The 208,254-nt window shown below is 42.4% G+C and overlaps 3 protein-coding genes and 1 long non-coding RNA gene across 6 annotated transcripts; 1 reads left to right on the forward strand and 3 right to left on the reverse strand.

Annotated features, from left to right (window-relative positions):
• Window positions 1–4,748: 4,748 nt before the first annotated feature.
• On the reverse strand, window positions 4,749–41,391 carry LOC140550330 (mucin-6-like). The gene is made up of 41 exons (XM_072674265.1): window positions 41,332–41,391; window positions 40,725–41,141; window positions 38,648–38,711; window positions 37,798–38,023; window positions 37,375–37,504; window positions 35,777–35,840; window positions 35,493–35,575; window positions 33,499–33,691; window positions 32,454–32,574; window positions 31,753–31,888; window positions 31,551–31,628; window positions 31,395–31,464; window positions 29,860–29,991; window positions 29,623–29,772; window positions 29,100–29,194; window positions 28,855–28,987; window positions 27,482–27,725; window positions 27,211–27,251; window positions 26,510–26,598; window positions 25,834–25,988; window positions 25,594–25,744; window positions 23,545–23,637; window positions 23,180–23,374; window positions 22,216–22,458; window positions 21,671–21,827; window positions 21,304–21,414; window positions 20,988–21,129; window positions 17,692–17,927; window positions 17,396–17,599; window positions 16,480–16,721; window positions 14,084–14,270; window positions 13,453–13,657; window positions 12,218–12,396; window positions 11,999–12,068; window positions 11,232–11,344; window positions 10,884–10,915; window positions 10,566–10,716; window positions 10,121–10,158; window positions 8,733–8,840; window positions 6,414–6,544; window positions 4,749–4,902 (listed from the first exon to the last, which is right to left on the reverse strand). Exons 1-41 carry the CDS (start codon window positions 41,389–41,391, stop codon window positions 4,749–4,751), a joined length of 5,823 nt encoding a protein of 1,940 aa, XP_072530366.1.
• Window positions 41,392–50,396: 9,005 nt separating this feature from the next.
• Window positions 50,397–89,519, reverse strand: LOC140550295 (uncharacterized). Of its 2 annotated transcripts, XM_072674209.1 has the most exons (43): window positions 89,352–89,508; window positions 89,185–89,214; window positions 88,795–89,020; window positions 88,412–88,541; window positions 86,670–86,733; window positions 86,361–86,443; window positions 85,084–85,276; window positions 84,866–84,985; window positions 84,325–84,445; window positions 83,775–83,910; window positions 83,013–83,090; window positions 82,858–82,927; window positions 80,254–80,385; window positions 80,017–80,166; window positions 79,305–79,399; window positions 79,068–79,200; window positions 77,915–78,158; window positions 77,644–77,684; window positions 75,981–76,069; window positions 75,239–75,393; window positions 75,011–75,149; window positions 73,920–74,012; window positions 73,186–73,380; window positions 71,774–72,016; window positions 70,866–71,022; window positions 70,500–70,610; window positions 70,184–70,325; window positions 70,057–70,085; window positions 67,800–69,953; window positions 67,504–67,707; window positions 65,143–65,384; window positions 63,248–63,434; window positions 61,834–62,038; window positions 60,636–60,814; window positions 60,413–60,482; window positions 58,549–58,661; window positions 56,940–56,971; window positions 56,622–56,772; window positions 56,172–56,209; window positions 54,058–54,165; window positions 53,902–53,941; window positions 52,013–52,121; window positions 50,397–51,639 (listed from the first exon to the last, which is right to left on the reverse strand). In XM_072674209.1, exons 1-43 carry the CDS (start codon window positions 89,395–89,397, stop codon window positions 51,477–51,479), a joined length of 7,440 nt encoding a protein of 2,479 aa, XP_072530310.1. In that variant the 5' UTR covers window positions 89,398–89,508; the 3' UTR covers window positions 50,397–51,476. The 2 variants fall into 2 exon arrangements, with proteins under 2 accessions (XP_072530310.1, XP_072530311.1); XM_072674210.1 differs by lacking the exons at window positions 50,397–51,639; window positions 52,013–52,121; window positions 53,902–53,941; ... (2 more) ...; window positions 56,622–56,772; window positions 56,940–56,971 and adding an exon at window positions 57,347–58,424 and having other exon boundaries at window positions 89,352–89,519.
• A 2,680-nt stretch (window positions 89,520–92,199) lies between these two features.
• Window positions 92,200–99,299, reverse strand: LOC140550297 (uncharacterized). Of its 2 annotated transcripts, none has more exons than XR_011979068.1 (3): window positions 98,402–99,299; window positions 94,721–95,841; window positions 92,200–92,525 (listed from the first exon to the last, which is right to left on the reverse strand). It is a non-coding gene; the product is annotated as an uncharacterized lncRNA (long non-coding RNA). The 2 variants fall into 2 exon arrangements; XR_011979069.1 differs by having other exon boundaries at window positions 94,721–94,873; window positions 98,402–99,290.
• On the forward strand, window positions 98,306–197,431 carry LOC140550296 (proton myo-inositol cotransporter). The gene is made up of 10 exons (XM_072674211.1): window positions 98,306–99,288; window positions 116,570–116,729; window positions 124,991–125,199; window positions 159,974–160,082; window positions 183,989–184,152; window positions 185,485–185,605; window positions 188,164–188,289; window positions 188,438–188,556; window positions 189,556–189,708; window positions 192,376–197,431. The coding sequence occupies exons 1-10, from the start codon at window positions 98,691–98,693 to the stop codon at window positions 192,600–192,602; spliced, it is 1,986 nt and encodes a 661-aa protein (XP_072530312.1). The 5' UTR covers window positions 98,306–98,690; the 3' UTR covers window positions 192,603–197,431.
• Window positions 197,432–208,254: the final 10,823 nt, after the last annotated feature.

The following is a 208,254-nucleotide window of genomic DNA, read 5'->3' on the forward strand; positions in this document are numbered from 1 at the left end:
TTTCTTGTTTTTATTTTCAATCTATATTTTATGTATCGCCTCAGCTGCACTGTAAATGAGGGTCAACCTCAATGTACTTGGAGTTTTAATAAAGATTAATTTTTTATTAATCCAAAAGATTAACATAAATCAGACATTCTTTTTAAAAACTGCATTTTACATATTTACTTTTCCACTGATTTCTATTTCAAATACAGCTATGTTCTGTATTTACTTTACTATTTTCTGCCTGATATTTGCAGTAGAGTAGAGTTTGGTATATTACACTGAAGAGAGGTTGCTGGATTTCTAAACGTCTGGTCTTCTAAACATAAGACACTAAACATATTATAATGATGAATATACAGTGAGTCCAAGAAGTATTTGATCCCTTGCTGATTTTCTTCGTTGGCCCACTAATAAAGACATGATCATTCTATACTTTTAATGGTAGATGTATTCTTACATGGAGAGACAGAATATTAAAAAGAAAATCCAGAAAATAAATCTAAGGAATATATATTAATTGATTTGTATTTCATGGAGTGAAATAAGTATTTGATCCCTTAGTATTCATTAGCAGTTCTGGCTTTTACAGACCAGTTAGACACTCCCAATCAACTTGTTACCTGACCTGAAGCCACCTGTTCTCACTAATCACTTGTGTGAAAAACACCTGTCCACAGAATCAGACAGATCACACAGATTTCAAGTCTCCAACATGGGTAAAACCAAAGAGCTGTCACAGGACCTCAGAGTCAGAATTGTTGACCTTCACAAAGCTGGAATGGGCTACAAAAAGATTAGTAAGGTGTTGGATGTGAAAGTAACAACTATTGGTGCAATTATCAGAAAGTTTAAAGAGTATAACATGACAATCAACAGACCTCGGCCCGGTGCTCCAAAGAAGATTTCGCCTCGTGGGGTGGCAATGATGCTGAGAACAGTCAGAAATCGTCCTGCAACCACTCGGCAGGAGTTAGCAAATGACCTGAAGGCAGCTGGGACCACAGTTTGCAAGGAAACAATTGGCAACACTTTGCGCAACAATGGATTCACATCCTGCAGTGCCCGAAAGGTACCCCTGCTGAAGAGAGCACATGTGGAGGCGCGCCTCAAGTATGCCAATGATCATTTGAAAGATGAACCAAGTTATTGGGAGAAGGTTTTGTGGTCAGACGAGACCAAAATTGAACTTTTTGGCCTCAACTCCACCCGCCATGTGTGGAGGAAGAAAAATGCTGCCTATGACCCCAAGAACACTGTGCCCACCGTCAAGCATGGAGGTGGAAGCATAATGTTTTGGGGGTGTTTCTCTGCCAAGGGTACAGGGCTACTTCACCGCATCACTGGGAAGATGGATGGAGCCATGTACCGCACAATCCTGAGGGACAACCTCCTCCCCTCTGCCAGGGATCTGAAAATGGGCCGTGGTTGGGTCTTCCAACATGATAACGACCCTAAACATACAGCAAAGGCAACAAAGGATTGGCTCAAGAAAAATCACATTAAGGTCATGGAGTGGCCCAGCCAGTCGCCAGACCTCAATCCGATCGAAAATCTATGGAGGGAGCTGAAGGTCAGAGTTGCCAAGCGACAGCCCACCAACCTTCATGATTTAGAGAGGATCTGCAAAGAAGAGTGGGCCAAAATTCCCCCTGGTGTGTGTGCTAAACTTGTGGTTAACTACAACAAACGTCTCACCGCTGTGCTTGCAAACAAAGGCTTTGCCACTAAGTATTGAGTGTGTTTGGCAAGAGGGATCAAATACTTATTTTCCTCATTGAAATACAAATTAATTAAAATATATTCTTTAAAATTATATTCTGGATTTTTGTCTTGATATTCTGTCTCTCCATGTTAGAATATATCTACCATTAAAAGTGCAGAAGGATAGTGTCTTTATTAGTGGGCAAACAAAGAAAATCAGCAAGGGATCAAATACTTCTTGGACTCACTGTATAATAAATAAAAGCCTGTCTTTCCATATCAGGTCAGGAAATACCCTCATCAGGCCGTTTGGAAGGTCAGAATACACTCATAAAAACACAGGTGCTACCAAAAGTTCTTTGAGCAGAGCCGTAGAAGAACCGCTTTTCCTTCTAGAAGAACCAAAATGTGAAGGCAAAGACTGGTAAAGAACCTTTACACAGAGAGAGAACGGCCTTTACACCTCTCAACAGATCTTCCACTCACACATCTCTATCACACACTGGTTCTTTATGGAAGCAAAGTAAGAAAGTAAGAGGGTTTACCTGTTTATCTGTCCTCCAGCTCAGGTTCTCTGGAATGGAAGGAGTGGGCGAGAGAGGGAGAGACGGACAGCAGCTTTAAGCAGGACTTTGCACCAGACATTAAAACATGACCCCTAATCAGTAACTCAGCATTTATGTGAACCTGTTGATCACGTCAGTTGATCACTCCTGTCAAAAGTGACTCTGCAAAGAGGTGGTGGGGGGGGGGGGGGGGGGGTGGGGGGGGGTTGGATCTCCATCAGTGGGGGTTGGATCTCCATCAGTGGAATACACATCACAGCAGAAGCTCCAGTGATCAACTGTCAGGCCTTTCCTGTCTGTCCCAGCAAATAGATTACACTTTCACACTAGTCACCCACTGATCAGCCATAACATTATGACCACTGTTGTGACCTAAATAACATCAATGATGATCTTGCGGGTGGGACACACACATATTAGGCAGCGAGTGAGCATTGTGTCCTTGAAGGCGGCAGTCAAGCATACGCATCTGAGACACTTCGACAAGAGACAAACTGTGATGGCTGGACAACTGGTCCAATGGTGCGATCCATGGAGGCCCCACCTCTCAACTCACAGGACTTACAGAGGTCTTGCCTTCAGAGGTCTTGTTGTATAGGTCTGGAGTCCATGCCTCTTTGTGGCGACACAAGGGGGACCTACTCAACATTAGGCAGGTGGTGATAATGTTATGGTTGATTTGGTGTACAGCTATACATTTCAAATGAGCCTTTGGTGACAGCAGCCGTAAACAGCTCAGGTCAAAGTGCTGCTTACACTGGATCTTCTGAACATACGGTTCAACCTAACTCTCTCTCAAGACCAGATGTAGGATGTTTAAAAAAAGCACATGTTAAAGGTTTATGGTGGCTCTATTTAATGGTTGACGGGTTGAAATGAAAACAATGAGTAAAACTGATATTTATTTTTAATGATTGCATAATTTTTAATGATTGCATAATATCAATAAATTCTTAAGAGGCAGTGAGATTTAAAGACCAACAGGAGAACAAAACACCAAATAAAAAGATACACACTGAAACCTGAGCTATAAATCCTGAGATTATACACTGCTAAAAGCTGCAAACAACGAAATGTGCCGTACCAATATCCACCAGCCTGTCCTCGTTCAGATAACTATGACGTAATTAATAGTAAATTATTTATATATTCTGCTGTTGGCTCCAGTAGAACGATTTACTTGACCATAACATGAGAGTAAGAAGAAGTTTCTCCAAGTTCCTTCTTTTATAATCTCATTTATTGCTTTCGGCAGATGCTCATGTCTCAGAACTGAATTATAATAGGAACTATGTTAAGATTGAGAGAAGTATCAGGAGCCGGATTCACAAAAGTGTCTTGAGAAGATCCTAAATTCTTAGATTCTTTTCTTATCTTTATGCTTTTAAGAAAAAAGGTCAGATACATTGATATTCTTCAAAAATATTTTTCTAAATCTTCCGATTTTTCTTCTTTTCTAACTTTTTACTTAAGAAATATTTAAGAACAGTTGATATTCCCCCCAAAAAATATGTTTCTTAACCTTATAACATCCTCACACTTCTCTCAGGGTGTAGGAGTTCAATAGGTCAATAGGTCAGCCTCAAAAAGGCCTAAATTAGATGGATCTTAATGCTCTGTTAGTCTCTATATGAGGAGAATTCATGTCTATCTCTTGTTTTTCTAGAAATGCCTGAATGATTAGTCTGATTCTGGTTTTACTCAATTTTCTCTCCACTGCACTGGTTTAACTGAATATTGAAAAATTAAAAATGTCATTTTGCATTGTTCATGCTAAGCTGTGAGCTGTACAGCTAAATGGTCTACATAAGAAAACAACAATGAGTGTCTTATGGAGATCTTAATATGATATAAGATCTTAAAAGAATTATTAAAATATTATTATGAATAATAATTTAGTATTGATAATAATTTTGTACTTTCTTAAGATTTGCATTTAAGAATTTCTTAGTGTTCCTCTTAAGATCCTTCATAAGTTTTTTCTTAGGAAAGCTTTTGTGAATCCGGCCCCAGATGTCTTGCCCAGAGAAACTGATTGGTATATTGTGCCACCTGGTGGGCAGCAGTGATAACCATTCCCCTGTATTAACCTGAGTGAAACAACAAGGCCAATATTCTTACATTTAGCGGATAACTGAACTGCAGATATTAATGTAACACAGACCTGAAGGTGACATTATGCACATTATGGAGTTCAGAACTTTGCAGGGTGAAACCATAGCCTAGAATTGTTCAGCTGACTTGATTAAAACAGCCATTCAGTGTTTTTCTATTTCCCTATTTCACTATGATTTTAAATATATGGATCTAAACACATAATTAAAACACCACATATCATATAAAAGGCAGAAAGGTGATCAGCTCACACACCTCTTCAATGGCAATTACAGCTAAACCCTTCATCACATAATCAAAATCACACACCCTCGATACGCATAAAACCCCCAGACCCTGTTTTCCTTCACTGTAGTGTAATCAAAAGCTGACGGGATTTCAGATGTCAGACTGGCACTCGCAGCTGAGGATGTGGTTGTAGGTGTATTGGGTGGGGGCGGCTCCGTTGCAGCTCAGAGAAAGCATTCTGGTCTCAGACCTTTTCTTCCGACAGCAACGCCGGTCAGGCTCCAGCTCTCCAGATCTCACCCACCTAACCACCAAAACACCACAAGCACCAGTCAAACCACAACCACCACTGATTCTGTGGCTCAGTTCATGTAGAAAAGGCTGATATGTACGTTACGTCCTTGGAAGTGTGAAGTGGATTTCCATGCCCTGTTTTTAGGATTCGGGAACTGTATAAAGCTATACTATGTGACAAATGTATTGGGACACCTTTATGTTACACCTACAGGAGCTTTCATGACATCCTATTCGAAACCTATGGGCATTAATATGGAGTTGGTCCCCCTTTGCTCTAAGCTCTAACAGCAGCAGGTCTGGAGCTCTGCAGTTACTGAGACTTCTCTGCACTCTGCTCTGAGCTCAGCACTCGGCCCTGACCCCGCTCTGAAACTTTACGTGGTCTGACAGACACTCGCTGGCTGAGCTGCTCTCTGTGAGCTGTTCCTCCTAAACAGCTTCCACTGTTCAATAATAATACCTCTCACAGCTGATGGTGGAAGATCTAGGAGGGAGGAAATTTCACCAGCTGACTTGTTGTTGTTGTTGCAGCGGTGTCTCCTATTACATACAGAACCACGCTGGAGTTCAGTAAGCTCTTCAGAACCTCACACTCTTTCACTAATGTGTGGACAAAAGGCAGACTGCATGACTAGGGGCTGGATTTTACATCTGTGGCTTAAATTAAAGGGGGAAACATCCAAGGTGGGGGTGTTAGCATGATAGCCTACGGATGCTTGTCCTAAGAGAAACATACTGGCTGATATGCATTACTTCTACATAGGAATGTGAACTCATACTGTGAAGTTAAATGAAGGTTCAGAGCCGTGCTGGTGGCAGAACTGCACATTTCCATGCAATGGCTGCAGTGAAGAAAACTAAAGCAGACCTAGAACTAATGTTCTTTTAAACAACATCTCTCAAGGTGACTTCTTTGAAAACTGAAGGGCTTTTAATTACAGGTGTCAATCTATAAATCAGCTGTCCTATAATTTAATTAATCACAACAATACTCTGTGATTAATCCCAAGTTAAAATGCTAGCTAGCGCCTCCTTTAGAACAAAACATGTAATGAACTGTCTATGTTTCTTTTTCTTATAATAGCTCGAAATATCTCAGTGTAGTTCAGAAAACTTTAGCCTCAAACCCGATGAAGCTCGAACACAGAAGCTTTGTGTGTGTGTGTGTAAGAGAATGGGAGTTAGTTATGAGATTTAATCCATATTTCAGCATAAATAAAGTGTAATCTATCCTCTGAGCTCAACAGTAGCACCGCTGTGTTTACATTGCTATATATGAATGCTAATACGTCACTAGGCTCCGTAAAGAGAGAGAGAGACCTACGGGAGAAAGTTAAGGGACCCTAAGGGGCCAAACTAGGTAAGATGATTAATTTGCGTAAAAAAAAAGGTTAATATGTTAAAATAAGTAGATTAATCGTGTTAATAGTGTATATTATAACTCATTATTGTTGATAAAGCACAGCATTTACTTGCACTATTAAACACTGTCTGCTGTAGATAGTGAGTGAATCTTACATGGAGTTTGATGGGCAGTGACCTTCACAGCTGGGTATCTTCACCTCCTGGGTGCAGCCTTCGACGGTGACGGTCATATTGGACACTCTGACTGCACAGGTTACATTGCCTGGGGTTGAAGTGAGGACAAGCTATGGTGAGGAATGAGCACCACAGAGAAAAGCCACCAAAGCAACTGATACGATCCAGGTAACAGTATTAATCAATGCAGTATGGCTGGGTGGTCTATTCCTACACTCTTTACAAAGCCTTAATAGTAGAGGCAGCGGTTCTATACAGAGCCATGACAACTCAAAGAACTATTGGAAGCTTTAATGGTTATATGCTTGGTTAAAGGCTGGAAAACCTTTTCTAGATGTTTCTATAAAGGGGTCAACCCTTGGTCAGTAGCACATGCATCCCATTCACATTGTTAAAGTTGTCCTATTGGTCCAGCCTGGGGCTGGATCAACTGCTAGGCCAACTTTGACCATCAGTGGGAGGGTCAGAGCGCCTCCTTTTGCAACCAGTGGCCTGGCTCTCTTGTTTCTGAGAGTACCAGTGTAAATCCAGATTTGAAAGAAATAATAAAAATAAATCAAATCAGAAAGTTTCGCTTCCTTTGTTTCCTTTCTAAAGCCTCGAGTTTGTTGTTGCAGTGCTCTTCATTGTTTCCCCTCTTTTCTTCTTGAGTCTTTGACTAGCCCTGCCACTGGCCTTCGCTGCAGGTCTGAGCGGGTGGTAGCTTAGGGGGAAGTTCTAGTTTCCCCCACTTTGAAGTTCAGAGCCCATCGCTGTCTTTTGTGTGTCTTTAGTTTGCTCTGCACCTGGGTGCACCCTCCCTTGCTCACTTGGTGGCTGACTCAGCAGAGCTCAAATCCCCTTCAGTAGGCGATTCAGCCCCATCAGACCTTGTGAAACTCATTACTAGGGCTGTGGATTGGCACAACCTGGTATCATGATCTGGGGGTTACGATTCAATATACTGCAATTTATTGAGATTCTATTTTAGGAAAACTGTCAAAGTATATAAAACACACATAAAATTATCATACACATAATCTGAGTAAGGCCCGGAGTGGTCCAGTTTAATAAGGTGCTGTCACTATGGCCAGAGGATCGTTAGTTTGAATCCTGGACATCGGCATCCGGGCCCTGAGAGAGCACAATTGGCCTTGCTCTTGGGTCAGAGTGGGTAAACATATAAAGTGACCTGATTACAGTGTTGTAAAGGAGCTGGGAGCTGATTGGTCAGGGAGGAGAGTCAGACTGGATTATAAGATATTAAACAATATAAAACTAAATCAGTCAGTCCAGAACGTCTGATTATAGAAACTGCTACTAAAAATAAATACTATTAATCAGCAGCTCATCTGATCTAAACTGTGAGGCTGGATTATTTATACAAGCACAAAGATCAGATCGGTATCAGCTCACATCTTACTCAACGTTAAGAGACTTGGATCGGATTGGGGGGCAAAATAATTTGATTGGGACATCCATTCACATTTATGGCATTTAGCTGACGCTCTTATTCAGAGCGACTTCAATGGTTACTCGTATTACAGAGGTGGGCCAATGTGGTGTTAGGAGTCTTGCCCGAACCCCAGTCTCATATATGGTGTAATAGCTCACTGGCACGTGAGTGGTGCTATCTGTTGCGCCTCACCAACCCCACCTAATTAAAATGTCCAAATCAGGAATCTGTCAATCTGTCGTAATTCAAATCACTATGGAAGGACTAATATGGGATAATCCCCGTGCATCTACACAGACCTGAACAGCATGTGAAAGAAGCACCATCATAGCAACAGCTTCCTTGTGCAAAGACTAGGTGGACCTTTGACCCCCAGATCACTCTATAAGTAGGTGAGACCAACACAGCGCTTCTGGTAGGTGGTCATATGGTGACCCGAGCTCTGGACCACTAGGTATAAGCAGGTCAGAGCAGCGCGGCTCTTCTAGTGTTAATTAAAAATCAACACTGTATTTTTGAGAATTGGAGCAGGGGGGGTTAGGCCTTGCTCAAGGGCCCAATAGGGGAATCTTAGCTGACCTGGGTATTGAACCCACAACCCTGTGACCCATAACTCAGCACTCTAGGCCACATTGAGCCACCAACTGTGAAACAGGCTCCATGTGGTTCATCAAAAATGGCACAGTAAGAAAGTGTAAACAACATACATGAGAAGCAGCAATGGTGTTCATCCCACACGCGGAGTTCCTGCATGTAAAGAAGTCAGTGGAGTTAACAGGAATTCACAGGGCTGATATCCAAAAGTGCAAATCCACCTCACTTACGTCATTACGTGCATCACTGGGACGTCTGTGAAGGCTTACCTCAGAGCAGCTCTGTTCAGGACACACACTTCTCTTTATTTCAGTGCCAGTCCTTGTGCAGCTAAACGTCACGCAGGGCTGTGAGGGGTCCCTCCATGTGTCCCCCACCTGGGCCACCAATGAAAACAAGATCAGTAAGGCCCACTCCATTGAAAACAAATATCCAATGCTATTCAGTATATAAGGTCAGACAGGTCATATTTGCAGGTGTACCCTTTTACAGTTGCACCATTTACTGACACAGATGTGCAAATGCACACACACAGCTTGTCTAGTCCCTGTAGAGAACAGTTCTACCAATAGAACAGGACTCTAGAGGGGTATAAAGCCCCCCAGCATTGAGCTGTGGAGCAGTGGACCTACTGTGTTCTCTGGTATGATGGCTAGTGCTGCATCCAATACCTCTGAGAGGAGTTGGGGATGAGGTGGGGTGGTGATCGTCCACCAACTCGTTATCCAACAACGCTCTTGTTGTTGAATGCAATCAAATCCTCACAGCAATGAGCAATTTTAAAAATTTCCCTGATTTCAGAAGAAACAATGAAAGAGCAAGGTCATTGTCCAGGGAAGGCTTCCTACTACACTTTGGAGCATTGGTGTGAGAATTTGATTGCATTCAGCACGTTAGTGAGGTATCACTCAGAGAACCATCATTCCAGACAACCATCATTCCAGAGAACACAGTAGTTCCTCTGCTCCACAGCTCAATGCTGGGGGGCTTTATACCCCCCTAGCCCAGGCCTGGCACTAGGCAGCATTTGCACATCACATGTATCAGCAATGAGTGCAACTAGCATTCATTCAGGTCAATTTCTGGGGTGCTGATGTCTTGGTAAGGGAAAACACAGGAGCTCCACTGACTGAAAACAACCTAGACAGACGTCAACAGTCAGATGCTCGTTGCTGTCTTGGCAGTGAATTGCACACATATGGACACACAGCAGTGTGCAAACCCATAGTGCGTGCCGGCTGGCAGCTATGCAAACTTTTACTGTAACAATAAACAGAATAAAATAAAATAATATTATTCTAGAGGCGAGACGCTCCACCTCTTCAGCACACTCTCCCAGACTGTTCGTGATGCGCCACTGACATAGCAATCAGCCAGTCAAGTCAGACCGCACCTGGCTCTTAAAGGGACTGGTTTATTGCACGTTACGCCCAAAAACAAAACACCCATGATTCATTAAGAGACTTAGTATATGTCTCTTGTGTGTTTTGAGCCACGCAAGGCGTTCTTATCTCGTTGTTATCATAGCAAAGACACACTGACATGCCTTCAATCAAGCTGCGAGGTTGACGGCTCGCCAAAAGTTTGCTAAAATAGGACCGATATAGTCGTATGTGTCTTATTGTTAAATAACGGTTACATGAAGCATTCCCTTTACCTTGTAGGTCTTTCCATTGTACTCACAAGTCTTCTTAACTGAAAGACAAAGAGATATACAGCCTCATGGGTACTTTAGTTAACACAACGTGATTAATATTCTTACTAAATGTGAAATTTATGTATAAAATCCTCATTGTTTAACATTTATTACATTTTTCCATCTTTTTTTATACATATTAATTTCCACCCTATTTCTGTGTGTTTCTATCAGCAGGGCCAAGAACTGACTAAGCAAACTCTTAAAAAGTGATGATAAATACATTCCCATCTAAGAAACATCATTATTGGCAGTGCTGAAGCCTGTGGTGAAATTTACCACATATTTAATCAGTGTAAGTGCAGACTGCTATACAGCTCGGCCCACTGTTGAACTCAGGTAGAGGTATCCAGACACAGCTTTAGAGACAGAAACAGACTGAAAATCTGTTGATGAGACTCATTACCACATATCTGGTTGTTGCAGCAGCCTGAGACAGGCGTGGAGTCCTCACTGCATATGGGAGTTGGAGAAGGACGCATGGGCGAGCACTCTTCAGTCAGGGTCTGGTTATTACATCTGCATATGTGGCAGTTTGACTCCCATATTGCTCCAACCTTACAAAGAGATAACAGTGAATGAGGAGCATTCACAGATTTGCCGTGGTAAGAAATAAACATCTATTAATACTGAGAGAAGATTACGGGCTATTCTTAGGCTCACCCACTGATTAGTGGATTTTTTAAAAGGTTAATATTGTATAAACGAGCAGGTCATTTCTCACCGGCATGGGCTCTCCCAGGGGGCCTTTGCAGTCTGCAAATCAAAACTTGTGTTTATGTGTAACATAGACATGACCAGAAACACAACAGCACTTATAACGCATTAGAAAAAAGAGATGTCAGGAATAGGGCTGCGACAAATGACTCGATCAACTCGATTATTAAAGCGAATAATTGATTATTCTGATTAATCGCTTACACACCAAGTAACTATCGGCTTATAAATTGAGTCTGAGGTGCATGACTATACATACATGTTTCAGTAGTCTGTCCAGTAATGTACAGACTGTATCGTGCACATGTCCTCTTTTTGCAATGTCTATGGCCTTTAGAAAAGGTCTACCACTCACTGGTGCACTCTGATACACATTTCGTCTTGTATTCCTCTGCAAGGGACTGGTTGTTTGGGCAGAAGCAGCCGGATCTCATGCTGTCAGTACCAAAGTTCCCTGGTACTCGTACCCTGAAAGACACAATTACACCACAGTTAGTTCTGGCCTCGCAATCCGATTGGCAGATGGGTATTTTATGAGTACCATAATCTCACAATAGCAACACTCTGGACACAACATCTCTGTATCAGTCCACCTCGCTCGCAATAGCCAGCCCCTCCCTTCTTGGTTCTCCTTATATGGAAGACCAGCTGTGGCAGTGACGTCATGACCCCCTCGCTCTCCCCCTCGCTCTGGGCTGTCCTCCATTACAGACGCAAACCTCCAGCCGAGCAGTTCAGCTCCGGCGTCTCTCTATCGCTGAAAACGGCTTTTAAAAACGATGACTGGAATTTACTCATATTTAGTGAAAAATTATGTTTTTATGTTTTTATGTATTTTGGACTCTAGGTCTCTGTCTGCCCGATCCCCGCTCGGCCCTCATCTTTGCGCTGGTCTTGAGAAAACAGAGCAGGCTGCTAAAGCAGAGGAGGGGGACCGACGGGTCAGAAAAAACGGATTCAGTGAATGGATCAGCCCCATGGATCATCCTAACTATCCGATAACCTATACCTCTAATTTTGCTAGTATCAGATATCCAATAGACAGACAGATAGATAGGTAGACATACAGGCATACAGACAAACAGACAGACAGGTAGATAGATAGAAGCAGTGATGTCTCACCCGCCTTTACAGACATCATTTGGAGTACTGCGACACTCATCAAAAACCATCCCTTCAGGACATGGGACATCTGAAACAGAATCACAGTCAACACACACTCCAGCACAGGAAGAGTTAACCGGACCAGCCAGCAGAGCAGATGGTATTGTGCTTTCGACTCATCATGTGAGACAATCTCCTGTCTGTCTGGTCTGTGTGCTTAAGAAGGTGCATACTCACCGCAGATTCCCATAGTGAGGTTTCTCCAGTGCACACAGACGCCCAGCCTCTGGCATTGCTCACTGAGGTGCCGAAGTGAGGAGCAGATGCTGCTGTTGGTCTTGACAATGCAGTAGTCCAACCTGCAGTTCCTCAGCAGAGTCTCCACATCCACACTCTGACTGCACTCACGAAACACTCTGAAAGAACAGCCGTGTTACAGAGGTGGGAATCTCTGGACACCTCATGATTCAATTCAGATTCATTGTACGTGAAATCAAAGACCACCCATCTAATCAGCCAATCGTATGGCAGCGGTGTAATGCATAAATGCATGCAGATATGGACCAGAAGAATGGGGGGGGGGGGGTGATCTGAGTAATTTGAGCATGGTGTGATTGTCAGTGTCAGAAATGGAGGTCTGAGTATAACTGCTGAGAGAGACAAGGCCTCCAGATAACATTATAATGTTAGTATTCTAACAACTGTATAGTATACACCCATCAGCCATAACATTAGTACCAACCGCCTAACAACAGATCTGACCATTTGAGGCATGGATTCAAGATGTTAGCAGGAGGTCCTTAAAGTCCAGTAGGTTGTGAGGTGGGGCCTCCACGGTTCGCACCTGTGAGCCTTTAGCAGGCCTGACCCAGTCACCAGTTCACCGGTTGTCCTTCCATGGAGCATGTTTGGTAGGTACTGACCACTGCATACCGGGAACACCCCACAAGACCTGCCTGATGTTTTGGAGATGTTCTGACCGATGTTCTGACCCAGTCGTCTAACCATCACTGTTTGATTCTTGTCAAAGTGGCTCAGATTCTTAAGCTTGCCCATATTTAGGTGGTAGCTCCCAAGCTGTTGCTAGGTGGTTGCTCAGGTGTTGCTACGGTTTAGGTGTTGGTTGCTAAGGTATAGCTGTTAGCTGCTAAGGTGTTGGTTACTAAGGTATAGCTGTAAGCTGCTAAGGTGTTGCTAGGTGGATGATAAGGTGTTACTATGGTATAGCTGTTAGTTGCTAGGTAGTTGCTAGAGCGTTGCTATGGTATACCTGTTAGTTGCTAAGGTGTTGTTAGGTAGGTACACCTTCATTACCTTCAAGAACTGTTTTTCACTTCACCGGTCAGTGGTACTAATGTTACGGCTGATCAGTGAATAAAGCACATAGTGAATTTGATGGTGTGGAATAAAACTGTCAGTGTCAGCATTCAGGAACTTCTGAAAAGCCTTCATGAGATGAAGCTGCAGCTTACTTATGTGTGAGGAGGTCACAGAGAGGAGCGTTGCATATAGGGGCAGGGGTGGAGGGGGGGGGTGTACAGGGTTTATTCTTGGGGGCATGTGAACAGTAGGGCTTTAGAGGGTCCTCCTCTATCCAGTCATAGGCAGTCCTTTCACAGCAGTTCTCCTTTTCAACCTGTCCATTCCTCCGTACACATGAGGGTCCTCCACACACACCTGCAAAGCAAACCACATTTTTGCCTTAAAACTGGAATGATTTCACACACACACACACACACACACACACACACACACACACGTTAAAAACTACTGTGTTTTACAACTGAAGGAAATTTCAAAGCTGTTAGTTGCTAAGGTGGCTAGGGTGTTGCTATATGGTTGCTAAGGTGATGATATGGTATGTGGGCATATGGGTTGGTTTTTAAGTGGATATTAACGTGTTGCTAGGCAGCAAAGGTGTTGCTTTAGCTAGGCAGCTATGGTTTAGGTGTTAGTTGCCAAGCTGTTGCTAGGTGGTTGCTAAAGTGCTGCTATACTTTAGCTGGTGTTGTAAGGCAGTTGCTATTGTAATGGGTTGGTTGCTGAGTTGTTGCTAAGCCATATTTCAAAATGGAAAAGCAGACCACACTGCCACACACTGACCACACTGTCCAACGGTGTTATTCAGGAAGTACTCCATTGCCAGAGTGATCTGCAGGGTGTTTTCCGGGTCAAGGGAGACGTGAGAGCGGATTTGGTCAAGGTAAACGAAGACCTGGTAGTTTGTGCTTTCAAACCTGATGCCATTCTGTTTATAAGGCGGCTGGACTGGAATCTGATTCAGAAAAGCCTGAAAAACATGTCAAAACAAAGTTTAGTTTGGTTGCTTAGGTGAGACAATACATGTCAGAAATGCGTCTTTACAGTTAGTCTAAACAGTCTGGCTCTGGTTATCCCTGCATTTCAAACATGCCTTCGCCAACCAGTTCCTTGGACTTTCTGAGTCTTGCCCCTGATCAACCATATAGAAGCTCCAGACTGTTGTCCAACTTTCTTAGACCCCTTTCACCCTGTTCTTCAATGCTCAGGACCCCACAGGACTGACCACCACAGAGCAGGTAGGTGTTATCTGGGTGGTGACATGGGTGCATCTACCACCCTATGCTACCCTGAAAGAAAGCCTTGCCACCCCTGCTGCCACCCCAATTGGCAGCAACGAATTAAAAGAAAAGTTCTGGCCAATTTGACATTTATGAGCGCAACTCTTCAATGTCCGCCTGCAGTGACCACAGCACAAGAAATCGTCAGAGCAGCAAAAGAGAGAAGAGAAGAATAAGTGGGAGGAGAGAGAGAGAGAGAGAGAGAGAGAGAGAGAGAAGAATAAGGTGGGAGGAGAGAGAGAGAGAAGAACAAGGTGGGAGGAGAGAGAGAGAGAGAGAGAGAGAGAGAGAAGAATAAGGTGAGAGGAGAGAGAGAGAGAGAGAGCGAGAGAGAGAAGAATAAGGTGAGAGGAGAGAGAGAGAGAGAGAGAGCGAGAGAGAGAAGAATAAGGTGAGAGGAGAGAGAGAGAGAGAGAGAGAGAAGAAGAAGGTGAGAGGAGAGAGAGAGAGAAGAATAAGGTGAGAGGAGAGAGAGAGAGAGAAGAATAAGGTGGGAGGAGAGAGAGAGAGAGAAGAAGAAGGTGGGAGGAGAGAGAGAAGAATAAGGTGGGAGGAGAGAGAGAGAAGAATAAGGTGAGAGGAGAGAGAGAGAGAGAAGAATAAGGTGGGAGGAGAGAGAGAGAGAAGAATAAGGTGAGAGGAGAGAGAGAGAGAGAAGAATAAGGTGGGAGGAGAGAGAGAGAGAGAGAGAGAGAGAGAGAGAGAGAGAGAGAAGAATAAGGTGGGAGGAGAGAGAGAGAGAGAAGAATAAGGTGGGAGGAGAGAGAGAGAAGAATAAGGTGGGAGGAGAGAGAGAGAGAGAAGAATAAGGTGGGAGGAGAGAGAGAGAGAAGAATAAGGTGAGAGGAGAGAGAGAGAGAAGAATAAGGTGGGAGGAGAGAGAGAGAGAGAGAGAGAGAGAGAGAGAGAGAGAGAGAGAGAGAGAGAAGAATAAGGTGGGAGGAGAGAGAGAGAGAGAAGAATAAGGTGGGAGGAGAGAGAGAGAGAGAGAGAGAGAGAGAGAGAGAGAGAGAGAGAGAGAGAGAGAGAGAGAGAGAGAGAAGAATAAGGTGGGAGGAGAGAGAGAAGAATAAGGTGAGAGAGAGAGACAGAAGAATAAGGTGAGAGGAGAGAGAGAGAGAGAAGAATAATGTGGGAGGAGAGAGAGAGAAGAATAAGGTGGGAGGAGAGAGAGAGAGAGAAGAATAAGGTGAGAGGAGAGAGAGAGAGAGAAGAATAATGTGGGAGGAGAGAGAGAGAAGAATAAGGTGGGAGGAGAGAGAGAGAGAGAAGAAGAAGGTGGGAGGAGAGAGAGAGAAGAATAAGGTGGGAGGAGAGAGAGAGAGAGAAGAAGAAGGTGAGAGGAGAGAGAGAGAGAGAGAAGAATAAGGTGGGAGGAGAGAGAGAGAGAGAAGAAGAAGGTGAGAGGAGAGAGAGAGAGAGAGAAGAATAAGGTGGGAGGAGAGAGAGAGAGAGAAGAATAAGGTGGGAGGAGAGAGAGAGAGAAGAATAAGGTGGGAGGAGAGAGAGAAGAATAAGGTGGGAGGAGAGAGAGAGAGAAGAATAAGGTGGGAGGAGAGAGAGAGAGAAGAATAAGGTGGGAGGAGAGAGAGAAGAATAAGGTGGGAGGAGAGAGAGAAGAATAAGGTGGGAGGAGAGAGAGAGAGAGAAGAATAAGCTTAATGCATGTTGCGCTGGTACGAATACATCAGACACAGCAGTGCTGCTACTGAAACAAATGGACTACAGTCTGGAACTACACAGTGCTACTATATGGTCAGTGGAACAAGGTGGTATTAATGTTATGGCTGATCTGTGATCTTTTTTTCTAATACTTTTGTTCATCCAGAAGTTAGAGGATCTAACCCCTTTAGGCCAAGGGCTAAACACAGGACTCAGAGAGGAATTATACGGACGTACCTCCACCCTTTTATAATCGTCGTTCACGCGCAGCGTGACGGTGTCATTATGGTACTTCAGAATGATGCCCTTGACCGATGAGCCAAACAGCCGAGGGTAGCTGAAGTAATTGTCCACTGTAATGCTGAGCTGGTGACGGGGGTTCTTCTCCTTCACCAGCGTGTACGTGCAGTTGTCCAGGAAGTTGAACCTAGTTCCCGAGAAGGAAACGTAGTGGGGGTCTCCGTAGAGATCACATTGACCTGAGGGAAACATTGGTGGGACTCTTAAGTATAGCACTGGTAGAATCTGAGGTATAGCTGGAAACTCTCCATACCTGATTTGATATCCCAACCAAATCCCACAGAAACCTCATTCATCAGACTGATAAAACTGGACATTACCAATGGACCTTTTTCACATTTCTGGGTTTCTCAGGGTTTCACATTACTGTTTGGTTTCTCTTAGCAGGTTATACCAAAACAGATGGTGCTGTCCAGCTTTAAGGTGTTTTGCTATGTTCCTCAGAACCTCTGGACTAAGATCTAAATGGATCCATGCAATCCAAGTATGGTAGAGGTGATATAGCACTGATATATGCTCCTCAGCAGCGCTGTGCACAGACATACAATTATTAATGTTTTCGTGGGTCTTTTAGTGTTTTCCATAAAAAAAACCCTGCTCTCTTCGGACGCATTATACAACCTGTGCTATCCAGATATCCTGCCTATAATTCTGCTGGGAGCATTGCTCAGAGCGAGGTCTACAAGACTCCGGGTCTTCATGATCAGAGGTGGTGATGTACCCTGACGTATCCCTTAGAATAACTTTCAAAAGCCCAAAAGTGTTTTTAATAAATCACTTTTGGCCCTACAGCAGAGTCTACAGGCTGTTTAAGGCGTTAAGTAAGGAAGAGCCTAAAAGCCACTGCACTCACAGTCACATTTCCAGGTTTTACAGCATCCCTGCTCATCTTTCACCACCCGCTTCAGATCTCTGGGGCACACAGGTGGAGCCAGAGTTGGACATATGACTGGTCTCATCTCAATGATGCTGTTTTTGCAGGTTTTATGGAAGCAGTCCTCTGTCCACACGGCACCACTGGACCAGCTCTGGTTTCTTAGGGGGTCCCTGCAAATCTCTTCACATTAGAGAGAGAAGATTATCAGACTGCATGAATACAAGCCTTCATTATTATTTACAGAAAGACTGACAGAATTATGAGTACTGTACCTGTATGTTGATGTGATGTAGACATAATTAAAGTTGGCCCAGTGATTACAGGTGGAGTTGTAGTTGTACTTGGTATTTCTGTGGTTGTTGTTATGGTCACTGTTGTCACAGGTGAAGTTGTGGTAAGTGGAGTTGTAAGTATAGTTGTACTTGGTCTCTCTGTCGTTGTTATGGTCACTGTTGTCACAGGTGAAGTTGTGGTAAGTGGAGTTGTAGTTTCTGGTTCTTCTGTTGTACTAAATCTTTCTGTAACTGTTGTCAGTGGTGGAGTTGTAGGTTTAGTTGTACTTGGTATTTCTGTGGTTGTTGTTATGGTCACTGTTGTCACAGGCAAAGTTGTGGTAAGTGGAGTTGTAGTTTCAGGTTCTTCTGTTGTACTAAATCTTTCTGTAACTGTTGTCACTGGTGGAGTTGTAGGTTTAGTTGTACTTGGTATTTCTGTGGTTGTTGTTATGTTGACTGTTGTCACAGGTGAAGTTGTGGTAAGTAGAGTTGTAGTTTCAGGTTCTTCTGTTGTACTAAATCTTTCTGTAACTGTTGTCACTGGTGAAGTTGTAGGATTAGTTGTACTTGGTATTTCTGTGGTTGTTGTTATGGTCACTGTTGTCACAGGTGAAGTTGTGGTAAGTAGAGTTGTAGTTTCTGGTTCTTCTGTTGTACTAAATCTTTCTGTAACTGTTGTCACTGGTGGAGTTGTAGGTTTAGTTGTACTTGGTATTTCTGTGGTTGTTGTTATGTTGACTGTTGTCACAGGTGAAGTTGTGGTAAGTAGAGTTGTAGTTTCAGGTTCTTCTGTTGTACTAAATCTTTCTGTAACTGTTGTCAGTGGTGAAGTTGTAGGTTTAGTTGTACTTGGTATTTCTGTGGTTGTTGTTATGGTCACTGTTGTCACAGGCAAAGTTGTGGTAAGTGGAGTTGTAGTTTCAGGTTCTTCTGTTGTACTAAATCTTTCTGTAACTGTTGTCACTGGTGGAGTTGTAGGTTTAGTTGTACTTGGTATTTCTGTGGTTGTTGTTATGTTGACTGTTGTCACAGGTGAAGTTGTGGTAAGTAGAGTTGTAGTTTCAGGTTCTTCTGTTGTACTAAATCTTTCTGTAACTGTTGTCACTGGTGGAGTTGTAGGTTTAGTTGTACTTGGTATTTCTGTGGTTGTTGTTATGGTCACTGTTGTCACAGGTGAAGTTGTGGTAAGTAGAGTTGTAGTTTCTGGTTCTTCTGTTGTACTAAATTTTTCTGTAACTGTTGTCACTGGTGGAGTTGTAGGTTTAGTTGTACTTGGTATTTCTGTGGTTGTTGTTATGTTGACTGTTGTCACAGGTGAAGTTGTGGTAAGTAGAGTTGTAGTTTCAGGTTCTTCTGTTGTACTAAATCTTTCTGTAACTGTTGTCACAGGTGGAGTTGTAGGTTTAGTTGTACTTGGTATTTCTGTGGTTGTTGTTATGGTCACTTTTGTCACAGGTGAAGTTGTGGTAAGTAGAGTTGTAGTTTCTGGTTCTTCTGTTGTACTAAATTTTTCTGTAACTGTTGTCACTGGTGGAGTTGTAGGTTTAGTTGTACTTGGTATTTCTGTGGTTGTTGTTATGTTGACTGTTGTCACAGGTGAAGTTGTGGTAAGTAGAGTTGTAGTTTCAGGTTCTTCTGTTGTACTAAATCTTTCTGTAACTGTTGTCAGTGGTGGAGTTGTAGGTTTAGTTGTACTTGGTATTTCTGTGGTTGTTGTTATGGTCACTGTTGTCACAGGCAAAGTTGTGGTAAGTGGAGTTGTAGTTTCAGGTTCTTCTGTTGTACTAAATCTTTCTGTAACTGTTGTCACTGGTGGAGTTGTAGGTTTAGTTGTACTTGGTATTTCTGTGGTTGTTGTTATGTTGACTGTTGTCACAGGTGAAGTTGTGGTAAGTAGAGTTGTAGTTTCTGGTTCTTCTGTTGTACTAAATCTTTCTGTAACTGTTGTCACTGGTGGAGTTGTAGGTTTAGTTGTACTTGGTATTTCTGTGGTTGTTGTTATGGTCACTGTTGTTACAGGTGAAGTTGTGGTAAGTAGAGTTGTAGTTTCTGGTTCTTCTGTTGTACTAAATTTTTCTGTAACTGTTGTCACTGGTGGAGTTGTAGGTTTAGTTGTACTTGGTATTTCTGTGGTTGTTGTTATGTTGACTGTTGTCACAGGTGAAGTTGTGGTAAGTAGAGTTGTAGTTTCAGGTTCTTCTGTTGTACTAAATCTTTCTGTAACTGTTGTCACTGGTGGAGTTGTAGGATTAGTTGTACTTGGTATTTCTGTGGTTGTTGTTATGTTGACTGTTGTCACAGGTGAAGTTGTGGTAAGTAGAGTTGTAGTTTCAGGTTCTTCTGTTGTACTAAATCTTTCTGTAACTGTTGTCACTGGTGGAGTTGTAGGTTTAGTTGTACTTGGTATTTCTGTGGTTGTTGTTATGGTCACTTTTGTCACAGGTGAAGTTGTGGTAAGAAGTGTTGTAGTTTCTGGTTCTTCTGTTGTACTAAATTTTTCTGTAACTGTTGTCACTGGTGGAGTTGTAGGTTTAGTTGTACTTGGTATTTCTGTGGTTGTTGTTATGGTCACTGTTGTCACAGGTGAAGTTGTGGTAAGTAGAGTTGTAGTTTCAGGTTCTTCTGTTGTACTAAATCTTTCTGTAACTGTTGTCACTGGTGGAGTTGTAGGTTTAGTTGTACTTGGTATTTCTGTGGTTGTTGTTATGGTCACTTTTGTCACAGGTGAAGTTGTGGTAAGAAGTGTTGTAGTTTCAGGTTCTTCTGTTGTACTAAATCTTTCTGTAACTGTTGTCACTGGTTGAGTTGTAGGTTTAGTTGTACTTGGTATTTCTGTGGTTGTTGTTATGGTCACTTTTGTCACAGGTGAAGTTGTGGTAAGAAGTGTTGTAGTTTCTGATTTTTCTGTTGTACTAACTTTTTCTGTAACTGTTGTCACTGGTGGAGTTGTTGTAGGTTCAGTTGTACTTGGTCTCTCTGTGGTTGGCATCATTGTTGTTGTAGTTGTTGTGATTGGCTGTGATGTACTTCTTGTTGTTTGTGTAGTGGTAAATACACAGTTTTCTGTAGTGAAAATGAAGAAACAGATGTGCTTACAATGCATAAACCTCCAAAAATGTAAGAACTAAACATACTTTACTAAAAATGTCATCAAAAATAATCTCACCACAAATTAGCTGTCCTTCAGTGCATTTACTATGGAATAAAACACAAACTGTATCACTTTGTATTGACTTTTAAACACTCTGCTGCTTTAAATTTGACCTGGAAATACAAACAAAACATCAACTAACCAGCATTCACTGGATGTCCTCACTTCATCACCGGGATTTACAACTGTGTTGTTGAAGAAGCAGGTGCACCTGTCCAAACTGGAGCACTTCCTTGTGTTCTCATCAAAATATGGCGCCTCTACGGGGCATCTTGGGTAACATCCTTAAATTGAACGATTAAATCGATTGTATATCAGCAATTATTCAAACGTACATATTTGAATATCTCATCCACACAACAGAATTCACAGTCAGTTCACGAAGCCACCAAAAGCAAAACTCCCTGCAGATGTGAGGACAAGATCAACTGAAAGGACATAAAGGGAAGAATGACAACCTTCAAGGCTTCCAGTAAAGCTGTGTGTTTTCCCACAAGTCTTAATCCAACCACATGGCTCATAATGCCAGCCGTTTTCCCTTTCTTCATTGTAATAGTCACAGTACACCGCTGTGGAGGAAAGGACACACACAATTAATGTTAATCGCACCACTAAGCAAACACTGAGGGGGTTCACTTCTACACATACCAGGAAGAGAGTTTATTATTACGATATGGTGCTTTTGGGAAGTCCCAAATAGGTTTAGTAATTGACAGAGTATCCCATGAACCTGACACACTGAAACATCAGAACACCATGAGGTTTCAGGACTCATTCCAATTCAGAGTACACACCACACTCTCAAAGAGGTCTTAAGGTACATACGGCACAAGTCTGGGGTTCTCCAGTTGATGCAGGCGTTCTGTGCTGTGCAGGCTTCAGCATATGCTGCCACAGCTGTGCAGAACCCCAGGAACCTTCCTTCAAACTCACACGAGCATGACTCCAGAATACAGGCCTGGTAGTAAGGTGCTGGATCAACCTGCAGATGAAACGCAGACAGTCATCTGATGATAATGTACATCTGCAGTCCCAGGCAGGAACAAATACAATATACAGAGTATATATAAAGCTGGAGTATAACTGGAGTATCTGCTGACCAGGGAAGAAGGCCTTCTACTAGATTTAAGAGGAGCACTGCTGTCAGGATTTGATTACAATCAGCAACAAGAGCATTAGTGAGGCCAAGATTTTGGATTCTCACCCCACCTCATCCCCAACTAACTCCCAACTTATCCCTAAAGTACTGGGTGGAGCACCATCCATCATTCCAGAGAACGCAGTCCCACTGCTCCACAACAGTAAATCATTATGCAAATGAATAAAGATCACTTTACAGGCCCTGTCTAAATGGCATGCTGGGTAAACACCTTTAAGTGGCAGTCTGTGAACGTGTCACCGCGCAGGATCATGCAGCGACGCTGGGCCCAGGCTTCACAGTATGAATGGCGTTCGCAGGGAAACACTTCTTGGGTCACGTCCGAACAGGGAGGAACAGCCGTCTTCCAGCTGTTCCCAAACTCCAGTGTGCTGAACACCAAGGAGGAGCTCCTGGTTAGCAGGTCGTTCGTCACTACTCCGTCATAGTTGCCACACAGACCTCGAACATTACCCTGCCAGTCCACACACAAGCAAAACAATGTAAAATAAGGGTCAAAGTAATCCAATGCAGACATGGGAGAACAAGTGTTAATACACTACATGTCCAAAAGTTTGTAGACAGAGGGTAATAACAGGGAGTTAGCCTCTATTCTCCTGCAAAGGCCTTACACTAGATTTTGAAACATTTGGAAGATGCACTGTAAACTATTACCAGTCAAATATATGGAAACACTAATCTTAAAGCATTGTTTCTAATGGAGTTATCAAATAACTAATGTTTGGGAGAAGGACCACATCTGAGCAATATGAGTGTTTTGACTTGTAACACCATACATAATAATACATAATTAAAATGCAGGTATGCAGATGAACATATATCCAGTAAAAAGTAGCAACTTCTCATTCTAAAAGCAGAAAGTAGTGAGATCTTGTGAGCTAGTCTGAAGAACAGAGCTCGGTTCCTCCAGGTTTCTCCTGGCCGCCCCCTCCCCAGTCAAGCCAGCACAGCGTGGAGGATGTGTTTAACTCCATCATCATCATCAGCAGCAGCAGCAGCTCATCACCTGATTTACCATCATTAAACCCTGATTTACCAAACCAGGTGTTGAAGAAGGGGAACTCTGAATAATACTAGACTCCATGAGGAGAACTTTGGAGATGTTATCATTTTTGACCGATAATTTGGTTGAATGAGATCTTTTCAGCTAGAACAGCACAGGCGGAGCTCCTTACCTTCCATCTGGCCTGCAACACAATTGTGACTCTGGTGTGTTTATCCCAGATCACAGTGAGCCCCAGATCTGGCACTGAGATGATGATGTAAAGGCCCACGGTGTGGACAGAGTACAGGGGTTTTGCCTGCAGATGCCACCCAGCCTTTAGCGTCTGTGTCACGTTCATATCACGCAGGGTCAGAGTCACCACGTCCTGTTTAAACACACAGTGAGTTCATTTTAGAAAATATTTAGCTTGCTAAACAACACGCCAGAGCAGAACCCATCATTAGTAGGGCTTAACACTGGTACAGGCAATTACCTCTCTGTACCGTTCACTCAATTAATGAACATAAAATAGCAGCTGTCCTTCAAAATGGGTACCTGGAGATCCACTAAAATGGAGCGAGAACAGGTCAAGGCTTCGTCACAGCAAGGCACGCTCTCCACCCTGACTGCAAACAGCCCATGGTCATCCTGAAACACACACCCGAGAGCGATACTTGCATAATTGAACACATAATAAAATCAGCATTGGTGTGTAATATAGTTTACATGCATGGGACTTTCTACTCATCATCATCACTTTTACCAAAATATATAACTTGTCCACTGTAAATGGGTGCCAGGGCTGCTACACAGACAATTCTCATTGTCAATTCTTGTAGATGTAGTCTATAGCCTGTTGCTTTCACAGTTGCTAATTTGCACACAGGCATATTTATTTTTCTCACCATACACTATATGGACAAAAGTATTGGGACAACGGTCTCTACTGTCCAGAGAAGCCATTCTACTAGATTTTGAAGGAGCATTCCTGTCGGGATTGGATTGCATTTAGCGCCAAGTGCTTAGTGAGGTCAGACTGTTTGATGATCACCATCCCACCTCATCATCTCCAACTTCCCAACTCATCCCAAAAGTACCATCATTCCAGAGAACACAGTTCCTCAGTACTGGGCGGAGGAGGAGCGGGATGGGAGTGCAACTTAAAGTAGCTGAATGTATTCATTAGATACTATGTACTACATGTAGCCCGTACTAGGGGTATTACGGTAGGGAGAAGCTACTTAAGCAGCTTTTAAGGCTTTCATGGTACAGGGAGGCGTGGCGCCTTAGACACATGGCGGCGTACAGGATCTACCTTGAAAGTCTCGTGGGATCTGGCTCTACTATCATTGGGTTCATTGCCTGGCATACGAGGCAGTGTGAGGGGCTCTTTTGAAAGCTCAGTAAGGCTTTGAGTGCTTTATTTGAGCAGTTTGGAGTAAATGCTTTACTGGAGAAGTGAGCTGCTGTAGAGGTCAGTGAACCTGTTATGCACCATCGAAGTCAGGATACAGTGTATCAGCTTGGCCTGCAGCTCCAGTAAGGCCTTGAGTGCTTCATTTAAGTGGTTTGGAGGAAATGCTTTACAGTAAACTGGGCTACAAAAGTCAACTTTAATAATTTAGTCTCTTCATGGCAGACCCACTAATCTTTCAGTCACAGGAGTGGTATTCCCTGCCAGCAAAAGTTAAACACTGTTCTTTCTTTCTTTTTAATATTTTAATAGTTACAAGGTGTGTGAAAGACATTCGCATTAAAAAAGGTGGACACTCAACACAAACGACCAAAAGAGATACTATCATTAAAAGCAATGTTCTCTATTTATTCAGATTAGCAGTTCAGACAGTGTAAAGCCAACTAGTACCTGTAGCTTCTATTTTGCCATAGCAATTTAAATCTAATCTTTAGCTTTAAGGGGTTTTTGTGGAGTGTAGTCTACACATGTTTTTATAATATTTATAATAATTTATTGTAATTAATATTTATTGTAGTGAAGTTTGTAGTGTGTACTTATTTAATTTATGTATTTATGTATGTATTTGTGTTTTTTTGTGGTTGAGCTTGTTTTTAATTATTTTTTCATTTTTGTATTGTTTTAAATCATTGTTTCTTGTTGTAATACTGGCTTTTCTTTTCTTTTTTTTCTTCTTTTTTACATGTAATCATATCATATGGTTATTTGATGAGATTATGTGACCCTGTCTGTTCTTTATTTTGGCAGATTGTCTATTTAGAGTTATCATCTTCTTAATTCACCTCAAATTGCATACCAAACCTGAGTGAGGACTAATGGGTTTGATTGACCACAAGGTGGTGTTTGTAGTTCATATATAACTATTTTGGGATCAGGTAAAAGGAAAGTGTAGTGTGGGCCTTATGGTTAGGGCTTATATGCAGTCTAGTAAAGTTTCATGCATATGACCCTCTTGTTCTTCATATTTAGTATATTCAATGCTCCTTTTGTCTCCTTTCTGTAAAGTAATTCCCTGAGCCTCACCACACAAACCTGCTGCAAAACCCCCGACTTGACCTGACTACAGAGTTGAGCTTGTTCCTCTTCTGAACGTCTCCTTCATTCTGTTCAAGTTTCCCATTGAAGCTCACTGTGTTACTCACCTCCACCAGTGTGTACTGGCAATTCCCATCAAAGCGGTACCACTTGGAGTCAAAGGTGTTATACTGCCCATTGCCAAACACCTCACACACCCCTGGGCATGGCTCCCCTTCACAGTGCCACTGTCCTGCTCTGCAGGTGCTGTGGGATAATTCGTCATTCCATTTAGTTCCTTCTGTTCAAAGCTGTGAGACAGATGAGCTTGTGCAAGCTTACTCAAGTCCCCTCACCATTTTTTACAGTTTGTCACCACGGTCTGTCCAGACGCATAAACACTACCGCTGAATTTACACGTGCAGTTGTCCTGAGTTACACAGCCACCACTGTGGTTCTCAATCAGGCCTGCTGGACAGTAGCAGCCACTGCTACACGTCTCCTCAACACTCTGTAGAGACAAACCAAACGTGAGGCAGTGCAGTAATCTCATAACAAACATATGGACAAAAGTATTGGGACATGTGCTTATTTATTGTTTCTTCCTAAACCAAAGGTATAAAAGTCTCAACTGTCCAGCAAATGCTTTCTGCTAGATTTTGGAGCATTGCTGTGAAGATTTGATTGTATTTGGTGAGTGCTAGTGTTAGTGGTGTCAGGATATTGGATGATCACCACCCTAACTCAAATTTAAGCTCATCCCAAAAGTATTGGATGGAGCACCATCATCTTTCCAAAAAAACACAGTTCTACTACGCCACAGCTCAATGCTGGGGGCTTTATAGGCATTAGGCATGGTACCAGTAGGTTCATGTTTATCTGCCTTAGAGAGTCTTGTTCTATTGGCAGTGCTTTTCTATAGTGACTAGACAATTTGCAATGGGTTAAATTAGCTGAATGCATTCATTAGAAGGGGTGTCCACAAACATTAGGACATATAAAGTGTACTAGAATTGTGATCAAAATGCTCACAGATGGTTTGCTCAGGCTTTCACATGTCCTTCGAGATGTGTTGACTGCTGCTTGTGCACAATGTACACATATCTTCCCCTGAGGACAGTCTAGAGGACAGAGCACAGCAACATGAGACATCACCTACACTGCATAGTACCACAGGTTAAAGCAAAATTCATTTTTTAGACTGAAAAACTACATAACAAGCTATAGCCAAAAATGTACAATTACATAAAGATTTTATATTAGAAATAACACATTACAACTGAATTTAACATACTCTCAGAAAAAAGGCTCATAAGGTATAAGTTACACCACACAACACAATGTACTTATGAACCAGTTGTGTCCTTTAAATGAGCTGTGCTGGCTGGACTGGGGGGCGTCCAGAAGAAAACCTGAAACCAAGCTCTGTTCTTCAGACTAGCTCACAAGATGTCACCTACTTTCATCAGAATGAAAAGATCTTGCTTCTTTTTACTGGATTTATGTTCACCTGCATCTGTTCTAATGAGATCTGGAGCTTCTGCAGTACAAACTCTCTTATTGCTGAGAGACATGACTTTAAATAATGTGATTAGAGGCCTCAACTGTTTGCATATCCATAAAAATAGGTTATTAACTAAATAAGCAGCACAAGTCTCAGCCTCAGGTTTACACAGTATAAGCAGTTCCTGACCAGTTCTTAGAGATATTATGTAAAAGACGATGGACTTTACCGCAAGCTTGAGAACAGCGGAGAACTCCATGTTCACACAGGCTGAAAGACAAACATCCGCCATCATTTACATGTATGTTCTTTATAGAGCAGCTTTTAATTTTGGTATGTACGTGTACTGTATATTTAGTAACGCAGTCATATTCTAAACAGGCTTCAGAAGACGTGTCTTTGGCTTTAGAGGGACTTTTCCCTGCTTAAAAGTTTAACTAAGCATTTCTGATTTCCTTCAGAGCGTCTGTACTGTAACGCGTAACGTCTCATGTGTTTACCACTGTCGTCCATCAATAACCACAGGTCCTGGGGGCGTGGTTCCTCCCTGGTAGTGGCACACACAGAGTGCGCTAGAGCTGCACTCCTGCGGAGTGTTAAGATGTGTTCCTGCCAGGCAGCCGCAGCCCTCCACTGGGTCAGCCACCGCATCGCAGGTGGGGTCAGGGCCCGTTAACGAGCGGCAGGTGTGGTTACAGGCGCTCATGATGTAACTGAACCTCAGATTTCCACTGCAGGTGACGCCTGAAATGCAGAAGGACATCAAGCTTATATATATAAGCTTAATAATAAATGAGATATATCTGTATATCGTCACTTTCACACAAAGATTGTGAATCTCAGCTTTAGCTGTTTTTCATGTTTTGACAAAGTGAATCTCACAGTCGTTCTTGACATTGTGTTACATTTACGGCATTTAGCTGACGCTCTTATCCAGAGTGACTTACAAGGTAACTCGTATTACAGAGGTGGGCCAATGTACTGTTAGGAGTCTTGCCCAGGGACTCTTATTGGTGTAGCACAGGATAATCACCCAGACTGGGAATTGAACCATGGTCTCCCACATGGTGTAATAGCTCACTAGCTGCTAGTGGTTTTATCTGTTGTGCCACACCAACCACATTGTTACATTGTTACATTGTTTACACTATGAGGACATGAGGATTTAGCGCAACAGCGACCATCTACCATTGTAAGTTTGCAGAACTGGACTCAGACTGGTTTTGCAGCTTAAGAGGTTCCTATTTCTAGGCAGGAATTCTCATTTAAGGTGCACCAAACCGGACAAACAGGAACACACAGAAATGTTGAATTTGTGTTTGATGTTAATGATGGTCAGTTGGCCATGACTTCCAACAATGACTTTTCCATACATAGCTGTGAACCCACTCAAACTATAGCATCCAGCTCCATGGTTCTGTTTTGTTCATATTTTTGCTAAAGCTAGGACATTGATAATGGCATCGTTTTGAACTAAGAGGGCTTACTTATTGCAAGACACCTCAAAGTACTTCAGACGCTCCCCTGGGGAGATGCATGGTATATGAGGTGATGTTGCCCTGTTTAAAAAGCTGGCGGTGCTGCTCCGGTGCATTTTTTTTCCAGTTTTACCTTAGAAATTTGGAAAGTTTTTAAAATCCACTGGAGGAGCTTTGATACGTGTGCTTGGAGACTATAATCGGCCATGAGGCAAATGCCTTAAAAATAAAGAGATGAGAACATCTAAAAGATGTAGACGGACAGGTCTAAAATGATCAGATGATCGCTGAGTTTGGTGAAAAACAGCAGGTAGCTCTATAAATAAATAGAACAGAATAGGCCCCATCCTTGACTGGGAAGGCAGAGAAATATCTACTAATAGAAATTTACTCACTGCAGGCTGATTCGGCTCTCCAGTCACCAATGTCAATCCCCTGACTGGCACAGGCTTTAGCGTAGTTGCTGAGGGCGACACACAGGCAGTTCTGCACGCCGGACGTGCACTTGCAGGTTCGTTGAACACAGGCCTGTGGATATTTTAACATTGAGAAGTTATATACAAGTATATAAGTTCTACAAGTAAAAGTTGGAACGTATAATAATGTATAAAGTATATATGAAGCATGAATCTGCTCTTACGTCAAAAAAGCTGCTAACAGGCACATAATCATGGCAGCGGGCAAAAGCACTGCTCGTATTCCTCAACTGGCTGCACTTCTGTTCCGCAAATTTCTCTACAGGAAACAAAGACAGATATCAGATATGGAAATAACTCACTTTTAATGGTCGTCTCCCAAAAAGCAGTTGAGTTTAGTGGATTTTGGAATTGGATCCAGCTACAATGAGGATATGGCTTAATGGAACTGAAGATGCAAACCTTTCCTTTACCTTGAGGATTTCTAAGTAATCGACTTTGCGGTGAGTTTGGGCCAATCAGTTGGGTTGTAACCATGCAGGGTGAGTCTAAATAGCTCTATTTTGTAGAAGGTCGACTTAATTTCAGACTGTAATTCAAAATGTGCAGTTTCATAGTTCTAAAGTATCTTTAGCATTATTCCAAAATGTGGACAATGGATTTTATCAGTACATGTACCCAAACAATTGATTGTATGAACAAAACATGAACACCACGTCCTTCATAATAAAACAGTAGCAACCTTACCATTATCAGTGTTGATGCATAAATCCGTATTAGGTGGGCTACATTGTCCTATTGTCCACGACTGGGTAAACGGCAGAGCGGCATTTTCTACAATACCGCTACTGGTGGTGAAGTCGTCTTCTGTATCGTTGTTATAGATTCCACACAGACCTACAACAAGTTGGAACAAATTAAAAGACGGCAGCAAAACAAACTTCAAACGTTAGGCTATGAAATAAGAAATAAGGCTTTGAATACCTCTGGTCTGTTCAGATGGAGGCAAATATAAATACAGTTGAATTTCTGGAGACACCTGAACTTTAATCTTCATGCCAAAATACGTCTGGACCTGAACAAACATTGAAGACTGCCAGAAGACCATAGTGTGATCTGAAAGGAAACCAGTTCACAGTACATGAGAGACAGGACTGACAGTGTTCAGAGGATACTAAACACGTAGATCAGTATCGGTATGAGAGAAAGCAAAAATGCATGTTTTTTGGTCCAATGTGTTGAATGTCCAGGATTGCCACTGAGGACATATTCCAGAAGTTGTGATGCCATCAATCATGCATAGTGGAGGACTTTTTCACCCAGATATTTACATCCAAAAGGACTTACTTGAACAACTTGGACAGCTCTGGCCCACCCTGGAGAACACTGCCTGGCTAGAGCCACCCAGATAATTAGAGATACAGAGGATTAGAGTTTGAGATTCCTGATTTATAGGTTTCTAGGTCCGGAGCGATCAGGCGTGGCATGGACACCATGAAAGTCAGGGTCACAAATACACATTTCTCACCTATTATTTGGTTAAATAGTCCTTAACAAGTTGTACTTTGACCAGATGCTTTTGGCAGCCATCAACAAGCTTCTAGCAGAATTCTGGTTGTATAATGAACCAACTTTTAGGCACTGTCCATAAGGCCAGGACTTTCCAAAAGCTTAATGTTAGCCTGCATTATTTACTCTAATGTGTGTTTGGGATCACTGTCATTTTGGAAAACCCAATTGTGTCCACATTTCAATTGTCCAGCTAATGACCTGAGCTGACAAATTCTGTGGTTGTCCTCCTTCTTCATTATTCCATCAACATTGAACAATATACCAAATGTACCAAGACAGCCCAACCACCATGCTGAACAACTGGTAAGGCAACAGCTTCAGCCCATGGTGATGTTCAGCTAGCTTTACAGTAGACAGCGACACTGCTCTTCCAGAGGCCTCCAGTTCATGGCAGGTCTGCGCTTCCTGACTGTCCGAATCAATTTCCTTTCAGCTGAGGGAGACAGTTGAGTCTTCTTCTTACTCCAGACCTTACCAAAGTGACTACACCTCCCAATAAACTGTACAGCTGTAGTTAGGTACAATTGTTTGACTTGATCTGAGAATCTGTTGATGTCTAGAAATGGCACCAAGAGACATGCCTGACTTGTGTAAACCTACAATCCTCTATATCAGATCTGCTCTGAGCTCCCTGGACTTTTCCATTGTACTTTGTGTTAGTCAGTGCACAGAGAAACCACCAGCTATAGCCAATCACGATCGCTAACAGGAAGTTAAGAGGCCTTTTGGAACCTTCAGCACCACTAAATTAATAATCTAAGTGGACGTATGTATAATTTTAACCTCGTTTTCTTCTATTAAGGATTTGTTGTCACTCATTCAGCACAGAAAATACCATGGAATTTCAATACGAGTGCATGCAAACTTCAGACCACAACGTTAAGTGTACGTAATCACCTCACAGCTCAATGTAAACCCATACTCCCATCACTCTTATGAGAACCTACCAGTCTGAGACAGATCGGTGATTTCATCTTGTCCTCGTTTTACACTGTTCGTCGAGAAGGTGTATTTGTCCTAAACACAGAGTACAGCTTTGTCACTGCTGTTGTGGTACAATACAACCTTTACGTTTAATGGATTTAAGGATAAGAAAAACACACCTTAGACACATCGAGGTGCATTTCTGCTATAGATGCATCTGTGTCAGAATACCTGACAGTCACGGTCCAGTTGGTTCCCTGTGACATGAATTGGTAAAATGAGCTGAGACAGGACAAGGCAAGACGAGACATGCTGCTAACAAGAACTAGGGCTACATTTGGTTAAAAAAAAAAGAGTCTGACATAATTCAGTTTCACTCACGCTTGCAGCCACGTAGGTACATTTCCCAGGCACGCGATACTGTTTTCCATCAAAGGTCGTGACAAACCGCCCTTCCATGTTACACGTAGGAGGACAGACATTAGCAGAGCAGTTCCATTTGCCTTGGACACATACGCTAAAATCAAAACAGACATATATAATGAAGAACACATGAATGATTATGGAAACAACAATATAGAAAAGGCTTATATATATGGACAAAAGTATTGGGACACCTGCTCATTCATTGTTCCTTTCCCAAAATCAAGAGTATTAAAAAGAGTTTATCCTGCGTTTGATGGAGTAACTGTCTTTACTGTCCAGGGAAGAAGGCTTCCTACTAGATTTTTAGAGCATTGCTGTGAGGAATTGATTGCTTTTAGTGAGGAGCGTTAGTAAGGTCAGGATGTTAGATGATCACCACCCCACCTCATCTAAAAAATATTCCACAGAATTCCACAGTTCCACAGCGCAATGCTGGGGGGCTTTAAATGCCACTCTAGCCCACGCCTAGCATTAGGCATGGTGCCAATAGGTTGATGTTTATCTGCCCCAGAGAGTCCTGTTGTATTGACAATACTTCTCTGTGTGCATTTGCACGTCTGTGTCAGCAATGGGTGCTACTTAAAGTAGATGAATACGTTCATTAGAAGGGGTGTCCACAAACATTTGGACATTTAGTGTACCATATTTGTCCTCACCATGACTGACACTTGGAGTTGCGTTCGGCCCCTGGTGGATACGTTTTTCCACCATGCACACACAGACATTCCTGTATGTTAATACAGAGGAAGCCATCAGCTCGATCATTCAGGACCATACCTGGAACAGAACGAATGGGAAGGACAGTTATAACTAGGGATACTCCAGTACTTGCTTAGTAATTGCTTTAGAAGCCAGTATTCGATTACTGAAATCACTTTTCAGAGATTTTCTACAGTGAATTTCATCACAATTATGCAATTTTGTTCAGTGTGTACCTTATATCATACCTTACTAAACACAAATGCCTAAACATTGGTGTGGTTGAGGTAAAGACTTTTTTAGCGAACTAGCCTAACTACTCGAGCTGGTTGGTTAGGTTGGTCTGGAAACAAAATGCATTTCCAAGGAGCAAATAAGTTGGCATATTGCCCAATGAGGAGAAAAGACTGTGTAGAAGAAAAGTCCTCATCAGCATCTATTGTATTGGTTAGCTCATTAGCTCATCTGGAGCCTCAGGTTCAAATCCTACATGAAGATCTTCTGATTTTCTTTTATTCAGCTGTTTTTTTTTTTTTTACATTATTTTAGTAGTATACACCAGTAATATCCCTTGTATTGGGAGCATTGCATGTAATTGGGGGAGAATATGTATGGGTTGGTTAAATGGAGATCCAGAAAAAATCTGAAATAAAATATACGCAAAGAGAAAGGCAAGCTTTGAATTTACAACATTTTACCTGACTTTGCTTAACAATACACCAAACACTGCAAAACACTGTTCCACTGACCTGGTAAAACATTTTCTACAATGTCAGTTGTTCACTTATGCTCCGTACTTGTGCTGATCTTTTTTAGAGACAAATCTCATTGTAACGTATGACAGTTAATGCATAGGTAGCCAGTCAATGGTTATCCAATGCGTAAGACATGTCATGATAAAACTGTCAGCAGACATTCACAAAATATCCCCAACTTACCAGCAGTAAAACCCCTGCTATCACTCAACTAATACAACCATTTATTCACAGACAGATAACCCACCTGACGGGGGTAAACAAGTGCTGATTAAAGGTCCTGAAGGTGGCTCAGGGTTGGTGCAGGTGGGAGGAAAGGCAGGACCCAGCTCATGATATTTCATCTCTCCAGGGCAGGTAGGCAGCGCTGCAGGTAAGTTTGTAATTTTAGCATTAATGGCATAGTTGGATAAACCAGGAGAATCCATGAAATTATAGTGCTACATACAAAATAGCTGCACTCACGACATGAGGTTTCTTCTCTCTGTTCAGACCACCAGGAGGACTGATTCCCACACATGCGAGCAATCTCTTCAAAAAAAGAACACTTGGCGTATGTGTGTACGTTGCTGGGCATTAGCAAGCAGAGATCAATGTATGTGTTTACAGCAGATTTTCCGCCATGACAGCCAACGGCGTAAGACAGGACCTCACAAACCTGAAAAAACAATTATACCTTTTCTTGTACAAATCAGAAATTCATTGAGCATTCTGATGTGTGGAGACATAACAGTAAACCATAACAGAAAATCAAGTCTATTTTAGCCCTTAAACTTCACAGAGCTATCTCCATTTATTATGCTTTAGAAGGAATTCTTCTACAGGGAAGTTAAAGATGAGGTTGCTCAGCACTTGCATGCTAGATATTGTTATAGGACACATTGACAGTAATGATAACAACCAGATCTCTCACAATGGTCACAAAAAATGCAAATTAGTCTTAGTCCTCAGGTAGGGGTCAGCAATATCACAATATTGTTAACATAGTAAAATAAACATTCAGTAAACATTTCAGACATGAAAACTCAAGGTGAAAACTTATGGTCAGAGACCAAGCCCCTGTCATATGCTCTATCAGGATTGTTACAAGGAGATCATTTAGTGCATTCTCTGAGACTGTGCAAATGTAATTGTATGGAATTATTTAGTTGATTTGCTGGAGCTCTCCTTTTACAGACTGACGAAAGCTAAAGAGAGCAGAGACTGATGGATTCTCTGCAATTTACAGAAACGGCTGGGATCCAGACACTGAAATGTGTGAGAGCTCACTGAGAGGTAAAGTCATGCTCTTAAACCGTTGGGGGGAAAATAAGCCCACTGTAGTTTAGCGACATGATAAGCTCCATTTAAAGGAAAAGCAAGCAAACCTGGATGAGCCAGTCTACTAAATGAGCCTGAAAACAGTGGAAAACACTCCTCATACCGTTCACTCGACTCTGTGCTCTCAGACATGAGGCCTAATCCTCTAAACCTGTGTGATTTGAGTCTCAGTTAGCTGGATGTCCCTAGGTACACATCTCTGTTCATGGACCGTTGGTTCTTTAGTCTTTGGATGATTCGCTGTCGAGTCCAGCCACCTTTAATCTGAGCAGATCACTCCTGGTTTTAAATTCAGCCGTGCTGCTGAATGTGTTGCCACTCGGTCTGGCTAAAGGGGGCATGTTCCAGCGGGAACGTGATGTCAATGCATTAAATCAAATGAACTACATTTCAGAAAAAAAAAATAATTAAAAACATTATCTTGGTTACTCTCAATTATCATTTACACAAATTAACCATTTTGCTCACTGTTAGAAACCTTCTGAAGAAAGAATTAAATGAGAATATAAAAAAGTTATAATTAACTATAACTATAAACTATAAACTATTTCATTTAACATAATTAATCTCAAGGTTTAGAAAAGATCTTTCTTAACTAAGGTAATGTTACCTTCTTTTTGACTGTGTCTTAAAATGATAAAATAATGGTATGTTTATGGTTTAGGCAAATAATGATTGACCACAATTCATGTGTAAAATGGATTTACTAAATGCCAACTCAACTCAACTTGTATTTTTTTTTTTTTTTAATAACATGAAACTATATCATTGCCACATATCCCACCTCTAACCTCAGGATGTTTATCTTCTCCACCCAGTGGTTCCCCAAATGTTCTTAGCAATTGTACTCAAGGAGCCAGTCTACCTGTTTGTTCCTCTTAAAGCAGGATTGAAGATTTCTGTGAATGCATTTGTACATACCTGTGGTCTTTGAGATTCAGCATCTCCAGTCAGACACTTTCCATCAGACATGACACTGGCAGATATAAGTTTGTCTATAGTTTCTGGGGGCGAAAAGAAACCAAAAAGGTTTTTGTGTTCGTACATAGAAATAATAGTCATAAAACTCTCAACACTAAAAACTTTTAACTCAATGAACATAATTAAAACATTTTAACAAGCAGACAGAAATAAAGGAGTGTTGCATGTTTTACATTCGCTACACAACACAGAAACTTTCTTTATTTAAAAGTATACTGACTGACCTGTACTGTTCAGTCGGCCACACATCCCTGTCATCCCATCCATTAGCTCATGGTCCAGCTCTACCTATAGAAACATGAGGGGACATGTCGTAGTTACTCGGTATGTTGATTAAAATAATCACGTCAGTATTCATTTCTGTGAAAATGTAGATGAGAAGTAGTGCTGGACTGTACGACCATACACTGTACATACCGTTTAAAATTCATCCTACAGTCTGTGTTTCTTGCAGACCATAACACCACAGGTTTTTTAAGACCTTTAGCACTGCCTAATTTAAACACATCACTGTCAGCCTGAGTGCTTAGCACTAACGTGTTGCTAGCAAGAGTAGGCTAGTGCCAGAGAGAAACACACGCTCACTGTACAAGGACTATTTTTGTGTCCACCTGAGTTAAAAGAAACCCAGTGCTTACGAGATTAGAGAAGAGGCCGTTAACTATGTTCAGCCACACCGAACATCATCAGAGCTATTCTAACAACTCTCTCTCTCTCTCTCTCTCTCTCTCTCTCTCTCTTTCTCTGCTCAAATTTCTTTCTCTGTCTCACACGTAACCAGTGTTTTTCTGGCCAGGAGTCTGGGTCAGCTTTCTGTGGTCTGTGTGTGAAGTCTGGCCCCCTTTTAAAGTGATGGTTCAAACAAGAGGCAGGAGATGGGGTGAAGGTGGGAGGTTGTTCTGACAGGGATAGACTGTGAGTTGTTTAGTGGTTTGTTCATGCTCCTGAATTTAAGTTACATTCTTAACATACTTCTTTTCGAAGGCTTAACATTTTACAAACCTTCAAAAGCGTTTTAAAGACTTTTTTTGATCTGTACTTCAGTTGGTAAATAAGCCACTGAAGCCACTGGTAACTTTCAAAGTTGGATGTTTTCGCTATGATGCAGTTTGGACAATAAACACTTTGTGGGGCATAGCTAACCCTTTAGTACTCATTACACCTTTATTATTTACATCATACATAATGTTTACATGAAGGTAGTATTCGTGAGACAAAAACCCATAGAAAATCCCAGTCATGGGAAAAAAAACGTGAAATACTGTGAAACTGTCAAAATATTAAAAAATATGGTGATAAATGTTTTTGGCCATACCGCCCAGCTCTAATGAGTGGATATTTGCAATACAAACAAAAAAAAAAAACAAGCAATCATTTCAATGAAGCTACATTTATTGCAATATGAAGACTAAATGTAACAAAATTAAGATGTAATAGAAGTTTTAGAACTTTTTATTAGAAAACCTATTAGAAAAAGATCTTATCTTAAAAATTGTGGCATGTTATAATGCTGGTGCCAAAAGAGGTTTAAACTACTGATGAATGGGATGGGGACTGAAGAAGATCTTAATATTTGAAATTATGTTAAATTATGTATGCGGTTTTACTAGTCTACTCTTTTCTGGTGTCCTCATTGGCATGCTCAGGATGGGCTTAAAGACACCTGAATGTCAGCTATTCTCTGGGCCTGTGAACCCCAGAATCTTATTTTTTGTATCAGCTAAAGCTAAGCTTGTATGGCCTCCAATCCGTGCAGTACTGACCCTTCAGAGAGGTCTGTAAGGAGCCAATGAAAGTTCAGAGCTTTGAGCTTTTAACTCACCCAAAGGGAGCTGATGCTGTCGGGATGACTACGCCAGATGACAGAAAATGGGAGGACTTTGCTTCTGAGCTTGATGAAGACCCCATACTGATACACAAGCTGATACGTGTGGTCAAAAGGAAGCGAGATACTGAAACAGAGAGTTACAAAATCCCAAAAATTGATTCATTCTGCAGTGAAATGTTCATACAAAGCTTTTCTCAGTCAATATTTTACCTAAACACAAAAACATAAAGGTACCAGAAGCTAATACCATACTTATTAATGTCCTTTTCCTGCACCTTAGTGCAGCCATTAACCTTTATAGCACATGCAGGTGTACTTTAATTGTTAAGAAAAATTCCAGACGCAGCTTCTGTTAAAAGATCATTGCATTCTTCTGTTTACAGTGACAGCAGTGATGGCCCAGATGTTGACCCATACCTGTTTCCTTCCACAGTCACTTTGCCGTCCTGAAGTATGGTGGTAATTTTATTCACTGAGATTTCCACTCTGCTTATTAGGCCGGTTTCATTGCGCTGGACAGTGATGCCGCAGTCCACCCCCGACAGAGTGAAGCGAGTCAGTGTGAAAGGACATGTGGACTTCAGGTAGAACATGCTCTTATTGAACGTCTGAATGACCCCACTGCCAAAGGTTTTACACACATCTGAAAAGAGAGGAAAAACATATAAAATGCAGTAGGAATATTTCTGAATGAGGTACAACAACATGATGTGTAACTACTAATCAAATCAACAGCAAATACCTGAATGTATTAAATACAATAAATTAATCCTGCAACTACTTACTGGCTTGTGCTGTTGTGACAAAAACTTGACCTAAAAAACAGCAAAAAAACAATATTAACATCAATGGCCTTGAAATGTTATAAATAACATGCCCCCTAAGAAGACCCCACCACCACCACCACTGTATAATTCTATAATTAAACCCCATGCACTGCCAACCTGAGATCAGCAGTATAACTCCTAAAAGCCCCCATTGCAGAGCCATGTTCTAAGAGACACCCTGCAACCCCTACACACGCTCTACTGGTGAGACAGGCTCTGCCCTGCAGTGCCTTTTATACCCAGGCAAAGTGGCCTTCTTTGAATAGCATGATGAAATGATTTTAGGATTAGGCATTCAACACGTTACCCTACAGAATTCAATGGACATCTTAGATGGAGTCCGATAACACTTTATTAATAGTCTTTTTCACAAAACTCCTCAGTAACTCTAGAAACAGATGAGGAAAATTCACTGCTTTGTTTGGGGTCTTTTAGGGCACCGGGGGCCCCGGCCTTCTGCTGTTGTTCTTGCATGTTTTTCTGATTTGGCGGATGCAGGATTCTCTGGAACAGACAACATTAGTTTCAGAGGAACACGGATCTTGATGAGCCTGGTGGAAACTTTCCAAGTAACAGAAAGGGATTAAGTAAGAAATTCATTATTTGCTTATAAAGATATTTTAATAAATAAATAAAGATCAATTGTCAGACAAACTGAGCAAACAGTGGGTTTGATTAGTCTGATATACCAGCACAAGGCTGTTCAGGTAACATTGTAGAAAAGGCACTGGAAGAAGTGCTGAAGAAGAACGTACATCAATTTAACATCAATGGTCACAAAACACACAAATTAGCTGGAGCTAAGACATGGTCATTTTATTTAAAAGCACCTACCTGCTACAATGTGCTGTAGGGTTTGGACTCAAGTGCAGAGTTTATTTATGTATTTAATCACTACTTATTAAGGGTTTTATATCATGTGTGTAACAAAAGGTGAATGTTTTAAGTGAAGTTGAGTGAAGTTGCTTGACACTACATGACTGCAGGGGGCTTGAACTCCCAACCTGGTGACAGAAGCCCAGTGCTAACAAAGGAAACGCCAGGAGTGAAACGCCAAAGAAAAATCCAAACTGTTTAAAAGGGAAACCGAACTAAAACCTATGCGTGTCGAGGGGGCTCTTCACTGTTCACAAGAAACTCTTATTTTTCTTCACTGTTCACAGCTTACACCTACCACAGTGCGCTACTCCCCCACCACCCATTACCCTGTCCCCGGAAGATTTTGTCTCCTTCTTTGTAAAAAAAGGTTGACCAGATCCGCCAATCCTTCCCCCCTGCCTCTAACCCCCCCTCCCTTAAACACGGTCCTCCTCCTCCCTTTTCTCTGGTTTGCTTCTCTCCTCTTTCCACAGATGACCTCCTACATTTTCTCACCTCTAAAATCCCATCCCTTAAAATCCATTGAAGACAAGGTTTTTGTCTGTCCTGCACCAAAGTGGTGGAACAAACTTCCCTTCGGTGTCCAAACGGCAGAGGCGCTCGCTGTCTTTAAATGCAGACTGAAGCCCCTTCCTCTTCCGAGAGTACTTGGGGGAGTAATAGAGTGGTTTCCTTACTGAATTGTTTCCATATTGACTAGTGTTTAGTAATGTCTAAGCTTAGACGTATCTTTGAATGTTTGGTCTATTCAAACTAGCTAGAGGTAGACGCATACGAAGCGGTCCAAGGCCTCCTGTAACACATCCTTAATGAGACACTGGAAACCACTGGGGCACTCATAAGGCCAAAAGGCATGACACGGTACTCATAATGCCCTGTGATGAAAGCAGTTTTCCACTCGTCTTGAGGGGCAGGGGGTAACGGTCTTTCACCCCGATTGCATTTAGGTCTCACTAATTAATTCAGGGCTGGAGTCCTCTGTGTCTTGCCAGGGATGAGGATGGATGTATGATACAGGACTCCAATTACCTTCTCTGAGTAAATGGTCACCCAGCTCAACCTGCTGGAAGACTGCCCGCTAAAGCCCCCTCTACCTGCATCAGACCAGCAGGCCTCCAACCCTTCAGGTGTTCCACTTCCTGCCTGTAGCCGGACATTGTTTATAATGTATCCAACCACTGCTGTGTCGTCCGCAAACGTCACAATATGACAGCCTGATGAATAGGTGAGCAATCATATGTGAGCAGTGTGAACAAGGGGGGACTCAACACACAGCCCTGAGGGGAGCCAGTACGAAGGGTATTGGGATGGAGGTGGAGATGTTGTGGATCTTTACAGACTGTAGCCTGTTGTCAGGAAGTCCAGGGCCCAGTTGCAAAGTGAAGAGCTCAGACCAAGTGAGGAGAGTTTATTTATTAGGGTTCTGGGGTATCATGGTGTTAAAAGCGGATGTGAAATCCACAAAGATCATACGGACGCAGGAGTCCTTCTGCTCCAGGTGGGTAAGGGCAGTGTGGACCACAGAGGAAATGATATCTTCTGTGGATGGATTCTTCCTGTAAGCATGTTGGTGTGTATCCACAGTGATGTCGATGGTGCCGTTGTGGTCATAACCAGTCTTTCAAAGCATCTTGTGACTATCGGCGTGAGGGCTATTGTCCAGTAGTCATTCAGATCTGTCACTGCAGAACTCTTGAGGACTGGGATGATGGTGGCAGTCATCAGGCAGGTGGGAACAGCTGCCTGGATGAGGGAGATGTTGAAAATGTCTGCCAGGACCTCTGAGATCTGATCGGCACACTCCCTTAGCACCCATCCGGGGATTTTGTCCGGGCCAGCAGGGGGTTGATCCTCCTGAGGGTCCTCCTTACTTCTGCTGGTGTCAAACTGAGGGGTTCTTTTCCAGGTGGAGGGGTGAATCTGATGCTGGGGTGAGGGGGTGTTGTCAGGGTCCTCAAAGCGGGCACAGAATTTGTTGAGAGTCCTGGGTCCTCTCCTATGCACTCTCCTTTGCAGTTCAGCCCAAAGTTTTTCAAATGGGTTGAGGTCTGGGGACTGGCCATGGGAAGAGCTTCATTTTGTGTCTGGTGAACCAATTTTGTGTAGATTTGGCCACATGTTTAGGATAATTATTTTTTTTAAAGACCCAGTGACAACCCATCTTCAGCTTTAGGGCAGAGGCCAGCAGATTTGGATTTGAAAGTGTCCTGGTATTTCAAAGAGGTCATGATGCCGTGCACCCTACCAAGGTTCCAGGGACCTTTGGAAAAGAAACAGGCCCACAGCATAACCGATCCTCCCCCATACTTCACAGTGGCATGAGGTGCTTTTCCTCATACTCATCTTTTGTGTTACGCCAGACCCACTTACAATGTTTGTTGCCAAAAGGCTCTGTCTTGGTTTACACCACTGTCTAAAAGTTGTTAGCTCTAAAACATCATAAATTAATTAGTATAACAGAATTTATGTATTTACAGTGGTGAATTAAGTATTGAACACATCAAAGTAAATATATTTCTAAAGGTCCTATTTACATGAAATTCTCACCAGATGCCTGTAACAACCCATTCAATTCACACATGCAAGAAATCAAACTACAGATGTCCATAAATTAAGTTGTGTAATAATGAGAAAAGTAATGCAAGACTCCATTGCTGAAGAAAAAGCCTGTATCAAGACAGATATTCATTTTTTTAAGATACAAAAATGCTCTAAAATGACATGGAATAAGACTAAGACTTTTTATACGGACTTGCACTGAAAGTTAAGAAGGCTATGACTATCACATGACACACTTATCTTTGCACTCCTCACCTAATTGCCACCACACATCCTCGAGACCATCTAAACCAAACAAGTTAATCTTGCTCTCATCAGACCATAAAACATGGTTCCAGTAATCCATGTCCTTTGTTGACATGTTTTCAGCAAACTGTTTGCAGGCTTTCTTGTGTACAGACTTCAGAAGAGGCTTCCTTCTGGAGTGACAGCCATGCAGACCAATTTGATGTGTGCGACGTATGGTCTGAGCACTGACAGGCTGACCCCCAACCTCTTCAATCTCTGCAGCAATGCTGACAGCACTTCTGTGCCTATCTTTCAAAGACAGCATTTGGGTGTGACGCTGAGCACGTGCACTCAGATTCTTTGGACGACCAACGCAAGATCTGTTCTGAGTGGACCCTGCTCTTTTAAAATGCTGGATGATCTTGGCCACTGTGCTGCAGATCAGTTTCAGGGTGTTGGTAATCTTTTTGTAACTTTGGCCAACTTCATGAAGCGCAACAATTCCTCTTATAAGATCCTCAGAGAGTTCTTTGCCATGAGGTGCCATATTATAACTTTCAGTGACCAGTATGAGAGAGTGTGAGAGCTGTACTACAAAATTGAACACACCTGCTTTCTTTGCACACCTGAGACCTAGTAACCCTAACGAGTCACATGACATTTTGGAGGGAAAATGACAAGCAGTGCTCAATTTGGACATTCAGGGGTGTAGTCTCTTAGGGGTGTACTCACTTTTGTTGCTGGTGGTTTGGACATTAATGGCTGTATATTGAGAATACTTTTCATTGTGTCAAAGTGTCATTTTGTCAGTGTTGTCCCATGAAAAGATATATTTAAATATCTGCAGAAATGTGAGGGATGTACTCACTTTTATGATAAACTGTATCTTTCATAAGTATAACATCCAGTTTCATTGTTATATGGACGACACCCAGTTCTACCTTTCTACCAAACCCACTTCCATCCTCCCTCTTTTCCTTCCTTTGCAGTTGCTTACAGGAAGTCAAGTCTTGGTTCTCCTCCAATTTTTTTTTAAAACTCAACAGTGATAAAACAGAGGTTCTTCTCATTGGTTCTAAATCTGTCCTTGCAAAGGTAAATCGTCCTCCGTTCCCACTGAACACACTTTTTAACACTTCAGGTAAAGAGTCTGGGTGTCATCCTTGACAGCACTTTGCAGCACAGTCGTGAGTCAGCAGAGTGAACGGCAGTGACAAAACTCTCAAAACTCATCAGTAGTTTAAGAAATTGACACGGATGGAAAATCCACTGCTTTGTTTCGTGTCTTTTAGGGCACAAGGGGCCAAGGCCTTCTCTTATTGTTCTTGCGGTTTGTTTTTGGTCTGATGGTGGCGTGCAGGATTCACTGGAATAGACAACATGTGTTTCAGAGGAACACGGATCTCAATGAGCCTATTGGAAAATTTACAAATAACAAAAAGGGATTTAGTATGAAATGAATTTATTACTTGTTTAAAAAAAAAAAAACAAGCAAAAAAAGGATATATCAAAATTAGCACACAGCATAATGTGTGTTTTCTTTTTTAATAGAAAGAGAAAAAATATATAAATATTAATAGAAGGCTGTAATTCCCACACATTAATGCACCATTTTTGTCATTAGCATTAATTCATTAATTCAAGTTGTTAGCTCTAGAACATCATAAATGAATTAGTATAACAGAATTTATGTATTTACAGTGATAAATTAAGTATTGAACACATCAAAGTAAATATATTTCTAAATGTCCTATTTACATGAAATTCTCACCAGATGCCTGTAACAACCCATTCAATTCACACATGCAAGAAATCAAACTACAGATGTCCATAAATTAAGTTGTGTAATAATGAGAAAAGTAATGCAAGACTCCATTGCTGAAGAAAAAGCCTGTATCAAGACAGATATTAGTTTTTTAAGATACAAAAATGCTCTAAAATGACATGGAATAAGACTAAGACTTTTTATACGGACTTGCACTGAAAGTTAAGAAGGCTATGACTATCACATGACACACTTATCTTTGCACTCCTCACCTAATTGCCACCACACATCCTCGAGACCATCTAAACCAAACAAGTTAATCTTGCTCTCATCAGACCATAGAACATGGTTCCAGTAATCCATGTCCTTTGTTGACATGTCTTCAGCAAACTGTTTGCAGGCTTTCTTGTGTACAGACTTCAGAAGAGGCTTCCTTCTGGAGTGACAGCCATGCAGACCAATTTGATGTGTGCGACGTATGGTCTGAGCACTGACAGGCTGACCCCCAACCTCTTCAATCTCTGCAGCACTTCTGTGCCTATCTTTCAAAGACAGCATTTGGGTGTGACGCTGAGCACGTGCACTCAGATTCTTTGGACGACCAACGCAAGATCTGTTCTGAGTGGACCCTGCTCTTTTAAAATGCTGGATGATCTTGGCCACTGTGCTGCAGATCAGTTTCAGGGTGTTGGTAATCTTTTTGTAACTTTGGCCAACTTCATGAAGCGCAACAATTCCTCTTATAAGATCCTCAGAGAGTTCTTTGCCATGAGGTGCCATATTATAACTTTCAGTGACCAGTATGAGAGAGTGTGAGAGCTGTACTACAAAATTGAACACACCTGCTTTCTTTGCACACCTGAGACCTAGTAACCCTAACGAGTCACATGACATTTTGGAGGGAAAATGACAAGCAGTGCTCAATTTGGACATTCAGGGGTGTAGTCTCTTAGGGGTGTACTCACTTTTGTTGCTGGTGGTTTGGACATTAATGGCTGTATATTGAGAATACTTTTCATTGTGTCAAAGTGTCATTTTGTCAGTGTTGTCCCATGAAAAGATATACTTAAATATCTGCAGAAATGTGAGGGATGTACTCACTTTTATGATAAACTGTATCTTTCATAAGTATAACATCCAGTTTCATTGTTATATGGACGACACCCAGTTCTACCTTTCTACCAAACCCACTTCCATCCTCCCTCTTTTCCTTCCTTTGCAGTTGCTTACAGGAAGTCAAGTCTTGGTTCTCCTCCAATTTTTTTTTTTAACTCAACAGTGATAAAACAGAGGTTCTTCTCATTGGTTCTAAATCTGTCCTTGCAAAGGTAAATCGTCCTCCGTTCCCACTGAACACACTTTTTAACACTTCAGGTAAAGAGTCTGGGTGTCATGCTTGACAGCACTTTGTCTTTCTAAACCCATATAAATAACATCACTTGGTCTGCATATTTCTATCTTCGTCATATTAACTGTATCTGTCCCTCTCTCATTCCTGACAGTACTGCCATTTTGGTTTACTCCCTGGTCACATCCCGCCTGGACTATTTTAATTCTCTTCTGTTTGGTCTTCACCTCAAGTCCCTTCAAAAGCTACAACTGGTTCAGAATGCTGCTGCCCATATCATCTCTAGATAAGATAAGATAAGATAGTCCTTTATTAGTCCCGCAGTGGGGAAATTCTCAGAACCCCATCCATTCATCACATCACCCCAGTTCTTCAACAGCTCCACTGGCTCCCTGTAAAATATCGCTTTGACTGCAAACTTATACTGATCACCTTTAAGGCTATCCATCATTTCGCCCTTCCATATCTCACCCAGCTCAATCACATAAACAAACCCAGCCGAACTGACCGTTTGACCACCATGGGGTCTAGAGCTTTTAGCCGCTCTGCCCCCCGTCTCTGGAATTTCCTACCACTGGACATCCAGAATTTTAACCCTGGATATTTTCAAATCACACACAAAACTCATTTGTTTAGGACAGAATAGAGTCTGTAGCCTGATTCCCTGTTTTTATTGTTTTTTATGTTGTTTGTATGTTTTTGCTTTGATTTTATTCGGTTCTTTTACCTTGAAAGTCCTAAAAGGCGGCTATAAATAAAAATAGTTCATATTATTATTTTTATTTAAGTTTGCAGATGATCCAACAGTGCTGTGTCTGATTCGCAAAGGCGACGAGTCAGCATACAGAGAGGAGATGCAGCGAGTGACTGGCGTAAAGTCAACAACCTTCACCTGAATGTAGACAAGACCAAGAAGTGGGTTGATGGATGTTGACTTCAGGAGAGCACGACACAACCACTCTCCACACACCAACGGGTCCTCTGTGGAAATCATTATGAGCACCAAGTTCCTTGGTGTCCACTTAGCAGAGAACCTAACCTGGTCCCTGAACACCAGCTCTACAGCCAAGAAAGCCCAGCAGCGTCTCTCCCTCCACCCATCTTCACCATCTTGTACAGAGGCACCATAGAGAACATCCTGAGCAAGACCCTCCAATAGTAGAAGTGAATAGTGAGGACAGCTGAGAGGATCATCATGGATATTTACACTGCCCGCAGCCCACCGACCCTTCACACAAACTGTTCTACCTCCTGTCATCAGGAAGAATGTACTGTAGCATCTGGTCCAACACAACAAGACTCTGAAACAGCTGTTTCCCACAAGCAATCAGACTTCTCAACCCCAGAGACTCAATGGATGGACTCCTCCATAAACTCACACACACACACATTCACCCAAGATGTGAATCCCAGACATTGTAAAAAGCATTTACTAGGGAATACAACATGCGGCTTTAGCAGATTCGCAGTTCTTGCAAAGATCAAAGTATATTTGTAAGTGTAAGTAAACGTGTTCATTTAATAAAAGCACATTAAAACTAGATGACCCCAAATATCTCACATGTCCTAGTCTCAATATAGGAATGTAACCAGACGGACTTATGCACTAAACAGAACACTGGGCACTAAACAAGTCCCTGACCTTTATCAGGAATGACCATGACCAAGCAAATAAGGCAGAGGTGATAGTTACATACAGCCATACAGCTCCCCTTTAACACACTGCACACTAGCTGATTCAAGGGTCAGTGGGGGGAGGGAGAATGTGGTGCTGTGAATCAGCAATTGTCCAGACAGACCTGATGTCCACCGTGAGAAGGAAATTAAAATCTTTCCTCTGTTAAGACCCTTTTTACCCTTTTTATCTAGACACTTTTAAAAACCAGACCAATAAATGTACGAAAATAAAGGGAACACTTAAACAACACAATATAACTCCAAGTAAATCCAACTTTTGTAAATTCAAACTGTCCACTTAGGAAGCAACACTGATTGACAATCAATTTCACATGCTGTTGTGCAAATCGAATAGACAACAGGTAGAAATTATTGGCAATTAGCATGACACACTCAATAAAGGAGTGGTTCTGCAGGTGGGGACCACAGACCACTTCTCAGTACCTATGCTTTCTGGCTGATGTTTTGATTACTTTTGAATGTTGGTGGTGCTTTCACACTCGTGGTAGCATGAGACGGACTCTACAACCCACACAAGTGACTCAGGTAGTGCAGCTCATCCAGGATGGCACAATGCGAGCTGTGGCAAGAAGGTTTGCTGTGTCTGTCAGTACACCAGGAGACGTGGAGGAGGCCGTAGGAGGGCAACAACCCAGCAGCAGGACCGCTACCTCCACCTTTGTGCACGGAGGAACAGGAGGAGCACTGCCAGAGCCCTGCAAAATGACCTCCAGCAGGCCACAAATGTGCATGTGTCTGCACAAACGGTTAGAAACCGACTCCATGAGGATGGCATGAGGGCCAGACGTCCACAGTTGGGGGTTGTGCTCACAGCCCAACACCGTGCAGGACGCTTAGCATTTGCCAGAGAACACCAGGATTGGCAAATTCACCACTGGCGCCCTGTGCTCTTCACAGATGAAAGCAGGTTCACACTGAGCACATGTGACAGACGTGACAGAGTCTGGAGACACCGTGGAGAGCGATCTGCTGCCTGCAACATCCTTCAGCATGACCGGTTTGGCAGTGGGTCAGTAATGGTGTGGGGTGGCATTTCTTTGGAAAGCCCTCCATGTGCTCGCCAGAGGTAGCCTGACTGCCATTAGGTACCGAGCTGAGATCCTCAGACCCCTTGTGAGACCATATGCTGGTGCGGTTGGCCCTGGGTTCCTCCTATTGCAGGACAATGCTAGACCTCATGTGGCTGGAGTGTGTCAGCAGTTCCTGCAAGATGAAGGCATTGAAGCTATTGACTGGCCCGCCTGTTCCCCAGACCTGAATCGATTGAGCACATCTGGTACATCATGTCTCGCTCAAACTACCAACATCACGTTGCACCACAGACTGTCCAGGAATTGGCGGATCCTTTGTCCAGGTCTGGGAGGAGATTCTCATCAGAAGCATGCCCAGGCGTTGTAGGCACGTGGAGGCCACACACACAATACTGAGCCTCATTTTGACTTGTTTTAAGGACATTACATCAAAGTTGGATCAGCCTGTAGTGTGTTTTTCCACTTTAATTTTGTGTGTGACTCCAAATCCAGGCCTCCATTGGTTAATAAATTTGATTTCCATTGATGATTTTTGTGTGATTTTGCTGTCAGCACATTCAACTTTGTACAGAACAAAGTATTCAATGAGAATATTTCATTCATTCAGATCTAGGCTGTGTTATTTGAGTGTTCCCTTTATTTTTTTGAGCAGTGTATATATATATATATATATATATATATGTCCTATACTTTATACCTGCCTCAGGGCAAGACTACCATTTGCCAGTGAACACCTAGACAAGACCAGGACATCTGGAACAATGTCCTTTGGACAGATGAATTTAGAGTCTTTCCCTGATGTGTATTTTTGGACAGTAAGCTGTACCTTGACTTCAGCTGTGGCAAGAGCTGCCTGCTGCCATGAGAACATTTAAGGATTGTTAAGGTAAATGTTCTCCACCTGATGTTCTCCACATGATTTACATGATTAAACAAGATCTTTTCTAACCCCTGATCCCAGAGTCATCTGCATCTACAACCTTCTTTCTGAAGGCCTCAGAGAGCTCTTTGGATCTGGCCATGGAGATCTTCTTCACCACTCACTTCAACTCAATCAAGATCAGACCAGGTTTAAAGAAGACAGACTCCTCCAGAATAATCCTCTCCAACCATGTTCTGATCATCTGCAGCTGATGTTCTGTGCCTGACTTTATTAGTAGTAGTAAATGTGAGCTGTTTTGTTCAGTTATTTGCCCACAAACACCAGGAGGTCAGTAGTCAGGCTGAGTAGAGGGGAAGAGGCTCCTCTTTGGTTAAAGCACTGCTAAGTCCACAGCTCCAATGTCCAGGGGAAAACGAGAAAAAAAAAAAGAGTGAAAAAAGAGAGAGACGAAAGAGGGGGAGCGAGAGAGAGGGGAGCGAGAGATAGGGGAGCGAGAGACATCTCTATCAGTGGAATACACATCACAGCAGAAGCTCCAGTGATCAACTGTCAGGGGCTTCCTTTCTGTCCCAGCAAATAGATTACACTTCTATGTACATTTACATTTACATTTAAGGCATTTAGCAGACGTTCTTCTCCAGAGCGACTTACAAAAGTGCTTCACTATTTACCCAAGAAAAACCTCAGCTAGTTTAAATAGACTAATGATGTAAAGATCCTCTAAGTTTAGACTCTACTAAACACAAGTCAGTAAGGAGACCACTCTGTTATTCGCCCAAGTATTCTCAGAAGAGGAGGGTCTTCAGTCTGGGTTTGAAGACAGCGAACGACTCTGCCGTTCGGACACCCAGGGGAAGCTCATTCCACCACTTTGGTGCAGGACAGAAAAAGGCCTGGACGCTTGTCTTCCGTGGATTTTCAGGGATGGCGGGTCGAGCCGAGCCGTAATTGAAGCTGGAAGGGCTCTTGGTGCAGGTCGGCTTTTGACCATTGCCATCAAGTACGGAGGGGCTGGTCCAGTCTTGGCTTTGTAGGCCAGGGTCAGGGTTCTGAATCTGATGCAAGATCATTTTAAGTCCAGCAGTTCCCAGGATGTACAGCAGCTCCGTCTTGCTGGGGTTGAGTTTGAGGTGGTAAGCCGCCATCCAAGAAGAGACGTCAGCGAGGCATGCTGAGATGTAGGTGGAGACCTGTGTGTCAGATGGTGGGAAGGATAGTCCTCAGTCCACATAGGACCTTTCACACTAGTCACCCACTGATCAGCCATAACATTATGACCACTGTTGTGACAAAAATTATCTTGCGGGTGGGACACACACATATTAGGCAGCGAGTGAGCATTGTGTCCTTGAAGGCGGCAGTCAAGCATACGCATCTGAGACACTTCGACAAGAGACAAACTGTGATGGCTGGACAACTGGTCCAATGGTGCAATCCATGGAGGCCCCACCTCTCAACTCACAGGACTTACAGAGGTCTTGCCTTCAGAGGTCTTGTTGTATAGGTCTGGAGTCCATGCCTCTTTGTGGCGACACAAGGGGGACCTACTCAACATTAGGCAGGTGGTGATAATGTTATGGCTGATTTGGTGTATAGCTATACATTTCAAATGAGCCTTTGGTGACAGCAGCCGTAAACAGCTCATGTCAAAGTGCTGCTTACACTGGATCTTCTGAACATACGGTTCAACCTAACTCTCTCTCAAGACCAGATGTAGGATGTTTAAAAAAAGCACATGTTAAAGGTTTATGGTGGCTCTATTTAATGGTTGACGGGTTGAAATGAAAACAATGAGTAGAACTGATATTTATTTTTAATGATTGCATAATTTTTAATGATTGCATAATATCAATACATTCTTAATAGGCAGTGAGATTTAAAGACCAACAGGAGAACAAAACACCAAATAAAAAGATAAACTCTGAAACCTGAGCTATAAATCCTGAGATTATACACTGCTAAAAAGCTGCAAACAACGAAATGTGCCATACCAATGTCCACCAGCCTGTCCTCGTTCAGATAACCATGACGTAATTAATAGTAAATTATTTATATATTCTGCTGTTGGCTCCAGTAGAACGATTTACTTGACCATAACATGAGAGTAAGAAGAAGTTTCTCCAAGTTCCTTCTTTTATATTCTCATTTATTGCTTTCGGCAGATGCTCATGTCTCAGAACTGAATTATAATAAGAACTATGTTAAGATTGAGAGAAGTATCAGGAGCCGGATTCACAAAAGTGTCTTGAGAAGATCCTAAATTCTTAGATTCTTTTCTTATCTTTATGCTTTTAAGAAAAAAGATACATTGATATTCTTCAAAAATATTTTTCTAAATCTTCCGATTTTTCTTCTTTTCTAACTTTTTACTTAAGAAATATTTAAGAACAGTTGATATCCCCCCAAAAAATATGTTTCTTAACCTTATAACATCCTCACACTTCTCTCAGGGTGTAGGAGTTCAATAGGTCAATAGGTCAGCCTCGAAAATGATCAGTTTCAATAGCTGAATTCAGAATTAAGGCCTAAATTAGATGGATCTTAATGCTCTGTTAGTCTCTATATGAGGAGAATTCACGTCTATCTCTTGTTTTTCTAGAAATGCCTGAATGATTAGTCTGATTCTGGTTTTACTCAATTTTTCTCTCCACTGCACTGGTTTAACTGAATATTGAAAAATTAAAAATGTCATTTTGCATTGTTCATTGTTCACCACATATCATATAAAAGGCAGAAAGGTGATCAGCTCACACACCTCTTCAATGGCAATTACAGCTAAACCCTTCATCACATAATGAAAATCACACACCCTCAATACGCATAAAACCCCCAGACCCTGTTTTCCTTCACTGTAGTGTAATCAAAAGCTGACGGGATTTCAGATGTCAGACTGGCACTCGCAGCTGAGGACGTGGTTGTAGGTGTATTGGGTGGGGGCGACTCCGTTGCAGCTCAGAGAAAGCATTCTGGTCTCAGACCTTTTCTTCCGACAGCAACGCCGGTTGGGCTCCAGCTGCAGAACCTCTCCAGATCTCACCCACCTGCACCAAAACACCACAAGCACCAGTCAAACCACAACCACCACTGATTCTGTGGCTCAGTTCATGTAGAAAAGGCTGATATGTGCGTTACGTCCTTGGAAGTGTGAAGTGGATTTCCATGCCCTGTTTTTAGGATTCGGGAACTGTATAAAGCTATACTATGTGACAAAAGTATTGGGACACCTTTACGTTACACCTACAGGAGCTTTCATGACATCCCATTCTAAACCCATAGGCATTCATCGTGTACATTAACCATGTTAATATTGTTATTATAACTCATTAATGTTGATAAAGCACCGAATTACAGAAACCTCTCTCAGCACTTCAACACTCTCAACACTGTCTGCTATAGATAGTGAGTGAATCTTACATGGAGTTTGATGGGCAGTGACCTTCACAGCTGGGTATCTTCACCTCCTGGGTGCAGCCTTCGAGGGTGACGGTCATATTGGACACTCTGACTGCACAGGTTCCATTGCCTGGGGTTGAAGTGAGGACAAGCTATGGTGAGGAGTGAGCACCACAGAGAAAAGCCACCAAAGCAACTGATACAATCCAGGTAACAGTATTAATCAATGCAGTATGGCTGGGTGGTCTATTCCTACACTCTTTACAAAGCCTTAATAGTAGAGGCAGCGGTTCTATACAGAGCCATGACAACTCAAAGAACTATTGGAAGCTTTAATGGTTATATGCTTGGTTAAAGGCTGGAAAACCTTTTCTAGATGTTTCTATAAAGGGGTCAACACTTGGTCAGTAGCACATGCATCCCATTCACGTTGTTAAAGTTGTCCTATTGGTCCAGCCTGGGGCTGGATCAACTGCTAGGCCGACTTTGACCACCAGAGGGAGGGTCAGAGCGCCTCCTTTTGCAACCAGTGGCCTGGCTCTCTTGTTTCTGAGAGTACCAGTGTAAATCCAGATTTGAGAAAAAAAAATAAAAATAAATCAAATCAGAAAGTTTCGCTTCCTTTGTTTCCTTTCTAAAGCCTCGAGTTTGTTGTTGCAGTGCTTTTCTTTGTTTTCCTTTGACAAGCCCTGCCACTGGCCTTTGCTGCAGGTCTGAGCGGGTGGTAGCTTAGGGGGAAGTTCCAGTTTCCCCCACTTTGAAGTTCAGAGCCCATCACTGTCTTTTGTCTATCTTTAGTTTGATCTGCACCTGGGTGCACCCTCCCTTGCTCACTTGGTGGCTGACTCAGCAGAGCTCAAATCCCCTTCAGTAGGCGATTCAGCCCCATCAGACCTTGTGATACTCATTACTAGGGCTGTGGATTGGCACAACCTTGAGATTCGGTACATATCATGATCATGATGGGGTTACAATTCAATATACTGCAATTTACTGAGATTCTATTTTAGGAAATCTGTCAAAGTATATAAAACACACATAAAATCATCATACACATAAAATCTGAGTAAGGCCCGGAGTGGTCCAGCAGAATAAGGTGCTGTCACTATGGCCAGAGGATCGCTAGTTTGAATCCTGGACATCAGCGAACAGGCCCTAAGAGAGTACAATTGGCCTTGCTCTTGGGTCAGAGTGGCTAAACATATGAAGTGACCAGACTACAGTGTTGTAAAGGAGCTGGGAGCTGATTGGTCAGGGAGGAAAGTCAGACTGGGTTATAAGATTTTAAACAATATAAAACTAAATAAATCAGTCCAGAACGTCTGATTATAGAAACGGCTACTAAGAATAAAGGGATATTACTGAACCTATTAATCTGCAACTCATCTGATCTAAACTGTGGGGCTGGATTATTTATACAAGCATAAAGATCAGATCGGTATCAGCTGATACTCAGCATTAATCATTACCAGACTGGGAATCGAACCCTCCATCACACACATGGTGTAATAGCTCACTGGCATATGGTGATCTGTTGCGTCCCACCAACCACACCTAATGAAAATGTCTAATTTGTCATAATAATCATCATAGCAACAGCTTTCTTCTGGTAGGTGGTCATATGATGACCCAAGCTCTGGACCACTAGGTATAAGCAGGTCAGAGCAGCGCGGCAGAGGTGCTCTTCTAGTGTTAATAAAAAATCAACACTGTATTTTTGAGAACTGGAGCAGGGAGGGTTAGGGCCTTGCTCAAGGGCCCAATAGGGGAATCTTAGCTGACCTGGGTATTGAACCAACAACCCTGTGACCCATAACTCAGCACTCTAGGCCACATTGAGCTACCAACTGTGAAACAGGCTCCATGTGGTTCATCAAATATGGCACAGTAAGAAAGTCTAAACAACATACATGAGAAGCAGCAATGGTGTTCATCCCACACGCGGAGTTCCTGCATGTAAAGAAGTCAGTGGAGTTAACAGGAATTCACAGGGCTGATATCCAAAAGTGCAAATCCACCTCACTTACGTCATTACGTGCATCACTGGGACGTCTGTGAAGGCTTACCTCAGAGCAGCTCTGCTCAGGACACACCCTTCTCTTAATTTCAGTTCCAGTCCTTGTGCAGCTAAACGTCACGCAGGGCTGTGAGGGGTCCCTCCATGTGTCCCCCACCTGGACCACCCATGAAAACAAGATCAGTAAGGCCCACTCCATTGAAAACAAATATCCAATGCTATTCAGTATATAAGGTCAGACAGGTCATATTTGCAGGTGTACCCTTTTACAGTTGCACCATTTACTGACACAGACGTGCAAATGCACACACACAGCTTGTCTAGTCCCTGTAGAGAACAGTTCTACCAATAGAATAGGACTCTAGAGGGGTATAAAGCCCCCCAGCATTGAGCTGTGGAGCAGTGGAACTACTGTGTTCTCTGGTATGATGGCTAGTGCTGCATCCAATACCTCTAAGAGGAGTTGGGGATGAGGTGGGGTGGTGATCGTCCATTATCCAACAACGCTCTTGTTGTTGAATGCAATCAAATCCTCACAGCAATGCTGCTCCAAAATCTAATAGAAAGCCTTCTTCCCTGGACAGTAACTATTTTTTATAAATTTCCCTGATTTTAGAAGAAACTATGAAAGAGCAAGGTCATTGTCCAGGGAAGGCTTCCTACTACACTTTGGAGCATTGCTGTGAGAATTTGATTGCATTCAGGGCGTTAGTGAGGTCGGGATGTTGGATGATTACAACCCCACCTCATCCTCAGCCCCCAACTCATCCCAAAAGTACTGGATGGAGCACCAACCATCATTCCAGAGAACACAGTAGTTCCACTGCTCCACAGCTCAATGCTGGCTTTATACCCCCTTGCCCACTCCTGGCACTAGGCAGCATGGTGCCCATAGGTTCATTACATGTATCAGCAATGGGTGCAACTAGTAGCTGAAAGCATTCATTAGAAGGGGTGTCCACAAACATTTGGACACATATAATGTATATCTTAAACATATTTTAGAAGAATAAACATCACATACAAATCTTAAAAGGCTGTGTTGTAAACATGGAGACCCATTGGTCCTCTCAGCACCACTGTAAAGTAACCCAAGCTAGTGTAATGTCTCCCTCTGCTGGCATCAGTAAGGAGCATGTGCATAGACCATGTGCTCCAGTGTGAAAGGGCTAAGCTCCACCCTTCACCTGAGGCTCATCTTCAGCACACAGGTGCTGTTATTGATGGGACTGATTGGTTTTGGGGGTCCTTGGTAAAGTCACTGTTCTGTTACCAGTCTTTGAGGTGCTTTCTGAACTGGGTAACGAATTTGCCTGTGTTGTGCCTCCCTGTTTCCTGACCTCTGCCTGTCCTGATGAGGCCTCTTGTTGTTGGATGATTACAACCCCACCTCTTTCTCAGCCCCCCACTCATCCCAAAAGTACTGGACCATCACCAACCATCATTCCAGAGAACACAGTAGTTCCACTGCTTCACAGCTCAATGCTGGGGGGCTTTATACCCCCCTAGCCCATGCCTGGCACTGGGCAGCATTTGCACATCACATGTATCAGCAATGAGTGCAACTAGCATTCATTCAGGTCAATTTCTGGGGTGCTGATGTCTTGGTAAGGGAAAACACAGGAGCTCCACTGACTGAAAACAACCTAGACAGACGTCAACAGTCAGATGCTCGTTGCTGTCTTGGCAGTGAATTGCACACACATGGACACACAGCAGTGTGCAAACCCATAGTGCGTGCCGGCTGGCAGCTATGCAAACTTTTACTTTAACAATAAACAGAATAAAATAAAATAATATTATTCTAGAGGCGAGACGCTCCACCTCTTCAGCACACTCTCCCAGACTGTTCGTGATGCGCCACTGACATAGCAATCAGCCAGTCAAGTCAGACCGCACCTGGCTCTTAAAGGGACTGGTTTATTGCACGTTACGCCCAAAAACAACACACCCATGATTCATTAAGAGACTTAGTATATGTCTCTTGTGTGTTTTGAGCCACGCAAGGCGTTCTTATCTCGTTGTTATCATAGCAAAGACACACTGACACGCCTTCAATCAAGCTGCGAGGTTGACGGCTCGCCAAAAGATCGCTAAAATAGGACTGATATAGTCGTATGTGTCTTATTGTTAAATAACGGTTACATTAAGCATTTCCTTTACCTTGTAGGTCTTTCCATTGTACTCACAAGTCTTCTTAACTGAAAGAGAAAGAGATATACAGCCTCATGGGTACTTTAGTTAACACAACGTGATGAATATTCTTACTAAACGTGAAATTTATGCATAAAAGTCGATTTGTTTAACATTTATTACATTTTTTCCATCTTTTTTTATACATATTAAAGTATTTCCACCCTATTTCTGTGTGTTTCTATCAGCAGGGCCAAGAACTGACTAAGCAAACTCTTAAAAAGTGATGATAAATACATTCCCATCTAAGAAACATCATTATTGGCAGTGCTGAAGCCTGTGGTGGAATTTACCACATATTTAATCAGTGTAAGTGCAGACTGCTATACAGCTCGGCCCACTGTTGAACTCAGGTAGAGGTATCCAGACACAGCTTTAGAGAAAGAAACAGACTGAAAATCTGTTGTTGAGACTCATTACCACATATCTGGTTGTTGCAGCAGCCTGAGACAGGCGTGGAGTCCTCACTGCATATGGGAGTTGGAGAAGGACGCATGGGCGAGCACTCTTCAGTCAGGGTCTGGTTATTACATCTGCATATGTGGCAGTTTGACTCCCATATTGCTCCAACCTTACAAAGAGATAACAGTGAATGAGGAGCATTCACAGATTTGCCGTGGTAAGAAATAAACATCTATTAATACTGAGAGAAGATTACAGGCTATTCTCAGGCTCACCCACTGATTAGTGGATTTTTTAAAAGGTTAATATTGTATAAACGAGCAGGTCATTTCTCACCGGCATGGGCTCTCCCAGGGGGCCTTTGCAGTCTGCAAATCAAAACATGTGTTTATGTATAATCATACAAAATAACTGTGTTAACTGTAATTATAACTATAACTAATAGGGCTGCAACAAATGACTCGATCAACTCGATTATTGAAGCGAATAATCGATTATTCTGATTAATCGCTTACACACCAAGTAACTCTTATGTAGCTATCGGCTTATAAATTGAGCCTGAGGTTGTTTTATGCATTTGCTAACTAACAGTGAAGTAAATATGAATATGTAAATATTTAACAGATTATATATTAACATGTACATTTTACACAGTGAAGGTTAATGTGTATATATATTCTATATATACACATTAATATATATTCTATTTTATATATATTTGTGATTTTTACTAGCGTGGGGGACTATGCAGCTACGTTTTCTAGTTTGATGAATAACTTATTCAGAAATTCACTGTTTCAACATTTTTTTTCTGCTAAAATTAAAATGTAAAACCAAGGATGGGCAAAAAATAGCAAAAATAAGATATAAGAAATGTGCATCAACTTTCCCTTAATCAGTTTCCTCATCATTTTTCAGATCAGAAAAAAAGAAACACAGTGAGACACTAAATTTAGCTTCCAGTCTGAAAGTATTTTGTGTTGCTTCTCTTTGTATTAGTGACTTTTATGTTGTAATGGTCTGTTTGTTTGTATTAGTGGCTTTTATTTTATTTTCTCTCACTCCTATTTTCTCCACAGTAAAAGTTAATGTTGTAGTCGGTGGTTCTGAGGTTCACTAACTTGAGGACTTCTCCTTTTTAGACTCAGCCCGTCTCCATATGAAACCCCCACTCCTCACACTAACATACCTCTGCTCTCCTCTTACACACCGGCTGCAGATGTGTGGTCAATGTGTTGCCTTATGGCTCTTGTGTGGCTCTCGAGTGTTTACAGGCCGCACCGGTTTTACCCACACTTCTGTGATCGATCCCACTGCTCCTGTTGATGATGTCACCAACAAATTAATTATTCAGTTAGTTGCCAATTAATATGACTGAACCTGTTTTCACAGTGACATCCACATCTGCTCACATCTGCACAAGCTGCTGTCCACACCACTTGCGGTATGCACAGTGCTTGCCCTGTGTTGGGCACAAAAGTGGGAGGCGCTCTCATTAGCAAGGGAGGGTCTGCGTATGTGTGCTGGTTAGTTGGAGACAGCTCGTTAGCTAGCTAGTTTATTTCAGAGGCTACCTCTGCTTAGCTAGTTTCAAGGCTGGTAACGACAAACCTGGAAGACCAGCTTGGGCCGACACCTGCTTCCATGCTAAACCTTTTATGAAGGGTCATGATAGGCTTGTGTTAGAGGGAACGACCAGGTGCACCCACTGCTTTCGGACTGTCCTCGCTGAGACTTGACTGATGCACAGCGTGCCAAAGTTCTTCAGATCTCAGTCGTTGTTAAGCTTGCCACTGAGCTCGGCAAAGCTAAAATCTGCATCTGCGCCGCATATCCCAATAAAACAAACGTGTTTCAGTAGTCTGTCCAGTAATGTACAGACTGTATCGTGCACATGTCCTCTTTTTGCAATGTCTATGGCCTTTAGAAAAGGTCTACCACTCACTGGTGCACTCTGATACACATTTCGTCTTGTATTCCTCTGCAAGGGACTGGTTGTTTGGGCAGAAGCAGCCGGATCTCATGCTGTCAGTACCAAACTTCCCTGATACTCGTACCCTGAAAAACACAATTACACCACAGTTAGTTCTGGCCTCACAATCTGATTGGCTGAGGGTCATTTCATAAGTACCATAATCTCACAATAGCAACACTTTGGACACAACATCTCTGTATCAGTCTCAGTCCGTCTTGCTCGCAACAGCTAAGTGGAATGAGCCACAGATAATGAGCGTTTCAAAAAGAAGGAACTAATACCATCTTCTAACAACAAGCAACGAGAGTCAGCAACCATGAGGGACCCGAACCCCCCAACCCCCTTTTTTTACAAACAGCTCTACAGAAGAAGCTTGTCATGAGGTGGAGAGCAGGGGGCTATTACCCACCAACCGATTCATACTGATTTCTTCCTGTTGTACTGTATCTCACTGTATAGCCGTATCAAAGCTGACATGTTAGCTCATGGCTAGTACATTAGCTTGGGCATAATATATCAGCTTGAGATGAGAAAGTTAAATTGGGGTTGTATAAATACTGGGACCAGCTTTTGTTTAGTGTTTATATACCACCAGAAAATCTGTAATATTATATCCACTATTTGTACTAGTCTCAAATATTCTACTCTGACTCTAGAAATGTAGGAAATATTTTATCATTTTTAAGAACTCTATTCTTGCTGTACTGGAAAATGTACTGAGACAGCGTGTGCTACTGAACTGAACATCAATAATTGTTACACCATAGATGGACAGATAGAGAGACAGACACACAGACAGACAGATTGAAGGGATGTATCGATCCAACTTTTTTCCGTTCAGATATCGATACATAAACTTTGCATATCGGCCGATACCTGATACCAATCCACTACCATGGTTGAATTAACAAACCATTCATATTCATAACCATGTGGGAAAGACGTAAAGCATCAGGATTGATTTAAACATTACTTTACTAACTTTGTAAAACTAGCTAGAATAAATGAACACAGATATTAAAGACCTGAACTGCTGTTTATTTCTCACTAATATTAATAACTGTGCTGGAGCTCGGCACAGTGTCGCCTGAGCTCAGGACTTTTATTCTGAAATTTGAAGTCTGTGAGACTAAAGAGGAGCGAGCAGCTCCTCCCTTCTCGGTTCTCCTTATATGGAAGACCAGCTGTGGCAGTGACGTCATGACCCCCTCGCTCTCCCCCTCACTCTGGGCTGTCCTCCATTACAGACACAAACCTCCAGCCGAGCAGTTCAGCTCCGGCGTCTCTCTATCGCTGAAAAACAGCTGAAACAGCAAAGCTGTGGCTTTTAAAAATGACGACTGGGATTTAAATCTGGAATTTACTGATATTTCATGTAAAATCATGTAATCAGGGGATTTTGGACTCTAGGTCTCTGTCTGCCCGATCCCAGCTCGGCCCTCCTCTCTGCGCTGGTCTTGAGAAAACAGAGCAGGCTGCTGAAGTAGAGGAGGGGATTGTACTCACTGATTGCTCGCTGGATTACTCGCTGATAGTGGATGACAGGTGGAGGGTGCTGTGCTGGTTATATAAGATCTTGCTGTTGCTATGATATGTGTATTATGTATGTAGGTTACTCTGACCCTGAGTTATGAAGCCTAGAAGACCGGCGGGTCAGAAAAAAATTGATTCAGTGAATGGATCAGCCCCGTGGATCAGCCTAACTATCCGATAACTGATCCCGCTAATTTTGCTAGTATCAGGTATCCAATAGACAGACAGATAGATAGGTAGACATACAGGCATACAGACAAACAGACAGACAGGTAGATAGATAGAAGCAGTGATGTCTCACCCGCCTTTACAGACATCATTTGGAGTACTGCGACACTCATCAAAAACCATCCCTTCAGGACATGGGACATCTGAAACAGAATCACAGTCAACACACACTCCAGCACAGGAAGCGTTAACCGGACCAGCCTGCAGAGCAGATGGTATTGTGCTTTCGACTTTTCGATCATGTGATACAATCTCCTGTCTGTCTGGTCTGTGTGCTTAAGAAGGTGCATACTCACCGCAGATTCCCATAGTGAGGTTTCTCCAGTGCACACAGACGCCCAGCCTCTGGCATTGCTCACTGAGGTGCCGAAGTGAGGAGCAGATGCTGCTGTTGGTCTTGACAATGCAGTAGTCCGACCTGCAGTTCTTCAGCAGAGTCTCCACATCCACACTCTGACTGCACTCACGAAACACTCTGAAAGAACAGTCGTGTTACAGAGGTGGGAATCTCTGGGCACCTCATGATTCAATTCAGATTCATTGTACGTGAAATCAAAGACCACCCATCTAATCAGCCAATCGTATGGCAGCGGTGTAATGCATAAATGCATGCAGATATGGACCAGAAGAATGGGGGGGGGGGGGTGATCTGAGTAATTTGAGCATGGTGTGATTGTCAGTGTCAGAAATGGAGGTCTGAGTATAACTGCTGAGAGAGACGAGGCCTCCAGATAACATTATAATGTTAGTATTCTAACAACTGTATAGTATACACCCATCAGTCATAACATTAGTACCAACCGCCTAACAACAGATCTGACCATTTGAGGCATGGATTCAAGATGTTAGCAGGAGGTCCTTAAAGTCCAGTAGGTTGTGAGGTGGGGCCTCCACGGTTCGCACCTGTGAGCCTTTAGCAGGCATGACCCATCACCAGTTCACCGGTTGTCCTTCCATGGAGCATGTTTGGTAGGTACTGACCACTGCATACCGGGAACACCCCACAAGACCTGCCTGATGTTTTGGAGATGTTCTGACCGATGTTCTGACCCAGTCGTCTAACCATCACTGTTTGATTCTTGTCAAAGTGGCTCAGATTCTTAAGCTTGCCCATATTTAGGTGGTAGCTGCCAAGCTGTTGCTAGGTGGTTGCTTAGGTGTTGCTATGGTATAGGTGTTGGTTTCTAAGGTAGAGCTGTTAGCTGCTAAGGTGTTGCTAGGTGGATGATAAGGTGTTACTATGGTATAGCTGTTAGTTGCTAGGTAGTTGCTAGAGCGTTGCTATGGTATACCTGTTAGTTGCTAAGGTGTTGTTAGGTAGGTACACCTTCATTACCTTCAAGAACTGTTTTTCATTTCACCGGTCAGTGGTACTAATGTTACGGCTGATCAGTGAATAAAGCACATAGTGAATTTGATGGTGTGGAATAAAACTGTCAGTGTCAGCATTCAGGAACTTCTGAAAAGCCTTCATGAGATGAAGCTGCAGCTTACTTATGTGTGAGGAGGTCACAGAGAGGAGCGTTGCATATAGGGGCAGGGGTGGAGGGGGGGGGTGTACAGGGTTCATTCCTAGGGGCATGTGAACAGTAGGGCTTTAGAGGGTCCTCCTCTATCCAGTCATAGGCAGTCCTTTCACAGCAGTCCTCACTCTCAACCTGTCCATTCCTCCGTACACATGAGGGTCCTCCACACACACCTGCAAAGCAAACCACATTTTTGCCTTAAAACTGGAATGATTTCACACACACACACACACACACACACACACACTCTTAAAAATTTGATAAACATTCAGTAGATACAATTACGTACATTAACTGAATTCTGCTTTTGTTTATTTCAATGGTTCCACTGTTTATTCATTATTTTCCCTGTATTTTAAATTCTTGAATAATGCCATAGTTTGTTAGCATACAGGTGATAATAATAATAATAATAATAATAATAATAATACATTAAAAACTACAGTGTTTTACAACTGAAGGAAATTTCAAAGCTATAGTAAATGTGAGATGTGATTGCAGATCGGCAGTGCTGTTGTGATATAGGTGTTGGTTGCTAAGGTATTGCTAGGTGGTTGCTTAGGTGTTATGGTATACCTGTTAGTTGCTAAGATGCTGCTGTGGTATATGGATTGGTTGCCACGGTGTTGCTAGGCAGTTGCTAAAGTGTAGGTGTTCCTTGCCAAGATGGTCCTATAGCTTTGCTGTTAGTTAGTTGCTGTAGGTGTTGCTGGGTGGTGGTTAGGGTGTTGCTATATGGTTGCTGAGGTGATGCTATGGTATATAGGCATATGGGTTGGTTGTTAAGTGGCTTTTAATGTGTTGCTAGGCAGCAAAGGTGTTGCTTTAGCTAGGCAGCTAAGGTTTAGGTGTTTCCAAGTTGTTGCTAGGTGGTTGCTTAGGTGTTGCTATGGTATAGGTGTTGGTTGCTTAGGTGTTGCTATGTTATAGCTGTTAGTTGCTAAGGTGTTGCTGGGTGGTGGCTAGGGTGTTGCTCTATGGTTGCTAAGGTGATGCTATGGTATATGTGCATATGGGTTGGTGTTAAGTGGATGTTGCTTTAGCTAGGCAGCTAAGGTTTAGGTGTTAGTTGCCAAGCTGTTGCTAAGTGGTTGCTTAGGTGTTGCTATGGTATAGGTGCTGGTTGCTCAGGTGTTGCTATGTTATAGCTGTTTGTTGCTAATGTGTTGCTAGGTGGTTTCTAGAGTGTTGCTTTAGAAAAGCTGTTAGTTGCTAAGGTGTTGCTAGGTGTTTGTGGTTAAGGTGCTGCTAGGTGGTTGCTAAAGTGCTGCTATACTTTAGCTGGTGTTGTAAGGCAGTTGCTATTGTAATGGGTTGGTTGCTGAGTTGTTGCTAAGCCATATTTCAAAATGGAAAAGCAGACCACACTGCCACACACTGACCACACTGTCCAACGGTGTTATTCAGAAAGTACTCCATTGCCAGAGTGATCTGCAGGGTGTTTTCCGGGTCAAGGGAGACGTGAGAGCGGATTTGGTCAAGGTAAACGAAGACCTGGTAGTTCGTGCTTTCAAACCTGATGCCATTCTGTTTATAAGGCGGCTGGACTGGAATCTGATTCAGAAAAGCCTGAAAAACATGTCAGAACAAAGTTTAGACCTTCATCATCAACATCATCATCATCATCATCATCATCATTACCAAATGCATGAATAATTATGCTTTGAGGGTGTGAAAAGTTTTGCTTGCGCAAGCAAAGGTTTAGGTGTTGGATGCTATGATGTTATTAGGTGGTATTTTAGGAGGTATGGTTATTAGGAGGTATGACTAAGATGTTGCTATGGTGAGAAAATACACATCAAACGCATCAGCAATTATGCTATGAGGATGTGAAATGTTAGGTGCTGGTTGCTAAGGTGTTACTAAGGTATAGGCATTGGTTACTAAGATGTTGCCATGATATAGGTGTTGGTTGTTATGGTGTTGCTAGGTGAATGCTATGGTGTTAATATGTTATAATTGTTAGTTGCTAAGGTGTTGCTAAGTGGTTGCTAAGGTGAAAAGATATACATCAGAAGTGCATAAACACTTATGCTTTGAGGGTGTGCAATGTTAGGTGTTAGTTGCTAAAATGTTGTTAGAAGGTTGCTAAGATGTTACTAGGCAGTTACTAAGGTGTTGCCATGGTACAGGTGTTGGTTGCTAAAGTGTTGCAATGTGGTTGCTAAGACAAGAAATTACACATAAAAATGCAAGAACAATTTTGCTTTGAGGGTGTAAAATGTTAGGTGCTAGTTGCTAAGATGTTGTTAGGAGGTTGCTAAGGTGTTACTAAGGTATAGGCATTGGTTGTTAAGGTGTTTCCAGGTGGGTGCTACTGTGTTAATATGGTATAATTGTCAGTTGCTAAGGTGTTGCTAGGTGGTTGCTAAGGTGAGAAAATACACATAAAAAATTGCATGAACAATTATGCTTTAAGGGTGTGAAATGTTGGGTGCTAGTTGTTAAGATGTTGCTAGGCAGTTGCTAAGGTGTTGCCATGGTATAGGTGTTGGTTGCTAAGGTGAGAAAATACATGTCAAAAATGTGCCCTCACAAAACGGTAAGATGAAGGTTCAAACATTCAGTCCAGACGAGATGTGGTACCTTCCTGCACTACGAATGCTGCCTGAGTAGGCAGCATTTATTCAGACTGAGACACAGCCATTATATGTAGGTGTAAACAACCACTGTCACAATGGCTCCCCCTCCTGCCCCTCTCTGTTACTGCACAGGGCCCTCGTACTGTGCCCTATGTTGATTTGTAGACTTGCCATGTTACTGCCAAGCCCCTACAAGCTCCTCTCCTAAGCCCACAGGTTCAGACTCCACTGGCCCCTGTAGCAGCTCATCAGCGCCAGTATAAAGACTGGAGCCTCCGCTAACAGTTTCTTGGACTTTCTGGCTCTCGGACTCCCCCAGTGTAGCTTGTTTGCACTTGTGTCCTGCCCCCGATCAACCATATAGGAGCTCCAGACTGTAGTCCAACTTTATCAGCCTCCTTTCACCCTGTTCTTCAATGCTCAGGACCCCACAGGACTGACCACCACAGAGCAGGTAGGTGTTCTTTGGGTGGTGGGTCACTCTCAGCACTGCAGTAACACTGACTGACATGGTGGTGGTGTGTTAGTAGTGTGTGTTGCGCTGCTGGTACGAGGTGATCAGACTACAGTCTACACAGTGCTCCTATATGGTCAGTGGAGCTGAAACAAGGTGATATTAATGTTATGGCTGTTATCACACTGTTATCAGGCCAAGGGCTAAACACAGGACTCAGAGAGGAATTCTACGGACGTACCTCCACCCTTTCATAATCGTCATTCACGCGCAGCGTGACGGTGTCATTATGGTACTTCAGAATGATGCCCTTGACCGATGAGCCAAACAGCCAAGGGTTGCTGAAGTAATTGTCCACTGTAATGCTGAGCTGGTGACGGGGGTTCTTCTCCTTCACCAGCGTGTACGTGCAGTTGTCCAGGAAGTCGAAATTAGTTCCCGAGAAGGAAACGTAGTGGGGGTCTCCGTAGAGATCACATTGACCTGAGGGAAACATTGGTGGGACTCTTAAGTATAGCACTGGTAGAATCTGAGGTATAGCTGGAAACTCTCCATACCTGATTTGATATCCCAATGGATCAATGGTCCATTGGTCATTACCAACATTTTCGGGTTCTTACTGTTTTGCTATGTTTCTCAGAGCCTCTGGACTCTAAACAAAGCCCAAATATCTGGGTTTCATACATTTCCAATCAAGCTCACGCTAAGATCTAAAGGGATCCAGTCTTAGTGGTCTCAATGGTCTCAATGTTGTGCCCTGCTACTCACTGATATGTGCTACTCAGCAGCTCTTAGTGTTTTCCATAAAACCCTAACACATTATACAACCTATGCTATCCATTATACAACCTCAGCTTACTGTTATTATTTGCTTGAGTGTGCCAAAAATCACAGCCAATCAAATTGAATAAATGATTTCTTATCAGCTCTATTACCTCTATTATCTTTTACATACAGTGATGTATGCCATCCAGATATCCTGCCTATAATTCTGCTCAGAGCGAGGTCTACAAGACTTCCTCGGGTTGGTTCATGATCAGAGGTGGTGATGTACCCTGACGTTTCTCGTGGAATAGCTTTTAAAAGCCCAAGATTTGAGAATCGGTGTGTTCGAGAGCATCCACGCAGCAGATGGGGCAGACGTTAACAGCCAGGATAAGGAGAAGAACGTCAATGAGGAGGTAAATGTATCTTTAGCAGCTGACCATGACAACCCGTCCACTCCACATCCCGGTGAGTTAGTCCGTTCTGCAGCATTACAGCGTAGGACTGAATAATATTTGTATGTTTTAAAGTCAAGCCATCCTAAGTTTATATATATGGACAATACTGGATGCAATTTCATGGTTCCTAAAGATGCTGTCTAATAGGCTGATTGAATTCCATGCTTGACCTCAGATCCTCAGAAACGAATAATCAAATAATCAAAAACGTTTTTTATAAATATTTGATAAATGTGTCTATATCACTGCTGGAGATGCTTGAGAGACAACATGTGAAGATCCTTACTGTGTATTAAACCCCCCAGCAGTGTGAAAAAAGTGCATTCAAACTTTTACATTTAAATTAATAATCAATAATAATCAGTGTAAGCAGTCTTAATTACTCACTAACATTACTGTTATTTGTATTACTTATTTAATACAAATAAAAAATAATAGTAATATAGCACAAAAACTACAGCTACAGTAACAGCTTAATATTTCAGCAGTTTTCAGTGACATGGTTACATTGATTCCTAAAAGGCCCTACATAAGTACTAGTCAGCTGTTAATATTTCTAATATTAATGAGGGAAGACCTCATAATAATAATAATAATAATCTGCCTGAAAGGTTAACTTTACATAACCCAAGCAACAAGAGTGTGACAATGAGGTACAGTTTTACCAGTAAGGTCATTTAGAATCAATGGTCGAATGTTAAAGGGTTGCTGGGGTGTGGATATAAGTAAATATTTTATTTTAAAATAGAAAAAATTGCAATAATGTTTATTTATGAATAAGAACACATACAGCGCTAGTTAGTAACTGACTGATACTATTTGGAAATGAACTGAAGTGACCTCCTTGACCTCCTGCAGTTGCTTCTACTCCTGTTTCCAGTTTCTTTGTCAACAGCATTACCTTTATCATCTGGAAACAACATATTTAGATATGTGATTTCTATTGTTTTCTACTTAATTAGTGTTATTTGCCGCTGCTATTGATGAGCTTTATTTCTAAATGTCTTTAAATTAACCTTAAATTAGGTGCTGTTCATAAGACTGCACTCAGAAAAGAAAACCCATGCATTTGTTATTCATAACATCCAATGGTGATTGGCTTAAAGGAGCAAGAAGGAAGGTCAGGGACACATCTGATAAACACGTAAAACATGTGTCAAATAGCTGAAGTGGACTGATCACTGGGGTTTGACTTATTGGCTTTTATGGTAGGATTCCCTCTTAACCCTCTTAACACTCCAAGGCTTATCACACACTAAGGTATATCACTCAGTAACTACAGAGGCTTCTGTGCAGACTGGTGGGGCTATTCTCTGGTAGTAGAAGCTTGTAACACTTTTGGCCCTACAGCAGAAGAGCCTAAAAGCCACTGCACTCACAGTCACATTGCCAGGTTTCACAGCATCCCTGCTCATCTTTCACCACCCGCATCAGATCTCTGGGGCACACAGGTGGAGCCAGAGCTGGACATATGACTGGTCTCATCTCAATGATGCTGTTTTTGCAGGTTTTATGGAAGCAGTCCTCTGTCCACATGGCACCACTGGACCAGCTCTGGTTTCTTAGGGGGTCCCTGCAAATCTCTTCACATTAGAGAGAGAAGATTATCAGACTGCATGAATACAAGCCTTCATTATTATTTACAGAAAGACTGACAGAATTATGAGTACTGTACCTGTATGTTGATGTGATGTAGACACAATTAAAGTTGGCCCAGTGATTACAGGTGGAGTTGTAGTTGTACTTGGTATTTCTGTGGTTGTTGTTATGTTCACTGTTGTCACAGGTGAAGTTGTGGTAAGTGGAGTTGTAAGTATAGTTGTACTTGGTCTCTCTGTCGTTGTTATGGTCACTGTTGTCACAGGTGAAGTTGTGGTAAGTGGAGTTGTAAGTATAGTTGTACTTGGTCTCTCTGTCGTTGTTATGGTCACTGTTGTCACAGGTGAAGTTGTGGTAGGTTCAGGTTCTTCTGTTGTACTAAATATTTCTGTGACTGTCACTGGTGAAGTTGTAGTATCAGGTTGTCCTGTTGTACTAAATGTTTCTGTGAAAAGTGTCACTGGTGGAGTTGTAGTTTCAGTTGTATTTGGTCTCTCCATGGTTGTTGTAATTGTTGTCACGGGTGGAGTTGTAGGTTCAGGTTCTTCTGTTGGACTATATGTTTCTGTGGCTGTCACTGGTGGAGTTGTAGGTTCAGGTTCTTCTGTTGGAATAAATGTTTCTGTGACTGTCACTGGTGAAGTTGTAGGTTCAGGTTCTTCTGTTGGACTAAATGTTTCTGTGACTGTCACAGGTGGAGTTGTAGGTTCAGGTTCTTCTGTTGGACTAAATGTTTCTGTGACTGTCACTGGTGAAGTTGTAGGTTCAGGTTCTTCTGTTGGACTAAATGTTTCTGTGACTGTCACTGGTGGAGTTGTAGGTTCAGTTGTACTTGGTCTCTCTGTGGTTGGTGTCACTGTTGTCACTGGTATAGCTGTAGTTTCAGGTTGTCCTGTTGTACTAAATATTTCTGTGACTGTCACTGGTGGAGTTGTAGTATCAGGTTGTCCTGTTGTAGTAAATATTTCTGTGAATGGTGTCTCTGGTAGAGTGGTAGGTTCAGTTGTACTTGGTCTCTCAGTGGTTGGTGTCTTTGTTGTCACTGGTGAAGTTGTAGTTTCAGGTTGTCCTGTTGTAGGAAATATTTCTGTGAATGGTGTCTCTGGTAAAGTTGTAGGTTCAGTTGTACTTGGTCTCTCAGTGGTTGGTGTCTTTGTTGTTACTGGTGAAGTTGTAGTATCAGGTTGTCCTGTTGTAGTAAATATTTCTGTGAATGGTGTCTCTGGTGGAGTTGTAGGTTCAGTTGTATTTGGTCTCTCGGTGGTTGGTGTAAATGTTGTCACTGGTGAAGTTGTAGTATCAGGTTGTCCTGTTGTAGGAAATATTTCTGTGAATGGTGTCTCTGGTGGAGTTGTAGGTTCAGTTGTACTTGGTCTTTCTGTGGTTGGTGTCTTTGTTGTCACTGGTGAAGTTGTAGTATCAGGTTGTCCTGTTGTAGGAAATATTTCTGTGAATGGTGTCTCTGGTAGAGTGGTAGGTTCAGTTGTATTTGGTCTCTGTGTGGTTGTTGTTGTTGTCACTGGTGAAGTTGTAGTATCAGGTTGTCCTGTTGTAGTAAATATTTCTGTGAATGGTGTCTCTGGTGGAGTTGTAGGTTCAGTTGTACTTGGTCTTTCTGTGGTTGGTGTCTTTGTTGTCACTGGTGAAGTTGTAGTATCAGGTTGTCCTGTTGTAGGAAATATGTCTGTGAATGGTGTCTCTGGTAGAGTGGTAGGTTCAGTTGTATTTGGTCTCTGTGTGGTTGTTGTTGTTGTCACTGGTGAAGTTGTAGTATCAGGTTGTCCTGTTGTAGTAAATATTTCTGTGAATGGTGTCTCTGGTGGAGTTGTAGGTTCAGTTGTATTTGGTCTCTTTGTGGTTGTTGTTGTTGTCATTGCTGAAATTATAGTTTCAGCTTGTCCTGTTGTACTAAATATTTCTGTAAATGATGTCTCTGATGTCTCTGGTAAAGTTGTAGGTTCAGTTGTATTTGGTCTGTCTGTGGTTGGTGTAATTGTTGTCACTGGTGGAGTTGTAGTTAGAGTTGTATTTGGTCTCTCGGTGGTTGACATTGTTGTCTTTGGTGTTGTTGTAGTTAGAGTTGTAAAATCAGTTTGTACAGTTGTATCTGGTATTGCCTTGGTTTTTGCAGAGGTGGTAGTTCCCGGAGTGTATGGTATAGTAGTGTGTGGCTGGGTGATTGGCTGTGATGTACTTCTTGTTGTTTGTGTAGTGGTAAATACACAGTTTTCTGTAGTAAAAATGAAGAAACAGATGTGCTTACAATGCATAAACCTCCAAAAATGTAAGAACTAAACATACTTTACTAAAAATGTCATCAAAAATAATCTCACCACAAATTAGATGTCCTCCAATGCATTCACTATGGAATAAAACACAAACTGTATCACTTTGTATTGACTCTTAAACACTCTGCTGCTTTAAATTTGACCTGGAAATACAAACAAAACATCAACTAACCAGCATTCACTGGATGTCCTCACTTCATCACCGGGATTTACAACTGTGTTGTTGAAGAAGCAGGTGCACCTGTCCAAACTGGAGCACTTCCTTGTGTTCTCATCAAAATATGGCGCCTCTACGGGGCATCTTGGGTAACATCCTTAAATTGAACAATTAAATCGATTGTATATCAGCAATTATTAAAACGTACATATTTGAATATCTCATCCACACAACAGAATTCACAGTCAGTTTGCGAAGCCACCAAAAGCAAAACTCCCTGCAGATGTGAGGACAAAATCAACTGAAAGGACATAAAGGGAAGATTGACAACCTTCAAGGCTTCCAGTAAAGCTGTGTGTTTTCCCACAAGTCTTAATCCGACCACATGGCTCATAATGCCAGCCGTTTTCCCTTTCTTCATTGTAATAGTCACAGTACACCGCTGTGGAGGAAAGGGCACACACAATTAATGTTAATCGCACCACTAAGCAAACACTGAGGGGGTTCACTTCTACACATACCAGGAAGAGAGTTTATTATTACGATATGGTGCTTTTGGGAAGTCCCAAATAGGTTAGTAATTGACAGAGTATCTCATGAACCTGACACACTGAAACATCAGAACACCATGAGGTTTCAGGACTCATTCCAATTCAGAGTACACACCACACTCTCAAAGAGGTCTTAAGGTACATACGGCACAAGTCTGGGGTTCTCCAGTTGATGCAGACTTTCTGTGCTGTGCAGGCTTCAGCATACGCTGCCACAGCTGTGCAGAACCCCAGGAACCTTCCTTCAAACTCACACGAGCATGACTCCAGAATACAGGCCTGGTAGTAAGGTGCTGGATCAACCTGCAGATGAAACGCAGACAGTCATCTGATGATAATGTATATCTGCAGTCCCAGGCAGGAACAAATACAATATGCGGACAAAAGTATTGGGACACCTGATTATTCATTGTTTCTTATCAAATTAAGGGTATTAAAAGAGTCTATGCTGATTTTGTTGGAGTAACTGTCTCTACTGACCAGGGAAGATGGCTTTCTACTAGATTTTGGAGGAGCATAACTGTGAGGATTTGATTACAATCACAGACAAGAGCATTAGTGAGGTGCCCAACTCCCCAACTCATCCCTAAAGTACTGGATGGAGCACCATCCATCATTTCAGAGAGCTCAGTCCCACTGCTCCACAGCTCAATGCTGGAGGGGCTTTATACCCTGCTAGCTCGTTAGGCATTAAGACAGTAGGTTCATGTTTATCTGCTTCAGAGGGACAGCTGTTCCCATCCTTCAGAGTGCTGAACACAATGGAGGAGCTCCTGGTTAGCAAGCTGTTCGTCACACAGATCTCGCACATTTCCCTGCTTGTCTACACACAAGAAAAACTAAGACTGTGTGTGTGCATTTGCACATCTGTGGGCATATAGTATATAATATTAATGATTAGTATTACGGTTATTACTTTTTTCATTACATATTTCTAATTACATTAATAAAAATGTATCATTATCAACTTCTTATTTTATAGTATAGGTAAAACTATGCAAATGAATAAAGATCACTTTACAGGCCCTGTCTAAATGGCATGCTGGGTAAACACCTTTAAGCGGCAGTCTGTGAACGTGTCACCCAGCAGGATCATGCAGCGACGCTGGGCCCAGGCTTCACAGTATGAATGGCGTTCGCAGGGAAACACTTCTTGGGTCACGTCCGAACAGGGAGGAACAGCCGTCTTCCAGCTGTTCCCAAACTCCAGTGTGCTGAACACCAAGGAGGAGCTCCTGGTTAGCAGGTCGTTCGTCACTACTCCGTCAAAGTTACCACACAGACCTCGAACATTACCCTGCCAGTCCACACACAAGCAAAACAATGTAAAATAAAGGTCAAAGTAATCCAATGCAGACATGGAAGAACAAGTGTTAATACACTACATGTCCAAAAGTTTGTAGACACACGCTCTTTCAGAGATGCTTTTGAAATTGAGGGCAGTAATAGGGAGTTTGTTTTTCTTTTGCTGCAGTAGCCTCCTGCAAAGGCTTTACACTAGATTTTGGAACATTGCTAGGAGGATTTGATGGTATTCAGCCATGAGAGCATTAATGAGGTCAGGTACTGATAACCCAAGCACTAGACCTGACAAGAGAAGTCAGTTCCGTACACCCCTGGACGACATCACTGGGCTTTTCTATGGCAATTAAACAAGCTGTGTCAGTAAACTACTACCAGTCAAATATTTGGGAACATAAAGCATTGTTTTTAATGGAGTTAGGAAATAACTAATGTTTGAGAGAAGGACCACGTCCTCCTCTCCGCTAGGACACACATTCATCTTCCAACTTATGCCTGGTCTTTGTTTAGCAAAGGGGGGTCTAGCTTCATGTTTCATCAGCTTCCTAGAACTCAGCCAGCATGGTCCACACTTTGCAAACTTTATAATAGGACTGAAGACAACAATTCTATAAACACTCTCTGCCTTCTTTAGGCAAGCTTCATAAGAAGCCTTCCTCTCATGAGTTTCTAAAGAGCTTTGAGAAGTTCAACACATCCAGGCCACATACTTGTTGATGAGCAGTTAAGAAAATATGCAGTAGTGTGCAAACTCCAGATCCCATCAGAACAGATGCAGATCAACATAAATCCAGTAAAAAGGAGCAAGAGCTTCTCATTCTGAGGAAAGTAGTGAGATCTTGTCGGTGAGCTAGTCTGAAGAACAGAGCTTGGTTCCTCCAGGTTTCTCCTGGACGTCCCCTCCCCAGTCCAGCCAGCACAGCGTGGAGGATGTATTCAACTCTATCAGCAGCAGCAGCAGCAGCAGCAGCAGCAGCAGCAGCAGCAGCTCACCTGATTTACCATCATTAAGCCCTGATTTACCACCAAACCAGGTGTTGAAGAAGGAGAACTCTGAATAATACTAGACTCCATGAGGAGAACTTTGGAGATGTTCTAATTTTTGACCGATAATTTGGTTGAATGAGATCTTTTCAGCTAGAACAGCACATCTGAACAGCTTACCTTCCATCTGGCCTGCAACACAATTTTAATTCTGGTGTGTTTATCCCAGATCACAGTGAGCCCCAGATCTGGCACTGAGATGATGATGTAGAGGCCCACGGTGTGGACAGAGTACAGGGGTTTTGCCTGCAGATGCCACCCAGCCTTTAGCGTCTGTGTCACGTTCATATCACGCAGGGTCAGAGTCACCACGTCCTGTTTAAACACACAGTGAGTTCATTTTAGAAAATATTTAGCTTGCTAAACAACACGCTAGAGCAGAACCCATCATTAGCAGGGCTTAACACTGGTACAGGCATTTACCTCTCTGTACCGTTCACTCAATTAATGAACATAGGGCCCTGTCTCACATCCTGCACAAGGTGTCGTGATGCTCATTGCTATCTTACACCTGCCTGCGTTGCTTAAATAGCAACAGTGCTTGTGAATATATCTATGCCAATGTGCATGGTGGTCTCGAAATGAGGTGTGTTCAGGTCACTTTCTGGCATATTGTTATCATATCCGAACCGGGCTGGTAAAGGAATTGGCAAGTGACACGCTGATTGGTTTATTGTACCTTATGCCCATGATTAATTAAGAGACTTAGTACTTAGTTCAAGCCGCACAAGACGTACTTTGCCCGTCATTAATGATAGATAATCAATAAATCAAACTGTGTGGTGCGCTGTTTGGCGGCTTGATGAAAGATTGCTAAAATAGGGCCCAAAATGGCAGTCCTTTAAAATGGGTACCTGGAGATCCACTGAAATGGAGCGAGAACAGGTCAAGGCTTCGTCACAGCAAGGCACGCTCTCCACCCTGACTGCAAACAGCCCATGGTCATCCTGAAACACACACCCAGAGAGCGATACTTGCATAATTGAACACATAATAAAATCAACATTGGTGTGTAATATAGTTTACATGCATGGGAGCTGACTGACTTTCTACTCATCATCATCATTACTTTTACCAAAATATATAACATATCAATATAATATATATAATATATATAATTATACACTCTTCTTAACACTTAGCAGGGTTGCTACACACTCCTCCACATTGTCAATTCTTGTAGATGTAGTCTATAGCCTGTTGCTTTCACAGTTGCTAATTTGCACACAGGCATATTTATTTTTCTTACCATACACTATATGGACAAAAGTATTGGGACACCTACTCGTTAACTGATTCTTCCGAAATCGAAAAAAGCTTTTGTTGGAGTATCTGAGAAGCCATTCTACTAGATTTTGAAGGAGCATTGCTGTGGGGATTGGATTGCATTTAGCGCCAAGTGTGTTAGTGAGGTCAGGCTGTTTGATGATCACCATCCTACCTCATCATCCCCAACTTCCCAACTCGTCCCAAAAGTACCATCATTCCAGAGAACTCAATACTGCGTGGTGGTATACCCCTCTAACCCACACCTGGGCCACACCTGGGCCTTGTCTACAAGGACTAGACAAGCTGTGCCTGTGTCATTATATGTAGTTTATGTATATTTGTATGTGTATATGCCAAGCGTAAACCCTGTATCTCCAAAATGGCTTTAGGATAGAAGGAAAAAGTCATTTTGAGTCATTTTGGAGCATTTATATTGGTCCGTGGTCCATTTTGACACAATGTAAAGGCCAACTGCTAGATTGGCAAATGAAGAAATGGCAAAAATGAGATCCTGTGTACTATATATGTAATTTAGTAAAGTTGCTCCTTTTGTTTTTCTGTAAAGTAATTATCTTACACATACCTGCTGCAAAATCCCCGACTTGACCTGACTAGACGTCTGAACGTCTCCTTCATTCTGTTCAAGTTTCCCATTGAAGCTCACTGTGTTACTCACCTCCACCAGTGTGTACTGGCAATTCCCATCAAAGCGGTACCACTTGGAGTCAAAGGTGTTATACTGCCCATTGCCAAACACCTCACACACCCCTGGGCATGGCTCCCCTTCACAGTGCCACTGTCCTGCTCTGCAGGTGCTGTGGGATAATTGGTCATTCCATTTAGTTCCTTCTGTTCAAAGCTGTAAGACAGATGAGCTTGTGCAAGCTTACTCAAGTCCCCTCACCATTTTTTACAGTTTGTCACCACGGTCTGTCCAGACGCGTAAACACTACCGCTGAATTCACACGTGCAGTTGTCCTGAGTTACACAGCCACCACTGTGGTTCTCAATCAGGCCTGCTGGACAGTAGCAGCCACTGCTACACGTCTCCTCAACACTCTGTAGAGACAAACCAAACGTGAGGCAGTGCAGTAATCTCATAACAAACATATGGACAAAAGTATTGGGACATGTGCTCATTCATTGCTTCTTCCAAATTCATTAAGGGTATTAAAAAAGACTCAATCCTGCTTTGGTTGGAGTAACTGTCACTACTGTCCAGGGAATAGGGCTTTCTACTAGATTTTGGTCAGGATGATGAGGTCAGGATGTTGGATGATGATCACCACCCCACCTTATCAGCCCCAACTCCTCAACCTATCCCAAAAGTACTGGATGGAGCACCACCAACCATCATTCCAGAGAACACAATTCTTCCACTGCTCCACAGCTCAATGCTGGGGGGCTTTATACCCCTCTAGCCCACGCCTGGTATTAGGCAGAATGGTGGATACAACAGGTTCATGTTTATCTGCTTTAGAGAGTCCAATTCTATTGGCAGTACTTCTCTATAGGGACTAGACAAGCTGAGTGTGTGCATTTGTTTTTGGGTGCATCTTAAAAATATCTGAATGCATTCATTAGAAGGGGTGTCCACAAACATTAGGACATATAAAGTGTACTAGAATTGTGATCAATATGCTCACAGATGGTTTGCTCAGGCTTTCACATGTCCTTCGAGATGTGTTGACTGCTGCTTGTGCACAATGTACACATATCTTCCCCTGAGGACAGTCTAGAGGACAGAGCACAGCAACATAAGACATCACCTACATAAACTGCATGAAAAAATTATCTTTCGACTAAAAAACGAAATAGCAATCTCTAGCCAAAAATATACAATTACATGTTGAATATAGCTCCTTTAAACACAAAGATGTCATATTAGAAATAACACATTCCTCATGTTGCTTTAACATTCTCTCAGAAAAAGGCTGCTCTGACCCCTAAGTTATGACCCCAGTGTACTTATGGATCCTATGGATGGAGTTTTTGCTAGTTAGGACTTCAGCTTATGATGATTTGGGAGAAGACTGTGAGAAGTAAGGAGAGACTCAGAGACATTTTGGACTGGAGTTCAGGTGGCTTCTGCCTGGGGATGAGCCAGGAGTGATCGGTGATAGGGTTTAAAAGGGAGGTGACGGGGTGGTGGAGGGTGTGAACAAGGTTGGAATTTATAGAGCATTAGATTAGGGAGGAAGGGCTTCTGGCATCTAAAACTCAATAACTTCTCTATAATGTACATAGTGAATTTCTGTGCCCTAACTTCTCTAAATCTAAAACCTTCAAACAAAAAGAGGGCACTGTATCAGTACAGCCTTTTATCTACTAACTGAATATGGTACAATTACCATACAATTATGGATACTCTGTGGACACTGAGCTGCTCTCTGTGAGCTGTTCCTCCTAAACTCTATCACTGTTCAATAATAACACCACTCACAGCTGATGTAGGAAGATCTAGAAGGGAGGAAATTTCACCAGCTGACTTGTCGTTGTTGGTGCAGCGGTGTCTCCTATTACATACAGAACCACGCTGGAGTGCAGTGAGCTTTATAGAACCTCCCATTCTCTCACTAATGTGTGTAAGAAAGGCAGACTGCATGACTAGGGGCTGGGTTTTATACGCCTGTGACCTGAATGGGACTGTATGAAACACCTGAATTCAATGATTAAGAGGTGTGTCCCAATACTTTTGTCCGTATAGTATAGTGCAAAGGTTTTAGGTGAAAATATGGGTATTAATCTAGACAGTAAGGGCTTATTTCCTCAGTAAAACACTGATATTAGAATAAACACTAATAACACTCCTACAGAAAGTGGTGGTGGTTCTCCATCACTGTGTTCATCATTAGAACATCTCCAAAGTTCTCCTGGAGTCTAGTATTATTCAGAGTTCTCCTTCTTCAACACCTGGTTTGGTGGTAAATCAGGGCTTAATGATGGGAACTCAGGTGAGCTGCTGCTGCTGCTGCTGATGGAGTTGAACACATCCTCCACGCTGTGCTGGCTGGACTGGGGGGCGTCCAGGAGAAACCTGGAGTAACCAAGCTCTGTTCTTCAGACTAGCTCACAAGATCTCACCATCTCGCATGTTCTAATGAGATCTGGAGCTTCTACAGTACAAACTCTCTTATTGCTGAGAGACATGGCTTTAAATAATGTGATTAGAGGCCTCAACTGTTTGCATATCCATAAAAATAGGTTATTAACTAAATAAGCAACACAAGTCTCAGCCTCGGGTTTACACAGTATAAGCAGTTCCTGACCGGTTCTTAGGGATATTATGTAAAAGACGATGGACTTTACCGCAAGCTTCAGAACAGTGGAGAACTCCATTTTCACACAGGCTGAAAGAGAAACATCCGCCATTATTTACATGTATGTTCTATATAGACCAGCTTTTAATGTTGGTGTGTACGTGTACTGTATATTTAGTAATGCAGTCATATTCTAAACAGGCTTCAGAAGACGTGTCTTTGGCTTTAGAGGGACTTTTCCCTGCTTAAAAGTTTAACTAAGCATTTCTGATTTCCTTCAGAGCGTCTGTACTGTAACGCGTAACGTCTCATGTGTTTACCACTGTCGTCCATCAATAACCACAGGTCCTGGGGGCGTGGTTCCTCCCTGATAGTGACACATACAGAGTGCGCTAGAGCTGCACTCCTGCGGAGTCTTAAGATGTGTTCCCACCAGGCAGCCACAGCCCTCCACTGGGTCAACCACCGCATCGCAGGTGGGGTCAGGGCCCGTTAACGAGCGGCAGGTGTGGTTACAGGCGCTCATGATGTATCTGAACCTCAGATTTCCATTGCAGGTGACACCTGAAATGCAGAAGGACATCAAGCTTACTGCAAATTAACATTTTAACAGCTATTGATACACACATACTCGTGTATCGTCGCTGTCACACAAAGATTGTGAATCTCAGCTTTTGCTGTTTTTCATGTTTTGATATGAAGTGAATCTGGCAGTCGTTCTTTAGATTGTGGCAAAATTTTCATGATGACCAAACTGTGCTGGACAACAGTCCTTAGGATTTAATAAAACAAAGTTAATTAGGTTTCTAAGAATGATATTTCTATAATAATAGATTTCTCATCCCTGAACATTTTGGTGGGATTCAAAGACAAAGACAACCATATTTACCATTAGTGTTGGACACAGATAGGATTTGGCTTCCACTTTTATCCCAACCGTGCAGTGAATACACACAGTGAAACACACACAGTGAAACACACACAGTGGCAGTGAGCGCACACATGCCAGAGCACACAGAGCAGAGATGGTGAAGGGTCTTGCTCAAGGGGCCAACAGTGGCAGCTTGCCGAGCCCGGGTATCGAACCCACAACCCTGTCATCAATAGCTCGGAGCTCTAACTGCTAAGCCAGCACTGCCCCTACTAATTTCAACTAACACATTGGGCCAGACGAGGATTAAGCCTAGTCCTGGACTATACTACATTCTGAATGGAGATTTTCCACAGAAAGCAAATATAGCCCTGGATTAGTCTTGTCTGTTTTGCTATCCAGTATCAACCAGAGAAGGATGGGTCTTGGCTGCTCTTAAGGTTCCTTCCACTCATTCTGAGGGACTTTTTCTTTGCCACTTGCTCAAAAGAAGCTTCTGTTGTGAAAAACGCTCTAAAAATAAACATTTAATTGAATTAAATTGAATAGGCCTAATCCTTGACTGGGAAGGCAACCATTTAAGTATAGAGAAATGTACTCACTGCAGGCTGATTCGGCTCTCCAGTCACCAACGTCAATCCCCTGACCGGCACAGGCTTTAGCGTAGTTGCTGAGGGCGACACACAGGCAGTTCTGCACGCCGGACGTGCACTTGCAGGTTCGTTGAACACAGGCCTGAGGATATTTTAACATTGAGAAGTTATATACAAGTTCTACAAGTAAAAGTTGGAATGTTTGATAATGTATAAAGTATATATGAAGCATGAATTTGCTCTTACGTCAAAAAAGCTGCTAACAGGCACATAATCATGGCAGCGGGCAAAAGCACTGCTCGTATTCCTCAACTGGCTGCACTTCTGTTCCGCAAATATCTCTACAGGAAACAAAGACAGATATCAGATATGGAGATAACTCACTTTTAATGGTCGTCTCCCAACAAGCAGTTGAGTTTAGTGGATTTTGGAATTGGAAAATATTAGGTTGTAAGCATTAATTGTTAGGTTACAATTAGTAATTAATCATAATTACAATAACTTAGAATTAATAGAGTAAACCCAGCTACAATGAGGATATGGCTGAATGGGACTGAAGATGTGAAAGTGTGAAGTTTCTTTTACCATGAGGATTTCTAAGCATATGTGGTAAGGTATTTTTTTAATGGTCGTCTCCCAACAGGCAGTCGAACGCAGTTGTGTTGAAATAGTGATTTTTTGAGTTTTTATTAGGTTGCAATTATTAATTAATCATAATTATGATTATTTAAAATGATCTTCAGCTAGTGCTAACAGGGTAAATCCAGCTAAATCCAGTTAAAAAGGATCTTTCTTTTACCATGAGGATTTTACATATATATATACAGGTATGTTTCTGGTGGTTGGGTGGGATGGGACAGTGTATATATTTAATTTCTAAAAATATCAGTACGTGTACCCAAACATTTGATGGTATAAACAAAATATGAACACCATGTAGCAACAGTAGCAACCTTACCATTATCAGTGTTGACGCATAAATCCGTATTAGGTGGGCTACATTGTCCTATTGTCCACGACTGGGTAAACGGCAGAACAGCATTTTCTACAATACCGCTACTGGTGGTGAAGTCGTCTTCTGTATCGTTGTTATAGATTCCACACAGACCTACGACAAGTTGGAACAAATTAAAAGACGGCTGCAAAACAAACTTCAAACGTTAGGCTATGAAATAAGAAATAAAGCTGTGAATACCTCTGGTCTGTTCAGATGGAGGCAAATATAAATACAGTTGAATTTCTGGAGACACCTGAACTTTAATCTTCATGCCAAAATACGTCTGGACCTGAACAAACATTGAAGACTGCCAGAAGACCATAGTGTGATCTGAAAGGAAACCAGTTCACAGTACATGAGAGACAGGACTGGGTCTCAAACTACCGGCCCATATCCGGCCCATGAGGCCGCGTCACACAGCCCCTTACATGTTAACAAATTAGGCTTTTACCATATTTTTATCTTTTTTTCTTTATGTTCTTTATTTTATTATATTTAGTTTCTAGTTCTAAAGCAACTAACAGTTGCTTTTTCGATTACCCTGGCTAATCCCAGCCGACTGTCAACTCCCATGTCATGCTACGCACAGGTGCTAGCTCACCATTCACAGCACAAAAAGCTCAAAGCTAAATCTCAAGTGCAGTTACACAACATGTAGATCTGACAGTTTTCACCCAGATATTTATATCCAAAAAAACTCACTTCAGCAACTTGGACAGCTCTGGCTGAACAATGCCTGGCTAGTGGTGCCCAGTTAATTAGAGCTTGAGACCCCTGATCCACACTTTTACCAGTTCATAGGGCAGAGCGTATCAGATATCAGATAATCAGATAATCAGATATCAGCACTAACTGATATAGTTGTGGTCGGAAGTTTGCATGCATTAATTATGTACGTTGAAAGTCATGGCAATATCAGAATCAGTATCAGATTTATTGGCCAAGTATGTTGACCCACACAAGGAATTCTTGGTTCTGGCCATCGGTGTCTTTCTAGTACTGGTAACATATAGACAACTAAAACTTTATACACACAATTAACACGGCATACACATTATATAAGCAATACACTGACTATACTAATATACTATACTATACTATACTATAATATACTATACTATACTAATATACTATACTATACTAATATACTATACTATACTATACTAATATACTATACTATACTAATATACTATACTATACTATACTATAATATACTATACTATACTATACTATACTATACTAATATACTATATTATACTATAATATACTATACTATACTATACTATAATACACTATACTATACTATACTATACCATAATATACTATACTATACTATACCATAATATACTATACTATACTATACCATAATATACTATACTATACTATAATACACTATACTATACTATACTATACTATAATATTCTATACTATACTATAATATAATATACTATACTATACTATAATACACTATACTATACTATACTATAATATACTATACTATAATATTCTATACTATACTATACTATAATATACTATACTATAATACACTATACTATACTATACTATAATATACTATACTATAATATTCTATACTATAATATACTATACTATACTATACTATACTATACTATAATATACTATACTATACTATACTATAATATAATATAATATACTATACTATACTATAATATACTATACTATACTATACTATACTATACTATAATATACTATAATATAATATACTATACTATACTATAATATACTATACTATACTGTACACATTTTAATTGTAGGGGGTTCTGAAATCCACACAGGGTCACAATTACACATATTTCACCTTTTATATGGTCAAATATCCCTTAGCAAGTTGTACCTTTTGGTACAACCCGAATTCTGGTTGTATAATGACCAGAACTTTGGGAAAGTCTTTCCAAAAGCTTAATGTTAGCCTGCATTATTCATTTGACCTTTTAATGTGTGTTTGGGATCACTATTATTTTGGGAAACCCAATTGTGTCCACATTTCAACTGTCCAGCTAATGGCCTGAGCTGACAAATTCTGCAGTTGTCCTCCTTCTACATTATTCCATAAATGTTGTACAATGTACCAAATGTACCAAAACATCCCCAGAGCTAGATGCTACCACCACCATGCTGAACAACTGGTAAGACAACAGCTTCAGCCCATGGTGATGTTCAGCTAGCTTTACAGAAGACAGCGACACTGCTCTTCCAGAGGCCTCCGGTTCATAGCAGGTCTGCACTCCTTTCCTTTCAGCTGAGGGAGACAGTTGAGTCTTCTTCTAACTCCAGACCTTACCAAAGTGACTACACCTCCCAATAAACCGTACAGCTGTAGTTAGGTACAATTGTTTGACTTGATGATCTGAGAATCTGCTGATGTCTAGAAATGGCACCAAGAGACATGCCTGACTTGTGTAAACCTACAATCCTCTATATCAGATCTGCTCTGAGCTCCTTGGACTTTCCCATTGTACTGTGTGTTAGTCCAGTGGTAATGCACAGAGAAACCACCAGCTGTAGCCAATCATGATCACTAACAGGAAGTTAAGAGGCCTTTTGGAACCTTCAGCACCACTAAATTAATAATGTAAGTGGACGTATGTATACTTATAACCTCGTTTTCTTCTATTAAGGATTTGTTGTCACTCATTCAGCACAGAAAATACCATGGAATTTCAATACGAGTGCATGCAAACGTCAGACCACAACGTTAAGTGTACGTAATCACCTCACAGCTCAATGTAAACCCATACTCCCATCACTCTTATGAGAACCTACCAGTCTGAGACAGATCTGTGATTTCATCTTGTCCTCGTTTTACACTGTTCGTCGAGAAGGTGTATTTGTCCTAAACACAGAGTACAGCTTTGTCACTGCTCTGTGGTACAATACAACCTTTACATTTAATGGATTTAAGGATAAGAAAAACACACCTTAGACACATCGAGGTGCATTTCTGCTATAGATGCATCTGTATCAGAATACCTGACAGTCACGGTCCAGCTGGGTCCCTGTGACATAAATTGGTAAAATGAGAAATGACAATTTCACCATTAGTTTTGGACACAGATGGAATTTGGCCTCCACCTTTAACTCATCCGTGCAGTGAAAACACACACACACACTAGTGATCAAACACACACAGTGACAGGGAGCACACATACCCGGAGCTCAAGGGTTCAACAGTGGCAGCTTGCCGAGCCCAGATAGTGAACCCACAACCCTGTCATCAATAGGCCGGTGCTAAACCACCACTGCTGAGAATTGAACCTGGGTCAACTGCTTTGAAGGCAGCTAATCTTACGGTAATTTGATCATTAGCTATGGTCATTTTTATCAATAATGTTTAAATAGTTCTGATCAGAAGAGAATGGGTCGGGTCCCCCTTGTAAGTCTTGGTTCCTCCCAAGGTTTCTTCCTCCAGCTCTGAGAGAGTTTTTCCTTGCCACTGTTGCCGTTGGCTGCTCACTGGGGGTCTTTGATCCTTCGAGTCTTACGTTATTTCTTTTTTTTCTGTCTTTTACTAATTACTAATTATGTAAAGCTGCTTTGTGACGACAACAGTTATAAAAAACTATACAAATAACTCTGACTTGACTTGACTTGACTTACCACTACACAACCAACGCTGCTAACAAGAACTAGGTCTACATTTGGTTAAAAAAAAGAGTCTGACATAATTCAGTTTCACTCACGCTTGCAGCCACGTAGGTACATTTCCCAGGCACGCGATACTGTTTTCCATCAAAGGTCGTGACAAACCGCCCTTCCATGTTACACGTAGGAGGACAGACATTAGCAGAGCAGTTCCATTTGCCTTGGACACATACGCTAAAATCAAAACAGACATATATAATGAAGAACACATGAATGATTATGGAAACAACAATATAGAAAAGGCTTATATATATGGACAAAAGTATTGGGACACCTGCTCATTCATTGTTCCTTTCCCAAAATCAAGGGTATTAAAAAGAGTTTATCCTGCGTTTGATGGAGTAACTGTCTTTACTGTCCAGGGAATCAGGCTCTCTGCTAGATTTTTTTGGAGCATTGCCGTGAGGAATTGATTGCATTTAGTGTCAAGAGCATTAGTGAGGTAAGGATGTTGGATGATCACCACCCCACCTCATCCCACAGGAGTTCCACAGTTCCACTGCTCCACAGCTCAACGCTGGGGGGCTTTATACCCCTTTCTAGCCCACGTCTGGCATTAGACATTTAGTGTACCATATTTGTCCTCACCATGACTGACACTTGGAGTTGCGTTTGGCCCCTGGTGGATACGTTTTCCCACCATGCACACACGGACATTCCTGTATGTTAATACAGAGGAAGCCATCAGCTCGATCATTCAGGACCATACCTGGAACAGAACGAATGGGAAGGACAGTTATAACTAGGGATGTGCGAGGATACTCCAGTACTTGCTTAGTAATTGCTTTAGAAGCCAGTATTCGATTACTGAAATCACTTTTCAGAGATTGTCTACAGTGAATTTCATCACAATTATGCAATAATGTTCAGTGTGTACCTTATATCATACCTGGCTAAATACAAACACCTAAACATGGGCGTACTTGTGCTGATCTTTTTTAGAGACAAATCTCATTGTAACATATGACAGTTAATGCGTAGGTAGCCAGTCAATGGGTATCCAATGCGTAAGACATGCCATGATAAAACTGTCAGCAGACATTCACAAAATATTCCCAACTAGCCAGCAGTAAAAACCCCTGCTATCATTCAACTAATACAACCATTTATTCACAGACAGATAACCCACCTGACGGGGGTAAACAAGTGCTGATTAAAGGTCCTGAAGGTGGCTGGGGGTTGGTGCAGGTGGGAGGAAAGGCAGGACCCAGCTCATGATATTTCATCTCTCCAGGGCAGGTAGGTGGCGCTGCAGGTAAGTTTGTAATTTTAGCATTAATGGCATAGTTGGATAAACCAGGAGAATCCATGAAATTCCAGTGCTATATACGAAATAGCTGCACTCACGACATGAGGTTTTTCCTCTCCATACAGACCACAGGGAGGACTGATTCCCACACATGCGAGCAATCTCTTCAAAAAAAGCACACTTGGCGTATGTGTGTACGTTGCTGGGCATTCGTGAGCAGAGATCAATGTATGTGTTTAGAGCAGATTTTCCGCCAAGACAGCCAACGGCGTAAGACAGGACCTCACAAACCTGGAAAAAATGCATACCTTCTCTTGTACAAATCGGACATTCACTGGACATTCTGATATGTGGAGACTAAATGTAAACCATAACAGAAAGTCAAGCAGAAAGTAGAATTTAGTGACGTGCTAAGTTCTGTTTAAAGGGAAAGCAAGCAAACCTGGATGAGCCAGTCTACTAAATGAGCCTGAAAACAGCTTCTAAGATCATTCACTCGACTCTGTGCTATATCTGATATGATGCTTTATCCTCCAAACCTGTGTGATTTAAGTCTCAGTTAGCTGGACATTCCTAGGTACACATCTCTGTTCATGGACCATTGGTTCTTTAGTCATTTGGATGATTCGCTGTCGAGTCCAGCCGCCTTTAATCTGTAAAAGCAGCCGCGCTGCTGAATGTTTTACTACTCAGTCTGGCTAAAGGGGGGATGTTTCAGTGGGAATGTGATGTCAATGCATACCCTTTGTGCTTGGACCCCGATGATTGCCACTTGCAATGTACATTTAATTTTCATAGATTGCAACTGTCCATAGAAATCAGTGTGTTCATTTCAAATCGACAAAATTTCAAGCTAAACATTATAATTATCTTATCTAGGTTACTCTTAATGATCATTTACACAAATTAAGAATTTTGCTTGGTTAAATAATTATAGATAAAATGATTAACTACAATCTATTGATAATTTAAAATTAACTTCAAAGTTTAGTAAATATATTTCTTTTCGTGGTATGGTAATGTTACCTTAGTTTTGACTAAAGTAAAATTATAAAATAATGGTATGTTTATGGTTTAGGCACATAATGATGTAAAAGACTGACCATAATTCATGTGTAAAATGGATTTACTAAATGCCAACTCAACTCAATTGTAGAAAGATGTGATGTTGCATATATTTTTACTATTTTTTTAAAATAACATGAAACTATATCATTGCCACATATCCCACCTCTAACCTCAGGACGTTTATCTTCTCCACCCAGTGGTTCCCCAAATGTTCTTAGCAATTGTACTTAAGAAGTCAGTCCAGCTGAAGCCTGTTTGTTCCTCGTAAAGCAGGATTGGAGATTTCTGTGAATGCATTTGTACATACCTGTGATTTTTGAGGTTTAGCATCTTCAGTCACACACTTTCCATCAGACATGACACTGGCAGATATAAGTTGTGCTGGAGCTTCTGAAGAGGATAAAACAAGAGTTTTTGTGTACTTACATAGAAATAATGGTCATTAAACTCTAAACTAAAAACGTTTAAAAACTCAATGAACATAATTGAGCAATTTCTAGACAGTAATAAAGGAGTGAGCATGCATGTTTCACACTCGCTACACAACACAGAAACTTTCTCTATTCAGATTTATTTCTGCGAATGTAATGATGCCATTGACTTGACACTGACTGACCTGCACCGTTCAGTCGACCACATATCCCTGTCATCCCATCCAGTAGCTCATGGTCCAGCTGTACCTATAGAAACATGAGGGGTCATGTCGTAGTTACTCACCGAACATCAACAGAGCTATTCTAACAACTCCCTCTCTCTCTCTCTCTCTCTGCTCACATCTCTCTTTCTGTCTCTCTCTCTCTCCACATATACACAGCAGCGCTGCACACACCTTGACTTTCTGACTGCACTGCAGTGATGTCTAAAAACGCAGATCTTTCTGAGGTAGAAATGCACTTTGTAAAGCCAAATATTCGCCTAACTTGCATTTCTTAATAATGCCCGGCCCTGGCATATTTGCTTCTTAAATGATGATCTTGTAAGGTCACTTAAAGTGCAAGTGTGTGCACGAGGTGAAAGAGGATGTATGCTGTGTATGCGAGTGTGGTGGACCAGCCAACAACGGGAAGTGAACTGAAACTACAGCGACTGTCAACATCTACAGCAGAGCAAAGACCAAATAGGCCAGACAGCATACGTGCTGTCTGGATGGCTTCTCCATTCTGGATTTAGCCTGATCCATGCAGAGTTTGTCTAATGCGCCAATAATATCACTTATAAGCATCTTATAACCATATAGCGGGAAGATACTCCCCAACGAATCATATATAACCCAGTTTTCTCTGCCTGCGAGAGAGCCGTCCTTAACTTGACCAACATGTCTTAAGGGAAATGCTGTATACTCCGCTTCGATGCATCGGACAGCAGACACCAGTGGCCAGTGGAGAGCACCGCACTGAAGTGATGTGGGTAGCGCCATCTACCCACCCTGGAAAGAGCAAGGCCAATTGTGCTCTCTCTGGGCCCGGCTGCCGATGACTAGCAGATCCTCTGGACCACTCAGACCCTTAAGATAAACTCTTAACTTCCATTTTTCTTTTTGAAGGTTTAACATTTTTATAAGCTTGTTATAAAAGCTGTGTTTTAAAGATTTAAATAATTTATCTGTACTTCAGTTGGTAAATAAATAAGCTATGACGTAGTTTGCACAATAAACACCTTTTGTGGGGCATAGCTAACCCTTTAGTACTCATTATGCCTTTATTAGTTACATGATAAACACATTATATATATTTTTTATTATTATATGTATTCATGACACGAAAATAAGCTGCAAACCTATAGAAAGATTTGAAATATATATATATATATATACTGTGAAACTAAAATATTAAGAAATATACTATAATAAACATTTTTCCATACTGCCCTAAACATATTCTATGTCTAATTAACTATTTTAATAAAGCAATATTAGTTGCAATATAAGCAATGTTTTTAAAGATCTAATAGAAGACAGTTTATTAGAAAACTACTGTGGCATGTTATAATGCTGGTGCCAAAAAAGGTTTTAACTACTAATGGAGGAGATGATGACTGGAGATGCCCGAGATTCACTCCTTTTGGACGTTCATATCCCTCCATTTCAACATTTTAATCATTTTCATAATTGAAGTCATTTTAAAAATCAGTACAGGCACACCAGACTTTGTTTTACTAGTCTACTCTTTTCTGGTGTCGTCATTGGCATCCCCAAGATGGGCCCAAGGACACCCAGATATCAGCTATTCTCTGGGCCTGTAAACCCCAGAATCTTATTTTTTGTATCAGCTAAAGCTAAGCTTGTACGGCCTCCAATCCGTGCAGTACTGACCCTTCAGAGAGGTCTGTAAGGAGCCAATGAAAGTGCTTTCAACTCACCCAAAGGGAGCTGATGCTGTCGGGATGACTACGCCAGATGACAGAAAACGGGAGGACTTTGCTTCTGAGCTTGATGAAGACCCCATACTGATACACAAGCTGATACGTGTGGTCAAAAGGAAGCGAGATACTGAAACAGAGAGTTACAAAATCCCAAAAATTGATTCATTCTGCAGTGAAATGTTCATACAAAGCTTTTCTCAGTCAATATTTTACCTAAACACAATAACATAAAGGGACCAGAAGCTAATACCATACTTATTAATTCTCTTTTCCTTTACTTTAATGTTTTGAGTAAAATTCCAGACGCAGCTTCTGTTAAAAGATCATTGCATTCTCCTGTTCACAGTGACAGCAGTGATGGCCCAGATGTTGACCCATACCTGTTTCCTTCCACAGTCACTTTGCCGTCCTGAAGTATGGTGGTAATTTTATTCACTGAGATTTCCACTCTGCTCATTAGGCCGGTTGCATTGCGCTGGACAGTGATGCCGCAGTCCACCCCCGACAGAGTGAAGCGAGTCAGTGTGAAAGGACATGTGGACTTCAGGTAGAACATGCTCTTATTGAACGTCTGAATGACCCCACTGCCAAAGGTTTTACACACATCTGAAAAGAGAGGAAGAACATATAAAATGCAGTAGTATTTCTGAATAAGGTACAACAACATGATGTGGGACTACTAATCAAATCAACAGCAAATACCTGAACGTATTAAATACAATAAATTAACATATGCAAATTGCCTCATTGAATATCCTGCAACTACTTACTGGCTTGTGCTGTTGAGACAGAAATTTGACCTGAAAAACAGCAAAAAAACAATATTAACTTCATTCCAATGGCCTTCAAATGTTATAAATAACACAACCCCCAAGAAGACCCCACCACCACCACCACCACTGTATAATTCTATAATTAAACCCCATGCACTGCCAACCTGAGATCAGCAGTATAACTCCTAAAAGCCCCCATTGCAGAGCCATGTTCTAAGAGACACCCTGCAACCCCTACACACGCTCTACTGGTGAGACAGGCTCTGCCCTGCAGTGCCTTTTATACCCAGGCGCAGTGGCCTTCTTTGAATAGCATGAGGAAATGAACTTGGGATTAGGCATTCAACACGTTCCCCTCTAGAATTCAATGGACATCTTAGACGGAGTCCGATAACACTTAATTAATAGTCTTTTTCACAAAACTCCTCAGTAACTCTATCTGCTTTATTTGGGGTCTTTTAAGGCACCGGGGGCCCCGGCCTTCTCCTGTTGTTCTTGCATGTTTTTCTGATCTGGCGGATGCAGAAATGAGTTTCTTTCAGGAACGCGGATCTTGATGAGCCTGGTGAAACAATTTCCAAAAAACAGAAATGGATTTAGTAAAGAAATGTATTCACTGCTTGTAAAAAAAAAGAAAAGACCCACTATCAGGCAAAATGAGCAGACGGCATTTTTTAAAGTAGATAAATAAATAAATAATAAAAAGGGTGTAATTTATACACTTATAATTTGTAATGAAATAACAAAATTTGTTAAAGTTCAGAAGCCACATGGGCCCCAGTAACCAGTATACGATATTTATACCCACTTCCATTTACTGAAGTGCAGTTTTGATGGATTTTCTGTACTTTAAATCAATTCCTTTTCAGTCATTAACATTAATTAATTTCCTTTTGTGTTTATTTTATTTTTTTTTTTAAGTTCTGCTCCGTTTCAGCCAATTAACCCACCCACTCACTACATTTACATTACATTTATGGCATTTAGCTGACGCTCTTATCCAGAGTGACTTACTAAGGGCACTCATATTACAGAGGTGAGCCAGTGTAGTGTTGGGAGTCTTGCCCAAGGACTCTTATTGGTGTAGCACAGCATAGTCACCCCAACCAGGAATCGAACCCCAGTCTCCCACATGGTGTGGTGGCTTACTGGCAGGCTGTGGTGTTATCTGTTGTGCCACACCACTCACTAGGACCCCCCCCCCATCACTTGCAACGCTCCTAACACTAATGGGGCGAGGACAGGCACATTCCTCCTCCGATACACCTCTTTCTTAAGACTGCAGTCAATGCAGCATCACTAGGCAGTTAACACTTTCAGAGGAAAGCGCTGGATCCTCAACTCTGATTAATCAGCTAACAGATGCCTGTGGGGTGGGGTGGGGGGCATCCATCCACCCAGAGAGATCATGGCCAGTTGTGCGCTCTCAGGCTCTGGCTGCTGATGGCGAAGCAGCAGGTAGTAACTAGTTTCTTATGTGGGTGGGTTTGTATTTGGTCTGTTCCGTGTTGTGGTTAGTCACGGTTATGACCTTTTAGGTTTGTCATATTTTTAGACCTATATGATCTCAACAAGAGAAGAACAGAGTCTAACAAACCTCTGACAGATGTCTTGAGCTGCAGTGAGCAGCTTGAACTTCAATACCTTTTCTTTTTTATTGGATTTAGGGCAACTCTACTCAAAAAATGATTATTTCATAGATTATCATAAAGATATTATTTTGTGTAGCAGCTGTTTCCTATCTGCTCCCAGCCTCTGCATTCGAACAGCAGTGTGTAAATCCATAAGCCTGGTTAGAAATTACACCACTTGCTTATTTCCTCTTATTTCATTTAACTGCTCCTTGCAATACTTCCCTGTTCACTGGCCCAAAGGCTAATATCTGAGAACCAACAGCTCATAGCCCTAAATCCGGATCCCACACACAGTTTCAGAATCAACACAATGGTGAAGTTTTATGGTAAAGTAGCAGAATTATAAAAGCCAGTATTCCTAATAAGTTGTAGGGCCACAAGTAAAGATGCAGAAACGCTTGATCCTGTTCAGTATTTCTAGAAGTTAAGGGATTTCCTCTGTTTCACTCTTATCCTTCATAAGTGACATATTAACATCTTTACCAGGGCAGATAGAGAGGCCTATCTGATGCATATTGAACACTAGTAGCACACCCATGTTTCTTAAAAGAACCAGGAGGTTAATATTAAAAGCATATTTACTCAGGTAAAAGAACAAGAAGGCATAAAAACAAAGTTTATGTGTAGCGGCAAACCTGTCTGAGGCATGGCCTGACGTCATCAAAAACACTGCTGCTTAGAACTGTGGAAAATATGAGTAATTTAGCAAAATATTAATGAGAATATTTCATTTACTTCATGAATTAATTCAAGAGAAAATGTGCTTTAAATGGACTCAATTCAAACGCGTTGAGTAATCAAATCTACAGTCTTTAAATTATTAAGTATTATTAAGTATTATATGCAAATGTATTACACAATGTCTGTCTTTACACCACTGTTAGAAACTCTCCATTGGTTTCAGGGGAAGAAACTAAAGCTGCTAAAACGGCCCAGCCAATCTGCTGCCCTGAATCCAACTGAAGATCTATGGAGGGACCTAAAGCTCAGAGTTCATAGAAGTATATACTAATATACTATACTAATATGTAACTATACTACCTCACTGGACTCAATATTTATTACACACTGCATAATTTGCACACTACCCCTAATTTTTTCTTATCCTCTGTCTGTACTGTGTTGTGTTGTCTGTCTGCACTTGCATTGTGTTGCACTTGTGTTCTGTATGCACTGTGTCTATGTTGCACCATGGTCCTGGAGGAACGTTGTTTCACTGTGTACTCTGTATGTAGTTGAAATGACAATAAAAACCCACTTGACTTGATATATACATATATATATATATATATATATATATGTGTGTGTGTGTGTGTGTGTGTGTGTGTGTGTGATTAAAAAGCAAAGTACAATAAATACATTTAACTTTACAGAATAATTAAAAAGAATACATTATTTATTTGTTATTAAGATATAGAAATGCTCTAAAATGACTTTTTACACTGACTTCCACTGAAAGTGAAAAAGGCTGGCCATCTCCTGTAAAGCTACTATTCTGCAGATACAAGGTTTTGTGTGACAGTAACATTATATAGTCCTCAATATGTATCTATACACAAAAAGACAAAAGGCATGAAATTGTGTGAGATCTGTGAACTATGTATGATGATAGATTCCTTTGGCGTCTGTTGGGCTGTCCTGCTGAAGCTGAGCTGGTAGCTCACGGCCAGCAGATGGTGACATATCCTGTGTTATCACCAACTCCTGGAACAGAGGAACAGACATGAGGTTTATAACCCATAACAATCAACACTAATAAAAGACACTCAGAGGTTATTTTCTCTACTGAACCACCTTCCTTTTCTAGTTCAACCAATCTACAAGCTGCCTGGTTATGCAATTTATCTTAAACAGATGGAGTTGCATCTGATGCAGACGTGGGCTTAAACAGGCTGATACACCAGCACCCGGCTGGTTACTATTCAGGTTGCATTGTGGGAAAGGCACTGCAAGAAATGCTGAAGAAGAACGTACATCAATTTAAGATTTATAGTCAGAAAACACAAATTAGCTGGAGCTAAGACACGGCCATTTCATTAAAAAGCACCTACTTTGTACCTCCGCCCTGCTGGTTTGCAGCTACATCTATGGCTTAGAGTTAAAACTACATGTTCAGTAAACAGGTTTCCCTTTATTTCCTTGTTTTTACAATTACATTTTTGGCATTTAGCTGACGCTGTTATCCAGAGCAGCTTACAGGGTCACTCATATTACAAAAGGGGGGCCAATGCAGTGTCAGGAGTCTTGCCCAAGTATACTAATTGGTGTAGCGCAGCACAGTCCCCTAGACTGGAAATCGGACACTGGTCTCCCACGTGGTGTTTTAGCTAACTGGCAGCTAGTGGTGTTATCAGTTGTGCCACAGCAACATATAATGCCTGTTTTGTCATTCACAATCATACACGAAATACAATATTAATAACTTTTTATGTAAAATTAATTATAGTGGCACTTTTGTAAGCTCAAAAGTATGTTTTTCTAACTTACTCAACATGAAACACAGTTCAAATCTCTATATAATATTAAAAACATCATATACTGTTATTATATTGTTTAAAAAATACCTATAATAAAATAAAATATGTTAAAATAATTCTTGCTTACTATATTTACATGTTCTACATGATTTTATTTAGTTGGAGATTGTCGTTATTTCAGTTTAAAATAGTCTGTGAAACCTCAGCAAGTACTAGCTACTTAGTCTGGACTGGATTTCTTGAGCTTGTTCAAAGCCTTGTATTCATATCAGGTTTATTGGCAAAAACACTAACAGACAGAATGAGTGATTTACCATCACATTATCATTAGGACATAACTCTCAAACTGAAAGCAGATCCTTCAGCCAGCCACAAGTTGGTGAACGATACCCAAGCCAACCAGCTTCAGACGTCCTTTTCCATTCACCGCTGCTGTGAACAATTGTGACCCTGTACGTTTTCTCTAGAACGGGGTATTTCACATCTAACCACCCTGACTGACATTTCCTTACATCTTAACCATTTTATTGTGGCGGAAATTAATTATGTAGTCCCTCGTTGATCTTAAGATTATAGATTATAGATTATATTACATTATAGATGCCTCTTAGATGCTCACCTGACATTCAACCAATATTCAACTAATAATCTTAACCTTATCATCGAACCCTCAACCCTAAATCCTTAACCTTAACCTTAACCCTTAAATCTATCCCTAAACCTAACCGTAACAGGGTATGGTTAAGGTTAGGGTTAGGATTTGGTGCAGGGTTACATTCAGTATGACACAAATTTACATTTAACTTAACGGCTGCATTTAATAGATATTCAGTTGAATGTCTGATGAGCATCTACGATGGACCATCCTAAAATGCACATCATTAATAGTCAAAACTAAATTAGAGATATCATGAATCTGATCATGACCTGGACTTTTAACTAGTCAGATGGTTATAGTGTTGATATCTAGAAGTACAATTTCTACTAGTATAGAGATCAGTTACTGGAGATTTACTAGTAAAAAGGTAATTACAGATTAGATAGAGTGACATTTGGTGTAAATCAATGAAAACACATGACTGGTTAAAATTACATTAGTTCTGGTAATGTGACTAATCAGAATGGCATTATCTGTAGATCTGATATTACTACTAGTAAATCTTTTATGTCTGATATCTGAAAATACTTGTACCAATCAAAATTACATGCAAATTACAGACAGAGTTTTTTGCTGTAAAATACATGTCTAATATCACTGCTGTGCTTTTAGGCTAAAACGGCTTGTAATAGTATGTGACTCACTGTTTAGTTAGCCTGATATACTGTACAATTATACACCAGTATTTAAAATGATACATGTTAACATATACATGTTCATTTAAGATGATTCTACTTGCTGGCCACTTTATTAGAAACACCTACCTTGTAGCGCCACATTACTGATGTGCTGGTTTGAGACTGTAGCCTGTAGTTTGTTGATGTACAGTTTGTGTTAGCCACCCTCTAGCCCTTCATTAGTGATCAGTTTCTGAGCAGCTCTTGGCTGGATATTTTTGGGTGATGGACTTTGAAATACTGCAAAACCACATAATTACAATTAAACATACATATGAATTAATATTACAGTACAGTATTGATTCGTGTAGTATATGCTAACTGCTATGGTCTCCTAGTCTTGTTGTGACCTTCTGTTTCACATGTTTCTGAATAAAACTGATATCAAACCTTTGCTGTGCTCAAATGCATGTTATTGAAATAACTGCATGAATCAATTTGATATAGACATTAACTGTTTATAAAATATATATAAATATAAAGCTTGTAAGCAGAACTACTTAAATATAACCACTTTTATTTTGCACCATTGATGTTCTGTGTTTTGTTTAATAATTTCTTTCTAATGAACCTTTTTTTCTACCCAATCAGGAAGGCCAATTACCCAATCCATGTTCACATAAACGTCCCCACTACCAATGGTGAAGACTAGCACATGTCTCCTCTGACACATGTGAATCCAGCCACCACCTCTTATCGAACTGCCCCTGATGCAGCATCGCTCCCCAGCTCCCATACAACAGCTAACAGACGCCTGTGCTGACCAACATCTCTCTAGGAGTGATGTGGGGAGGAAGTGCCACCAACCCACCCCTGATAGAGCAAGGCCAATTGTGCTCACTCTGACTCTGGCTGCTGATGGCAAGCAGCATGACCCGGTGTTTGAACCAGGAATGCTCGGCTCATAGTGGCAGCCCGGAGCCCTGTGTAGAATCTGTCTGGTGTTCAGTTTACTGACCAGGCCTCGTTAGTTAGCCCCTTACTTTTCCTCAGTTCTAGTCCGTGTCTAGTGAATGTCTTCTCTACTCTCTGAGCACTGTTCAGTTCACGAGAGGTCCCTCATTGGTGTGCTGTCGCTATGGTTATTGGTCTGTGATCCCATCTAACGCACACATGGACTAGCCTGTTAGTGGGCTCGCCTACACTCCTTCAGAGGGCCGCAGTTGCCAGTCCGGAGCGCCTTTAATCAGTGAAATCCGGAGCAGCAGCTGTAGGAAACATCATCGACAGTCAAATTCATCTGGGGTTGTTTTGGAGGTGAACAAAGGTGAGAGGTCGTTAAAAAATGTGTGAGAAATGACACGTGGGGTGTGAGGGCATGAGATTACAGCTAATTGTGTGAGTATCACGGCCAGTGTGTGAGAGTTTGCAGCCCTGTAACACATACACCCAATCTCATCATGTTCCAATATGACTACAGCTACAGCCTTTTTGTCAGTATTACACCAAGGGAAAGGAATTTTATTTAAACGAAGATTATTAAATAACATGTAAAATGGTATTTCCATGGGTTTGTTCAGTGTGTATCCTCTAAATACTATATGTCCAAATATTTGTGGATTTCTAATGAATGCATTCAGCTACTTTAAGTTGCTGATACTGATGTCCGAATGCACACACCCAGCCTGCTTGTCTAAACATGATGCCATGCCTAGTGCCAGGCGTGGGCTAGAGGGGTATAAAGCCCCCAGCATTGAGCTGTGGAGCAGTGGAGGTACTGTGTACTCTGGAATGATGGATGGTGGAGCTCCATCCAATACTTTTTGGGATAAGTTGGGGAGTTGGGGATGACGAGGTGGGGTGGTTATAATCCAACATCCTGACCTCACTAAAGCTCTTGTTGCTGAACGCAATCAAATCCTCACAGCAATGCTGCTCCAAAATCTAGTAGAAAGCCTTATGTCCTGGACAGTAGAGACAGTTAGTCCAACAAAAGCAGGATCGACTCTTTTTGAATATCCTTGATTTTGCAAGAAACAATGAACGAGCAGGTGTCCCAATACTTTTGTCCACAGTGTATGCCCTCCAGCATCAAAAGGAGCTAATTATCTCTTCTGACGCCCAAGTTTACTGATGTTCATTTTGATGTGCAAAGCATGGAGCCTGCTGCAATTGCCAGTATTACAGAGTTGGATAAGATTCAGGATTCGTTGTTGTTGATGATGATGATTAGATGTTTGTGGCATTTCAGATTGAATTGCAGCTTGATTCAATCTCCTAAGTTGCAGTTAATGAGGTTGTTTTTATGATGGAAATCAGCTGAGATATCTGTGTCCTTTTTTATTTACCATTTACGCTTAGATTTTTGTTTTTTTTTAGCTTTAATGGAGCTGCTGGGTCCATTCTCTGGGTTTGTTCCCCTTGTGGATCAATATCTGGGATGTCTGTGTGGTTTACGTTAAGTGTTTCCTATTCAGAGAGGCTTCATAATGGGCGGTGATTGGCTCCAGCATAGCACCAGGGTCTGTTGGAGACCAGAGGGTTCCTCTAAAGTGGGATCAATAATAATAATACCTCAGCTCTGTAGAGTTGCTCTACTTATTCTCTTTAACACACTTGATTTAACTCGATAATTAAGTTAAATATGGCTTGAACTGGAGAAGGGAAACTCAAAAATGTGGACCTCCGCAGTGCTGTCAAATTCTGCAAGTTTGAGAAGCTCGATTTAACGGACTGTGCACCAACCTATATTGTAAAAATGCATCTTTTTGGGCTAGTCTGGGCTATTTCAGCGTTTGTCACCTCAGACTGGGAGGCTTTATACCTCTCTACTCAATGCTCAGCATTGGACCTCATGACCTGATTGTATTCAGCCACTTGAGTAGTGAAGGTGGGTATTGTTGGATGTTGGATGGTTAATTCTGGATCACAAATGCCACTCCAACTCATCCCAAAGGTAGTGGATTATGTTCTCCAGAGCTCCTCCAGGAAACCATCTCTAACCAAGTCCAAATCTAGCACACCATGTTCAGATAATCCAGACCTTCAGAAGGAGGAGGGGTGGATTAGGGTTGGATCCAAAGCCTGAGAGAAGGTGTCTCTCCTGACGTGTGGTTGGATAGAGCTGGATAGAGCTCCATCACTCAGGAGAGCACAGTTCCTAGCTGATGCTCAGCTTTGGACCTCATGACCTGATTGTATTCAGCCACTTGAGTAGTGAGGGTGGGTATTGTTGGATGTTGGATGGTTAGTTCTAATGCCACTCCAACTCAACCCAAAAGGTACTGGATCAGTGGTCTCCAACCCTTTTCCTGAGAACATCAACCCAAATCTGACACAATCAAGGACTTCCAAAGGCAGTGGAGCACTGGATGGAGCTCCAGTCTCACTGCTCCACAGCTCAGTGCTGGGGATCTTCATATCCCCCTTGGGTCTGGTGGTCTTGGGGTCACGTTCTGCTGCTCCAGAGCGGCCCACTCTATTGTCAGTGCTGTGTGTGAGAACTGGGTTCACCTTAAGCTGCCGATTCACTTACTACAAGGGGTGTCTGAATACTTTTGGACACTGTGTTTAAATAAATGACAGCAATTAAAACGTGCTGTAATGCTGCAACAACAAAAGCTGGGGGGCAGCAGAATTTCACGTTTGCTCATGAACACATCCCACCGAGTGTGCGTGCATGCGTGCATGCGTGTGTGTGTGTGTGTGTGTGTGTGTAAGTGGAGCCTTCCACGTCACACATCTCACACATACACACACACACATAACATAAACACGTACGCACGCTGGTGATGACGACAGCAGTGACCGCCTCTCTCGCGCGTGTACCTTTTTTTGCTGGAGCCCCTCTTCCTCAGCAGCACTTGGAGCGCAACTGGGGATGGAGAGGAGGTGGATGAAGATGATGATGGTGCTGATGAGGGTGGTTCTGATGATGATGATGATGATGGTGGTGGGGCTGACGTTGCTGGACGCCAGATCGGAGTAGAGTAGTTGAACTGGAGAAGAAGGAGGAGAAGAAAAACCCAAAACCCAAAACTAAAAAAAAAGCTCCAAACTTTTGATTTCTGCTGTTTTTTTTAACAGTTTTTGTCCTGTTTCCGTTTTTCCTTCACTTATGTCTCGAAAACTCCCCCATCATGACTACAGCCTCCGCAGCATGAGCAACCTGCTGGGCGAGAGGCGGAAGAAGGCGAGCGACGACGGCGAGAGGAGTCTCATCACCGGCGGTGGGGCGGGGGCTTCCAGCCTCGGCAGCCCGGGCACGCTGAGCTCCTCCTCGGCTTCCCTCAGCTCGTCCGCCGCTGCCGCCGCCGCCGCTGGTGGAACTCCTGGAGCTTCAGGAGACCCAGAGCGGGCAGCGCGGAAGCAGCTGCAGCGGGACGACACGCCGGCCTTCGTGTACGTCCTGGCCGCCTTCTCCGCGCTGGGGGGCTTCCTGCTGGGCTACGACACGGGCGTGCTCTCGGGGGCGGTGCTGCTGCTCAAGCGCGAGAGCAACGTGACCGCGCTGTGGCAGGAGCTGCTGGTGTCCGGAGCCGTGGCCGCGGCGGCGCTGTCTGCCCTGGCCGGCGGCTCTCTGAACGGGCTGCTCGGCCGCAGGGTGTGCGTGCTGCTCGCCAGCTGCGTCTTCGCCGTCGGCGGCGTGGTGCTCAGCGTGGCGCCCGGCAAGGAGGTGCTGCTCGTGGGGAGGCTGCTGGTGGGACTCGGGCTCGGTAAGAAAACAGTGGAGATGAAGCTGGATGTTCAGGTTTAGGTTTTTCCAGCAGCTCAACTTAACTGACTGTTGAGACCTGTGGTGGGCTACCAGTAAAGCCAGTAAAGTGTGTGTGTGTGTGTGTGTGTGTGTGGGGGGGGGGGGGTCAGCCATGGGGTCAGCCATGGGGTCATTCTCACTAAACCTAAAAGCAAGTCCAGGCAACGCGTGTACTCACCAAAGTCAAGTCAAGTCAAGTCAAGTCAAGTGGGTTTATTGTCATTTCAACTACATACAGAGTACACAGTGAAACGAAACAACGTTCCTCCAGGACCATGGTGCAACATAGACACAGTGCATACAGAACACAAGTGCAACACAAACAAACAAGTGCGGACAGACAACACAGTACAGTACAGACAGAGGATGATAAATAATGACTGTAGTGTGCAAGTTGTGCAATGTGCGATAAATAGAGTCCAGTGAGGTAGTAAAGTAAAGTTATTAGTGCAAATGCTTGTGCAAAAAATGCTTCCCATGTTATCTGGGGTAAATGGTTGGAGAGAGAGAGAGAGAGGGAGAGAGAGAGAGAGGGAGAGAGAGGGAGAGTGTACATGTACCAGAAAGATATCAGTTCAGAAGTTGAGTTGAGTTGAGAAGTCTGATGGCTTGGGGGAAGAAGCTATTGCAGAGTCTGGTCGTGTTGGACCGGATGCTGCGGTACCTTCTTCCTGATGGCAGGAGGGAGAACAGTCTGTGTGAAGGGTGGGTGGAGTCATCCACAATGCTGGTTGCTTTGCGGATGCAGCGCGCAGTGTAAATGTCCATGACGGAGGGGAGAGAGACTCCGATGATCCTCTCAGCTGTCCTCACAATGCGTTGGAGGGACTTGCGGTCAGAGGCTGTGCAGGTCCCAAACCAGGCAGTGATGCAGCTGCTTAGGATGCTCTCTATGGTTCCCCTATAGAAGAGGGTGAGGATGGGTGGAGGGAGATGGGCCTTTCTCAGCTTAGTTAGTAGTCCAACGGGAACTTATTATTTAATACCTGTTCTGGCTGGAAAGTGCTCACCTATTGGTTATTCACAACGTCCACATCAACATTTGCACGATCCAAAGCCTGAAGACCTGTGATACTATTAAACACTGTTGAGTGTTTCACTGTTCAGATGGTTCAGGCACATCAGCATGTTATTTTAAACCATTACCCTGTAAAAGTACCACATCTCATTAGGGAAGATGCAGGATGCATAAATACACACAGGAATTTCTCACTCCGCATCTTCTCAGCTAGATTGTAGAACTAAGCTTGGTTCCAGGTTTCTTCTGGACACCCCCAGTAGTGTTTTACTGAGATTCCCCAGATAAGGAGCTCATTCTCATTTTCACAGAGGCCTAAACATTTGTACAGCACTCTAAGACAGATGTTTTTTTACATTGTATCAAAATTTCTTGATGGCTGGGAGAGGTTTTTGGCTTGTATTTAGAGGAATGGTTTGGGTGACTTTTGCCTCCTAGGGCACTCGTACTCTCATTGCTATCTCACATCCCACCAACAGTCTATTTTCACGCCTTTCACCTGCGTCGTTTAAACAGCAGCGCTGCTTGTGAATATATCTACGCTGATGGGCCTGGTGGTCTCGAAATGAGGGGTGTTCAGGTCAGTTTCTGGGGTGTTGATATCTTGGCAACGGAAAACGCAGGAGCTCCACTGACTGAAAACAGACTAGACAGACGTTCGTCAACAGTCAGGCATTCCTTGCTATCTTGGCAGTGAATTGTCAACACAGGCGCGTGCAGCCCAACGTTCGTACACCCCCCAACGCTTTACACCACTGAAATAGCAGTCCACCAAAGTCAGACCGCACCTGGCTCTTAAAGGAAACGGCGAGCGACACGCTGATTGGTTAATTTCACGTTACGCCCCAAAAAAACACACCCATGGTTCATTAAGAGACATAGTACATGACTTTTGCAAGGTTTGAGCCGTGCAAGGTGAATTTTCCCCTGTCGCTACGTTAGCAAAGACACACCGGCAGGCCCTAAATCAAGCTGAGCGCTGCACGATTGACCCATAGTGGCCCATTGTGTTTTTAATGCTAAAAGAAAATCCTTATATAAACGTCTGACTCTCCATCACACCTACAGACAATCTTTCATTACTCGCAGATGATTTTGCAAAGGCTGAGAATCTTGCAGAGTAGAGAATTTGCAAGACTGCAACTAGATTCATTTTGAGAATACTTCCCATCATGCCCCTGGTGGACATTTACAAGGAGAGAAACCGTTAAACAGTGGAGCAGAAACAGAAACTCCAGCAAGACTCATCGCCTGAGAAGTTGTTTGGTGTAAGACTGACATTAGCTGTATTAGCCTTCCAGCTCCAGCAATTAATTAAAATGAAAAAAGCAAAATGTGGACACCAAATACATTTGTTTTGGTCCTGGTAGTGTTCTGTGTCACAAGTAAAGATGTAGAAATAATGGCGTTGAGTGGTTGAATAATTTTTACTACTTATTACTATGTTCGGGGCAGGGGTGGCTCAGCAGTTAGAACACTGGGCTATCGATGGCAGGGTGCCACTGTTGGGCCCTTACATTTACATTTACATTTGCATTTACATTCACAGCATTTAGCAGACGCTCTGATCCAGAGCGACTTACAAAAGTGCTTTGCTAATTACTCAAGAAAAACCTCAGCTAGTTAGAATAGACTAATAGTTCAAAGATACCTCTAAGCTTTAGACTCTACTAAACACAAGTCAGTAAGGTGACCATAGTACTCTGCTATTCGCCCAAGTACTCTCTGAAGAGGAGGGTCTTCAGTCTGGGTTTGAAGACAGCGAGCCTTGGACTCTTGTTCGGACATCCAGGTGAAGTTCGTTCCACCTCTTCGGTGCAGGACAGAAAAAAGTCTGGACGCTTCAGAACCCTGACTCTGGCCTACAAAGCCTAGAATGGTCCAGCCCCTCCGTACTTGATGGCAGTGGTCAAAAGCTGATCTGTAGCAAGAGCCCTGCCAGCTTCAAGTACGGCTCGGCTCGACCCGCCATCCTTTTCTGTCCTGCACGGAAGTGGTGGAACGAACTTCCCCTGGGTGTCCGAATGGCCGAGTCGCTCACAGACTGAAAACCCTCCTCTTCCAAGCAAAGTGTAGTGTTGAGTATGGTGGTCTCCACATTGGCTTTTGTATTTAGTAGTATCTAAGCTTAGAGGGATCTTCTGGATTCTAGCCTCTACAAACCAGCTGAGGATATTTTCTGAGTAAACAGTGAAGCACTTTTGTAAGTAAGTGCCTTAGATGGAAATTAGCCTGAACACAAAGCCTAAAATCTGTTACAGATAGAGCCGTCTTTACCAAAGTGGATGACTAACTAGCATCTCCAGTTAGCAAAGCTGTAAGTTGCGTTTATTAAACCAATCTGAAGTGCAGACAAGCACGGCCAACTCTGAACCAATTATCAATCAAATTATCACACCAAGAATGTACATTTGAAAACAGTGGAGTATCACTGGTGTGCAGCAGAGGTGCTAATTTAACACTTGTTATTTTGCAGTGATACAGCTAACATCCTTTGAGAAATCCACTTGAATCAATACGTGGTCAAATCACCACGTCTCTGACCTTAACTGTGTAAGCAGCAAACATAACAATGTCCGGTCAATCCCAGGGCTCCTCATTCCAAGCTGTTATGTATTAATAAAGCCAGTCCTAAAAAGAGACAGACAGCAGGGCACACTCTAGTCCAGGGAGGTCACTGGAATAAACAGCTCCTTGGAAAATACGTGATTAAAGTGCGTTTATTAGTTACACATGAATAAAAATCTGTGAAATTGCTGACAGTATTACTGAACTGGGTCTACTAATGAACTAATTAGGGCTCATTCATGTTTTACGGCTTTGTAAACAGTAAGATATGAGGAGAGGAGTAGCAGGGATTAGCATGAATGTGACTTATTAAAGACAGAATAAAGACATGATAATGCTAAAAACAAAACAATATACGTTTATGGCAGTCAGAACTTTGGAAAAGAGGTCGGTACACCATGAGGGATTACACATTACACTAGGATTGATATGCTCAAGAGACATGGGCATATATGATATGATAAAAGTAGCAGTATTTATGTGTAACACCAAAATACAGCATGCTTTAATTTTAAATAGTAAATATCTAACTGTCTAAGTACTATAAGCTCCACGGTCAAAAAAATAGTCACCTTGCGTGTTTAAGGTAGTAGTAACTTCATGCACCTGCAGATGGCGCTGCACAAGGACGATCAGGCTATAAACACCTGCAGGGTGTGTGACAGGATTCACAAATTGATAAGAGGTGGTACAGTGCAGTGAGGGTCTCGCTGGATGTGTGGAAAATGGGTCGTAAAGCAGATACAGTTAATGATTGGATAAAGGGAGTGATTGTATTTGGGCGTGTCAAAGACCACAGAGTGAGGGAAGTAGCTGAATCTGCAGGTGTATGGAAGCATACGGTCACACGGGTCTACCAGCAGTGGCAGAAATTCCAGTCAACAGGATATTCGGGTATTTATATCCCCATCATCCTTGTGCAGCGCCATCAGCCTCATTTTCTAGAGTTTTGAATATGAGTGTGTACAATATATTGGCCTGCCCTACTACCTACTGCTACCAGTGCTACTATAAATAAGGGTTTTCTTCTCTTTCTATTATTATTATTATTATTTGGCTCCGTTCCCACATCATGCGCAGGCACATTAAAATTATGACGCCCCCTCCATCAAAGTTTGAAAAGGCAGCCGCTGGTCAAAATTGGCAGCTTTTTTTTGGGCTGTTTTAAAAATGCACAGTGGAGGCCGAAAACTCCGACTGCAGACAGGAGAAAATGAAAACGAACAGGATCATGAGTGCATATCAATCCTTGTTTCAGTAGCTGGAAACCTGATGACGACCTCAATGTAAGAAAGAAGGCGAGAGAGAGAGGTGTGAACTCAAGGTGAAGTAAACACGAGCAAGCTAATGCTGCAAACAAGACAAATAAGACAAATGAGAATTACCTTAGACGTAAGATCTAAGAACTGTGTAGCCGAGAGGAGCAATTAGTGAATGAATGAATGCATGAATGAATGGTGGGGGTGGTGGGTGGACTAAATGGTCCGCTCTAAACAGGGCGTTTTAGACAGGGTAAGTGTAAGCATGCTGTGGAGCTTGATCCTTGTGGCATTTTAACCAAAGCATGTCGCAGATATTTCATTAAAACCCCAGAAAATTGTGTTAACTTGTGGAAAAGAGCTATTATATGGCATTTTTAAGTATTAATTTGAATATTCAGCTCGTTTGAAATACAGAAGACCCTTCAGTGCCTGGGAATGTTGTCGGCCGGCTCTACTTAAATTAGGTTTGTTGTGTTTTTATTTTTATGTCATATAAGATAAGATAATCCTTTATTAGTCCCACAGTGGGGAAACTTTCAGTGTCACAGCAGAAAGGGATAGCAAGACACTCAGTTACAAAAAAAAAGTAGATAAATAATTTACACTATATACACAATATAAATAAGAATTAAAAAAGCAATAGCGATATTATTTACAGGTTATTGCAAATGACTCTTAATTGCATATGTGGGGGGATGGGGGGGGTATTGCACATAGTATTTTTACATTGAGGGACCTCTGTTTGCTGAACATGTGTGTGTGTGTAGTTTAAGTGTGTGTTTATGTGGTCCGCTGGGAGCAGTGCTGGATGTGGAGTCTGATGGCAGCAGGAAGGAAGGACCTGCGATACCGATGTCAAACTCTGAACAGTGATATTACAGCTATAAACAGATGTTATGTTAGCAGAATATTGTACAAATATAGCATTTAATATATATATATATATATATATATATATATATATATATAGTTATAGTATATATATATTAAAGTTTTATATATATATATATATATATATATATATATATATATAAAGCGAATCTATATAAAGCCCACTTTAATTGAAATGTAATTGCTTCATGCAGCACCACACATTTTCCTTAGACACAGGAGTACATTCCATCATTATCAGTGTCACAACCAGTGTTTCATCAATAAAAAAAATCATTAGATTGATTTCTGTGACTTCCTTACAGTTCACGTGAGACAGGTCAGCTGTGCAGAGCGTTTTCTGGCCAAGTCCAAACAAGGAATGGGTTCATGCACTGCCGAATTGTAATAGCCTGTAGTAACCCATGTTCGATTCACGGTAAGGACGTATTGCCCCCTTTATCGATTAAATGGCATCAAAGGCCGTTTGCAGGGTGAATCAATCTTTCCTATTGCAAGCCTTCTGCTGGATTACTTTAAACCGCTCGTAATGTCCGTAACCATCTCAGTGATAGAGCTCAGTGTAGTGTTATGGATGGTGTAGATGGCCTCTGGATATCATAAAGGTTTATTGCCCTCAGCAGACAAATTGCCTTTGGTCTTATCTAACCTGCTGAACATCGCCAGGCGTTTGGGAGTCACTGTAACGTTCGCGTAGCTCCAGATTAAGGTTCTGTGACGTTGGGTTGTTTTATCGCTTTGGTTAATTAGGCCCGAGTCGGTCACTAATTGCGCATGGCGTCATGGGCTTTGATGATATTTCATGCTGCGCCTTTTCAGTTGGAATCCAGGCCTATTTTTAACTCCTGTAATCAGGCTCAGATCATATCAAGACACATCATCATTGGACGCCAAGATCAACAGACTGTCAAATAGTAGTGATATGCTCATTCAGGTGTGACATCTCACGAACAGCCTGCCTTAAAACAATCATGGCTTTCAGAATGAGTTTTAGATCCCAGGAGGGTGAGAGGGTGTGAAGGGAAGATTGAGCTGCTGCCGGTTTTCTAGCATTAAATGTGTTTATCTAGCTTTTTCTATCTCTGAATACTAAATGTTGGCCGGTGGAGTTTCTTTTGGCTTACAGTTTCATAATCCTCCACTATAAAAGCATAAAGTGGGAGTTTTTCTGTTTCTGTGGTTTGTCCTGTCATTTAATATCAAATTTTGAGTCTATAAACAGTCCTTATTTATAAAAACTAAGCACAATTTTGTGATGTCACAAAAACCAAAGCATTTCCATACATCTGCCTGTTTAGCATCAGTGTAGCCCTGCCCATTCAGGTGATTTTGTGATGAGCATTTACATACAATATTTCTCCAAAAGTTTGTGGACACCCCTTCTAATACATGCACCCAGCTTCTCTAAATTGCACTCGCTGCTGACACAGATGTGCAAACGTGTACACACACAGCTTGCCTAGTACCTGTAGAGAAGTACTGCCAATAGAATAGGACTCTCTGGAGCAGATAAACATGAACCTATGGGCACCATGCTGCTGCCTAATGCCAGACATTGGGTAGAGGGGTATAAAGCCCCCCTGCAAAAATCTGTGGAGCAGTGGAAGAAATGTGTTCTCTGCAATGATGGATGGTGGAGCTCCATTTAATACTTTTGGGATGAGTTGGGGAGTCGGGGATGATGAGGTGTGGTGGTGATCATCCAATATCTTGCCCTCACTAACACTCTTGTCACTGAATGCAATCAAATCCTTACAGCAGTGCCCCTGTAAAATCTAATAGAAAGTTCTCCTCCCTGAATAGTAGAGACACATGTTTTCTCAACAGCGAAGGTTTCCTCTATGCACACCTCTCATTAAAACCAATGAGTTTGGTCTCTTTCTGATGGTAGATACATTGTCAATTGGCATTGGCTGTGGTAGGAGCTACCTACAGCTTCCGTGAGTTTATTTGGAGGACTGTTGGAGATGTCTTACTCTTCTACATCTTGAGGTCTGCTCTTAGGCAGGTCTGATCTTTTATGGTCATGTTGCCAGTCATTGTAAATGTTCTCCACTTGTAAATGATCTAGCAGACAGTGGAACGGATGAATCCTGATGGTTCTGAGATCTTTTTAAGCTCTGCCCCAGACTCATCTTTATCTCCAACCTTCTTTCTGAAGGCCTCAGAGAGCTGTTTGGATCTGGCCATGGTGATCTTCTTCACCCCTCACTTCAACTTCAATCCAGAGCAGACCAGACTAAACGTCTGAGGTTTAAATAAGACAGACTCCTCCAGAATAATCCTCTCTAACCATGCTCTGATCATCTGCAGCTGATGTCCTGTGTCTGACTTGATTTTAGACACTTTAAGAAGTAATAAATGTGGAGTCTAATTTCTATTAATGTATAAATTAATAGACTCCAACAAAAGCAGGGTCAACTATGTGGCTCTACTCATTCAGGATGAGGCTATAAGGAGTGTTTCATGATAGAGGCAGATATGGTACATGGTAGCCAATCAGATCAGAGCTCATTTAGTTATACTTTATCGGTCTTAAAGGCACAACAACACCTGGAAACACCATAGGCCTACATACAGTCAAGCAAGCATAATCCGTGGACCTTAGAGTAAGAAACAAATGTAGGATATGGGCTCTTTATCGTTAGCTGTTGGCTAATAGAGAACAAGGTCATGTTGTACTAGCAGATTGGGATTAATTGAATTTGTGACTGAAAACGATGAATGTTTATTAGGAGATAAACTAACGTGGCTCTGTTACACAGCGATGACTTTTCCAAGCGAGTGACCCACTACGCTCTAACACTTAATTATCACCTCGTCGGAGTGTGTATGGCTAATTAGGCCATCCAGGCAGGTATTCCGTGTGGTTTCCTCCTCTAATTATTTTGCCCTCGTCTACGCCACCGTCCATCTTAATCAACATGACGGCTTTCATGAACAAATTGCTTCGCATTTTCAGTTTCCGAAAGGTCAACGCTGGCTGTTTGTCAAAGAAAGAAATGTCATACCTTTTCCACTGACTTTCACCACTGGTTTCCGGTTTGAGCGCTTTCCGCCCAATTATTCGTGAGCTGCCCTTTGGGGCAGCACACCAGTAGACCGGGCTGGGCTGGATCAGGGTCACTTCAGGCATGAGAATACATGACCTTTCTCTATTCTTGCCGTTCAGCTTTGGAGATATTCAGATAAAGGCACAGCAAGATCCTTAGACTTACTGTAGGCCAGCGCTCAGTTACTCACTGTATTGCAACAAAAGCTCATATCTCTGAAATGGTCTCTTCATAAGTGAAGGAGAAAATTGAAGCTGAGTGAATGACGTTCATAACTTTAATGTATGTTAATGTGAAAGTCATTCTGGAGCATTTCTGTCTGTCCATTCATCATGAAAAGTTCACAAAGGGCAGCTTAGATTTTTAGACACTGTTAATAAATGGAGGTACGCTCTGACAATGAGGAAAGCTTAGTCTTCTTTAACATATTTAACTTATGGACATGAAAAATAATAAACATTAGGGCAAGACTCATGATTTTTCTGGTCCTTGTCTAGATGTTCTCTGCCAAACTGCACTTTTGCCCTGATGTTTCCTCTCTGCACTCCTCCCATTAAAACCAATGAGTTTGGTATCTTTCTGATGGTAGATGCATAGTCAATTGGCACTGGCTGTGGTAGGAGCTACCTACAGCTTCCGTGAGATCATTAGGAGGACTGTTGGAGATGTCTTACTCTTCTACATCTTGAGGTCTGCTCTTGGGCAGGTCTTGGGCAGATCTTTCATGGTCATGTTGCCAGTCATTGTAAATGTTCTCCACTTGTAAATGATCTAGCGGACAGTGGAACGGATGATTCCTGATGGTTCTGAGATCTATTTAAGCTCCGTCCCAGACTCATCTGTATCTACAACCTTCTTTCTGAAGGCCTCAGAGAGCTGTTTGGATCTGGCCATGGTGATCTTCTTCTTTACCCCTCACTTCAACTTCAATCCAGAGCAGACCAGACTAAACTTCTGAGGTTTAAATAAGACAGACTCCTCCAGAATAATCCTCTCTAACCATGCTCTGATCATCTGCAGCTGATGTTCTGCACCTGATTCTGATTTTAGACACTTTAAGGAGTAATAAATGTGGGGTCTAATTTCTATGAATTTATAAATGATGTTTAAATATATTTTTTAATAAGCTAAATGTGTTCATATGTTCAATAATTCAATAATATGTTCAAATATACAAAGGTTCTCAAGGGGTGCCCTGAGTTTTTCACATGACCGTATAACAGTCCAGTGCAGTGATTGCACTGTGAAGTCACAAAATGCCTCTGATTATCTCTAAAAGCAGCCGCTGACCTTTGCTCAAAACCAACTTTAAACAGAAGGAGAGTGCTGGACTCCTGGAGTGTCAAAAGCGGTAGTGTGAACAGAAGAGAGGTTAAGCCATCTGTCTTCCCGGCCTGCCCGCGGTCATTAGAAGGATGGGCTCTTGCTTTGTGGCTCTGAGGGGGGCCGATGGCTGTGCTGGACTCCACCGCCCTCCTGCCTTAAAGCCAGACTCTGTCGGGAGAGCTCTGGGCTATCACTGATAACAAGATGCAGTCAGTGTCTTCCTCCCCACTTGGCCTATGCCTGGTGACGATTAACCGAGTTACCACGGTAACAGCCCCCAGCGACAGAGAAAACACATTTGCGGCCAGTTTAAAAACCCATCACTTATTTAATGCAAATCAGAACGAGGCCTCAGAACTGAACCAGCCCACATGTTAGCATAATTGAACTTTATGCTGATGTGATTTCTGGTGATGGTGCCCAAATGGTTGTACCTAGCATTGATGAAGTTAAGAATTAGAATGAATCCAATCCTTCAGCATTACATAGATCAGCCATAACATTAGCACCACCTGCCTAATATTTGGTAGGTCCCCATTGTGCTGGCACATCAGATCTGACCATTCGAGGCATGGACTCAACAAGACCTCCGAAGGCATCCTGTGGATCCTGGGGAAAGGTTGCGAGGGGGGTGCCTCCATGAGCTTCAGTGAGCTTTAGGCTCTCATGACCTTGTTGACGGTTCACTGGTTGTTCTGTCTTGGAGCATTTTTGGAGATGTTCTGACCCAGTCGCCTAGCCATCACAATTTTCTTGTCAAAGTGGCTCAGATTCTTATGCTTACTCATTTCCCCTGCTTTTAACACCTTCACCACCTTTAGGAAATGACTGTTCACTTGCTGCCTAATATGTAGATCCTAGACCCTGATGGATGAGGCCATTGTAGATGATAGAAGATAATCAATGATTGTTACTTGAACTGTCAGTGGTGCTAATGTTATGGCTAATCGGTTTACAGAAATGACAATTCAAGAAGATCGTGAAAATGTGTGATGAATTATTGGCTTTTCACACAACGTTCATAGTTACGCTGTTCGGTGTTTCTGAGGGCCTGAACACTCTCAGAGCCATTATTTTACACTATATGGACAAAAGTATTGAGACAGCTGAATTGGGATTCTTCTAAATTCCTGCTTATGTCAGAGTAATTGTCTCTACTGTCCAGGAACGAAGGCTTTCTGCTAGATTTTGAAGGAGCATTGCTGTCAGGATTTGATTGCATTCAGCAACAAGACCGTTAGTGAGGTCAGAATTTAATTGTTTTTTTATTTAGTAAAAACTGTTGTATAAAAGCAACAGAACACTCAAGGTCTCTGATGATCTATGGTACTCACCTTTGCGATAACACTCCCTCTCTAAATAAACTAATAACTTGTGGGGAAATGGTGTCAGTGTGTATGGGTGCTTTATTGACATTGTCGGTAAATATGAAAAGTACCACAGAAACAACAAATTAATGTAACCATTTTGATCACTAAGAGATCATGGTAGAAAATGTTCCTTCTCCTCGTATGAGGACATTAATGAGAGTGAGAAGCAGACTGTGAATAGCCCTGGGAAGAGCAATTACTTCCGTCCGAATTCCTATGTGTTGATTGCACTGTACGAGAATAACCAAATGTGGGGAGTTGTATAATAAGGTTTACATTATTAACACTGCATACAGAATCTCTTAAACTGCCTCAATGGAGCTTATTTCTGCCCACACACTGTTAAACACAGAACCTTGCCTTCTATAATCATTTACCCATGTACACTCGTGCAGCTTCGGCTGATATTTGTGTTAGAGGATATTAAGGGATTATCTTAACGGTGTGTCTTCCCTCTCTCTCTGATATATACTGTGTGTATATATATATATATATATATATATATATATATATATATATATAGCAACACTTACTTTCCATTGTAGAGTGTAGTGCATCATTGCTGTCCAATGAAAAACATGTATCTCCAAAATGGTGATTTTACAGGAGAATGCAAAAATGCTCTGAACTTTGAATGGTTGTTAATATTAAATTAAAAAAAGTTTATTCCAAGTAATTTAGAGCATTTCTATTGGTCCATTCATCCAGAATTATTACCAACATGTGCAGAAGCAGCTACAGGGTTCGAACCATGGACAAACTAAAAACAGACAAAAATGGAGATACATGTTTTTTTACTGGACAGCAGCAACATGCATACATACAGTATATGGACAAAAGTATTGGGCAGCATTGGGATGCCTGCTCATTCATTGTTTACCCTGCCTTTGTTGGACTTTGTTGTAACTGTCTCTACTGTCCAGGGAAGAAGGCTTTCAACTAGATTTTGAAGGAGCACTGCTGTGAAGATTTGGTTGCATTTATTGCAAAAGTAGTGGATGGAGCACCATTTATCATTTAAAGAACACAGCTCCACTGCTCCACAGCTCAATGCTGGGAGGGGGGGGGTTATATCCCTCTAGCCCACACCTGGCATTAGACATGGTGCCAATAAGTTTATCTGCTCCAGAGAGTCCTATTCTATCAGTAAGAGTTCTCTACAGGGACAAGACAAGCTGTGTGCTTATATTTGGACATCCGTGTCAGCAATGGGTGCAACTTGAAGTAGCTGAATGCATTCATTAGAAAGGGCTGTCCACAAACATTTGTCAGCCCTCTGTGAGATCTAAATTACAGCAGTGTATAGTAATTAACAATAATTAACCATGTATTATGCTGCATTATGTGGGGCTATATGGAATATAGTACATTAGCATATTGGGGACGTTCAAAAAGGTGATCTGCCCTTATACTTTCATGTCCGAACCTCAAAGAAGACCTTGATTCGGCCCTATTTGTTCCACACTGTGCCTGTAGCTCTGAACACGTCCCATTTCTCCAAACCGCACGTTGCCACAGTCTGAAACTGTTGGAGTTTCCTGCAATCTGGCAGAGCAAGGATGATGAAAATTGATGTAAGCCATCCCAGGTTAACTAAAGTCAACATCAGAGGACGGTGGACGCTTAGGCGAGTTTAACTGGGATCAAGGCCTCCCGTATATCGCAGCCTTACAGTCGCGTCGCTCCGTACGAGCCGAGTCCACGCTTTTCAGAAGTGTAATGAAACATCAATGAAAGCTGTCGTCTCCGAGTATTGATTAACCTCATGTGAGCAGGCAGCGAGGGGTTCCCATGGCAACAGGTCCGTTGTCTGCTGGGCAACGGCAGCGACAGGAAGCAGCGAGCTGGGGCTATTAATAGACTTTATAGCACGCAGCGATGCCGTGGCCCTTGTCAGATGAATCTGGGCAAACACATGTTGTTTGTTCTGCTGTGTAAATATCAGGTAGATATTTGTTCTACCCACAACCATAGAGCCCCCTCCTCCACACCCACCCCCCACCTCCACCCCCGAAATCCGACTTCTGGTGTTTTTTTCTCTCAAATCCGAGATTCCCTCAAATATCATTTGCATGTGATACCCCAGCATAATGTGACGCCTCTGTGCTGTAATTGGATGAGGATGAGCGCAATTGGTTGGACTCTCTCTCTTGAGAGTCTCATCTAATTGACAATGGAGCAGCGAGGACTGATATATGGTGCAGTGATGTGTGGTGATGTGTTTCAGGCTTAAGTGCTTAGCGAATGCTAGGTGTTAAAGAGTTCTCTCAGTGTGACAGAAATGGCTACAAAGGCTACAAAAGCACGACTTCACCTTATCTGTGTGTGAGTTGTAGAGTTGCTAAGAGTGTGGGAGCAGCTAGGCAAGTAAACCCTACAGTACAGTTTAACATACTCTCTGTCCAAATGTTTGTGGACACCCCTTCTGATGAATGCTTTCAGCCACTTTAAGTCGCACCTATTGCTGACACAGATGTGCAAAAGCATACACACAGCATGACTAGTCCCTGGAGAGAAGTATTGCTAATAGAATAGGACAAATAAACATGAACCTTTTGGCACTATGCCTAATGCCAGACGTGGGCTAGAGGGGTATATTGTGCTGTGGAGCAATGTGGAGCTCTGGAATGATGGTTGGAGCTCCATCCAATACTTTCGACTGCAGTGCTCCTCCAAAATCTAGTAGAAAGCCTTTTTGCTGGACAGTAGTGACAGTAACTCCAATAAAAGCAGGATACACTCTTTTTATATACATTTGTTTTCAGACGAAACAGTGAATAAACAGGTGTCCCAATACTTTTGTCCAAATAGTGTATATCTATCTGTTCAACATGGTGGGGTGGTGATCATCATCAGCATATTGACTGCAGGGAGCCAGTACTTTCAGGCATTCTTCCCTGGACAGTTACTCCAACAAAAGCAGGATGAGCTCTTTTAAATACACTTAAAATTGGTGTCCCAATACTTTTGCCCATTTAGTGTATATACAGTCAGTGGTTGGACTGTGCAGCCACTGCTGCTCTCACTGGACATCTGGGCTGACAGTTGGAAACCGTGTTCATCACTATGTGGAAGCCACAGCTGAGGTGAACTCTGGGCGAGTTCTGGGCGACTTGTGGTGGTGGGTGTGTGAAGCTGAGCCCCCCATCACTGAGGTCAGCGGTAGGGAAGAAGGGAGGAGACCCAGGGTGGAGGATATATACAGGGCGGAGGAGGAGGAGGAGGAGGAGGAGGAGTTGGGGCGGAGAAAGACCTACGAGGTCATAACTCCACTTATTGATTGACTGAAAGCAAGTCATACACTCAGATTAAGCTTTTCTGGCCTCTCTTATCGTCCAGTCAGTGGAAATACCTTTCTTTTCGGTCAGAATTGAGCAGATATGACTAATGTGATGCCTCACAATTGACTTCCCATAATCTGATTAATTAGGATGAATTACTTTAATTGCTTCACAGACCTAATGATTACATTCAAATAGTTTTTCAGACTGACGCCCACAGTAAACCCAAACTAGGCTTCTTAGGGAGTTTGTAATGCTGTTGCAGAGAATCCTGCCCCCCCCCCTTCCCCTTTCCACCTCCTTCTTTTGGGGAAATGAGACACGCTGTCAACATCGTGACACACTTTCGATGTTTCAGAGATGTATGGGCAGGTGCACGGCTAGACTAATAAATTGAATGTGATTTATCGATCGCCTCTAGGTGCTCCGTCTCATAAAACGCTGTCGGCCCGACCCTCGTCTCTCCAAGCAGAGGACGTGTTTTTCAGGAGAAGCCTTTTTAATAAGAGCAAAAATTCCACTCCCGCCGCCTCCCCAAGTAATGGCTTTCATTTTGGGATAAATCACGTTTACACTCCGCCAGGGCCGTGCACTGCGCCCTCATAATGTTTTAATGTGTTTGCTTTCAAATAAAGCCTTTCATTACATCAAAATGGAGGCGTGGGATTCGGCTGCTCAGTAATTGGTCGTGGACGAGATATACTTTCATGGCTGTTTAGGGCTAGAAGGCCATTTCTGCAATGTGGGCCATATGTGGTGGGTTCTCAGAAGATTCTCAGAATCAGAACACGTGTTAGATACTCAGACTTTAGACTTTTCCAATACGCAGTGGCTTCTCAGTGGTCAGATTGCCTGGGTACTGATCACATGGTTGTGGGTTCAATACCCAGATTAGCTGAGATGCCAGTGTTGGGCTCTTGAGCAAGGCCTTCTGCTTAAGCCCTTCTGCTCCAGGGGTGCTGTAGCATGGCTGACCCTGCGCTCTGACCCCTGCTTTTTAAGTTGGGATATCTGAAGAGAACTTTTCATTGTACTGGACAAGAGCATTGCTATGATTATAAAGGTATCCCTTTGAGGAGGGGTGGGTGATATGGCGAAAATATGATATTTTGACAATGTTTTATGATACACAATATTAATCGCACATTTTGACATGCAGTCAAAATACATCAGTAGTGACAGATTCTTAAAAATGTTTCCCCTGTCTGTAATGAAATGTGCAGCTGATCAGTGTTCTTTAAGCACCGACGATATGCACGATACGCTCGCTTGTATCAGACTGGCATAATATTATGATTTTGATCAAACATCGTCATATTGCCCCCCCCTACATTTCTAGGTGGTGCTATCTACCTTAAATATTGTTATTTGCCAATGCTATTGTAAAGAACATGAGCCTAAAACCAAGTAAAACTACGATTCGGATAAGAAAACAGTGAACAGTAATATACATGGACAAAAGTATTGGGACACCTGCACATTCAATATTCTTCCCAGAATCAAGGGCATTAAAAATAGTTCTCCTGCTTTTGTAGGAGTAACTGTCTCTACTGTCCAGGGATTAAGGCTTTCTACTAGATTTTGGAGCAGCATTGCTGTGAGGATTTGATTGCATATAGTAATGAGAACGTTAGTGAGGTCAGGATGTTGGATGATCACCACCCCAATTTATCATCCCCAACTCCCAACTCATCCCAAAAGTACTGGATGGAGCACCATCCATCATTCCAGAAAACACAGTAGTTCCATTGCCCCACAACTCAATGCTGGGGGCTTTATATCCCTTTAGCCCACGCCTGGCATTAGGCAGCATAGTGCCAATAGGTTCCTGGTAATATGCTCCAGAGAGTCCTATTCTGATGGCAGTGCTTCTCTACAGGAACTAGACAGGCAGTGTGTGTGTGTATGTGCATTTGCACATCTTTATCAGCAATGGGTGCAACTTAAAGTAGCGGAATGCCTTCATTAGAAGGGATGTCCACAAACTTTTGGACATATAGTGTAAGTCCGATTAAGTAAAATAGAAATAAAGGCTTAGTGATCTAAACTGCTCTATTGCACATGTGTTAGTGCCTGTATCAGTGCATCCAACAATAAAGGCAGCATGGAGCTTCTTTTATATAGTGATGCATCAAACACAGTAGCATACAGAGAGCTCGGAGTTAAAGGTGGCCGTTGGCTAAGTCTCTGATAGGCTTGTTAATCCATTATTACTCTGAACTGCTGTGAAAGTTTTTGATGCATTTTTATATAATAGACTTTTGTCTTGCTTTTTGAGTTCTGCTCATGAATATTAGAAGGAAAGTAGTGCTTCCAAGTGATCCCTCTACTGTTTCCCATAGCTCAGCGCTGGGGCTGCCACTTCGTCAGGCTGAAATCCCTGATTGTGCATTTAATCAGTGCAGCTCCAATTAGAGAAACGGTTTCTGCCATATTTTACATAAATCTCCATCTCTTCTTTTTCCATGTAGGTATCAACTCCATGACTGTTCCTGTCTACATCGCTGAGGCCTCCCCACCGCATCTGAGAGGGCAGCTGGTCACCGTCAACACACTCTTCATCACAGCTGGCCAGTTTGTGGCCAGTCTCATTGATGGGGCCTTCAGCTATGTTCAGCACGGAGGATGGAGGTTTGAGCTCTTTTTGTACTCCGTGTCCTGCAGGCTTCTCTTCATTTGGAGTTTAGAGTTTAGTAGAAAAGTAAAGTCTTTAGTCTAAAACTAACTAAAATTATGGAATTAAATAGGCCTGAATGACCTTAAAGGACAAAGACGATTGTACAGTCTGCCAGTAGCTTTAAAGATATGGACATTTGATCTTCATGTGAACAATATTGAGAGATGGAGGCAACATAACTAAACAGATACAACTAAAGAAATGCCTTTAAACATCATGTATAAAATGTAATTAATGAATATGTAATGAAAACCCCCACATTTATAACTACTTCTAATGTCTACAATGGGAATCAGGTGCAGCACATCAGCCGCAGATGATTAGAAAATGATTAGAGAGGATTCTGGGGGAGCTTATGTAAGACATTTACGCCCCGTTTACACCTGGTCATTTCATCCGTCTTGAGTATCAGGACTATATGAACCAATGTAAAGACATCTGTCTCCCCAAGATGCATTCAACAACCAAAACACCAGTAAGAATTGCAGCACAATGAATGAATTTGCATATTTCTGCCCACACAGCAATCCGATTTCAGTCTGACTGACTGGAGACGCATTTGACCACCCAGTGTAAACTTTCAGCTCTCGATTGCTGAAATGTGTGGGATCACCAGACCCAAAGAGCTCCCAGACCCAAAGAGCTCTGAGGAAGAAGCCTTCAAAAGGTTGAAGATGCAGATGAGTCTGGGAAGGGATTTAAAAAGATCTCAGAACTGTCAGAAACCAGCCGTTCCAACGTCCACTAAATCATTACAAGTGGAGAACATTAAAAACAGGCCAATCCTAGCAAGTTTAACCCAAGAGCAGACCCCACAATGTGTAAAGAAGTCTCCAACAATTCTAAAATGTCCTCACGGGACCTACAGATACATTTACATTTCAGGCTCTTATCCAGAGCAACTTAGCTCTGGCAAAGGTGCTCCACTGTTTACTCAAACAATACCCTTGGCTAGTTTGTATAGGATAAAGGTGTCCAAAAGATCCCTCTAAGCTTAGATACTACTAAATCCAAAAGTTAGTATGGAGACCACAATACTTAACATACACCACACTCTGCTTAAGTCCTCTTGGAAGAGCTGGGAGTCTGCCGTTTGGACACCCAGGGGCATTTCAGACTACAAGCCAGGACAGAAAAAAGTCTGACCGAAGGTATATCTTACCACTGTTGATGTCAGTGTACAGCATCTACTAACAGAAAGAGACCAAGCGTGTTTTTTTTTTTGAACTTTTGAAAAAAAAACACCTCTATCACAACCTTTTGTCCAGTAAGCTAACATTGCTACTCACCGAACTGAAATGCCCCCAAACAAACCAGCAAGCTTTGTTAAGTGCTGTACTTTAGTGGCTTTGGCAGAAATGGGTACAGTTGGAGGAGCTGATGTTGTTAAATAATAGTGTGAAAGTTTAATAGCTGACTTACTTTCATGCAATTCCAACAAACTCGTAATTCTACAAATCCAATTAACATCTGGAGGGAGAAATGCACACTGGACAAAGGTGTAGTTCGGTAGATAACATGTTCATTGTCGTTTGTGAGCTCTGCTGCTGGTTTGCACTAGGTAGAGCTCTCTATCCAAATGAACCCGAACCTTGGGGAGGATTTATACCTTCTGGACTTTGGAGTTTTTAACCTCTGGTCATATTCTTTAAAGCTATTACAGCTACTCTCAGCATGTTCTGTTTTATTCACAATGACCGTGATTGCGGGTGAGTGAAGGTCTGGAAGGACCACTAATTGGGTCCATTGAATTGGCAGAAAAGGAAGGGAGCGTTTCATGACTGCATTTGAAGGTCCCTACACCTCCCTGTTTTTGCATTATTTAAAGCTGGGTTGTGGGTCAGACTGTGCGAAGTTAAGATTTTGGAGGTGTGCATGTTATGTTCTCTGGGAGCCATGCTTACCCATGAACCCATTCTTTATGTATAATTTCTATATATAATTTCTTTTATTATTATTATTATTTATTTTTTAGCTGTAATAACTGTAATTTCCCTCCTAGGATCATTAAAGTATTTCTAATTCTGATTCTGATTCGTGCGGATGTTGGGGAGGTGTGGTCTCGTGGTTATTATTTCTTTCCTGGCTGGGGAAGTGATGCAGTTGATGTGGGCAGGGCTTTGGCATTCACTCTACAAGAATACTGTGGTCGTATGAGTGCCTGACCACCCCCGAATGTGGCTTGAGGGATTCGATTACCCCCTCCACACCTGTACTTTGTGCTGACTGGTGATCAGATCACCCAGGACGCATGGTAAAGCCAGATGTGAAGAGGGCCTTTGAGGTTCACCAAACTCTCATTATTCTACTTTGACAAGATAAATACTGTCCTATTATTGGACATCCTTGACATAGCAACCTTTTATAGATGGTTCCTCATAGAACCAATGGTTCTATATACACCAGAACCTTTTTCAGTATGCAGTAGACCCCCTTAGTACTCATTTGTACTGCTATTGTACTCAATTTCAGACACAGCAGTTGTTTTCTCAGCTCCCCACAGTTCTGTCCTGTCCAGGCTGTTCGTGAGTGATATAGTGGAAGGGTAATAATGGGTCTGTGGTCAGGCAGGGTTGGGTTTGGTGGTATGTTTTAGTGGATTTCAGGCTGTTCTATTGGCAGGGCTCTGTGTTTTGCGTTTGCTCGCCGTCCTCACACACTCTGTCATGATTGGTTTGTGCTGTGAGTCTGGCACTCTGCTGGTTTTTCTAGTAGTGAAGTGAAGATGAAGTTGTCATGGTTGGTGGTGAATGGATGACTCATGCCTCAATAGATCCCTCCACTGCTTGACTGCTTTGTGGGTTTGTACGGTAGAGTGTGATGTGCATGACAACTACACGGCAAATCAGACAGGTAGTTCTGTCCTAGTGAAGGAAGTGCTATTACGAGGAGGAGGATGGGTTCCCCTTTTGAGTCTAGGTTCCTCTCGAGGTTTCTTCCTCTCGATCTGAGTGAGGTTTTCCTTGTCACTGTCGCTACTGGCTTGCTCAAAAGAGGCTCGGGTCTGGATCTCTGGAAAGCTGTCTGGTGACAAAAATCCCTGATAGATTAGATTTATTTGAAGAAGCTAAACAGTCAGGATTACTAAGATACATACCTTCTACAACTCTCTAGAAAGAGAAAATATGAAAGACTTTTTAAACAATTTTATCAGATTTTTCCCCCATTTGTGTAACTGCCAATTACCCAACACAGTGCCCGTCAACAGTGAGGGCGGACTAGCACACGCCCCCCTCGGACACGTACACAGTCAAATTCAGTAGTAAAAACTGACTTATGCGACTGACTTCATACGGTCAGATCCTTCCACCAAAAAGTAGTTCCACTACAAATGAGTGGCGCTGCAAAGATGGCTACCAAGTGAACACACTTGCCCATTAAGGACTCTGGTTTAGCCCCGCCTTTTCAATTGTTGTCAGCGTGTCAGAGGAGTGTGAAAAGCATTAGAGGTCAGGACTGACTGTTGTATAATCATAGAAAACTAAAAGATACATATCTCCACTGGCACTCAAAAACCTGGTATCTACAAAACAGCAGCTTTACCTTCTTAACTTTCAATGAAAGGCAATGTAAACTGTATTATTCAAGTCATTTAGAAGCATTTCTATTGATTCCTTCATCATGAAACCACACAATGTAAAGAAATGCCAGATTCACATTGTCAAAAAAATGAATAAATAAAAAAAAAAAATCAAAAACAGAGATACAAGGTTTTTGCGTGACCGTGGCAATATGTGAATTTAAGGCAATGCTTTCTACCTATAGTATATAAACATGTTTGAAAAGCTCCCACAATCTTCCACACACACACGTTGTTACTGACAAATATACATATACTTTATGTAAGAGTCAGAAATAACCCTCGGTCACATTTCAGGATTATTTTCTAGCCTTTTTTACATACAGCTTAAGGTCACTTCTCAGTTCCCCTGCAGGATCTGTAGCCTTCACTGTGAAGGGGGATATAAAGGATGCAGGATTAACATGATCAAACTGTTGGATATTCTTTATCAGCAAACACTCCTCCATCTGAACACAGCTCCAATCCTCAGCTCAGTCCGCTCTACATGATAGGGTGCTTATCGGGCTCCATTACTAAATAAAGATGTGAGATATGATACAGGAAGTATTCATTCTGCTTTCTTAAAACTAAAAAAACATTTAGTATGGTGATTCTACTACTTCTACTACAAGTGATAGCAATAGTAGTAGTATTGTCAGTAATAGTAGTAGCAGTACTAGCAGTGGTAGTAGTCATAGTGGTGGTAGTAGTAGTAGTAGTAGTAGTAGTAGCAGTACTAGCAGTGGTAGTAGTAGTGGTGGTGGTAGTAGTAGTAGGGGTAGTAGAAGAAGTTAAGTAGTAGTGGTGGTAGTAGTAGTAGGGGTAGTAGTAGTAGTGGTAGGGGTAGTAGAAGAAGTTACAGTAATATTAGTAATATTGGCAGCAGTAGTAGTAGTGGTGGTAAAAGTAGCAGTACTAGAATTGGCAGTGGTAGCAGTAGTTGTTATAGTAGTGGTAGTAGTGGTAGACTAGGGTACTACTTAGTGGTAGTAGAAGTTCTAGTAATATTGGCAATAGAAGTAGTGTTAGTTGTAGTGGTAGAGGTAGTGTAGTAGTATTGGCAGTAGAATAAATAGTAGTTGGCAGTAGTAGTAGTTGTATTGGCAGCAATGGTAGTAATACTGGCAGTAGTAGCAGTCATAGTAGTAGTAGTGGCAAAAACGTGTTGGTACTGGTAGTAATAGTAGAAGAAAAAAAATATATTAGCAGTAGTAGTAGTAGTAATATTGGGAGTAGCGGTGATGGTAAAGGAAGTAGTACTAGAATAGACAGTGGTAGTAGTAGCAGTAGTAGAAGAGGTATTAGTAGCTGTAGAAAGAAATCCTTTCCTAAAGAGAAGCGACTCCTCATTAATACCCTTGATTACAGAAGAAATGGTGGAGAGACAGGTGTCTGCGAACCTCTGAAGATATAGTTTACCACCCTGCTTTTCCTTATGCACCTTATGATGTTGACTGCGGAGATTGACAGCCTGGTGGATCTCCATAGACTTTTCTCTGAAATTATTACATTTCTGCCTCGATCATTTACCCTAATGACTCATGAATTTCACTGTGGCATTACAATAATAATGAGCTTAAAGTGATGCAGAGGGTTCTCCTCACTGAGAGAGTTGACTCTCTGGGTTCTGTTTAAAGTCATCTCTCGTTTCACAGCCAAAGTGATGACCTGTTGACAGACTGGTACACTGAATTGTGAATGGCCCATTAAATTATATGATGAAATTAGGCATCTGGCAATGTGGGGGAGCCAGAAGCCTGCAGAAGTCATGCATTTGTAATTAAGCACACCCATAGACTATACAGTACACACTCCGTCGGGCTAGGTCTGGAGACTGCCTGTCATTTCAGTGGAATTTTTTCACCAGATTGGGGGAAAAAAACATCAATTGCAGGGAAACACCATGAATTATTTGTTAAATGTGTTTTAAGTGGCACTTGTAAAATGAGCTATGATTACAAACAATAATCATTCACTGCAATTATGGGGTCACTTTAGGTGGGGCCTTGTTACTATTATGCACAAATTGAAATAAATAATCTAATAAAATACAGATGTTACTAAGATAAGTGATTTATTGGCCTGTCAGTTACCATGAACAGCTGTTTCACATAAGGAAGGAATAATTTCCCTGTACAGAAAGGGAATACCTATAAAATAAGGAAATGGGCAGGTTTTAGGGCAACATTATGTGGTGTTTTTACCTTAAAATAGCATCTTCAGAATCATGCTGATGCTCCACTGACTGTAAGAGGGAGAATGGCGTCTCTATCACTGCCACTCTGGGCCTGAACGCTGCTACTTCACTATGTTACTTCGGCGGAGCCGCACGAGATGTCTCGCCAGAACTATGAAACGCTGCTTAGTCATATTGGTGTAAAATCTGGTAATACAACTCCTACCGCCTCAGTCCACATGCTTCTTTACCTTCAGATTGTATTTACTGCAGTGAGGTATAGGTGCAATAACTCTCTCCAACTGTAGGGGGAGCCCAGGAGCAAATTGTATTGCATAATGCTGCTCTAAATGCACGCCTATCCACCTTATTTTCTTTCTTTACTTTCTTTACTTTGTGGTAGAACATCTGGTGCTACAGCAGATCCACTGATAGAGGGTGTGTCGCAATAACTGGAAGACGATAAGGAATTCACTCGAACAACAGCAGAGTTACGAACACAAGAGTCATTTATATTCACCACCTTTCAAAGAATAGGATGGTTAAAGGTGCTAAATTTAAAATGTCCACCCGGACGTCCACACGTCTTACCATTTTGTGGAGGTGTAACTCCAGAACATCCTTACCCAGTAAAATGGCTCGGTAATGAAGCTCTACTGAAGCGAATGCATCAGCTGCTTGTGAGGCTCTTAGCTTTTAGAATCAGATCAGGACCAGAATCAGATTTATTGGCCAAGTACGTTCACACACACAAGGAATTTGCTGTTGCCGGCTGTTAGCGTCTCTCTAGTATTAACAATATACAGCTACTCTACATATAATTTACAGACAATACACAATATACAGCAGTGTGCAACAATATATAAATGAAACTGTGTAATCACAGCAGTGTACACATGAAATGAGTAATGGTGCAGTAATGCAGTAACTGTAGGATAAGAGTTTATCAGTAATATCTGTGGCCTGTAGCTGATGATGGTGATCAGCTGTTGAGGAAGGTGATGGCCTGAGGGTAAAAACTGTTTTTGTGTCTGACTGTCTTAGTGGACATGTTATGTAGCATCTGCCAGATGGAGCAGCTAATGTCAGCTAACCGTCCACTTCATCTGCGCCTCATGACTCCCTTATGAGTTTCCCCTCCACAAAATGGTCAAGGCAGACGTCTGGACATTTGGGGGGACGTTTTCAATTTCCCTTTGGGAGGTGGGGATAGACGTTATATATTGTGCCTCACAACATTCAGATCTTTTTTTGCGTTGTGTAGGACAGTTAGTTAGCTTTCCTCTTTATAGCATTAAGTAGCCTGCTGGAATGGGTTAGCATAGCTAGCCACTTTAGGATCAGTGTCCACAACAGTAACCGAATGGTACTGAACTGCATTCACGCTGAATACGGGACCGTCACAAACCACTTGATACAAATGACCAGGATGAAGGAAGAAACTGACTCTTGAAAGTGGGTGTGGTGGAATAAGGTGGAGAACGGCGTCTCTGTCATTCTTACTCCAGGCCGAAACGCTGATACTGCACTATAAAACTTTGCTAGAGCCGCACTTTGCTGGAGAGACCTCTCTCCAGAACTGTAAAACACTACACAACCTGAGTCGTTTTAGTGTAAAATCCTTTAGTATTACTTTACCGCTTCAGTCCACATTGTTCTTTACCTTCAGATGCCAGTTCTATGCTACAATGCTAAAGCTAACAAGTGAATTACAATCAATTCAATCCTCTTGAAGATTCGAGACAAGATTAGACATCTACATTTAAGGCATTTAGCAGACGCTCTTCTCCAGAGCAACTTACAAAAGTGCTTTACTATTTACCCAAGAAAAACCTCAGCTAGATTAAATAGACTAATAATTTAAAGATCCTCTAAGTTTAGACTCTACTAAACACAAGTCAGTAAGGAGACCACTCTGCTATTCGCCCAAGTACTCTCAGAAGAGGAGGGTCTTCAGTCTGGGTTTGAAGACAGTGAGCGACTCTGCCGTTCGGACACCCAGGGGAAGCTCGTTCCACCACTTTGGTGCAGGACAGAAAAATGTCTGGACGCTCGTCTTCTGAGGATTTTGAGGGATGGCGGGTCGAGCCGAGGCGTACTTGAAGCTAGAAGGGCTCTTAAAGGGCTCTCTTAAAGAACAAATTACACAGATTTAAAGCTTTTTTTTAATAGAAAGATTTATTTATTTATATCTGCCCATTGTTTTCTGTCGTTAGTGCTCTTCATTTCTTCAGTTCTTCAAGCACAGGGAAACACCAACATCATTAACTGTGGCTATCCCCAAAATTCAACAGATATTAGATAAAAAAGTGTGAAGTTCACCAACTTATGATGGGATACGCCTTGAAAATGCATCACTGTTAATCTTATTTGGTTCTCAAAAGTGACTAAAAACCTAATCTCTTACAGAGTTTGTCTGGTTTTAGGCTTTTCAGGTTATTAGACATGACTCCATCACTCTCCCTCCCTCTGTGCAGGTATATGCTGGGTCTGTCTGCAGTACCTGCCCTGGTTCAGTTCTTTGGTTTCCTCTTCCTGCCTGAAAGTCCCCGCTGGCTCATCCAGAAGGGACTCACCCAGAAGGCCAGACGCGTGCTCAGCCAGATCCGCGGCAACCAGAACATCGACGAGGAGTACGATAGCATCAAGAGCAGCATCGAGGAAGAGGAGAAAGATTGTGGAGGAGGTGAGAAATAAGTCTGTCGCACACTTGCAAACACACACGGACACATGTAGAAACATACAGGATGCATCCCTTCAGTCAGCCCATGAATACGGAATACCGAGACGGCCAAAGGAAACCACGTGCTCTTCTCCATGAGCTTCCCATGACCTCAGCGATCACAGCACCACAGATCTGCGGAGGTCTCATATTGATGTGGCATATTCAGATTATATGTAAATACAGTACGACGTCTATGTGTGGATGGAATGGTAAGGGATATGAATGTGAGGTGAAGTGAAGAACGTTGATTATCTGGTTTCAGTGGCATCTATCATGATATTAGGCAGCAAGTGAACAGTCATCTCTTGAAGGTGATGTACTGGAAGCATGAGGAATCCGAGCCACTTTGACAAGAAGCAAACTGTGATGGCTACACGGCTGAGTCAGAGCATCTCCGAACCATCAGGCAGGTCTTGTGCAGTGGGTTTCTGGTATGCAGTGGTCAGTTCCCATCAAAAGTGCTTCAAGGAAGGACAACCGTGGCTCACTGATACATGAGATCCATGAAGGCCCCACCTCACAATGTACAGGACTTAAAGGATCTGCTGCTAATGTTTTGGTGGCAGTCTTCAGAGACACGTTCAGAGGTCTTGTAGAGTCCATGCCTCAACGGCTAAGAGCTGTTTTGGTAGCACAAGGGGTCCTACACATGGGTAGGCAGATGGAGAGTCATTATTGTAGAACATTTGTCACATTATTGGGTTGCTTTTCTTATTTAAGATAAAAAATTTGCCAGTGTAATAATATTCTTATAATAGACTTAATATAGATGATTATAATATAGTTATACTTCCAAGCTCTCTGCTTTTGTAGTGCAGAAAAGCTCAGTGTGACGTATGATCATGTCTGACTCCCCATCATCACATATATGTCATTGTCGTATAGGATCCTCTCAGGAAAGCCACTTGTACCCTTTCTCATGAATGTTAAATAAGGCACAAGCAGAACCACGAAGGCGAGTTCTGAGCACAGCCAATGTAATGTCATGGGGGAGGTCAAGAGGATCAAGGGAAATTGTATGGGCTTCGCAGGTAATTAGGCCTGACGCAAAGCTCCCCTGGAGGGCCGTGTTTGCCCTGGCCTCTGGAGTGATGAAGTGGCCACCTCCATATTCAGCCTCCACCCACAACCTGAAACTCCTCACACAGTGGCGAGGTCATGCTGTGCTACACCATATTTCCCTCCGCGTCATCAGAGCTGCTGTGTTCAGGTCTGGAGATGGCGATTAGGTCTGAAGTTGTGCACTGGAGCTACAAAGAGTTGCTAGTGTTGGAGGTTGTGAGGCTGTGCAGACTGCATGCAAATTATCCCACACTTGTATCAAATTCTGATAAGATACACTGGGCAAAAGTATTGGGACACCTGCTTATTCATTGTTTCTTCAGAGTTTATCTTGCTTTTGTTGGAGTAACTGTCTCTACTGTCCAGGGAAGAAGCCTTTCTACTAGATGCATTGCTCGTGCATCCAGCAACAAGAGCATTAGTGGGGTTTAGGATGTATGGGATGAAGCACCAACCATCATTCCAGAGAGCACAGTTCTACTGCTCCACAGCTCAATGCTGGAGGATTTATACCCCTTTTGCCCACTCCTGGCATTAGGCAGGGTGCCAATAGGTTTAAGCTCTATTTTACTGAGAGTGCCTCCCTGAACCAGCCAAGTTGTGTGTGTGTGAATTTGCACATCTGTGTGTCAGCAATGGGTGCAGCTTAAAGTAGCTGCATGTATTCATTAAAAGGGGTGTCCACAAATATTTGGACATATAGTGCAGTTACTCACAGCTCCAGTGCTAAACTAAAAAAGCAACAGACACCAAACACCATCTGATTGACCATAATCGGGCTAGGAGGGAAGTGTGTACATTTGATTGCTGCCCAATCTGGTGCTACTCAGATTGGGCATGGTCAGGCAGCAAAATGACCAATTTCCCTTGTAAGAGAATTAAAAAGGTATAACTTCACTTCTTAAAAAGATCTATATCTCATGATCACGTTCTCATGGGTAGCGGTATTAAGACACCCAGGAGCATAGGAGCAGATTTCTTCTCTTTGATGTCACATTCTTACATAGAAATAAGAGAGCGTGAAGAAACACTGTGGACCTGCTTGTCCCTGATTATATACCTGCTTAAGTCTAACTATAAAACACGCTAAGAATAATAAACAGGCTATTTCATTAATAACATCCAACCCCTTTAATTTTACCCCCCTTAAACGACGAGGCAGAACGGTGCCTCGCGTTTTGTCCGAGCCGCATGCGGATGTGAGTCTGCACAATAGGCAATCACTGATAAGGAAAGCCAGTAAATTGCTTGTAATCTCTTGTTCCATTCATGTCCGAACCCATCACCCACAGTCCGCTAGCATCCTGACAGCTGTCTGGCAAATGGAGTCATCTGTGTGAGACTGAGACTCTGTTTTGAGTGCGGTTGTCTGAGAAAGGAAGATTGCCTGGGTGTAGGCTAGTGTACGCTAAAGGTCTCTCACCCCAACCATGTAATTGAGGAGCAGGCTGTAAGACAGAGGGCTCAGGGGCATCACACACACTTGTTTGTTTTTAATACCTTGTCAAGACTCCCCGAGACTCTGTCCCATGTATTATATACTGTATTTTTAAGTACCTATATGTAGAACATGCCTCATATGCCTCAGTGGGGCCTAAATGTCTGACACAACACTGGATTTCTGTGATTGACGTAAAACGAAGGAGAAATATTGGAGACAGACAGACAGCGTAGCTCTTCGATTAAAGCTCATGTTGAGATGACTCTCAGGTGGGTCTGATCTGCACATCAGAGGCTTTTACAAGGTGTGGAGTCCATGGAGCTCGACTGCACAGAGTAATTAAAGCCAAACAGGGATACACCACCAAATACCAGCAAATTCTGAAATTCAAGTTATAATTTCTCACTCAGATTGTGATGCTGATCCTAGTATTTCATTTGTTTTCTTTTTAATGACAGATTTTCATTAGTGGTCTCAGACTACACTATATAAACAGTAAGTAAGCACTAGGGGGGCTTCAGTGCTCAGATTCTGCACCACGGTTCAGTTTCGGATCACAGTTCAGCATAAACTTTTATTATATCTTGTATTTTTTTGTGAGGATTCACAATTTCAGTTAAATAAATTGCAGTGCAGGTTGATTGTGAACTCTAAACACATCTGGAAATGGTTGTTTAAAATGTGGGTTTGTAGTTTGTAGGTTGTAGTTTGTAGACTAATAGCAGTATTTATGCTCAGGATAAACTGGGTCATGCCACTTTAAGATAACTGTGAGTTCCAGGAAGCGCCATGACTCATTTATTGCAAAATAGGGCAAAATAAATAAAGGACAATACTAGTCCAGCATTAGTGCACCCCATACATAATAATAGTATGTCTCCTATGTATGTAAAGTACCTTTATATAATAACATTTTGTATCGTATGTAGTATACACATCTATAATAATCAGTATATAGGAAGAATTTACTAAACCTAATTGTAACCTTAGTTTTGTAAGACAGAGCTTTATAAAATAAGGACCCTTTTGTCTCTTTTTCTACATAGATGGGACTGTTTGTCCTCAAAAGGTATAAAAACAAGCACACACACACACTTACACTCAGGTCACCCCATGGAGAAAGTGACGATGTCACTTCCCTCACCCCTCAGATGTGTCATGTCAGTGGTCATTGGCTCTGAACGAGGGTGCAGGAGAAACACGTGAGGGGAGAACAGCACAGCCTGTGCTTGTCAGACCTGCCCTGTGCATCTCCAGCCACTGCAGCAGCAAGCCGAATCTCCTGCCATCCCTTTCTTTAATTAAATCCCGAAACCAGAGACTCCATAGTTCTTGTGTTTTAAAGGGCCAATATTATATATTGCTATATATTACTTTCTTACAAATGTTACAAAACTAAGGTTAAGATTAGGTTTAATAAATTCATTTTATTTATAGATCAAATAAAGGTACTTACATAGAAGTAAGACCATAAACAGGCAGTTCATGCTGGAATGTAGCCGAATTTAAGCAGTTTTGCAAAGAAGAAGAAGAATGGGCTGAAATTCCTCCACAGTCATGTAAAAGACTCATCGCACGTTATCACCAGCGCTTGATTGCAGTTGTTAGGTTTAGGGGGGAAGCTATTTTTTTATGTGAATGGTAGGCCACTAATGTAGGCCTATAGGTTTGAAAAAATCTTTATTTTAATAAAGAGTGTTCATTTAAGAGCTGCATTATGGGTTTACGCACAATGTTTTATCTTCTATTAAAACCAGTAAGGGCCTTGGGTGGTCCAGCAGACTAAGGTGCTGTCACTGTGATCAGAGGATCGCTGGTTCGTATCCTGCTCATGCTGCAGGGGTGTGGAGAGAGTGCCTTGATTTGCCTTTCTCGCTCTAGGGTGGGTAGATGCCGCTTTTTCCCCACATCAGCGCTGGCCGTCAATGGCGTCTGGTGGCCAGGTATACGACGCTTCCCTTCTGGCACGTTGGTTGTCTGGTGACGTTGCATCAGTTCGAAAAAGAGGTGTGGTTGGCTGGGCCGTGTCGGGGGTGTTGTGTGTGATGGGGCGATGTAAACTGGAGAGAAAAAACATGTGGATAATCTGAATGAAACGAATATGCAACAATCGAGGTAATTAGGAAGGGGTCAAATACATTTTTATACACAGCACTGTACATCATATTATAGATGCCAAGATGAAGAAAATATGGCCACATTTAGCAATCACATAAGTCACAGTCACAAAAAATAAAATAAAGTTTTCCCTATTCGCTTTGCATAAAGTCAAACTACACTGTTATTTATGTTCCTGTTAGCCATCACTCCAGGTTTTGATGGAGCGACAACTGCTGGGTGCAGAGAGACTGCTGCTGAGTGAGTGACTATAGGAAAATCCTGAAGGAGAATGTCCACCTGTCAAGTTTGTGACCTAAAGCTCAAGTGCAGTTGGGTTATGCAGCAGGACAATAATCCAAAACACACAAGCACGTCAATCTCAGAATGATTTTAAAGAAACAAAATGAATAACATAGATAAAAGGCCTATAGACGTTTTTAAATAGCATTTAAAAGCTGCATTGTGGGTTTACTCACAATGTCTTTATCTTATATTAAAATGAGTTGGAGGATCTGAATAAAACATTTAAAAGAAAATAGAGGAAACTGAGAAAGGGGTCAAATACATGGTCATACACAGCATTGTACATCCCAATATAAGCTGCTGTCATAGATGCCAAGACTGAGAAAACATGGCCACATCTAGCCATCATATAGCAGTCCTATAAAATACAACTTTCTTTATTCGCTTCGCATGGAGTCAAACTACACTGTTATTTATGTTCCTGTTAGCCGTCACTTCAGATTTTGATGGAGTGACAACTGCTGGGTGCACAGCGACTGCTGCTGAGTGAACTGAAATAAGAGGTTTCTATGGAAAAGGTGAAGGCAAGATAGCTTATGATTGTAGGGTTGGAGACGGATTTGCAAAAACAACGCAAGCATGAATGACAACAACGCAGAGGGAAATCTGTAAGCTTTGGGTTACAGAAGAACTCTTTTGCTTTGTCGGTGAAACCTGAATCATTCCAGCACCTGAATCAATCAATCACACAAACAGAGCAAATGACCATCCTTAGCCACTCATTTGCAGAATAGAGTTATAGCATCTTTAAATTGGTTCATTGCAGACAGAGAGCAGCTGCGGCTCGCTCGGCTATCAGCCTCTGTGCCTTATTTTGCCTGATATAATTTAAAGACGATTTCCTCTTACACAGGGTCATAAACCACTCTTATCTGAGCAGTGATTCATTTCATGGCCTTTGTGGTTTAATGATGTGCTCTATTTATATTCTATGATAAACACAACATCTAATTCTGGCCCTGTATTTATATGGCAGCCAGCTCTTCCGAAGGCTGCGGAGGGAAACGGGAACAGTGGAGAGATGTGGGCAGTATTAATGGTTCTCCTCGGCAGATTAATAATTCACACTTTTAAGATCTTATCAAACTCGCCTCGAGTGTGGGTCTACAGAACTCAGCTGAGTGCACTGTTCGGTTGAGGATTAGGGAATGCATGGTGGTCTGGTATTACGTAGGTGGGGATTATGGGAATAATGGGTCTATGGGTCCATAGTATTTTTTACACTAGCAAAATCTTTACACATTTTTTTTGCTCAGGCTTTTGCTGTTTGAGGCAGTGGTGGCTCAGCGGTTAGAGCACCAGGCTATTGATGAAGGGGTTGTGGGTTTGATACCCGGGCTCGGCAAGCTGCTGCTGTTGGGCTCTTGAGCAAGGCCCTTCACCCTTACCTGCTTTCCAGGTCCAGAGGCTAAATTCCACCTCTGTCCAAAACAAATAGTGAATATGGTTGTCTTGTCTTGTGTTAATGCAATTTGTATTAAGAAATACTTGTACTATTAAGAAATACTTCTTAAGAATACTGTTCGTATTAAAATATGAAAAAAATATTATAATACATTTTTAACATAGCCATTAAGGGTGTAATAATATGTGTATTCATACTGAACTGTCATGGAACAGGGATCACGGGTCAGTGCCTGTAGTCCCAGGGAGAATACATAGAACATAGTACCTGCTATTAGGGCAAATATGGTAATTTCATATGCACCTGTGTCTCCCAGAAACCTTAAAGCTGTGACCATTGGATTTGCATGGTATTGTGGGAACTGCTGTGGTGTAGAAGTATTGCTATGGTTAACTGTTGTCTTGTTTGCCCCTCCCACTGCCCGTCCTTCTCATTCGGTGTTTGTAACTCTGCTGCTGTTGAAGTGAACCCTCATCTATTTCCAGTCGCTGTGACACACCTTCTAACTGAGCATATTACACTACTCACTGCATGTTGATCATCACTGTGGTTGTAACCTATATCAGTGGCTCCGCTGTAGCACCGGACGTTCCACAAAAAGTAAGCAAAGATGACCACCTCTGGATATCACCCATGTGAAAAAGTAATTAGGATATAACCGTGTCAATCACAGTCCTCTTCGGACAAGACAAACTAGCCTTTGGTCCATTTTGGAGGGACTTCCAGATATGTTAACTGTCCTCCTGTTGGCTATGCTGGAAGTCCAGTGATGATATTTGGGGGAGGTTGAAGGCCGGTGAGCGCTCTGTTAAACGATGCAGTTCGATTAGTGGCCCATTCAGAGCTGAACTTGGCGGTGCAGTGACCGTGAGAAAGGTTTGGGTCACAGCAGTGGCATGAGGGTGTGTGTAGTTGTGTTTGTGCTGCTGGCACAAAAGTGCGGTGCACAAGTGTAAATGTGACCGGCACAGGATCGGTCATATGAGGCTAATTCGGCTCACAGGCCGATCGATCTGAGCATTTCCACAAGAGACTAAACAAGCACCTGCTCTGTTAAAAGTATACAGTCCTTAAGAAGAAACGTTTTTAGAAGAAAACGGTTCCTTGAAAGTTTCTCAAAGCACATTAAGAGGTTCCTCTATGGTTTCAAACTGAAGAATCTCCAAAAGGTGCTTTGAGGAACCTTCTAAAGACCTTTCCTTGAATGTTTCTCAAAGCACCTTAAGAGGTTCCTCCACTGTTTCAAACTGAATAAACTCCAAAAGGTGCTTTGAGGAACCTTTTAAAGACCTTTCCTTGAAAGTTTCTCAAAGCACATTAAGATGTTCCTCTATGGTTTCAAACTGAAGAACCTCCAAAAGGTGCTTTGAGGAACCTTCTAAAGACCTTTCCTTGAATGTTTCTCAAAGCACCTTAAGAGGTTCCTCCACTGTTTCAAACTGAAGAACCTCCAAAAGGTGCTTTGAGGAACCTTCTAAAGACCTTTCCTTGAAGGTTTCTCAAAGCACATTAAGAGGTTCCTCTATGGTTTCAAACTGAAGAACCTCCAAAAGGTGCTTTGAGGAACCTTCTAAAGACCTTTCCTTGAAAGTTTCTCAAAGCACATTAAGATGTTCCTCTATGGTTTCAAACTGAAGAACCTCCAAAAGGTGCTTTGAGACAATGACCTTATATAAATGACTTTATATAAAAGACCTTTCTTGAAATTGTCTCAAAGCACCTTAAGAGTTCCTCCACTGTTTCAAACTAAAGAACCTCCAAAGGTTCCTCAAGAATCTTATACTTTTAACGTTGTGGGTGGCCTCACTAGAGAGAAATGGTTGAATTCTCAGAATGTTGTAGAGAAGAAATCTGCATTCCCAAAGGATATATTGAGAGATCACTCTGAAGACCTGAGGCTCTTGGAATGTAGAGCAGTTCTGGCTTGACCGGATTGAGCTTAAGGTGATGGAATACCTCCTCTATACCCATCTATCCAGACACCACTACAGCACCGGGCCTGTACAGACGAGCCTATTTCACCTCCACCCCAACACTCTGAGAGCATCCTTCCCCCAGCATCGTGACTCTTTCTGTGGAAAAATTTGAGAGCCTTATTCAGAACATGCTCTAATAGAATATTAAGATGCAGGAAGCATTGTCTTCTAATTCATTTCAGCTAATCCACTTTCAAATGATTTCTTTTTCTCTCAAGTTTCGTCCATCTCGGCTTTCTTGCACCCAAGAGAGCGAAAAAGCTGGAATATATGGCTGCTTTTTTTCTGTATGAGTATATTCTCTATAAGCTTTTTGTCCCCTACGTCTGACTTCTGCTGTTAAGCCAATTGTAGGAAGGGGCATTAGTGGAGCAAAATCAAGCCTATTCATCATTTCCCCCATATGAACTGTCATTAGTGTTATATTAAGGCTAGATGTGGTTGCATCTTTCAGTACGCAGATGAAAGGCTAATGCAGGAAGATTGGAGTCGGGCCTTTTTGGCAGGCCTATGAGCTCAGGTCCACGTTATTCGCCCTGCAGCGCTATGAAGTTGGCCATGTGATGTCCAGCCAGCACTCACCACGCTTAAGGTTTGATCTAGAAGGTCTTTTGGTGTTTCAAACAATTTGCCCACACTCTGACCTACATGCAATTCATTCAAATGTAAAACATAAGGTTCTATGTAAGATCTAAATACGTTTCCCTTATAAAAACAGCAGAACCCTTTTTCCAGCTCTATAGAAGCCTAAAAGGTTGCGTAACCCCTTAGACCATTAGACAGTACTGTCAAACTGAACACAGTTTCATAGGCCCTACGATAGAACCCTGTGGGACTCCAGTACGGGTGCAATGACTAACCGACTAAACGATTAGTCCAGTAGACTAAAATTAATTGGTAGCTAATTGAATAGTTGGTGATGTCATCGCATGTTTTTCTCATGCTACCTAGGACCAGTTCGGGATGCACATGAACCGCAGATTAATCTACAAAGTTTAACCATAGGAGTGCAGAATACAGTTTTACTGCTGCTGTTACTTTTTAATGGAGTGTGTGCAGGAAACCGCCACAGCCTGTAAACACTGAGCCACGAGTGCCATTAGGCCCCACGTCTGGTGTGTGAGTGAGCTCTGCTGAGTGAAAACAGGAGCAATTGTCAAGAAAAAAGGGAGAGGCAGTCGCTCTACTCAATCACGAACGGACCATGTCAAAATAAAAGTCACTGATAGAAAAGCAGACTGTGTCAAAAAACAAGTCACTAATACAAATGAACAGATTGTGTCCAAATAAAAGTAGATAAAAATATAGAGCACTAACAAAATATACTTTCAAACTATAAGCTAAAATTATGGTCATATTTGTTTTACTGTCATATACATTTTTTTTTTTGCTAAGCTGTAAAATTATGGAAAAAAACTGATTGAGGAAAAACTGAATAAGAGGAAAAGGGGAAAAATAGTTTTGTTATATTTTATTGCTGCTACTTTGCATATCATAGGTAAAAAAAAGATATTGAAGCTTTATTTATCTTATATATTAGTGGGAAAGTTTAAAACAGTGGATATTCGAATAAGTTATTCATCTTTATTGTCTTAAAACATCCCAAGCTAAAGTTAAAAGTGGATAGCTACATAAAAGCTACTTGGTAATTGAGCGATTCATAATCTGGAAAATCACTTATTCTTCAAAGCAGTTGCAGGTTTTCTAAAGCAAATGGATTACAAATCATGTTCAGTAGTTTCTGCATTAAGATTAATAACTGAATTATAAACCTAGGGTTGAATGGGTTAATAGTCCCTGTCAGGCCAAAAGCATAAGGAGGTTTAATGTAAAACTTCCAGCTGAGCTTCATATTTTGTGCATATTGTGTGATGAATGGACTAATAGAAATGGTCTGAATGTGTAAATTCTTATTACATTGACATTCATTTTAACGGCACACATCACCACTGTAATACAAAAACCCTGTTTCTCCATTTTTACAGATTTTTTCTTTTTAACAAAATGTGACTTTGCACTTGTTCTTTATATTGTGTCACTCTCATGATAAATTGACCAACAAAATGACTTGGAATAAAATCTGATCACATTGACTTGCATTGAAAGTTAAGGTTTTTTTCTTCTGTAAAGTTACTGTGGTGGATACGAGGCCATTGTCTTTACTTGAAAACCTTGAACCCCCCCCCCCCCCTTTATTTTTAAAGAGTATCTTTCATTATGGACCTAGACAGTGTTGTCAGATCATTTTCTCACTGCCTGACCGGTCCCTTCTAAATCTAATCACAACTTACTCACAGGCACCATTCGGGTGTAAGCACTTGCCATGGCAAATAAGTGAGCTGACGGAGATTAAAGGTAGAGTGAACAATGAGAGCAGAGACGGTTCATTAAGCTACTCTTTAAATCGCCCTTGACGGCTTGCCAAAAAAAAAAACATGTCCATTTTGTCCTTCAGCTCAAATGTAGTCGATCAAGCAAGACAACACAAGTCTGCACCTTTTCACTGTAACTAAGAGGCTAATGTAGCTAACAAGTAAAAGACGATTATGCACCCTGCAGTTAACACTGTACAAACTGCCTGACTACACTGCCGAAACATGCCTTGGCTGACTGACAATTAATCAAGTGGCTTTAAGATGATCACAAAAGCACACATGCCTTCTCAGTATTAGAAGAATACTATTAAGGCACACTATGTGTCCAAATGTTTGTGGACACCCCTTCTAATTAATGCATTCAGCTACTTTAGGTTGCACCCAGATGTGCAAATGCACACATACAGCTTGTCTAGAGCAGAAAAAGAACCTATTGGCACCATGCTGCCTAATGCCAGGCGTGGGCTAGAGGGGTATACAGCCCCCCAGCATTGAGCTGTGGAGCAGTGGAAGAACTGTGTTCTCTGGAATGATGCTCTGTGCTTCATCCACTTTTGGGATGATCTGGGGATGATGAAGTAGAGTGCTGATGTTTTTTTTTTTTCGCTAAATGCAATCAAACCCTCACAGCAATGCTCCAGCTCCAAAATCTAGTAGAAAGCCATCTTCCCTGGACAGTAGAGACAGTAACTCCAACAAAAGCAGGACAAACTCTTTTTTTAATACCCTTGATTTCAGAAGAAACAATGAATAAGCAGGTGTCCCAATACTTTTGTCTATATGGTGTATCTACAGAGCAGACATGTTGAGATTGCCCTTTGAGTGACATTTACATTCACCTGAGAACTGTGGGGTTTGCTAGCAATGGTACAGAACTGTTGAGTGTAGGGAGTAGTGGCGATGGTGCAATATGCAGTGCAGATGTGATGGAGGCTGGGGGCAGATAGTTGCTGTTCATTTTCTAAAGCTATTACTCATCTCTCGACAAGAGCAGAGACAGTCGATGTTTAGATAGTGAGAGCTGATCTTTGATTGCATTCTGGGAGCCGGTAAGAAGTCTGCCAGAAGGCAAGGAATAATAAAATCCGTTAGACTACCTGATATTTTGGTGGCACTTGCTTTTTAAAAAGATTTAGGCAGGCCTTCAAACTAAAAGACCAGCACCAGAGCCTGTTTTTAGGGATGCAGTGATATGAAGAAACTGGGGCTACATCTACGCCAACCAAAAGGATCCTATATAATAGTACATAAGAGTGCTATTTAATTATAATGATAGTAAGCTCCCCAGACAAAAAAAAATGTAGTAACTTCAGGCTCCTGCAGATGGCGCTGCACAAGGATGATCAGGCTAGAAATACCTGTGAAATGAGTGACGGGATTCACAGATTGAGAAGAGGGGGTACAGTGCAGTGAGGATCTCGTTGGATGTGTGGAAAATTGTAAAGCATATACTGGTAATAAATTTGCTAAATCTGCTAAAAGGAGTGATCGCATTTCTGCGTGTCAAAGTCAAAGGCCACAGTGTGAAGGAAGTAGCTGAATCTGCAGGTGTATGGAAGCATACGGTCATACGGGTCTACCAGCAGTGGCAGAAATCCCAATCTACTGGAAATTCTCCCCATTCTTGAGCAGAAGTGAGCAAAGGCCTCCCGTCTTCAGTCCCTGTCTGTCAGTGTCTTTCAGCTTCAATTCTGATGGGAATTTCCTGTGGTCTGTAGGGATTTCTGCCACTGCTGGTAGACCAGTATGACCGTATGCTTCCATACATCTGCAGATTCAGCTACTTCCTTCACTCTGTAGTCTTTGACTTTGTGATCACCCCTTTTAGCCAATCATTAACATGCACTTCACAACCCATTTTCCAGATTTATTCCCCTGCATAAATATATCACCAATGTCAAGCCAAAACCTTGTATCTTCAAAATGGCAACTTTACAGGAGAAGGAAAAACCTTCTTAACTTTTAATAAAAAAGTCAATGGGATACGATTTTATTAGGAATTTTGGAGCATTTCTATTGGTCCATTCAAAATATAGTAAAAACTGAAAAATGTCAGAAATAGAAATAAAATAATATATATTTTATGAGTGTAAATATACATTAAAGACATCATATTTTCAGCTTTCAAATGCAAATAGCCATATCTGAGTTGTCAAATAACTTGATATATACACACATATGACTGCACGTCAACTGAATAATGTATTAATGTAGCATGGTATTATGTTGCTTGACAACTATAGCCTCCATTAACAAGCTGCATTACTTAGTATACTGTTCATGTTGTTGCTGTTTACTGTTGTCTGCACTCTAAAAAATAAAGGTTCTTTGAGCGATGCCATAGAAGAACCACTTTTGCTTTTTGTAATTTGTAATAAAGGTGAGACCTTCAGATGGATAAAAAAGATAAAGCTGCCCTCTGTGGTTTTTAAACGCTTCCACTGTTCAATAACACCACTCACAGCTGATGGAGGAAGATCTAGGAGGGAGGAAATTTCACCAGCTGACGTTGTTGTTGCAGCGGTGTCTCCTATTACATACAGAAGAGTTCAGTGAGACCCATTCTTTCACTTATGTGAAATGCATTTCACTGCATGACTAGGGTCTTGATGTTATACGCCTGTGGCTTAAATAGAACTGAATAAAAAACACCTAAATTCAGTGATTAAGATGTGTGTCCCAATACTTTTGTCCACATAGTGTATGTGGTTCTAGAATGGTTTGCTTATTTTTTAAAGCATATTCCCATCACCACCCAGTGTCTGCAATGCAGCAGTGACTAATTGGATGTAAATGCCAGTAATACCTGAAAATCACTGAAGCATCTGGCTGTTTTTTGCCTTCTCTCATAATCATGAACAGCTGAGAGCTGTTTGCATAATAACACCATGTTGTTGTTCATGACTCACGTGGATCATTCGGATTACTGGTATTGATTAGGATGTCATGTAGATCGTGTCAGGGCACAGGGTCGTCCTAAAACACAGACTGCGTCACTTAAAATGAAGCGTGTGAACCATCAGGGCAGATAGATCGCTGTCTGTCAACACAGTGCTAGACTGTGTGTTGGCCAGTCCAAGCTTTAAATGATTGAAACTGTAAAACAGGCCCAAGTGGCAACTCCTAAACATATGAAAGAGCCCATGTCCATTTCATCTCAACATGAAGCTTTGGCAACAAGCTGTCTCTCTTTTATTTTTTCCTCACTCGCCTCTTGCGGGCTGAGCGTCTGATCTGCTGTGTGAATTCTACGCTCATTCAGCATGCTCCACTACACAGCCTGTCTGTGTGATCTACTGGATCAATTTAGCCATTGATTTTCAGTTCTGCCGTGCTTTGAAAGAGAAAGAACTGCCATTTTTCTTGAACTTTATTTTCCTTCCTTCAGTCCGCATGTGTGCTTACCATGCCCTATTTCGACAAAAGTATTGGGACACCTGCTCATCCATTGTTTCTTCTGAAATCGAGGCTATTAGTAAAACTAATAGTTGGAGTAAATATCTCTAATGTCCAGGGAAGAAGGGTTTCTACTAGATTTTGGAGCAGCATTGTGGTGAGGATTTCATTGCATTCTGCAACAAGAGCTTTAGTGAGGTCAGGATGTTGAATCCTGCAACTCTGCAATTGCTCCCAAACATAATGAATGGACCACCCTCCATCATTCCAGAGAACACAGTTCTTCCACTGCTCCACTGCTCAATGCTGGGGGGCTTTATACCCCTCTAGCCCACGCCTGGCATTAGGCAGCATGTTGAGTCCTATTGTATTGGCAGTACTTCTCTACAAAAACAATGTAAATTCCAGTGTAGTGTGAGAGGAGAGAGGTTTTTGGTGGGTGCAGTGTGACTGAGCTGTTGGTCACAGATCTAGTAAGTAAGTGCAGGGTGCAGAGAGTGTGTGTGTGTATGGGGTGGAGGTGTGACGAGATCTTGTGAGATGAGACTGGGTAGCTCTGTGACAGACTGTGGACTGGCACACTGTACTACTGGCTGTTCAGCAGCCTGATGGCCTGAGGGTAGAAGCTGTCTTGGAATGGCTGGTTCTGGTCTTCATGCTTCTGTACCTCCTCCCGCTGACCAGCTGTGAGAACAGGCAGTGGCCTGGGTGGGTGGAGTCCTTTATAATCCTCCTGGACTTCCTCAGACAGCGGCTGGTGTATAAATCCAGAAGGATGCGATGCTGCTCATCCTTACCACCTGCTGTCTGCCCGTCAGAACGTTCAGGATCCAGCTGCACGGAGAGCTTTACAGACTCAGATCCCAGCGCTGGATGTAAAGCCTTGGAGGAACGAAGATGTTGAATGTTGAGCAGTAGTCCACAAACAGCATTCTGACCCCTGTCAGCTTCTTATCCAGGTGGGAGAGGGCAGTATTCAGTCAGGGCATTAGCATCATTAGTGGATCTGTCCCACCTGTATGCAAATGGGGGTGGGTCCAGGGTGTCAGTTTTTTTCATGGTTAAATGGTTATTTTCTACAATGAAAAACGTAATGACTAGACTAATGACTACAAGTATATATTTTTGGCAATTTAATGATTATATTTTGTATGGTGAGGTAGGTCACATGTTAGTGACATCAGCTGATTTTTTTTTGAAGGGAGCCCAGATGACATTACCTGTGACACTATAAGGGTTCTTTTTGGATAATGGGGGGCTGGTTTTAGATGTCATGCCTGAAGGCATGCTGACTACTTGTGTTCCCTGCTTGTGTGATTTTGTGATTTACTCCCTCCAACAAAACGGACGTCATCGACGTCATGCTTGCCCAGGTTGGCGACCTGGAGTAGTAGTAGCCGTTTGTGGATTGGCGTTAGCTTTAATCGTTTAACCGTAGTTAGTCAGCTAATCGGCAAGTCAGGTAAGATGCAGCGCTTTCCATAGTTCTTAACAGTTGGGGGTTCGTCCGGGATATGAACCCGGGACCACTTCATAACAATTGCATAGTATAGCTTTATTATATATATTAGACTGAGGGAGGCAAAAACAGTGTTATAGATAAATAGATTTGGGTATTGGGACACTTTACTGTTGTTTTAAATATTTTAGCGATTTTTAAATTCAAGTTAAAATGTGAATTTTTTAAATGTGCCTAAGATTGAGTTTTGAAATGTGCACTGTATTTTACCTTGATTTTACTGCACTTTGCCTTTATGTTCCTTTTATGTTTTACTTCATTTTAACTTCTTGCTTCTCAAGAGGTGAAAGTGAGAACTGTGTTGCTCGTCCTTACCAAGGAAATTACTCTGGAACATCTAAACGACTCCTGGAGGTTTTAAAATTTTGCTAGTACGTGTATCGCAAAGAATGATTAACAACTTAGAGGTGCATGAAGTGAGTTAATGTAAATGTTATCCTAAGCTTCATTACCTCAAATTATGCTAGCTTGGGTATCCCGAGGACAGTTTAATAGTTCGGGGCTTGGTCTTACTTTATAGTATATTCTGTTCCATTACAGCTGATATCCATTGCTTGTTTATTTAATCATTATAACTTTTATGTCAATAATTGTACATTAATGCTTTCATTATAGTTTGTTTTTCTGTTTAAAGCACTTTGTAATGGCAATGTGTATGAAAGGTGCTATACAAATACTAACACTCATAAATACTCAAATACTCATAAATAACACTCCTACAGAAAGTGGTGGTGGTTCATCATTAGAACATCTCCAAAGTTCTCCTCATGGAGTCTAGTATTATTTAGAGTTCTCCTTCTTCAACACCTGGTTTGGTGGTAAATCAGGGCTTAATGATGGTAAATCAGGTGAGCTGCTGCTGCTGCTGATGGAGTTGAACACATCCTCCATGCTGTGCTGGCAGGACTGGGGGGCGTCCAGGAGAACCCTGGAGGAACCAAGCTCTGTTCTTCAGACTAGCTCACCGACAAGATCTCACTACTTTCTTTCTTCAGAATGAGAAGCTCTTGTTTCTCCTCTTTACTGGATTTATGTTCACCTGCGTCTGTTCTGATGGGATTCAGATTTTCTACAGTAAAAATGAATGTAATAGTAGTGGGACATGAACAGCATCCGTGTCTTGAGATCACCCCTGAATATTCCTGATGTGCGATTGATCCTGAATAATATTCCGTAGCTTTCCTGATGAAATGTTTTAAATGTTCCTGCTTTGTTGTTTTCAGTAAATCAGGCTTTCAGATTTTCATCTTGCTTGAAGGACAGTAGTAGACCTTGGAATGTTCTTGAGGTCATTATCTAGGGTGCACAAAGCAACACAGACAGCCTAAAAACACCCGCTTTGTTATGACGTTGACGCTCTTGATGTTCAGAGCCTTGTTCTCAGAGGTTCAGGTCTCTCTCTGTTCACTTTTAAATGGGGAGTCAGGCTGAAGAGCTTTTTTGCTTTCGGAGTGGTTGTGTAACTCCGAGTTCTTATGCACAGTGTGTCTCCTATTGTACTGAAACCGAGGCCTTTCGGAGAAACCTGTTGGAGATCAAGGCTGGAATTCTAATTGGCTCGTGGCTTTTTCATCATGCCGGGTTCTGGCTGCAAATGCAGCGACGCACTGTCTGTCTGCAAGGGTAAATTTGTCACAAAGCAAGTCTAAGGCGGAACGAGGCGAGTGCATCTTCAGTCCTGATGTTCAGGTAATGAGAAGAGAGTCAGCGAGTGTGTGTGTGATCTCCTAAATTTAGAGTGCTTTAGACTTCAGCTTGGTCCCAACCAAAATAGCAGGTGTGAAAGGTGCCTTGGACCACAACCTGGTCCAGACAAATAAGGTGGTCTCGATCTGAATCAAACTGAATCGTGGTTGGGTTTGTTTTTTTGGGATGGTCCGGACCGTCGGACCATTTGTAGGAAGTTCAGTTGGTGCTGCTGGCAGTAACTCCATAATATTATAGTGTACAGTATAGTGGAACCACTGTAGTGTTGAGTAGAGGGAATTTCAGCCCACATAGGTGATGCCCACGGGCCTATGGGCACCATGCTGCCTAATGCCAGGCGTGGGCTAAAAGAGTATGGGTGGATCTGTGTCCTCTGGAATGATGATTGGTGCTCCAAACAGTACTTTTGGGATAAGTTAGCGAAGAGTTGGGGATGATGAGGCGAGGTGGTGATCATACAACATCCTGACCTCACTAACGCTCTTGTTGCTGAATGCAATCAAATCCTCATGGCTATGCTCTCCAAAGTCTAGTAGAAAGCCATCTTCCATGGACAGTAGAGACAGTTACTCCAACAAGAAAAAGCAGGATTGACGCTTTTAATACCCTTGATTTTACAAAAAAACTGAGCAGGTGTCCCAATACTTATGTCCAATCAAATATAAACGATGTAACACAAAAATGGACCTTGTTTCTGAACTTGTTCTGAACTTCTGAGCTAAAGCAGCAGCAGGAGAGCGAGGGAAGGTTCTGCTTTCAGCTACTTATTAATATGGATGAAAGTCAGAGTGGAGCAGCAGCTCGATCATGATCAGGGAAGCAGCCGATGCCTCCTCAGACGTGGGCAAATAAAGGATCGCTCCTGCAGCGGTTAAAAAGCCTGGTTTACCCTCAGGGTTCCACAAATCCTGGCCAGAACCTGGGGCACTTCTGGGGGAAAAGTGCTGCTGGATATTCAGCATGTTGCTCAGAGTGTATCTGAACGGGACTGACTTCTATTCCGGGACAGAGCAGAGGAACACTGGAGCTACAGGATTTGACAGGCCTTCATAAGGTCGACCTGGATTCGGGATTCAGGAACCAGCAGCAAACTCCCCTCCTTTCACACTGTTCCTCGCTGTTCTCCCTCATTATCATTTGAACTGTTCTACAAACTGGATTCCAAAAAAGTTGGGACACTAAACAAATTGTGAATAAAAACTGAATGCAATGATGTGGAGATGGCAAATGTCAATATTTTATTCGTAAGAGAACATAGATGACAGATCAAAAGTTTAATCTGAGTAAATGTAACATTTTAAAGGAGAAATATGTTGATTCAAAATTTCATGGGGTCAACAAATCCCAAAAAAGTTGGGACAAGGCTATTTTTACCACTGTGTGGCATCCCCCCTTCTTCTTACAACACTCAACAGACGTCTGGGCACAGAGGAGACCAGTTTCTCAAGTTTAGAAATAGGAATGCTCTCCCATTCATGTCTAATACAGGCCTCTAACTGTTCAATCGTCTTAGGCCTTCTTTGTCACACCTTCCTCTTTATGATGCGCCAAATGTTCTCTATAGGTAAAGATCTGGACTGCAGGCTGGCCATTTCAGTACCCGGATCCTTCTCCTACGTAGCCATGATGTTGTGATTGCTGCAGAATGTGGTCTGGCATTATCTTGTTGAAAAATGCAGGGTCTTCCCTGAAAGAGATGACGTCTAGATGGGGGCATATGTTGTTCTAGCACCTGAACATAGTTCTCTGCATTAATGGTGCCTTTCCAGACATGCAAGCTGCCCATGCCACAAGCACTCATGCAACCCCATACCATCAGTGATGCAGGCTTCTGAACGGATCGTTGATAACTTGGGTTATCCTTGTCCTCTCTGGTCCGGATGACATGGCGTCCCAGTGTTCAATAAAGAACTTCAAATCGTGACTCATCTTCACACTGTTTCTCAGTGTTCTCCCTCATTACCTTTTAAAATGTTTGTCTCATTTCCTACTGTTCTAGACTGTTCTCTCTCATTCACATTGTTCTTGATTGTCCTTTCTCTTTAACACTGTTCTAGAATGTTCTCTTTCATTCATGTTGTTCTAGATTGTCCTTTTCCTTTAACACTGTTCTAGAATGTTCTTTGTCATTCACATTGTTCTAGATTGTTCTTTATCTTTTACATTATTTTCAAGTGTTACCCCTCATTGCCATATGAAATGTTCTAGCTTGTTCTTCTCTTTTCAGACTGTTCTAGACTGTTGTCTCTCATTACCATTTGAAATGTTGTAAATTGTTCTTTCTCTTTCACACTGTTTTTTAATGTTCTCCATCATTCACTCTTCAGCTGTTCTAGAATGCTCTTACTCATTGGCACTGTTCTTTTACCATTCATACTATCCTAGACAGTTTTTTCACCGTTCATACTGTTCTGGAATGTTCTTTCACCACTCACACTGTTCTAGACTGTTCTTTCACCATTTATACTGTTCTAGAATGTTCTTTCTCATTGGCACTGTTCTTTCACCATTCGTACTGTTCTTTCACCATTCGTACTGTTCTTTCACCGTTCATACTGTTCTAGACTGTTCTTCCACCATTTATACTGTTCTAGAATGTTCTTTCTCATTGGCACTGTTCTTTCACCATTCATACTGTTCTTTCACCGTTAATACTGTTCTAGAATGTTCTTTCTCATTGGCATTGTTCTTTCACCACTCACACTGTTCTAGACTGTTCTTTCCCCATTCATACTGTTCTAGAATGTTCTTTCTCATTTGCACTGTTCTTTCACCATTCGTACTGTTCTTTCCCCATTCATACTGTTCTAGAATGTTCTTTCTCATTTGCACTGTTCTTTCACCATTCGTTCTGTTCTTTCACCATTCGTACTGTTCTTTCACCATTCATACTGTTCTAGACTGTTCTTTCCCCATTCATACTGTTCTAGAATGTTCTTTCTCATTGGCATTGTTCTTTCACCATTCGTACTGTTCTTTCCCCATTCATACTGTTCTAGAATGTTCTTTCTCATTGGCACTGTTCTTTCACCATTCGTACTGTTCTTTCCCCATTCATACTGTTCTTTCACCATTCATACTGTTCTAGACTGTTCTTTCCCCATTCATACTGTTCTAGAATGTTCTTTCTCATTGGCATTGTTCTTTCACCATTCGTACTGTTCTTTCCCCATTCATACTGTTCTAGAATGTTCTTTCTCATTGGCACTGTTCTTTCACCATTCGTACTGTTCTTTCCCCATTCATACTGTTCTTTCACCATTCATACTGTTCTAGACTGTTCTTTCACCATTTATACTGTTCTAGAATGTTCTTTCTCATTGGCACTGTTCTTTCACCATTCATACTATTCTTTCACCGTTCATACTGTTCTAGACTGTTCTTTCACCATTTATACTGCTCTAGAATGATCTTTATCATCGGCACTGTTCTTTCACCATTCATACTGTTCTTTCACCGTTCATACTATTCTAGACTATTCTTTCACCATTCAAACTGTTCTAGACTGTTCTTTCACCATTTATACTGTTCTAGAATGTTCTTTCTCATTGGCACGGTTCTTTCACCATTCGTACTGTTCTTTCCCCATTCATACTGTTCTAGAATGTTCTTTCTCATTGGCACTGTTCTTTCACCATTCGTACTGTTCTTTCCCCATTCATACTGTTCTAGAATGTTCTTTCTCATTGGCACTGTTCTTTCACCATTCATACTATTCTTTCAACATTCATACTGTTCTAGAATGATCTTTATCATCGGCACTGTTCTTTCACCATTCATACTGTTCTTTCACCATTTATACTGTTCTAGAATGTTCTTTCTCATTGGCACTGTTCTTTCACCATTCATACTGTTCTAGAATGATCTTTCTCATTGGCACTGTTCTTTCACCATTTATACTGTTCTAGAATGTTCTTTCTCATTGGCACTGTTCTTTCACCATTCGTACTGTTCTTTCCCCATTCATACTGTTCTAGAATGTTCTTTCTCATTGGCACTGTTCTTTCACCATTCGTACTGTTCTTTCCCCATTCATACTGTTCTAGAATGTTCTTTCTCATTGGCACTGTTCTTTCACCATTCGTACTGTTCTTTCACCATTCATACTGTTCTGGAATGTTCTTTCTCATTGGCACTGTTCTTTCACCATTCATACTGTTCTAGAATGTTCTTTCTCATTGGCACTGTTCTTTCACTATTCATACTGTTCTAGACTGTTCTTTCTCACTGGCACTGTTCTTTCACTATTCATACTGTTCTAGACTGTTCTTTCTCATTGGCACTGTTCTTTCACCATTCATACTGTTCTAGAATGTTCTTTCTCATTGGCACTGTTCTTTCACTATTCATACTGTTCTAGACTGTTCTTTCTCACTGGCACTGTTCTTTCACTATTCATACTGTTCTAGACTGTTCTTTCTCATTGGCACTGTTCTTTCACCATTCATACTGTTCTAGAATGTTCTTTCTCATTGGCACTGTTCTTTCACTATTCATACTGTTCTAGACTGTTCTTTCACCATTCATACTGTTCTAGACTGTTCTTTCACCATTCATACTGTTCTAGAACATTCTCCCTCACTGATGTTATCGTAGTACTCAGTGATGAATGGTAGATATTGTGGACAGCTGTGTTTTAAGAATATCAGCAGATGCTGTGTTCTCGTTTAGACAGACTCAGAGAACCTGTGTGGAACAAAGGCAGACAGATGGTGTGATGGAGGTAAAAGTGCTGGAGTTGGTCAGATTGTCAGTTGTGTGTGCAGGCTTTCTCTCTGTATCATGCTGTATAGCTGAGCCATCATACAGTCATACATGCCCTTTGCCCCGACTGCTCTTTATATTCATGTCACACTGCTGGGTTCTCGGTTCTCCTTCATTCCTGTGCTTCTCCTGACTGTGAATGACCTCGCTGATCCTCTCCGCGGCTGCACTTGTCCTCCTCTCTCCTCCAGTGGCCTCTAGTTGACTTTCAGAGAGACCCCGTAATCCGATTCTCTCATTGTGGCCGTTTGCAGCTTTTCTCTTCCAAGAGCACAGACCCAGCGTTCTGTCACTCCCACTGTTCTTCAGGGTTCTCCTCCTTTCACACTGCTATAGACCCCATTCACACTGTTTTTTTTAACATTCTCCCTTCTTTACACTGTTCTAGAATGTTCTACCACCTTCTTTACATTGTTCTAGAATGTTCTCCCTTCTTTACACTGTTCTAGAATGTTCTATCACCTTCTTTACACTTTTCTAGAATGTTCTGCCTTATTTACATGGTTTTAGAATGCTCTGCCCCATTTACACTGTTCATGCATGTTCTACCCTTATTTACATGGTTCTATATGGTTATTTTACAGTTTTGGAATGTTCTGCCCCATTCACACTGTCCTAGACTGTTTTCCCTTATTCACACTGTTCTAGATTGTTCTCCCCTATTTACATGGTTCTAGAATGTTCTACCCACATTCACACTGTGTTCTTCCCCTTTTACAGTTTTGGAATGTTCTGCCCCATTCACACTTTTCTAGACTATTTCCCTTATTCACACTGTTCTAGACTATTTCTCTTACTCACACGGTTCTAGAATGTTCTACCTCATTCTCACGGTTCTCCTCTTTCGCACTGATTTAGAATGCTCTTCCCATCCAGGTTTCCTTTATCTGCGCATCCCAAAAATATTGTCCTAATGTTTGTAATAATCTCGGCCGCTGATGCTGTGGTGGGAGATGTTTGCATCATGCCATCACTAGAGCTGACATCTGTGTGTTCTCAGACCTGCTGTCACCCTGGGTCATTAATTACCCCACATGACGGCAAGATGTGTGAAAGGCATTGTTTGAGAGCGGCGTTTTTTCAGAGGATAGTGATATCTGGGAAGAACGAAGCTGCCAGACATAGAGGCATAGATGAGAGAGAGACAGAAAAGAGAGAGAGAGAGAGAGAGAGAGAGAGAGACAGAGAGTCACAGTCATGCATACAGTACATCTCCTGGGTCCATCTGTCTGCTTGGGCTTTGCATACTCACTCGCGGATCCTAGCAACCGGTGGCCTCCTGAGCTCCTATGGATCACTGTCCAGCTGCTCAGACACATCTGTGGGGCGCAGGGATCACTGAGCCAAGGTAAAGCTGAGCCCTGAAAGGCCGACCTGAACTGGGGGATTAATCCCACAAAGGCTGGCTTGGGCAGCACGCCAGCTGGAGCATGGCCACCACAGCTGAGCTGAGATATCAGTCTAATTACTGGCATGTTTACTTAACTCTGTCTTTGTTCGTGCCTTGTGGGGTCATCACAGTTCCAGACACACCGATTTCTAGACTCCAAGTGTTACAATGTTCTATAGAAAAAGGAGTACTATGGATTCTATGCTGTCCATTTTTATTGTATCGCAGCTTCCCTGTGCACTGTTTGACGTTTTGTGATCAATTTTATTCTATAAATTCTCGTGAATAAAGTTTTGTGATGCTATGATCAGCTTAAATTCCACTAGTTTTAATCTAACCTCCTTCCCCTAGGACACAGCGCACTGGTTTAAACATTGTGCTCAAGATACACTGAAGTGATGTGTTTTCCTTGTTATTCGCTAAAACAGCACCGGAAAGTTGTGCTTTACCACCCCGTCACACAACCATAAGATTCAGTGCTAATAGGCTCCGAGTGGCTCAGCGGTCTAATGCACTACCACTATAGCCCGGGGGTCGCAAGTTTGAACTCTGGGCCATGCTGCTTTGCCATCAGCAGCAGGAGTCTGAGAGAGCACAATTGGCTATGCTGTCTCCAGGTGGGTAGATGGCGCTCTCCCCTTTTGTCACTCTTAAGAGATGCTGTTGGTGGCAGTTTGCAATTCTCTGTTCCACCTTAAATGGTACAGAAGCTACAGGCTACAGAATACATATAGTGTGTTGGTGTGGCCAGTGAGCTAACACACCACGTGGAAGACTGGGGTTCAATTCCTGCTCTGCGCTACACCTATAAGAGTCCTTGGACAAGACTCCTAACACTACATTGGCCCACCTCTGTAATATGAGTAACATTGTAAGCTGCTCTGGATAGGAGCGTCAGCTAGATGGTATACATGTAAATGTAAATGTACAAACACACTCATGCCCACCTAGAACCCACCTAGTCCACGTTTCACCCATGCATGCTCCACAGGAGCATGTTGGCTGGAGCATTTGTAGAGCAGTTGGCTGGAGCATTTGGTTCACAGATAATTGCCAGTAGGTCTGTTAAAGCAGGGAAATCAGCAAACTGTGCTGGACTCCAGCAACCGTTGCCCACCCCTGGCCTAGATGCTTGTCTCCCATAGTTCTAGAGTAATATTGGGTCAGGCTAAGCCATACTTTATGCTCGAAGGGCTCTTGGTACAGATCTAGTTTTGACCCTTGCTATCATGTACAAAGGGGCTGGTCCATTTTAGGTTTGGCAGCTACAGAAACCAGTGAAGAGAAAGTAGTGAAGAATGTAAAATGACATGGCTGCACTTAACAACACCCATAGTCAAGTCTTGAAACCTAGATGGCTTAACCTACTTAAAGTGAGGCTTGAATTCTTTAGATGTTGTAGAGGAGAGAATCTAGAAATCTGCACGACCAAGTCATGCTGAATTTACCAATTTAATCGAGGATTACACTACTACATTCAGACCCCGATTCTAGCCCTGATTCTCAGTCTGTGTACTGGTTGATTCTAGTCTGCAGATTTTTCATCAGTCGTCATAATTGGAAAGAAAATCTAGTAGTGCGGAGGGGGGCATACTCAGAGCTTTGGCTTATCTTGTGTCAGATTTGATTTTTTCGACCCAAATCTGAGTGCAATCTAATAGTGTAGACTGGCCAGCGACTTCATCTAAACGGGTGCCGTCAATAGCCACTGAAAACTGGGCACACACATGCAGTTCTCAGGCAGTTATTAGGCAGCTTCTTGTTTTATTTTTAAGTTCCACCTTAAATGATGGAGATGCTCCATTCTGCCACTAGTACATGTCCAGGACTGGAGCACAATTTAAGGTGGAACAGAATTCATATAAGAAGCCAACATCTGACATATGGCAGCCTCCAATATGTGCTGTCCATGACTTCAGCAACAGGTTACATTTGTGTAGGGGATGATCCCTAGTGGTTTAGTGTGTGATGGACAGTTTTTCATTTGCCATAAAAATCAGCAAAACTCAGTGGGGAGTTGTGAGGCACCCTCACTCTTTTTATAATCTGCTACGACTGTAAAAGCAGATTAGCAGGACCAAGGCTTGAGCCCTTTTCACATAGGAGCTCCGTAAAAGGTCTGGAGAATGAGGTTCGGACTTTTTTCGGAGTTACCTTTTCACACATGTAGCGTACATCCAGAGATTATCCGTGCAGGAGGGATGGCAGGACACAAAAAGTATGCTGCGGAAATAGTGTAATGTTTACAGCACATCGGATATGGTGAACGAGGCTACCGACTCCTCCCTCATGATAGCAACGTCCTCAACACGCCCACTGTGTAATCTTCAGGAAATGACCCGCTCACCTGGACTTTTCCTGGAGTTTGTACTCCAGCAGTCTGAGAAATGTCCTGTACAACCGATCCTGACATTCCCTTTACACATACAGCCCCTCCTGGTAATGTCCACCACAGTTCTAGGCTACAGTCATGGCTGAAAGGGGCTTTGGAAAGTAATCAGGTGTCTGAATACTATTGGATGTATATTTTACATTAGACAAGATTGGTGTCATGATGGTCATGGATAAATGCAGTGTATATTATCTCATCTGTCTCTGGTTCTACATCTTACTGTGTGCTGTAAATGAGGAGCATGGCGTAGTGATTGTGTCGCGTGGTCGTTTCACACAGTCTAACAGCATGATGGATGTAATTGACTTGCCCTTGGTGCACCTTTAACGGCAGCAGATTGAGCATCAAGCAGTCTGTTATCTTTGTATTGATTCCAAGGATTATTTGTCCAGTTTTGTCCCAGGTATAATGACAGCATGACCCATTGCGATTTTGTACCCTGTGTGAAAAAGCATGTTGATCTGAATTGTGCTGTCTCGGTCAACCCAATTTGGCCTGAGGATAATACAAACAGAGCTCTATGGCAAACAAAGCAGGGATGCATCGATATGGAAATTCTGGTACGAGTCTAATATTGGATATTTTTCACGTACATGCCTGCTGATGCTACAATTTGACAGAAAATAAGGCTTACGGATATTTTAGAGCAGTAGACTCACTAGTAGCATCACTTAACCATTCGGGTTTTCTGAAATTCAGTAGAAACATCATCGAATATTGGTTTATAAATATAAATATTAATATTAAATGCCATTTTTTAAGCAATTATCTGCAAATACGATGCTTATATCGTTGTGAATATATAGTACAAAGCAGTATCGCTCTTGCAAGTGAGCACACAGGGCTCCCAAGTGGCACAACCATTTAAGTGCTGACCTTATGCTGCAGCTGTCCATGGCCAGCACTCCAAGAGAGCACTACTGGCCCAAAAGCACTGAAAGGTCAGCAGCCAATCTGCTCAAAACCAGATAAATAAGCCTCAGAAGTTTGTGATTCTGTTCAGTGGAGCGCTGAAACAAAACTGGACCTTTTCGGGCCTGTGGATCAGCGGTATGTCTGGAACCTGTGCTTTTCATATACTGAAAAGAGCACCTTGCCTACTGTGAAGCATGGTGGTGGCTCAGTGATGCTCTGAGGCTGCTCTACAGTGAGGCTGAGGAAACCTGCAGTGTGTGGGATGGCAAGACAGTTAAAAATAGCTGAAAATAAGCTGCAAAATAGCTTATTTTAATAATAATAATTATATTATTATTATACAAACCCATGTAAATATCAGATCTGTATCAGTATATGTTAAATGTACTAGAATCCTTAGTATCAAGGAAAAAAGACACCATCTTTAGTAACACCAACAGAGACTGTGTGCTTTAACTGGTTTCACAGCGTGTTCCTTTAAAAAATGTGTTATTTCAGCTTATACTGTTGTGAAATGCAGTAATTGGGGATGCTGTGATGGTAAGGGCCTTAAACAGCAGAGGCTTTTTTTATTAGTAACAGTTTCTAGCACTCACACCATCACAGATTACCCAATGTTTCTGCAACTCCAGGCTGCTATAGAGGTTCCACTGTGTTAAAAACACACACTACCTACGCTGACACTCGACTAGACTGGATCAAAAACCCCACGCGACGTTAAAATAGTAGCAAGGCGTTGTCATGGTGATGACTGAGAGCAGATCTTTGATAAACAAGATATGAAATAGTACATTCAGTGCTCATTCTCGATGGCCCATCTTCTCTTAAGCACATCTCTGGAAGTTCTTGGACGGTAAGCAATCTCTCACCTCTCACTTCCTTTGTAAGACTTCATCCACATATATATGATTTACACATCAGCCCAAAAAACAGGCTGTCCAGCTCAAGCTGGTTTACAAGCTTAGATCTTGAAGATTGATTTGATGGTTTTGCTGGTCTACCAGCATGACCTGACTTACCAAACTAGTAGAACCAACCTGGAGAACCAGCTTGGCTGCGCTGTTGGCTACTGATGCTGTTCCCTAATTCTCACTGTTCTGCACCCATTTACTCTCCTATTCATATTATTCCAGAATGTTCTCTCTCTCTATTTACAGAGGTCTAGAAGGTTCTACTCATTCACCCGGTTCTGTCCTCACTGACATTGTTCTAGAGTGTCCTCACCCATTCATGCTTTTCTAGAAAACCACTATTCTTATTCGCACTGTCCTACAATGTTCTTCTACTGATTCACACTGTTCTGTCCACCGTTAATATTGTTCTAGAATGTTCCGGCCCCTTTCACATGGTTCTAGAATGTCCTCATCCATTTACACTGTCCTAGAAAGTTCTCGTCCGATCTGTACAGTTCTAGAACGTCCACCTATTCACACATTTCTGTCCCTGTTTACACGGTTCTAGAATGTTCTAGTCATTCACCCTGTTCTAGAGCGTTCTTGATCCATTCACACTTTTCTAGAATGTTCTACTGAGTCACACTTTTTTGTTCCGATTTAGACTGCTGTAAAAAGTTCTCATCTGTCTGTATTGTTCTTGTTCTAGAATCTTCTCTCTCCATTCACAGAGGTCTAGAAGGCTCTACTCATTTACCCGGTTCTGTCCTCACTGACATTGTTCTAGAGTGTCCTCACCCATTCACACTAGAATGTTCTGCCTAATCACACTTTCATGTCTTCATTCACGCTGTTCGAGAAGGTTCTCACCACCTTCACGCTCTTCTGTCCCCATTAATGCTGTTCTAAAAGGTTCTCGTCTATTCACACGGTTCTAGAATGTTCTCTCTCCATTTACACAGTTGATATACAGTACTAGTGCTGAAATGTCGTGATTGGTCCAATGGAATTAGGCACTGCCACTATGATCTGAGGATCGCTGGGTCATGCTGCTTGCCATCAGCAGCCAAGAGAAGAATTCAAGAGAACTCAATGATGATGGCACCTCCACCCCACGTCCCACCTACTGAGCTTATTGGTCAGAACAGGCATCTGTTAGCTGGTGTATCAGAGCTGGCGATCGGCGCTTTCTTCCGAGCAGGCTGGCTGTTTAGCGATGCTGCATTACAGCAGTTTGAAAAGAGGTGGTGGAGGTGGTCCTCCATCACATGTGCTAGTCTTCACCCTCCTAGTGTTGGGGGCATTGCTAGTGATGTGAACAACATGCGAATTGGTTGGTTTTACCAACCTGATGAAGGTGTATCACACACACCTGACGTTTCTGTTGCTCATTTGAGGTTCCTTTTTACGCCCCATTCTCACGAATCCCAGACCAGTCCCTCAAGCATTAGCTCGCGTTAGCTTGCCTTATCGATAAACGGTACAGTTCTTAGATCAGCAACACAGCCCAACAGCCCAACCCAGCGGTGACACTTCATCTCCTCCTCCTGAGCCAGCTCTTCTGGACAGTGCTGATTGGATTAAGATAAGGGACATGCACATGTTGGAGCAGCTGTTAGGAAGTAGAGATTGTGCTTCTGAGGGAATGAAGTTAGCGCTTCATTATGAGAGCCATTCCACTGGCAGTCCGGTTCACAGCGGTTCATGAATCTGGGTTTGGGGGCAGTAATCGAATAAGGGTCTGCCACGCCTGTCTCCAGGGACTGGACAGTCATCATTCACCATGAGCTACGATCTGGTGCCACTGAAACGTCGCTCGGCCGAGACGCGGCACTTCCACCATTAATTGCAGAGGTTCGGATATGCCTGCACCACATCTACACATCCTATATGACATGCTCCCCTGCTGAAACATGACTGGGATAGAAATAGAACATTTATTTATATCCCTCATATTTGATGGATGGATGTACGTACGGATGGACAGACGTACGGATGGAGATATGGATGAATGGTTGGCTGGAAGGATGGATCGATAGATGATAGCAGTGATGAATGAACAGAATTGTGGAGGATCTGACAGGGTAAATTAAAGAAGAGGGATGAGTAACTGTAAAATGCCAATAATAATGACAGTGTCCTTTCCATAGAGCATAGCCCTTAATCCGCCACCAAGGTTCTAAAAGGTTCACTCATCTATTGCATGGTTCTCGAATGTTCACCTCTGTTCTCCATTGAATTCTCCTTATTCACACTGTTGTAGAATCTTCTGCTCATTCATGTTGTTCTGGAAATTTCCCCCACAGTCACACTGTTCTCATCCAGATTGTCTGCCCATTCACAAAGTTCTAGATCACAAGTTCTAAAATGTTCTCAGCCCTTTGACACTGTTCTTCTGATTGACACTGTGTTCTGTCCTCATTCATACTGTTGTAGAATTTTCTCACCCATTAATATTGTCCTAGAATATTCTGTCCCCTTTCACATGGTTCTAGAATGTCCTCATCAATTCACACTGTCCTAGGATGCTCTCGCCCGGTTCGTCCTGTTCTAGAATGTCTACCTATTCACACCTTTCTGTCCCCGTTTACCCTGTTCTAGAATGTTCTCGCCTAATTATAATGTTCTGCAGTGTTCTCTCTTCCTTTACACAGTTCTAGAATGTTTTCCCCATTCACAAAGTTCTCGAATGTTCTCAGACGCTGTTCTTCTCCTGATTCTTCTACTCTTCTACCGACTCACACTGTGTTCTCTCCTCATTTATAGTGTTGTAGAATTTTGTCAGACATTAATATTGTTCTAGAATGCACGGTCCCCATTCACATGGTTCTAGAATGTCTTCACTCATTCACCTGGTCCTAGAATGTTCTCGGACCATTGATGTTGTTCTTTTCCTGATTTTTCTTCTGATTCACACTGTTATGTCCACATTAACCCTGATGTAGGATGTTCTCACCTATTCATATTGTTCTAGATATATGTTTCATCTCCATTCACATGGTTCTGCAAAGTCCTCAGCCAGCCATTTACACAGTTCTAGAATGCTCAAGTCATTAATACTGTTCTAGAATGTCTACCTGTTCACATCTTTCTGGCCCTGTTCACACTGTTCTAGAATGTTCTAGCCTATTCATAATGTTCTACAGTGTTCTCACACAGTTCTAGAATGCTTAAGTCATTCGTCCTGTTCTAGAATGCCCTAGACCCATTCATACTGTTCTACCCATTCTCATCTGTCTATCCTCATTAACACTGTTCTAGAATGTTCTGCTCATTCACAAAGTACTACAATGTTCTAGTCGTTTAAACTATTCACACTATATTTACACTGTTCTAGAATGTTTACTCCCATTCACACTGATCTAGACTGTTCTACCTATTGACAATGTTCTATACTCATTCACATGGTTCTACAATTTGTACACTCATTTACAATATTTTAGAATGTCTTCACCCACCTGCGCTGTTTTAGAATTCACACGGTTCTAGATTGTTCTCACCCATTCACACAGTTCTAGATTGTTCTCGCCCGTTCACTCAGTTCTAGAGATGTTTACACTCATTCACAATATTTTAGAATGTCTTCATCCACCTGTGCTGGTTTAGAATGTCCTCTTCATTCACATGGTTCTAGATAGTTCTCACCCGTTCACACAATTCTAGATTGTTCTCGCCCGTTCACTCAGTTCTAGAGATGTTTACACTCATTCACAATATTTCATAATGTCTTCACCCACCTGCGCTGGTTTGGAATGTCCTCTTCATTTACATGGTTCTAGATAGTTCTCATTTGTTCACACAGTTCTAGATTGTTCTCGCCCGTTCACTCAGTTCTAGAGATGTTTACACTCATTCACAATATTTTAGAATGTCTTCACCCACCTGCGCTGGTTTAGAAAGTCCTCCTCATTTACACGGCTCTAGATTGTTCTCACTCGTTCACATGGCTCTAGATTGTTCTCACTCGTTCACACGGTTCTAGATTGTTCTCACCCTGTTCAGGTTTGTTTTGATTGGCAGTTCAGTTTTAACTGTGGCTGTTCGGTCGGTGTGCTTGTTTGGTCTGGACTTTGAACTCAGGGTCATTCTGCTCATAGGTACCGTGGGGTTTTTAGCGACCTTGCGCTCACAGCTCTAATTGATGTGTAGTGCTGTGCTTTGGCCTTGTTTTGCGGGATTCATCTGAAAGCTAAAGTCCCGGCCGTGGGACGCCCACTCACAGCTGTTACCCACAGTGCATGGCACCCACTGAACCACAGTGCTCTGTTCTTCAGACTGTCTCCGCTAGCAGAAAGCTCAGGCCTGATTTATATTAGGAAATGGATCACCAGATCTCAGACGAGTTCTCCAGTCCACCTGAAACCTGACGCCTTTCAGTGGTTGTGTTACATCAGATAACCTTCAATACAAATAACACACAACCTTGTCATTCCTCACGATCAACTACAGTCAGTCAAGCCAGTCTGATTGGCTGATTAGTTCCAGATCAAACGTCTGCATAAGTTCCCCACAGATATGCAGATGCCTATATTGAAAGGTCATAGCCCAGGTATTCACATCACCATTATGCCACACGATAAGTAATGATTACAACATACCGCACAACTATTACCACGTCTCCCGGCAGATTAAGCCCAGGTTCAGCCATTTACAGAAGATCACTCCTTCTATACAGAGTGAAGATTCATACTGGCTTTACACCACAATTACTACTGTCACACTGTATAAACTACACACAGCAGATTCATACTGGATTAAAGTCACTACAGTAAAGTCACTACAGTAACAACTAGTAACTAGTTGTTACTGTCTGACAGTAAAAATTACACAAAGTAGATTAATACCAAATCGCTACATAGTTATTAACTGTCAGATTGTAAAATACTGCAGATTCATACTGGGTTACAAACCACACCAGTTACTACTAGCACAATAAAGATTACACACTGCAGATTCATACTGGATTAAAATGACACCACAATTATTTCTGTCAAACTGTACAAATGACACACTGCAGATTCATACTGGATTAAAATTACACAATTATTTCCTTCAGACTATAAAAGTTATATACATGGCAGATTCATACTGGATTAAAATTACACCACAATTATTTCCTTCAGACTATAAAAGTTATATACATGGCAGATTCATACTGGAATAAAATTACAGCAGAATTATTTCCATCAAACTATAAACATTACTCACACTGCAGATTCATACTGGATTAAAATTACACCACAATTATTTCTTTTAGACTATAAAAACTAAACACACTGCAGATTCATACTGGAATAAAATTACACCACAATTATTTCTGTCAAACTGTAAAAATGACACACTGCAGATTCATACTGGATTAAAATTACACAATTATTTCCTTCAGACTATAAAAGTTATATACATGGCAGATTCATACTGGATTAAAATTACACCACAATTATTTCTTTTAGACTATAAAAACTACACACACTGCAGATTCATACTGGAGTAAAATCATGCCCTAATTATTATTATAATATATATACTATAATTAGACTTCATGTTCATTTTAAACTGAACATATCCATCTTCTATTCCAGCAGTAATTCCTAGTAATAAACCTGATCTAATCCACAGGGTGGAAGATCCTTTGGGTTAAAATGTAAACATTCAGAATGTCCCTCTGTAAACATTCACCAGTAGACTGTGTTTCCTTACATGCTCACATGGTTTCTTTGTTAAGAAAAAGTTGGGAGCAGTCTTATTATGGAGGGAGAGAACTCTGCAGAACTTCAGGCTTTGAAAAGGTTCAATCACAGAGGACATTCATTCAGAAAGCCGTCATTCAAGCCTTTCTCCATTAATTAAAAGTGTTTCTGCTCCACGGCAGCGCTGAGAATTTCAAGGAGCTTTTCGTTTCTTTTCTTTTTCTTTGCTCTTTCTTCTTGCTGCTGTACCATATTCATTTTTAGCAATTGGACTGGAAGCAGCGGCGTGCAGCTGGAGCCGTCCCCAGTTCTCCAGCTGCTCTGAGATGAGTTGAGCTGTGACTTAATGAACCCCACTCAATTAATGATGTGTACAGACATTTTAAACCACTCTCCTGTGCTGGAATATTAAACGCTCTCTTTACCTGGTAATGTGCCAGTAAAGGAAAGGCCTCACATTAGCATGCGTAAAGGAATAGTCCAGCCTAGCACCCGAATTTACACTGAATATATTCCCTTTACTTCATATGTAGTCAATCATTCAAGGCCAGGAATGCACCAGTATGGAAATTCTGAATGTGTCTGAAGTTTTCTTCTTTAGTTTTGCATTGGAGCCTCCAGGCTCATGTAATGATCGTAAAAAGCCTCCCCAACCCCGAAAATGCAAAAATAAAGAAATAATGAAAATACATTTTTTTTACAGTTTTTAATGTTTGTGGATGCCCCTTTTAATAAATGCTACTATGGCTACTTTAAATTGCACCCATTGCTGACACTGATGTACACACACACATCTTGTCTAGTCCCTGTAAAGAAGTACAGCCGATAGAATAGGACTCTATGAACCTATTGGCACCATGCCAACTAATACAAGGCGTTGAATAAAGAGGGATAAAGCCCCCCAGCATTGATTTGTGGAGCAGTGGATTTTGGGTTTGGTGCTTCATCCAGTCCTTTTGGGATGAGTTGGGGAGTTGAGGATGATGATGTAGGGTGGTAATCAATCGTTAGTGAGGTCAGGATGCCTCCCCAACTCATCCCAAAAGGACTGGATGGAGCAGTGGATTTTGGGTTTGGTGCTCCACCCAGTCCTTTTTGGATGAGTTGGGGAGGCATCCTGACCTCACTAACGATCTTATCATTGAATGCAATCAAATTCTCACAGCAATGCTCCTCCAAACTGTAGTATAAAGCCTTCTTCTCTTCACAGTAGAGATTTCACCTACTCCAACAAAAGCAGGACAAACTCTATAATGCCCTTGATTTCAGAAGAAACAATGAATGAGCAGGTGTCCCAATACTTTTGTCCATCTAGTGTAGATATGAGCGGATGTATTGTGTAAATACTGGGTTCTTTGTTGGTATCTGTGCTCATTATTTTTGTGCGTGTGTGTTTGTCCTTTGCAGACGGCCCGGTGCTGTGGCGTATGCTGACCTACCCTCCAGCAAGGCGCGCTCTGATCGTGGGCTGCGGACTCCAGATGTTCCAGCAGCTCTCTGGCATCAACACGGTCATGTAGGCACCACTACGCTCCCTCGCACACTCGCACAGCTGCCCCGAGGGCTTAGCCTTCACAGAATCCAGGCTTTCTGTTAAATCCAGAGAAAACAGCAGATTTGTTGGGACTATTTTTTCCACCCTTGTGCCTATTTTTCCTGATGCTGGTGACAGGCTGCGTCTGATTGGCTGCCTCATTTTCATAACCTCTTTCTATTCTTCTTCTGCATCTTATGCAATGAACTACTTTCCCAAAGCTGTAAACAATCTTGGGACATGTGCCGTTGCTAGGCAACCTCTGGTGGCGCAGGCAAAGACGTTTGTACTGGAGATCAGGATAGAACCAATGCGTGTGTGTGTGTGTGTAAAAGTGTAAATGTGTGTGTGTGTGTGTGTGTGTGTGTGTGTGTGTGTGTGTGTGTGTGTGTTTACTCAGCTTCAGCTGTCACTGTGGAAGGTGAGAGGGATGGTCAGAGAGGGCAGAAGAGACAGACTTGATCAGTCACACACTCTGTGGCGTCACCCAGCATGAGCAGCGTCAGCCGGTTGCTCTAGAACCGTCCTCGAAATGTCACTCATGTGATCGTTCAGATCTGTTCCATTTAGATTCATTTATACAGCGTTTTCTGACCCACGTCACTACCACCGGGTTCCGCAGGGGTCCTGACGTCTGATACTGATCCCTAATGAAGGGCCGGAGGATGACTACCACTATATATGTGGAGAAAAAAAAAAAGATATAAGGGATGATATTAGGGATGTCCCGATCAAGGCTTTTTACCTCTATCCGATCTAAGTCTCTTAAAGCTGGCTATCAACCAATACCAATCCGATCTTTGTGTTTCCATAAATAATACAGCCCCACAACTTAGATAAGACGTGATCTGTAATCTGTAATCTGTAAAATCACTGCAGTTTAGTACCAGTTTCTGTTATCAGACTAAATTCTAATCTGATCTACTTTGTTTGGAGCAACTTTTTAAACGACTGTTTTAAACTCTGTAGTGTTTAATGTCTTACAGTCCAGTCTGACTGACTGACCTGACCATCCAGCTCCCAGTTGAGAATGTGTATATGTGCATGAGTATTAGCATTAGCCTCCTCCTCGGTTCTGAATGCGCCGTTCAGAGCTGGTTTAGACCCAAAGAAAGGAGTGTGTTTCTCTCACTGGTAGATCAGAGCATTTCCACCGTAGTCGGGTTTCTAACCAGGTGGAATTCAGGAGTAAAGGCTGGATGGGAGGAACGTTAGATCTTCTCAAATGGAGATAATGGAATAGAAGATCTCTGTTGTTGCACAACTACAACTAAACTGGGTGGTTTTAACAGCACGGCCAAAAACGTCAGAAAATAGAGCAACATTTTGTTGAAGAGTGAAGAGTGTAGATCCTCCTCTTCTGACAGAATAACTAACACACTCTTTACCTGCTGCTCTGTGGCCGTCAGCTGTTACTGCGTCATGTTTACTCTGAGATAACTCAGACTTCCCCGAACTTTCCGTTCCACCTTAAATAACACAGCTGTTACGCTCTGCTGCTGAAATGTACACACTGTAACTGCAGCACTATTTAAGGTGGAATGGAGAGTTAGCATTAGAACCAACATTAGCTTTTGTTTTGGCTGCAAACTGGTCATTAATCAGTTCAAACGAAGCTCTGTTTAGTTTCCCTCACTGAAATAATGTCCCAGATGAACTCTGACTGGGGTAGTTCTCCAAAAAAGGAGATGCTCGTCTGCAGCAGCTAAGGATCAGCTGAGGATCATGTCTGTTAATGGTGCCTAGAGACACTCTGCTACAGCAAACAAGTATCAGAACCGGATCCATTAAAAATGCCTGACTGGATCGGAGTGGGACATCCCTAAAAGATCCACATATTTTATTTTACCCATCTGCAAAAATGAAGCCAATAAAGCCGGTCAGTGCACTAGATGATGAAAACACTGAAATTGTTGAAATTATTGTGGAGCATGCTGTCACCTCCGGGTATGTCTTAACCTTCCACACTGCTGGAGGTCCGCTCAGTGCAGCGATCCAGATAGCCATGTAATTAACCATTGGCAGTCATTCTCAGGAGGTCTCAGAACAAACGCCACTGCGATTATGACTTTTCACAGTCGGGTGGGAGAGGGTGGGTCAGCACAGCATGAACAACAGTGATTAGAACCAATCACAGTCAGGGGGAGGTCTCAGAACAAATTATGGAGTTATTAGGACCAATCACGTCAGGGGGAGGTCTCAAAATACACTACTCTGTAATTAGAACCAATCACAGAGGGTGGTCTTAGTGCAAACTCCGCTGAACCAGCTGTAGTCCGCTGGGGGAGGGAGGTGTCTCAGAGGAAATGATATTGTGAGTAGCGCCAATCACAGTCAGGGGGAGGTCTCGGAACAAATGATGGTGTTATTAAGACCAATCACAGTCAGGGGGAGGTCTCAGAACAAATGATGGTGTTATTAAGACCAATCACAGTCAGGGGGAGGTCTCAGAACAAATTATGGAGTTATTAGGACCAATCACAGTCAGGGGGAGGTCTCAAAATACACTACTCTGTAATTAGAACCAATCACAGAGGGTGGTCTTAGTGCAAACTCCGCTGGACCAGCTGTAGTCAGCTGGGGGAGGGAGGTGTCTCAGAGGAAATGATATTGTGAGTAGCGCCAATCACAGTCAGGGGGAGGTCTCAGAACAAATTATGATGTCATTAAGACCAATCATAGTCAGGGGGAGGTCTCAGAACAAATGATGGTGTTATTAAGACCAATCACAGTCAGGGGGAGGTCTCAGAACAAACGATGGAGTGATTAAGACCAATCACAGTCAGGGGGAGGTCTCAGAACAAACGATGGAGTGATTAAGACCAATCACAGTCAGGGGGAGGTCTTAAAATACACTACTCTGTAATTAGAACCAATCACAGAGGGTGGTCTTAGTGCAAACTCCGCTGGACCAGCTTTAGTCTGCTGGGGGAGGGAGGTGCCTCAGAGGAAATGATATTGTGAGTAGGACCAATCACAGTCAGGGGGAGGTCTCGGAACAAATGATGGTGTTATTAAGACCAATCACAGTCAGGGGGAGGTCTCAGAACAAATGATGGTGTTCTTAAGACCAATCACAGTCAGGGGGAGGTCTCAGAACAAATGATGGTGTTATTAAGACCAATCACAGTCAGGGGGAGGTCTCAAAATACACTACTCTGTAATTAGAACCAATCACAGAGGGTGGTCTTAGTGCAAACTCCGCTGAACCAGCTGTAGTCCGCTGGGGGAGGGAGGTGCCTCAGAGGAAATGATATTGTGAGTAGGACCAATCACAGTCAGGGGGAGGTCTCGGAACAAATGATGGTGTTATTAAGACCAATCACAGTCAGGGGGAGGTCTCAGAACAAATGATGGTGTTCTTAAGACCAATCACAGTCAGGGGGAGGTCTCAGAACAAATGATGGTGTTATTAAGACCAATCACAGTCAGGGGGAGGTCTCAAAATACACTACTCTGTAATTAGAACCAATCACAGAGGGTGGTCTTAGTGCAAACTCAGACCAGCTGTAGTCCGCTGGGGGAGGGAGGTGCCTCAGAGGAAATGATATTGTGAGTAGGACCAATAGCAGTCAGGGGGAGGTCTCAGATCAGACGACACTGTGAATTTCTTCTTCAGTAGAAGTGCATGAATAAGATTACAATATTGGTTCCAGCAAGCATACACGTTATGTCCAGATGTTTGTGGACACTCTACTTGAGCACCCATTGCTGACACAGATGTTGCAAATGCACACACACATACACAGCTTGTCTTGTCCCTGAAGAGAAGTACTGCCAATAGAATCGGACTCTCTGGAGATAAACATGAATCTACTGGCACCATGCTGCCTAATGCCAGGCGTGGGCTAGAGGGGTATAAAGCCCCCCAGCATTGAGCTGTGGAGCAGTGGTTTTAGATATAATAACATGGTAAATAAGTAGCTCACTGTAGTGACGCTGTACATGATCCCAGGGCTTTCAGTTTCAAGCTGTATCTCTAAAGATTAGCGTGGTTGTTTATCCAGAATCCACTGCTTGGGCCAGCTCGTCTGAGTGGTGTCAGATGTTGAACTCCTGCACTCATCACCTCGTCACCTGTCAAGACTCGCTGTCCAAGAGACGCATCCGTCACTTCCTGTCACGAAGTAAAGGTCTCCAGGGCTGTGTGCAGGTTTGATGTGTGTAGGTTAGAGTGTGTGTCGGCGTGTTCAAGAGCAGTCTGCTCTGGGCCGCTCTCTTTCTCCGTCTGGAGTCTATAAATGTTATCAAAGGACGGAGCTCCCTCAGCGCAAGGTAGCAGTTTGAGAAGCAGCCTGTCTGATGTATTGTGTCTGAAACACTGAGATAGGACCCCATTTTTATTGCTACATCACTACCTTTCAGTCCATCTTTCTCTCACACTCTCACACACACACACATTGTCCCTGTGTCTCTCTTCCTCTACATTACTCCTGGTTTTATTATTTTTATTTTATTTATGTAATTTCACTGTCCAAAAATGGGAAACCTCCAAAATGTCTAAAAAGGTTTACGGACTTAACACTTGTTCCTACCGCCTCTTTTTTAAAACTTTCGAACCAGGCACCCGACATGCTTGGAGGAAAGTGCCAGGCCCCTAGCTTCATCTCACCGGCTAACAGACGCCTGTGCCGACCAGCATAGCTTAACCGTGATGAGGGAAGAGAGAGACATCTACCCACTCTTGAGAAAGCACGGCCAGTTGTGCTCTCTCAGGCTCCGGCTGCTGATGGCAAAGCAGCATGGCTCTGGATTTGAACATGCAACCCCTAGGCCATAGCAGTGTAGCTCATTAGCCACCTTGGGGCTCCAATAGAAAACCCGTCCTTTCAATGGAAAACAATGGAAAAAGATTTGATTCCAGGTCATTTTGGAGCATTTCTATTGGTCCATTCATCATGAAATGAAACTCCCAGATTTTACATTATGTCAAAAAGTGATTTGTGGACACCCCTTCTGCACCCACTGCTAATACAGATGTACAAATATACACACAGCTTGTCTAGTCCCTGTAGAGAAGTACTGCCAATAGAATAGGAGGACTCTCTGGAGCAGATAAACATGAACCAATTGGCACCATGCTTAATGTGGGGGGTGCGGGAGGGGTATAAAGCCTACAGCATCGAGAGCTGGAATGGCTATGTTGGAGGGGTGATGAGGTGGGGTGGTGATCATCATCATTCAACACACCTGACCTCACTAACACTCGCTGAATGTAATCAAATCCTCACAGAAAGCCTTCCGCTCTGGACTGTAGAGACAGTTCCTCCAACAAAAGCAGGATCAACTCTTTAATAGCCTTAATTTCAGAAGGAACACTGAATAAGCAGGTGTCCCAAATCGTGGACACCTGAGGAACTAGATGTTAGTAGTACAGCGAATTGACCAAAATAATCAATCCAGATTTCTAGCCAGCGTATTTTTAAATGTGGTGTAGGAACAGTAACAGTGCAGCACATCTGCTTTTTCGGGACCCATTCAGAGGAAGGCTGATTTGGTTCTTTATCGGAGATGTGCGCTCGGGCCTGTCGGAGATGCCGGCTGAAGCAGAACAGTAGCAGTGTAATTAGAGTGCGGTAATGCTTCCCCCTAATCACACACACACACCACCATGCCCGCCTGCACACCATTTCCTCTGCCCTAATCCCCTCCCAGCCATTAGCCCCGCCGCCTGATTACTTAGTTGTTGTCTTCTTTTGTTCAATAGCACACGCTAATTGCTACCTCAAGCCAATGCTGGAATGTTTACTGTACAACACGGTGAGGCCGTTATTGTGTTTGCCCTGCCGCTGAATTGCATTTTGGGTGGATGAGGAGACTTTCTGTGCAAGAATTTGCTTATTATTGTTTGGTTATTAATGTTTCGGAGTCTTGGATGAGATTTTCAGCCCACAAACATTAGTTGAGTAGCATTAGAGGACAGTAAGTTCAGGAAAGGTACAGGAAACTGTAAACTCCTTCCCCACTTTTTACCAGTTACTCATTCCCAATTCCCAATACATTCCCAATTCCCACCTGCTAGTTAGGACCCCACCAGTACATGAGGCTTCCAGTGCTGGGGGGGGGTGAAGGCTAGCATGTGGTTTTTGGATGAGAGTGTTACTCGCCAGCACAGCTAACAGACATCCACAATGATTGGGGAGAGGGAGGGCCATCGTCCCCACCCAAAGAGAGACCAAGGCTCTATGGGACTTCCAGCCATGAATGACCGTGGCAGTTCCCCACCATTCGTACATACACTACAGGATAACCCCTTAACGCTCCAAGGCTTATCACACACTAAGGTGTATTACTCAGTAATTACAGGGGCTTCTGTACAAACTGGTGGGGTTATTCTCTGGTAATAGAATAGTGTGTAATAACACTTTCAGGCCTATTTGCCACCTAAGGGGTAAAAAGATTGTAATCAGCTAGAAACTTAAAAACCATAGGCTTTAAGAGGGTAAGCCTAGCGCCTAAAGACATACCAGGAATATGCACATAGCAAAACATGCACTAACTAGCTTGTTTTAGGTGAATGAATACCACAGTGTAGTGAGGGTCTCGTTAGATGTGTGGAAAATGGGTCGTAAAGCAGATTCAGTTAATGATTGGCTAAAGGGAGTGATTGTATTGTATATGCCGAAGACAGAGTGAAGGAAGTAGCTGAATCTGCAGGTGTAGGGAAGCATACGGTCATATGGGTCTACCAGCAGTGGCAGAGATCCCTACACCCTACAGAACTGACAGACAGGGACCGCCAGCGTGTTTCATGGTCCCTGTTTTTCGCATGGTGACTGATTTTTTGTCTGGGGAGCTTATATTTGTATATATTAAATATTGTGTGTTTATATATGAGCCAAGATGGCGCAGGAGATGCTGAGGGCCCGGTACAGAAAGGGAGATTTCATGTGTTGTCTCTCTGGAGGGGAGTAATGACAGTTGAAGTCACAATAACACACGAAATGAACCCTATTAGCACCACCTCGAGTGTAGTACTGCAGATGCTGCACACATTCAGTATTGATTTTCATTATTAGCTTTTGAGGAAGTAATGACATCAAAACTAATTAACATGAAAGTTTACGCACGTCCCGCAGAGAGCATCATTAAATGGTCGGTATGCTTCCAGCGGTTGCTATGTTACTAGAAAATAAGGCAGAGTGTCAATATTGGGTGATGCTGAGAGATATTGACACTCTTTGGCGTGTTTCTGACTTGTAACCAATCACATTGCGAGGTCAGAACTAAGAATATAAAAAATAAAAATCAACTTGTCAGTTAAATATTGATTGAGGTGACTCTCAGCCAATCACAAAGCTCCGAGTCTCTAAGCCCTGCTTGCTTCAACAAACAGGCAGTGTAGTGAAAATGGAGGTGACAGTATATCAGTCAGAAAAATATTAGACCAAGAGATGCTGAACTGTGAACATACCAGTGTTTGCTTTAGGGTGATCTACACTGCATACACGTAGCTACTCATGTACTCACTATATGGACAAAAGTATTGGGACACCTGCTCATTTATTGTTTCTTCCAAAATCAAGGGGATTAAGAGCGTTTCTCCTGCTTTTGTTGAAATAACTGTCTTTACTGTCCAGGAAAGAAGGCTTTCTTGAGGATTGCCATGAGGATTTGATTGCATTTATCATCAAGAATATTAGTGAGGTCAGGATGTTGGATTATCACCACCCCACCTCATTCCTGACTTTGCAACACATACCAGAAGTACTGGATGGAGCACCAACCATTAATCCAGAGAACACAGTACTTCCACTGCTCCACAGCTCAATGCTGAGGGGCTTTATACGCATCTAGTCCACGCCTGGCATTGGGCAGCATGGTGCCAACAGGTTCATATTCATCCTATTCCATTGCCGATCCTTCTTAATCCATGGACTAGACGTCTGCTGTTTGCAGATTTGCACATCTGTGTCAGCAACTGATGCAACTTGAAGTAGCTGAGTGCATTCATTAGAAGAAGTGTCCGCAAACATATGGCCACATGGTGTACGTCTCTTTTTAGTATCTGACTCTGTGCTGACTTGCTCCAGTATGAGCTCATCTGAAGGGGGAGCCTCGGTTTTGTCTTTGAATGAGCCAGGTACAGTCCCAAGTCCTCACCAAGCACTAAAATCGGAACACCTCTACGCCTACTATCCAGTCGTGTGGAAGCAGTGCAGTGATGAGGTCCGGCAGCTTCAGGTAATCTTCAGGGCAACCATCAGAATGAGGTGGAAACGTGATCTCAGTGATTTTGAGCGTGCCGTGATTGTTGGTGTCAGAAGGGCTGATTTGGGTATATCTAGAACTGCTGATCGGCTGGGATGTCCTGCTCAGCAGTCTCTAGGGTTCCTCAGATTGGTGCAATAAAGGAAACACATCCAGTGAGCTGCAGTTCTGCAGAGGGGAACACTTCGTTGATGAGAGAGGTCAACAGAGAACGGTCAGACTGGTTGGAGCTGACAGAAAGGCTACAGTAGCTCAGATAACCAGCACCTCAGAATGAACAACACGTCCAACCTTGAGGAGAATGACCCACAACAGCAGAAGACCACGTCAGGTTCCACTTCTATCAGCCAAGAACAGAAAGCTGAGGCTGCAGGACTGAGGCAAATATCACCAAATAAACAGTTGGCGACTGGGGAAAAAAAAGTTGGCCTGGTGGCCTTTCTGTTGAGGCTCCCAGACAGTAGGGTATATCTGTATATGCAGACTGTCCCCTTGCTGTTGCTCATCAGTGAAACTGTGAGTGTCTCAGTCTCTCCCGGTTCAGCCTCAGCCAGCCCAGCTTCTGACCAGCTTATTGTGTGTTTTGCAGGGTTTGGTTATTCTGGCAGTTTTTCTGGCCAACTGTTGCTTCCCCTGCTTTTCTGTGGTGTTATCAGCACACAGCCATATGTGTGTCATCCCCTTTAGCCACCAGTGTACTCACACACTAGCAGAGTGTGGGGTTATGGCGGGCAGCACTGTGTGAGCTCCTGCACCTCACTGTGAATAGTCAAATGAGTCACAGCTTTGAGTCTCGCTGTGGTGCCTTTTGTGACTTTGCTGTGTCTTAGTGTGTGTGTGTGTGTGTGTGTGTGTGTGTGCGTGTGTGTGTGAGTTCAGTAAAATAGGTGCAGATTATTGTTGGTCTCTGTGGTGCTGTGCAGCATCTGTGAGTGGCGCTGTGTTCATTCCCTTTCATTAGAGAAATGGGTCAGTTCCCATGAGGCCAATTCTCTCTCTCACTCTCTTTCACTCTCCTTCTCTCTCTCTCTCTCTCTCTCTCTCTTTCTCTCTCCCTCTTTCCTCTATCTCTCCCTCTCTTTAAGTACTCTATATGTTCTGGACGTAGAGGTCATGTGTGTGTGTGTTTGATAACATCTTTGTATGAAAGCCCTTTTTTGTGTTGAGATGTCTGGCCGTCACTGCCGGCCTCTCTTACTGAAGCTTTACTGCAGCTCTCACACACTTCAGCCGTGTTAGAGCTGGATTAGCTGTATCTGGGGGGTTGTAAAAAGTGATTACTGACAAGATCTGTGACTTTAATTTGGTATGAATCTGAGCAGTTATATGGTTTTTCGATTCTATGGTCAAGATTTGGCTCAGTGTTGGTACTTGATTTGTGTAAAGTGTCCTAAGGCCACAGAACTCTGAGCTATGAAGATTTGGTTCAGAGAAATTGACATTTTTTAAACCACAATTTATTAAAAAAAAAAAAAAAAAACTTTGAGCTCTAAACAAAACATAAAGCCGAAGTATTTCCATCAAATGCTGAACATGTAAGTGTATATAGAAGGTCATGTGTCATGCCTGCCTCTGTTTTGTGGTGCCATTTGCTCTCAAGGCTCTCAAGGCCCCTCCTGGTCATTAGTGTTTACACCCGTGCCTCCTCTGTAGCCACGCCCCCTTGTTAGTCCCAGGTGTTTCTTGTGAGTCCCTTGTTAGTACCCCTTTGTTTCAGCCTTCCTTTGTCTGGTCTTGTGCGTGTTAAACTGTGCATGTTCATGTGTTTATCTTCACGCCAGTTTACAGTTCGTTGGCTTGGCCTGTGTGTTTGGTTTGCTTTGCTTTTCCAGTTTATTAGGAAATACATATTGCTTACATGTCAAGCTTCATAACAATATTATGGTAATATCGTTTCTCACAATACTTCTCCAGCGATATGTCTAGATTTATAGTATCACCTAAGACTACGTTACACTCTGTGAAACAGTCCTCAGATGACTGAATTATGACTTTTCATCTAAAGAGTATCTGTGGGAATGTGGAGGACATACACAGGTACTTTATTCTGAATGAACTGGCCAATCAGAGACAAATCCAAACAGTGCTTTTAAAGTTGCATTAAATCAAGTAGGAAAAGGTCAAGACCTTTGAAGAACAAAATAAAGGGTTCCTTTAAAGGGTTCTAAAGGGTTCCTCTAAAGGCTTTCTTTTCATCGCTTGTATGTTCTCTGCTCTCAGCAACACAATGCTAAGGAACACTGAAGCCATGCGTTCAGGAAAGATTTATTGTTGCCTTACATCCAGTGTTACATTTAGACATGATATTAACCACAGGCTCACACACACACACACACACACACACACACAGACGCATGCATGCATGGTTATCATGACATTTCTTGCCAGCAGATCGCATCCTCACTGACCACGGTGACTCACTGGGTCTTTAGTCGTTGTAATGCTAGGCCGATATGTTTGTACATCTATCAGCCATAACATTAAAACCACCTGCTTTGTATCGTGTACACCACCTTACTGCCGTCAAAGCGACTCTAACCTGTCGAACCATGAACTCCTCAGGACCTCTGAAGATGTCACGTTAAGAGGTCAGCACAAAGGTGTCAAAAGTATTGACATTCATTACTCAGGTAGAAGTGGAGATACTAGGGTTTAAAAGACTTCTATAGAAGTTAAAGTATCAATTTAATTTTTTTACTCCAGTAAAAATGTAAAAGTACTGGTTTCAAAACTACTTCAAGTAGAAAACTGAAAGTAATGGAAGGAAAACAAAGGCCGAAAGCTTAGGCCGCACCACAGGGGTCTATAGTGCACCACCCCCCCCCCCCTCCCCAAAAACACATTTCTCTAAAAGCCATAATGAGAATAATGTTTTATATTAATATTAATATATGATATTCTAATGTTTTATTAAAATGTTGATGTTAAAAATGTTGGGCTGCACTAGGCTCCTGTTTCAGCTGCAGATCTGCCCATTGAAAATGAAGCATTTCAGTAATATCAGCTCTATTAAAGGAGCGTCTCTGTGCTCTACTGAGCATTAACATGAGCTTCATGGAGGAAAATATGAGGAGTCGTTGTCTAGAAGTTTTGTAAAGCTGCAGAAAGTCAAACTTCAGAGGCGTGTGATCAATAAGCTTTATTGGAATGTAAATGTGGGGCTTAGTCGGGACGTTTCACTGCAGCTCTCTTGAGTCTCTGCCAAGGACACAGTCTTCATACTAGACTACAGACGTCTGCTGTGTGCTTGCTGGAGTGTGATGTGACATGTGCAGGTGTGATGGATCGCTTACAAGCCAACAGGGTCCAACCACAATCAAATTTGCACTTTACGGATGGAGCGATTTATTGGATAGGGTTTTTTTTTTTTACAATGACAAGCTGGAATAAAAACAAAGGGACATGAAATAGGAGTAACGAGGCTGTTTTGTAATGTAAGGAGTAGAAAGGACAGATAATTGGGTGAAAATGTAAGGAGAAGTAAAAAGTCTAATAATTACTCCAGTAAAGTATAAATAACCAAGTAAGGTAACAAAGTACAAATACTTGACACCTCTGCATCAGCAGCAGATCCTTTAAGTCCTGTAAGTTGTGAGGTTGTGAGGTTCACCGGTTGTCTTTTCGTGGAGTACTTTTGGAGTACTACTGACCACTGTATACCGGGATCACCGCACAAGACCTGCCTGATGTTCTGGAGATGTTCTAACAATTCTAATCTGATCTACTTTGTTTGGAGCAACTTTTTAAACGACTGTTTTAAACTTTATAGTGTTTAATATCTTACAGTCCAGTCTGACTGACCGACCTGACCATCCAGCTCCCAGCTCCTTTACAACTCTGCAGTCTGATCACTGAGAATGTGTATGTGCATTCGCATTAGCATTAGCCTCCTCCCCGGTTCTGAATGCGCCGTTCAGAGCTGGTTTAAACCCAAAGAAAGGAGTGTGTTTCTCTCACTGGTAGATCAGAGCATTTTCACCACAGTCTGGTTTCTAACCAGGTGGAATTCAGGAGTAAAGGCTGGTTGGGAGGAACGTTAGATCTTCTCAAATGGAGATAATGGAATAGAAGATCTCTGTTGTTGCACAACTACAACTAAACTGGGTGGTTTTAACAGCGCGGCCAAAAACGTCAGAAAATAGAGCAACATTTTGTGGAAGAGTGAAGAGTGTAGATCCTCCTCTTCTGACAGAATAACTAACACACTCTTTACCTGCTGCTCTGTGGCCGTCTGCTGTTACTGCGTCACGTTTACTCTGAGATAACTCAGACTTCCCCAAACTTTCTGTTTCACCTTAAATAGCGCAGCTGTTCTTTTCTGCTGTTGAAATGTACACACTGTAACTGCAGCACTATTTAAGGTGTTATCAGTTCAATCAGTTCAAACGAAGCTCTGTTTAGTTTCCCTCACTGAAATAATGTCCCAGATGAACTCTGACTGGGGTAGTTCTCCAATAAAGGAGATGCTCGTCTGCAGCAGCTGAGGATCAGCTGAGGATCATGTCTGTTAATGGTGCCTAGAGACACTCTGCTACAGCAAACCTAAGTATCAGAAGTGGATCCGCATATTAAAAGCAGATACCTGATCAATGAAAAATGCCTGTATCGGCCCTCGATCCCGAGTCACTGGATCAGACTGGGACATTTCTGCTTATTTCACTTTTAGCATTCAGCATTAGTTCTGTAAGTGAAAGAGGAGATGTTTTATTGGGGTTTGAATTTGACGAGAAGCTACAGTATTGTACCCAGCCCTGTTTTCCAGAGAGGAAAAAGGCATTGTTTATATAATTGCCATGTTTCTGTCATTGTTTAACACGACCAGAACGCAAACCAAACATCATTAGTGTCATTAGTGGCATGGCATTCGTTATATAACCGATTATAGTAAGTAATTCTGTAATTATGTCGCTGTATTTAAACAGCATGCAGAGAAAACAGCAATACAACTGCTGCTACAAAATATTCCTTACATTTTCCCAAGTTTCTGACACTCATTAACGGGACAGAACACATTAAACAGTCACATTAAAGGACACTGTGCGTGTAGAGAAGGTAGGGGACGTTTGGACAGCAGGAGATTCTGACTACAGAACATTTTGTACCAGGTGATGGCCTGTGCATGACACCGTCTCAACTGGGAGCCATATGCCACACATTCCCACACACTGTGGACACATTTAGCTGCTCCCCATGAGGGAAAAAAGCACTTGTCCCCAAAAACAAAGTAGTGTGTGTGTGTGTGTGTCTGTGTGTGGTGTTTTAGAATTTGTTCAGTATAGCATTGGAAAACACTGTATTGGACATAGAATAACATTTCAAAACATATGTCAGTGTTGAAAAGGTGTCATAAGATAGGACTCATAAACTATAATGACAGACTTACGCTCCATTCATAGCACTGTATGAAGCATCATTACCATGTAATTGACCTTATACCTGCCTAATGACTGTGAGAAACTATCTGCTACTATTATTATTACTACCACCATTACCCTTCATTACTCTTATTCCTCTTACCATCATTACTATGATTATATTAGTTATACTATATTATGATTATAATGATTATTATATTATGATAATATGATTATGTTGCACATCTGAGTAGTAGAACAGTCTTACGTGGTGGTTCTGTGATTTTTATCAGTAATTTATTCATAGTTCAGACCAGAGGAGGCTAGATGGGACCCCCACGTGAGTCTTGGTTTCTCCCAAGGTTTCCTCCTCCAGCTCTGAGGGCGTTTTCCTTTGCCACTCTTGCCTTCGGCTGCTCACTAGGGGGGTCTTCTTGAACTCTCGTCCTTTTACTAGTTACTGAAATTCTGAAAAAAAGGTTTCCACTATTATTACAAGTCAAAGAACCCTTTTCTGTTCTACACAGAACCCTGTTTGACTACAGTATATGACTTCTTTAATATGGAAAACTGTTCTTTTAGTTTACTGAAGCTCAGTGAGCGTCAAAGGCCTCAGAAAATGTATAAACAGTATCAGCATTTACACTTTCAATCGACCAGTCTGTCTCATCCAGACGCTCTAGCCTTCCCTCCGCCACCCATCCTAACCTCCCTCTCACCCTCTCACTGCTGCCTACCCCCTCTCTTTCATCCTCTCTGTCTGACATCTCCACTGTCTCCTCCACTTACGGTAAGAAGTTTAAGTGTGAGCGCGACATGCTGCCCCGCGTCTGAATGGCTTTTCGTCCCTTTTCTACTTTCGGCTGCGAGCAAAGAACCACTTTCGAGCTCTGGCCCCAGGCCAGCACCGCTGCCCTCCCTTACATAACACCCGTCTCAGGAGGTGTGGAGGCAGGGTGGCTATTACTGTCTCGACGGGTGGTCACTGCCATAGCTCTGCTTTCATAACACTGGGGGTGTCATTAGAGCCATTCGAGGATTCAGTCCATGCTGACGTTCAGTGCGGTCAGGTTCAGCTACTTTATGCTGCTGTAATGAGCCAGACTTTGCTGTGGAATCCCTGCACTGACTCCACCTCCACCCCTGCCTCACCTTAACCTCTTGAAACCAGTCTTCAAAATCTTGTTCAGGTCATGTTCACGCTCAGTGGCCAGTTTATACCAGTTTATACCGTCAATACCAGTTGAGGGCGGGGTACCAGTATAAAGCCCCCTAGCATTGAGCTGTGGAGCAGTGGAAGAACTGTGTACTCGGGAATGATGGTTGGTGCTCCATCCCCTTACCACCATTACTTTTGGGATGAATTGGGGAGTTGGGGATGAGGATGATGTGGGGAGGTGATCATCTAATATCCTAACTTCACTAATGCCTTTGTTGTTAAATGCAATCAAATCCTCACAGCAATGCTCCTCCAAAATCCAATAGAAAGCCTTCTTTCCTAGACAGTAGAGACAGGTTCTCCAACAGAAGTGGAATCAACTCTTTTTAATACCCCTGATTTCAGAAGAAACAAAGAATGAGCATGTGTCCCAATACTTCTGTCAATATAGTGTCAAAAATGCCTACTGCACCTAAGCAAATAGTGTAATTTTAAAAGTATTTGCTTATAACTAGAAAGTGCGCTCTATTCTGTGATATTATAATAAATGCAGACAAACATTATGTCTTGTTTTCTAAAAAGTAGCTGCACTGAGGCACAGCAACAGCCATCTGCGCCCAGGAGTCCCAGAGAGCATAGCTGGCCTTGCTGTCACTTGGATGGCCCTCCATCTCCCTCATCACTCAGCACGGTGCTGGCCAGTGCAGGCGTCTGTTAGCTGATGTAACTGATCTGGCATGTTAGGCATCACTCCCCCAGCACTGGTAGCGCTGTGTGATAAGGGGAATCCTAGCTACACTGATCAGCCAGAACATTAGCACCACCTGTCTACTATTTCCTAATAGCTGCCCTTTGTGCTGGAACACCCGCTCTGACCATTCAAAGCATGGACTCCACAAGACCTCTGAAGGTGTCCTGTGGTATCTGGCAGCAAGACGTTAGCAGGAGATGCTTTTACGTCCTGTAAGTTGTGAGCTGGGCGAGGCCTCCATGAGTATCAGTGAGGCTTAGGTGCCCATGACTCTGTTGTTTTGGGGATGCTCTCATCCAGTAGTCACAGTTTGACCCTTGTCAATGCTGTGTAAGATGTAGATCCCACCCTTTGACAGATAATAAATATTTTTCACTCCCCAGGTCAGTGGTACTAATGTTATGGCTGATCGGTGTAGTGGTGTGAATTAATTTACCTATTTTTCTTATTTTTATTAGCCTACTCTTTTTTGTTTGTTTGTTTTTTTGGAAATTTTACCCAATTTTAGATCTCCAAACCCACTCTCCCCAGCCATGTGTTACTCCCGACCATCAACCAGCAACCAGCCACCACCTCTTCTCGAACTGCCATCACCAAATAACCAACGTACTTGGAGGAAAGTACTGGGTACCCAGCTCTGGCTAGCAGACGCCCACACCATCCAGCCAGCACATCACTGAAGTGCTGTGTAGAGAGAGATCGCCATCCAATCCACCCAGAGAGTGTGAGGCCAATTGTGCTCACTCAGGCTCCGGCTGCTGATGGCAGGCAGCTTTACCTGCGATCGGCATGTTATAGTGGCAGTGCCTCAATTCGCTTGACCAGTTGGCGCCCCTGGAAATGACTAAAAAAGAAAGGCTTTATGGCATCACGTTATATAACGTTATGTTATCAGAAGCTTCTTAATAATAAAATGACTCCTGTGCCTCATTCGAGCCATAAGAAATCCGTTTTCTCAGATTCAGATTGAGTCTTTCTAGTTCACTCGCTGGTCAACACAGCGGCTCCGAGGGCCACTGGTTGTGTCTGGTCTAAGAAGTGCTAGCCTGCAGCCGGGCCTAATGGAACACATCCGTGGACATCTCCACCCTGCCGCTCGGCGAGCCTTATTAAAAAAAGCAGTTGCCATGGTGAAAATTGGCCAGAGAGGGCGGCTCTCCTCTCTGTGGTAAGAAGTCGTCAGCATGGTTTCTGTCTTTCTCTCTGGTCCTGATAGATTCCCTAACCCCTGACAGGCCGACACGCTCCTAATGTACTCCTGTATCTTGCTCACACACTCCGCCCCAACCAATGGCTTTTAACTGCTCTGCTGTGGGCTTCGGAAAAAGCCAATTAGAGAGAGTTTCTTTTTTTTTTTTTTTTTCCTCAGGAAGAGGTTTGATGAGGGTCACCGCAGGTCCCTCCGCAACAGGAGCTGGGCTTTTAAGCCCCACAGAGTCTTTCTTTCCCTTTCTCTTGTTTTGCCTGTTTGTCCTTTTCTCTGACTCACTAGAAAGGGCTCCATCTACTTTGTGAAACCTTCTCAGACACTAAAATCAACCTCCTGAGACCCTGACTTTTGCTTTGGGGGGGCATTTTTTAATTTACCTTATTTTATTATTATTTGGGATTAGTAAGACCTATCAAGTATAAACACTGAACTTAGTCTTTGTACAGGAAGTCGTTTTTGCATATGAGGCCAAAAGGTCAAAATTTTAAAGCGTTGAGTATCGTGGTGCAGAGAAGCAGAAATGGAATGTCCCCTGTGAGGACGCAGGGTCTCGAGGTTAAGATCGTGTCAAATACTTGATTATATTTGCTTACGCTTTAAAAAATCATAAAAATGTACTACTTCTTGACATTTGACATTTACATGATGGTATTGTATTGAAATTATCGTACAGTAACGATAACGAGTGTGATGGACACACCAACTTAAAAATATATTTTTTACAGTGTTAGGTAATTAATTTTAATATTTAAAAGGCTACAGTGTATGTTACTGTTTAGTTTAAGAAATCTAACTGACATGGTTTTCTACATACACCAGATGGACCTCATCCACCATAACACGTCTGGTGCTTTTAGTGAAGTGCAGGAGCAGCGAGGCTAATGTTGCCAACACTAGAACTCAATAGTTACCCAAGATCTTTCCAGTAAATACATGTTCACACAGACCTTCAATAAGCAAAGCCAGACTTTATGTGGTTTAGGGTTTAGTATGACTTCCTCTAACCTATAAAAATGAACAAAACCATAGAGCGTAAGGCCAGGAACGTAACGTACTCTACGCAAGTACGCAAACGCCAATGCCCGGCCAAAACAATGCGCTCTTATGTTACTGTGGTGGTTAAAACAGTCAGTACTCAGGGGGGCGATAGAGGACAAATCAGAATCAGAACTGGTCCGCCATGACAGTTAACTGGTAAAAAGGGACGGCTGTCGCTGTAGCACCCCTAGTGGCAGCGCTCAGAATTGCAGCTTGTGCTTGTGTTGCCTCATGAAATGCAACAACTACGCACTAATCCAGTCTGTAGAAAATAGTGGTAATGTTTTGATGAACCTTGATGAATTCAATTGATTACTTGATTAGTACCACATTATATGGACACCTGTAACATTTTTGACACAATACTGACAGAAGTATTGGGACATCTGCTCATTCACCATTTTTTCTGAAATCAAGGATATAAAAAAAGACAAAATCCTGCTTTTGTTGGAGTAACTGTCTCTACTTCCCAGGGAAGAGGGCTGCTAGATTTTAGAGCATTGCTATGAGGATTTGATTGTATTCAGCAACAAGACTGTTGTTGAGATCAGGATGTTGAATGATGATCACCACCCCACCTCATCATCCCCAACCCTCCAACTCATCCCAAATAAAAGTACTGGATGGAGCTCCACCATCCATCATTCCAGAGAACACAGTTCTTCCACTGCTCCACAGCTCAATGCTGGGGGGCTTTATAGCCCTCTAGCCCACGCCTGGCATTAGGCATGGTGTCAAAAGGTGCAATAGGTCTGTCTGCTCCAGGGACTCTATAACAACCAGCAGTACTTCACTACAGGGACTAGACAAGCTGTGTGTGTGTGTGTTGTGTGCATTTGCACATCAGTGTGAGCAATGGGTGCAACTTTAAATAGCTGAATGCATTCCTTAGAAGGAATATCCACAGGAATATCCGAAATGGTACCTTTAGAGGAGAAGGAACCTTAACTTATGAAATTCTGACACAATGTAAAGACCTGCCAGAATCAAAGTCACTCACTACTCCAACCCCAGCTATAGACAATAACAGAGAGAGCCAGACCTCTAATGTGGACACCAAGCACACCCACAATTCCCAGGGCAGTGGAAAGGGACAGGGGCAGATCTCTGAATGTACCGCTGATGATACACTACATCAGGTAAGAGAGGGTTAAATCAGTGTCATATCTGCAGCCCGTCAGTGAGTGGCCTCTTCAAGCGCTCGCTGCCACGCAGCTAAGCCCTCTCCACCCGCAGGCAGCTTTAGCAGCTGCTCTAATTGAAATAATTGGGGCAAGAGTCGCACTCTGGCTTATGAGACTTAGACACTCATTGTTCAACGCTTCATAAAAAGGTCCTCTCAGCACGGCTCTTTTATGAAGAGATTCTGATTCATTTGCTCCCGTTTGTCCTTGCTGTTTTGTGCATGTCTGAACCCAGTGCAGCAGTTTCTATACAGCTATGCTATGTACACTATAGATAGGGGTGTAACGACTCACAGAGCCCATCCTTACGTTAGATAGAAATGCAGGGGTGTCTCAAATGAATGCATAGAATAGGCCCTAGAATGGAACTGTAAGCTGTATTTAGCTTAGCATAGGTAAATAATGAGCAGAAAGTTGCATCGGCATTGAATACAAATCCAGCAGAACTAAAATAGAGATGGAAAACAGGCCAATTCAAAACCCCTAAAACTGTTACATAACAGTCTTTTGACAGCAAAAGCCTTTCAAGACTGTTTATTTATTAGAAACAGTTTGTTGTTTATTGAGTTTTTAAGGTGTTGTTTGATGTATACTGTGACTTTGGTTGAGGTAACAAATTCTCCGACGATTTTTCCGCTTTTATTGGCTGGTTTTCGGCACTGCAACAGCTCACGGGAGCCACGTAGCCTAGCATAGCCTAGCACTGTAACAAATTTATTCCTGAGCCAATAGGTGTCCTCTCAGTGCAGAGTGGATGATAGCTAGCAGAAGAGATTGTAGCGGTTAGGCTGGGTTAGCTTTTAGCCTAGCGTGTGCTTCCTCGTGGAGCCTCTATGGCTTTCCTGCACAGATACCTGCTGCAGCACTTCCAGCGGCCGGGCCTTCTCCCTCCTCCGTTTGTGAGTGGATCAGACACTGCTGAACCTGCTCTGTGGTGGTCAGTCCTGTGGGGTCCTGAGCATTGAAGAACAGGAGGGTAAAAGGAGGCTGATCAGAGAGTCGGCAGAGAATCTGATGGATACAGTCTGAGTTGTAGAACCACACACTGCTCCTATATGGTAATTAGAGCTGGTAAAATGGGCAATGGGTGTAGAAAACAAGGAGATGGTGTAAGTGTAATGGCTGATCGGTGTAATTAATAATGGCAGCTCTAAGTAACAGGAGCCGAGAGACTTGTTTGGTGGAACTTCGCAGGCCTCACCCAGCTTGTTTTTGAACTTTTATGTTTTCATCATAGAGCAAAGCTTATTAACTGCTTTATGTTGCTGTTAGTTTCCGCCTCCTGTGGCTGGCAGCAGTAGGGGCGCTGCGGAGCGCAGGCATGTCTGAACCACGACTCTTCTACTAATCAGGCTCATTCTCCAGCTAGACGGAGGCGCAGCGGGCTGCATGAGGGAGCACTCAGAGGACACGTTTTAAAACCAATCGCTCTTTCAATCAGAGCCCCGCACTGGGGGAGGTTAAAATCAGACAATTTTGTTTCCTCTTAATATTAGAATTCTCCACACGAGGCCTCATTTTGCATGCTGAGAGTGTGCGGCTTTACTGCAGTTGCTGGCTTTCGAAATGGCGACTGCTTCACTTGTAATAAAACCTGCATGAGGCTATTTAGTTTGTTTTCCATGCTGTAGGCTCGGCTTTTGGAGGCAACGTTAATGCATTTGAACTTGCTTAGCTGTTTGTGAAGGTCTAACGATTTTGACTTCGCAGTTAGTTTCAGGGAAGCCTGCATTCTGTAGTGTGTGTCTAAAGAAATATTGATTATATTGGGAAGAAAGACAAAGTCAGACAGTGGTATGCCAATGTTTGGGCACCACTTGTTAATATTTCCATTACTGTGAACAGCTAAGTGAGTAGGAGATGGCCTGATCTCCAAACGGCATCAGTTTAAAATCAAGCTTTGGGCCTGGGTTGCAGCCAGTGGCACAGGGGACAGGTCTGCACACCATCAGACCCCTGCAACTTATCCAGAATGCAGCGGCACGGGTCGTCTTCAATGTTCCTAAATTCAGCCATGTCTCTCCACTGCTGCGTTCTCTCTTCAGTGGCTTCCTGTAGCTGCTGCCCTCATTAGATTCAGAACCCTGACGCTGGTCTACAAAGCCAGGAACGGACTAGCCAGCCCCTCCGTACTTGATGGCAATGGTCAAAAGCCGATCCGCACCAAGAGCCCTTCCAGCTTCAAGTACGGCTCGGCTCGACCCGCCATCCCTCAAAATCCACGGAAGACGAGCGTCCAGGCTTTTTTCTGTCCTGCACCGAAGTGGTGGAACGAGCTGCCCCTGGGTGTCCGAGCAGCAGAGTCCAACACTCGCTGTCTTCAAACCCAGACTGAAGACCCTCCTCTTCTGAGAATACTTGGACGAATAGTAGAGTACTATGGTCACCTTACTGACTTGTGTTTAGTAGAGTCTAAAGCTTAGAGGATCTTTAAATTTTAGTCTATTTAAACTAGCTGAGGTTTTTCATGGGTAAATAACAAAGCACTTTTGTAAGTCGCTCTGAAGAAGAACGTCTGCTAAATGTAAATGTCAGTGGTAGAGGGACCTAATCCAACCTAATCCACAATGAACTACCTCAAGAGGAGCAAGCTGGAGGTTTTGTCATGGTTCTCACAGTCCTGTTGCAGTCCTTGACCGAGACATAATCAAAATCAGTGGGAAGATCTCAAAAGAGCAGAGCAGCAAGACGGCCCAAGACTCTCACAGAACTAGAAGCCTTCTGCAAGAAGAATGGGTAAAATCCCCCCAAAAAGAGCTGCTACAGAAAGTGTTTACAAGCTGTGATACTCGCCAACTGTTATAGCTAGACGACTGAGTCAGAACATCTCCAAAACATCTGGCAGATCTTGTGTAGTTTTTTTTTTTTTTTTTGTAAATTGGCGACAGGGTCGTTGGCAATGGTCATGTGTCCCAATACTTTTGTCCAAATAGTGTATATTCCAGTCAAGTAAATTCCATATATTACTATTTACTAAGCTTTCTTTTGTTTAATAAATGTGTGTGCTATAATACCAGCTTACAAAGAAACCCACCGGGCCTCTTGAGACCCCACTTTTGGTTCCCATGGCATCCTGGCCTGTGCGAGTTGTGACTGGGAAATGTACGGGAGCACTGAAGCCATAGCCGTGTTCGTCTGCTCTCTGATAGGCAGGATATTTTAAGCCTCTGTCAGTTCTAATGGGTAATCAGTTTGAAGTGTGCATGCAGTGGAGAGGGCACTTTAATTAATGAGGATGGAATGACATCAGAGGTAAGGAGGTGCCAGAGCCTGATTGCAGGGTTGCTGTCTGATTGGCTGAGGCTTGAGTGAAGTGGCTCTGATTGGTCAGATTAAAAGTGTTGGGGTCTCGCGTCTCGCGTCTGATCAGAGCTTAAATTTCTTATTTATAGGGGGGGGCAGGGTTCCCAGTCCTTTACAGTACACTCTGTAAAAATGTAAGGTCAGGCAGCTGAAACTGATTAAATGCTGTGTAAGATGTTTAGTCTCTAGCTCCTCCCCCTCAATCCGTTTACTGTATATTCCCAACTACAGGTCAGGACACCCCCCTCTATTACATGACACCCCCAAACTGGGAGGCATCTCACATTGGACCACTGCGCCCTTGCTGGGATTTGAACTCATGACCTCCTCACACTCTTACACTTGATGAGCAGCAGTTAGACCGTAGGGCCGGTCTAGAGCTGTGAAAATATACTACAAAAAAAAAGGTTCTGAGTAAATGTAGCTTTCCCCTCTTTCCTGGACCCAGACATGTAGATGGGAATAAATAGTAAAGACATTTTGGAGGAGCCACAGACAAAGCTTTCCAACATATACACTGAGATCTTTATGGAAATGATGAACTAACTCACAAGATTCTGCTTATCAAACTTACACTATTTAGACAAAAGTATTGGGACACCTGCTTACTCATTGTTTCTTCTAAAATCAAAGGGTATTTAAAAAGAGTTGATCCTGCTTTTGTTGAAGTAACTGTCTCTGCTGTCCAGGGAAGAAGTCTTTCTACTAGAATTTGGAGCTGGAGCACTGCTGTGAGGTTTGATTGCATTCAGCAAAAAGAGCGTTAGTGAGGTCAGGATGTTGGATGATTAAAACCCCACCTCATCATCCCCAACTGCCCAACTCATCCCAAAAGTACTGGATGGAGCACCAACCATCATTCCAGAGAACACCTACACCCCTCTAGCCAACTTCTAGCATTAGAGAAAGTGCCAATGGGTTCATGTTGATCTGCTCCAGAGAGTCCTATTCTATTGGTAGTCCAACTCTATAGGGACTAGACAAGCTGTGTGTGTGTGTGTGTGTGTGTGTATATATATATATATATATATATATATATATATATATATATATATATATATATAAACATCTGTGTCAGCAGTGGGTGCAGTGTAATGTAGATGAAGGGAGAATGGGTGTCCAAAAATATTTGGACATTTGCTGTATATAGGTTCAGGCTTTTTGCTGAAACAGCTTGTCGCTGTGTACTGTCACTTCACTTCACCGAGTGGTTCCTCAGTGCTTTTTTCACCCCTGACACTTAAACAGCATAGTGGTTAAGGCCACATCCCTGTAATTGAAGATTGGGATTCAGTTTTCCCCGCGGGCAGCAATGCACACACCTCAGACTCGCTCAGAAAAGACTCCTAACTTTCTGCGCTTTCCTCCAAAACATGATTAGACTGTCTGTCTGGATTAGAGTGGCTGGCATATGCAGTAAATTAAATTCAGTTTCATTCATGTTCAAGTTGCCCTTTTTCCCTTGAGTCCCCGCCACCCCCCCCCCCCTCCTTCTGCCCCCGCCGAAAATATCTTCACACAACCAAACGTAGAATCCACCAAGCAATTTCCACTTATCACCATTTAACACTTCTTAGGTGGAGCTCCTCACTCTTTCCTCTCGAGTTAAGAAGTCTCAGTAACAACAGTCAGGACTTTCCAGTAACGCAGGCTTTAAACACTTCTCTCCCCCCTGCAGGTACTATAGCGCCACCATCCTGCAGATGTCTGGAGTGCGGGACGACAAGCTGGCCATCTGGCTGTCCTCGCTGACGGCATTCACCAACTTTTTGTTCACGCTGCTGGGCGTCTGGCTGGTGGAGAGGGTGGGCAGACGGAGACTGTCTCTGGGCAGCATCATCGGTGAGGGAACATGACTGCCTACAAGAATGACTTTTCTTTTTGGAGGCTTACTGTTGGGCTTATTTACTTACCTATGAGGGACAATGCACATAAGGGACCAAGTAAAAAGGTCACTGGTCATCTTTCAACTGTAGTACATATGGCATGAGTATATAAGCCAAAATATTAAACAGTGTACCTATAGACTACCATTATATATAATTAGTTCAAAGCAGCTTAGAGACGTGCAGTAGATTAAAAAAAACACCTATTTCAACTCCGTCCATTAAAAACCTCGTATCTCCTTTTTGCCCTTGTAACTTTTTGCCATATTGTGAATCTGACTTCTTGTTGTTTACTTTGTGTCAAAATGCTCCAACATGTCTTTCCATTGATTTCCATTGTAAAGGTTTTGTTTTGCATGAGCAATGCTTTGGCCACAGGTGTGTCATTCAGTCCCATTCAGGCCACAGCCGTATAAATCCAGCCCATAGTCATGCAGTCGGCCTTTCTTCCACACATTAGTGAAAGAATGGGAGGTTCTGAAGAGCTCACTGAACTCCAGCGTGGTTCTGTATGTATCAGCAAGTCAGCTGGTGAAATTTCCTCCCTCCTAGATCTTCCTCCATCAGCTGTGAGTGGTGTTATTATTGAACAGTGGAAGAGTTTAGGAGGAACCACAGAGAGCAGCTCAGCTACCGAGTGTCTGTCAGACCACGTAAAGTTACAGAGCGGATATTTGGATAAAAAAAAAAAACAACAATTTCAACATTGTCCTGCAAAAACCTTGTATCTCCTTTTAAAACGTTTTGACATAATGTGAATCTGGCTGGTTGTTCTTTGCATTGCGTCAAAATGCGGTTAGAGCTCTGGGCTATTAATTACAGGGTTGTGGGTTCGAAACCCGGGCTCGGCAAGCTGCCACTGTTGGGCCCTTGAGCAAGGCCCTTCACCCTCTCTGCTTGCCAGGTGCCACAACAATGTCTGCCCACCCCTCCGGGCATGTGTGTTCACTGTTCACTGTGTGTGTTCACTGCATGGATGGGATAAAAGCAGAAGCCAAATTCCATCTGTGTCCAACATTAATGGTAAATATAGTCTTTTCTAAAATGTCTTTTCATTGACTTTTATTAGGAGTTAAGAAGGGGCCTCCTTCTCTTGTAAAGTTTCTTTTTGGAAGATACGAGATTTTTGCATGAGCGATGATTTGAGGAATTTGAAATGGTACTAAATAATCACAGATTAAACGGTAGACATTTTGAACTGTTATTGAGATCTTAAAATAATTAAAGCTCTGAGTCACATCATTGTCCCTATCTCTCTCTCTCTTCCTCTCTCTATCTTTTACTCCAGGCACATCTTTCAGTCTTTGTCTCCTGGCCTTTGGTTTCCTGCTGTCTGCCCAGCACTCTCCCCCAGTCACCATTCACCCAACCGACCCATCTCTGGCCAACTCCAGCTGCATCACATACCTGTGAGTGTTCTCCCCACTACTACGACTTACTGTGACTGCTGTGAGCTATAAGGTCATGCCCCTGAGTAAATGTCTGACATAACTAAAGTTTAAGGGAAGAAGCATGCCTGAAGCCCCTCCTCCTCTCAGTCCAACATCCTGTAAATGCCACACCCTACCAACACCCCATGTCCTCAGTCTCACACAGTCCTATGTCTCAATCCTAGCTCTATTTATCAGAGTGGGGTCTGACCTGCTAGCACAGGCAGCACAAGCCACCTGAACCACCTCCAGCCCAAAGTTCAGACCATCTCACAGTCTTCTCCGTGTTATCACACCCCTGTGGAATGGTGTCTGAGTGACTATATTTTGGAGAATATTTGAGAACATTTTGTACCAAGATGCCCCCACCCTCTTATTTTTCTTTCTAACCAAAGTATGGCCCAAATCTAATTTTGCAATGCAATATTTATTACATTTTTAATCAATGATACTTAAAACTTTCGTCTGGATAACTGCATTACTGAGATAGGGTTCACTTCTTAAAACGGAGGGAATATTTGTGGTGAATTGGTTGTGGTTATTTTTAATATAAGAAAATTAGCAATACAATTAATCTGCTAATGGTGTTTCATTCAGTCCCATTCAGGCCACAGGTGAATAAAATCCAGCCCTAGTCATGCAGTCTGCCTTTCCTCCACACATTAGTGAAAGAGTGGGAGGTTCTGAAGAGCTCACTGAACTCCAGCGTGGTTCTGTATGTAATAGGAGACACCACTGCAACAACAACAACAACAAGTCAGCTGGTGAAATTTCCTCCCTCCTAGATCTTCCTCCATCAGCTGTGAGTGGTGTTATTATTGAACAGTGGAAGAGTTTAGGAGGAACAGCTCACAGAGAGCAGCTCAGCCACCGAGTGTCTGTCAGACCATGTAAAGTTACAGAGCGGGGTCAGGGCTGAGCTCACAGTGCAGAAAACTCTCAATAACTGCAGAGCTCCAGACCAAGGGGGGTCAACTCCATATTAATTATTCCATATTAATCTATGGGTTTAGAATGGGATGTCATAAAAACTCCTGTAGGTGTAGTTTGTAGATGTCCCAATACTTTTGTCCATACAGTGTATATTAATGCCTTCCTAGTTTATATTTTGCCGTGTTTATGGGATGTTGTAAAGGTTGAGTATCTAACCCTATAGTGTCAAACATCAATTGTGAGATAATTTTGTTGATAATATAGATGCAGGTTTGGCAACAAATACTTTTTGCTAATCCACTTACAACACAACTGCATCAGTTCATCAAGAGCTGATTAGGTGACAAGTGGCATCAGGTGTGCTGGTGCTACACTGAGGCTTCTGGCTGGAACGAGAAAGATCGGTAGGCTCCTGAACAACTAATGAATTATTTATGAGTCAAAACACATGCAGGTTAATCAAATCTTCAATCATAAAAAGTGTGTAATAGATTTTCCCATCTACTCTCAGCCTCCAATCTAAGAGAGATCTTAGTGCTGTGCATAATCACCACTCCCTTAATCAGCATTAATGCTGCTATATTGGGGCCTCTGCAGCACATGACCCCGTGACCTGGAGCTGTGTCATCAGAGAGAAACCGGCTGCTCTCTCTGTCCCAATTTACCCTCGTATCTGAGCTCCGGCTCGCCTCGCCTTGCCTCGCACACCCAGCTGCTGAAACTACACAGCTTCATTATGCTGTAATGGAGGCGGAATGGCTACACTGTCATCACAGCAAAAAGCCAATCTGTGGACACATGCTTTCTCTTTAATTCACCGTTCTCAACGGCACCTGTGAATCTCACCCTGCCTTCTGTTTGCATATTATTTGCATTGACATATGTTTACTGGTTCTACATGCATATATTACTTGTGCATATATGTCCTATAAATATGTACATATGTTTAATACATAAAATATATGTCCAAATGTTTGTGGACACCCCTTCTAATGATTGCAATTCAGCTACTTTAAGTTGTGCCCATTGCTGACATGCATGAGCACATGTACATAGCTTGTCTAGTCCCTGTAGAGAATGGGACTCTCTGGAGCAGATAAACATGAACCTATGGGCACCATGCTGCCTAAAGCTAGGTGTGAGCTAGAGGGGTGTAAAGCCCCCCAGCATTGAGCTGTGGAGTAGTGAAACTGTGTACTCAGGAATAATGAATGGTGATGCTCCATCTGATACTTTGGGGATGAGCTGGGGATGATGAGGTGGGGTGGTGATCATCATCCAACATCCTGGCCTCACTAACGTTCTTGTCACTGAATGCAATCAAATCCTCACAGCAATGCTCCTCCAAGCCTTCTTCCGTGGACAGTAGAGGCAGTTCCTCCAACAAAATAAGGATAAATGCTTTTTAATACCCTTGATTTCAAACAAAGCAATGAGTGAGCAGCTGTCCCAATACTTTTGTCAATTGAGTGGAGTTATGAATTTCACTTGAAGGAAAGCTCTGAACTTCTGAACTTCCATTGTAGAATGAAATTCGATGTGATATCCCCTCCTAACCCCAAAGATTTGCTCATCCTGAGACGCCCTTTGGCATTGTGCTGCAGGTCATGTGAGCCGTGTATGCTGGATCCAAGCTGTGGTTTCTGCTACCAACAGAACAGCACTGCTGTGTTCGCCTCCTCCTGTGTCCCAGTCAATCAGGCCTCTACTGAGAGAGCAGCGTGGGGCAGGTGAGTCACAATCAGCAGTGGAGCGGGTGTGTGAGTCAGTCGTCTTTCTCCTTTTGCCATATAATATTATCACATACTGTATTCTCACATTTTCAACAAGGCAGATGAAAAAACTGATACACTAACATGCGCTTCAACTGCGCTACAGGTGCTCCAACTCAACCCAGCCGGTGGATCGCAGTCTTTGGGCTTATAACTTCTGCCCCACCTCCTACTCTTGGGTGGTGCTTCTAGGACTTATCCTGTACTTGGCTTTCTTTGCTCCAGGTAAGATGACCAAGAAGGCCGGTAAATCGGTCTGCACTATCCCTATCGCTTTAAACACTTTTCCAGGACATTTCCCATTAACTCCACACATGACAACATACACTAATCAGCCACAACATTAACACCACTGCCAGGTATAGTGAAAAATATTGATCATCTTCTTCTACAGTGACAAGGGCTGGACATATCAGGCAGCAGCAAGTGAACTGTCAGTTCCTGAAGGTGATGTGTTAAAAGCAGGACAAATGGGCGAGTACTGTGGTGGCTAGACTACTGGGTCGGAACATCTCAAAAAAACATCAGGCAGGTCTTGCGGGGTGTTCCCGGTATGCAGTGGTCAGTACTCACCAAGAATGCTCCAAGAAATGACAACAGGAATCCACCTGTGAACTGGCGACAGGGTCATGGACATCTAAGGCTCATTGATGTGATCCATGGAGGCCCCACCTCACAACTTACAGGACTTGAAGAATCTGCTGCTAACGTTCTGGTGCCAGATGGTCAGATCTGTTGTGGCGACACAAGGAGGAACTACTCAACGTTAGTAACTAATTAGGCACTAATGTTATGGCTGATCGGTGTACATACAGTGGGCATAACGCCTTTTACTATACTCTAATCTTTCCATAGGATGGAAATCCTTCAGTAAAGGATTGGTGTTCAATCGCTGTTTAATTGCTTGGATATCAATGGCTAATCTTTGCAATCTCAGCAGCTCAATAGCTCAACTTTTCCGGGATCTCACTGACATTTCCAGGACATTTTTAGCAGTTATGTATTTTTTCCAGGACTTTCCATGACTGGAAAAATAGTCTCTGCATTTCCAGGTTGTCCAAATCTTCCGGGACGCATGGGAACCCTGACATATAAAAGCAACATTAAAAGGCCTGTGTGTGATTGATGTTTGTTAACCATGACCATGTCGTAACGGTTAACCATGGTATAAGCACGTCTTTCAGGCTTTCTCAAGAGTTCAATTGGTGTTTGTTGTTCTTTCAGGTTTAGGCCCAATGCCTTGGACTGTCAACTCCGAGATCTACCCTCTTTGGGCCAGAAGCACTGGAAATGCATGTTCAGCCGGAGTGAACTGGACCTTTAACGTGCTGGTGTCCCTGACATTCCTCCACTTAGCACAGTACCTCACCTATTACGGTAATGTTATGACCCATAGCAGCACAGGTCTACACGCACTTGCTCTTTCACCTGTCTGTCTGCTGGTCTACACTTTATCTGGTCAGACAGTTCTAGGAGAGTTCAAACTGTGAATTTTAGCACATATGCAAACATGAAGAATCACCATAATTACATTAGTAATTGAATTTAGTGGCGTTGTTAACCCTTTAAAGCCTTTAAAGCCATAAGATCATTGCTAGAAATTGACCTTCTGGTTAATTTTAAAGTGTAATTTAGGAATTTACACTTTGTGTGACTTTTATCTTGTATCACACTTGATACTTTAGGAATTTATTGCTCACTGCAGTTTTTTTTACATATACCATACCATATATAAATTATTTATTTACCTCTTAAATATTATTATTAATTTTTATATATTATTTAATAATTATTTAAGATATTTATGTATCACACTGATGTTGTAGAGGTCTCAAAAACCTAAATTACAATTAAATATGATTGCTTTTGGCTTTAAAGGGTTAAGAATCAAAATAGTACACTGGTACATGATATAAATACTATTCTATAAATTTTAAATGTGCCTTCACAATTCTGCGCCCTTTAAGACAATATATTTAGGGGACATTAAATGCTAAGTCATTTATTTATTTTATTAGTTTATTTTATTGTGTGTTACCCACAAATTTCACCAAGCAATGCATTAGGAAGACCTGTGAATTGCTCAATCATGTGGCGGCGTTGCAGTTGACAAAAACATGCAGATACGGGCCAACTGCTTCAGATAATGCTGGTAGTGTCAGAATCTGTCATAAACAGCTTGAACTTGTGGACCCAACCTGCCTTGTGGCCCTTCGAGCTTCAAGTACGGCTTGGCTCGACCCGCCATACCTCAAAATCCACGGAAGACAAGCATCCAGGCTTTTTTCTGTGGTGGAACGAGCTTCCCCTGGGTGTCCGAACAGCAGAGTCGCTCACTGTCTTCAAACCCAGACTGAAGACCCTCCTCTTCTGAGAATACTTGGGCGAATAGCAGAGTGGTCTCCTTACTGACTTGTGTTTAGTAGAGTCTAAACTTAGAGGATCTTTAAATTATTAGTCTATTTAAACTAGCTGAGGTTTTTCTTGAGTAATTAGCAAATCACTTTTGTAAGTCGATCTAGAGAAGAGCGTCTGCTAAATGCCTTAAATGTAAATGTGTCAACTGTCCAGGCTGGTGGAGGTGGTGTAATGGTCTGGGGAATGTTTTCTTGGCACAGTTTGGGTCGTTAATACTAATCAATCATCTCTTGAATGCCACAGAGTACTGTTGCTGACCATGTGCATCCCTCCATGGCCACAGTTTAACAACAGCTGCTTCCAGCATGATAATGCATCATGTCACAGAGCAAAGAGTCTGGTTTCATCTCAAACTGGCTTCATGAACATGACAATGGGATCAGTGTTCTTCAGTGGCTTTCCCAGTCCTGGGATTTAACTCGACAAGAACATTTTTTGGGATGTTGTAAAGCAGGAGATTCATAGCATGTGAGTGCAGGACACAGCTATGTCATGTCAGGCTGTTCTGAGAGCAAAAGCAGGCCCTGTGGAGTATTCTTAATAAATTGCTTGGTGAGTGTTTAAAGCTTTCTGTGTAGTTATACTATTTACACACGTGGACAAAATTATTGGTACCCCTTGGTTAATGAAAGAAAACCCACAGTGGTCACAGAAATAACTTGAATCTGACAAAAGTAATAATAAATAAAAAATCTATTAAAAAAATGAACAAAGGAAAATCCAGAATTTTAAACGGTAAACTAATTAAACAGGCCTAGACACAAATGATGGTACCCCTGAAAACAATGTGACCAAAGGGACATGTTAAGTCATGGTGTGTCCACTAATTAGCATCACAGGTCAATCTTACAATCTTGTAATCAGTCAGTGGGCTTATATATAGGGCTACAGCTAGTCACTGTGCTGTTGGACCAGAGGACCAGAGGAAGCGAAAGGAAAGAGTTGTCTCAGGAGATTAGAAAGAAAATTATAGACAAGCATGTTAAAGGTAAAGGTTATAAGATCATCTCCAAGCAGCTTGATGTTCCTGTGACTACAGTTGCACATAATATTCAGAAATTTAAGATCCATGGGACTGTAGCCAACCTCCCTGGACGTGGCTGCAGGAGGAAAACTGGTGACAAATCAAAGAGATGGAAAATATGAACGGTAACAGAAGAGCCCAGAAAAACGTCTAAGGAGATTAAAGGTGAACTTCAAGCTCAGGGAAGATCAGTATCAGTTCGCACCATCTGTCTTTTTTTTTATAATTCTGTTGAAGCTTGGTTGAAAAGCAATGTCTGACTTTCAATGGTTAATTTTCATAGCATTTTTATTTATTATCACTTTCGTCAGATTCAAGTTATTTCTGTGACCACTGTGGGTTTTCTTTCATTAACCGAGGGGTACCAACAATTTTGGCCATGTGTGTAATTACTATATCACTTTAAATTTCAGCAAAAAAAGCTAGAAAGTCTCTCTCATTTTTCTAATTTATGCTGATGAATGCAGCCTAAAACGTTCCTCCCACACCATGCAGTGAATTCGAATTCCGAAAGTTTGTCCCTTTTGAGATATTGAGAAAACGAACAGCTGAAAAGTCCTCTGTTCTTGGTTTGGAGTGAGATTTCTCTGTTTATCTTTCAGGTGCTTTCTTTCTGTACTCCAGCCTGGCTCTGCTGGGCTTCTTCTTCATTTACGGCTGTCTCCCCGAGACCAAGGGCCGGCGGCTGGAGGAGATTGAGTCGCTCTTCGAGAGCCGCCTGTGCTCCTGCGGTGCCTCAGACTCAGACGAGGGCCGGCAGGTGGAGTATATCAGGGTCAAAGGATCAAATTACCACCTGTCGGACAACGACGCCTCAGATGTTGAGTAACACTGTAATGCCAGCTCAAAGAACACCCCTGTGAATCCTCTCTCGGGCTCCATTCAGGGCTGATGAAGAGGGGAGAGAAAGAATCGGTCCTTAGCTTCACCCCACCCTGACACCAGGTCCGTCTGCACCAGTCGGGTTGCATCTTACGCATACAGCAGTCCACTATGATTGAAGGAAATGGAGTTGCCGATGAAGAGCACAACCAAGAGCACACACGCTCGCAGAGTCAGCTTTTGTCTGAGGTCATTCATTGGTCTACATTTTGAGTTGTGATATGCAGATCTATAATCTACCAACAGAGGTTGCGTCCCCGTTTTGGTGGCCATTTCCATAACACTAGATGTTTCCTACAAATATGATTGAAGTTTGTCGTATTTACGGAGATGTTAAGCATACGAGAAATCCATTTGCCACACAATGTTTAGATACCCTCTAGCAGTTGCAGTTTGCTGGCGATAACAGAAGCTCGGTTTAATTTAATATTAGTTTTCACAGAAACAAACTGAGATCCTCTATAAAAAGTGCAGATTCTAAGCTATCATTTAGCACCACATCTGTGTTGGTAAATCAAAGAGGAGATATTTTATTATGATCTGAATTTTATGAAAAGTTGTTGTGCGTAGAGTCTTGTTTTTGAGCCTTAGCGTATTCGCCATGTTTTGTCGTTTTGTCAAAACGAATGGAACATAGTTGGAGAGTTGACAGAGTTGACCTCAATACAGAATGTAAGTCAAATGTAAATGTAATTAAGTACTAAAGTAACTGTGTAATCAGTCATGTAATTACGGAATTACATTTGAACAACAGCCAAACAAAAGTAAGAACTCTTGACTTTAAGCGTTAATTTCTATGAACAGCAAACTCAAATATAAACCAGGCACTCTGAAAGGTGAAGATGCTTCAAAGGGTTCTTTGGGCGAGAACCGTTTTTGGTTCTGTATAGAACTATGTTGTGAGGCAGTGAGTGTGATGCACCTTTAAAATGGTAAAATTTGAAAAAAGAAATGACATCAAGTGAAATTTCTTTATAGGCCTCTCGATAATTACATTATCGAATTATCGAACAATATATGGACATGACCTCAATCATTTTTGCTGACCTTGACGTTGCCCAGTGTTGACGTTGCCCAAAAAACAGGGATGTCACAAGGCTCTTTATCCCCAATCCAATTTGATTGGCAAATTCCGATCTGATCATTGTGTTTGTATAAGTAATACTGTCTCCCACAACTTATATAAGACTAGGTTGTGCTACTCCACAATAGTAAACACCAGTAAAATCACATCATTTTTAGATGAGGAACTAACTGTCTGATCTATAACAACTTTACAACTCTGCAGTCTGATCATTTAGAGTGTGTGTGCATTAGCATTAGCCTCCTCCCCGGTTCTGAATGCGCCATTCAGAGCTGGTTTAGACCCAAAGAAAGGACTGTGGTTCTCTCACTGGTAGATCAGAGCATTTCCACCATAGTCTGGTTTCTAACCAGGTGGAATTCAGGAGTAAAGGCTGGATGGGAGGAACGTTAGATCTTCTCAAATGGAGATAATGGAATAGAAGATCTCTGTCGTTGCACAACTACAACTAAACTGAGTGGTTTTAACAGCGCGGCCAAAAACGTCAGAAAATAGAGCAACATTTTGTGGAAGAGTGAAGAGTGTAGATCCTCCTCTTCTGACAGAATAACTAACACACTCTTTACCTGCTGCTCTGTGGCCGTCTGCTGTTACTGCGTCACGTTTACTATGAGATAACTCAGACTTTCCCTAACTTTCCGTTCCACCTTAAATAACAGCTGTTACGCTCTGCTGCTGAAATGTACACACTGTAACTGCAGCACTATTTAAGGTGGAATGGAGAGTTCGCAGACGTCAGATGGCTCTCTGCTACAGCAAACCTAAAGGTCAGAAGTGGATCAGAACCTTTAATAGCAGATAGCTGATCCATTAAAAATTCCTGGTCACTGGATTGACTGGTTTTATTTTATTTTTGTTTTCTATAAATTTATATTTTTATTCCAATGTCTATGAATATTATTAATAACTAAACGTTTACTGTATTAATTTCCATTTGTTTATCACAATTATTTCTGGGACAAAATATCATCCAAAAAAATAGAATTATCACAGGCCTAGACCTTTTAAAGGCTCTTCACACTCCTACGCTCATCTCTACTACAAACACGGTTCTGTCCGAGCTGAAATGCACCGCTCAAAGAACCATTTCAAGCACCTTTATTTTAAACAGTCTAGACACAGTCCAGAGATCGTAATATCTGCTGGAAATGTACTGATATATTTTATGGAGAGCTCGGGTATAAAAATATCTTGAAATGATGTTTAAAAAACTTGTAGCATAACAAAACTGGGTTGTAGCCTGGATTCCGTCTTGCACTGTTTCTTTTAGCAGCAGTTTAACACTGTGTCTTGAGCACAGGCCCTCCATTACGGATAGGTATAAGGAGCTTAGAGAGTACTGATGTGGTTAGAGCTTAGAGAATGTTCCGGATTGCTCAAAACAGCTTCGTAGTTCCCTGTTAGCGTGCACTGAACTCCCAAATCAACTTCTGATTCATACCCATCTGTCCTCGTTTCAGACCGTACAACTCCAGCCCACTTTTACCTTTGTCTTTCGGCCCAGTTTAATTTCGTCTTCCTTCGTAGCCATGTGTACAAATAGCACTGCATCGCATAGCTCTTGTCCATGTAACAGAGTGGAATACCTGTTTTGACGAGTAGCGTAATTATCCAATGTTATGTTTTATATTGTACTACTGTGAGTACACCTTGATAGTCTGGTACACCTAGATTTGTGCCAAGCTGACATGTCGTGGCTGTGTGTGTAACAAAACAGTTGATAGGTGTTGTAAAAAAAAGCAACAATATCAAGTGAACTAACACAAGTGCTTTTTTTTTAATGCTGGTTTAAATGCTGTTTAGTGGCCGGTATTGTGTGATTGTGCACACCAGGCCTTGTGTAGTATGTGTTTTTGTTCGTTTTTTGGCTCACTGTTAGTGCAGACAGGTACATGATTGTGTTTTCATGTTTAACACCGAAGCACGCCGGGTTGGACCAAAAGGGAGAAGCACACTATAGAGCGACGGTCTAGTAATGTGATTTAATCAGGTATGTTCATACCAGTTCTGATTATGGCATTAAACTGAGGGAGAAACGTCTTATTATAAGGAACACAAGTTAGGGGGTTATTCTTCTTTGTTAATGAACTTTGTTAATAAAGGCTAATTACTCATTTCTAAATGACAGCATTATTCAATATGACCTTTATTAGCATGTAATTAGGCAATAAGGCATGTTGTGTGAAAATCACTAATAACTGTATGAGTTGTAATAATACACAGTAAACACATTGTTACCACCCTGTTATGCACATTATTCGGTGTTGTTTTTCTGGGTCAGAGAATCCCCACATATCAGGCAGGTCTGGTGGGGTGTTCCAGGTATGTAGTTTGTATGGTTGGTATCTACCAGAACCATACCAGTGAAGCAGTGAACCAGGGTCATCTATGGGCACCTAAGGCTCATTGATGCAATCTATGGAGGCCCCACCTCACAACGTACAGGACTTAAAGGATCTGCTGCTGATGTCTCGGTGGCAGATATCACAGGACACTTTAAGAGGTTTGGCTAGATCTGTTGTGACAGCATAACAGGGACCAATTCAATATTAGGCAGGTTGGTGTATAATATGGGACGGTTCTTGATGTATTATTGATTATTAATCTCTTGTTAAACTCACATAAATGAACAAACCTGGCACTGTCTAGATCCAATACCATTTGAAGTGCTGCCATGTACATACCAACAACATGTACATGCAGGTAATAAATCATGCTCAATACTTAATACGCATAACAGGGTGGTAACAAAGTGTTGATAGTGCATTATTACAACTAGTAATGCAAGTATTGGTGATTTTCCTACAATAGAGCTCCAATTAGAACTAGAATAAATAAAGATTTAGTAATTAAAATTTAGAGTTAGACCAATTTAGGCTTTACTGAACAAAACCACAGACTGGTCACTGCATGCATAAGGATAAACCACATAAAACCGCAAGTGTAAACATACCCAGCTACAGTCCCATCACTCAAACCACTTCAGGAGGTGGTCTGAGATGCATTTGAGCCACATGATGTCACAGCAGTGTAAACCCATCCGCCTCTCCAAGACGCATCCCACAATCCAAACCACTCCCAGTACAACCGAAATACCAGTAAAAATTGCAGCACAATAAGCAAATTTGCATATTCTGCCTCACACAGCTGACTGACCAGAGACACATTAGACTACCCAGTGTAATCGCATGTGGCTAAGATCTTATCAGGAGACAATCCAGACACTAGTCACATGAAGTGAGCAGGTGTCTTAATATGGACTCTTACGTAAACCCTTATTGGTGTTCCTTAAAATAAAGTGTTACCCAGAGTTTTACTGAGCGGAGATTACAGTGTGCCAGATCTGTTTTTAGAATGTACTTGACAATGGAGGAGGATGCTCCGAAGTCAACGACTCATTGTGTTACTTTAAAGTGACACATCTTATGTTTCTAGTGAATGGCTGTGTGTGCGTGTGTGTGTGTGTGTATTTTTTTGTTCATGTTTTGTTTTTCTACGTTAAATTATTACCTTTATTATCTACAAAGCAGTGTTTCTACAGTCGATGAAAAACTAGTGAATACAGATATATGGATAGTGTTGTACAGTAAATTTGACTATTGTTGCTGTAAAAGTTTTGCTAGATTTATATTCTACAAAACTCAATATATTCATGACATTTGGAAATTTAAACAATAAAATAAATAATTGTACACTGTTTCCATTACGATTTTGGCTTTAACTCTCACTAGAGCACAGAAGCAAGAAGCAAAGGTGACACATAAGAGGCCACCTAGGCACTTTCTGAACACGTACTGCAGCAACAGATGCTTACTTACAAACACACAAAGCAGGTTTGAGTCATCTCCCCCTCTCCTTTCATTGATGCTTGTTTTTCTGCTTGAGCATTAGCAGGATATCTGCAATTTCCTGAAGGCCTTCCTCCTCCCCAGAGACCCAGTTCACACCTTTCTCTCTGCCATGCTCCTCGGTGCTCCAGGCGTTCTCAACAGGGTTTGGATTCACGCTCTCCTCTTCGTGACCTTCACACCTTTCTCCTCTCACCACTATATTCCCTGATTGGTTCTCTTTTGATTTTGCTGAGGGAAAAAAAAAAAGATCTTGCATAAAATTAGCTATTTATAATCTTGCACAAGTTAGCAAGTTCAACCTGCAGCATCACACACTGTAATTATGATTAGCCATGCTCCACTGAGATCCATCAAGCTCCTATTAATCATTATAACAGTCTGGAAAATGTATCTCACGTGGTTCACGACTGATTATTTATTAATACCTGAAGAATTATCGAAGGAGCAGTGCTGTACTTCTACAGGGTGTTTACTTGTGCATGCTTGACTCTTAGATTTGCATGAACTTTCCTCTCCTGTGATTGCTTCTGGAGTCTGCTGTGTGGCCTCCCTTGTCGTTGCTGTGTTCCAGGGCGTGTTCCACTTCACTTTATGGATTTCTGATAGAGCACACTGAGGAACACTAGATAGACTTTCATTGCTTTTACCAGTGTGCCTCCTAGTGGTGGAAGTGGGAGCTTTCCTGACCTTACGTGTGCCGTGTTGGTGAAAGGGAGCTGTGTGCTCAGTGGAAACACACAGCCTCCTTTCTGCTTTCAAAAGGCAACACTGTACTGAAGCATCTCGACAAGCTGAAGTGGAAACAGCTGCAGTCTGTATTCCCATGTCTCGCGTCCTGGAAGACGTTTTCTCACGTATCGCAACACTTTGCGTGTCAGTCTGTAGACATGAAGGAACAAACTGATCCTCCTCACAGTCCTGTCCACAGCTAACCCATCTCAAGCCTTTCAACCCCCCATGGACTTTACACTCTCTCTCTCTACCACTATGGTTAAACATCACCTTCTGGCTGAAGGACAGGACTCGTCTTGTAGCGCTCGTCTCTGAAGAGCAATACTGGCTTCTTACAGTTGGAGTCCTCTCACCAGGCTGTATAAACGGCAAGCACAGGCAAACCTTATATATATATATATATATATATATATATATATAGTGCAAAAGAGAGTGTACAACATAAACATCATTAGCATTAATACACTACATGGGCAAAAGTATTAGGACACCTGCTTATTCACTGCTTCTCAAAATCAAAAAGAGTTGATCCTGCTTTTGACGGAGTAACTGTCTCTACTGTCCAGGGAAAAAGGCTTTCTACTAGATTTTGGAGCTGTTAAGATTTGATTGCATTCAGCGAGTGAGGTCAGAATATTGAATGTGACCCACCCCACCTCATCCCCAACTCCCCAACTCATCCCCAACTCCCCAACTCATCCCAAAAGTATTTAACACAGTTTCACTGCTCCGCAGCTCAATGCTGGGGGGCTTTTTACCCCTTTAGGCCACGACTGGCATTAGGTACAGCATCAGAGGTTCATGTTTATCTGCTCCAGAGAGTCCTATTCTATTGGCAGTACTTCTCTACAGGTAGCTGAAGAAAGAAACAATGAATCAGCAGGTGTCCTAATACTTTTGTCCATATAGTTTATCTGGCTTATGTTAATCTTACTGCATTTTGTAACCTATTATATTACTGTAGTGCTAATCCAGGGGGAGGTCCCAATTTGTAAATTTGTAGCAGCACTGCAGGATATGTACATGAAAAATACACCTTAAAGTCTTTAAAGTATCTAAACTGATGTAAAGTTGTAACTGATCTAAACTCACTGGTATTTCACTGCACATTACCTGTGAAAACACACTAGCCCAACAAGGTCTGCCATCAGCATATCTAGTTCATCAGTCATAAAGCTGTTAAAGCACCCATTTTCCTGTGGTACACCATAAGGGGGCAGCATTTCCTAATAAATCAGTGCTCAGTGCTGTGCTGCGATACCTCAACTGTTCATCAGTTGCATAACATCCCTAAATTTGTAATTCAGTGTACTTTTTGCTCTTCACTAACAGAGGATGGAACTGACTACAAGTGGTATCTAAGAGGTAAACAATATGCTGTTATGCTGTGTTGATATCCAATAGAACAAGTCTGATATCATTTTTATGAAAATTAAGCCATTCAACAACAAGCGTCCAGGCTTTTTTCTGTCCTGGCACCAAAGTGGTGGAACGAGCTGCCCCTGGATGTCCGAACGGCCGAGTCGCTCGCTGTCTTCAAACGCAGACTGAAGACCCACCTCTTCAGAGAGTACTTGGACGAATAGTTCTATGGTCGCCTTATTGTCTTGTGTTTAGTAATGTCTAAGCTTAGAGGTATCTTTTGAATTATTAGCCTATTCTAACTAGCTAAGGCTTTTTCTTGGGTAAATAGCAAAGCACTTTGTAAGTCGCTCTGGATAAGAGCGTCTGCTAAATGCCGTAAATGTAAATGTAACGTAATTCAGGTTTGACTGACGATTAGACGTGATTAGGTGTTTGCACACAACGGCCCACATTGCTTACCTGAGGTAAGAAGTCCGTGCTGTAGTCCCTGTTGTGTGATTCACTGAAATCACTGTTAGGAAGGACGCAAATTATTCTAGATACAAACACACAAAGACATTTTACTGAACCTGAACTGTGGGATAAATCAGACTACTCACAGAGCTCCAGTATGGGGAGAGGGCATCTCCTGAAGATCAGTGTTGATCATTCTCTCACTAAAAATATCTGCAATCAGAATAAGGAAAAAAGACACTACATATATATTTAAGGATAAACTACACTAAATGTGGACAGCCCTTCTAGTGGATGCATTCAGCTACTTTAAGCTGCACCCATTGCTGATACAGATGTGTCTACTGCCAGTAGAATAGGACTCTCTGGAGCAGATGAATATTAACCTGTTGACACCATGCTGCCTAATGCCAGGCATGGGCTAGAGGGGTAGAAAGCCCCCCAGCATTGAGCTGTGGAGCAGTGAACGTGTGCTCTCTGAAATGATGACTTTTGGGATGGGTTGCTAAGTTAGGAATGAGGTGGGGTGGTGATTATGCAGCATCCTGACTTCACTAACGCTCTTGTTGCTGAATGCAGTCATATTCTCTTAGTAATACTCCTCCAAAATCTAGTATAAAGGCTTCTCCCTCCCTGGACAGTAGAGACAGTTACTCCAACAAACGCAGAATAAACTCTTTTTAATACCCTTTATTTCAGAATAATCAATAAATGAGCAGGTGTCCAAATACTTTTGTCCATATAATCTATTACACAACGGTGAAGATCAATGCTAGTATTTACACAATGGCAGTATACGCACAAACACACATATCTTATACACAGTTCACGTTAATACCTTGACCTCCATGTTCTTCACTGCTGAACTCCAAAAAGAGTGGCTTTTCTTGATGTTCAGTTGTGTGCATGGAAGGACCATTGGTTTCTGTGCTGTGTTGTACAGTAATAGTTGGGGAGACATAACACATGTGACAAAGAGTACACAGATATGGTAAAAACAGGTGTAATCACTTATCATAAGTATGCAAGTAAGCCATTGTGATACTTTCAGGACAAACTAAGGAACAGATTTAGCAAGCTTTCGATAGGAAAATACAAGCCTAACAGAATTACACTAGGGATACACCAATATGTGAATTGAAAATGCTGATTTCTAAGATATTTCATGTACACTAAATGTCCAAATGTTTGTGGACACCCATTCTAAACAATGCATTTAGCTGTTTTAGGTTGCAGTGGTGCTGATGCAGATGTGCAAATGCACCCACACTGCTTGTCTAGTCCCTGTAGAGAAGTACTGCCAATAGATATATTAGGACTCTCCCGAGCAGATTAACATGAACTTATTGGCACCATGCTGCCTAATGCCAGGCGTGGGCTAGAGGGGTATAAAGCCCCCAGCTTTGAGCTGTGGAGCAGTGGCTTTTTTGAGTTGGGAAGTTAGGGATGAGATCCAACAACCTGACCTCATAGCAGTGCTTCGAATTGTAAACAGTTACTCCAGCAAAAGCAGGATAAACTCTTTTTAATACATTTATTGATATAATTATATAGTATAATCAATTATAATAATTTTATTATTGGTGTCCCAATACTTTTGTCCATTTATTGTAGTTAAAAATGCTGTAAATATTTAAGTATCAGTAGTTCAGTGGTGTCTAATCTTTCTGCTTGTTCAGAGCATGTCAGGAAAAAATGTGTCAAATCTGTGTTCCAATGTTATCACACATCCCTAAACTAAAACCTGAACATTTACAAATGTCCACCTTTCAAGGCATATTGTTTAATAAGCACATTAACAGCGATGCCAAATGAGTCCATTATTAAGTTAAAGGGGGTGTAATAGAAATCTGAACCTGCTGGACCTGGGTCTGTAAAAGTTAAGGGGTTAAATCCCTATTATAAGTTATGTTTGTGGTTACCTGTGCAAATGGCTCCCAAACTGGGCTCCAGCTAATGGGCTGATGTGAGTGGGCTGTGTCTGATGAGGCCCAGACGTCCAAGGATCATACTCACATACCCCCGTTGGCTGGGAGAGAGGTATCAGCTAATAGGGCAAATAAGATTTGGTAGGACATTTATATTTACAGTATTAAGCTGATGCTCTTATCCAGAGCGATTTACAAGGTTACTCGTATGTGTGTGACTTTGGTGAAGCATTCACCTGAGAAATCTTTGTGCAGTAGGGCTCCCAAGATGGGGGTGGGGAGATGTGAGGTGTGGGCCTGGGGTGAAAGGCAGCTGAGGGGCTTGGGGAAGCTGAGGAGAAGGAACTGACGCTGCCCTGATGGTGGTGGGGGGGTCTGTGCATATAGTCTGAAGCACTGTTGTCAGACTGGTTGGCTTCCAAGACAGGTGACAGCTTAGGGGAAATAAATAAATAAATAAATAGGATCAATGATCGATAACAAATATATTTATTAATTAAAAATGATCTATTATAGTATGAAATACTGGCATTCATGAGCTCAACAAAAATGTGTGTATTTATTTATTTTAAAATAATAAATATATAAATACACACAATTGTAAGCTGACTTGTCAAAGAGTGTGGTCAGTGCTGTGGAGTTGCTAGATGGTTGCTTAGTGGATGCTATGGTGTTTTCTATGGCATCCCAGGTGGTTGCTGTGGTGCTATTGACCGCGTGAATGAGGTTCTGGACACTGCAGTAGTACAGTTATATTGGGAGGGATTGAGAGAAAGGTAGGCTTAACATTAGCACAGAGGGTGTAAAACCAGTACAAGCCAGTTTAACCCCTTAACGCAGAAAAGGCTTATTACACACTAATGTGCATTACTCAATAACTATTTTTCGGGCTGCCGGCGGACCACAGACTGTTTGAGGGGTTGAACTTGATGATGAATCAAAGTCTATGGGGACAATGACTAGCCTTTCTTTAATAACTTAAAAAGTATGAAGTGTATACAATAGAAAAGTCATAGCCGTTGGGCCTTTAACAAGGCCTATGGAAACATTATTATTATTATTATTATTATAATAATAATAATAATAATAATAATAATAATGTAATGAGCATAGACTAAACTGGTTAACACAATGTGATCAGTCAGTCACAGCAACTGAATAATTGTCAGCCACTGAAGAACTGTTTTGAAAAGGGTCTCACCGCCTTGACCTTGAACTCCTCCAGGAAACCAGGTTTTCTCTTTTTTAAACCCACAGTTTGGACACTGTACAAAACAGAAGGACAAAGTCTCAGCTTGCTTTGTGTGTTATCAGAGCCTGCACTGAAGCTGGAATGACCAAAGTAAACAAATACCTGTACCGGGGCTCGCTTTCTACTAAATTCAAGCATGATGGAGAACAAGGGCTCATTGGCAACTCTAAGGGCTGCTGACCCACAGATTTAGAAGGTCCTTTGGAATTGGCAGGATGAGTTGTTTTGGGTTTTCCTACAATAAATAAAAAATAAATAAATAATATATTTGAAAATATCATGTACACAACACATGCAACAACATGCACCATGCCTTTATCAGTGTGTTCCTTCTTTAATGCAATCTGGTTGGCAATAAACATTGTAAGCAGATCTATGTTGCCAGCGTTGCCTCCCTTAGGTGAGGCCGGCGGTCCCTGGGGATTCAGCCACTTCTGCTTCCTTTTCTTTTCAAAAAAGGCCTGGAAAGCAAGCAGGATTTTATACATTATAGACATTCAGTCAGTAAAACACCACACATCCCAAGATATATGTAACAAACTGAGGAGAAATACACATTTCTTCTGTTGGTCACCTTTTGTTTTTTCACATCACTGCTTTTCATACAGCCCATCCTGTAAAATGAAGGAAAGCCCGGCGTCAGTGAAGTTTATTAAAGGTGCACGTATTTGTCACTGTACAGTGAAATGGGTCCTCTGCATTTAACCTATCTGTGGTAGTGAACACACACACACACACACACACACACACACACTCACACTCACACACAAGTGAGCTAGGGGCAGTAAGTACACACACACACCCAGAGCGGTGGGCAGCCAACTCCAGCGCCCGGGGAGCAGAGAGGGTAAAGGGCCTTGCTCAAGGGCCCAACAGTGGCAGCTTGCCGAGCCCGGGAATCGAACCCACAACCCTGTTATCGATATCCCGGCACTCTAACCGCTGAGCCACCACTGCCCCACTGTTATGAAGTGCTACCAGGTTCAGAAGCGGTGGCTGAAGCATTAGTGACATATTAGGCTCAAAAGATGACGAACAAAGCATGAACAATAAACACCGACAGGCCAGAAGAACGGATCCGGCATTCAGATGTCAGACACTGATGTTGAGCAGCAGTTTTGGGAACAGCACCAAGCAGGGGAGACGGGCTCCCTGACCTGGACCAAGCTCTGGAAGATCCAGGAAGGACCTCTACCACCCAAACAACGGGCTCTCCACTCGGCTGCAGTCGGGGACGCGCTTTCACTCCATGAAGGCAAACACAGAGAGGATGAGGTGAGGATGAGGTTTCTTTCTGCAGCCACCCTGAAACAGGACACTAACTACTACCACCACCTTACTTACACACACAGGGCTTCACACTGGTCATCCCAAAAGTACTGGATGGAGCTCCACCACCCATCATTCCAGAGAACACAGTGCTTCCACTGCTCCACAGCTCAATGCTGGGAGGCTTAATACCCCTCTAGCCCACGCCTGGCATTAGGGCAGCGGCATGGTGCCACTGCTCCACAGCTCAATGCTGGGGGGCTTAATACCCCTCTAGCCCACGCCTGGCATTAGGCAGCAGCATGGTGCCACTGCTCCACAGCTCAATGCTGGGGGGGGGCTTAATACCCCTCTAGCCCACGCCTGGCATTAGGGCAGCAGCATGGTGCCACTGCTCCACAGCTCAATGCTGGGGGGGGGCTTAATACCCCTCTAGCCCACGCCTGGCATTAGGGCAGCAGCATGGTGCCACTGCTCCACAGCTCAATGCTGGGGGGGGGCTTAATACCCCTCTAGCCCACGCCTGGCATTAGGCAGCAGCATGGTGCCACTGCTCCACAGCTCAATGCTGGGGGGGGGCTTAATACCCCTCTAGCCCACGCCTGGCATTAGGGCAGCAGCATGGTGCCACTGCTCCACAGCTCAATGCTGGGGGGGGGCTTAATACCCCTCTAGCCCACGCCTGGCATTAGGGCAGCAGCATGGTGCCACTGCTCCACAGCTCAATGCTGGGGGGGGGCTTAATACCCCTCTAGCCCACGCCTGGCATTAGGGCAGCAGCATGGTGCCACTGCTCCACAGCTCAATGCTGGGAGGCTTAATACCCCTCTAGCCCACGCCTGGCATTAGGGCAGCAGCATAGTGCCACTGCTCCACAGCTCAATGCTGGGGGGCTTAATACCCCTCTAGCCCACGCCTGGCATTAGGGCAGCAGCATGGTGCCACTGCTCCACAGCTCAATGCTGGGGGGGGGGGGCTTTATACCCCTCTAGCCCACGCCTGGCATTAGGGCAGCAGCATGGTGCCACTGCTCCACAGCTCAATGCTGGGGGGGGGGGCTTAATACCCCTCTAGCCCACGCCTGGCATTAGGCAGCAGCATGGTGCCACTGCTCCACAGCTCAATGCTGGGGGGGGGCTTAATACCCCTCTAGCCCACGCCTGGCATTAGGGCAGCAGCATGGTGCCACTGCTCCACAGCTCAATGCTGGGGGGGGGCTTAATACCCCTCTAGCCGACGCCTGGCATTAGGCAGCAGCATGGTGCCACTGCTCCACAGCTCAATGCTGGGGGGCTTTATACCCCTCTAGCCCACGCCTGGCATTAGGGCAGCAGCATGGTGCCACTGCTCCACAGCTCAATGCTGGGGGGGGGCTTAATACCCCTCTAGCCGACGCCTGGCATTAGGGCAGCAGCATGGTGCCACTGCTCCACAGCTCAATGCTGGGGGGGGGCTTAATACCCCTCTAGCCCACGCCTGGCATTAGGGCAGCAGCATGGTGCCACTGCTCCACAGCTCAATGCTGGGGGGGGGGCTTAATACCCCTCTAGCCGACGCCTGGCATTAGGGCAGCAGCATGGTGCCACTGCTCCACAGCTCAATGCTGGGGGGGGGGCTTAATACCCCTCTAGCCCACGCCTGGCATTAGGGCAGCAGCATGGTGCCACTGCTCCACAGCTCAATGCTGGGGGGGGGGCTTAATACCCCTCTAGCCCACGCCTGGCATTAGGGCAGCAGCATGGTGCCACTGCTCCACAGCTCAATGCTGGGGGGGGGGCTTAATACCCCTCTAGCCGACGCCTGGCATTAGGGCAGCAGCATGGTGCCACTGCTCCACAGCTCAATGCTGGGGGGCTTTATACCCCTCTAGCCCACGCCTGGCATTAGGCAGCAGCATGGTGCCACTGCTCCACAGCTCAATGCTGGGGGGGGGGGGGGGGGGGCTTAATACCCCTCTAGCCGACGCCTGGCATTAGGCAGCAGCATGGTGCCAGTAGGACAGGTTCCTGCCAGTAGTTCTCCTTAGGGACCAGACAAGCTTGATCCCACTGGCATTGCACAGCAAAGGGCGTTCATAAGAAGGGGTGTCCACAAACTTTTGGACATATATCTTTGTGTATCTATCTAGACAAATACGGCGTTTAGGTTATAGCTACCTCTAAATAAGCTTGTGTTGGGTTCTAGCTAGCTATCTAGATCCCATTTAACCCTTTAACCATTTTAAACAGTGAATATTAGCTGTACTGTTTATCTACACTCAGGGCTGGCTGGCTGGCTGGCTGGCTGGGCAACCTCAGCAACGTCTTACCGTGAACCTCCCACCCAGTTCATGCTGAAGAAGCAGTCGAGTAAGTAAATAAAGCGGTATAATGACACATATGTTATTGGTTACACTTCAGGCAGGTGTTTTAGGTGTAAAATGTAGGTAATTGATGCTAATTCCCGTCTTTATCGCCTCTGAAACGTCGCTCTGGCTCAGTTAACGTTAGCAAACAGGCTAGCTAACGATCCTGCCAGCCAATCAGCGAGCGTGAAATTCCCGCGAGCGATAAGCATGTAAACAAACCACTTATTAGGGTTTTTATTTATTATTATTATTATTATTATTATTATTATTATTAGTTGTAGTAGTAGTATTTATTGCTGTATTAATTATTCACTTAATACAGCAAAGGTTTAGTAAAGCTGCCATATATTTTATATATTTTTTTATATCATACATTATATATATATATTTTTTTAATTGTAGACCTTGTGTTTCCTTTTGTACAAAGTTTTAATTTATTAATTACTTTTATATATATATATATCAAATCAAATCAAAATCAAATCAAATCAAATTTTATTTGTCACATACATAGTCATACACAGTATAACTTGCAGTGAAATGCTTTTTTGACAGTCTGCCCACATCAAGCTATACAATAAAAATCTACATTTAAACTTAACTAAACCTTAACTTAATGAAGTAAAGTGCAAAAGTGCAAAAGAAAAATAAAATAAAAATGAAGAAAATAAAAATAGAATAAGTTACATTTAAGTTAAAGAATAGAATATAAAAATGAAAATATAGAAATATAAGCAAAAAAAAGTACAGAATACAAATATACAAATATATATACAGAGAATTATATATATTGTTTATAATTCGGTTTGTATCTAGTACATGCACTGCACCCCATTTTTCCCATGAACCGTGACAAACCTTTATAGCAGTTAATTAACTGGTACATAAATTGTCAATAAAAATTAATGCTTACATTAATGCTAATTCAGTACTTAATATACACTAATATATTACACCTTTATACTGCTATAATAGATAGACTCTATAAAGTGTTGTGCGAAGGTTTGGGCATCCCTGTCAAATACATCAACACTGTTGGTTTTCTCAGTGAAAATAAAAATAAATGTGCACATTTCTTATTAAAAAAGAGCGATTCTTTAATATCCAGTGCCTCAAATTAAAGATATGCAGTAACTATGCTTCAGACTGTGCTTTGTGTGCTTCTCAGTCTCCCTAAAAAAATCCCAGGCATAGATGATTAAACTGGGTCTTGAACCCGGATGGTCTGAATGACGAGGTGAGGGCGTCCAGCCCCCCTCTGTTCCTGCTGGGTGTATTTGCACTGGTGGTCCCAAACACACAGAGCAAAAATCGTGCA

This window comes from Salminus brasiliensis, chromosome 2, assembly GCF_030463535.1.
Source record: "Salminus brasiliensis chromosome 2, fSalBra1.hap2, whole genome shotgun sequence".
Lineage (NCBI taxonomy): Eukaryota > Metazoa > Chordata > Actinopteri > Characiformes > Bryconidae > Salminus > Salminus brasiliensis.

What these genes read in the sequence shown, in the direction of transcription:
- LOC140550330 (XM_072674265.1), bottom strand. Translation starts at nt 41,391, where the DNA reads ATGGGGGAGGATCGGTTATGCTGTGGGCCTGTTTCTTTTCCAAAGGTC. An exon ending in CTGTTAGCAGCTTTTTTGAC is followed by an intron (nt 28,988 to 29,099) that starts GTAAGAGCAGAT and finishes AAATATCCACAG; the next exon opens with GCCTGTGTTCAACGAACCTG. An exon ending in GTTATTGATGGACGACAGTG is followed by an intron (nt 27,252 to 27,481) that starts GTAAACACATGA and finishes TTTGTCTTTCAG; the next exon opens with CCTGTGTGAACATGGAGTTC.
- LOC140550295 (XM_072674209.1), bottom strand. Translation starts at nt 89,397, where the DNA reads ATGGCTCTGCAATGGGGGCTTTTAGGAGTTATACTGCTGATCTCAG. An exon ending in CACTTGTTTACCCCCGTCAG is followed by an intron (nt 84,446 to 84,865) that starts GTGGGTTATCTG and finishes GTTCTGTTCCAG; the next exon opens with GTATGGTCCTGAATGATCGA. An exon ending in TGTTGCAGGCCAGATGGAAG is followed by an intron (nt 72,017 to 73,185) that starts GTAAGCTGTTCA and finishes GTGGACTGGCAG; the next exon opens with GGTAATGTTCGAGGTCTGTG.
- LOC140550296 (XM_072674211.1), top strand. Translation starts at nt 98,691, where the DNA reads ATGTCTCGAAAACTCCCCCATCATGACTACAGCCTCCGCAGCATGAGC. An exon ending in GCTGGTGGGACTCGGGCTCG is followed by an intron (nt 99,289 to 116,569) that starts GTAAGAAAACAG and finishes TTTTCCATGTAG; the next exon opens with GTATCAACTCCATGACTGTT. An exon ending in GTCTCTGGGCAGCATCATCG is followed by an intron (nt 184,153 to 185,484) that starts GTGAGGGAACAT and finishes CTTTTACTCCAG; the next exon opens with GCACATCTTTCAGTCTTTGT.